The sequence below is a fragment of the Mytilus trossulus genome, chromosome 12 (assembly GCF_036588685.1).
Source record: "Mytilus trossulus isolate FHL-02 chromosome 12, PNRI_Mtr1.1.1.hap1, whole genome shotgun sequence".
Classification (NCBI taxonomy): domain Eukaryota; kingdom Metazoa; phylum Mollusca; class Bivalvia; order Mytilida; family Mytilidae; genus Mytilus; species Mytilus trossulus.
The window spans coordinates 3,001,121-3,289,478 of record NC_086384.1 but is presented as its reverse complement, the minus strand read 5'-3'; the positions used below and the strand labels follow the sequence as shown (position 1 = coordinate 3,289,478).

At 32.1% G+C, this 288,358-nt stretch overlaps 8 protein-coding genes and 2 pseudogenes across 12 annotated transcripts; 5 read left to right on the top strand and 5 right to left on the bottom strand.

Moving 5' to 3' along the window:
- The first annotated feature begins 54,237 nt into the window (after positions 1 to 54,237).
- LOC134693565 (uncharacterized) lies at positions 54,238 to 59,226 on the top strand. The gene is made up of 2 exons (XM_063554403.1): positions 54,238 to 54,380; positions 58,586 to 59,226. The coding sequence occupies exon 2, from the start codon at positions 58,603 to 58,605 to the stop codon at positions 59,224 to 59,226; it is 624 nt and encodes a 207-aa protein (XP_063410473.1). The 5' UTR covers positions 54,238 to 54,380; positions 58,586 to 58,602.
- Positions 59,227 to 70,204: 10,978 nt separating this feature from the next.
- LOC134693780 (short-chain collagen C4-like) lies at positions 70,205 to 75,431 on the bottom strand. 2 transcript variants are annotated; one of them, XM_063554689.1, is made up of 4 exons: positions 75,297 to 75,431; positions 72,467 to 72,899; positions 71,966 to 72,043; positions 70,205 to 70,946 (listed from the first exon to the last, which is right to left on the bottom strand). In XM_063554689.1, the coding sequence occupies exons 2-4, from the start codon at positions 72,873 to 72,875 to the stop codon at positions 70,465 to 70,467; spliced, it is 969 nt and encodes a 322-aa protein (XP_063410759.1). In that variant the 5' UTR covers positions 72,876 to 72,899; positions 75,297 to 75,431; the 3' UTR covers positions 70,205 to 70,464. The 2 variants fall into 2 exon arrangements, with proteins under 2 accessions (XP_063410759.1, XP_063410758.1); XM_063554688.1 differs by lacking the exon at positions 75,297 to 75,431 and adding an exon at positions 73,410 to 73,563.
- Positions 75,432 to 84,783: 9,352 nt separating this feature from the next.
- On the top strand, positions 84,784 to 109,886 carry LOC134693771 (cytochrome P450 4F6-like). Of its 2 annotated transcripts, none has more exons than XM_063554678.1 (12): positions 84,784 to 84,858; positions 87,669 to 87,845; positions 91,736 to 91,883; positions 93,489 to 93,670; positions 94,490 to 94,614; positions 98,456 to 98,518; positions 99,532 to 99,655; positions 100,307 to 100,454; positions 101,457 to 101,586; positions 102,128 to 102,406; positions 107,168 to 107,233; positions 108,695 to 109,886. In XM_063554678.1, exons 2-12 carry the CDS (start codon positions 87,675 to 87,677, stop codon positions 108,795 to 108,797), a joined length of 1,539 nt encoding a protein of 512 aa, XP_063410748.1. In that variant the 5' UTR covers positions 84,784 to 84,858; positions 87,669 to 87,674; the 3' UTR covers positions 108,798 to 109,886. The 2 variants fall into 2 exon arrangements, with proteins under 2 accessions (XP_063410748.1, XP_063410749.1); XM_063554679.1 differs by lacking the exon at positions 84,784 to 84,858 and adding an exon at positions 85,513 to 85,590.
- Positions 109,887 to 113,799: 3,913 nt separating this feature from the next.
- On the bottom strand, positions 113,800 to 204,225 carry LOC134693067 (calmodulin-binding transcription activator 1-like). Of its 3 annotated transcripts, XM_063553772.1 has the most exons (24): positions 204,180 to 204,225; positions 198,381 to 198,539; positions 166,951 to 167,023; positions 163,326 to 163,417; positions 152,087 to 152,154; positions 150,591 to 150,726; positions 142,045 to 142,116; positions 140,801 to 140,939; positions 139,491 to 139,516; positions 137,928 to 139,037; positions 137,043 to 137,169; positions 136,475 to 136,603; positions 134,888 to 134,976; positions 134,401 to 134,585; positions 133,674 to 133,749; positions 132,205 to 132,853; positions 130,815 to 130,940; positions 129,380 to 129,626; positions 128,837 to 129,021; positions 126,946 to 127,091; positions 125,986 to 126,179; positions 125,057 to 125,140; positions 124,108 to 124,135; positions 113,800 to 119,581 (listed from the first exon to the last, which is right to left on the bottom strand). In XM_063553772.1, the coding sequence occupies exons 3-24, from the start codon at positions 166,997 to 166,999 to the stop codon at positions 119,525 to 119,527; spliced, it is 4,014 nt and encodes a 1,337-aa protein (XP_063409842.1). In that variant the 5' UTR covers positions 167,000 to 167,023; positions 198,381 to 198,539; positions 204,180 to 204,225; the 3' UTR covers positions 113,800 to 119,524. The 3 variants fall into 3 exon arrangements, with proteins under 3 accessions (XP_063409842.1, XP_063409841.1, XP_063409844.1); XM_063553771.1 differs by lacking the exon at positions 124,108 to 124,135; XM_063553774.1 differs by lacking the exons at positions 124,108 to 124,135; positions 130,815 to 130,940.
- Positions 204,226 to 215,416: 11,191 nt separating this feature from the next.
- Positions 215,417 to 217,611, top strand: LOC134693675 (C1q-related factor-like; annotated as a pseudogene).
- A 10,328-nt stretch (positions 217,612 to 227,939) lies between these two features.
- Positions 227,940 to 235,581, bottom strand: LOC134693818 (microfibril-associated glycoprotein 4-like). The gene is made up of 8 exons (XM_063554729.1): positions 235,457 to 235,581; positions 234,468 to 234,583; positions 233,665 to 233,784; positions 233,152 to 233,265; positions 232,287 to 232,408; positions 231,974 to 232,070; positions 229,263 to 229,427; positions 227,940 to 228,450 (listed from the first exon to the last, which is right to left on the bottom strand). Exons 1-8 carry the CDS (start codon positions 235,465 to 235,467, stop codon positions 228,182 to 228,184), a joined length of 1,014 nt encoding a protein of 337 aa, XP_063410799.1. The 5' UTR covers positions 235,468 to 235,581; the 3' UTR covers positions 227,940 to 228,181.
- Positions 235,582 to 238,761: 3,180 nt separating this feature from the next.
- LOC134693564 (prion-like-(Q/N-rich) domain-bearing protein 25) lies at positions 238,762 to 249,729 on the bottom strand. The gene is made up of 8 exons (XM_063554402.1): positions 249,575 to 249,729; positions 247,794 to 247,913; positions 246,804 to 246,923; positions 246,222 to 246,341; positions 242,346 to 242,465; positions 241,269 to 241,388; positions 239,763 to 239,882; positions 238,762 to 238,940 (listed from the first exon to the last, which is right to left on the bottom strand). Exons 1-8 carry the CDS (start codon positions 249,681 to 249,683, stop codon positions 238,762 to 238,764), a joined length of 1,008 nt encoding a protein of 335 aa, XP_063410472.1. The 5' UTR covers positions 249,684 to 249,729.
- A 6,041-nt stretch (positions 249,730 to 255,770) lies between these two features.
- On the top strand, positions 255,771 to 257,755 carry LOC134693822 (C1q-related factor-like). Its single transcript, XM_063554732.1, has 2 exons — positions 255,771 to 255,999; positions 257,301 to 257,755. Exons 1-2 carry the CDS (start codon positions 255,771 to 255,773, stop codon positions 257,753 to 257,755), a joined length of 684 nt encoding a protein of 227 aa, XP_063410802.1.
- Positions 257,756 to 264,590: 6,835 nt separating this feature from the next.
- LOC134693563 (C1q-related factor-like) lies at positions 264,591 to 265,516 on the top strand (annotated as a pseudogene).
- A 780-nt stretch (positions 265,517 to 266,296) lies between these two features.
- Positions 266,297 to 279,947, bottom strand: LOC134693562 (fibrinogen-like protein 1). Its single transcript, XM_063554401.1, has 9 exons — positions 279,884 to 279,947; positions 279,338 to 279,457; positions 278,484 to 278,603; positions 276,942 to 277,061; positions 275,500 to 275,610; positions 274,706 to 274,827; positions 274,326 to 274,422; positions 273,684 to 273,848; positions 266,297 to 267,434 (listed from the first exon to the last, which is right to left on the bottom strand). The coding sequence occupies exons 1-9, from the start codon at positions 279,945 to 279,947 to the stop codon at positions 267,193 to 267,195; spliced, it is 1,161 nt and encodes a 386-aa protein (XP_063410471.1). The 3' UTR covers positions 266,297 to 267,192.
- Positions 279,948 to 288,358: the final 8,411 nt, after the last annotated feature.

Below are 288,358 nucleotides of genomic sequence, written 5' to 3'. Positions count from 1 at the left end.
CTTCCACGTCCGGTCAGAATTTGTGTTTCTTGTTGTTCAGCTTTGTATAAATCTGGTGAGTAAAGCCATTTTTTGTAGTTTGTTCATATATTGTACTGTTACACAACTAAATAGAGGGTTGGGCGCTAGAAAATATTTTTGAATGTGCTTGTCCAAAGTAAGAACTGTTGGAGAACCATTTATATGCATGTATATATTACACAAAACTATTTAGTTCGGTTTATGATTCCTAATAACAAAATCAATATTTATACCAATAAAAGCGATATTTAAAGGTCTAATGTCAGTGTTTAATTGGTAAAAATTTAGAATAAGTGTATTTAAAGCACCGATAAGTTTATTTAAAGCACCGATAATATAAAAAAAAGATGTAGTATGATTGCCAATGAGACAACTATCAACAAAAGACCAAAATGACACAAACATTAACAATTATAGGTCACCGTACGGCCAAGTTTATCTAAAGCACCGATAAGTTTAACCTGAAAGTTTTGAATATTTTGAGCTCGGTAAACACAATCTCCGTAAAAGTTTTGATGTGTTTCTCTTTTTGAAATAAGCTCTTTATCGGTACAGTCAATCAAACAATCAAATTGTCTTTGTTCTTACCCATTACTGCTAATTGTAGTTAGTCAGTATTGTAATAGCAAGTCCGGCCAAGTTGTTGTGATGTTTACAAACTCTGTTTTTCACACAAACTTTTTGACGCACATTTACTAGAAAATGAGACGAAAGAAATAAGAATTTTATTCGATCTATTTAAATGTATATTTATAAATGGCCCATTAAAACGTTTAATTCCGCTGCAAATGTTTGCACCTGTCCTAAGTCAGGAATCTGATGTACAGTAGTTGTCGTTTGTTTATGTAATATATACGTGTTTCTAGTTTCTCGTTTTGTTTATATAGATTAGACCAGTGGTTTTCCCGTTTGAATGGTTTTACACTAGTAATTTTGGGGCCCTTTATAGCTTGTTGTTCGGTGTGAGCCAAGGCTCCGTGTTGAAGGCCGTACTTTAACCTATAATGGTTTAATTTGTAAATTGTTATTTGGATGGAGAGTTGTCTCTTTGGCACTCACACCACATCTTCCTATATCTATGTAATTAGTTTTAGAAAAGGTATCACTAATTCATAACTGTAAATTGCTACCTTATGGCATATTTGGGGCGTTCAAATTAACACATGTTAGATGTCTAGATACTTTGAAAATGTTCTCGGTGCTGATCCTCCGGAGCTTTGTGAGGAAGTATTAAATCTATTAAACAATGAAACTTTTGATAATTTAGACATACAGGTTTTAGATTCTGAATTCACAGAGGACGATATTGAAAAAGCGATAACGAAACTGAAATCTGGGAAAAGTGATAACATTGTTGGCGAAATGATCAGTGCCAGTCCGGTATTTTTTGCACCAATTTTAAAAACATTATTTAATTATATACTCGACAGTGGAATATATCCTGATTTTTTTACTAAGTGTATCGTCATTCCCGTACCGAAAAGCGGCGATGTATCTGATCCCAAAAATAATAGACCTATTGTGCTTGTGAGTGTCCTATCCAAACTTTTTACAAGTATACTTACCGACCGGTTACTATCTTGGTGCGAGGAAGAGGAGAAACTAATAGACACTCAGTTTGGGTTAAGGCCAGGAAAATCTACCATATATGCAATATTTGTTCTCCAAGGTATTATATCGCATGTTTTGCAGCAAAAAAGTAAATTATATTGCCCATTTGTTGACTTTCGTAAGGCGTTTGATAAACTCGGTAGAAGAATTCTTATATACAAATTATTACGAAATGGAGTAAGCACTAAATTTGTAGCTATGGTGAAATCTATATATTCGTCTGTGCAACTTCGTGTTAAATCTGGAGGTTTGCTGTCTGATTCATTTGAAAATCTGCTCGGTGTGAAACAAGGAGAACCGTTATCTCCTTTGTTTGTTTTTTTTCATAAACGATATAGTCAATGATTTGTCTATTGATGCAACTGATGATGACGTAACTCTGAACGAATATTTGATATACCTAATTTTATTCGCAGCCGATACCTGATATTTTACAACAGTTACTTAATAAATTGTCAACATATTGTATAAAATGGATTATTGAAGTAAACACTGACAAAACCAAAGTGATTGTATTTAGAAATGGCTGGCAGCGGGTTAAGAATATTTTTTTCTATGACAACAAGGAACTCCAAATAATTGATTCATATGTTTACCTCGAAATATTACTCCATTCTAATGGCAATATTGAATTAATTTTAACCATTTTTGTAGATTTCTTGTAAAGGTTGGTAAAAATGTACCTATTATTTTTAAATGTGGTGAACTTGGACATTTGCCTATGTATATATTTCAAGGTTTATTAGAATTTTAAAATACTGGTTTCATATTTTACTGAAAAAGCCAAGTGTTGTTTACGATGTTTACATGCTTCTGTATAAAGATGTTATTAATGGTAAATCAAATTGGGTTTCTTATGTACGGGATTTATTTTATAATCTTGGCCTGAACTTTTTGTGGATTTCACAAGATGTAACTAATGTAGTTTTTGATATTGTTAAAAAAACGTGTTACTGATCAATATTTACAACAGTGGACCATATCTTTATGTGATTGTGAAAAAATTTGCATGTATAGAAGAATCAAGACAGACTTTTGTCTTGAAAATTACTTAAATTTCTTTTGTGATGTTCGATTACTTACGAAACTACGTAGTGGGACACTTCAATTAAATGTCGAAGTTGGTAGATATACCGATACGCCAAGAGAATAACGATTGTGTCTTTGTTGTAATATGAACGTTGTTGAAGACGAATATCATTTTGTTTTAGTTTGTCCTGTATACGGACCTGTAAGGTCACATTATTTACCAAAATACTTTTGTTCTTGACCAAATATTTATAAACTGGATCAATTGTTAAAAGCTGTCAATAAAACTGTAACTATAAAATTATGTAATTATATTAAGGGAGCATGGAAAATGAGATGTCAAATTCTTACTTAACTTTGTATGATGTGTTGTTTTCTGCTGTTTATTATTTTGTCATATATGTAATAAATGTTTTGATTGCCATAGCATGTAAATGCTTTTTGCAAATAAATAAATTCATTCAACACAATTTAAGATCGTACGTACTACAAATCTATCATGATTTATATGCTAAAACAAATTCAGAGGGAGTAAAGTGTTTTTTCAATTGAAAGACATTTTGACTCTATCGGCTCAATCCTTGCTACCGACGGATTGCGCAATATGTACGAGCATAATACTTTAATGTTTTGTATATTTGCATACGAATGAATTAAATTAATGTTTGGCTAGGATTCTGTAAGTTTCTTTTTCGCAAACATTAAATGTATAAATGTCTCTTCTACCATAACTCTCTCCCTTCCCTAATTTCATCATCAAGGCATTAATATTGGGTATGCAATATATATATATATCAACTTTTTTTGTAAAGAATTGGTAAATATTTTACAATTTTGTATTTTCTGAGACCTTAATATGAATTGCAAAAACGCATAAAGTTTCTAAGATCACTAAACATTGAGGCAGAAATAAGATATTACTATTTGACATTGCACCTTACCGTAAATCGTTTGACGCATTTCATCGTCAACTACTAGCCTTCATAAAATAATTCTAATATGACGTCCTTATTACGCTTTGTAAACAAAGCCGTGTTCTAATGAGCATAAAAACTATGTTTGACACATGCGCACGAACTAACTGTGTATATATACGTTATTTCCATCGTTATCCTTTAAAATGTATACATTTAAGCAGCTAGCATAAACTTGTATTACATATTTTTATAAAACAACATATATTTAACCTGCTCGTGGTTTTTAAACTTATCAAGTATGAATTGTAATGCACAGACTCCTCGGGGAGGAAACGGGAAAAACCAAACGTTTATTTGGTATTTTCTTACGCTTCGACCTATAAAAATACTTCATTTGTCTTATAAGAATCGAAATAATTCCTTCATGTCATGCTCTATGCTCATTTTCACATGGGTAGGCTAACGCTCAGTGTAAAATATCGACAAATATAATGCCTACCCATGTTAAAATGAGCATAGAGCATGACATGAAGGAATTATTTCTTAAGTATTATTCAACCAATTTTTAAAAAAAAGTACAATTTGCTATCAAAACACAGAACAATAATTAAAAAGAGGAATGTAAAAGATATCTATTAGTAAGGAAGCAATGCAATAAACAAGAGTGTGGTTGCGTATTCTAAAAGGCACTGATTACATACATATGTACATCTGATATATGACACAAGCAGTAGACATAATTTGTAAGAAAAGGAAAGTAGGGAGATTAGATATATTCGGGTCAATTCTATTTTTTTTACTTGTTTATAATTCTTATCCAAAATTGGTCAAGGAAATTAGCAAATACTTCAAATAAATTGTTTGATTCTTTTTCAGAGTAAATTATGTATAGTAATTTGTTAAAATAGCTATAAATACTACGGCAAAATAGTTCCATTGCTCAGGGAACGGGATTTAACTAATATTTTTCTTGTTTTGAAATTTAAATATTGTACATGCATTAAAGCATTTTTCCGATTGTTTTCTGTTTTTTATTTCATGGATATTGTTGTTAAAGGTTTTTTGGAAGAAACAAAAATCAATAAAGATCAATATACTATCCAAAAAACCTTTAACAACAATATCCATGAAATAAAAAACAGAAAACAATCGGAAAAATGCTTTAATGCATGTACAATATTAAAATTTCGTTTCCGCATGTTTCAATTTCATATTCAAATTCCGTTTCCTTATCATCTTATGAGGTTGTTAGCTTACATAACATTTTAGGCTTTGGCTTTTGCTTTTGCTCAATACAATCCAATTTATTTTGAATAATTTATATTGTTTAAACTAGACAATGCACATGTGTTCGATTTCACTTTATTGTCATTTAAATACGTGGTTATATACTTATTGATGATGCAGTACAAAAAAAAAGATCGAACATCGATCTTAAGGGAAGTTAATTTATCTGAAAGGATATTTTTACACTATATGATTATAAAAATGACAATGTAGTTAACTGTTATCCGATGAAAAATTAACCTACAAAGAATTTGAATTAAGACCTTAACTTGTACACATTGTGGAAAGGGAGACAATCGAATGAATAAGTTAAGGTGTAATACCACCATTGAATTTCCCCTATAAGTCTTTGTTAAATTTGCACTTTTCAAAAAATTGTGTAGAATTTATCTTTGTTTCAAATAAAGAAATACTTGGCATGAGTAAAGTTCTATCCTGTCCAGTTCTATAGAAAAAGTTTCACATAACATGTCATTGCATATAAGAAAATAACCATCATTGGAAGTTAACCAATCAAATTTCTCCTCTTATTCTATCTGTGTACAAAGTTTAGTCACCATGTAACCTCAAGATTACAAAATTTTCTATAGAAATCACAAATAAAAAATAATGGTGTTTTGAAATACCCAAGACATATGTTTATGACTCAGAAATAGTTTTACATGTAGGATTAATTACCTACAACGGTCAAATTCAAGGGTATATTTTTTTAGACCTACTTTCGTATGCAACCGGATGTGACGTACCATGATTTGGTGGTGTTACACCTAAAATCAGTCGTGCATAGGAGAAAATTTAGATATCAATTTGATATGAAATGCATAGAATCTTAAGACAAAATATATGTTGTACGACTGGGCACGATATAAAATATTAGGAAATATTCAATACATTTACAAAATTTGCCCTGACTTTTTTTTTAGTAATTAAGCAAGTCTTAATTAAATCAGGATAATTTTTAAAGTGTCCTGTTAATGTAATCTTATATGAAAGATGATTTTAACGTTAAATATATCTCTGAGGTGTAATCATATTAGCTTTCATTTAGGTAAATACTATCCTAATGTTTTTTATAACTGATATTTCTAACAATGTTTTTAGCAAACCAAAATGGTGATTCTAAAACTAACAACGAAAGCATAAAATTTAGTTTTTCCACTATGTTATAAACCAAAAGGTAGACAATTTATTAAATATTATAATTTCATTGTTTAACTCCATTATAATCTGAATTGATAAGGATTATCAGTCTTCCCAGTGACAGTGGGTGGTTTTATCCGGCCCCTCTGGCTTCTTCCTACTATAATCGCTTATCTTTACGAAATATCCGACAGTGCATCAGCTACTGTGTTTAACGTGGCATTTAACACCAATCAATCATATAATCATTACTTGTAGTCTAGTTTAAGGGGATTTACAGGAACCACTCATAGATATGTAGCAATAGATGGATCATTTGCATCTTTCATCCTCTTAAGAGGCCTGTCACCAAAATGCATTGTCTTTTGACCTGATGAACTGGCTAATAGATGTAAGAAGGTGTGATATGAGTGAATAAACTCATCATAGATACCAAGATTAAATTGTATATTTACACCAGACGTCTGCTTTTCATTAAGAGATACAGTTATAATTTAAATTATATATTTTTCGTCTTTGAAATTATTGTTATACAGTAGTCCTATAAATATTCTATTCATACACATAGATATAAGAAGATGTGGTATGAGTGCCAATGAGGCAACTCTCCATCCAAGTCTCAATTTGTAAAAGTAAATGTAATTAAAAGAGTTTTTCCTTGATATTTTCGCAGTTGTTTTATTTTCGCGTTTCACTTCCTTCCGCGAAAATAGCGAAAATAAAACTACCGCGAAAATTTCCCTGTTTACAGTATCTATGTTATGGTGCTTCTTGTGGGGAGTTGTCTCATTGGCAATCTACCATATCTTCTTTTTTAATGTTAAAGACAGGTGCAAATAAAGGCAGCGGGTTTAAATGTTTTATGTACAATACGTACCAACCTTCGCCCTTACCTTAAACAATAGTGTATCATCACAGTTGAAAATGACACACTATCAAATATCAATTAAAATGACTTATCTTAAGCAAAAGACTTATTAACAAAACATGAGAACATACACTGAACGAATCTGTGATACAATGTAAATACAAAATTAATCATTTAAGGGTTAATAAGTTTATATGCTTAAGTACAGTGTGAGTTAAACAGTTATGCTAAGTAAATGATATTTGGTGTTAAGTAAGTGGATACGAAATATAACATCTCATTGACGAAAAGATAAAAATTGAGAATGGAAATTGGGAATGTGTCAAAGCGACAACAACCCGACCATAGAACAGACAACAGCCGAAATCCACTAATGGGTCCTCAATATAGCGGGAAACCCCCGCAAGTGTTGGTCAACTCCTTAATCATAGTTCGCTTATTTAAACACATGGAACCTGGAATCTATGAACACTTATGTAAAACATCTCAAAATTAAAAGGTGACTTAGGTCCAACATTAAGAAAATGAGAATAAGACAACCGCATACACCATTGTACACATGTATGCATATTTTGTGTTAGTGCCAATGAGACAACTTTCCATCAAAATAACAATTTTTAAAGGTGAACCATTATAGGTCAATGTAAGGCCTTCAATACGGAGTCTTGGCTCACACTGAACAAAAAGTAAAAAGGGGCCCAAAATTACTAGTGTTAAACCATTCAAACAGGAAGCATACTTGTGTACATAAATACCATGTGAATATAAACAACAATACGACAACATTCCATCGTCAAAAATAATCAAAATATATTTAGATAGAGTTATACAGTATCAATCAATAAAACAATAGAAAAGAACGGACAGTTGTGGAAAGAAACAAACCAGACACAAGTTGGTTCCTTTTTCCTTTTTCCTTTTTCGATATTCAAATTTTGAAAAATATTACAAGTCCAAACTAAATTTTTTTCCTTTTTCCTTTTTCGATATTCAAATTTTGAAAAATATTACAAGTCCAAACTAAATTTTTTTTTGCTTCAAATTTTTTTTTCCTCAAAATTTTTTTTCCTCAAAATTTTTTTTCCTCAAAATTTTTTTTCCCTCAAAATTTTTTTCCTCAAATTTTTTTTTTTCTCAAATTTTTTTTTTCCTCAAATTTTTTTTCCTCAAAATTTTTTTTTTCTCAAATTTTTTTTTTCCTCAAATTTTTTTTTCCTCAAATTTTTTTTCCTCAAAATTTTTTTTTTCTCAAATTATTTTTCCTCAAAATTTTTTTTCTCAAATTTTTTTTTTTCCTCATTTTTTTTCGTTTCCTTATTCAATTTCTTTTTCCTTATTCGATTTTTATTTCCTTTTTCATATTCATTTCCTTTTTCGGTTTCTATTTCCTTTTTTAGTTTCTATTTCCTTATTGGGTTTCTATTTCCTTATTCGGTTTCAATTTCCTTATTGGGTTTCTAGTTCCTTATTCGATTTTCATTTCCTTATTCGGTTTCTTTTTCCTTTTTCAATATTCATTTCCTTTTTCGTTTCTATTTCCTTATTCGGTTTCTGTTTCCTTATTTGATTTCTGTTTCCTTATTCAATTTTCATTTCCTTATTCGGTTTCTATTTCCTTATTGGATTTTCATTTCCTTTTTCGGTTTCTATTTCCTTATTCAGTTTCTATTTCCTTATTCGGTTTCTATTTCCCTATTCGGTTTCTTTTTCCTTATTCGGTTTCTTTTTCCTTTTTCCATATTCATTTCCTTTTTCGGTTTCTATTTCCTTATTCTGTTTCTATTTCCTTATTGGATTTTCATTTCCTTATTCGATTTCCATTTCCTTATTCAAATTTCATTTCCTTATTCGGTTTCTTTTTCCTTTTTCAATATTCATTTCCTTTTTCGGTTTTTTTTCCTAATTCAGTTTCTGTTTCCTTTTTTGATTTCTTTTTCCTTATTCAATTTTCATTTCCTTATTCGGTTTCTATTTCCTTATTGGATTTTCATTTCCTTATTCAATTTCCATTTTCTTATACGGTTTCTTTTTCCTTTTTCAATATTCATTTCCTTTTTCGGTTTCTATTTCCTTATTCAGTTTCTATTTCCTTATTCGGTTTCTATTTCCGTATTCGGTTTCTTTTTCCTTATTCAGTTTCTTTTTCCTTTTTCAATATTCATTTCCTTTTTCGGTTTCTATTTCCTTATTAAGTTTCTATTTCCTTATTGGGTTTCTATTTCCTTATTCGGTTTCGATTTCCTTATTCGGTTTCTAGTTCCTTATTCGATTTTTATTTCCTTATTCGGTTTCTTTTTCCTTTTTCGATATTCATTTACTTTTTCGGTTTCTATTTCCTTATTCGGTTTCTATTTCCTTATTGGATTTTCATTTCCTTATTCGATTTCCATTTCCTTATTCCATTTCCATTTCCTTATTCGGTTTCTTTTTCCTTTTTCAATATTCATTTCCTTTTTCGGTTTCTATTTCCTTATTCGGTTTCTATTTCCTTATTCGATTTTCATTTCCTTATTCGATTGCTGTTTCCTTATTCGGTTTCTATTTCCTTATTCGGTTTCTATTTCCTTATTCGGTTTCTATTTACTTATTGGATTTTCATTTCCTTATTCGGTTTCTTTTTCCTTTTTCAATATTCATTTCCTTTTTCGTTTCTATTTCCTTATTCGGTTTCTGTTTCCTTGTTTGATTTCTTTTTCCTTATTCAATTTTCATTTCCTTATTCGGTTTCTATTTCCTTATTGGATTTTCATTTCCTTATTCAATTTCCATTTCCTTATATGGTTTCTTTTTCCTTTTTCAATATTCATTTCCTTTTTCGGTTTCTATTTCCTTATTCAGTTTCTATTTCCTTATTCGGTTTCTATTTCCTTATTCGGTTTCTTTTTCCTTTTTCAATATTCATTTCCTTTTTTGGTTTCTGTTTCCTTATTTAGTTTCTATTTCCTTATTGGGTTTCTATTTCCTTATTCGGTTTCGATTTCCTTATTCGGTTTCTAGTTCCTTATTCGATTTTCATTTCCTTATTCAGTTTCTTTTTCCTTTTTCAATATTCATTTCCTTTTTCGGTTTCTATTTCCTTATTCAGTTTCTATTTCCTTATTGGATTTTCATTTCCTTATTCGATTTCCATTTCCTTATTCGATTTCCATTTCCTTATTCGGTTTCTTTTTCCTTTTTCAATATTCATTTCCTTTTTCGGTTTCTATTTCCTTATTCGGTTTCTATTTCCTTATTCGATTTTCATTTCCTTATTCGATTGCTGTTTCCTTATTTGGTTTCTATTTCCTTATTCGGTTTCTATTTCCTTATTCGGTTTCTATTTCCTTATTGGATTTTCATTTCCTTATTGGATTTCCATTTCCTTATTGGATTTCCATTTCCTTATTGGGTTCCTTTTTCCTATTTCGATATTCAATTTTGAAAAATATTACAAGTCCAAACTAAATTTTTTTTTTGCTTCAAAATTTTTTTTCCTCAAATTTTTTTTTTCCTCAAATTTTTTTTTCCTCAAAATTTTTTTTTCCTCAAATTTTTTTTTTTCTCAAATTTTTTTTTTCCTCAAATTTTTTTTTCCTCAAATTTGTTTTCCTCAAAAAAAAAATTTTCTGAAATTTTTTTTCCTCAAAATTTTTTTTCCTCAAATTTTTTTTCTCAAATTCTTTTTTTTCCTCATTTTTTTTCGTTTCCTTATTCAATTTCTTTTTCCTTATTCGATTTTTATTTCCTTTTTCATATTCATTTCCTTTTTCGGTTTCTATTCCCTGAATCGGATTCTATTTCATTATTGGGTTTCTATTTCCTTATTCGGTTTTGATTTCCTTATTCGGTTTCTAGTTCCTTATTCGATTTTCATTTCCTTATTCGGTTTCTTTTTCCTTTTTCAATATTCATTTCCTTTTTCGTTTCTATTTCCTTATTCGGTTTCTGTTTCCTTATTTGATTTCTTTTTCCTTATTCAATTTTCATTTCCTTATTCGGTTTCTATTTCCTTATTGGATTTTCATTTCCTTATTCAATTTCCATTTCCTTATACGGTTTCTTTTTCCTTTTTCAATATTCATTTCCTTTTTCGGTTTCTATTTCCTTATTCAGTTTCTATTTCCTTATTCGGTTTCTATTTCCTTATTCGGTTTCTTTTTCCTTATTCGGTCTCTTTTTCCTTTTTCAATATTCATTTCCTTTTTCGGTTTCTATTTCCTTATTTAGTTTCTATTTCCTTATTGGGTTTCTGTTTCCTTATTCGGTTTCGATTTCCTTATTCGGTTTCTAGTTCCTTATTCGATTTTCATTTCCTTATTCGGTTTCTTTTTCCTTTTTCAATATTCATTTCCTTTTTCGGTTTCTATTTCCTTATTCGTTTTCTATTTCCTTATTGGATTTTCATTTCCTTATTCGATTTCAATTTCCTTATTCGATTTCCATTTCCTTATTCGGTTTCTTTTTCCTTTTTCAATATTCATTTCCTTTTTCGGTTTCTATTTCCTTATTTGGTTTCTATTTCCTTATTCGATTTTCATTTCATTATTCGATTGCTGTTTCCTTATTCGGTTTCTATTTCCTTATTTGGTTTCTATTTCCTTATTCAGTTTCTATTTCCATATTCGGTTTCTATTTCCTTATTGGATTTTCATTTCCTTATTCGATTTCCATTTCCTTATTCGATTTCCATTTCCTTATTCAGTTCCTTTTTCCTTTTTCGATATTCAATTTTGAAAAATATTACAAGTCCAAACAAAATTTTTTTTGCTTCAAAATTTTTTTTCCTTCAAAATTTGTTTTCCTCAAAAAAAAATTTCCTCAAAATTTTCCTTAAATTTTTTATCCTCAAAATTTTTTTTTCCTCAAATTTTTTATCCTCAAAATTTTTTTTTCCTCCAATTTTTTATCCTCAAAATTTTTTTTCTCAAAAAGTTTTTCAAATTTTTTTTTCGTTTCCTTATTCGTTCTTTTTCATTTCCTTATATAGTTTCTATTTCCTTATTCGATTTCCATTTCCTTATTCGATTTTCATTTCCTTATTCGGTTTCTTTTTCCTTATTCAGTTTCTTTTTCCTTATTCGGTTTCTGTTTCCTTATTTGATTTCTTTTTCCTCATTCAATTTTCATTTCCTTATTCGGTTATTATTTCCTTATATTTACAACTATCAAACATCAACACGCACCAAACTGGATGTAATTGAAAGATATCTAGAGGTCAATATACAGACTCGAACAAAAGACAAAAAAGGAAAAGTATAGCGAGCTTTTTGGGATGAAGTAAAGACCGAACGTCAGTTTTAGTCGGATATACTTTAATGTTAGTCTTACATGTATAGATGTGTACATATATCATTGATTCAGGGGCGATGGCAAATAGACACTGATAAGTCTTAAATAAAATTTTATAGTTTTGAATGTTTCTTCATCAGTTGACTAAAAATAAGTGGAGGTATGTTCTTATTGCCGACAAGAGAGGCACTCAACCTATATTAATTTGTGCATAAAGCGATTGAAAGTTGCTACATACTGAATGTTTTTGCCACAAATGCGAAAGTTTTAATCTGTGTATATTTTCAGGATTTCTGTCAGATCCAACCATGTAGTAAGTCATGTTGGTGAGATATGGTTTTAGTCGATGATGTTCCTGAAGAACCTGTAGTACAAAGTATATCACTGGATTGAGCTCTCTGTCTAAGTGTATCATTAAAGTGCTTTGCTTTGAGCTGAGTTCATTGCTGTGCAATTCATTCTTTGTGAAATAAAGATTTGACATACAACTCTCATGTACAAGGATTTGTCAAAGTAGTATTCATTCTATGTACAATGTACTAGTATGTAATAGGGAGATAAAAAATAGCATTTTATTTCGATTTGAACCAAACATTATGTGTCTATTGATCAAATTGAAGAAAAAAAACCGGACAATGCTACTCCCCCTTCAAGCAATATTATGCTAGGCCTAGGTTGTTTTAATACATCTGTATTGCCTACTAAAGACTAGGACCTGAGTGTAAATGGTCATTCAATTATGTGAAGAAGAAAAAATTTAGGCCTATCTGGCCTAATTGATTTCTAAAACTATTATATTTCATTGTACCTGTTCAACATTTTTTCATTTATTTGTTTATTTCTTAATTTGTGTGAATTAACATATGTTTGGATTGGGAAACAAGTTTTGCAACTTATATTAATCCCTTTCCACTTTGCGGGTGAGAGTGCTGCCTTGTAGCGGCATTAGCCTACTCTTTTTCGAAATCTACAAGGGTGTCTTTAACGTGCAAGAGATATGGCTCTCTCTTATCACGGGTCAGCCATTTATCGTCCCCTTGCGACGGACTATCATCGTTTCCTTAAGACCATACTCGCAAATGGTGTCAAGGGAGAGCAGAAAATTGAGTCCCTGAAATTGTCATCCCGAACGGGAATCGAACCAGGAACCTTTAAGTTAGTAGTTCGATGATCTAACCACTACACCACGGCTCTCACTAACATTGTTACAGTAAATGTTAATTACTACACTTTCATACCACAACAAATACTGTAATGGTATCACTTATATTTGTGTCCATATATTATAACCAAAAAAAAAAAGAGAATAATTTTGCACTACCATTTTTGTATTGAATATTATAACTTTTTAGATATCTAGACACATTAACTAGATGCTCATAATATCCACTTTACATGCTTGAATTCTACCAGATTACTCTAAGAACAGTTATGAGTCTTTGAAGCATGCTGACAAAGGATCTTTTCACGATATCATTTTCACATTAGTAAAAACTCCTTTTTGCTTTGACAAGCTTTGGAGGAAATATTATCAAAGAATTGAAGAAAAAACCACAACACATAAGTTCTCTTTCTAGCTCATCTAGCCCCAAGCATCATGTCAGGCATTTTCATTACTAAAAAAAACAATTCGACATTTTGACAAAAAGTTTTACTAATGATACTGACGATCCACCATAAAGTAATATACATAGATCCATACAAATAGTAAGCAAATACATATGAAAAAGATGTGGTATGATTGCCAATGAGACCAAAATGACACAGAAATTAAAACAACTACAGTACGACCTTCAACAATGAGCAAAGCCCATACCGCATAGTCAGATATTAAAGGCCCCGAAATGACAATGTAGAACAATTCAAACGAGAAAACTGACGACCTTATTTATGTACAAAAAATAAACGAAAAACAAATCCACACTCATCTGTGTCCACACTTGTTATCTAATAAAATATCATACAAACACTATATATATATATATATATATTATTAATTCGTATATTTTAACATATTTGATTCGTTTAGAGATAGTCACATGTTAAACTATATTTTCGAAGGTAGAGAAAAAACGGCGGATAGCAAATAAGCATATTGACCGGCAAAAAGCATATCGCACGGTTATTTTTAGAATATCTAAAAACCGATATACTTTGTGACGTCATGTACTGAATTTCAGGGGCGGATTCTGGATTTTAGAAAAGGGGCGACATTTTTAAAGATGGCTGAGCGAAGCGAGTCGAAAAAAATTGTGACCTTTTTGGGGGCTAAAAAACATAAAATTTGTGTAGAATGCATATTTAAACGGCTCCTTATTTTGGGCATACATATTTTATAGTTGCTGTAAAGTGTAAGGGTTGAACATTTTTTTATGCTGTATATATAAAATAATAGTATGGATCCAAAGCTATTTACTGCTTTATTGCATGTAGGACCTCGACATGGACAATTCTTGTTTGTTGTATGTTAAGTTAGAACAACCTCACAGATTTCTTGTTGTAAACCAGATATACACCGGGCTCTTCAATGAAATTTACAATACGACCGACACGATTGAAGAAAGACAAACAAGCAATTTTTATCCAAATGCTCGGTTGATATGTTTCACCAAATTTTTTTAATGGAAATGCGGGGTTCCAAATTAACAAAAGGCTACGACATAATTCTAAAATGACAGCGAGTTTATGAATGACGGTTGACAAATGGATCACACACAGCAGCCGGTGGCATTTCGGTCTTGAAAAAAGTATTTAATATGCAGTATCAGTCCGCCGAAACAGACATTCCAGTCACACATGCAAACCCCCGCCCCCAAAAAATACGCCCGTTTTTTTGTTCATCATGTTTATATAATTCTAAATAATTTTGTTGGAAACTTTCGTTTCTTATAGCAAAAAAGTGGACAAGATTATTGTTTTCAATCCAGATACGGTCAAAATTTTAGTTTTTAATAGACAAAAACCCAAGTCAGTTTTTTTTCTTTCAAATATCTCAGACCGCCTTCTCTAAGAAATGGTTCGTTCCTTACACTTTAAATCTATTTAGACTGGGGACCATCATTCAGCTGTGTTATTTCTAGTAAAAATAGGCTGGGGCGTTTGGGGTTACACAGGTTTCCGTAGGTAAGTAATAATGTTGTGGAACTTTTTTTCAAGAAAGTGTAATAGAGTATAACTTTCTGTCTCGTGGAATTGTGAAATAGAACTTCAAGTCAATACGTTCTTGTTCAATCCTGTTTCGTTTTGAAGATGTCATGATTGTTATCCTCAGTCTATGTGTTACTGAAATTTGATTTTCAAAATGACTGAGTGACGTTTTACGGCGAACTGGTCAACTCCGCCATAGCGAATCACATGAGTTTGTTATAATCAGTAAATACCAGCAAAAGATATCATTATAAGTAAAGAATTGTCGCATAAAAAATAAATACACGGGAAATGGGAAAGTTCTCGAAGACTTGTCTGATTAATCAGTTTCCCCAAAAAAGTCCAAGCAATCATTATCATCTTGAAATAAATAAAAATATGTTTACAATTCAATACTTGTGTTAATTAAGGTTATTAATAGTGTGATACGTTTCAAACTGACAGACCAATACATTTAAATTATAAATAAATGTCTTTAGAAATTTCTAGGAAATGCTTCCAATATTTCATAATTTTCTCATTTGAAATTTCAAATGATAAATAATTACAGAATAAACTTTAAATGATAAATTATGAGAAATTTGAAGTTAAAATATAATATAAAATGGGGAAATAAAACTCAACAAAAGCCATTTGATTTTCTTCTGATCATTGACTATTATAAGGTATTTCCAATTTTCAATGGAAAGACCTTTTGATATTTTTCTGATTATTTTTTTTTCTGCCAAATTTTTTTCGCAGATCCGTTCATCATCCGTTTTGTCGGTTATACGTCCGGTAGAGGTCCGTTTCACATTTGTTCAACATTCGTTTTATACGTGACACATCCGGTCGAAATCCGTTAATGAATTTGTCTTTTTTACCTCCAACGGAACTGTAGAGGACAATTCACGGATACAAAATTGAAACGAAATGGACGAGTACCGTCCAAAACAGACGCCTACCGGACGTTCAACGGACACTTCATCCGTTGGACGTCCGTTGAAAGTTTTGAACATGCTCAAAATTTTCCACCGGATATAACGTACGCTTTACGGACACGAAACGGGTATGAATGGACGTCTAACGATTGAGAACGGATGTATAACGGACATGAACGAATTGAATAAAAGGTAATCGTTAGGTATCCGTTCGAGCTATCCGTTAATGCTCGGTCACACCTTACCGGATAGCACGAACGGACGCCTAACGGATGCGTTCAAAGTTTTGAACATGCTCAAATTTTCCACCGGATATAACGTCCGCTTAACGGGCATGATACGGATATGAACGGACGTCTAACGGGCATGAACGAATTGAAAAAAATGGAAATCGTTAGGCATCCGTTCGAGCTATCCGTTGAGGTGTGAACAAGGCTTTCATGTGTGACAGAGGCTTACAGAAGACAACTCGCTACGTATTTTAGATTTGCTATGGATTTCATAAAATGTTATACTAAAATCCCGGCCGAGTCAGCATTTTTTGTTAGTGTATACTATTGGAGTCCATTTAAAGACTTAAAGAAGGACTTGATTAACTGTAGAACCCTATGGGATTTATTGTGTTAAATTTTCAAATAACTATTTCTCGAAAACAGTAAGTGATAGACAGACACGGTCTTCAGTAATGAGAACAGGACAATATAACAAATAAAATGAAATAAAGGATGAGTGCTTTAATCTATCTTGGAAATGATCGCGATCCACAACTCTAAATCATATACATACGTGTATATGGGACAATAAAACAAATCAAATGAAAATAAAATAAAAAATCCCCGATGTCGCCCAACCTCCTTCTGTTTGAGGATTTGTGAACGCTCAAGGTCCCCACAACTAAACCACATATATTCATTTATGGGACATTATAACAAATCAAATGAAATATATTGGAGTCCATGGGGTCACCCAATCCCTCCTGGTTTTGAATTTTGAATTGGTCGAAATCAAAACCCCTAAATCATAAATAGTCATGTATGGGACAATAAAACAAATCAAATCAAATATAGTAAGTGTCCCTTAGGGTCACCTCACCCCTCCGTTTTAGAATTTGGAAATTGTCGAGATCCCCACCTGTAAACCATATATGTTCATTAATGGGACAATAAAACAAATCAAATGAAATATAGGGGGAGTCCCTTTGGTCACTCAACACCCTCCTGTTTGAGATCTTGTAATAGGTCGAAATTCCCAACCCTAAACCATATACATTCATGCAAGGGACAATAAAACAAATCAAATGAAATATAGGGGGAGTCCCTTTGGTCACTCAACACCCTCCTGTTTGAGATCTTGAAATAGGTCAAAATTCCCAACCCTAAACCATATACATTCATGTACGGGACAATAAAACAAATCAAATGAAATATATTGGGAGTCCCTAGGGTTACCAAACATCCTCCCGTTTGAGAACTTGAAATTGGTCGAGATCCCCATCCCTAAACCATATATATTCCTAAATATCAAAACAAATAAAATTAAATATAGGGGGAGTCCCTTGGGTCACTCAAACCCCTCCTGTTTGAGAACTTGGAAATGGTTCAGATCACTACCACTAAAACCATATATGTTCATGTATAGACAATAAGACAAATCAAATGAAATATAGGAGGAGTCCGTGGTTTTCCCCATCCTCTCCTGTTAAGAACGTGTAAACGGTCGAATTCCCAACCACTTAATCATGTGAAGTCATGTATGGGACAAATCAAATGAAATATAAGGGGAGTCCCTGGGGTCACATCACCCCTTCTGTTTTAAAATTTGGAAAATATCGAGATCCCCACCCCTAAACCATATATATATATATATATAAATAACCAATAAGTCAAATCAAATAGATTATAGGGAGAGTCCCTGGGGTTACCCAACACCCTCCTGTTTCAGAACTTGGAATTGGTCGAGATCCCCACCCCAAACCATATATCCATATATAGAAAATTAGAAAAATCAAATAAATTATAGGCAGAATCCCAATTGTCACCCGCCCCTTTCTGCTTTAGAAATTGTAAACTGTCGAGATCCAAATCCCTAAACCATATATAGTCATATATGGGGCAATTAAACAAATCAAGTGAAATATTGTTGGGAGTCTTTAGGATCACCTCACCCCTCCTGTTTTAGAATTCAGAATTGTCGAGATAACCATCCCTAAACCATATTTATCTATGTATGGGACAATTAAACAATTAAATGAAATATAGGGGGAGTCCATGAGGTCACCTACCAACTCCTGTTCGAGTTGCCGGGTGACCTAAGGGACTGCCCCAACTCATGTTCGAGAACTTGGAAATGGTTGAGATCCCCCTAAACCATATATATTCATGACAATATTACAAATCAAATGAAATACACGAGTCCCTTGGGTCACATCACCCCTCCTGTTTTAAAAATTTGGAAATTGTCCCCACCCCTAAACCATATATATATTCTTATCGGACCACAGATGAATTATCACGTTGTAATTGGTTAAAACTCCCTATGGATTTTACTAACCCTCTATGGATCCATAGGGGGTCAGTAGCGAACTATATAACTTATAATATATAACCAATAAGACAAATCAAGTAAAATATAGGGAGAATCCCTGGTGTCATCCCACATCCTCCTGTTTGAGAACTTGAAAACAGTCGAGATCACACTTCGTAGCCATATATATATATTCATGTATGGAACAATAAAAGAAATCAATTAAAATATAGGGGAGTCCGAGGACTCACCACGATCCCTCACGTTTGGGAACATAGCAATGGTTGAGATCCCCATCTCGAAAAAAATATATGTTCGCGTAAAAGACAGTGAACAAATCAACCAAAATATAAGGGGGGTCCCATGGGTCACCCACCGCTTCATGTTTGAGACCTTGTAAACAGTCAAGATCCTCACCCCTAAACCATATATATTCATGTATGGGACAATAAAACAAATCAATGAAGTAAATGGGGAGTCCCTGTGGTAACAACATCCCCTCCTGTTTGAAAACTTGGAATTGGTCGGGATCCTCTTCCCTTGAACCATACATTTTTACGTGGGGGATGCTATAACAAATCAAATGAAATAATAAGAGTCCCTGGGGTCACCAGCCCCTCCTGTTCTAGAACTTGTAAATGGTAGATCTCCACTCTTAAATTATTGGTTGTCATGTATGGGACAATAAAACAAATCAAATGATATATTCAGGGAGTACGTGGGTCATTATTTCCATCCTGTTTGAGAATTTGTAAACGGTCGAGTCCCCCACACCTTAACCACATATATGGGACAATAAAAAAATCAAATGAGATATATGGGGATTCCCTGTGATCACCCCACCCACTCCTGTTTTAGAACATGGAATTGGTCGAGATCCCAATCCTTAACTATATATATTTATGTATGAGAAAATAAAACAAATCAAATGAAATATAGGGTGAGTCCCTTGGGTCACCCACCCATACCTGTTAGAGAACTTGGAAATGATCGAGATCCCAACCCCAAACCATATATATTCATCCCGCCACATTTTTTATGTATGTGCATGTCCCAAGGCAGGAGCCTGTAATTCAGTGGTTGTCGTTTGTTTATGTGTTACATATTTGTTTTTCGTTCATTTTTTTAAACCAGAAAACATAATGCCCCTCTTCTATCGTAGGTGGGGGCATACACAAATTAATAAATAACACTCATAATGCTTAGAATGGTTGTCCTCGTGCAACACAGTTAATAACACCATATAGGAAAAACAGAACTCATTTTGTCATAAGACACTGTCAAACATCCATACATACTATCCACACTCATCTGTGTCCACACTTGTTTTTTTTACATAAATAAGGCCATTAGTTTTCTCGTTTGAATTGTTTTACATTGTCTTATCGGGGCCTTTTATAGCTGACCATATGCGGTATGAGATTTGCTCATTGTTGAAGGCCGTACGGTGACCTATAATTTTTAATGTGTGTGTCATTTTGATCTTTTATGGATATTTGTCTCATTGGCAATCATACCACAACTTCTTTTTTATATCATGTATAACAAATATAATAAGGTTTATGGCGAGTCCCTGGAGGTCACCTCACCCTTCCTGTTTGAGAACTTGTAAACGGTCAAGATCCCCACTCCTAAACCGTATTTATTCCTGTTCGTCATTTCAAAAAGATTTGAATGTCATACAAGATCATTCTCCTATGCGTCGCATATGTATATCACTTTACTACTCTTAACCAATGTGTACTGGACTTTGTCCAATGTCAGGCTTCAACGTGAATGACGAATTGTTGGAGCTTTATTTGGGAGACTTCGTAACGGAATCCCGTTACAAATAGTATGTTTATTATAAAATTTTATTGGTGCATAAAATGAGACTAGGTTAATGGAATTTACTTTAATTATTTTAGGAATTATTTCTGGGCCTATCACAATTTTTAACCGGATTTTTGTGACAAAAATGTCGGTTATTGATTTGGGGATGTACGGCGGGCGGCCGGGCGGGCGACAACCAAATGTTGTCCGTGCATTTACTTATGAACCATTCAACCGAAGCTTTTCAAATTTTAATATGTTGTTACAGACAACAAAATGAAGGTCAAGTTCAATAATGCCGATTTTGACTTTTACCGTTCAGGAGTTATGGTTCTTGAAAGATAGAAAAATGGCATTTTCAGTCGCGTCCTTGCATTTACGCACTAACTGTTCAACCAAAGCTTCCCAAATTTTAATATGTTGTTACTGATGACAAAATGAAAGTCAAGTTCAATAATGACGATTTTGACTTTTACCGTTCAGGAGTTATGGTTCTTGAAAGATTGAAAAATGGCATTTCCAGTCGTGTCCGTGCATTTACGAATGAACTGTTCAACCAAAGCTTCCCAAATTTTAATATGTTGATACTGATGACAAAATGGAAGTCAAGTTCAATAATGACGATTTTGACTTTTACCGTTCAGGAGTTATGGTTCTTGAAAGATAGAAAATGGGCATTTTCAGTCGTGTCCGTGCATTTATGCATGAACTGTTCAACCAAAGCTTCTCCAATTTCAATATGTTGTTACTGATGACAAAATTAAGGTCAAGTTCAATAATGACGATTTTGACTTTAACCGTTCAGAAGTTATGGTTCTTGAAAGATTGAAAAATGGCTTTTTTAAGTCGTGTCCGTGCATTTACTCGTGAACCATTCAACTTAAGCTTTTCATACTTTAATATGTTGATACTGATAACACAATGGAGGTCAAATTTGATATTGACGATTTTTACTTTCACTTTTCATCAGTTATGGTTCTTGTAATATTGGCAGGACACAAATAAATGTTAATAACTCCGGTTTGCTGTCGTTGTGACAGCCTCTTGTTATTTATGGATCATTGTTAATTAATTTGCCATTAAATAAACATAAATTTACAATAAACGAATGTCTAATGTTTGAAATAAATTGAAGCAACACTGCCACAGTTTCCATAATTACGTTTGCCTTGCTTTTGGGTTAACTGCCTACATCGCTTATAGTGCTTTGATTACTTTCTTTGGATACTCACACCGATAGTAGAAAGGTTAATTTTGTATAATTCCGTATTTGATTTTGAAATTTAAAAATCAAATGAGGCGTCATTTTGCATTTGCGCCGATCTGCACTTCATTTGCGCCGATTTTTTCTTTCATTTGCGCCGATATTTTCTTTCATTTGCGCCGATTGTTTTACAGGTAAATTACAGGTGAATAATTCAGTTCAGTTCAGTTCAGTTCAGTTTCTTGTATATTCCATTCCTCCATTAAATGTGGAGCACTACCCAAAGGGTATAGTTTGAGCAACTATTTACACCTTAAAACATAGGGAAACAATTAATTATATTATATACAGATGACTGAATTTGGTCATAATGATCACTAAATAATAGATATCATAATTTATTCATAGGATTGTCATCATAAAGTTTTGTGTTTTTTTTGTGTTTTTTTTTTTAATATATAATAATTTATATGTGCTAGGGTGTAGGAAAATGCCGATTAAAAAAAAAACGGCATATACATGTATTTACAGGAATTAAAATGGTCAAACGTTTTAAATTACTTATAATCATTAGCTGAGAGTGCTATACATATAATAATTACATTAGATGTATGTTTCATTGTAATACGTTATTCTAATTGGCTAACAGTACATCACATGTTATTCCGTAAACAATTGCATGAGACAATAACATTTATCATGCATGATGACACAAGGTCCCACAATAAAGTGCACAGGTGAATTAAATAAAACTGGATAACAATCGTGTTTTCATGATCCTAGCTAAAAAATGTAATTATAAGTATTGAATGCTTCTTTTTGTAACTTTATAGTGTTGTAAAAGCGTTGACCGTGCGTACATTTTAAGAATGAAGCGCGGAAGCGCTTCATACAAAATGTACTTCGGTCAACGCTTTTACACCCCAATAAATTTACAAAAAGAAGCATTCAATTCTTTAAAAGATATAAGAAGATGTGATATGAGTGCCAATGAGAGAACTCTCCATCCAAGTCATGTTATTTTTCATTTTACATTATAGACCTCTTCCATTAGCCACTTGTACAAATTTATGAATTGTCAATCATAACATGTATATTACTGTTGTCCCCTGCTCACAGTGGGGAGGTGGAAGAAGGCCTACAAGATACATCTCCAGACATTTTCCCAGAACGTAACCGTAGTTCTCCACCCTCTGTCTTTCGGACATCTGCCACATATTTATGCTCGATCTGTGTTTACACAGTTTTATAGTACATTAGTAAGATATGTTGTTATATTTCAGGACACTTATCTTCCGATATGTATGGCACTTGATGATTAAAGAATTGTCTCCTCGGCTCGTTTCAGTGTGCAATATGTCTATCATGTTACAATGAAGTTGCAGAAACATATGAATCAAAATTATCTTAAAAACATAAATGAAAAACATTTAGAACCAAATTTTACCACTGGTATAGTACATGTACAAGTATTAACTTACCTGTAAATCTAATTAGGAGCAAATGAAAAAATCGGCGCAAATGAAAAAATGAAATCGGCGCAATGAAAGAACGAAAATGTTCAAAATCGGCGCAAATGTCATACGCCCAAATGAGGATGAGAGTCGAGAACTGACATTTGATCTCGAGTGTTCGAATTGATATATCAATCAATCTACCTTTTCTCTTATCATAAAAACATGTTCTTTAGTAGAATAAACAATGCAAAATTTAAAGACAATAATGAATTCAGCGTTGAAAAAACGATTTGATATGTCTACATCGCTCAATATATAACGTCGACTGCTCGTGCCACGCATGGTCAAGTAATCGACATTTTTAAGCTAGTGTCCGAGATAGCAAGTCGAACACTTCCGATATTTAGTGAGTAACTTGATTGTTTTTATAATTAAGTCGAACGCTACAGGTATTATGTTGGGCGCCCAAGATATTGTAATTGAGGCTCGAGATATAATGTCTAGCGCTTCAGATGATATCAGTGATATTGTTGACTTTTTTCAAAACTCAAATGATGAAATCATAATCTTTCAGTCAGTTTAATTGAAGTCTGGAGCTGGCATGTCAGTTAACTGCTAGTAGTCTGTTGTTATTTATGTATTATTGTCATTTTGTTTATTTTCTTTGGTTACATCTTCTGACATCAGACTCGGACTTCTCTTGCACTGAATTTTAATGTGCGCATTGTTATGCGTTTACTTTTCTACATTGGTTAGAGGTATAGGGGGAGGGTTGAGATCTCACAAACATGTTTAACCCCGCCGCATTTTTGCGCCTGTCCCAAGTCAGGAGCCTCTGGCATTTGTTAGTCTTGTATTATTTTAATTTTAGTTTCTTGTGTACAATTTGGAAATTAGTATGGCGTTCATTATCACTCAACTAGTATAAATTTGTTTAGGGGCCAGCTGAAGTACGCCTCCGGGTGCAGGAATTTCTCGCTACATTGAAGACCTGTTGGTGACCTTCTGCTGTTTTTTTTTTATTTAGTCGGGTTGTTGTCTCTTTGACACATTCCCCATTTCCATTCTCAATTTTACGTATGGTTTGGGTTATAGGTTGAGATCTAGACATTATAAGCATAGTGCTCATTAGTTTAGCCTTGGTATAAAACACATAGTGCTCAGGACGATGAATATTGAAAAAGGAAAAAGAAACCGAATAAGGAAATGAAAATCGAATAAGGAACTAGAAACCGAATAAGGAAATCGAAACCGAATAAGGAAATAGAAACCCAATAAGGAAATAGACCCAATAAGGAAATAGAATCCGATTCAGGGCATAGAAACCGAAAAAGGAAATGAATATGAAAAAGAAAATGAAAATCGAATAAGGAAAAAGAAATTGAATAAGGAAACGAAAAAAAATGAGGAAAAAAAAAATTTGAAAAAAAAAAAAATTTGAGGAAAAAAATTTTGAGGAAAAAAAAATTTTGAGGAAAAAAAATTTTGAGGAAAAAAAAATTTTGAGGAAAAAAAATTTTGAAGCAAAAAAAAATTTAGTTTGGACTTGTAATATTTTTCAAAATTGAATATCGAAATAGGAAAAAGGAACCGAATAAGGAAATGGAAATCGAATAAGGAAATGAAAATCCAATAAGGAAATAGAAACCGAATAAGGAAATAGAAACCGAAAAAGGAAATGAATATTGAAAAAGGAAAAAGAAACCGAATAAGGAAATGAAAATCGAATAAGGAACTAGAAACCGAATAAGGAAATTGAAACCGAATAAGGAAATAGAAACCCAATAAGGAAATAGAAACTAAATAAGGAAATAGAAACCGAAAAAGGAAATGAATATTGAAAAAGGAAAAAGAAACCGAATAAGGAAAAAGAAACCGAATAAGGAAATAGAAACCGAATAAGGAAATAGAAACTGAATAAGGAAATAGAAACCGAAAAAGGAAATGAATATTGAAAAAGGAAAAAGAAACCGTATAAGGAAATGGAAATTGAATAAGGAAATGAAAATCCAACAAGGAAATAGAAACCGAATAAGGAAATGAAAATTGAATAAGGAAAAAGAAATCAAATAAGGAAACAGAAACCGAATAAGGAAATAGAAATGAAAAAGGAAATGAATATTGAAAAAGGAAAAAGAAACCGAATAAGGAAATGAAAATCGAATAAGGAACTAGAAACCGAATAAGGAAATCGAAACCGAATAAGGAAATCGAAACCGAATAAGGAAATCGAAACCGAATAAGGAAATAGAAACCCAATAAGGAAATAGAATCCGATTCAGGGAATAGAAACCGAAAAAGGAAATGAATATGAAAAAGGAAATGAAAATCGAATAAGGAAAAAGAAATTGAATAAGGAAACGAAAAAAAATGAGGAAAGAAAAAATTTGAGAACAAAAATTTGAGGAAAAAAAATTTTGAGGAAAAAAAATTTGAGAAAAAAAAATTTTGAGGAAAAAAAATTTTGAGGAAAAAAAATTTTGAGGAAAAAAAAATTTGAGGAAAAAAAAAATTTGAGAAAAAAAAAAAAATTGAGGAAAAAAAATTTTGAGGAAAAAAAAATTTTGAGGAAAAAAATTTTGAAGCAAAAAAAATTTAGTTTGGACTTGTAATATTTTTCAAAATTGAATATCGAAATAGGAAAAAGGAACCGAATAAGGAAATGGAAATCGAATAAGGAAATGGAAATTGAATAAGGAAATGAAAATCCAATAAGGAAATAGAAACCGAATAAGGAAATAGAAACCGAATAAGGAAATAGAAACCGAATAAGGAAACAGCAATCGAATAAGGAAATGAAAATCGAATAAGGAAATAGAAACCGAATAAGGAAATAGAAACCGAAAAAGGAAATGAATATTGAAAAAGGAAAAAGAAACCGAATAAGGAAATGGAAATCGAATAAGGAAATGTAAATCGAATAAGGAAATGAAAATCCAACAAGGAAATAGAAACCGAATAAGGAAATAGAAAACGAAAAAGGAAATGAATATTGAAAAAGGAAAAAGAAACCGAATAAGGAAATGAAAATCGAATAAGGAACTAGAAACCGAATAAGGAAATCGAAACCGAATAAGGAAATAGAAACCCAATAAGGAAATAGAAACTAAATAAGGAAATAGAAACCGAAAAAGGAAATGAATATTGAAAAAGGAAAAAGAAACCGTACAAGGAAATGGAAATTGAATAAGGAAATGAAAATCCAATAAGGAAATAGAAACCGAATAAGGAAATGAAAATTGAATAAGGAAAAAGAAATCAAATAAGGAAACAGAAACCGAATTAGGAAAAAGAAACCGAAAAAGGAAATGAAAATCGAATAAGGAACTAGAAACCGAATAAGGAAATGAAATTTGAATAAGGAAATGGAAATCGAATAAGGAAATGAAAATCCAATAAGGAAATAAAAACAGAATAAGGAAATAGAAACCGAAAAAGGAAATGAATATTGAAAAAGGAAAAAGAAACCGAATAAGGAAATGAAAATCGAATAAGGAACTAGAAACCGAATAAGGAAATCGAAACCGAATAAGGAAATAGAAACCCAATAAGGAAATAGAATCCGATTCAGGGAATAGAAACCGAAAAAGGAAATGAATATGAAAAAGGAAATAAAAACCGAATAAGGAAAAAGAAATTGAATAAAGAAACGAAAAAAAATGAGGAAAAAAAAATTTGAGAAAAAAAATTTGAGGAAAAAAAAATTTGAGGAAAAAAGATTTGAGAAAAAAAAAATTTTGAGGAAAAAAAATTTGAGGAAAAAAAAATTTGAGGAAAAAAAAATTTGAGAAAAAAAAAATTTGAGGAAAAAAATTTTGAGGAAAAAAAAATTTTGAGGAAAAAAAATTTTGAGGACAAAAAAATTTTGAGGAAAAAAAAATTTGAGGAAAAAAAAATTTGAAGCAAAAAAAAATTTAGTTTGGACTTGTAATATTTTTCAAAATTTGAATATCGAAAAAGGAAAAAGGAAAAAGGAACCAACTTGTGTCTGGTAAGAAACAATAACATATATTTGTAGTTGTGAAATATTATATCGTTCACAATTTATTTTAGTAGTAGTTTTATCCTTTATTTCATAAATCCTGGATTTAATTGCGGCTACTCTGTAAAAGGACGACATCAATTAGAGAAGCCAATATTATTCAGACATGTATTGTATAACAACAAAACAGACTTCTATTAGAGGGATTCATGATGATCTTAGATTTGGAGGTCGACTTAAGGAATATATGTCGTTAAGAACCCGGAAACCAATCTGGGCGACTTTAAATATTTCGTTTATGACGTCATTCCTCTGAGACTGTGGTTACTTATTCTAAATCTACACAATGGTTTTTTTTTTTCATATCAACAAAATAAATGTGGATAATGAATCTTTAAATGCCCTGTATCAAGTCAGGGAAATGGCTATTGTTATATTATAGTTCGTTTCTGTGTGTGTTTCGTTTTAATGTTGTGTTTCTGTTTTGTCTTAATTCTCTTATATTTGATGTGTGTCCCTCAGTTTTAGTTTGTCACTCGGATTACCTTTTTTTTCTCTATCGATTTATGAATTTCAAACAGCGGCATACTACGGTTGCCTTTATTTATAGACCAGATATATATCAGATAGACTATAAAGTATTCCTGAGTTATTGATATTAACAACGTTCTAATAAACTCTTTATAATTTTGTAAATACAAACAAGTTCAAAGTGAAAGAGGATTGAGAAGCATGACGCGCGTGTCGTCTACAAAAGATGATGAAAGGTAAATATGAAATTAAAACCGTTTCTTTTTTTCATTTGCTGTGATCACCATCTGTCGGTTTGATATTCACTGAAATAATATGCCAATAGCTTTGTAGTTGAGTTTGTCCTGTTTGATATTCACTGAAATCTTATTTTAACAGCTTTGTAGTTGAGTTTGTGCTGATATTATAAAACATTGTATAAAAAGTGTACAATCATTGAAAATATGTCCAAGTTTGAAAGATTCTCTCTTTATATTGATATTCTAACCCACATGTATATGAACTGGACATTTTAAGTAAACTTGACGCGCTTAAGAGCCTGTGTCACTCACCTTATGTATATGTTCATAATAAACATGGCAGGCTGGCTCATTGTATACATTTCTAAAACTGAATAACCAAATGCTGATTGTGGAAAAGTTTGGTTAAATTTGTCTTAGTCGTTTCAAAGAAGATTTTTGACAAAAGATTATCCAAATTTATGAAAAATTATAATAAATTCACAATAAAGGCCAATAACTCTATGAGGGGTCAACTCACCATTTTGGTCATATAAAAAAGAAGATGTGGTATGATTGCCAATGAGACAACTATCCACAAAAGACCAAAGTGACACGGACATGTACAACTATAGGTCACCGTACGGCCTTCATGTTGAATTATCTGTAGATCTGACATTGCTGAACGTTATTGCTGTTAACAGTTTATGCCTATCTATAATAACATTCACGATAATAACCAAAAACGGCAACATTTTCTGAAATTACCAATTCAGGGGCAGCAACCAATCAGCGAATTGTCCCAATCATCTTAAAATTTGAGAGCAAATAGATCTTGTCCTGATTAACAATTTTATTATGTATGATTTCCTTTAAATGCTTTAGTTTTAGAGATATTAGCCAAAATCTACATTTTACCCCTATTTTCCATATTTAGCCGTAGAGGCCATCTTAGATGGTTGACCACGTTTCCGGACATATTTTGTAAACAAGATTCCTCTATGATGAATGTGGCCAAGTTTAATTAAATTTGGCCCAGTTTTTCAGAAAAAAAGATTTTTGTAAAAGTTAATCCCGCAGAAACATCAATTGTAACTGCAGATCAGCCACTTTTGGAAATGCCTAAGCAAATTCACTGGGAATGGCCTGATTTGTACGACAAAGATAACTTTATCGTCATGTTTGGTGGATTGCACATTGAAATGACTTGTTATAAATCTCTTGGTTATATATTGCGTGAAAGGCGTGGGCATGTCTTACTGAAGCCAATATTGCAACACCAAGAACGGCAGATACTTTTGATGAATGTTCAAATGTACCTAGGACTAGACAGGCGCATCAGACAACTGCATGTCTTTTGCATGAACTGTTAATTTCGGATTATGAAAGCTAAACTCAGAATATATAGCTTATGACTCTGTGACTTTCAATGATTTTAAAGACTGGTGTAAAGAAATAGAGTCGTCTCGACTACAGTTTCATTTCTGACGTTCAATTATAAAATCAGAACTTGTTCTGATTTTGGGAATTATGACAATTTCATGAGTGGAATTTCGTACTTTACAAGCAGTCGATATAAAGCATGACAGGGTATTAATTCAAGTCTTGATCAAGTAAATTTTGCTCGTTCGTTACCGACCCATCTCCAAGATATGACTTCCCTTCCCGAACATCACCCAAAGGTTGCAATGGAATTTGAAAATGATACTTGCCCTGTATGTAAAACCAGAATATTTTTTTTCTTATAACACAATTGATCAGGCACAAAAACAGAATAATGCAATTGTGAAGGTCGATATTGGTGATCTATGATTAACCGAAGATCTCATTTAAACAAATAGATGGATGGAGTCAGTATACTAGTAAATGAATTTGAACGATCTTGTGGTTTGGGTAATTCTATAACAGATGAACGACCTAATGTAGACTCTACAAATAAAACACAAAAAGATGTCTTTAAACAGCTTTATAAAGTGATGAACAAGTATAGAATTCATTTTTAGAAGTGTCGTCCGATTTGTAAAAAAAATACTCCATTTAGGAAGATCTTTTGAAGCAAATGCAAACTTGTTTTTTATAACCAAATAAAAAATAACAACTTCCTATCTTGGCTGCAACATGAAACTGGAAACGTCTTTGTCCAAAACACAACTAGAGAACCTTACAGTGATATGATTTTCTATACTTTTCATTTTTTGTCACAGTAGACACTTTTACTTGGAATATTTCTTTATCCATAAAAACCAAACTGCTCCTCCGTCTTTATCGCAGGATGTTTCTTGAAATAGTGGTATTAAATCGATGCAAATGATAGAAACATTCTACCATTTGCTTATCCAAATTCAGACGCATTTATCGTGGGGCACCAATGGTTCATTCCAGGTCACAAAGTTGGGCAAATATAGTTGATGAGTATGCAAATAATGTAATACTACATATGATCTTGCATCGATAAGTATTCAAGAGTAGACATTGTATTTGGTGTTTACTTAATGAATAATTTAAAATCTGTGACAAGACAAAGGCAAGGCTTTTGTGTAAGTTAGAAAGGTGTTGGTTCTGGTAGAACACTAAGGGTTTGGAGTAGTCTTCTCTGTGAAGATGAAAACAAAACGAAATTTTTCAAGTTTCTTAAGAGACTAACAGAAATGTGTATGTTACTCATCGTGAAAATATTTTTTGCAATTTCAATAAGGATACTTCCTATCTACCCCTTGTAATCATGAAGAAGCAGATACACGAATGTTTGTCCATGTTCGGCATGGTTATGAAAAGTATTGTAAAATGTAATTTGAGGTAGTACTGACACAGATGTAATAGTATCAAGAATTGCAGCAATCGCAAAACTAGTTAGAACACATTGTGAATGGATTAAAAACTTTTGAAGGCTTCCTGTATGTGACATATCAAATGCGTTTGGTCCTGGTGCATGTTATGTAGCTTTCTTCTTTCGTCCATGCATTCAGTGGATATGACACTTTGTCAAATTGTCGTGGGAAGGGGTAGAGGTCACCTTGGCTAACAATGGAAGGTTTTCCAGATGTAAAGGACTTTGTTTGGCTTAAGTATGAAGTGAGGCACGATGTGAATTGTTTGCCAAGAAGAAGCGACATTGTGAATTAATTTCGCCTACAAGATGTTCTTTTCCAGAGCACATCAAAAGAGAAGTAAATCAAAGGGGGAGTTGTTTGGGCTCAGCCTGATCCATGTATTCGACAGGTAAAATTACTAAGTCATGAACGATGGGGTTGGATGGAAGAAAGAATCAATAACAGTCGGAAACCGAAATGGACTTCTTTGACCGCCAGTGCATCCTCGTGTCAGGAACTTTTGAAATGCGAAGGCAAATTACCAGCTGTGTTTTTTTACTGTAAATGCTACCGTTCTGGCCTTCCTTGTACGAGTTGTTGAATAGGCAGCTGTCAGATAGTTAAAAGACAAGCAACCTGTTTTTCTAACAAAACTAGGCATTTAAACTTAACAAATAGTGTTATTACTTGTTAAGTTGATGAAAATTATTAAAAATATTTTCTACGTATTTGCCTCCAATTTTGAACCGGAAATCACTATTTTTCTTCTTTTTTGTGTTGTTTTGTCGTATTAAGGAGCTGTTTTAAACGTTTTATCAAAACTTACATTGATTATACCTATAACACATCTTTCAAGAATTAACATCCCTTATGTTATTGCTTGAAAGTATAAAAATCGAAATTTTTGACTTTTTACCGTCATTTTGAAACCGGAAGTCACCTAAAGTTTTATTGATGTATTGTCTAGTCGTAATATATGAAGTGTCATTTGCTTTTAATCAAATCTTATACTAGATTTTACATATTACACACCTTTCAAAGGATTTACAATTAATGGCTAATTTGTAAAGACGTCATTTCCAAAATGTGTGGTGGCCATCTTGAAAAAATGATTTTTTCTGGCCAGCAGCTGATTTTTTAAAAGTATCATTTAGTTAACCTTTATACCAAATTTCATGCTTGTATCACGATTTGCACAATTATGTCCATAATATCTCCCACTATTATAAGCTCTTTGAAGATTCCAGAATTCAAATTTGTATTTTTGCCAGACGCGCGTTTATTCCAAATAATAAACTGATTCCTTTGAGAAATACCTGCTTCACATTTTACGGCAATCGGCTCATAAACATGTTATATGTGGAGCAGGATCTGCTTATCCTTCCGGAGCACCTGAGATCATCCCTAGTTTTTTTAATGGGATTCGGGTTGCTTATTCTTTAGTTTTCTATGTTGTGTGTGCTATTGTTTTCTGTTTGTCTTTTTCATTTCTGGCCATGGCTTTTCAGTTTATTTTCGATTTATGAGTTTGACTGTCTCTTTGGTATCTTTCGGCCCTCTTTTATGTAGCTAATGTCTTCGTCGTAGCCGTACGCATCTTGTAATGAAAGTTTGGTACCGTTAATGTAATTGTTACTACTAGTTTGATGCATCTGCTGGTGATCTTTTAATCCATGAGAGTATTAGCAGCCCAGAAATGGAAACTGGCATAGTATAGATATGTGTTTTAAAAATTCTTATAAGCCTACCTTTGATAACTATTTTAGGCTTAACATTTTTGGATTTTTAAATATTTTTGGCATGATTGAACATGATGAAGAGATAAGTATTGTCGGAATGCGCATATGTTGATTGGTCTGTTTCTGTGTGTGTTGCGTTTCGGTGTTGTGTCGTTGTTCTCCTATTATATTTAATGCGTTTCGCTCGGTTTTGGTTTGTTACCCCGATTTTGTTTTTTGTCCATGGATTTATGAGTTTTGAACAGCGGTATACTACTGTTGCCTTTATTTATTGAACAACATTTTCTACCGTTAATGTCATTTTATACCAACATTACCAATTCAGGAACTAGGCGGTTATTTATCATGTGTATGATGTGTTCTAAAGTATCAACTCAAATAATATGTTTGTAATTAGAAAGGCTACTTATCTAGAAAGGAGTAGGTTCAGTAAGACCCCTTTTTGGCCCCAAATTATAGCAGTTTTAGAAAATTGTGAAAATGTAATCGTTACGATATTTAATGGAAAGTAAAATCATTCCACTACATACATTAGGGCTGTTTTTGACCATACAATGCATATATATTGGTAACTAGCATCATTAAATCATGCTAAATTACTGAAATCTTCCTAATTTTAGCATTTTAGTTAAATTTTAGACGGTTTCCGTCTTAAATGAATGTGACCGCTTTCGTGTTCTTTCATAATATTGAAATATAAGTTGTATTTGATGATACATTGTTTGTATTTCATAATTTATATAAAGGTTGAGGATGAACACAGATGCGGCCTATTTAATTTTTGACAAAAATCATCTGAAAAGTGACGACTTTTGACATATTTGATAGATTTTTCATATTTAAGCTTGAATCGGAGCGTTTTTAATGACTTAATTAGTTAGAATCTTTCATATAGAATAATTGAATCATTTGAAATAGACACTTGAATGTATAAAAAGTGTCTAAAATCTTTCGTTAGATGAACTTGACAACTGAGGCCGAAATCGGCCCTTACCGGACCTACTCCTTTTAAATCAACCCATCTTGGGCAGCTTAACTTTTGCTATGCTTATTCCTATTCACGGATTAGCTATAGATTATGGCAAGCCGTTCTCGTCAAAACTATGTTTAAACTCTTGTCATTATAATAATACAGTTCCTTCAACCAAAATTCATATTAAATTTCATACCACATCGTCTCATATATGTTAACATCGTTTTTTGCTAACTCATAGTCATAAGTTTGTTGTCTATATAATTCAGATTAATATTATTGCTAACGCTGTACCGGGATTGTTTGCTTAAAACTTTTTAAGAAAAGGTCCTTTTTTAAAAGTTTTTCAACTGTGACCCTGATTTCGCAGGGTTATCTTTTATATTTTTGTTACGTTTATATGCTATAATAGACACTTGGTCAAAAATGTCATTGCATTGTTGGTCTTTTTGTAGATTGTTCCAATATTTCGTATGAATTTGATAACGTTTTTCACCATTTGATTGTATCAGAGACACATAATACATGTCTCTGGTTATATTTTGTAATGTGAGTAAGTGAGTATTTTTCTTGTTCTATTGGTCTTTTACGTTGTTTTTCTAATGTATTTTATCAAACATTTGACGCCTGATTAAAGGACTTCCGAATTCTGTCCCCTAGTTGTTTTAAGCTTGTAATAGATTAAGGTTACGTATGATAATAAGATATGCCCATAAAAAATGCACAGAAATCTCAGTGTGTAATTTTAAATTCTCAGTGTGTAATTTTCAATTCTCAGTGTGTATTTTTCAATTCTCAGTGAGTGTTTTTAATTTTTCGTAATCTCAGTGCGTCTTTATGATATCTCAGTGTGTAATTTCTTATACTCAGTGTGTGTTTTTAGGTTCGTTAATCTCAGTGTGGTTTTTTTTTAAATTCTCAGTGTGTAAAATTTTCGAAAATGTTTTAAAATAGTTTTGACGATAACAGCTTGCCATATTAGATGTCAAATACACTCGCTTGTTCTCAATGCTCTTCAACTACTTTTTGGGGCATTTTAAACTTTTTTGGATTCGAGCGTCACCGATGAGTCTCTAGTAGACGAAACGCGCGTCTGGCGTATATACTAAATTTAGTCCTGGTATCTATGATGAATTTATTTGCAAAGAAGTCCGCAAAAATCGAACAAAAGTTGTCCAGTTATGTACGAACACCAACATTTAAATAAAAGCAGCAGGAATTTTTAACTAAACATTTATATTATGAAATATGGATTAACCGTTTAGCAGATTATATCGGATATGTTCCTTAGAAATGGGTGTGGTCGTAACCTTGACAAAATTTAACTTGGAGCAGACTTGTTGGCCGCTTTCTAAGTTCACTTGAGAATTTTTTAGCAGACCAGCAAGTTAACCTGGGGAGAAGTCTGCAATTGACCAGACCAGAGGACTGGTCTGCTTATCATAGTCACAGATTATCGTTTAAGATATTTTATATCAGACTTGAGTTTAAATTAAAAAATGTAAGCAACATTCGCATTGTTTTTCCCCAGATAGCAAATTTCTTTTCTCGCTAGACTCTACTAGATATAACCCATATCAACAAAATTCCCTTTTTTTATTTGATATATTCTTATATAAATAAAACAATGGCTATACAATCACATAGAGCTATCATTAATAGTTCTCCTTCTACAAAAACGTAACCACAATACCCTTCCCTTTTAACTAGTGTGACCTACCGAGTTATACTTTTTACCGGATGTGAAATAATATAGCAACACGATGCTTGGCACATGTGGAGCAGGATCTGCCTACCCTTCCGGAGCACCTGAGAACATCCCCAGTAATGATGGGGTTTTCTATGTTTATATGTCTTCTGGATTATTATTTGTCTGTTTGTCTTTTTCTTTTTAGCCATGGTGTTATCAGTTTTTTTTCAATCTATATCTATGAGTTTGATTGTCTCTCTGGTATCTTTCATCCCTCTTTTATACATCAACTTAAATCGACAGTCATAGTAAGGTACAATCAGATGAACGATAATAAATTGAGCATCTCAGTCACACATTAGTCGAGTTAAATCAGATTAAATGTTAAATAATGTGAAAGTATTAATTGTCCAAAAAAAAAGAAAAAAGTGGTTTATACCATAATCCCAAACTGCATGTTTCCTATAAAAGAGGGGCAAAAGATACCACAGGGACGGTCAAACTCATAAATCGAAAAAATTTGACAACGCCATGGCTAAAAATGAAAAAGACAAACAGACAAAGAATAGCACACTGACACAACATAGAAAACTAAAGAATAAACAACACGAACCCCAACAAAAACTAGGGATGATCTCATGTGCTCCGGAAGGGTAAGCAGATCCTGCTCCACATGTTTCATTGGTTACCACTTACTTGTAATCCTAGGTACCGGTGATTAATGCACAAGCCTTTGCACTTTTCAAGTGTCATTTGACCAAGAAGATAAATACCATGGCCTTCATCTAACATCCGGTTTGAGTCATCAACGTAGCAACCAAGGTATTTAACGTCTGGAAAAAAATATTCCGAATGAAAAACCTTATCTATAAGTCCGGCATGCAATATCAAAATACAGTTCAGTAAGTGGTAGGAGCAGGGACTACATTGCCTAAAATGATATTACATTTCAACTGTTTCAGAAAAGGTAAAAATCACAAAAAGACTGAATTCAGAGAAAAATCTAGTCGGAAAGTCCATAATCACATGTCAAAAATGATTTGACAAAACACATAAAAAAATGTATGGACAAGAACTGTCATATTGCTGATTTGGTACAGACATTTTCAAATGTAGAAAATGATGGATTAAACCTGGATTTATAGAGCTAAAACTCTCACTTTGATGACAGTCTCATCAAATTCCGTTAAATTCACAATAATGCGTAAATTAAACAGACATAACAAATAAAATATTCAGAATATTGGTACAGCAGTCACCATCGTGTTACAATTTAAAAAGGAACAATTTAACAGAACACAAAAAAAACATCTATCTACAAACACATTCTTTGATTTGCATGTCTAACGTCAGAAAATACGTCACATACATTTGTTGTTCAATGTATATACAAACAATTTTAAAAAAATCCTGGAAACGTAGCATATAGGGTTAAAAATGAAATTATGTATGAAATAATTTCAGAAGTAAACCGAGATTTAAAATAGTCCAAAAGTTATATAGAATTTATAAGAATCCACAAATAGTTCATTCCACTTTGCGATTGCATAACTTTGACGTTTTTGGTTCAACGTATTTCCTTATTCATAAAAGAAATACATCATAATGGTATATATATAATAGAACAATATCATATTGACGGGACCTTTAAAGTACATAGTCACGTTATAAGAACCAAAGAAACACAAAAAGTCGCATATAAAAAGCACACCAGCAAAAAATGAAAGATAATAGAAAAATATTGACGGGATGTTTAAGTACCGAGCCTTGTTAAACGGATATCACATAAAACAATCCAACAGTAACAGTAATATTTATAATAGAACAAAGACAAATGAAAGAGCAATATATTACCTTGTTAAGATTTTAACATCAGTACGCAGAATCTATACATGAAGACCATCATGTATTATTTGCGAAGTTGATACGGAATATTTATCAACAATGTCTTGGTACCTTCCGATGAACATTTTTCAGAAAAAGGACGAGACGTTTTTTGACATACCCCTGGTTCATCAACTTTCTACTCAGACACTGATGACGTTTTACAGAGTCTGAGTAGGAGCTGCAAGCTCATGAATATTAAATAAGTTGGAAAATATATATCCCATATGCAGGTGAAGTTGGTATATTGCTACTAAGGTGGGGGAAGTTTATAATTTTCAAAATAAAAATCGTCTCGTTTGTCATAGATTCTGGTACTGAGATAACTGTGTAAGTCAATTTCGAGATATAAGTCTAAAAATGAGGCGGAGAAAGCTGTTTCTGATGTGTCCGTAATTTCTAGTTCTGGGGGATATATTAATTGAACTCAATCAGAAAAGTTCTGAGTGCTTATGGAAAGAAATTATCAAAATAAAAATGAGGACATTTGGTATGATTGCCAATATGACAATTTTGCAACAAACTCAAATAAAGTGGATGTAAGCAATTATTAGGAAACCGGACGGCCTTCAACAGTGACGAAAACTAATATCTTATGATCGGCTACAGAAAGCCTCGACATATAAACTATGAAAAAATTATATTGAGAAAGCTTAGGACCTCAATTTATGAAAAACAAATATTACCGATCTGAATCATCGATGACAGCCACTGGACTACATCCTCTTAATTATGTTTTTGATTGCCCAGCCCACCCTTATCTGGCCGGTGTAACAGTTTGACATAATAACAAACTATAGAAACAAACAGTAGAAAAAGGCTGAACTGATCAGTTGAATACAAATAGAAGTAAAACAAGCAAACAAACAACGTGGACGTTCACGGGTACTTATATATCCCAAAACGAATAGACATTCGGTACAGATTTGGGAGTACTCGCGCAGTTCAGCTAGGTCCAGGGCAATTACAACTTATGAAAAAAATCGTGTATTTAAGACTTTAATATTTATCACTTCACATCCACCATTCACGAGATTTAATGAAAATCGTCATTAACATTCAAAGAAAAACATGATCTTCTGAAGTGCATTTATTGCTGTTCATATAAATTTTTTTAAAGCAATTTCCTCTTGGTAAATTTCGTCAGCATAGTAAGAGAGTTGCTGATTATTAACAAATAAACTTTATTGCCAAAACGTATATAAAGTTTGTTTAAAGAAAAAAATAAGTGTTTTAATCCTTTCATTTCAAAGTTAATCAAGCATATTTCCCTTTCTCATAGAGAAAACAATTCATATGAGTTTTAGCAATTAAATTTGCAACCAGATTAACTATCATTGATTTAGATAGGAAAACTTTAGTTGCATTTTAGGAAGTTTGGTATTAACGTTTGAAGAAATCAAAACGTTCAACAAACATAAAAGGACCATTAAAATAAATTGAGAATGGAAATGGGGAATGTCTCAAAGAGACAACAAACTGACCTAAGAGCAGAATATAGCAACAGCAAACAAATGCGACAAAATCCCGTAATCTAAAGGCAAGCTTCAGCTGGCCTGTAAACAAACATAAAGATTTGGTTTTGAAGTTTGGTTGTACCTGTAGAAAACTTATTTGAAACTGGATAGCACATCCTCATTTTTACGGAAATGTTGTTAACTGGCCCGGAATTTTAGAAATAATCCATGTAAACTTGTCGCTCCCTTAAATAAACTTAATCTAAAAGGTTACCTATTCAACACTGTTAGAAGGTCATTGAATATTGTTTTATTGGTATAAAAATTGATTTTGTAATCAGTAAATTAGAACTAAATATTACTAGTATGTTAAATACACATACGAATTCATGGATCTACAATCTGTCGATACCTGTAACTTGGCATTGCACAAGGTCATGATTTTCTCTGGCTGTTTCGATCAAAGTCAGAGACAAAGAAGCCATGATTTGTCTATCATCTCTTCATGATCAGTATGTTGTTGTTCCTGCGGTTTCTAATAATATTATCTGTGTATGTAAATTGTATTGATACGGATGTCTGGTAAAAGAATTTGGTATAAAGGAGCACTTAGGTAATCCCAAGTACAAAGACATTTCATTTGACAAGAATGAGATTTTAGCAAATCATAAGTCCTTCATGGCTTCAATAAACATTACATTGAACAGCAGATCGGAGGCCTTATTTTGTTTGTATTGGATACCAAAGCGTAATAAAATTCCGTACAAACAACGGTTCATTACTGGCTCATCTTCATGTTCCAGTAAAGAATTGTCTATTAGATTGACTAAAATTCCGTCCGCAGTGAAAGAGGATCTTCAGCAATACTGTGAAACTGTTTACTCGCGTAATGGTATTAACTATATGAGGATTCTTATTAAATCTAAAGAACTTCCAGACAATTTTAAATATCGGTCTTTTTCTAAAATAAGTTCTATCAAAACTTTTGCTTTTTCAACCCTGTATACCACCATTCCCCATTTGAAATTAAAAAATCGCCTAAAAGAAATAATCCACAATGCCTTTTAACACGAAAATGGTAGCATACGCTATAAATTTATTACTTTGGGATTTCATAAGGCATATTTCGTTTATGGTGACAAACATAAAGGTAAAACATGCTACACAGAGTAACAAGTGGTCAGTATGCTGGAGTTTTTTTATCGACAACATCTTTGTTGAGTTTGGAGGTAAACGTTTCCAAAAGATTGTCGGCCTTCCTATGTGCACCTCTTCTTGTCGAACTCTTCTTATTTGCATATGCATCGGAGTTCCTCCAGACACTTGTCAAAAACAAGTGGTCAAAGAAGCCAGATTATTTTATTTCACTTTCATATATATTGATGAGGTTCTTTCCATAAACAATCCGAACTTTTCTGATTGGGTTCCATTAATATATCCCCCAGAACTAGAAATTAAATAAACAACATACACTGCTCATTTTTAGACTTATATCTCTAAATTGACTTACCCAGTCATCTCAGTGCCATAATCTATGACAAACGAGACGATTTTAATTTTGAAATCATAAATTTCTCCCACGTTAGTAGCAATATACCAACTTCACGTGCATATGGGATATATATATTCCTAACTTATTCGATATAAAGGGGCTTACAGCTCCTACTAAGACTTTGTAAAACGTCATCAGTGTCTGAGTAGAAAGTTGATGAACCAGGGGTATGTCACAGAACGTCTCGTCCTTTTTCTAAAAAAAACTTCATCGGAAAGTACCAAGACCTTGTTGATAAATATTCCGTATCAACTTCACATATAATACACGATGGTCGTCACGCCAGATTTCATCAATCATTTTCTGTATAGAAAAATGCATGTAAAAAGTCAGTCAGGATTATGACAGTTGTTATCCTGTTTGAGTTTTTGGTTTTGACATATGCTAACGAATTTTACGTTGGGAATGTTCTTTTTGATTTTGGTATTTTTGTTATCTTATTTTTTGACATGCAAGCTCCAGACCTCATCTAAACTTATTGTTATTGCTTCATCAAATGAAAATCAAACACAATCAACCCATTTGGGGTTAAGTATCAACTATACCATAACAAAATATATGAGGGCACAACCCGTATCTTGCAAAAATCTGGTTTTAGAATTGAAGTGTTTATTTCTGATTTATGTAACGCGGAACAGCCGTTTTTGTGTATTACTGCGCTTGCTTTAAAAGTCGATATAGTATAGTGTGATTATACGATAATAGGTTGTCATATTATAATTTAAACTAATTAACCACAGATCACTGATATAAATAGTTAGATAGAAATCAATTCAGAGAGATAAAAGAATAATTTTTTATGCGAATTATGTGATTTAGAAGATCTTAGAGATGAATTATATTATGTAATGAGGTGTAAATTTATGATTTTAAAAAAACAGAAGTATGTTGATTATCCAAATATAATTAAATTTAATGAAGTTATGAATATGACAAAACAATCATATTTTAAAAAGTTGTTTACATTTATAAGGTATATTAAGTCTATTGTGTGTTCTCTTGGCTGAATTCAACTTAAATTTGTGAAAAGTGTACATAGTATGTTTCATTAGAATGTATAACTGTGCTTTTCATTACATGTAACTTCTACCATCTGTATACCATTATATTGACGAAAGTTTACCAGAATAAAAATATATGATATAACATACTCTTAGTGATTTGATATTAATCATTGTTCTGTATTAATGACAAACGTTGTCCTTTATTGCAATAACAAGCTGTAAAGGGATGTCTCAAAACATGGTATACAATAGGTACGATCAAAATAAATAAGTGTAGTAACGGCCCCGCTTTAAAGTGTAGTAACGGTCCCGCTTTAAAGTGTAGCCACTGTTTGTGTATATGAAAATCCCGGGCCTTTGTTCAATCTATAAATGCATCAAGTCTGAAAATAATTCACAGTCTATACACATCGTGGAACACTTCTCTATAAAAGAGGGACGAAAGATACCAGAGGGGGAGCCAAACTCATAGATAATAAACTGACAACGCCATGGCTAAATATGAAAAAGACAAACAGATAAATAAAAGTACAGAAGACACAACATAGAAAGCTAAAGACTAAGCAACACGAACCCCACTACAAATAGTCTTATTCGGTAGGTCACATTCGTGAAAAGGGAAGGGTATTGTAGTTATGACATAAGGAACATATCTGATATCATCTGTGAAACGGAGAATTTATGAAGGGATGATTAGAGGCGAAAAATACCAACTAGCCATTCATATTAATAGGTCTGAAACTACCTTCAACGCCATGACAACTGTATGAAAATATACGACAACATGACAAACAACAGCACATAAAAACGTTTTAGAAGACTGAATAACAGAACCAAGTGTTATATTAGATGCTCTGGAAGGGTTTGTAAATCCTGCCTCACTAGTGGCACCCGTCGTGTTATATTAGATGCTCTGTGAGGGTTTGTAAATCCTGTCTCACTTGTGGCACCCGTCGTGTTATATTAAATGCTCTGGGAGGGTTTGTAAATCCTGTCTCACTTGTGGCACCCGTCGTGTTGTGTTTGTAAGTACCAACCTGAGGATTAGTCAAAACGGTAGATCATTCTATGATAAGTGGACGGGAGGTCCAAAAGTCAAAACGGTAGATCATTCTATGATAAGTGGACGGGAGGTCCAAAAGTCAAAACGGTAGATCATTCTATGATAAGTGGACGGAAGGTCCAAAAGTCACATTACGTTATAATTCTTTACGCAAGGTAAATACTGTAACATTAACTTGTTAGAATGTTTGTTTTTTTTATGTTGTTAAACCGTGTTTGATAGTGCTATTAGGTAAAATTGAAAAGGGGGTTTTAAGATATACAACAGGAAAATTATTAATCATAAGGGGAGGGTTGAGATCTCATAAGCATGTTCAACCCTGCCGTAATTTTGCGCCTGTCCTAAGTCATGAGCCTCTGGACTTTGTTAGTCTTGTATGATTTTTAATTTTAGTTTCTTGCGTATAATAAGAAGTTTAGAATGACGCCCAATATCACTATTCTACTATAAATATTTTTTTAGGGGCCAGTTGAAGGACGCCTGCGGATGCGGGAGTTTCTCGCTACATTGAAGACCCATTGGTGGCCTTCGGCTGTTGTTTGCTCTATGGTCGGGTTGTTGTCGCTTTAAAACATTCCCCATTTCCTTTCTCAATTTTATAGTCGGAGATATACTGACAATACCACGACAAGGAACAACAAAGGGCAAAAAACCACTTACCAAAATCTTCACAATAGTACATAGAAATAATATTCATAAATTGAAAGTGGATATCTTTTAAATAGTAACAATGAAGAATACTTTTGACAAAGCCCTTATCTTTAAGTTACTGTTTGTTCGTATAGAACCTTATGAAAATGAGCTTTTGTTTAGTAGCTAACTTATGGTACCTAAACATTTATGGCTTTCATATGTTTAATCATCCATGGTACAAGTTTAATCCAAAAGGACGTCAGAGCCTAAATTATTAGTTTTTAATATCTCTAAAAATGTCTTTGGCCCTAATTCATATATTTGGTTTTGATGTTATATTTGTTATTCTCGTGGTGTTTTGTCTGTTGCTTGGTCCGTTTCGGTGTTGTGTCGTTGTTCTCCTCATATATTTAATGCGTTTCCCTCGGTTTTAGTTTGTTACCCCGATTTTGTTTTTTGTCCATGGATTTATGAGTTTTGAACAGCGGTATACTACTGTTGCCTTTATTTGGTCAATGTTTAAACATCCCGCGTTAAATTGTGACCTACAATTACTGTTACGACTACAAAGATACAGTATCATTCATTTTTATATGAAATCAAACATTAGATACAATGAAATATCATTTATTTGTAAATGAAACCAATACTTGGATACAATTTATATATGAGATTAAGGATGTTTGCTTGTCATGTTTTGGAAATTTTGTCAGATTTTCGAAATCCTCTGGTTTTACCCATTCAAATGCCTTAAAATATTTTGCCCATGGACCCCCAATTTCTTTTTATAAATCTTTAACATGTATAATTATAAGCCATTTATAAAAATCTTATAAAATTTTATTTATTTTTTAATAGTATTTGAGAACTTTTACTGGTCAAACTGAGCAGCAGACATCATTTAATAAAGATAGTAACACACTTACTTTTTTTTAATTTGACTTACCTATTGTGTTAACTATCTGCAGCATAAAACATATCCAATACAGAAAGTAAAAAATATGTTTAGAATTGATGAATTTAATAACAAGCATAATGCAAATTACAGCCTTGTCTCTACAATCCAAATTTTATTCATCCTCATAGTAACTCAATATCTATAAAGACGCAATTCAGATGACGAGTTATTAAGTAAGAAGAATCGTCGATGTGTAAAACAATGTTTAACACATAACATATTTTTTTTAAACGGAATGTTAACTTCCCTGTTCTTTGGATGTCACTTTTTGTGAACTTCGTCTAGGGACCCGTGTACGAATAAACACAGTAATTCTTTTCGATAATCAATAATATAAAGTGACGATCTTTTATATCCATAATCATATAATGGTAGGAACACTTAAGCATGAATATTGTTTATCTTTTTTAATAATTATACTTAGACACGGGTCTTGCGCAAAATATGATGAGTCTGGAATAACTGATGAGTTTCATTTAATATGTCAAAGAACGTCTCGTACTTTTTTTCTAAAAATGATCATCGGATGGTACAAGGACCTTTCTCGTTTCTTATTTTATAAATATAAGACCGTTGGTTCTCCCCTTTGAATGGTTTTACACTTGTAATTTTGGGGGCCTTTAATAGCTTGCTGTTCGGTGATATCTATTTGACGTGACTCTGTACTTTCACATCTCATCATTGTGTTATTGTTTTATGTTAATTTCTGTTGTTTTCCTATTTTTGACATTTGTACCTATTATGTATGTTTGTTTTGTTCACTTAAGGAATGACTGTAATATTTTTTCTGACTATGAAGAAATAACATAAAAAATGTGGTGCACACTGAATAACGCGCGTAGCGCGTTTTTTAACAGTGTGCACCACATTTTTTATGTTATTTCGAATAGACAGAAAAAATATTGCATTCATTTTTTATAATTTAATTCTAAATTCCATTTGAAACCGTAAAAAACCATGAAAAACCGAAAAACGTTGATAACATCACGGTCACATGACTAAATTATGTCTATGGTCTGATAACAAAATAACGTCAGCCAATCAGAAGACGCGTTACATCCAAAATGAAATTATACATCGTTGTCAGTAAAATTAAATATGATGCGATTGTCATATTACAAAGAAGTTAAGCTAGCAATAAAGTTGGTTTAATCCACCATTTGCTACTTAAGAAAATGTGTGTACCAAGTCAGGAATATAACAGTTATAATATATTCGTTTGATGTGTTTGAGCTTTTAATTTTGTAATTTGATAAGGAAATTTCCGTTCAATAATTTTGTGATTTTTCTTTTTACACTTCCGATAATCCAAATGTCGTCGTTGAGGTAAACAAACTAATTTTGTTCTGTAATCAGAATATTACTGCCTAGTTTGAAAGCATTTTACAAATAACTGTGAATGGCTGTTTCGTTTTAATTATACTGATAAACCGTACTTGCATTAAATTTCAAAATAATTGAGATCTGCGCTATGATAGGTGGGTCATATTGTACATGCATCCATCAACTGCCATGCAAATCGGAGTCAGAAAAAAATATCACGATGAGTAAAGGTTAAGATTTAGTGTAATTCAAATAACAGTACTGTATTGGTCTTAAGACCATAAGACATCAACGACATGTCGCTGTAATTTATCATTTTACAAACATGCGCAATCTATCAGTCGTTTTTTTTTTCCTTAGACCTCTGCAAAAATGTTTTGATCTTTTTTCTCGGTGTTACATGTTTATCATTTAAGGATAATACTTATTATAAACGAAGTTAAGAATTGATACGGCTAGTGGTTTACTAAAATGGAAGGGACGATTTAGTGTGAATGGCATTGAGAGATCTAAAAAATTATAAAATGTCCAACATATAAAATTTGACAGTTAATTAGTGTGTGTATCAAATATGATAACGATTAGCTCACAGTTTATTACTCGAAAAACAGCAATATCTGACTCGTTTAGAGTATAATGTAGCATTGATCAATAAAATTTAAATTCATAAATGTTAGTAGAATGACGTAAAAAGCTGAAAGCCTACACGTTTGCAATTAAATCACAAGTAAATTCATGGCCAACAAAAAAATGAACACATACTAAGGCATGTTTACAAAATGTTAATTTTGAAGTTTGATGTAAATACGGGATAATTGTATATTCAAATATGAACAGCCATTCACATATATTTGTAACATGCTTTTAAACTAGGCAGTAATATTCTGATCACTGAACTAGATTATATTGCACACTTTAACGTCGACATTTAGATTATTGGTTGTAGTCTAAGTAAAACTCATCAAATATTCTGTTTCGCCAGACACGTATTTAAGTATATATATTATGAAATGTATTCATGCTACATGGTTCTATCATAATGAGTATATTAGATTGTCATTTCAAATCATTATTTTTATGAGTGCTGTAATGTTTTAATTAGTACACAGGTCCCTAGACGAAGTTCAAAAGCTTACATCATTCAAACTACAGTTAAATTGCTAACATTCAGTTATCAACAAATGTGTTGACAACAATTGTATCTTAATACACATCATTCAAATAGACTTGTCATACATTTTGTCAGTGCTTCAGTATGGATAAAATATAGATTGTAGAGACACAGTTCGGCATTATGCTTATTATCAAGTACATCAATTTAATAACTTTATTTCACTGTCTTATTTGGATATTTTTTATGGCACAGATAGTTAAAACAATTGGTAAGTCAGAGTGTAAACACGCAGGGCTTTTTGTACTAAATGTATTAAAGTGGGAGGTTAAAGATTAAAATTAAACGGTAAATACTCATATATAGATTGTATATAAGTTTTGGTTTGATGTAAACATTAATGATACTATATAGTAATTGAAGGTCACAATTTACCGTTTTGATGTTTTCACACTGATCAAAGCCCTTTGTAAAGATATCACAAATTTATAATTATGGCTCCAACGTTCTTCTGGATTACTCGACCAGTCTGAATTGGTCTGAAATTACTTGATACTTAACGATTGTACCCTGAACCAAAATTAAAAGTCTGAACTTGTTCTCGACTTTTTTGGATTCGAGCGTCACTGATGAGTCTTATGAAGACGAAACGCGCGTCTGAAGTATATACTAAATTTAGTCTTGGTATCTTTGATGAGTTAAGTAGTCAGCACTTTTTGTGCTGACATGAATAGTCATTGATATGGTTATATTTATAAATTTACTGTTTACAAATTTTCGATTTTTTTGAAATACTAAGGCTTTTCTACCTCAGGTATAGATCACCTTAGCTGTATTTGGCAAAACTTTTAGGAATTTTGGTTCTCCATGCTCTTCAACTTCGTACTTTATTTGGCCTTTTTAACTTTTTTGGATTCGAGCGTCACTGATGAGTCTTATGAAGACGAAACGCGCGTCTGACGTATATACTAAATTTAGTCTTGGTATCTATGATGAGTTTATTTACAACCACTGGGTCAATGCCACTGCTGGTGGAGATTTATTTCCCCGAAGGTATCACAAGCCCAGTAGTCAGCACTTTTTGTGCTGACATGAATTGTCATTGTTATGGTTATATTTATAAATTTACTGTTTACAAATTTTCGAATTTTTTGAAATACTAAGGCTTTTCTACCTCAGGCATATATCACCTTAGCTGTATTTGGCAAAACTTTTAGGAATTTGGGGTCTCCATGCTGTTCAACTTCGTACTTTATTCGGCCTTTTTAACTTTTTTGGATTCAAGCGTCACTGATGAGTTTTATGAAGACGAAACGCACGTCTGACGTATATACTAAATTTATTCTTGGTATCTATGATGAGTTTATTTACTCCACCAGGAATGGTGTCTGGACCATGTTCGACTTAGTCTTAACCATTCTTCACCTAGTCTGAACCATATTTGACGAAGTCTTATCCAACATATGCGTATTTTTTTTAACGATACATTAGTTGTCATCCAATAAGGAACATTTTTTTACAATATCTACTTCCCCTGGCTAGAAAATTTGAACAACAGTTTGAATTTAAAATATAGAATTTAAACCAAAATATCCCAATGAACATAATATATCATCGTTTGAGCCTTGTATATAGGATATGTGATGAGTTTATTGATAAATTGGTTGTAAATTCATTAGCTGCAACTTATTTGATTTTTTTTCTCTAATGAGAAAGGGAAATATGCTGGATATACTTACTGGATGAGTTGATTAAAGCACTAAAACCTTGCTCTTTGACAAAATTTATATACGTTTTGGCAATAAAGTGTATCAACATATTTTATTTCTATTGGCATCAATTTTGTCCATTTAATAGCAGATTTTATTATGGATAACAGTACTAGTTCATGGCAAAACTCAGTTAAGACCCTTTAAATTCAAATTCAATGATAAATTTATTAACACTTACCATTATCTTAATCGTATTTATTGTTTATAATCACAAACTCTCTAACTATTACTAAAATGAAATAATTATAAATAAATCTAATATGAACTGCAATAACTGTACTGTCATAGATTTTGATATTTCAGTATTACACTAGAAACTCTACACAAACACTTAAGACCAAAGGGTTTTATCTTTCTTTCCTTATTGTTAATGTTTCCTTTCTAGACAATGATTTTTCGTTGGCACCGTCTTCTGGTGTTTATATATCCCAACTCGCTCGTGGTGCTTGTGTCTGAAATGACATTTATGATTTTTTTATTTATTTCTAAAGATTTACTAAGTTGGGGATTAAGTTGCCACATATAACTTTACTTAATGCACTGTCAATGTAGTATACTTACAAAAGTCTATTAAAAGACAAACCTATATGTTGATATAGTTTTGTTAAGTATAGCTCTCCTTAGAATTTTAAAAAGCTCAAATGAGAAAGCTTTGTTTTATATTGCACCTGCTTTGATGTTCAATATGAAGTGTTGTAAGTCGACAGGCTAGTGAGAAAGAGAATTTGTCTAGAAAGTCAAGAAATGATATGATATAATTGATATATCATTTGATTTTTACGCTTCCGGTTATGAAGTCAATTCGTCATGATACTAACACAAAAAAATAGGTAAAGCCATGGCAAACAACTTTAAAGCTCATGTTAGATAAAATTTACCACAACAGCTGACATGATTCGTTTTTCTACTTATGATGGGAAACATGTACAAAGTTGTATACCCAAGTTTTCTGGGGGTTACCCTATAAACCTGGGATCAGCCCATGTTTTAAGACATGAGCCGAATCTGTTTAAGTACCCGTCTACGTCCACTTTGTGTTTTAAGCTATACTTCTATTTGTATTCATATTAGTTTCACAGTACTACAATTTATAAATACCTATAGTTTGGCACTTCAAAAGAGTCATGTTTTTCTCTGAAAATGACACTTTACATTAAATATCTGGATGTTGGATGTTTACTGATTTATATTTAAACCTGTTCTGAATGTCTATTTCTTTTTGGAATGTATAAGTATCCGTCCTTGTCCACATTGTAGTTTTGTAAGATATATTTCTATTTGTTTTCCTCTGATCAGTTAATATAAAAAAGAAGATGTGGTATGATTGCAAATGAGACAACTATCCACAAAAGACCAAAATGACACAAACATATAGCCTTTTTCAACTGGTTCTTATAGTTGTTCTTATATTTAACAGTTATAATAATCTGGTTATGTGATGGTCGGGCACTCATGAACATCTTTAACCCCGCCTCATTCTTTATTTACCAGTCCGAACTCAAGAGTCTATAGTCCAGTGGCTGTCGTTGGTTCATATCGGTTATATTTGTTTTTCGTAAATTGTGGTCATTAGCTTTCTCAATATAATTCATCCATATTTTACGTGTCGGGGCATTCTATAGCTGACCATAAGGTATTGCTTTTTGTCATTGTTGAAGGCCGTATGGTTGATAATCATTGCTAATGTTATATGTTTGTGAATAATTGTCATTTTGGCAAATATACCACATCTCCTTATTTTCATTTTGATGATTTCCGATACAGTTGAAATTTAAAATTATTTTTGGTCAAAGGTAAACCCTACTCTTTAGGACTTCCATATACTTATAGAAATGTTAAACATTTTTTTACAGACGTTAAATACCTTGGTTGCTACGCTGATGACTCGTGGAGAATGTTAGATGAAAGGCATGATAATAGTCTAATGACACTTGAAATGTGCAAGAAATTATGCATTAATGACCGGTATCTGGGATTACAAGTAGGTGGTAAGCAAGGGCACTTTTGTGGTAGACATGCATCACTTGTGTCACAGGGGTTTATGGCATGAAGCTCTTTTTATCTTTTAATGCACAATTTTAAAGTAAGGATTCTTAACTATTTTATCTGATATTAATCGGCGAATGTGTGTCTGCGCTTCGAGCATTAGCTTTAATCAGCAGTTTATGTATGTTACCAATTTTCTCAAAGTTTCCTAAAAGGTGAATAAAAGATGCAAAATGATTATTGATCGTCTGCTTGCACCTTTAATTTTGTCAATCATTTACTAATGAGTAAAGTTGATGAAGAAATAATGTGTAAATAATGTTTGAGATTATCAAAGGTACCAGGATTATAATTTGCTACGCCAGACGAGCGTATCGTCTACATAAGACTCAGTAGTGAAGCTCACATCAAAATAGTTATAAAGCTAAACAAGTACAAAGCCGAGTAGCATTGAAAGGTGTGTACAAAATATTCCTGCTGCTCTTATTTGGACGAGGTGTCTGCAAACATTTTTTTCGATTTTTGTGGACTTTTTGACTTCACGTTTTGCAATTACTATTTAATTCTGTCATTAAGGATTAAACATAGAAAAATTAACACTACCGAAAAGGGTCAATTTAAAAAGATAGCTTTTATGATTTAATATTGTGAAAAATATATGTACAAAGAATTCCTTATGCTCTTATTTAAATGTTGGTGTCTGTAAACAACTGGACATTTGTTTTCTTCACTTCACGCTTTGCATATGGAGTTTGAAAGCGAGTGTGTTTGACATCTAAATCCGTCAATAGGAATACATAGCAAAATTTAAGCTACCCAAGAGGGTGGATTTACAATTTTTAGATAAGTAGCATATATAATTACAGGTATTATTTACTAACCTAGAAAATAAACGCAATTAAAATATCTGAGTTTATACATGATAAAATTGAGAAAGGAAATGGTGAATGTGTCAAAGCGACAACAACCCGACCGTAGAGCAGACAACAACCGAAGGCCACCAATAGGTCTTCAATGTAGTGAGAATTCCAGCACCCGTAGTTGTCCTTCAGCTGGCCCCTAAAAATCAGTTATAGATGGTCTATTTCGTATGATTTAATGGATGATTTTTTAATACACATCATACACATGGTCAATAACTGTCAATGTTCCTGACTTGGTATAGGTAGTTTCCTAAGAAAATGTTGGATTGATCCTGGATAGCAAACAAACTAAACCTCTCACTTGTGTGACAGTTGTTTCTCAATACTTAGCATTTTCTTATCCCAGGCAAAGATAACCTAAGCCGTATTTGCCACATTTTTTTGCAATTTTAGATCATCAATGCTCTTCAACTTTGTACTTGTTTGGCTTACTTACTAGTCTAATATATGCGTCACTAGTGAGTCTTATGTAGACGAAACGCACATATGGCGTACTCAATTATAAGCGTGGTACATTAATTACTATAAGAATGTTGAAATCTACTATTGTATTGTTTATTTCTCTGTCCTGAATTGTTCTTGCATTATCTGTACTGAGTCCTGTCCTGTCATGTAGTGTTATATTTAACTTAGCTAAAAAAGAGCAAGGCTTTACTAGCCACAAACCCAGCTTTAATACACCATTTTTCTCTCAATGTCCTGTACCAAGTTAAGTAAAGGGCTGTTGTTACTTTAAAGTTCGTTTCTAAGTGTTGAATTGACGGGTTTTTTTTTGCATTTCAGTCTTTCTATTGTTTTGATGTTTTCCACTTATAATTGATTGGTTTTACTCAGTTTTAGTCTGCAACCCCGTTTTATGATTTTCCAACAGCTGTATACCATTGATGCTTTTGTTTATAGTTTCATTATATTGACAATATTGGATGGGCAACACAAGCAGACATTACCGGTAATTGTGAAAATAATTGGGATCCAGCACCTTAAACTAGACATACAACAAAACCGACTTTATACATCAAACAAACATACATATAAAATTACATTGACAATGTGTGTTCAACAGATGCGCATTTCAACAATACATATCTCTTCAACATGTTCAATGAGGTCAAAATATTTAAAATTCCAAAAATAATTAGCCTATAACCAAAAGGACTTTTGAAATACGTATATATTTCCCAATGCCAGTTACAAGTTTCTTGGCTGCTATTACTCTCAGTGATTAAAATATATCACCAGCAGAGGCATCGACCTAGTTATAGTAATTACATTAACGGTATCAACCTTTCTGCACCAGATACGCATTTTGACAATAAATGTCTGTTCAGTGATAAACGAGGCCATACAATATGTAAATCCAAACGTTTAAAAGAAAAATACACATGGAGGTGTTATACCAACAAATCATAGTACGTCACATCGAATCGCTGTAGATGTGGTCTTTCATTATACTAGATTTTTGTTATCTCAAACTATTGATCGGAAGTGATAATGACAAATTGTATGCTATAGTTATGCTTTAAAAAAAACAGTAGTACAATGTAAAAAGTCACATTCTGTTTATACAACAAAAAAGTCGTCTATAGTTGTAATGCCATCAAATCATAGTACGTCGCATTCGGTTGCATACGGAAATAGGTCGAACAAAGATACTCCATTGACTTTGGCAGTTGTAGGTAATTAATCCTGCATTTCATTGCAGTTAAACATTTCTGGGTCAAAAACAAATGTATTGAGTATTTTACAGCTTATTTATGCTTGGTCCGTTTCGGTGTTGTGTCGTTGTTCTCCTTTTATATTTAATGCGTTTCCCTCGATTTTAGTTTGTTACCCCGATTTTGTTTTTTGTCCATGGATTTATGAGTTTTCAACAGCGGTATACTACTGTTGCCTTTATTTACAGCACCACTATTTTTTACATTAGGTTGCTATAGAATATTTTGGAAACTAAAGGTTACTGAACCTCGTACACAGGTAAAAAGAGGTGAACATTTGATTGGTTAGCTTCCAATGATAGTTATTTTCTTATATGCAATGAAATGTTACGTGGATTTTTTTCTATAGTAAGGGACAGGATAAATTTTATCCATGTCAAGTATTTCGTTATTTGAAACAAAGATAAATCCTTCTATTTTTTTTTAAAGTGCAAATTAAAGAAACACTAATAATTATTAATAATAATGAAAAAAATATTGGTGGGGGTATATCACCTAGAGAACTTATAAACAAAAAAGACAGAAAATATAGCTAAAGTGGGTCTTTGTACGAGGGAGATACATTTAAAGTTTATTTCAAAATGCATGAACAACAAAGTTTGAAAACACGATAATTGCATGTTTGGAACTTGCGATTGTTGTGGTTAATGCCTAATGAAAACTCAATTAACATGTTTCATGAGCTGATTGCCTTTGAATGAAAAGCAGAAATTTTGAAAGTGATCAGTTCATTGCTTGATATTGCTGTTAATCGACTGTCATGTCACTTATATGTTTAACTTTTCCACAATCTTGGTGAATCTGTCTAAAGTCAAGCTACTAATTTTCAAGGGTTGGTGTCTGTTACTGTGTACCATATTTGATTTTCAGTGGTTGGTGTCATTTACTGTGTACCATATTTTTTTTTATCAGTTGGTTTCATTTACTGTGTACAATATTTGTTTTTCAGTAGTTTTGTCAGTTACTGTGTACCATATTTTATTTTCAGTAGTTGGTGTCATTTGATATGTAACATATTTGATTTTCAGTGGTTGGTGTCAGTACCGGTGTACTATATTTGATGTTCAGTAGTTGGTGTCAGTGACTGTGTACCATATTTGAATTTCAGTGCTTGGCGTCATTTACTGTGTACAATATTTGATTTTCAGTATTTGGTGTCAGTTACTGTGTATCATATTTAATTTTCAGTGGCTGGTGTCAGTTACTGTGTACCATATTTGATTTTCGGTGGTTGGTGTCAGTTACTCTGTGCCATATTGAATTTTCAGTGTTTTGTGTCAGATACTGTGTACCATTTTTTATTTTCAGTGGTTGGTGTCAGTTCCTGTATACCATATTCGATTTTCAGTGGTTGGTGTCAGTTACTGTGTATCATATTTGATTTTCGGTGGTTGGTGTCAGTTACTCTGTGCCATATTGAATTTCAGTGTTTGGTGTCAGATAATGTGTACTATTTTTTATTTTCAGTGGTTGGTGTCAGTTCCTGTATACCATATTGGATTTTCAGTAGTTGGTGTCAGTTACTTTGTACCATATTTGATTTTCAGTAGTTGGTGTCAATTACTGTGTAACATATTTGATTTTCGTTAAGTTTATTGTTTTTATCTTATGATATCTCACATCCACGACCCTGTGTCTGTGGTTTGTGTATTATTTTATTAATATCTATATCACATTTTGTAATTTTTCCAATTATTAATTGTTTTACAGAATTTCAATGAGTGTTATTGTGGCGATTCATTGGGCGGTTCATATGGGTACAGAAAGGTAACTGATACTGAATGTTATCAAGCATGTGTAGGGAATTCGTCGCAAATATGTGGAGGACCCTGGCGGAATTCTGTTTATGAATGTAAGAAATTTTTCATATGTTTCTAGTTCCTTACCCTAACCTTTATCCTAATATTAACCCTAAATAGATGAAAGGGTATCTATGACTTATTGCTCTTCTCTTATTCAAGATTATTCATTTACAATCAAACAGGAAATACCGTAACGTTTCCAATGTTGGACCTGTTGTTTGTGATACTCAAAAGTCTCATGACAAACGATACCGGAAGAAAGAAGGATTTCTGCGCAAATGTGGCAAAATAAAAAAGTTTTCAAAAAACATTTAACGATTTTGAGTAGATTGGAAATTATTTTGATTTTTTAAATTTTTATTATCGCTTTTCCTACTGCTATAGGGGACTTCGTCCACTTAATGTTTACCTTGAATTGCAAGCCCAGTAGTCAGTTACTCGATATTGGAGATATCGATCTCTAGATTAAAAATGTTATGTCATTTCAATTTACAATTATCTCTTTCTCATTCAAGTCTCAAGTGGTTTTTCTATGGTCGGGTGGTTGTCGCTTTGACATATTCACTATTTCCTTTCTCAATTTTATTTCAAATATTTTTTAGCATCACCAAAGTGCCATTACTCGTAGATAGTCAAATATGTTGTAGAAATAAAAAAAAATATCTTTAAAAATGTTAACGTTCAAAAAGATTATTTAGAAAGGGTAAGTAATCCAAAATTATTCTCAAAAAGGTTAAAATATTTTACGCAAAAAAAAAATATTGTTACAAATAATTTTGGTACTGATGTTGATAAATAGGAGACAGACAAACTAGAGAGTACAATTTGTCTACAAAATACATGAAATGGCAAAGACAAAAACTCCAGGATCGTCTGGTTTTAGATATTTTTGTCATATAGCTCTTTAACGGTCTCGAGATTTATAGGAGAACACACTAAAGTTTAATACGATTTGAATCAAATTTCAGTAGACATAAGACATAAAACATAAGACATACAGCTTTATTTAGAGTCGGTATAAGTAAGCAATTACAAACATTAGCTCTGAAGAGCTTTTAAAATCGACATAACAACAAATAAAACAAAACATACATATCGAGTCATGCACACAACATTAAACATTTAAAGCAAGTGTTCAATCAGTATATAAACAAGCAGCACAAAAGTTCTTTAAGCATCTTACAAGATTAACACATACTGATACGTGCAATTATGAGATAAAAACAAAAAGCACAAATGAAATGGTTTGCACATAAAAAGCATATTAAAAGCACATAAAGTTTCTAAAGTTAGCACATAAGCAGCAGAAGCACTATAGTAAAGATAAAAAAATAAATTTGCCATGCTAAAAATAAAGCAACACACCAAAAATTAATTAGCAGAGATTAACTGGTTTTGCAGGCAAAGCATTGGCATGAGCTGCCAAACCAAGAACTTATCAAGTTCTTGAATTGATTTAAAGATGATTGCTTACAAAGCTCATATGGCAGCTCATTCCAAAGCTTAGCACCCGTATACCTGAAAGATTGTAGTCCATATGTAGTTGTTCTTACATGTGGTAGATCTGCTGTATGCTGGTATCTGAAAGAGTAAGTGTTTTCCTTTAAGTGAATCAAATCATGGAGATATATATAGGACAATCTTTATTTATAATTTTGAAAACTTCAATCGCCAAAGATCGCATTCTTCTTACTTTGAAAGATGGTTATTTTGATTTGCAAAGTAGATCTTCATAACTTGCTGAATGGTCTCCATCGATAAACCTTAGTGCTCTCTTTTGAATTTTCTCTATCTTTTTTGTATTTACCTCCCCACAGAAGTGCCAAACTAGTGGGCAGTAATAAAAGTTGGACATTATGAAAGAATGATAAATTGTTAATTTTCCGAGTTTAGTCAGGTGTTTACCTATTCTTTTTAAGACATTTAATTGTTTGGATGCTTTTTTACATATTATAGAGACATGTTCATTGAAATTTAGTTTAAAATCTATGGTTACACCTAGAAGTTTAACGTTATCTTCACACTCTATTTCGTTACTTTCTAATTTAAATTTTAGGTTTTCGTCTTTAGTTTTTTTACCTACAGTTATTGCCTGAAATTTTTCTGGATTCGCTTTCATTTTATTTATTGAAAACCAGTTTATCAAAATTTTACTTTCATCTTCTAAAGTTTTAATTAATTTATCTAAATCGTTATCTGCGTATGAAAGGGTGTTGTCATCTGCATAATTATAGAGTTCAATTTTATGAATAAAATAGAAAATGTCATTTAAAAAAATATTAAATAATGTCGGCCCTAATATTGACCCTTGTGGCACCCCTTTAAACATTGTTTGCCAATAGCTTGAATTAGTACCTACTTTAACACACTGTTTTCTATTAGTTAAAACAAGAGGGACGAAAGATACCAAAGGGACAGTCAAACTCGGAAATCTAAAATAAACTGACAACGCCATGGCTAAATATGAAAAAGACAAACAGAAAAACAATAGTACACATGACACAACATAGAAAACTAAAGAATAAACAACACGAACCCCACCAAAAACTAGGGGTGATCTCAGGTGCTCCGGAAGTGTAAGCAGATCCTGCTCCACGTGTGGCACCCGTCGTTTGCTTATGTGATTACAAATTCGGTAAATGGTCTAATTCGGGAGGTCAAATTCATGAAAGGGAAGGAGATTGTAGTTACGACGTAAGGAACATATCCGATATCATTTGTGAAACGGTTATTCCATAACGGTCAACCAACTCGTGATGGCGTCCGTTAAATTTACGAAGGGATGATTTCAACTTCACCCTTTGAAACTCTTGGTTTGATAGCTTCCTTGTGAGCAGTAACCCTCTATCAAGAAAATCATGATAGGAAATCCAAAAGTTTACAAGATGAGGCGGAAACACCATAAGATTTTAATTCTAGTAAGAGGAGATCATTGGGTAGGCAGTCAAAAGCCTTGGACAAGTCCATTAATATAGCTGTAGAAAAAACTTATCAGGACTTTCCTTTTGGTCGGTTTGAAAAAGCTTTTGATTCATTATCATTTGGTTGTTTCTTTTTTTTTTAAATATTAAAAAATTTCAATTTGAATAATCTATATCACATTAAAAGAAAGGTGGCAAGTTATCAGGTTTTTTCACATAGAACGGGGTTGTCGATAAACTTCGGTTTAATCTACAGTAAACCCCAGGTTGTATGGATCGGCAGTATGACATTTAGTTAGAATGAACTTTGTACTAGCTTAAATTTATCATGGAGTAAAAATAATTTTGGTGGAAACAATATTTTGATTATGAATATTACAAGTATAATTATAAACTCATTAACACATAAATATTCTTTATTTGTTCTGCAATTTGTTATAATTTAATTAAGATCATCCGGGTTTTAATACATCCTTAGCTTATAAATATATTTACAAACAAAGCACTTCGGACGTTTATAATTCATTAAGATTTATTTCAATTCTTTGTAAAAGAAAATACCAGAGGGGCAGTCAAACTCATAAATCGAAAATAAACTGACAACACCATGGCTTAAAATGAAAAGGACAAACAAGAGTACATATGACACAACATAGAACACTAAATAATAAACAACACGAACCCCACCAAAAACCAGAGGTGATCTCAGGTGCTTCGGATAGGTAAGCAGATCATTCTCCACATGTGCCACCCGTCGTGTTGTTTATGAGATTGTAGTTACGACGTAAAGAATACATCCGATATCATTTGTGAAACGGTTATTCCATAAATAACGGTCAACCAACTAGTGGTGGCGCCTATAGAATTTACGAAGAGATGATTTCAACTTCACCATGTGGAATTCTTGATTTAATAGCTTCCTTGTGAGCAAAAATCCTCTATCAAGAAAATCATAATAGAAAATTCAAGCACGGGAATATCATATCAATTGGAAGATATATACACCGTATGCAGGTACTGCTGGAATGTTGCTACTTAGAAATGGAAAGTTCACAATTGGAAAGCTGAAATCATCTCTTTTTTGTTTAAATCAACCCTCATTGTCAATTTCTAGATGTAAGTCAATATATGAGGCCGACTTAACTGTAATTGTTGTGTTGTGTACTTTTTTAAATGGTGTGTGTATAGTGTCCAATTTTTGTATTATCATAAATTAAGTGTTAAATGGACATTAATCAGAGCTAGCAACAGGAAAATAACCCCAAATAATTCATTTAATAAAAATTCCAGATGAATTTGTCTTTTTGTAATATTGGAATGTTTTTATTTAACAGTCATAATAACACCAGCAATGCCAACCACTAAAATTACAACACCTGGACAATCTACAGTGAAAACAATCGACATGACAACACCTGGACAATCTACAGTGAAAACTATCAACATGACAACACCTGGACCATCTACAGCTAAAACTATAAAGATGACAACACAGAAAGAATCTACAGTGACAACTACAGAACAAACAATCCAGGCTCAAACAGAGATGACAACTTCAGTCATGATAACTGAATGCCTATGTCCCTGTTGTAAGGTTGGAGAGGATAAATGGGATTTCTTACGTGGAATGAATCTCACTCTTGATCAATTAGCAGATGTAATGGAACCAGAATTATACTTAATGAGAACAATACTGAGTATCAACAAATCAAATACCACCCGGATGCGTCGTTCTAAGACATCAGCTTCAGATGATCGTGTATCGGCTAAATCCATAGGATTTGTAGGAGTCGTCTTCATTTGTCTTATTACAGCCCTATTTGTATTCTTTGACATTCATAGCTACATTGTCGCTAAATTTAAAAGACGTGGAACTTCTTGGTTACCATTCAAAAAAATAGCTCTCATGTTTGTTTTGTTTTCCTATATATCTCAGACATATATCATCTACATATATGTCATCTTGCGTTCTTAAATGTGCACATAAAGCATTCACTGCCTTTATATAAACATAACAGTTTGTCGTGATTCTACTTATTCTATAAGACTAAATTATTTAATTCACACTTCTTATACAGGGAATCATTTTTGTTGAACCAGTACTGAATATAAAAACAAGATGTGGTATGATTAACTCTGAAACAACTCTTTACAAAACACCAAATGATACAGAAATTAACAGCAACAGGTCACCGCACGAATTAATAATTAATAATGTTGAGCGATTGTGCACGAATTATTTGGCAAATAAAATTCTTATAATTAGTTATCAGCATATCTCTCTTCTAAGAATTGTGTTTATTTGTAATAATTGTTTAAAAGGTACCAGGATTATAATTTAATACGCCATACAGCGGCAATGCTGCTGCTGCCAGACTTTCAATAAAGATGCACAAATAATTCTTTGCAATGCCAGAAAAGGAAAAACCTGATCTTGATTATTCTGATATTACTGTATGGTCAACAGTGAACGGGATAGCTTTTTCGCTTTTCTTTTTTTTGTAACAATACATGCAAAACCCAAATCCTAATTTATCTGGTTGCATGACCAAAACCAAAGTGTGGTATACAATATGTAGGACAAACAGGACGGGAGTCAGGAACATCTATATCGCTTCCGAAAACCTAAGAAAGTCATAGGTATAATTTATCAATATTTTGGTCAACACAACCACAATATCAAATATATAAGAATTCAAAAGCTCTAAACGATTCAGAAACAACAAGAGCAATCGCTTTGACAATGAGAAGATTCCAGTAAAATTATCGAACTATCTTGAATTAAACGACTTCAAACAGCTTACCTCCTTGGTCTAAATAACGATATTCCTGAACAAAGTGACATATCTACAACTTCTTCTATTGATATCATGAATTTTATGGATAAGAGACAACGAAATAATTAATCTCATGGCAAACATATCAATCGAAATCAACAAATAAAACATCTTATGAATTATACACTTGGCAATCTCGTATGTATACTTCAAAAACAATGGTAAGCATTAGTTATTACGTAAACTGGGTCCAACACCAATTAGTGATAAATTACATGATATTTGTTAAGGAGTGTGATACCATCTCTTTCGTCAGGCCACTGTATAAATATTGGCGTATAATTACAGTTTTTTGCCGCCATAGGCTGTACTTGCGTATCGACAAACCTGAAGATATTACATATATTGCATTAACTTAAAACACTTCTAAACTCTTAAAGGATGCACTTGTTGTTACAAATTCATTTATCATGATTGTAATGGGTTGCAATTTGAAATTGACACATTTGACCTAGAAACGACAACGGTTCATGCCGGCTGTTCAAACTCCTCCCTTTGAAAAATCACATTGCCAGTCGTTTGCCTGTTTACCAAAAGAAAGGTTCCTGGAAGAGACTACACATACGCTCTACACATCGGACACAAAATTACCTTAATTGTCCTATTTAGAATCGAAATATTTGATGCAAGCTATACTTTATTGTAGTTTTAAAATGGGTAAACATTACATTCGTGTTATTTTAGCCCACATTACCGCTCGGGCAAAAATAATCACTAATCGTATATAATGTCTACCCATGTTCAAACTACAATAAAGAATAGCTTACATCATTTATTTCTTAATTAAAATAAATTGATTGTTCATGATATAATATATTACATCATTCTACAAATACATGAAATCATTTTTTTCAATAACTGTATGTACTTTTTTATATATATTTTATTGATTAACCTGTATATTGAACTATACTTATAATATATCTTCTAATTATTTTAGGCGATGGGTTGTCGTATTGTTGAATAAATTCATAAAATATTTATGTATACGAAAATATGAAAACGTAAATCGAGAGTGACCAAAGTATTATTATGCTCTTCAACTTCGTACTTTATTTCGCCTATTTAACTTTTTTTTATTCGATCGTCACTGATGAGTCTTTTGTAGACGAAACACGCGTCTGGCGTAAATACAAAATTTAGTCCTTGTATCTATGATGAGGCTAGGTTCCATGTGTTTAAACTAGACTCAAAAATACATTGTCAAAAGACCATGACTAAGAGGTTGACCAACTGATATTCATCATTGAGATGTTATATTTCGTATATATATATAACAACATACCAAATATCATTAACATAACGTAACATTTCTTGTCCCCCTCAAACTGAACTTTTGCATATTAACTTATTACCCCTTATTTTAGGCTTAGTTAAGGGGTAATATGGAACGGAGTGGATCACAACTACAGAGTCATCGTACGACCATGTTGTAAGTAGTTCAATTTCAACCTATTTGTCACTGTAAAATATAAACACTATGAAATTGATGTAAAGCTGCAAGTAATAACTTTTTTTTTAAATACATTGTCAAAATAATAATGGTCGTATTGCGTCAATGCTGGAGTTTGATAAGCGTTCAACTGAAAATGTACCTTATATAGATATAGGACGATGTGATGTGAGTGCCAATGAGACAACTCTCCATCAAAAAACAATTTAAAAAGTAAACCATTATAGGTTAAAGTACGGCCTTCAACACGGAGCCTTGGCTCACACCGAACAACAAGCTATAAAGGGCCCCAAAATTACTAGTGTAAAACCATTCAAGACTTATAGTTTGGATAATGCTCTTGTTATAACTAAGTAATTAGTATGTTTACATATATAATGTAAATAGTTGAGTAAACATTGTACTTATTTATATTTGTACTTACTTATATTTGTACTTACTTATATTTGATCATTTTTTTACACAAATAAATCCGTTAGTTTTCTCGTTTGAATTGTTTTACATTGTCTTATCGGGGCTTTTTATAGCTGACTATATGCGGTATGGGCTTTGTTCATTGTTGAAGGCCGTACGGTGACCTATAGTTGTTAATGTTTGTGTCATTTTGGTCTTTTGTTGATAGTTGTCTCATTGGCAATCATACCACATCTTCTTTTTTATATTACCTATATTTGTACTGACTTATATTTGTTCTCAATTATATTTGAACTTACCTATAGTTGTACTTACTTTAAATTAAACCTACTTATGTTTGTTTTTTACTTATATTTGTACTTACTTATACTTGTACTTACTTATATTTGTGCTTGCCTATATTTGCAAAGCGTATCCATTTGATATCAGGTTAGGAGGGAGACAGGGATTATCTCATACATGGTTAGTAGTGGTGTTACATCCATTTATATTCCATATTAGGTAAGAAGGGTGGCGGGGCTTATTTCATACATGGTTGGTGGTGGTGTTACATCCCTTTATAAAAACAAAACGGTACTGAGAAATATCTTAAAGGTTTCAACAGACGAAGAAATTGATGAGTACGATGGAAATAAATTCATGAAACACATTTAAAACTAACAAGTTATTCATGTTGGCATCTGTTTTTGTAGGATCAATGGAAGTAGTTTCTTATTAAATGCTAACAGTATCGGAGACTTGGTCATTCTGATAGGTCACTAGTCTTAATTTCACACGTTAAGATAGTCGGTAAGATAAATTCGTTATATAGAGTGCTAGTGACGTAATACGGTATATATGTGGTCAGTAAATCCCATATGGAATTTAGTGATCCCATATTACCGTATTTGGTCACTAGCACACTATGTAACTAATAATATTTGTACTTACATATATTTGTTCTTATTATATTTGTTCTTCAAGTATTTGTTCCTATATATATTTGTTCTTACTTACATTTGTTCTCACTTTTATTTGTACTTATAGTTATACTTACTTACATTTGTTCTTACTTACATATGTACTTATTTATAATTGTTCTTACTTATATTTGAACTTACTTAAATTTATTCTTATTCATATTTGTACTTATATCTGTACTTATATTTGTTCTTATATTTGTTCTTACTTATATTTGTACTTATACTTGTTCTTTTATTTTTTCTTACTTATATGTGTACTTATATTTGTACTTATATTTTTTCTTACTTATATTTGTACTTACTTATATTTGTTCATACTTATATTTGCACTTACATATTATTTGTTCTTATTTATATTTGTACTTACTTATATTTGTTCTTATTTATATTTGTACTTACTTATATTTGTTCTTACTTATATTTGTACTTACATATATTTGTTTTTACATATATTTGTACTTACTTATATTTGTTCTTACTTATATTTGTACTAACTTATGTTTAGGGTTACTTATATTTGTAGTTACTTATATTTGTACTTACTTAGTTTTTATCTTACTTATATTTGTTCTTACTTATATTTGTTATAAGTGCTAATATGCTAAAGTGTTAAAATACTGCTGTAAATATTTCTTCCAATCATAAAATATGACCGGTTTCTCCATATCTTTAACTAACTGGGAAATATTATGACCATTTCTGCTGGATTTACTCATACTTTCTGCAATCTGCAAGATATAACAACATTTTTGCTTTTAAACAATCAACATGTAGTGTGCATGTAGTTTGATTTAAATGTATTTAGAAGAGACAAGAAATACAAAATGGTGTGACATGACTTTTTTTCCTGCAATGGATATACTAGAAATGTTGACATGCATACATGTATCCATACTATTAAACGAGAAGACCTCATTTTGTGTGTCGCTTCTCTTTTTTCCAAACAAATTATTCAGCATGCCTCTGTGTTCATTGAAAGAGAACTATAAACATGATAAATGTATTGTTAATGCTGTAAAGTGATATTATGTTTTTTTTATAAAATCAGGACATCAGTATAATATATTCGACCTTGATAAATGTAAATTACAGGTGTTTAATGTTTAATGACGCACTTAATATTTTGTGCACAATTTAGAACGTTAGCACGGGTGACATATTTTCACATTTAATTTGAAATATAAATTCGGTGTTCTATTAATATAAGTTGCATCCTTGTTAAAAAATTCTCAGATTAAGAATGGTCATGGTATAACAAAATCACACGTATTTTCAATTCATGCTCTGTATCAGCATTGTATTACCCTTCCAAATCAAAATTAAAAAAAACAAAACAAAAATAACCCATCTCGTCTTTATCTTTAAACGGAATGTTCAAATCATCAAACAGAAAACAACAATGATACAATGTATATATCGAAAAGGGACCTTACTGCTATTATTCCGTGGTTACATGTAGTAGCGACTTTTATGTTACTCATTTGTTCGTTTCACAGAAATGAGTGTTCTTATGTTTGTCATCTTTGTTTGTGCTGTATTTCAGTCATGTATGTTGTCATTTTCAGCGATGTTTTTTTGATATTGCTATATGCGCAGTATTTTAAGCTAACCATTAATCCTGATTCAACCCACCATGTTTGTCTTTAAATGTCCTGTCGTTTGCACTTTTTTTTGTGTTGCACTTCAGAGTTTTTGCTGTTCCTTTATTTTTTCTCTTGCAGTTGATGTGTTTCCCGCGGTTTTAGATTGTCATCCGAATTTGTTTTCTCTCAATCGATTTATGATTTTTGAACAGTAGTATACTACTGTTGCCTTTATCTAACAATAAGTATTCCTTTACCCCTTGTGTAAAAGTATACAACTATGTCAAAATGCTTCCCTTCTCAGTGACTATGAAGACAATTTTAATCAAACATAAAAGGTGCTTTGCTGTATTCACTGCATACACTGTTTATCCATGTCATCTTAGATAACTTTTCGAAATAAAATACCCAACATATTTAAAACAGTTGCCTAAATGTTTTCAATTGGAACGTAGCATACTATATTTATTATTAATTCAAAAATCATAAATCAAATACCTGATGCTTCAATAAAAAAAAACATGTTTCTTGGATAATGTACACCAAGCATGTTAACGACCGCCATAAGAGAGCTAAAAGTGCGAGACTAAACCCACTTTGACAGTTGTCTCACCATGAATCGTACCACATATTTTTGTGTACATACTTGAACAATTGAATTTAAAGACTGAGATAGTTTTGTTTTTTTTGTTGGGGACAATGCATTTACAGAGCATGCATTGCAAATAAGTGTGAATTATTTTTACATATCAAATGCGTCATTTCATACAACACATCTGCAAACTATTTACCAAGGACGAATATATTATACTGATGGCGCGATTATATACAAAACATGATATCACTTTACAGCATTAACAACACAATATATTTAAAGTATCTCTAAATGGACAAAAACATTAATCACCATCAACCTTAAAAATGTCAAATCATTAACTTTTATAAGTTTAGCAAAATACAAAACTGCAATTCGTCTTTAGGTAGCTTAGATGTCTTCGTCCATCTTAAATTTTGAAATATAAGATACCAATCGGTCCAAATCTTATATAGTAATTGATATTAAATACTTTTTATTCTTATTAAGAACATAAAAAATATTCCTGTTTTGACTTTGTCAGTATTAGTAGAAAACTCAGATAAAGGTACACTCATTATATAATGTGTTGTGTGATTTTAACTATTTTATTTTATAGCGAGAAAACGAGTCCGGTGACCTAATTTTGTTCATTTTCTTAACTGCTATTATCATTTTAGAAAAGAGAGGTATACGATCTGTGGTTCAATATGCAAGACAGTTTAATTGAGTTTTCCTCTTGTTTGAAAGCGTTTTATGATATATTATTCTCTATTAGCTATTACCTTATGGAACTCTTTTTTTTTCTTTTTTCTTTTGTTCTTTTTTTCTTTACTTCCATACTAGTATGTGACAATATATTACTGGTTAATTGCTTAACTCGCAAACACGTTATTTGAATCATGAAGAAGAAGAAAAGACCCGAGGCAGAGATAGGTCTTGGAGATACATGTAACTAGTTAACACTTAACGAAACATACACCGACTCCTTCATCATCGCTCAGATTTTCACTTGGGGAACTTTCTATTTGGGCAAAATCAAGAAATCAAGCATCTTGATAATATCGGTTTCAGAGAATTTTTTATTTGAATCAGAATGATTCTTTACAAAGTAGGATTTATCCCTCCCTAAGACAAGATACTTGTATCTACGTTGGCCATTCTTTTTTATGAAGCAAAGTAATACCAACTCTTTTAATTTGTCTTTTAGTTTGGAATCTGGAATACTTGTGTAAAGAGTAGAAAAGTCAAATGTGTTAATACTGTTACAAGATGAAAGAGGGTTAGATTGTATGTACTCTAAAAGATCTTTGGAATTTTTAAGTATCCACATCTGATTAACGCCACCTCTAGAATAGGCAGTTTCACAATAACTTTGAAGCCCCTCTTTGATTGTTGATAAAATGGATGTTAATAATTTAGTAAGGGGTTTCGTGGAGCACTTGGAAGACCCAGCAATATACCGTTGTTTGTAAGGACACTTATGTAGTTTAGGTATCCAATACAGTGATGGAAGATCCAGTTCTTCATCTTTGGTTGAAATACCAAAGGAACAAAGAACAGACCTATGATTATCCAGGATTTCCTCTTTGGTAAGTGTCGTGAGGGTATTCACTTTTAACACATATATCAGTTATTCTGAAGTAGCATTATTATTAGCAAATTTAGTTGATGTACGGATATTTTAATACAGGAATTCCATGGCTGCATGTTTCAATGATAAAAAAAAAGTAAAATCACAAAAATACTGAACTCAGAGGAAAATCAATATGGAAAGTCCATAATCACATGGCAAAATCAAAAAACAAAAAATCAAAAATCAAAAATCAAAAAACAAAAAATCAAAAAACAAAAAATCAAAAATCAAAAAACAAAACAAAATAAATTGAAATCAGGTTCTTAATTTTCAAGAAGTAGTATACTTTCTTCATCTGTTAGACAAAATCAAACAGATGATAAGGATAGATCTCTTGATCATTATCCTGTTTTTTAATCTAACATGCTCAAAATGACACCAAGAGGTGGTCACATTTCGAAAAAGCTGCTAAAATGAGCGTAGCAAAACTATTCATTTCGCTCAAGAAAAGCAAATGCAAACTTCCAACAAAGTTTGGTGCTTGCAGTTCCAACTTAAAAACATTTAGGGTATCACCAGCCCAGCAGTCAACACTTCGGTGTTGACATGAATATCAATAATGTGGTCATTTTTATAAATTTCCTGTTTACCAAACTTTAATATTTTCGAAAAACTAAGGATTTTCTTATTCCAGGCATAGATTACCTTAGCCGTATTTGGCACAACTTTTTGGAATTTTGAATACGCAATGCTCTTCAACTTTGAACTTGATTGGCTTTATAAATAGTTTGATATTAGCGTCACTGATGAGTCTTATGTAGACGAAACGCGCGTCTGGCGTACTAAATTATAATTCTGGTACCTTTGATAAATATTTACACCACTAGGTCGATGCCACCGCTGTTGGACGTTTCGTCCCCGAGGGTATCACCAGCTCAGTAGTCAACACTTCGGTGTTGACATGAATATCAATAATGTGGTCATTTTTATAAAGGAGTTGGTCCGGTAAGGCCCCTTTTTGGCCCAAAAATATAACAGTTTTACAAAATTGTTAAAATGTAAACTTTTAGTTTTTTATTGGGCATTTGAATGCTTCTGCTACATAAATATGGGCTGTTTTTGGCAATACAATGCACATATATCGGGTTGGAGCACCAGTAAGTCATGCTAAATTACTGAAATCTTCAAGATTCTATCATTTTAGTTAAATTTTAGACGGTTTACGTGTAAAACGAAAGTGGCCGCATTCGTGTTCATCCATAAAATTGCAATGTAAGTTGTATTTTATGATAATACATAACGTATATAAAGGTTGTGGATGAACACGGATGCAGCCACTTTCATTTTTGCCAAAAACCATTTGAAAAGTGACGTTTTTTTGCATATTTGAGAGATTTTTCATATTTGAGCCTCAATCGGATCGTTTTTAATGACTTAATCAGTTAAAATCTTTCACATAAACTAGTGAAATAGACACTGTTCTTATGTATCCCGTCATACTTTGAACCACACCATTATTTTATTTATTATTATTACTTTTACTGTTAAGTCTGTTTTTGTTATATATCAACTTTACGTAAGTCTTCATTTATGAATGCCGTCATACGACAAAATTATTTTTATGTCTACCTGTGCGAATTTCAAACGCGCATTTTTAAACCAGTAATGAAACCTTCTATCATTATGGGTAGACTTTACATAGATAAATTCAGCCGTATAAGAAAAGCAAAATGAGAATGTTAAATTAATGTATGCCTTTTTGTGCTTCTTTGTTACATTTGTTGTTTATGTAGAGATATTAAGATGATAACACAATATTGACTGTTGTACCCCTATTTTTGACATTTTTACTCTTTGAGTATGTTTGTTTTGTTCATGCATCGTTGACAATTTAATGGAATTTGATGCGACTGTCATATAAGTGAGAGGTTTAGCTAGCTATAAAACCAGGTTCAATCCACCATTTTCTACATTAGAAATTGCCTGTACCAAGTCAGGAATATGACAGTTGTTACCCATTCGCTTGATGTGTTTGGACTTTTGATTTTGCCTTTTGATTTTTGATTTTCCTTTTTGAATTTTCCTCGGAGTTCGGTATTTTTGTGTTTTTACTTTTTAAGTGTTTAAAAAGTGGTCCAAATCCTTCGTCAGATGAAACTGAAGTTTGAGGCCAAAATGAGTCCTTACCGGACCTACTGCTTTCCTGTTTACCAAACTTTGAGCGTCACTGATGAGTCTTATGTAGACGAAACGCGCGTCTGGCGTACTGAATTATAATCCTGGTACCTTTGATAAATATTAGATACAAAGATACAAATATAATTTAACATTTTACATAGTACACGTGGCCATCTTACAAATTTCAAAGTCAGGTTAACAACTTCACGTTTTGGTTATCATTATAGTTAGGTTCCATCAAGATTGGTCTATTCATCAATATCGATGGAACCTTACAATGTTATTAATTATGGGTTATAAAACTATAAAATTTAAGTTTTACTTTGGAGTCCCTTTTTGACGATATTAAAAAAGTTGAAATTTTCCTCCTTTATAAGTCATTGTATGTCTGTTGTCGGAATGAAAAATGTTTGATGCATAAGCAAGAACGGGTCTCTTATATAATAACAATCTTAAAATTTCTGCATTTTCTTGATTTTGCTGGACGTTTACAAATGTTCAGCACAATATACATGATATATGCCACGCTCTTATATCTTTTTTGGGCTATTGAAATAATACAATTCTTTTTAGAATGAAATATCATAAATGCGTGTCCAGTATCTTATCCAAGTCAATGTCAGACATACAGTTTCATTAAATAATCCAATGTATTTCATGTATCAGAATTGCATACTATAAAATTGAGAATGGAAATGGGGAATGTGTCAAAGAGACAACAACCCGACCATATCGTCCAGTTTCTCCTACGCACTGAATACCACACCCCGGTATGTATTGTTTTATTTGAATAACATATTGGTTAAACTAAAGTTTTGATCCTGAGAGAAAAAACAGTTAAACAAGATCTGGTTCAAGAAAGTGGAATAAAAATGAACTCTTTGTCCTACTGAACTTACCCTTACAAACTCTTATTTAACGTGTATAAAATCAAGAAGCTGTTGTCCAGTAGAAGAACTTGTGAAATGTATGCTCTAAACAAATACAGCTCATTCAACATATTGGAAAGGTATTAACAAACAATAGATAGTTATGGGAAAGACCGAAAAATAATCACTCAAATCAACGCACTAAATGTGTCAAGTACTATTGAGAAAAGTTTGAAATGTTTGCTGCTTTAACAAACACAACTAAAACAGACGTATGGACGAACGGACTGATAGACGAACTGCCAATGTTAATGCAATAAAACTTAATTCGAAATACGGTTTTCAGCACTAAACATTGTTCAAGAAAGACAATGATGATGCAATGCTATTTTTAATAACATTTTGCATACAGGAAAATGCGAAACCAAGTTGAAGTTTTTTAATATCATTTTTATGTTGGTAAGAATTGTGTTTCGTTTGTTTTAATTAAAATCAAAATGCATTAAAGACAGTTATATAATTATTTAATAATTAGTTAAACGCACAAAAAGCTTCATGGATACAACTACATATTTCTTTCATTTATATAAAAAAATAAAATAATCTAAACCGTATCAAAAGCTAAGAACAGAGTACTAACAAATTATGTTCATTAATTTGATCAAAGCATGTTAAAATAGTAACTATATATGTTTTTTTATAGTTCTGACGTACTCTAAATATGTGATACATGTTGACTACCGACACGGGGCGTGAGATCCGTTTATTTACTTCGAGCAGACGACACATGTTAGTTCTCTACCACCAACATAAGGTGGGCACTTCAAACTTCCACACACACCTTCAACCAAATACACATTTCCTTGGTCGTTATCAGCCTTATTACCGTCAACGGCATCTAAATTCTCATCCACGCAAATATATTCCGAAGGTTGACGATCACCCGCAATGGCCTGGGACATCAAATATCCAGTATACTCATTGGTCCATCCAGTGGGACATGTGACTTTTCCAGGCACCATTAAGGACGTTGATCTTTCTGTTATCAGACATACTGAGCATGGCATTTCTTTATCATGGAACGAGGTGGAATAGACTGAGTTGTCTTTTATCTGATATTCAACACCAAATAAACGTCCTATCCAAGCTGATTTACTATCCGAATAGCTACGCCATTCGGGGTCTTTCGGAAGGCACAAGAAATTAGCTCCACCTCCTTTTTCGTATTTAGCGTTACCTGCTGCATATCCTGATAAAAAATAGATATGTGGAAATTAATCAAAATCTTAAAACATTATGAGTTAAAAGAAGTGATCTGTTTTTAAGTATATAATATAAGACCTTTCTAACATTTTAAGCGATTTTGTACCCTTGACGAATTATACGTAAAACTCGTTATAGGGATTCTTTATTTTGACATATTTATATAATCGTCGTGGAATTTCTATGGCGTTTCTCCCTACTGTTAGCCTATTAAGGAGAATAACCCTGTGTGACTTTTGGACGTACGATAGGTAAAAATATAATACCACTAGATGGAAGGAGATATCTAAAAAAAATCCTAAATATAGGCTTGTCAGTTGAAAGAATATCCCTAAAACAAATACAAAAATGTTCCAACTCCTTTGCATAATTTAAGCAAAATATTTGTATAACGTTATGAATAAGAATTAATCCGTATTGTTGGATGACCGAAGATAGAAATGAGACACAAGTGACAATGTTAGATGAACAAAGTCAAGTTAAAAACCAAGCAGTAATTATAGATGAATAATATGAATAACAAAAATGTGTACCCAGTACACGGATGCCTCACTCGCACTTTCATTTTCTATGTTCAGTGGACCCTGAAATTGGGGTTGGCATTAAAATTAGAAAGATCATATCATAAGGAACATGTATACTAAGTTTCATGTTGATTGGACTTCAACTTCATCAAAAACTACCTCGACCAAAAACTTTAACCTGAAGCGGGACAGACGAACGAACGAACGGACGGACGGGCGAACAGACGGATGGCCGGACGAATAGACGGACGGACGGACGGATAAACAGACGCACATACCAGAAAACATAATGCCCCTTCTGCTATGGTAGGTTGGGCATAAAAATCAAGCGGTAATGAAAGATAAATAAAGATATGAATAAAAATCAAATGGTAATGTTAGATAAACAAAGTGTTGAATAAGAATACAATGGTAACGTTAAATGAACAAAGACTCATATCGGGTGTGATATCACATGAGTAATAAAGATTAATTTACCAACCTTCATACACAAGACCGGCAGTTGATGGACATGATGTTTTACCCCATCTGGTGTATGTATTTCCTGATCCAGATTTACCTAGAAATAAACATCGTTCATTATAAATAGCAAATCAAACCTATCCAACTGCATCAATTAATAAAGAAGGGTAAAATCATATCAAATCAAATGTTGAGATCGGTTTTACTTGATTTGTTGGGTTCGTGTTGCTAGTCTTAAGTTTTTATATGTTTTTATTTGTGTTTTTTTGCCTCTTTGTGCCATTATGTTGCCAATTTCTTTTCAATTTACGAGTTAGAATGTCCTTTGGGTATATTTTGCTTCTATTTTTTCAAGCATGTACATTATTCAAATTATCTGCTTTAAATACATGTACTATCAAAACGCATTGTCGATTATCAAAGTTATTATTTTAAAGCGTCTTCAAAACTTAAACGAAGAAAAGGCCATATGTATGTCCCCCAACGCTGTTTATGCCTTATAATTATGTGTAAATCATACCTTGTCCGCCGTCAACTCTTTCATATAATTCATCGAGAGCAGTTTGAATCTGTGTAAATCTGTGATCAATGTTATTATTTTGTCTCTCTTGTTCTTTCTTGAATTCGTCTAAGACTCCGAGTTGATATTTGATGTTATTAATCTGGTCCTTTATATCTCCCCCTGAACTGGTATCCCCTGTTGGTTTATTGTTATCTATCGCCTCATAAACCTCATTCAATGCATCTTGGATTGCTTTGATAAGCGCGGCGTTCTGTGTATCTTTTTGTAGCTGTTTATCAAGATAATCTGGCGCCCACGTGGGTTCTCTACCTTTGTTGACAAGGTTTCTGAGATAGTCTGTCCACCAGTCACACTGACACGACCCAATATATAGGAACAGTAAAACAAGGAATGTGATTTTCGCCATTCTGTCAAGGTTTATGTCTTATACCTTAAAGAATAAATGAAAGTATTAGAATTTTTGGATACTGATCCGTGGTGCAAAAAGACATTTGTTAAATACAAAAGCTGTTGGACTGATTAAGTCTGAACCTTTCTTTGATTCTATCTTGTTATATAAAATTAAGTTTAACCAGAAGTCTATATAAGTCTATTACATTACTAGAAGTAATGGACTTCTGGTTTAACTGAATGATGATTTTTAAATGTACACACAATTGTAAAATGAATACAAATATATCAAGATACACTGTCCAATCTTTATTATGGTGTTCTACATCCTAATAATCAATAAATTTGCTTTTATCAACCTTCAAAACAGTTTGCCACCACCTGCAAATCCTAATAAACCAAGATAATTGCATCCTTTTAAATTCTTACTCCTTCTATAAACTATATGAAAGATAATTCTCACAGCACTTTGTATATGTTTTCAAATTAAACTTTTTTCAATATTCCAACATTACAATCTGTATAATTATTTTCATTTTAATCCACTTACCTTTTTATGTCACTGCATCCGTAATCTTACACCGTTATAAAACACCACTAGGATGCATTTATTACTTATACTTTGTGTACCAACCTCAAATATTCTGTTTTATTAACGATCATCCTGTTGACATCCCGGTGCACTCATGAGAACAATGTTATCACTTACTATACAGGCAATCTTATATTGATCAGTTTCCGAACGATCATGTTTAAAAGATAACTAACTACAAGTAATGCCTTTCATTGTTACAATATAGTACATTAAACAAATATAGTAAAACTTGAGGACCTTTGTGTTTATACTATTTCATTGACATGATTAATAAAGGCAAATGTAGTATACCGCTGTTCAAAATTCATAAATTGATTAAGAAAAAAACAAATCCGGGTTACAAACTGAAACTGAGGGAGCACATCAAAACTAAGAGGATAACTACGACACAACAGAACCACACCATTAAAATGTAACACACACAGAAACGAACTGTAATATAACAATGGCCATGTTCCTGACTTGGTACAGGACAATTTAAGAAAATACACTATTGACTTCTATTCAGTTTTACTAAATCTTTTGAGAACACAAAGGAGCAGTGAAACAAAGTTTAAAAATAACACATAAATGATGAGTAACAGAAAAAAATCGCCCGAAGTATGATGGATCCAGAAGAGTGTAATGTAGAGTCAGACATGTCTACCCTTCAAGAACAGATCGTTGTTGTTCAATTTAACACTTATTTAAATGAATTCTGGATGCGCAGTTGATTAGATTTCTTTTAAATGAAGCTGCTTTTTAAGAGAGGAAATGTTAAGCTACACAACCCTTAGCTTTAATTCATAGAACTCCAGGTAAAACCATATTTGATCTGCCATTAAGAAATTACAAGTACCAAGTCAGAAATATGACAGTTAGTATCAATTCGTTTGATCGATGTGTCTGAGCTTTTTAATGTTGCCATTTGCTAAGTGACATTTCCTCGGAGTTGGTATTTTCTTATTTTACTTGATGTGTATTTTTAGGTAATAAAAGCATCAATAATTTTACATAAAATATTGTTTACAGTTTAAACAATTTAGATGTTCTTTTAATGAAGTTTTGTAGAGGACCAAAAACCTCACAATGACATTCATGTAGACGTAGAATATGAAAAACGTCTACAATCTTTGACTAGAGTCAATTACTGGGTTCATATAAGCAACATCATGATTATTACAGTGCAGATATTAACTGTTAAACTTAATTAGGTGTTGAAATAAAAGAAAGGCAGAAAACAAACTTTGTAACTTTTGCATTTTTTTTTAATGTGCTTACCAAGCTTACTGTAGCGGTTTTGTCTGGTTTGTTGTTACAAAAATCTATCCTTTTTCCGTTTCAAAATACTCAAAGTCAAATCCTTCGGTGCATCCAGTAAAATATGTCAGCAATGCATAATAAATTTAAAAAAAAAGCATTCCGGAGATTCCTTTCGGTGGATCTTATCTAAACAAGCAATGCAAGAATCCGCGGTTTTTACGTTTTTAAGTTTCTGTGATTAGTTTATTAACAACGACTGGGTCAATGCCACTGCTGGTGGAGTTTAAATTCCCCCGATGGTATCATCAGCCCAGTAGTTAGCACTTTTGTGCTGACACGAATTATCATTGATATTGTCATATTTATAAAATAACTGTTTACAAAACGTTTGAATCTTTAAAATGCTTTTGTACCTCAGGAATAAATACAACATTTAGGATAAATATTTCTCTTTTGCAAAAAAGTCTTCATTTTTTATCTATTAAATCACCCTATGATACATATTTTCTGGTCGGTTATTTTTATCTATGAACTATGAAATGTTTTCAATTACTATTTATCATTTTCCTTACAAACATTTAATGATTTAACTGTACTTACAGTTTCACCTTAATTAATTCTTTCAACCAACGCTGACAAAGTAAACTGACTTAACATGCTGTGGTTTTTATATATCTTCCAAGTCAGTGATATGTAAATTACGCTGACTCTTTGATTCGCAGTTTAGATTAACCCTTTGACCATTTTCATGCAAATTTGTTCATGAAATACAACCTAAACCGCAGATTTTATTTATAGAAATGATTTCAATATTTTTTAAATTGCGATTTACCTGTGTTATATTTACAGTACTTTCTTATTGTTGCTATGCAAGTATTGATTCTATTACGATATGAATGTACTGCATCAATGTCTCTTCAAATTTAAGATTGAAAATAGGGGAAAATGCGGATTAGATAAAATGTCTACAGGACCAGCTATTTGTTAAACATCCTCTGCTTCGTAATCATCACTCTACATCAACCTTCAAGGTCATACTCGTTACAGCAAGGACAATGACAAAACCATTGGTATACATTGTAACAAATAGTAATTGGAGGTACAATGCTATGAATTACTTACGCCATATTTGCTTTTTGTCTACACATAAGAAGGACGAAAGATACCAGAGGTACAGTCTAGCTCATAGATTAACACTAAACTGACAAAGCAATGGCTAAAATAAAAAGACAAACAGAAATTTATAATAGTACAGAAGACACAACATAGAAAACAAAAGACTTAGCAACATAAACCCCACCAAAAACTGGGATTATCTAAGGTGATCCGGAAGGGTAAGCAGATCCTGCTCCACATGTGGCACCCGTTAGCCTCATCAGTGACGCTCATTGTCCTATACCAAGATCTAGAAGCAAAATAGGTGACGTCTATTGGGCAACCAATAATCATCTTTGCAATGGCAAGAATAATAACAAAACCAATGTCTTAGAATACTCCCGCGTCGTATCTAGTAACAAGTACATAAATGTATTTTGACAGGGACCATGACAAACCCGGCACTATACCCTACTCCAAAGTCGTATCTTGTAACAATTGTTCTGACCAGGGCATTGACAAAACACCACTATACCGTACTCATATGTCATAACATGTTGAATATAAAGGCTACAGTAGTATACCGCTGTTCGAAACTAATAAATTGATTGAGAAAAAAAAATAACTGTTATGGCAAGGTTAAATATAACATTAAAATGACAACATTAAATGACAGGACTACAGAACTACAATACAAATAAATGGGAGAACATGTAGGACAGAGAAACATACGGATATCAATAGTAGCTGACAAAAGGTACCAGGTTTAAAATTTAATACGCCAGACGTGCATCTCGTACATACAAGACCAAACAGTGAATCTCAGATTAAAAAAGTTCGAAAACAAGCACAAAGTTGAAGAGTACTGAGGACCAAAAGTTCCCAAAAATAGTGCCCAATACAGCTAGGGTTTTCTTCCTGGGATAAGAACGTCCTTAGTATTTAGAATAATTCATACTTTTGCAAACAGTAAATTTTATAAAATGACTATATCAAGTTAAGGATATGGCAGTTGTTTTCAATTCGTTTGATGTGTTTGAGCTCTTGATTTTGCCTTTTGATAATGGCCTTTCCTTTTTCAATTTTCCTTGCAATTCTTTTTTTTTTTTTTTTAACTTTTAAGAGGGCTTCAAATCATAGGTACGATCTATAATTGTTATTATTCTTCATTTCTCTCTGGGGGAAAAAACAGAGTTTTCTCTTCACCTAAAGAATGAAAGGAGAATATCTTGGTTTACAATACAAATATCTGGCGTCGGATCTAGACCATAGAAAACAAAACAACAATTTGTTAAAAAATTACTCATAAAGTTGTTTACAATCACAAAAATTGTAAACCGTATGACCGTAACCAAATCACCTGTAAAGTAAAAAGTGCTAATATTTCCTTATTATTGACACAAGAAATGTAACATAATACCAACGTGTTTGTTCTACAACCGCATAAAACGTTCCTTTAAAAGATCCGGATCTACTTCCCACGCTGAACTTTACATCAACAAAACAATTATCTTAAATTGCTAAATGTGCATAATTCCCACACAAAGCCACTTTTTTGGAATATTTAACCGACAAATATAGCATGAAAATAACATCTAAAAGTTATATGATGTAAAGGTAAAAACAAACATGAATCTTTATTTTGCTTTAATTATGTACACATTTTTACCTTAAAATATTTATGCAATTTATTCTATCATTTAATGAAAACATTTAGGGGCTCAATGTGTCAATAAGCAAGACAGAAGATAGAAGATACCTTGGTTGTTGGTTCAAATCAGAATTTATAAATAAGTAATAGCTGTAAGAATATAAATGCTAAATCAATCGTAAAATACCCAGATTTTGAAAAAAACACCTGTCCTACATATATGGCAAATATGTTTTGTCCACGCAGATAAAGGCCCAAACAACATCATGTTTTTGTGTAAATCATAATACATAAACTGCTTGATAAATTAAATAGACAATAGACAATATTTTATTCGCACAAACACATTTACATTAAATGGTTATGGCATACAAAATTAAAACAATAAACTAACAATAGTTAAATTGATTACAATTATATTAGAGTGACAGTGGTATTCACAGCAAAGAAGAAAAAGGCTATAAATATCAACAGTTAACACATTATTAATGTTCATGAACAATTGAAAAAAGAACACAAACAAAAATTAGGTTGGCATTGCATATTAAAAGAAATACAAGTTATACAGATGTTCTTAATAAAAGACAATCATTAATATACTTTATGGTGTTTTTTATAATGACTGGTAGACTGCTATTTAAAAGTACAGTCAAATGCTTAAGTGTTATAGTGGACTGCAATTTAATAAAATTGAAATTAAGATTTTTATTAATATTTTGTATATAGGTATCCCTTAATGATGTATAGCATGGACAGATTGAGAAGAAATGGTATTCATCCTCAGTTTCTTGTCTGTAAACAAGATTAAACGAATTAGATATTGACAATTGACTTGTAAAATCAGCAAATCCCTCACGACACTTATTAAGGAGAACAATCAAAGGTATGTTCAAGGCTGGAATTTCAATAAAACATGAAGAACTTCACCGTGTTGGATATCTTAATAACATAGGTATCATTTCAAACAACGTTAAATTTTCTGTGTCTCCGGTAAACCTCTTTCTAAATTATAAACACTAACGTAATCTACAAAGCCAAACTTTAAACTCATTGATAAACTACCTATTCTAGAGGCTGATTGGATCAGATGTGTATACTGAAAAATTTCATAGATATGTCAGAGAGCAAACATCTAAAGGCCTATCTTCTTACAAAAGTATCAAATCATTTGACTTTTCTTACACACTTCACAAATATCCCCCATTTCGAACTAAATGATAAATGAAAAGAAATGGTCATGCTTTGTTTCGTAAAAGAATAGCCAACGAAGATACCTGTATTTTGTCTAAATGCACACTTTGACGGAAATCACTCCGATTCAAACAAAAGTTTTCTGAAACTGACATTATTAATGACAACATATTTGTTATGTTTGATAATAATAATAATAATAATAATAATAATAATAATAATAATAATAATAATAATAATAATAATAATAATAATAATCATAACTAAGGTAACTCATTTAACATACAGATAATACTTGAAAAACATATTCACTATTAATGTTAAGAGGACATCATCTATATAGCGGCAAGTAAAGATGAAGGATATTGCTAGGTTCTTTTCGTCCTCCCCGGGACACATTTGTGTATAGTCAGTCTCATATGATTAAAGGAACAAGTAGACAAAAGGGGACCAACGTTGGCTCCAACGGGAATGCAACATGACTTCATAAAAATGTGTCCTGGGGAGGACAAAAAGAACCTAGCAGTATCTTTCATCTTTACTTGCCACTATATAGATGATTTCCTCTTAATATTGTGAATATGTTCAACGCATCTATCGCATATTACTTGAAATAAAAGATTCAACAAATACATTTAAGTCTGCCTCATAACTATAACTTGCACCTAAAAATTGATAAAGAGGGTTTAATAAGTTCAAAACTTTACACTCATTGAGATTATTATAACTTCCTAATAAAGAATTTTAAATTTTCCATCATATGTGGCATCATTCAAGCATTATGGAGCCTGCATATGGATCATACATCTCCGAGTTGATACGATATTAAAGGAATTGCATTTCATATCAAGCCGTTTTACTACTTATTAAAACATAAATTATCGCATTTAATATATCTCCTATGATTTATAAGATATCTCTTATAGTTTATAAGATCTTCTATAATATATAAGATCTCCTATAATTCATAAGATATTTCCTATAATTTATAAGATGTCTTATCAAGGAAATTATTTAAGATATCTGATAAACTAAATGATACATCTTATAAACTATATGAAGTATCATATAAACTATATGAAATATTCTATAAACTCTATGAGATATCTTATAAACTATATGAGATATCTTATAAATTATAGAAGATATCTTATAAAAAATGACTTACATAAATATCTTATATAATATATAAGATATCTTATATGATATAGCTTTTTAAGATATTTTATTTATATTATATAGGATATATCATATAGTTTACAAGATATACCCTATCATTATAAGATATATCATACAGTTTATTAGATATCTCATATAGTTTTTAAGATTTCTCATATAGTTTATAAGATGTCTTATATACTTAAAAATATCTCATAAAGTATGGACCTCTGACTGTATCTAGTTAACAGAGCGAGCGAAGTAAATAAGATTCGTATGAACGTGTGAATGATCGTGCATAACTTTGTGCAATTGTAACGCCTGAAAGAGCCCTGTGATTATTTAATAAAAAAATTGGAATTTGAATTTATAGAAGTCCATAAAAAGAATACAACTTTTAGAAAACTACTTTTTCAAGAATTATTATCGAGTTGATGGTATGCCACTGTCGAAATACAGACTACATAGCTAATAAGTCCCTCGGAATATTTGTAGTCCACCAACAATGATGTCGTTTTTTATGTTTTTACTAAGTTTGTTTTCTTGTTTTTTTTCCATTGGATTCTGATTAAACAAATTAAACAACTATTGTGACATTCACATAAAGATCATTAACGTGTATCATTTGAGATAATGCTGTAAGATAAAAACATATTATTTGTTTCTTAAGAGGGAAACTATTAAGAGGTTAGAAAGCTGTGGGCGAGAATTCCTCCCACACATGAAAATTTGTATTTATGACTTTTTCTATTAAAATACAAAACTGAATTCATGGAGTGCAGGTAGCCTTAAAATGTACTCTGAAGTAATTTGTCACATCATCAAAAATATCCGAAAACATTGCATTTGATATAAAACCGCATTGCATAGTTTTCTCTTCAATAATACCAATGATGTTATATGAGACACACACGTCTATGATAATACTTCTTTTTCTTTTATTTCTTTTATTCAGTTATTCAATTTTTCATGTTGTTTTTCTCTAATTTCAAAATAAATAACATTTTTTTCCCACTCAGTCTGTATTTTTCTTTGACTTTCCACTCTATTTAGCTTTAAAATCGTATCATTTTACTTGATTACATTCGTAAATGCGATTAGCTTTTGATTTTGCCAGTTAGTAGGGACTTCCCAGTTTGAATTTTACTTGCGGAGTTCTGAATTTATTTTTTTTAATTATTTTTTTTCATTGATATTGAGAATTTCAATATCATTATAATAAAACATAAAGGCTGGTAAAATGATTTTGAACGGAACATTTGTACTTTCACAACATTTGGTGTCATTTTATTCATCAACAACTTAGACCGTTTAAAAATACAAACGAGAAAAGTCCGTTGAAAGCTACATGAGAGAAAAGTAATTTTGTCGAGTTGGTTTCTGAATTATTAGCAAAAAATAAAAAATAACGACAATATATTCCGAAATGGCCAATTTTCATTTATGTGCGAACTTTTCAAAATATTTTATGCGGCAGTGGCTATTTAGCCGGCGCCGGCAAAAGATAAATATGGTATTTCAATGCCAGCTCTGATTAAAATATCCGCTAAATTAAAGCTGGCAAAATAGCAAATGTCTATAGTTATAGCTATTTTGCTGTCGTTGGCAATATATAGTGAAGTTGTTACTTCACCGGTCCTTTGTTGAGATTGAATTTTGATTTTTACTGAAAATGTTTCATATGAATTAATGATTAATTAATTACTCATGTACATGTAGTTATTAGATCGAGAGTATCCACTTGTAGCAATGAAATCATATCAAAACATGTTGCTGAAATTACATCTACTTCTAATGGGAAAGCGATGAGCTAGGTTGTTAGGTTTGACTCGTCTTTTTTGTGCTTCTCTGTTAAATACTTGTTTGTTTGTGTTGTGATTAAGATGCTTGTGGTACTTTTACGTCCGGTTCTTATTGTTTGAGATATTCTAGTATTTTTGTTTTTTTTCTTTTTTGCTGATGTGCTTTGTCTGTATGCCTTTTGGTGTTGTGATTTGTCTATATATCATGCCTTGTTATGTTTCTTTGCATTTTACATATATGATGTGGCTCTGTACTTATACATCCCGTCATTGTGTTATATTGTACTATGGCAAATTTGTGTATTCTTGTATTTAATTCTTGTTAATATGCTTGGTCTATATGCCATTTGTGCTTCTTTGTTATACATATTTATTTATTTTAGTGATTACGATTATAACACAATCATAGTGTTGACTGCTGTATATTTGACATTTTTACCTATTATGTATGTTTGTTTTGTTTACGCATCGTTGTCCATGTAATGGAATTTAATGCGACTGTCATACAAGTGAGAGATTTAGCTAGCTATAACACCAGGTTCAATCCACCATTTTCTACTCGTTTGATGTGTTTGAGTTTTTGATTTTGGTATATGATTAGGGACTTTCCGTTTTGAATTTTCCTCGAATCAGGTATTTTTGTGATTTTACTTTTTCTAGAGAAAAATGTCTTACTATTTCCTGTTAACAAAACTTAGAATTTTTCGAAAAACTAAGGATTTTCTTATTCCAGGCATATATTACCTTAGCCGTATTTGGCACAACTTTTTGGAAGTTTTGATCCTCAATTCTCTTTAACTTTGTACTTGTTTGGCTTTATAAATATTTCGATTTGAGCGTCACTGATGAGTCTTATGTAGACGAAACGCGCGTTTGGCGTACTAAATTATAATCCTGGTACTTTTGATAACTATTATCAGAGACATATAGTGCATATCTGGTTATCTGGCTTGGATGTGCCTTGGGTGCTGCTTTATAAAAATGAATTCCATTGTTTTTATCTTTTAAAAGCTCATCACAAAGTGAAACTCTTTTGATATTGTCGCTGTAAACTGAAACTATTTTATTTATGTATTAGTCCTTCCATTGGTCCGAACTATAAACGATTTCGGATCCTTTGTCAGAAACCTTAATCGGCGGCGATCCTCCAATTTAGGATGGCGATCCCAAAGAAAATAAAATAATTATATAAACTTAAAGATATACTTCACTCCATGGTAAAGTGCTCTAAGCTACAGTATATTAGAGATAACTTTCTACTTCTGATAAGCGAGGTATTGACAGAAAACCTAGAGGATCAGGATCATATTCAGGAATTAATGACCAGTGAGAAATATTTGTGTCAGTTAGTTATCGACTGCTCAAAGTTTAGCCTATCTATACTATTAAACGAGAAGACCTAAATTTGTGTGTCGCTTCTCTTCCTTCCACAATAAATTATTCATCATGCCTCTGTGTCCTATAGGTACCATGTATTGTTGCATTTGTCATCCATTCTTATGATTATTCAGTTTGGGTTATTTTGGGAGAAAAACGAAAAAAAACTGAGTCCGGATATCTTTCCGTCATTGGACGAAACTTTAAGTCAGACTAGACATCCGGTTTGTGTTTTTTCTGTACTTTGTACATACCAAAGACTATGAATAACGTGTATTTGCTATCTGCTATCATACCAAAGACTATGAATAACGTGTATTTGATATCTGCTATCATTTTCAAGTTTACTATCCACGGCGGTCACTGAGTTTATTAAATAGAGAGGGTCTATATAATATGCCAATGACCGCCGTGGATCGATTAGTAAATTGAGAGTTGATAGTAAAAAGCAAATACATTTTATTTATAGTAATGTATGTTCATAATATACAGATAAACGCTTACCGCATTATTGAAATCAATAGAAAAAAATTATAGGAGTTTTGGAGGAAAAAAATTAGGAGCCGGGCTAGAAAAACAATTGCCATGTCCCAAAGTACAAATAACTTTTGATACCTTTTCTGAAATTCTTCAGTCATAAAATCTTTTACAAAAATTCATCAGGTCACTAAGTATATTAAATAGAGAGGGTCTATATAATATTTCAATGACCGCCGTGGATTGATTAGATAACTGAGAATTGATAGTAAAAAGCAAACACACTTTATTTATAGTAATGTATGTTCATAACATACTAAACGTAATACTATGTTCATATTGAAATAAATAGAAAACAAAAAATTGGAAATTTGGGGGGAAAAGAAGAAGGGGTTGAAAAACAATTGTCCTGTCCCCAAGCACCTATAATAACTTTTATTACCTTTTCTGAAATTCTCATGTCATTATTTTTTTTTACAAAAAATCATCCTACAATACTTTACGTACTTTCAACTACGCTTTGGATGCCCGTTCTTTCGCGGGTGTGTTCTAGCATTTATCATCCTTGCTTAAAGTATTTCAGTTTGGGTTATTTTGGGAGGAAAACGAAAATATAGGCGTCCATATATTGTTTCCGTCATCAGACTCCAATAGTTTACTCGGGTGACTTTTAATATTTCAGTGACCGTTTTATATAGTAATTACAGTATGTTCATAGTAAACAGAAAAACAGAAAGAATAAAAATCGGTATTTGGAAAAAAGGGGGAGGGCCAAAAAAAATGTGCCCAGTCCCCAAGTACCTTTGACTTTTGATACTTCTCCAGTTATTTTTTTTACAGTTAATATACGCTCCATTTCCCCGCGATTTCGCGGGTGTGTTCTAGTGATTTTTAAATGAGAACGCACGCAATAGAATAGAAACATTACCGAGAGGTCTGTGTCATAAACTATTCCAGCAACGGGCAAAACTAATTGAACAGTAATCCAAAAGTGTAAAATACCGAGCTGAAAATTAAAGAAGGGACTTACCATTAGATAGTTAAGATTTTTGTATATATAGTGTATTTACATTTTACCGTTTTTTTAAATGACAGAACTTGAGCAACTTTTATATGTGAATGATGATGGACGACTTTTAGTGTGTACCAGAATAGTGTAAATAATGGTGATACTGATAGGGTCACATCCCCCAGAGGAGATAATTAATATCTCTTTTATAGTTTTAAAAGTTTTATCTTTTAAACACAATTCAGAGAATTTTAACCGTGTGAGTGAATTTACACCGATTCTATGATTGGTGGTTCTCCTGACATAGGAGGGAGTTGCAGTACAGGTAAACAGGTAATACACGTCGCTTCCCTCCCTTTCAACATGTTTCCCCTTCGAATTTGATATCATACACAGCACAAGGTATGCATTGTACATGATGTAGGTCGTTGTAGTGAGTCAATGTCAGTTAAAGTTTTATTTCACACCCGCAAAAAGTGGCACACGTCAATTATCCAATGTTAAAGCCTAAACTCATATGCATTCAAATAAAGAAAATCCATTACATGAATTGGGTCAATATCTAGAACGATAATTTTTCAGGACCTTTGGCCCTAAAATCAGAAAGGTTAGCAGGTTAGCCTTTTCTTGAAGGTCCCAATACTTTAACTGGTCATCTTTGTTTTGTTTTCTAAGAACAGAATATTAAATGACCAAGGATTTGTTTAAAAAGAAAGTTCAAGATTACAAATCCTGGACATGACCAACAAAAATTAGTCAAAATAGTCATGATAGTGTTTTAAATATAAATCACCACAAGAATCTTTTGATTGAATAATTAAATTTACTCTTTAATAATCTGCTTCAGTGACTCATTTAGAAGATGTGACATTATATCAAAGAATTTAAAATGTCATTTCTACATGTATGCATGTGTAGTAGTCCAAATAGTTATGACGTCTTGAAAGGCTATTATATTTTTTTTCTTTAACACCTTACTTCGATTTTATAATCTAAAAAGAAATCAGACAAACGTTTAAAAAAATGTAGTCGACATGTTCCCGCCTCGGATGGAATTGTTACTTAAATATTATTACTTCTGCATGTTCTGTAGGGATTAATTGGAAATATTTTGCACAAACAAACACATAAAAGGTAAGAATTTTTATATATATATATGCATTTTTTTTAGCCTTCAATGAAAATTTGATGTCTAAATTGGGTCTCAAAGTTGAGAGCAAAATATGCTCTCAAAGTCCAACCGAAAATGGCGTCTTCATCATTATGACGTCGAAGTAAGGCGTCAAAGAAAAAAATTATAATAGCCTTTTAAGACGTCATAATTATTTGAGCTACATGTGTAGCAGAAGCAATTCTGCTGGAGATTCTGTGATGTGGACCACAGCTTGTTCTGGTTTGTGAACTGATATATATATATATGGAGACAATTGATGCCAAATTTAAAAGCGCTATAAAATATCTTAGTAAATGAAAACCATTAAAAGTGAAAACAATATATAATTTAATAATCAAAGTACATTACTTTTATCATGATAAGCCAAACGTTTGTAGAAATGGAGCATTCAATTACTTCAATTAACCCAAATTAAGAAGGCATGTACATGTAGCAGATGCACTAACCAAGAGGGTGGTTAGAAAGATTGGCTCAGTCCTCAATTGATTCAACATAATAATCTAAAACAAGTTCTATTAAATCGTGTAAATACTGTGGATTCATTTATTTTTGTGGGTACCAATTTTCGTGGATTAAGGAAATCTTACATGTTTGTGGATATTCAATTTCGTGGTTTTGCTCAAATCTGCATATCAGCCTATAGCAAATTTGCTATTCGTTGAACATTTAATTTTGTGGTTACCCTGTTCCCACGAAATCCACGAAAATTGATATCCAATGAATAATAATGAATTCACAGTATATAAGTTTCTCAAAGAAGGTAACCAAAGAGTTTGTGACGATGCAAATATTAAACTTTACAATGAAAATAAATATCTTTGACCAATGAATTCAAAAAGAAAAGCTATGTAATTTAACAAATATATACTGAATAAACTTCATGTAATTCAATATTAAAGAAGTATGAAATTTATAGTTTTAAACAAGGGAAATAATAATGACATAATAATCCTAACTGCCACACATGTATATCAGCTATTTTCGTTTCTGAAAGCAGTCAACTGTTTGTTGATGGTATCTAATTTTATAGTGACCTTTGAAATGTTCATTAACTTATATATATACATGTACATAATTAGTTTTGTTTTAAAATAATTATACACTTAATGGAGATTTTTTGTGCTACAGTTGTTGATATGACTTATATGAATGATATCAATTTCATGAGGGGGGCAGAACTTTTTTCGGGACGTCAGTATCAGCTGTTTTTAAGCTCGGGATTTTGGGATTGATCCTTTCGGGATCAGGGGATTCTTTTTTCAAATTTGGGATGTCAGGATTTAAATTTCTTAAACTTCAGGACCTCGGGATTTCATGTTTTTAAGCCCAGGATTTCTGGACCAGGACCCCTCCGACAGCCCCTCTTCTATATGTTCAACTGCCACAAATATTGTAAACTATAAACTCTGTTTTTCCTGGTTTATTTGAACCAACACCTGAAGTTAAATCCTCAATATGATGCTTAATCAAGCATCAAATGATCACTTGAGTATTCTTGAAATCATTACACGTGAATACTCTTATACAAATGTACATACAGTCAGGAACCTCAGATGTTCAGTAGTTGTATGGTTGATGTGGTTCATAAGTGTCTTCCCTTTTTTATGTTGATTAGACCGTTTGTTTACCTGTTTGAATAGTTTTACATAATTAGTCAGTTTGTTGCCCTTTATAGCTTACGGTACTTGTGAGCCAAGGCTCTGTGTTCAAGACTGTACTTTGACCTATAATGGTTGACATTTACAAATTGTGGCTTGGATGGAGAGTTGTCTCATTGGCATTCATCATGTTCATAACACATCTTCTTATATACAAAATGTATCTATCAACACTTAAAGGATACTAAGTAGCAGTAATTTGATTTCATTGACATGTTCATGTATTGGTCTAGCTTAGCATACCATCATGAACATGAAAATAAGATAAATAATATGCTGTCTCATTTAAATTATATATGGTTTTTAATATCTATTTATATTCACATAATTAAACACTGTATGTCATGTATGTATGATGTTTTGAATATTTTATTTTACAGCCAATCATGGCAGTCACAGTTTCTGTCTTAGCCAACATTGTTGGAGTTCTTGGCCTTGTTGTCATAGTGATAAAACTGGTACAAAAAGTTCTGTCACACAGGAAGTGGGTAGCAGTATATGATGCTTTGCCTGGAGAGAGTCATAAGAAACATTGGCTGTGGGGTCATGTACATCTGGTAAAGTTTTACAGTTGACTTTCATGTACTGTGGATTCATTCATATTTGTTGAATAACATCTTTCGTGGATTTTCTTTGGTCCAGGCGGACCACAAATTTAAATGATCAGCTTATTCTATATTTTCTCAAGGAACGTATGCAGATTTTGCCAAATTATTGGAATTTAATATAGATGAAAATGCAAGTTTAACTCAATCCTCTAAAATTGGTACCAATGAAAATAAATGAATCCACAGTATTTCATATGTGTAACATCATCTGTCCAAAGTTCTTAGTTTCACACAATTTTCTATAGTTTAAAGTCAAATAGATATAGGAAGATGTGGTGTGAGTGCCAATGAGACAACTCTCCATCCAAATAACAATTTAAAAATTAAACCATAATAGGTTAAAGTACGGCCTTCAACACGGAGCCTTGGCTCACACCGAACAACAAGCTATAAAGGGCCCCAAAATTACTAGTGTAAAACCATTCAAACGGGAAAACCAACGGTCTAATCTATATAAACAAAACGAGAAACGAGAAACACGTATATATTACATAGACAAACGACAACTACTGTACATCAGATTCCAGTATCAAAAATTGAAACCAAAGTTAATTGGACAGAAATTGAATACAATGATAAGCAAAACCATCTATGAAGGTTGAAGAATAATAATTATAAGATCCTCTGAATTTGCAAAAACAGTAAGTCATTTTAATTCATTCAAAATTATTCGAGTTCTATAGTTAAATGAAAAGGTTGATATAATCTGGTCAGAAAAATCAGTTGCAATGTCACCTCCACAACATAAATCTTTTCAAAGGGATGTACTGTAGATCCAACTAATTTTAGTGAACAATAGACAACTTTCGATTTCCATGCAAATCTGTCAATCATGTCAATTGGTTTTAGTGAACATCATTGGTGCGTTTAGGTGTGTCATCACTTGAGTTTATTTGTTGAGCGATTAGTGAAAAAAATTATAATCCTATATTGCACAAATTATTGGGCAAATTAAATTCTTATAATTGACAATCAGCACTGCTACCATAAGGGAATTGTGATTAGGTACCTACAGAACAAATACTATTTCTAGTTTATCCTGAACTTGGATTATCATTAAGAGGCTTCATGAACGTTAATAGGGCAGGGATACGGGTGATCCCCTCTATCTAGTAAATGACATCATATAGGTGCGCATAATTGACATTTTTTTCTTCAGTGATGGACAAACTCAAAAGTGGTCTATTTATTTCCATGGCTTTCATGAGTAGAAAAAAAGCAAATAAATTGTAAAATACTTAGATCTTTCCTTATATAACCATGTAAAGTAAATTTGAAACTCATGACTTTAAATCACCCTTCTATATATCATGTATAGAGGCTAGTAAAGAGACCAAACATAAAAATAAAATGTCTACAAAACTGATTTGGTTTACAGCATTTAACCTACTAATGTTTTTGGTCAAATGAGTAATGAAACAAGGCTATACCAAAAAAGAACGTACTAACATTGACATTTTTATACTGGACATCATGCAGCACAATTATAATAAGAACTCACTTTCTGCATGTTCGTTGTCCGTCGTCGTTAACTTTTAGAAAAATCTTCTCCTCTGAAACTACTGGGCCAAATGAAACCACACTTGGCCACAATCATCATTGGGGTATCTAGTTTAAAAAATGTGTGGCGTGACCCGCCAAACAAAACAAGATGGCCGCCATGGCTAAAAACAGAACATAGGGGTAAAATGCAGTTTTTGGCTTATAACTCAAAAACCAAAGCATTTAGAGCAAATCTGACAAGGGGTAAAATTGTTTATCAGGTCAAGATCTATCTGCCCTGAAATTTTCAGATGAATCAGACAACCAGTTGTTGGGTTGCTGCCCCTGAATTGGTAATTTTAGGGAAATTTTGCTGTTTTTGGTTATTATCTTGAATATTATTATAGATAGAGAGAAACTGTAAACAGCAATAATGTTCAACAAAGTAAGATTTACAAATAAGTCATCAGGACCAAAATGGTCAGTTGACCCCTTTAGAAGTTATTGCCCTTTAAAGTCAATTTTTAACCATTTTTCGTAAATTTTATATATCTTTTACAAAAATCTTCTCATCTGAAACTGTTGGGCCAACTTAATCCAAACTTGGCCACAATCATCTTTGGGGTATCTAGTTTAAAAAATGTGTGGTGTGACCCGCCAAACCAACCAAGATGGCCGCCATGGCTAAAAATAGAACATAGGGGTAAAACGCAGTTTTTAGCTTATAACTCAAAAACCAAAGCATTTAGAGCAAATCTGACATGGGGTAAAATTGTTCATCAGGTCAAGTCCTATCTGCCCTGAAATTTTCAGATGAATCAGAGAACCGGTTGTTGGGTTGCTGTCCCTGAAATGGTAATTTTAAGAAAATTTTGTTGTTTTTGGTTATTATCTTGAATATTATTATAGATAGAGTTAATCTGTAAACAGCAAAAATGTTCAGCATAGTAAGATTTACAAATAAGTCAACATGACCAAAATGGTCAATTGAACCCCTAAGGAGTTATTTTTCTTTACAGTCAATTTTTAACAATTTTCATAAAACTTGTAGATTTTTACTACCGGTTGCATTTTCCACAGAAACTACTGGACCAAGTTTATTATAAATAGTGATAATTGTAAGCAGCAAGAATGTTCAGTAAAGTAAGATGTACAAACATATCACCATCACCAAAAACATAATTTTGTCATGAATCCATCTGCTTCCTATGTTTAATATTCACATAGACCAAGGTGAGCGACACAGGCTCTTTAGAGCCTCTAGTTTTTAATTTAGATTGATTATGCATGTCTCTTTACATAGTATGTGACGCGTAACAGTTTATAACTACATTTACATGCAAGTGTTTTGATATATGACTTTGATAAGTAGGTGTTCTCTTATATGCATTTGATACGGTGCATTTATTATCGATATATTTCAGACTTCATTTATGAAAGGAAATTTATAATGCAGAAATATTTTTTTTTTGTGTCTATTTCAGATGTAGATTCAAATATTTTTCACTTCAAACGATAAAACAAAACTTCTTCAAATCTTTTATATGATGTATAGTTCGGCGTCCCCAAAAAAGAAGCCAAGGAAAGTGTTTATCTCTTCTTCACAACACGAATCCATTGAATCTCGGTATTTATCATGTTTATAGTTTTTCCAACAATGACGTTCTACCTCCATAAGCCTGCAAATGCCATGGCGGGTCACATATCTGCATTCAGATTTACCAAAATTACAATAATGTATCTCACATTTTTTTCTATTCTTTAAAACCGCAATAATAAATGCACATAAAAACTCCTGCATTTTCAGTAGTAATATTTGCAGATTTATATTTTCAGTACCCAGGTCCAAATGAAGAAGGATTAAAATTTCAGTTGGAATGGGTTGCAAACTTTCCCAAAATTTATTGTATATGGATAAGTCTTATTCGCCCAGTTGTTGTGTTACATCATCCAGATTCATTAAAAGCTATTCTAAAATCTTCAGGTTTGTGCTATCACAAGATCTCACAAGATCTCAAACAGCTAATACATGTACACTGTAAATTCAGAAGTTATTGCTATGTATTTAATATTGTGAAAAAAGTGACAGGGTTATTATCCTATAATTTAAACTCACATTTTGAAACTTTTCATGTGAATTAATCTAGATTATTCTCAATATCACTTAAATTTAAATCATTTACATCCACAATGACAAAATCACAATATAAATAAATGCACCCAATAATTTGTGAATTTGCAGTACAAATATATCATGAACCATGTAATCGCCTTCCTCAGTCTGCTTACCTTTTGGAGACTTTCATGTACATGGACCAATTTTCCACTTTATTTACCTGACTATTTATGTTTTTCAGTACCCTGGTCCCAATGAAGAGGGGTTGAAATTTCAGATGGAGAGGGTCTCCAGATTTCCCAAACTTCATTGCTTGTGGATAAGTTTTATTCGTCCTATCATTGTTATGCACCATCCTGATACCATGCGAGCTATCCTTAAAACTTCAGGTTTGTTATTTACTATCTGCTTTACTTTTAGGCCTTTTATTTTTTTCATAACTAGTGCTGTAAAGTTCCTGGGAACATTTTGATGTATATTCATTTATTGTAAGCAGCTTTTTATTTATTAACAATAATCAATTGCTAGAATTTGCGTTTCTGTCATAGGTAAAAAAAAATTCTATAATACTAGTATTTGGTATGAAAACTTAAGCCTTTGTTAATTTAAGAATTTTAACATGATTCTTTAGAATAGTAGAAATCTCTTAACAAAAAGTATAAGGAAACTACATGTATCATGGTGACCTGAAACTATATATTATTAATTGGGATAGCATGGTAATTTGTGTTTTTCTTAGTGGAAAGTACAGTTCTTGTTAGCCATTAATAGGGTACTGATCAACGATTCTAAATTCCTAGTACTGTAAACCTAGATTTTGTCAAAAATTACAGGCTAACTTTAAAGGAAGCTAAACTGGCACATAAAACCATAAATGTACACTTCAAACCAATGTTTTTGCTTTGAAAAAACTATTGTTATATATATTTTAACCTTTGCAAATAATTTCTTTAATATTCAGGAAATATCTCTTCTGGAAGTACACCACTAATTCATGGTCCCATTGCTTTCTATGTTAAATTCCTCCGTTTCAAGCAGGAACACCTCTTTTATTTTAAGTTCAAATAAAGTGGCAATCATTGCATGTCAAAGCAACACCTTCTGGTGTCCTGTACTGAAAAATTCAACATACCTTACATTGCATATAAGAAAGAACTGGTTCCCAGAACTTCGGATGTACCAAAACAGGTACTTCCGATCTGACAAAAAGGCAAAATGTACCCTCCTTTTTAAATGTCATGCCATTTTTTTATTATTCACATTTATCTGTCAAAAATTGTTCTACAATGATCACCAGTCATGCAGCTTTCATTTGATACCAAAATTGATAAAATATTCTAAATATTTTGAAAGTTATGTCCATGCGTAGGAACTATTTTGTGTTAAATATGTACTACTTTCTGGTATGTGCTTTCTGGCCGGGCCCGAATTAGTGGTGTTACACCTTCTAGCTTTTTGTATATAGTTTATCCATCTTTGCACTATTTGTATTAGGAATAAATTAAAGGAAGTAAATCCTATTAGATACTTGTTGACTTAACTAGCTTATACTTGAATAATTAGTTATGGTTGTAGCAAGATGAAGAAGTTGTGGTGTGAATGTCAGTGAAACAGCAGCCCAACAACATTTAGGATAGGAAAAGAGCTTGCGTGAGCTCTAAATGATTTGATTCTAGCCAAGTTGTGAATGCATAAATAATAGATTACAAAAAATATTGACACAAAGGTTTATTGATCTATCTTGTAATGATATGTATATGTTTATGATGCGCTCCATAGATAAGCACTGATACTGATGACGTTATACACGTACACGATGTAACTGTTTGGAATTATACTTGTGTGCCTAAACTATTGTTGTACTTCTTATTGCCCTCATATCGTAGAAATAACAATATATATCTTTCTCATTAATTTGTGGATTTAACTTTTTTGATGATTTAAGTAATGCACATCTGTCATTTTAGTTTTTACCTTATTTTGTTGTGTTTTAGAACCTAAACCAAGAGGCCTAGGTACAGTGTATATAATGGGTGTGGACTGGTTAGGAGAAGGTTTACTGATTGCCAATGGGGAGCGTTGGGCCAGAAACAGACGACTACTGACACCAGCTTTCCATTTTGATATACTTCAACCATACATCAAAGTTTACAATAGAGCAACAGATATACTGTTGGTAAATATTTGTATACAAAAGTGTAACACATGTACTTTGAGTGAAAATATATAAAGCATCATATACTGTTAATTCAGAAATTATTGTGATTTAGTCAGTTTAGACTTAAATGCAATTTTAATTTGACAATTTTGAAAAATATCCTGTTTAATTCATATAAAATATTTCAAAATGTGAGTTTAAATTATTGCTTTTACCACTCTGTCGCATTTTTCACAATAATTAAAACCTCGCAATAATTTCTGAATTTACAGTATTCTGGAGGTAATCATCTTCTTTCCAGCAGTATATTTACATTATACAATAAAAAAACAGCATTAAAGATAAGTATTACAGATGAGTGGATATATGGCAAATTGAATGCATATAGATTAAAGACATAAACATAATAATGTGATGTAGACTGTGCTGTTGTAGGAGACTAACACACAGAGCAGACAGATCTGGATTTTTGCTAGTAAACAATCTAACAGTCCACAGACCAACATATTTTTCAACTCTTCTGGAATTTACCCACATGACTTTAGCCAATTATAATATAGGAAAGATTTTGCCCCCCTGAAGATAAAGAAAAATAAATTACCTGCATTCTCCTAGATTTTGTGCATTGCATACAATGACTTTCAGTACACTTTAAAGTCTATTCTTGTTTTTATTTCATTTGCTTAAAAAGATTGTAAAACTATTTTATGCACAAATACAAGTTAAGGTTATTAAATGTGTCAATGGCTGTTAATGTTTTGCAGATTATCAGTGATGAGTAGAACCTGCCTTTTTTTAATAACTTTTTTTTTAATGATTTTTTAAATCATTTTGTAGGAAAAGATAGAAGACCGATCTAGAGCTAACAAGTCATTTGAATTGTTCTCTAACATAGGTCTATGCTCCTTAGATATCATACTGAGATGTGCCTTTTCTTATGAGAGTAACTGTCAGACACTGGGGTAAGATATCTTATTAAAAATTTACCTGAAATTCATGTGATAGAAATTTTGCTGTCCCCAGCATTTCCTGTCAGAGTTGGGGTAACTGTAATTGTAATCGTTAATCAGCTGTAATTGATTACAATTGTTCAAGTAATCATTGTAATCATTAATCAGCCAAAAATCTGATTACATGTAATTTAATTTAATCAATTACTTTTCAAAATACCCTGTAATCCTGATTACTTTATGATTACATTCTGATTACAATAAAAACCAGATGCTCCGCAGGGCGTAGCTTTATACGACCGCAGAGGTTGAACCCTGAACGGCTGGATTCCGCTCTAAATTTGGATTGTGATTAAATAGTTGACACAGCATAGGTTTCTGACACAGAATGAATGTATTCAAATGAACTTAAAATTTTTGTTTTCTCTTAGAGCAATTCACTATGCTGTTGAATATTAATCCTCTCAAAAAAATGTTTGAAGAAATTTTCTTTTTATTTATGAAATTTCAAATGAGAAAAATTGAACCCAATTTTTTAATCACATCCCCCTTTCCCTTATTCCAAAACTAATTTCAATTAAAATATTCTAATGGAGTTTGCAACAATTACTACTCATTTAAATACATCATAAAATATTAAGATGTAAAAAAACTGCTTGTTATCACTGAATGGTAAAGATTATTTAAATTTATCAGTTGGTAGTAAAAAGTGAATATACATTGTATATTGTATATAACAAAGATTTAAGTTGATTCTGGACAAAGAAAGATAACTCCAATTAAAAAAAAATCTTGCAGATATTTCTAGCTTACTATACTGGACAAAGAAAGATAACTCTTAATTAAAAAAAAAATTGCTATTTCACAATATTGTGAAATTAGATATTTCTTGCCATTGCACAATACTGTGCAATTGAAAAGACTTGCTATTGCACAATACTTAATATAATAATTTTAGATCCTGATTTGGACCAACTTAAAAACTGGGCCCATAATCAAAAATCTAAGTACATGTTTAGATTCAGCATATCAAAGAGGCCCAAGAATTTAATTTTTGTTAAAATCAAACTTAGTTTAATTTTGGACCCTTTGCACTTTAATTTAGACCAATTTTAAAACTGGACCAAAAATTAGGAATCTACATACACAGTTAGATTTGGCATATCAAAGAACCCCAATTATTCAATTTTTTATGAAATCAAACAATGTTTAATTTTGGACCTCGATTTGGGCCAACTTGAAAATTGGGCCAATAATCAAAAATCTAAGTACATTTTTAGATTCAGCATATCAAAGAACCCCAAGGTTTCAATTTTTGTTAAAATCAAACTAAGTTTAATTTTGGACCCTTTGGACCTTAATGTAGACCAATTTGAAAATGGGACCAAAATGGGAATCTACATACACAGTTAGATTCGGCATATTAAAGAACCCCAATTATTCAATTTTGATGAAATTAAACAAAGTTTAATTTTGGACCCTTTGGGCCCCTTTTTCCTTAACTGTTGGGACCAAAACTCCCAAAATCAATACCAACCTTCCTTTTATAGTCATAAACCTTGTGTTTAAATTTCATAGATTTCTATTTACTTATACTAACGCTATGGTGCGAAAACCAAGAAAAAAGCTTAATTGGGTCCCTTTTTGGCCCCTAATTCCTAAACTGTTGGGACCGAAACTCCCAAAATTAATACCAACCTTCCTTTTGTGGTCATAAACATTGTGTTTAAATTTCATTGATTTCTATTTACTTTAACTAAAGTTATTGTGCGAAAACCAAGAATAATGCTTATTTGGGCCCTTTTTTGGCCCCTAATTCCTAAACTGTTGAAACCAAAACTCCCAAAATCAATCCCAACCTTTCTTTTACGGTCATAAACCTTGTGTCAAAATTTCATAGATTTCTATTAACTTAAACTAAAGTTATAGTGCGAAAACCAAGAAAATGCTTATTTGGGCCCTTTTTGGCCCCTAATTCCTAAAATGTTGGGACCAAAACTCCCAAAATCAATACCAGCCTTCCTTTTATAGTCATAAACCTTGTGTTAAAATTTCATAGATTTCTATTCACTTTTACTAAAGTTAGAGTGAGAAAACTAAAAGTATTCGGACGACGACGCAGACGACGACGCAAACGTGATAGCAATATACGACGAAAATTTGTTCAAAATTTGCGGTCGTATAATAAAAATCTTAAACTGTGTGTTTATGGTCATTAAAGGAAACTTTTTGTTATTCTTATTCAATTTATATTAAACATGTTAAAGATAGTTTGATTTACTTTTTTGGGGATAAAGCATGACAATTTGTCTGTATGCTTCAGTAAAAACTTAACTGTTACAGTATTGAAAAGTCATCAATAGCCTAAAAAGAGACATATAATACAATTATATGTTTCTGGTCTTATTAAAAGATATTGTACATATATTCACAATTTAAAGATGTACATAAATATTTGATAATAACTGTAATATATTCAAGTTGAACTTTTCTTTAACCCTTAATTATAATCTTTTGTTAATGTTGTGATTTTTGTATACTTTGAATTGACAGATAGGAATCCAATTAAGTTTTGTTTTTAATGCAATTACCAACTGAGTATAGCTGTAGGACAATATAATGTGATCATTTATCTAATTAGCACAAAATTTATTAAAAGTTGGACAAAGATCTTGTTTAAAATAAGCAAATTTTTGTATGTATTTGGACTGGACATGTAAAATGCAATGATTTTTAGCACTTGCATTTTGTTTAAACTGGTAACTTTATTTCATCCATCTTTTAACTCCCATAAACTGCACCTTGAAACAAATATAAATTAAATAGATATAGGAAGATGTGGTGTGAGTGCCAATGAGACAACTCTCCATCCAAATAACAATTTAAAAAGTAAACCATTATAGGTTAAAGTACGGCCTTCAACACAGAGCCTTGGCTCACACCAAACAACAAGCTATAAAGGGCCCCAAAATTACTAGTGTAAAACCATTCAAACGGGAAAACCAACGGTCTAATCTATATAAACAAAACGAGAAACATGTATATATTACATGTACATAAACAAACGACAACTACTGTACATCAGATTCCTGACTTAGGACAGGTGCAAACATTTGCAGCGGGATTAAACGTTTTAATGGATCTAAACCTTCTCCCTTTTTCCCGAAACAATAGCATAACATCACAACATAGAAAAACCTTAAGTCTAGAATAGGTCAGAAGACAAACAGCAAACACTTTTTATAAAGCTATATTCAATTGGAGTCAAAATAATTAAGGGATTCATGATGATAAAGTTCAACAGGTCGACATAACCAGTGACACAATGTTCATGTATGTATGAAGTGAAGTTTTGAGGTTTATGAAATAGATGAAGTTTGAAGTAATCATTTTATAATATATAGCAAACACAATACTTTCTAAAAAATGCTATAGTTAAATTCCTATATAAAAACGCTTACAATTTCATTAATAAATACAAAAGCAATAAAAGGATTTAGATTGACAACCATAGGATAAAAACGAGAATAATCTGGAATTTCATGAAACTTTCAAACAGGTGAGAGGTTTAGCTAGTGATAAAACTAGGTTTAATCCACCATTTTCTGCATAAAAGAAATGCCAGTACCAAGTCAGAAATGTGACAGTTGTTATCCATTTGTTTGATATCTTTGAGTTTTCAATTTTGCCATTTGATAAGGGATTATCTGTTTTGAATTTTCCTTGGAGATCACTATTCTAGTTTTTTTTTACCTTTTATTTATTTGTGTAGAAATACCTAACAAAGGGAGATAAATTTGAATCTACAAATACCTATTAAAGGGAGATAAATTTGGATGTTTTATTATTTTAGAGAAAGCCATCCATATGTTTGTGCTGTGGAAACATTGAGTGAAATTTGGGTGGATAGATCTTTGTAAGTAAATAGTTAATGATAAAAACTAGGGTTCATTAATATAAGATATGTCTGTTTTTGTATTGATATCAAAGGGAGATAACTTTCAGTATTGACGATGATGAAAAATAAAGTATTTATCTTTTCCAACATTTCAATTTCTATTTGATGAGTTTTTTTAAAGAGTATTTATATGTTTATACACAACTTAAAACAGCTTGAACTGAATTTGATATCAAATTTAAGATTGTTCTTTCATTATCAATTAAGAACATATGTTACAGAAGATGGTTTTGGAATGACAATCCATGAGTGATAAATAGAATTACAGCAAAATAAACATGTCCCTCACACAGGTTAATGTTAATTATTTCCTTAGCTGATTGGTATATTATAAATTATAAAGTTATAAAGTTTTATTGATTTCAAGTGAGAGTTCTGAATATAATAATTGCTGTTGAATTTTTACAGGTAACAATTGATCAATAGTTGTCTTTTATGTATTTTTATATTTCATTCCGTCTTTCCGCAACAAACCATTATACAGAGTTTTTTTCTAAACGCTTTCAGATATTGGGCTGATTTTTGGTATGTGAGTTAACAATGATGAGTTACAGATCAAATTTAATTTTTTTTTGCTCTGCTTATTTTTGCCAAAACTACGGGTTTGCACTTTGATAAATTGTTAAAAATCACAGTTATACGGACTATTTTTTAAAATGCTTTCGAATATTTGGCTGATTTTTCGGAATGTGAGCTAACGATGATGAGTTACAGATCAAGTTTAAGTTTCGTTCCCCTCCGTCTATTTATGCCAAAATAAGGGGTTTACATCTTTGAGAATTGTTGAAAATCACAGTTATACAGACATTTTTCTATACGCCTCCAGATTTTGAGCTGATTCTTGATATGTGAGACTTCCATCATGTTTGTGTCCACATGTGTTATTGAAATTGCAGATTTTTCAACTTTTTGAGATTGGGCCATTCGTGTGACTTTGACACATCTAGTTTATTCTATATTTATGATTGCAGAAACCCAGTTTTGTTTCCAGACTTCATTTTCTACCTAACAAAAAAGGGCAGGGAATTTAGAAAAGCTTGTGATTATGTGCACACTGTTGCTGAAGAAATTATTGAGAAAAGGAGAAAAACACTGGTTTGTAGTGCTATGTATCATAAATAAATGAAGATGTAAGGTGTAAATCAACGACACAAAAAATAACCAATAAACATCATGATTCCATAGATCTGAGCTGACACAGTTAGTTTCTTTGATAAAAGTTCATAAAATAAGGAACATGTCTTCTAAGTTTAAAGTTCATGTGGCTTCAATGTCACGGTTAAGTACCTTGAACCAAAATTTTAACCACATAGAACCAAACTTTTACATTTACGGTAAACCATAATTTTGGATATATATTTTTGGATTGCACATCATAATGAACATGTTTTATTTTAAGGTGATTACATCTTAATGCAAATTTTGTTAAAATCAAAACTCTTACCTGTTATTGAACTAAGGAACAGTTGATAGAAAGAAAAAGACTGACTAACAGACAGAAACAGCCATAGAATATTTGTCTTAATGCCCCCTTCTTTAATATACAGACACAAAACATTTATTTGATTTTAATACAAAATAAAAATATACAATACAAACTTGTTTGCCTATGTGACATCATTATAATCATATAATAAACCATGTTCAAGTTCTGGTTTATCATAATAAACCAGCTAAATTTGGTATATTTCTGAATATTATTTTGTTCATCTATATGTGATAATGTTTTTAACTGTGTATTTACAGGAAGTCGAAGGATTACCTAACAAAGACACGGGTAAAAGAACGAGATATTTAGATTTTCTGGATATATTGATTACAGCGAAAGATGAAAATGGTGAAGGATTAACTCCCTTAGAGATCAGAAATGAGGTTGATACTTTCCTATTTGAAGGTAATTAAGCTACAGATAAAAAGGATGTTGATTTTTTAAGAATTAATTTAGAGCAGACTTTAATTAGGTGCAGATTTTCCAAAACAGATGCATAATACTTTTGTTAAAATTTTCCCAATGTGCTCTCCATAAATAAAATACCATGTGGTTAGATTAAATAAATAGATCAGACAATCCCATTTCACAAAAGTATGACGTATGTACACTGACCACAATGTTATTTATTTGCATTGCATAAAGTATTTTACCATTATTCAAATAACATTGCAGGCAGGGTCTTATCAAAGTCATATTTCATCTATTATCTCCTACAAAATAAAATCATGTTATGACAGATATTTTTCATTTTAATACCCCATACAAAGTTGCATATGGTATAATGTTTTTGACCAATCTGTCAGTCAGTCTATTTATTGGTTCTGTTCTTGTTATCACAACTCCTCTGAAATGTAGATCTGCATATCCACAGGAAGCTATCATTCAATTTTTACGCCCCATTTATGGGCATTATGTTTTCTGGTCTGGGCGTCCGTCTGTCTGTTCCTCCATCTGTTCGTCCGTATGTCCGTTTGTTCGTCCCTCTTTAGGTTAAAGTTTTTGGTAGAGGTAGTTTTTGATGAAGTTGAAGTCCAATCAACTTGAAAATAGTATACATGTTCCCTATGAAATGATCTTTCTTATTTTAATGACAAATTAGAGAATTTCACCCATTTTCACGGTCCACTGAACATAGAAAATTATACTGCAGATGGGGCATCCATGTACTGAGGACACATTCTTGTTTTCTATGAGTCATTCCATTTTTAACTTTGAAATTTGGCCTAAATATACTGCTGCAATAGTTTGAGTGTACATGTGTTTTTTTTGTTTTTTTTTAATGGCTGCTCATTGACATATACTTTTCATTTTACATATTTAAAGCCTTGAACCACAAATTCGGAAATCCATGGAGCAATGATTACCCCACTAATAACCATAATTGTATGTGCTAATATCTTACAGGACATGATACAACAACCAGTTCTATGTGCTGGACTTTGTATTCTATCTCACAACATCCTAAATGGCAGAAAAAAATACAGGAAGAAATAGATCATTTATTGAAAGCTAAAAAATCTTCTGAAATTGAATCGTAAGTTATATAGAGAATGCATTCAGTGTATTTTTGTTTGAATCAGTGACTGTATCATAACACAAAACCTAAAGGAAACAATATTTGCAAGGATCATATGAAAATAGATTCCTTGAAAACATAAAGTATGATTTTATATTTTTCCAATCAAGAACAATTTTGGAAGGGTAAAATGCCCTAATTAAAAATAATTGTTAAGTATGAGGAAATTTTAAGGTGTATTATATTTTTAATATTGTTAATATTTATAGAGATTTTATGTCAAAGGTTGCAAAATTCTAATTTTTCTACAAAAAAGGATGAAATTTGCATATTTTCACACATATTTCTTATTTGGCTATATGAAGTGCATACAAATGCTACAATAGTATTAACATGAAATTTTGTGTTTATATAGACAAGCATTGTGGTAAATTATTGAGTTGGTACTTGCATGTATTATAAATTTGCAGGCCAAAAAGCTAGGGAAAAATTAGTAAAGAAAGGACTTTTTTCTTATGACAAACTGTAGAAAGTAAAGCAAAAAAATATCTTTTTGTAGGGAGGACTTACCAAAACTAGAATCATTAACCCTTTGTATCAAGGAAGGAATGAGACTGCATTGTCCTGTTGGTTTTATATCTCGTGTCACCACCAAGGAGATGATCATAGATGGCGTTACAATCCCTGCCAATACAACGTTAGCATTACAGATATATAATCTCCATCACAATGACACTGTGTGGGAAAATCCACATGATTTCATGCCTGAACGATTTTTACCTGAAAACTCAGCTGACCGAGATTCGTATGCTTTTATTCCTTTTTCAGCAGGGCCAAGGTAGGTATTACTTTTAAAATTTGAATAATAGAACAGGCATGAATATAGAAATTATTGTGAGGATTTTATCATTGAGAATAATGTGACTGACTCCCATAATAAGAACTCTCATTCTGATATCTGATACTTTCCTGAAATCCCAATAATTAAACCACATCTTTGTCCAGTCTACCAAAATCACAATAATAACTTCACACGATATTTCTTTTATACAGTACTTGTAAGTGTGCTGTTTATTGCTGTTAATACACTGGGTCAATATAAAAAAAGGAGATGTGGTATGATTGCCAAATGAGCATACCTGCCAACTTTCACGATTTAGGCGTGTACTACACGATTTTGACCCTTAGTCACGATTGCACGATCGTGTTCCTGAAAAACCCTCTAAAACACGATTTGGTGAAAATATACACGAAAAATATTGTTGTTCCCGATTTTGAACTGTGTCTAATGGAGGAAAATCGTGTTCAGCCAATCAAATTGTGTGATCTCATGATCAAATAAATCAGCCAAACAAAAACGTTTTCTCTCAAGATTGTTTTAACATGCTAGATATTGAACTTGTGTTGTATTCCTCTGTTTGTTGATGTAAAAACGTGAACATGGCAAATGATTTTTCAACTGTAAGGAGGTTCTTACACAGAATAAGAATAAAAGCATAGCTGATTGACAAACTTCAATGATGCAGTACTACCATGAATATAATAAATAGTAGTTTATTCACTAATTTATTGACATTACATATACACTTGCTGTAACATAATTTCATTTATGTATTCAATCATTTAAAGTATAATGTACTATTCATTATTTTTCACATGGACCCCCACACCCACATCAACATGAGGAATCCCTTAAATGAGGGACTACCCTTAGTCAAGGGGTCACTCTTGTAAAAAATAAAATAGAAAAATGTAGATTTATTAACTTTAAAATGGGAAATTCTGACATTATATTTGGAACAGCTTTTCTAAATGAAGAGTCCTATTATTTTGAATAATAAAGAAGATATAAGGCCAAAAACATATCAAAATTCTTGGACATGTGTTGACCATATAATACCAGATAGGTCATAATATGTATAGTTCTTTGGGAAAAGTTTCTTCAAATAATATGCATATGAATGTGTGCTCATTTGTACATTAAAAGTGGTTTTTAATGTCCTAACATTGAGGGGGGATCCCTATGTGTTGTTCCCAACCTGATAACGGTCCTTCTTTGTGTATAATTTTAAATTGGAAAAGTCAACAACTATTTAGTATCCTTACACATGAAAGTAATTCCTGGTCTTACAGCTACATGTTCATATTTTCTGCTGATATAATAACTAGAATCATGCAAATAAACTTTAAAAAAGGGATGTAAGCTCATCTTACAAATCATGCAAATATGACACTTTTTCTAGACTATAAAACAGCACACGCAAAATAGTCATCGCAAAGAATTTTAAACTTTGAAATTGTTGTCACGCGCTAATGTAAGCCAAAAAAGTGTCCCATGAAATTGTGTCCTCTAGAACATTATTTCACAGTTCAGCTGTGAAATTTTGTTCATGGGACAAAATATCACATTTGTTAACCATAAAATAGTGTCTCCCTTAGTGAAAAATTGTCCCTAGTACTTGCACATAATTTCATGGATGTTTTATAAAAATATGTCAGAAAGGACAATATTTCATAGTGTAGCTATTTTTTTCTGTCCCTATAGAAGGGAAATAATTTAGAAATCATTGAAATGTTTTAATCAATTAGTTAAATCATAATTGAAATTTTAATAAAGACAACAAAGATGTGAACAAAAATGAAAAGTGATGAATATAAACAGCTGTATAATTATGTGTCTGATGGCCAATACCCTCCATAATTTGATAATAATGATAAGAGATCATTTAGAAGGAAGGCAAAGCAGTTTCAAATTAAAAACAATGAAATGTATTATATACATGTTGACAAAAAACACAAGAGCAAACATTAAAACTTGTAATTCAATCATAATTTCAATCAAGCATTTATAAATATTATTCCTGACATTATTGATCTTGTTAAAAAGGATAATTCAAAGATGTTAAAACAATTCATAGATTTCTATTGCTTATTTCATAGTGTAGCTATTTTTAGCTCACCTGGCCCGAAGGGCCAAGTGAGCTTTTCTCATCACTTGGCTTCCGGCGTCGTCCGGCGTTGTCCTGCGTTAACTTTTACAAAAATCTTCTCCTCTGAAACTACTAGGCCAAATTTAACCAAACTCGGCCACAATCATCATTGGGGTATCTAGTTTAAAAATTGTGTCCGGTGACCCCGCCAACTAACCAAGATGGCCGCCATGGCTATAAATAGAACATAGGGGTAAAATGCAGTTTTTGGCTTATAACTCAAAAACCAAAGCATTTAGGGCAAATCTGACATGGGGTAATATTGTTAATCAGGTTAAGATCTATCTGCTCTGAGATTTTCAGATGAATCTGACATTCCGTTGTTAGGTTGCTGCCCCTGAATTGGTAATTTTAAGGAAATTTTGTTGTTTTTGGTTATTATCTTGAATATTATTTTAGATAGAGATAAACTGTAAAGAAGCAATAATGTTCAGCAAAGTAAGATCTACAAATAAGTCAACATGACCAAAATGATCAGTTGACCACTTTAGGAGTTATTGCCCTTTATAGTCAATTTTTAACCATTTTTCGTAAATCTTAGTAATCTTTTAGAAAAATCTTCTCCTCTGAAACTGCTGGACCAAATTATTTGAAACTTGGCCACAATCATCATTGGGGTATCTAGTTTAAAAATTGTGTCCGGTGACCACGCCAACTAACCAAGATGACCGCCATGGCTATAAATAGAACATAGGGGTAAAATGCAGTTTTTGGCTTATAACTCAAAAACCAAATAATTTAGAGAAAATCTGACATGAAGTAAAATTGTTAATCAGGTCAAGATCTATCTGCCCTGAAATTTTCAGATGAATTGGACAACCTGTTTTTGGGTTGCGGCCCCTGAATTGTTAATTTTAAGGAAATTTTGCTGTTTTTGGTTATTATATTGAATATTATTATAGATATAGGTAAACTGTAAACAGCAATAATGTTCAGCAAGGTCAGAGTTACAAATAAGTCAACATGACCAAAATGGTCAGTTGACCTCTTTAGGAGTTATTGCCCTTTAAAGTCAATTTTTAACCATTTTTCGTAAATTTTATATATCTTTTACTAAAATCTTCTTCTCTGAAACTGCTGTGCCAAATTGATCCAAACTTGGCCACAATCATCTTTGGGGTTTCTTGTTTAAGAAATGTGTCCGGTGACCTGGCCATCAAACCAAGATGGCCGCCACGGCTAAAAATAGAACATAGGGGTAAAATGCAGTTTTTGGCTTATAACTCAAAAACCAAATAATTTAGAGAAAATCTGACATGAAGTAAAATTGTTAATCAGGTCAAGATCTATCTGCCCTGAAATTTTCAGATGAATTGGACAACCTGTTTTTGGGTTGCGGCCCCTGAATTGGTAATTTTAAGGACATTTTGCTGTTTTTGGTTATTATATTGAATATTATTATAGATATAGGTAAACTATAAACAGCAATAATTTTCAGCAAAGTAAGATCTACAAATAAGTCAACATGAACGAAATGGTCAATTGACCCCTGTAGGAGTTATTGAACTTTGTAGTCAATTTTCAATCTGCTTCCTTTGTTTAATATTCACATAGACCAAGGTGAGCGACACAGGCTCTTTAGAGCCTCTAGTTTTCTGTCCCTATAGAAGGGAAATAATTTAGAAATCATTGAAATGTTTTAATCAATTAGTTAAATCATAATTGAAATTTAAATAAAGACAACACAGATGTGAACAAAAATGTCACAAGACTTTTATGCAATATTATATGGACCTGATTTCACTATGAAAAAATGTCCAACGAAGGTCACAATAGAATCTCTTGTTAAGGGACACTTTTACATAGAGGTTGACAATATTTTATAATACAATTATGTCCTGGACCAAATTTCATAGATCATATCTGTGAAATTTTGTTCATGGGACATAATTTCATGGAGGACACTATTTAATCCTACACTAAAACCCCCATGGGCATTTTCAAAAGTTTGCAGGTATGAATGAGACAACTCTCCACAAGAGACCAAGTGACACAGAAATTAACAACTATAGGTCAACGTACGTCCTTCAAAAATGAGCAAAGCCCATACCGCTTAGTCAGCTATAAAAGGCCGCAAAATAACAAATGTAAAACAATTCAAACAACAAACTAATAATTTGTTATATGAAATTTACTTGAAGGGCAGTAACAAAATTTCTCTTTTTCTGCTCAAATTATTCATTACATGTTATAATATTAGTTAAAAATTATAATATTTCTACAACCATCACATGAGTTCTTCAAAGGTCTGTATAATGCATACATTATGTTTTTAGATTTGAACCAACTGACTATTATGTGCAGGTTGTATGCAGACTTTTGCAAAACCACATAATCATTTATCCACAAAAAGGAAAGTATTCTGCAATCCAGGAAAATTGGTACCCATAAAAATAGATCAATCCTCAGTAGAATATGTTAACATTAATTTCCTTTTATATCACTTTATCAGCAGGGATAGATTATTGAAAAATGCTATCACAAAAAAGGAGGCAAGAAAAGTCTTAACACTAAGAATAAAAGTGTGAAAATAAATAGTACCAATTATATCTAGATAATTTTCAATAAAGAATATTTTAACTTATACACGAATGATATATTATTTTCAGAAATTGTATTGGTCAACATTTTGCCATGAATGAACAAAAGGTTGTACTTGCCAGACTTCTTCAAAAGTAAGTATACAATAGAAGTCCCAATTGGGACAACATCCCTAATGCGCCTTGATATGAGGAATTTAAAAGTCATGTGTAAACAAAAATTCTCTGTGTAGTGATATTTGACACTTTTCATTGATAAACAAGTGACTGAACTTAACCATTTGAGTTAATTTAGAAAGAAGGGGAACACAGAATAAATGTGTAAAATCTATGGAGCTATTAAATGTGTTCAAAGTATTAAATTTTCAAAGAACTTATTATGTTAAAAATGTGATTTTTTTATCATAAAGGCCGCATCACAAAAGGATACTCGGGGTTTGCTAATTTACGGAAAAAGTAATCTCACTTCATAACCCGAAAATTTAACCACATATGTCAAAAAGTCTCAGCTTCGAAACAAGCCATCACACATATCCAAGTTAACAATATGGACTCACAGAGCAACAGAAGAAAACATTACCATTTCCGCCTATGGAGAAACTAATATGCATCTATACCCAGTTGTCATACATTCTTCTTTAAAACAGATTTACAAGGTTAAATGGAGCAACTAACTGAGAATGTATGAAGCCACAATCTAATATTTGTTGCTATAATGTTTTATAATTTGGTAACATATACAAGTTAGAAAGAGATGTACCATACACAAAAATACAGCAGCATCCCAATAATTCAAGTTACCAAAATACATAGAGAAGTCAAAGTTTAGTCTTCAACAATAGTTAGATGTTAATGATATTTCAAGCTCAAAAACTCTTTAAAAAAATGTAACAAAGTTTCATGATTTACTTTTTCAGTGATGAAAAAATCTGTATATTTTTCATGGGGAGATAACTTTCACAAAAATGTTAAATTCTAGGGATGCTGCTAATATAAAAAAGAAGATGTGGTATGATTGCCAATGAGACAACTATCCACAAAAGACTAACATGACACAAACATTAACAATTATAGGGTACCTTACGGCCTTCAACATTGAGCGAAGCCCATACCGCATATAGTCAGCTATAAAAGGCCCTGATAAGACAATGTAAAACAATTCAAGGGAGAAAACTAACTGCCTTATTTATGTAAAAAATGAACAAAAAACAAATATGTAACACATAAACAAATGACAACCACTGAATTACAGGCTCCTGACTTGGGACAGGCGCTAACTAAGGTACACTTCTTTAGGTCAAAATAATGTCCTTCTGTTACACTATTTTATACACAGAATCTTCGTGCAAGATGCACTTGTACACTTCCTATTTCGTTTCTTCAAACTATTATGTTGTTTTAATTTTATTTTGGGGATGGCATGGACTAGACATATCTGCTCATTATAGTATACATTTGTATCCACTTCTACTTATAATTAAGTCACTAGTCGTAATATTAGAAACTGTCTAAGAATCATTATCATACAATGCTATTGTGCACCTCTTTTGTGTTTTAGGTATGATAAATTTTACAACTTGCTATTGTGTTTTTAAGGTTTACTTTTCAACCAGATCCAGACTGTCTGGTGAAGAAAAAGATAGGAGTTGTAATGAGAGCTGAAAATGGAATAAAACTGTTAGCACATCCAAGGTCTTAAAGATCTGAAATACATTGTAGTTTGTTGTTGCCTGGTATTTACTACTGAAATTATGATTTATTGTGATTTGTTTATTTTTCACATTCATTTGTTATGATTGTTTGTATTTGTTTTTTAATCATTTTTTATAATATGTGACCAATTTGAATTTGTTTATTTTGTGCCATTTATTTTCGTGGGTATCAATTTTCGTAGATTGGGGAAAACTGACTTGTTCGTGGATATTTGATTTCATGGTTTTGCCGAAACCTGCGTACAAGCCTATAGAAAATTTGTTATTCATTGTACATTTAATTTTGTGGTTCACCTGTACCCACGAAATCTACGAAAATTGGTATCCAATGAATAATAATGAATCCACAGTAGTTTAACTTATCAGAGTATATATTAGACAGCCATATTTTCTGTCAGATTGTAAAAGGAGTGCATGGGGTTGGTAGGGAGTCACTTGACATAAATAATTGTGATATTTGGTTGTATTGTAGAGAAAAATTTGACAAACATTATTTTTTTTAAATTGTATATTGTGTGTTGATCAGAGTGTTGTGAATAGGGTGTCTTGAGGTTAGAAGGGCATTCTAGCTTATATATAGTTATCAAGTAATTATCTATTTTTGGACTTGCAACAATCAGTTTGCATATTAAAAGTATACATTATGACTTAATTGTGTGTCAGTTTGCTACAACTGTAAAGTAATCATAGAATTGAATGAATTATGAGTGTGATTATTGTGATAATGTTTTATTGTGAGGAAAGTAAGTGGTTGAAAAAAATCAGCTTTTATTAGAATTAATTTTAAACATTGTGTACCAAATTGTCTTTCATTGATTATTGTTATTAACACAGACTTAAAATTAAATAAATTTACAAATGATATTATAAATAATAGTATAATTGTTGTTATGTTTAATTAAAGTGGAATTCTCAACAATGTCTTGACTTTATCAAGCTAAGGACATTGTTCATAATTTTCCTATGATTTTGTAATCACTTTTCCAGGATTTATTTGTTTAATTATATGTTGTTCTTGGAAAAGAAAAGAAAAACCCTCCATTTAATTTCTATGCAAAACCAAATAAAAATAATCTATACTTAATATTGAGTTTTGTTGTGACTCATTTCATTTTTAGCTCACCTGGCCCAAAGAGCCAAGAGAGCTTTGCTCACCACTTGGCGTCTGGTGTCCGTTGTCATTAAGTTTTACAATCAAAGAGCAGATTGCTCCGAGGGATACGATTTTCCATTGTTTTCATTGATAAAATTGAGAATAGAAATGGGGAATGTGTCAAAGAGACAACAACCCGACCAAATAAAAAAACAACAGCAGAAGGTCACCAACAGGTCTTCAATGTAGCGAGATATTCCCACACCCAGAGGCGTCTTTAACATAATACATGTTTTAGTATTATTTTCAAAAATAATTCAACTGCACATGTAAAATGCTCGTAAAGTGTAACAATTACGTAATCTGAATAGTAAATCAACTTTAAAAATAGCCAATTTATGTGAACGACACAGGCTCTTTAGAGCCTCTAGTTGTACTAGTTTGTTTGGTTAAAATTCTGCTCATATGTAAAAATGTATCATGTTAAAGCATCTCAATTCTTGGAGGCAAAACTCCACTATATTGTTTCTAGCTATTTTAACAATTGGTTAACATTTGCATTTAAGTCAATTGGAGAACCACTAATGGTAAGTCAATAATATTTGGTATTTAGTTTGTTTTCACATTAGAATATCTCATTCTCAATATTTGGCGTCTCTTCTTCAGTCAGTATCCATGCATTGACTTCTCATTCTCATTCAATTTTAATATTTGCATTATACTATCAAATCTAAATACAGAGAAGGAATACTATTGCAGTTTATTTGGATTTTATTCCAGTAGGAGAGTGTAGAACAGTTTACTTTTATTGTCGAGCCTTCGACTTTAGTCAAAAAAGCGAGACTAAGCGATCCTACTTTCCGTCGTCGTCAGTGTCGTCGTCGGCGGCGTCCACAAATATTCACTCTGTGGTTAAAGTTTTTGAAATTTTAATTACTTTCTTAAACTATACTGGATTTCTACCAAACTTGGACAGAAGCTTGTTTATGATCATAAGATAGTATCCAGAAGTAAATTTTGTAAAAATAAAATTCCATTTTTTCCGTATTTAACTTATAAATGGGCTTAGTTTTTTTCTGCGGGGAAACATAACATTCACTCTGTGGTTAAAGTTTTCAGAATTTTAATAACTTTCTTAAACTATCCTGGGTTTGTACCAAACTTGGACAGAAGCTTGTTTATGATCATAAGATAGTATCCAGAAGTAAATTTTGTAAAAAAATAAATCCATTTTTTCCATATTATACTTTAAAATGGACTTAATTTTTCTGCGGTGAAACATTACATTCACTCTGTGGTTAAAGTTTTTAGAATTTAATTAACTGTCTTAAAATATCCTGGGTTTGTACCAAACTGTGATAGAAGCATATTTATGATCATAAGATATTATCCAGAAGTAAATTTTGTAAAAAGATAACTCCATTTTTTCTATATTTTACTTTTAAATGGACTTAGATTTTCTTCCAGTTAACATTACATACAGTCTACAGTTAAAGTTTTCAAAACATTTAATAGATTCATTAACTATCCTAGATTTTTACCAAACTTGGACAGAAGCTTCTTACAATCATAAGATAGTATCAAGAGGAATATTTTTATAGATTTTTTTCCTCATTTTTGTTGAGCCTGGGATTTACAGCAAAAGTAGGCGAGACACTGGGTTCCACGGAACCCTTACAAATTTTTTATATAATGAGTTACTTGCAGCAACTGTAGGCGTTATAAAATGTTCTTCAACATGTTTTGTACATGACGCTCCAAATTGGAAGTTAAGTTTTCTGGCTAAATAACAGGAAAGAGTTGGGATTATGTGTAGGCCAGTAGTTCCTACCTTGAGCCAGTCAGCTTTTGGTGTTTGCCTATCCTGCAACAGAAGAATGTGCTGAATTCAAGACAAGGGTTTACCATTGGGCTGCAGCATTAAGTATTGATATATAGCTTTACATATCAGATGCTGAAGACCTGGATGCTACATCTTCTTACTCACAATAAATGAGAAATTCACACAACAAAAGCCTCAAGAGAAATTAAGGCTTGAGAGCACAAGTCAATTTTCCCAATTATTTATATTTTTAAAGATACACAACTCTTTTAAATACAGTTGAGCAGTTTTCAAACTTGTTAGAGACATTGCTGATTTAAACCTTTGACTTAAAGTTGATAAAAACTGGCAAGACTTCTAATGCGAGATCCCTTATAATGCAATTTTTTAATTACTTATTATATCATAGAGGCATAACTATAGCATGTTTTAATTTTTAACAACACTAAGTCTTTGCCTCTGCTGGTGGACTATCAATCCAGGGGTATCATCAGCTCAGTAGTCAGTACATTGGGTCTGACATGATTTGTAACAAACTATCTAAATTTTGCCTCCTTATATAATAAATTTGAATTAATACTGAAACTGAGGTTTTTACTCCCTCAGAAAAAAAATTCTTAAGATGGATTTGGCTATATTTTTAGCTCACCTGGCAAGAAGGGCCAAGTGAGCTTTTCTCACCACTTGGCGTCCGTCGTCCGTCGTGGTCGTTAACTTTTTACATTTTGAACTTCATCTAGAGAACCACTGAATGGAATGAAACCAAACATGGCATGAATGTTCCTTATGAGGTGCTGACTAAGTGTTGTTACTTTTGTAGCCAATCCATTATCCAAGATGGCCACCAGCGGGGGACTTAGTTTAACATAGGACCTTACAGGAAATGCATACAAATGACTTCTTTTAGAGAACCACTAAATGGAATGAAACCAAACATGGCATGAATGTTCCTTATGAGGTGCTGACCAAGTGTTGTTACTTTGTAGCCGATCCATCATCCAAGATGGCCGCCAGCAGGGGACTTAGTTAAACATAGGACCCTATGTGAAATGCATACAAATGACTTCATTTAGAGAACCACTGAATGGAATGAAACCAAACATGGCACAAATGTTCCTTATGAGGTGCTAACCAAGTGTTGTTACTTTGTAGCCGATCCATTATCCAAGATGGCCGCCAGTGGGGGATTAGTTTAACATAGGACCCTATGGGAAATGCATACAAATGACTTCTTTTAGAGAACCACTGAATGGAATGAAACCAAACTTGGCATGCATGTTCCTTATGAGGTGCTGACCAAGTGTTGTTACTTTGTAGCCGATCCATCATCCAAGATGGCTGCCAGCAGGGGACTTAGTTTAACATAGGACCCTATGGGAAATATATACAAATGTTTTCTTCTAGAGAACCACTGAATGGAATGAAACCAAACATGGCATGAATGTTCCTTATGAGGTGCTGACCAAGTGTTGTTACTTTGTAGCCGATCCATCATCCAAGATGGCTGCCAGCGGGGGGACTTAGTTTAACATAGGACCCATGGGAAATACATACAAATGTCTTCTATTAGTGAACCATTGAATGGAATGAAACCAAACATGGCATGAATGTTCCTTATGAGGTGCTAACCAAGTGGGAACTTGCTTCTTTGTAGCCGATCCATCATCCAAGATACCCGCCAGTGGGGGGACTTAGTTTAACATAGGACCCTTTGCGAAATGCATACAAAAGTCTTCTTCTAGAGAACCACTGAATTGAATGAGATCAAACCTAGCCTGAATGTTCCTTTCCTTATGAGGTTGTGTTGTTACTTTTAGCCAAATTTTATATTTTTTTTATATGATTTCAAAAACCGAAGTAGAATCAGGTGAGCGATACAGGCTCTTGAGAGCCTTTAGTCTTTTTTTTTTATTATTTTTTTTTTTATTAATAGCTCTTCCAACATTTTTGGTCCCCACACCTCCTTGGCTTTCCAATTTTTCGGCTTTAAGCCCTTACTAGACAGTCTGATGCCCAATATTTCTTTTTTCTATATAGCAAGTCGCCATGGAGGCAAAAATAAAAAGAAACATCATTTTAACAGATGATAGAGGCAGTTTATTGTGTAATGGTAAACTGAAGCATGATTAAGGCTATTATCAATAAATATAAAAAATATACAAAAAATAATCAACAAAATGCAAAAAGCTGCAATAAATATAGGAAAAGTATACGAAAAATATCACAATACAATCACATTGATCTGAGGAAAGAGATAATTGTAATTTTTACTAAATTTTGTATAACATATAAAGTGACCAAATCATTGAGCTGTAAAAAATAAATATGTTCTTCTGAATTTGAAAGATTCTTAATGTACAATGTATAATTTGCGAAAGCAAATTTATAGATCTAACATTGTTGGGTTGATGTTTAGACGAGTTGTATATATATATAAAATACAACTCGTCTAAACATCAACCAACAATTTTAGATCTGTAAATTTGCTTTCGCAAATTTTTTGTTCTTACCTCCCTGCTGGGATTTGAACCCATGCTTTATTTATTTTTTCTACGTAATTCATACGTTTCTCATGCTTATGAGGTGAATTAAAAAAAAAAGAGGGCATTAACTCCTACTGTAATAATAATCTAAGTTTACCACCCTTGTATAAATGAGTTCTCAGTATTAGGGAAGTGATAAATAAATAAATCTGAGTTGCTAAAAAATTAATTTATGAATAAATAATAATTTTGAAAAAAAAATTCCTCCAGTTATGTTTTGCTGCCTATGATAAAATGTATAAACTTACTTTTTTTTAAATAATGGTCAATGATTGATTGGTTTCATTTAAATGTACCTGTAGTATAATAAGTTATCACTTGTGTCTTTATACCAAGACTATTTGTTCCTCAGATCAATGCTTACAAAACAGAGTACAACAAAGGATAAATAAAAAAGATCCCAATAATTTGTCCAATTTATAATAATTAATATTAAAGAATATACATTCTCACATTAAGAAATTGATCTTGTAACCACTTAATTTTGTTCATTTATTACCAAGGAAAAAAAAAGTATTTGTCGTTTCTGGCCGTTGGGTCAAGTAACTATTCAGTTTCTGACAGTTGGGTCGACTATTCAGGTTCTGACAGTTGGGTCATGTGACCTTACAGTTCCTCACAGTTGGGTCATGTGACTATTCAGTTTCTGACAGTTGGGTCATGTGACTATTCAGTTTCTGACAGTTGGGGTCATGTGACAATACAGTGTCTCAGAATTAGTTCATGTAACTATTCAGTTTCTGACAGTTGGGTCATGTGACTATTCAGTTTCTGACAGTTGGTGTCATGTGACTATTCAGTTTCTGACAGTTGGGGTCATGTGATTATTCAGTTTTTGACAGTTGGGTCATGTGACTGTTCAGTGTCTGACAGTTGGGGTCATATGACCATACAGTTTCTCACAATAGTTCATGTAACTATTCAGTTTCTGACAGTTGGGTCGACTATTCAGGTTCTGACAGTTGGGTCATGTGACTATTCAGTTTCTGACAGTTGGGTCATGTGATTATTCAGTTTCTGACAGTTGGGGTCATGTGACCATACAGTTTCTCACAATTAGTTCATGTAACTATTCAGTTTCTGACAGTTGGGTCATGTGACTATTCAGTTTCTGACAGTTGGTGTCATGTGACTATTCAGTTTGTGACAGTTGGGGTCATGTGACCAAACAGTTTCTCACAGTTGGGTCATGTGACTATTTGATATTCTGATATGAAACTTCTTGCTCCCATATATAACATGGTACATTCATGTAAACCATGTAATGTTCCTTGTAATAGCACCATCCCATTAGGTAAACACCAATCAGACAGCAACCCAACAAAACAAAATAAAGTTTAAAAGATGTCAAAATGTCCAAATATAGTCTTCAATGGTACCTCTTATAGATTATCCCTGGTTTTCCAAACAATGGGATGTTACTCAGCTACAATATATAAATATCACTGAAGGGTGAAAATATCCTCAAGTTTGAATAACCATTGACAATCTGTTTTTCTAAACAATGTCATAGATGTAGATATAAGATGTTGTGCATTTTCTTTCTACTCAAAAAAAATAAATCATATCACTCAAGTAGTCTGATATGAAAAATTATCACAGAACAAAAGTTCAAATCAAAATTTAAAAGAAAAGATATGAAAAATGTTTGCCTCCTTTCCATTTTAATGTATCCAGAAACCTGAGGAACCATTTTAATTTATCCAGAAACCTGAGGAATTCAGTCAAAAAGACTGTCTTATATAGAATCAGGCATACCACCATTGTAAAAGTAATAATTTCAGTCAACTGCAATTGTCTTCAAAAATCTGTTTTCTTTTCCTTCAAATTATTTCTTAATAAAGTCATAAAAATATGTAACATACACAAAAAATACACAGAGAAATGTATAAAATACTGAACTATCATTAAGTACAAAAACAATAGCCAACAACACGACAACAAAAAATGAAAAAAAAACCACAATTTCAATTATTGCTAATAACTTGTATTTTCAATAATTTGTGTATATTTGCATTGATTCTGTGTTTTTTAACAATATAGTGAAAGATCACTTATAGTCTTTAATCCCTTATCTTGTTATAATTGAGCTTATTGAATATATAGGTGTTAATTCATATTTAAATAACATTGTCAAATAAATGGGGAATAACATTATAAGATTTAAGTGCCAGTCTTTGTAAGACTCAGGCAATTTAGGCAAAAATCAAAACATGATCAGAAAAAACCCACCGAGCTAATCATTCTATTCAATACTAACTATCATCCTGAGTTAAAAATTATTAGTCTTTCGTTTTTGTGTGTCTGGTAATATCAAATAACTCTGTAAGAATATTGGTTAGAATGATAGCAAATCACAGAGTTATCTCCCCTTATTTGTTAATTTCTAGTGCATTTCAATCAAATTTTATCTTCTATTACCAGAACAGAAAACAGAAATGAATGTTATTTTTGTGCATAACTACATATTATGAACAGAAATCAATGTCAAATTGAGTGGGGTTTTTTGGTCATGTTTTCATCACTGCCTGATTCTTAGGCAGACTGGCACTTAACGAGTGTTATTATTTAGACAAAATTACTAAATTCAGAACTGATTAAATCTTATTTTCCATTAGCAGGACAAGATGAATTAATCCTGTTCTGACAAAAATTGGTCCATCAAACTTATCAATTTGACACTATTTAAATATTAAAATGTGTAAACAAAATTAAATATTGTATGTATCAGTAGATATGGCTCATATCAATGCTTACAAAAGGCCATCATCTTATGCCTCATTTACATGGACATTTAATTCGAATTGAATTCGAATCGCGTTCACACACTCTTCTTTTTTTAAATCGAATTGATTCGAATTACCCAATTCCAATTGGAAATACGTTTTTGTTGATACAAATTAAAAGTTAACGTCATTTGGACAGTAAAGAGAATTTGACATGCATCTTAATTAATTTAAATTAGAATTGACGTTGGGACGTAAAATGATTCAAAAGCGAATTAAACTAATTCAAATTAGTTAATGCGAATCGAATTCGAATTACGTGTGAACTCAGCATAACAAGTCATGTTTGTCATGGAAAAAGTCATTGAAGGAATCTTTCTTATCATCACATTTTTAAACAATTATTTTGCCGTAGAGAACACAAAATTGCTGATATCAGAAACAGTAGGACTAAGTCTTGTTTCATCAACTTAGACATAGGCGAGACGAAAAAAATCGTAACAAGTATGAGCGATTACAAAGATATTTTACCATTTGAGACAATAAAGACATTTGATAATTTATGTAATACATTGAAAAAATTAATACAAAAAATTTAAATATTTACACACCTCATAATTTAACATATATGCCATTTACAATTAGATATTCTAAATTTAACAACAAGAAAAAAAACAATAACAATCAAAAGGGGGAAATTTTATAAATAGGAGGAACAATATATTAATCAGAAATATACAACTTCCAAGTAAAGAGCTCACACAACAAATTTAACCTTATTTTTGAAAACTCAATTTGCATGATGAAATTTTATTGAAGTACTTTCAAGTCAAAGACAATTTAATTAACTTGAGACTATTATGTTTTGCTTAAATTGTTTAAGTATATTAAATACTCTTTATTTAAATTATAAAACTAGGTTATATAATTTACCTTTTTTGGAGGGTTTTCCTCTCAAGTGCTAGATTTTTTCTTGTTCTCCATTAATCTACATTTTAATTTAACTCTTCTAAAACTTAATTAAATAATAGAACCACACTGATGCTATATTTGTTTAGTGAGCTCCAAACTGTTTATATTCACTAACAAGGGAGGGAGATAACATTAAAATATTTAAACTTAACAGGTTATTTACAGGGAAATCTACAAATTCCTCCATTTTGTTCTTAGGCTACAATATTCACTGAATCACTATATATTTCAAACAATAAATAACATGCATTGTCTCTAGAACATTAATTTTCTTTTCAAGATCTTATACGGATTCAATCATCATTCTTTTTACATTACTAAATTAATTTGTTTTTCATTACATTCAATCCATTTTCATCATTTTCTACACCAACTAGAGAATTTTTAATTCTTTAAAAAGAAATTAACGCTAGCAAATGTTGTTCTCAAGTATGTTGCTGTTAAATACAAAACTTGCAGTGACCTTGACTAAACCCAGAGGTCAGATCTATTTGGTGAAGGGAACCAGAGTATAAATGGTGATTTCATTTTTACAATATTATTATTAATCACAGTAATTAATATTGACAAAGACTATGTATATTAATGTAACATTCTAAATATTTGTGCAAAAATTTGAAACCTCACTCTCTCTCTCTCTTTGTCATGGTGAAATCTTATCTATCATTAGTTAATGATATCAACAGTTAGAACATGCCATGGCTTATTGATCATGTTTATGTTTGCTTTCCCATTTGATGTTTAGAAAATTACTTTAAAGTATGTCACATGTGGAGTTTTAATAGTCCAATCATACTCTACTTTCCTAAATCTATTTTATTCTAATAGCTGTCATTTAGAAATAGAGGTAGAGAATAATGATATTACATATTTTACAACTCAGTTTAAACAAAAATGTGTGTATTTATATAATGTATTCATTAAGGTGGTACCTAACACTACAGGGAGATAACTCTGTAAAATCAGGTAAACGTTTTAAATACATTGTGCTGGTAAAGGAATATTTAGCTTCTCAATGATCAAAATTAGTGTCTGTCAAACTGCTATATAATCAGTGAAATTTTTCTGATAAAATGGTTGGTTCAAATTTTTTGAAATTTTTAAATTTTTGTCAAAGGGACAAAGTAAATACTTTGACAAAATTTTATGAAAATTAAACAAGCCAAATTAATTTTAGTGAAAGTGTTGGGTACCACCTTAAATACTAGGCAAAACATGCTATGGTTCTATAGTAAAGGAATATATCCTATAGTAATTCAGGCAAAATTAACCTGCACCTATTGAAAGTTTGTTTAAACCAATACTACTTTTTATGTAGTCTATCATATTACATACAGAAAGTAAAATAATTCTCTGTTAATTTGACAAAAATACAATAATTATGCATTATAAGGGAAAAACCTGAACACTACAAATATTAAATTTTAAAATCCTTAACCATTCAAAAGTTCATGTCTTATTCTTTGTTCATTATCTGGTCATCTTTGTTTGTAAAGTTTCTGTGTGTCAATGATTACTACTCTCCCTTGATTTCTCCTCACTAGGTGGAGCTGTTATGCTATCGTCTGTTAGCTGTAATATGTTGTCTGGTGAGTTGCTTTGGTCTGCTTGTGTGCTGAAAAGACAAAAAAAATGTTTTTATAATAAATAAATACAACAGAATGAAAAATATGTAAGGAACTCAAAAATAATAATGAAATTATTTATCAATTTAATTAATAATCAATGCTGTTACAACTACCATTTTTACTTTTTTACAAATTTTCTTTTTCATAATTCATGATTTGGCTTATGTGGTCATCTTTAAACGATGACCAGCAAATTCAGATAATTTAGAGAAAATACTTTATTTATCTCCTATCGAAAATAAATACCATATTTATACATGAAAAGAAACCATATTTCAAAAAGTGTAATTTTTGGCTATCTGAACAAATTCTGTATTCAATAGGAGCTTACTAGTTTTACATATAGATTTAATTCGACCTGTTGATACTGTTTATAATGCTTTTTTGTCATTTTTTATTTATATGGATCTTGGCTGTATACCAGCTTTGATTATTTGTAATATCTTCAATTTTTCACTTATTCTTACAACATTTGTATAAACTTCAAGATTATAAAAAAACGTTTTTTTTCTAAAGTGAACATTGATTGGTTAAATATTTCTCAGTGTGTTTGAATTTATTTGATAGCCTTTTGGTCATGACTGTTTGTCTCTAATATTTAATTAACTGTGCATTTGTATTCAGATATCACAGATCAAATTTATTCGTTCTTTGTGTAATCATACGTTTTTTGATTGAGTTAAGTCTGCTAATTGATATTTTATCGTATGTTTTTATATGTTGTGATGTTATGCTATTGTTTCAGAAAAAGGGAGAAGGTTTGGGCCCATTAAAACGTTTAATCCCGCTGCAAATGTTTGCACCTGTCCTAAGTCAGGAATCTGATGTACAGTAGTTGTCGTTTGTTTATGTAATATATACGTGTTTCTCGTTTCTCGTTTTGTTTATATAGATTAGACCGTTGGTTTTCCCGTTTGAATGGTTTTACACTAGTAATTTTGGGGCCCTTTATAGCTTGTTGTTCGGTGTGAGCCAAGGCTCCGTGTTGAAGGCCGTACTTTAACCTATAATGGTTTAATTTTTAAATTGTTATTTGGATGGAGAGTTGTCTCATTGGCACTCACACCACATCTTCCTATATCTATTATATTTTACACTTAGTCTATATAGTTTTCTGATATCTAGTATTGCATATATAGATTCTATCACTTTACTCCATGACAAATTTAAAATGAAATGAAGCAAAATTTGTCAAACTTGTCATACAACCTATGGGGTAAAAAACATGTCATGTATACCCTGGCAGTTTCCTGAATATATACTGACATCTTTGTGTTGTTATCAAGGATGTGTTACGTTTGTGTGAATTAGTCCTACATTTGTGCAAAAACTCCAAGTTTGAGTGACAAAAAACATTATGATTGCATGAAATTTATCTGTTGAAAGTTCACTAGGTTAGCACAAATTCATTAACATAATTAATAAATCTTTGACTTTTTGATAATTCACTGAGACAAATTAGCAAAAAAGACCTGGATTTTTTATGGACATACTTTCCTTAATGATAGAGGATATGTTGAAAAATGGAGGCATTTCCTAGAGGTACAAAACATGTACATATGACTGACCAAGAAAATTTTAAGTGTTATTAATGGAAACAAATGAATAACCATGATATTGAATGCAATTAGAAAGACAGAAAATTCGTAACACAATAAAGAAGAATTCTTCTGACATTTCTAATTGTCTGTCGCTGTTGTATTTCCTGCAAATGTTATCTGAAATCCTTAGGGTACGAGTACCACAGACTTAGTTGTATATGGTTCTCGTAGATATCATATACATGTTACGTATACTGCATGCGGTTTTTTCATGACTTTATACTTTAAATGTTCCTATTCATAATTCACTACATTTTTGTCGTAGTTCTTTTTAATTTTGATACATGTATAAAAGAAGAAAGACTTCTCTAAAATACATTCATCCATAAATGACAAAACAATATTTAAACGAAAAACAAACATGATAGACATCCAATGACATAACGCATTTTCCTTTATAAAAAAAAACAAACATAAAATTGAGGTTATCTTTATGATTAAATCACAAGATAAAAACTTGAGTGATTACAGGTAAATTCACCATAACGCAATACCATTACTTCGGACAAACGAAATGCTTGTCAAAATCAAATTTTGTAAATGAAAGTGGCCTATTATCCAATCACAAAACTTGATGCATTTGTAATCCGTAATATAATGTAATAATAGTAGATTGTAAAAATAACAATAATATCAATATAATAATAAAGAAGTATATATTTTAATAACTTATGTATTTGCTAACTAGTTTATATAAATTTTAAAACTGTAATCATGGAAATATTAAAGCTTGCGCTAGGGTAATTATTTACCAATATTATAGGAATAGTCTCCCTTGAAATCATATAAGAAAATCTTAATGCAGCATACAAAGCGGGACCAAGAAAATAGTACAGGTCTTTACCAGGTTTACACAGGTTTAACCAGGTTTATTCAAACATGTCAAAATACTTAAAATAAGTTGTTTTTTTCTTCCCCAAAATAAAATAAATCTGTAAGTATGTATAATACTAAAGCTGTGACTGTATTCTTTGTCAAAGTGACAGCACACATGATGAAAAAACAGCAAAAAACACACTAGTGACTTGTATGCAGAATCTATAGAAAGCTTATTAATATACATTGTAATTTAAAAGGAACTTCTTATTCAGAACAGTTTATCATAAATCCTGTCATTCCATTATATACTGTGGATTCATTGATTTTCCAGCTGGGCACCATATTTTTTGTGGATAAAGATAAAAAAAAAATTGTGGATAAAGAAAAAAAATCATTTTAGTGGATTAAAAAAAATTCATTTTTGTGGATATTTGATTTCTTGGTGGTTTCTTTTACAACACTGCATCCTAGACCATACAACTATTATAAGTTATATGGTTCGCTACTGACCCCATATGGATCCAAAGAGGGTTAGTAAAATCCATGGGGGATGAGGCCGCGTCATGACCCCCCTATGAAATTTACTAACCCCCTACGGTCTCATAGGGGGTCACCATGTGACGTCGTTAAACCAAGCACAATGTGATAATTTACCTGCAGTGCGATAAATAAACATTCAAGTTCATCATTCACCTTTAGCCACAAATTCCACAAATGTTAAGTTTTCTATGGATAAAACTGAATCCCTAGTATAACGAAGATACAACTAGAGGGTGTTTAATTAAAGACACCTAACTACCCAAAAGGGTCTTGTACAGACATACACAGAGTATAAATATATAATGAACAGGTAAACATGAAAACTGTACTGAATAAGAAAAGTAAGCACACAAGCTATATATAGATAAAAAGGTGGAATAGATATTTAGTACCTTATAATCACATTATATAATTCTGAAAATAAAACAACAACATTTCACAAACATGCAACATAACACACACAAACACACACATATATAGATAAACATACAACATAACACACACAAACACACACATATATAGATAAACATACAACATAACACACACATATATAGATAGACATACAAAACGAAAGAAATGCTGTAATTTTCACCAATATCAAGAGTATATTGTGTATACTAAATAAATATTAATATGTTTAAGTATAAAATAAAACAGTGTGAGAATACCTCCGATTTCTAACTACAACAATGAAGAAAAACTTCCCAGTAATGACATATAGGTTTGATACATGTTTGTTTATTTAAGGAATGACTGATATATTTTTTATGTCTATGAAGAAATAACATGAAAAACGTGGTGCACACTGAATAACGCGCGTATCAGGTTATTTAACAGTGTGCACCACATTTTTTATGTTATTTCGAATAGACAGAAAAAATATTACACTCATCTCTTATAATTTAATTCTAAACTCCATTTTAAACCGTAAAAAACAATGAAAAACCGTTGATGACGTCAGGGTCACATGGCTAAATTATGTCTATGGGCTGATAACAAAATAACGTCAGCCAATCAGAAGACATGTTACATCCAAAATTAAATTATTATACTTTAGTAAAATTCATGAAATGGGGAATGTATCAAACTGAAAGAGACAACAACCTGACCTAAGGACAGAAAACAGTTATAGGCTACAAATGGGTCTTCAAAACAGCAAGAAAATCACATCACGAGGCGGGGTTCAGCTGTCCTTTTTGGTATTTATGAACATGGCCATTACCTTCTTCCAATGAGAGGCTTGTCTACTTTTCTTATTAAGTGAGAATTTCCCAATGAGAGGCGTCGACCTGATTGATGAAATCCTTCATTATATAAACTTATTACCTCAAATGAAGGATTTAAATTTCTATTTGAACCAAAGATGTTCCCAATTCAATTCAGTATATTTGAATAAAATATTGTGAAAACAAAATATTTCCAGTGTATTTTTTTCCTAATATTCTTAGAGAATGTTATAAGTATATATTGGTTGTAAAAATCTACTCTACTGTGACAACAACAAAGATTACGTCATAATGATGATAACAACATCGGACATCAAATTTACATACCCTCCTAACATGGACTATTTTCCACTCTCTTTATTAGTTAAATGTATTATATTAGTAATGCAGCTTCTACCAGTTTTTCATACTAACTGTCTTGTGTTTGGACATTATGATATGAATCATGCAGATATAACCATTAGATAGATTTTTTTTGTATTTGTTAGAATAAATGTAAATAAACCAATGATAATTTTTCATCAATTTTGAAATTAAGAGACAAATAAAAACATGAAAAACACATGGTGGAGGTAAACTAACTTTTCAATGAATGCTATTTTATTCCATAAAAACAAACATAGGACTCAGGGAAAGTTTTTTAAAAGTCATCCTTGGGGTGACTGTCAAGAATGAAGAAAATGTTTAAAAATTAAAATTTTCCTTTACAGGTCACTTATTTTTTTAAAGTGCCTTCCCTGGGTACCTATGTATTTCTAAATGGAACCGTCTTTTTAGAAATAGAAGAATGTAAATTAATGTCAGAGCCTAAACATGCATTTATTGTTAAATCTGTAAGCATTCAAGCAGTTAATGTCTTCTTGTAAATCAACCTTAGTTTCAAATGACTAAACCAAATCTAGTTGATAAACAAACCTTTTATACAAGTTTATTACTCAATTCTAAGATTTTGTGAAATATAAGCAAATGTTAGTTTTTGGTTATGTTCTATATAAAAATACTGCTTAGTTTTCTGTAATATCATGTAATTAGCTTTATGTTGCAGACACATGCCATGTTAAACAGTAAAACAAAAAAAACATCAATTTTTTAATTTTCATTGTTAATTGCTCTAGTTGAGTAAAAATTAGTTCGAGCTAGTTATAAACTAAATACAACTTGTATGGACAGACACAAGCCTAACTGGCAAGGCTTCAGAAAAGTTCTGGTGCATGCTGTTTTATGAATATGTTTTCTGTGAATAATTTTCTAATTTCTCTTTATCAATATTCGTTACCTGTCAGGGCCCTCTGGGACAATCTGTACGATTTGTCCGTCAGAATTACGTCCTACATGCTTAGGTATTCTCTGGTAATGACTCCTGGGAAAAAAAACCAGAAATTCTGAATATGTTAAAATGTACCAAAATAACAGTATTCATGTTGAATATCTAAAACAAATGAACCACAAGTAGAGCAGGATCTTCTCATCTTTCTGCAGCATTGAAGACCACCAGATTTTGCTTTGTTACTTATGAATACAGTATTACTGGTAATTTCTCTAGGTCTATATTTGACCATGCTTCTTATATGTTGTACTGTTATACCACTGTCCCAGGTTAGGGGATTCCGTTAACATGTTTAACCCCGCCACATTATTTATTTATGTGCCTGTCCTAAGTCAGGAGCCTGTAATTCAGTGGTTGTCTTTTGTTTATGTGTTACATATTTGTTTTCCATTCATTTTTTTAACATAAATAAGGCTGTTAGTTTTCTTGTTTGAATTTTTTTACATTGTCTTATCAGGGCCTTTTATAGCTATATATAGCTGACTATGAGGTATGAGCGTTCCTCATTGTTGAAAGCCATAGGATGACCTATAGTTGTTAATGTCTTTGTCATTTTGGTCTTTTGTGGATAGTTGTTTCATTGGCAATCATACCACATCTTCTTTTTTATATTGTACACCTTTAAAAACTGTTGATTACATTGTACATCTCAAATTTGTTTTCATAAATATTTGAATTAATGATCAAAGTACAGAAATTTAATGTCTAGTTCAAATGTAAGTATTTAGGATGGATGTCAAAATAAGCAGTTCCTCATTGGCTGGTTCTATTTATTCATTTTTTATATCATCAAGTTGCTTTCTCTTTGAATATTGCTCAATATCTTTAATAATTTATATTTCAAAATTTCTGTGGTCTTATCTGGCATCTATGGTTACCTGTATCTTTGTTGTATGATGACAGATTTGTTGCCTCCCTTCTTTAGACGTTCATGTTCTTTATACGTCCTGTATTGATTTTGGATGACCACTGCTGCATCTCGACTCTTCTTGAACCGTTTCTGAGCATAATAACTTCTAAACTGACTTTGTATCAACACAGCTGCCTGGGTCATCTTCTTATAATATGCATACTACAAAATATATAATGGAGGCTGTTTTTAAAATGCTATTAGTTCAAGAAATAGTAGTTCTTGTAAATCATTAACTCTCAACTCTTTTTGTCTTCTGTTTAAAATCTATGAATTCTAGTGTTTAAATGATGTTTCCAATTATACCATACACTGTCTCAATCACATTTGAATCCATAGAAATTACAATAATTTGAAATTATCCACCATCAAATGAGTTTACAGAAATTGTAAATATACATTATTTTTTTTTAAACTAACATGTCAGCGATAGCCCCACTGGTATATCTGTTTGAGGCACTTAAGAAAATTATATATATTAATGCAATCTTTTTATGTGAATTTCACCAAAGTATAATATGACACATTCCCCATTTCCTTTCCTAATTTTTCATCTACATATATATTGCTCAATAGCTATGTGAAATTCATTGGCCATCTACCAATACTTTTGTAGTTTTGGGGTTTACAAATATTGATGACGGACAGACAGGCAAAGTGAAAACTATAGGGTTCCTGCTTCCTCAATGCAGGGCCATAGTAATATTGTTTGAAAACCATACAAAATTTATCATGCACCATTCATTTTATTGGAAAGTTTACACCTTTCAAGGGCTGTAACTCATGTCTTTTTATCATCTGTATTACTTATCATGTTATCAATAACTGAACTCATATTTTAATACAAAAAGAACTAACTGACCACTAACTGACCTGTTTCTATCGCCTGTAATACTTCTGTATAAGAACTAACTGACCACTAACTGACCTGTTTATATCGCCTGTAATACTTCTGTATCAGAACAGCTGCCTCCATTTCTTTCTGTTGTTGAGTCATTTGTTGTTTGTTTCGGAATTTTCTGTAAGTTTTTTGTATGCATTTAGCTGCCTCATAGAGTTTGCGTTGTTCTTGATCTAAAAATAGAAATAGGTACAACATGAAAGTAATGAGTCTTGGTAAACATCAATGTCAGCAACCAAACAATACAGAATTAACAAAGGAGAAGGTCTGGTAAGGGGTCATTTTGGCCTAAAATTATTACATCTGAGTAAAGATTTTGACATTTTTTAAACACTTCAGTCAATACAATTAGTTTATGTAAGAGATTTGAACTGTTTGGTTAATAAAGATGCTTAAATTCAATTCTCAAGTATGAACAATTTTTCAAACATGCCACAAAATCTTTTCAGATATTTTTTGTCTAAAATGAAAGTGGTCACTTTCATGTTCAGTCTCAGCCTTCATATAATTATATGTTATGTATTATCACCAAAAACAACAATATATTTGAATATCAATACTAAACACAAGTGCTGCTACTTCTATTTTAGACAAAAAAATGTTTGAAAATTAGTACAAATGCTTAAATTGTGAAATTTCAGTAATTTTGCATGAATCAACTTTGCTAGTGCCTGATGCATGTGCATGGTATTATCAAAAAGATATCATATTTGTGTGACAACATCACTCTTCTTTCCATTAATTGCCAAAAGTTAACAATTTTAACAAGTTTTTAAAATGCTATATTTTGGCCTTACAAGGCCTGGTCCATGAAACTAAAACAATAATGAACTGATTTTTGATAACAAACCTGATAATGTAAGGAGTGAGAAATCTTTCTCCATGAACGTGGCCGGAGCATTAAAGTATTCTGTGAACTCTTTATAACAAACCTGATAATGTAAGGAGTGAGAAATCTTTCTCCATGAACTTGGCCGGAGCATTAAAGTATTCTGTGAACTCTTTATATCTAACCTGATAATGTAAGGAGTGAGAAATCTTTCTCCATGAACGTGGCCGGAGCATTAAAGTATTCTGTGAACTCTTTATATCTAACCTGATAATGTAAGGAGTGAAAAATCTTTCTCCATGAACTTAGCCGGAGTATTTAAGTATTCTGTGAACTCTCAATAGCTTACCTGATAATGTAAGGAGTGAGAAATCTTTCTCCATGAACATGGCCAGAGCATTGAAGTATTCTGTGAACTCTTTATAACTTACCTGATAATGTAAGGAGTGAGAAATCTTTCTCCATGAACATGGCCGGAGCATTTAAGTATTCTGTGAACTCTTTATAGCTAACCTGATAATGTAAGGAGTGAGAAATCTTTCTCCATGAACGTGGCCGGAGCATTAAAGTATTCTGTGAACTCTTTATATCTAACCTGATAATGTAAGGAGTGAGAAATCTTTCTCCATGAACGTGGCCGGAGCATTTAAGTATTCTGTGAACTCTTTATAACTTACCTGATAATGTAAGGAGTGAGAAATCTTTCTCCATGAACGTGGCCGGAGCATTAAAGTATTCTGTGAACTCTTTATAACTTACCTAATAATGTAAGGAGTGAGAAATCTTTCTCCATGAACGTGGCCGGAGCATTAAAGTATTCTGTGAACTCTTTATATAACTTACCTGATAATGTAAGGGGTGAGAAATCATTCTCCATAAACGAGGCCGGAGCATTAAAGTATTCTGTGAACTCTTTATAACTTACCTGATAATGTAAGGAGTGAGAAATCTTTCTCCATGAACGTGGCCGGAGCATTAAAGTATTCTGTGAACTCTTTATAACTTACCTGATAATGTAAGGAGTGAGAAATCTTTCTCCATGAACGTGGCCTGAGCATTAAAGTATTCTGTGAACTCTTTATAACTTACCTGATAATGTAAGGAGTGAGAAATCTTTCTCCATGAACGTGGCCGGAGCATTAAAGTATTCTGTGAACTCTTCTGTCGTGGGAGGTGGAGAATCTAGCTTGAAATCGTACGGACTGTAGGGACTGGGAATACATGTAGACTCTGGACTATTGAGAGAGGAAGCAGGTGTGCCAAGGTCAGAATACCTGTAAAAATATAATGTTAATAAAATAATAGTCATGTTAACGTATTTATACAAAATAACCATATAAAAAAAGAATTCTTTGGTTAAAATTTTGTTTTTTTGTCTATTATTTAATTTTGAGAGGATTATTTTCAGATTATTTTTTTTTCTTTGGGTTTCCATTCCATAGAAAATAGCTTTCTTCAAAATAGTTGTTTTCAAAACTGCTCACCAGTTTTAGTAATTTGTGGAGCATTAAAGACTTCTAAAGGCACTAGTAAAATCTTATCAACCACATGTCTACATAGGCTTGTAGGTTTGTAAGCTTATTGAAGTAAAGAATGAAAACAACAACAATAATTTCTGCTTAAACAATATACCTGTATTCATCAAAAGCAAATCCATCCCCCATTGGAGTAGATATCCCAGAATCCTCTTCATATGATGAAGCATGGGGGGATGGCTGTGAGGGTATGGAGCTGTAGGAACTGCTCCTCTCACGGGCAGCAAACTCTGCAGCATCATCAACACGACTGGGAGACAATTTTATCCTCATTGGCATTGCCGCTATGATTTGTTGAGCAAGGTTAACCATCTGTCTTTTAGCATCCTCACTGCTGTCCCCACCTTAAAGGAATAATATATTCACATTGAAAAATAATGTAATTCAAAACCAAATGACCTTAACATGTCATAAACATTCAATTATTTCAAAAGGGTATTGTTTTCATCCATTATTTTTTTTTCAAACGCTAATTTTATAGAAAAGATAATTCAGTGGTTTTTTTTTAGCAATTTTTAATGGAAACGTGTCTTTAGATAATAAGAAATCCTTTTCTCTCACTCAGATCTCCCATTATGCCAATAATGTTTTAATATTAGTCTAATGTTGATGTTTATTGCTAGTTTTTTATGTAGATTTGCTATTGATAAAAAATATTTGGATGTCTCTCTTTAATATTCAATTCATCAGGAATTTAAATCTTCATAATTATGCCAAAATTATGGTTGCAACTGCCTCTGCCAAAGTTAACCTTCCAAAGTTTTAGCAGTTGTGTTTAGGTCCATTTGGAGTTCATTCTCAAAAACATTTGATCATGAGAGTACCTGATGTGGTAATATTCTAAACAGACATATTTCATAAGCATTTCTTGGTAAAATAATCAAAGTAAATAGCACTATACAGCAAACAATGGCATCTCTTTATAAGCAGTAATATTATTTTTATAGCAAGGTATTAATGATTGTTAATCACACAGTGCAAACAACTTCCACACATTATATAATAAGATTCTAAATCATACAAAGCAATATCACAAATTCTCAAGCAAATTAATGAATTTATTGCAAGGAAAACATCCAAAAATAGCTTAAAATCTTAAAACATTTTAATCTTTAATAGCAATTATTTTTTTTAATGCTCATGTTAAGATTGAAAAATATCATTTAATTAAGATTGAAAAATATCATTCAATTAAGATTGAAAAATATAATTTAAGTCTAAATTTAAACAAGAATGAATTTTTCATGCTAAGTTAGCATTATTCATGTTATTGTACTCCCGTCGGGAGATTCACATGTATGCAAGCTGGTGGCAAAAGATGAATTTCGGCTGTTCAGTAGATGGAAATATTTATTGAATGAATCAACAGATCAACTTATGGACAAGTTCAATTCAATATAGCTCAGACTTTTAGAGGGGTATTATGTTAAAAAAAATGTAGTTTACCGTAAGTCAAATTCCAATATAATTAAAGCTATAAGTTTAAGTAAGATAAAGTAAATAAATCCTGTTAATCAGATTATATCTCTTACTGATAGATAATCTATCCGTTCTAATTCTATTCACACGACCCTCGTCATCAGAAGACAAGCGTTCCACATCAATGATCGGGCTCCCTTGACTGGAAAAGGATACGTCAGACATGTTGTCATCGAGATCTGAAATCAAGTGCATGCAGACACTTCAAACTGTTATACAAATCAAGCATTGTTAGGTCAAATCTAATTAATCATTTTATTTACATCCAGCATTTTTTACTCAGATTATAAAATCAAGTTTGCTATTAACTGTCAGTGACCATTTTGCTACCAGTATAAAGTATCAGTGGTCTTTTTACTTCTTTTAAAAAGTAAAATCACAAAAATACTGAACTCAGAGGAAAATCAATTAGGAATGTCCATAATCACAACTGGCAGTGCTATTTTTAGATATTACTATTTCAACTGTCAGATACTTGCTGCTAAAGCTATCAATGACCATTTTGCTGCTATTTACGGTCAGTATTCTTTTAGTGCAAATAAATGTCATTGATGCTTTTAACTATCAGTTCTCTTTATGCAACTAACTGTCGGTGAACTTATTTGCTAGTAACTGTTGGTGCAATTTTAATTCTATAAACTGTAAATGACATTCTTATGCTACTGTCAGTGACCTTATAATTTATGTTAATTATTATCAGTGACCTTTTTGCTGCCAATAACTGTCAGTAACCTATTTATGTACTGCTAAAAAGTGTCAGTGACCTTTTTATGCTATTAACTGTCAGTGACCCTTTTGCTGCTAATAGATATCATTTATATTTTTGCTGCTAATAACTTGTCAGTAACTGATTTATGTTATATTATTAACTGTCAGTGACCTATCTGTTGCTATAAAATGTCTGTGACCTTTATGCTGCAATTAACTGCTAGTGATCCTTTGTGTTCCTTTTATCAGTCAGTGATCAATTTTCTGGTGTTTTTTTTTTTGTCAGTAACATTTAGCAAATGTTTGGCTGAGCACTATATATATTTTTCTAATTAAAAAAGATTTTTTTTACTATTTCATACTGGTTTTTTTCCTTGTTTTAATTACTATGCATCTAGCAAAAAAAATATTCACACATTACTTTGCTCTTTAAAACACTGATCAGCAAAATGAACCATTGCTTTATCAGCACTAGCATAATATATTCTTAAACAAAATCATGCAAATAATGACCATAATTCATTCAAATGTCATAATGCTATGTGTATTTCATTATTATATATCAAGTATAAAACATGATGCTATACAAATATATCTGGTTCACAAACCAAGCTTAAAAATATCAAATGTGCTTCTTCCGGTCTTATATCAGAAAACTAAAGTTAGTAAATTTTAATTCACACGTGCTAATAAAGATGCAAATATACTGGTTCATAAACCACAATGCAATATTACCTGTATCCATTTCTACACAAGTAGTTCCCGTAACATGGACTGAGGGTGTTTCAGTATGGTCCATTGCTGTTTTGTGGTCCTCGTCTGGTTTAATCAGTATGTCTGGTGAGGTCAGATCTCTTCCAGGATTGTAAAGCATTGGATTTTTTGTACTTGTTAAAGCACTTGACACAGAACAGAGTCTCGGTTCAGAGTTAGTCTCCCGTACTGGCCTTTCATACTGACTAGGTGGTGTATAGCTGAAGTCTTCTGGTGTACAATCAATGGAGAAATGTTTGGCAAGTTTACGTCGACTAGATTGCAGGGAATGTTTGGGTCTATTGCTTTTCATTGACTGAACATACTGGCCTGGAATGTCTATATGTAGACTTCCCAACACAGAATTAGGTGACTTGAACACACTGTTATCTTCCATTTTATCAGCAGGGGTATTAAAAGCCTTGGAAGAATCTATTTGTTTTGAAGGGGAAGACAGGCTGCTAGATTTTCCTGTAAGGGAAGACAACTCATTGACAACTGAGATGTGACCAAATTTTTTAGCAACTGCAAAGGGAGACAATTGATCTTTGGTCATGATATGTATTGAATCAGGATTCCAATGGTAGAGGAATTGCACTGTTGATATGTAACCTTTTGCACATGCCCAGACCTGAAAAGTAAATCGATGGTATAGAATGTAATAAATTGCTACATGTAAATGAGAAACTGTAGATTAAAATCAAAACAACAAAGTTAAACTTAACAGTCAAAATTGTGATGTAATTCAAAAGCTTCAATATTGAACATGTTGTACATTTCATTGAGTTTTTTTACTGTTTATCAAAATATCATTTCTGTTTCAGTTTAAGTAAGCAGAACTTTTTACAAACAACATATCTATCCTGCGCCTATTTGTCATCCTTAACATGGAAGATGTATATAAAATTATCAACATAAATAGTGTAACGGCATTATGGAATCACGGTATATTCATGTAATATGTTCCCTATACAAATGTAATATGATGCCTATATTACTATAGTATCAACTTTAAAGTGTTCTTATGCTATCTTTATGTAACAATTTTTCCATTGGATTAAATTTACTGTCAAATCCAAAATTGACATGTTATGGGCCTTATGTTTCAATGAGGCTTTATCCAAATTTGAATAGTATAAAGAAGCAAAACAACCTTGGTTTGAAACTGTTTATTAGCTCTGGTTTGTAATGTTTACATAGCAAAATATAACATGGAGATTCACAAAACTTTGTTTATTCTTAAATTTATAATTTGTTTCAAGCTCTAATGTTCAATTTCATTTTGTAATGCATTAGAATAGGAATAACAATCATGTTAGTCAAAAAGAAGACACTGTGAATTGGCAATAGACTGTGGCAAATACCATTGGCCAGTAAAACTAAATTTGCAACCATCAAATGTCCAACTGACGGCAGTAACTGCTTTACTACAGTACAGTGTGATTACTTACCAATGGTGTACATGACATATCGTCCAATGCATGAGAATCCACTTGACAATCTAGTACCCAGGAGGGGTTATCTGTCCTGAAATTATACAAAACACTCTTAATGTACTGATTATACAACATATCCTGGCCCATCTCAAAAAGGATCATCAGCGAAACAACATAATACAATAAGACAAAGCCAACTCTAAAATATGCTGGGATTGATAGCTTTTATTGCATGAATTTTGTAATGAGTACAACAATGCAATGTCTCTGCCTTGACTGAATTAAGAAGTGAGAGTTAATAAGAGTATTAAAAATTTACTGAAATATGAAGTTCACTATGGCATCTCAGATCTTTCAATACACAAATTGTAAATAGAACAGGTGAACAGCTGGCATTGTCCTTCATTTACACGGAAATGTACATTAAATGAAAAAAAATATTTTAATTTCAGAGTAAGATATTTTTTTTGCATACAGGGCAAGTAGTATATGTACTAATTTTACTGATTTTAGTCTTTATGACCTATAATTGTTAATGTTTGTGTCATTTTGGTCTTTTGTGGAAAGTTGTCTCATTGGCAATCATACCACGTCTTCTTTTTTATATTTATAGATGCGTTCCCAATTCGTTACATGGGATACTGTAGTTAAATAAACTTTGGCCCATAAATCAAAACTTTTGATATACAGTGTAAGTAATGTATTAGGAAGGTTTACAGTCTATTATCTAGTTACTACCTACCTCCATACAATGAGTGTATGAACCAATGCTTGATACCCAAGGGCTGCTGCTATATGAAGTAATGTCATGTTACGCTTCCCTTGTTTTGGAAATATTGTCATGTTGCCCCAGGGCTTGGAAATTAATGATTTTACATATAAAACAACCTTCTTTTCAAAATGGTCTGCTTTTAATTCTTCTTTCAGCTGCAAAATAAAACAGAACTTACTTTGATAGCATTTTATATCAATAATCAGATAAGTACAATAACCATAAAGAACAGGAACGTGCAGCTTCATTCAGTTTATTTTATATGATAATGATGTCCCTTTTTTATTTTTATTTGTTGTGTCCACAATTTTTTTGGGGCCTTTTTAGCATAAACCCACAAGACTTAAAGAGGTAAACAAACATTGTTTGATAGTAGACAGGTGCCCTTTGAATACTTCAAGCATAACTAAATACAACATACCACCACTGACAAGAAACTGATTAACTAAAAACCTACCTTTTGTATAGACTGACGAGACATTGTTTTCTTCAGTTTTTCTTGAATCACAAATAATCTTTCTAACAACAACAGTTTAAGTTCATCATCTTCAAAAGAAAGAAATTCTATTGTTAATAAAACTTTTTGAGACAATTAAAATATATTATTTACAATAAATAATATACAATGTATATTTGAAAAAAAATATTTGTGTTTAGAACAAGGGTCCGGAAACGGTCATATTTGCCAGTCGTGTAATAAACTGAAACTATAATGTCCTAAACTTTTAATTGGGATTTACGTAAAATTTTATTTTTCAACCATAATAATTTCTGTCATTTCGTTGAGATCAACTTTCAAAATCGCCATTTTGAACAAATTTTTGTTTTGTTATCGACTTCCGGTAATTAAACTGCCACTTCATTAAAGCGTTATAATCCTGAGAGCCCTCCTAATAACTATATTAATGCCTCGGGGAGCTATTGGCTAATGATTACTGATCTCTTTACCTGTGTTTTTAATTCACACCTGGCAATTAATCACAAGCTCCAAAATATTATTATAAAGAAATAAAAATTCCATACCAACTGGCTTCATCATTAAATACTCTACAGGTCAGACAATTGTCAATTATGATTTAAAATTAAATTAAAACTTGGTTTAATTTACGTAGAAAAAAATATTTTTTTTACTTCCAACACACGTGCTTTGTTTACTGTGTAATACGCATGCTTGAAATTCTCTTCCACAGATTTAGACAATTAATTGTAAATATAGAATAATTTCATCCTAAATAAAGCTAGTGCAACTATTTTAATTAATATTCTTACACTATAAAAGGTAAAATATTAAAAAGCCGATGATTTCCTGTGATTGGATAAACAAAACTAATCCCGGAAATGAGTAAGGAATTGTTTGTTTTAGTATTGTCGCAGTACATCCGGTTTGAATTTTGACTTCAGAATCAAAGGAAACGTAAGCAATAACTGAGAATATTATTGTTTTGAGTCATTAAAATCATTTTATTTATAAACTGTTGCCTTCCCTTAATTGCTCTTAAACGATTTTTGGAAAATGGTAGGACAAGTCATGAAGTAAATGCGATGCAACAGTGAAACAAGTTTGTTGATGCTACGAACATGACGATCGAGTATGAGCATACTCATAATGAGTCTCATGCATGCAGTAATGTGATTTTGACAATCATTTTTTGAAAAGGGGCATCAACTTTTAAGTTGTATGAAAATGACCGAAATTAGGTGAAAAAATTTCCGGATCCTTGGTTTAGAATGTTTATACGGTTATCAGATATTGAAGATTAAAGTTTAAACAGAAAATCTCCTTACAATAGTCCCTTTCTAAACAAGATCAAATGTTTATATCTAAACATTATCACTCTAAAAATTAACAAGAGGCTGTCAGAGCAACAGCAAACTGGATTTATTCATATTTATTTGTGTCCTGGCATTTTTCAGTATCACAAGAACCATCACTGATGAACGGTGAAAGTGAAAATCTTCAATATCAGACTTGACCTCCATTTGTCATCAGTAAGTTGAGTAACGTGTTGTAGGAATGTGTAAAGAGAAGTTAAATAATTCTTACCAGAAATAGAGAACCAGTTATTTTTGTGTTTATTTTTATCATCATGTGACACATATTTAAAAGGTACTGAATTAGAGATCACATGACCATCACAGCTGACTTGTAATGATGCTACTCCGCTATTGTGAGCTGAAAATAAATAATTCTTGTATAATCATTAACTATTAACAATTTATTTTGTCAGCTGTATAAGAAATTTCAACTCTCAAACTTGCTGTTTTGTAATGAAAATCCCTAGATGGAGAACAACAATATATCCATTAGTGGCATAGAATGGAATCAGATATGATTTATTTTCAATCCTGTAAATCGGGATGTTACAATAATTAATATGATAGACAACTCAAGGATGTATAATAAGGAAATAAATGTATTTTTTGTCAATCTTATATAATTATTTCAAGATGAAGAAAAGGGTAGGATTGCTGTGTCACTGACTCTTTTTATTCATACTTATTTTTCTATTGACTTTTTTTTTTGGTGTTGCAAATTGAAATATTAACACACATTGCAAAATTCAAATTAATTAGTAACTTAATAGTTTAATTTAACAACTAATATGACTTACCTGGAGAATAACACCTCAGTACACCTGGCTGTATTAATGTTGTTGGAACTGGTTTACTATCAAATAAACATAAATAATGAGACGACAAGGAACACCATGGTCCTACAACTAATACTTTCTCTCCTCCCTGAAATATATATTGTTACATTTATCAAACATGAAGAATTCATTTAAAAAATTAGAAAGATGATGGATAATGTTTTCGCCTAAAATTAATTCATGATATCTTATATATAGCCATGGCGTTGTCAGATTATCTCCGACTTATGAGTTTGAATGTCCCTTTGGTATCTTACGCCTCTCTGTTACCTATATAAATTCCTTTTAAATCTGACCACTCTGAATGTTGATGCATTTTGATGAATGTTGTTTAGTTTTCTTTGTAAAATTTGGTCGACTATTTTTCTTTTTTCTTTTTTGCTTTTTTAAGTATTTACCGTGATACTGTCATTTTTTATTCAACTTTTGATTTTTCTATCATCCTATTGATCTCTTCCTCTTGTTTTGGATCTTAACAAAAAAATGTAATATGCACAACAAATGTACAAAATTTCAATAGAATTTCAACAATACTTTTTATGACTTTTCGTTACAAAATATATCTTCAACAATCTGATGCATGTAGGCAAGGACATAGACAAAAGTGAAAACTATAGTCTTTTTTCTCCTTTTCCTATTAATAACATTGGAAAGTAATCCAGAATATTTTATATGTACATTTTTAAACCTTATAATATCATGATCATAATATGAGCAATAGTTATAGTAAATGCCATAGATTTTTTACACACACAAAAAAACTGACCTTATAAGAGAGTTTCCAGAACTGATTGGTTGAAACCTGAGAACTAGATTATATGGTAGATTAATTTTTTTGATACATACCTGAGAATTTGACCGCTCCGGAGAGTAGTCCAGGATTTTGTGTTCCTCCCCATTATGTCCTGACAACCCTTTACCATTATTAACAGTCTTGTTATCACAGATTTCTGATATGTCTGGAAAATTTTGTTCAGGTTGAACTTGACATGACTGAACAAGGTCACTGTTAAATAAGTTAATTTCATTGGTTAATTCTTGATCACATGTATTATTTTTATTCATTCCATCCCCTTTTAAACTATTAGTCGCTGGCTGTCTACTAAGATCATTGTAAAGTTTTTCTATTTCAGAAATCTCAAAATCTAAGTTATCCAGAATATTGTAGTCCGATGTTGTCAATGGTAACCCAGTATTGTTATTGTCACTCATAGCTTGTGGGAAGTTAGCGTAATTGTTTGTTGTTGCCACAGGAAATGATGAATGTATAAGATCGTGTATATCATCGGCTGACACATTCCGTAGATGAGGAACGTGACCCGTATCTGTTTTAGTCTGTGTACAGGAAGTAGGCATAAAATTCTGTGCCTCAGAATATACCATCTGTGTTTTATGAGGATCATGATCTGTAGAGTTAGGATGAGCAAATAAATTGAGCTGCCCCGGAATATTATGAGGTACTTGGATAGGGTGAGACATATGATGAATAGGCTGGTCCAAAACATGAGGAATTGGTTGTTGTTGACAACCTGATGTTACAGTGACAGATGAAACAGTGTTTGAGGCTACTCCTCCACTCAGCAGCAAATAACTCGTTGTTGGTAACTGACTCACACTGAGCAAAAATGGAGCTTGAGTGAGATTTTCTGAGCAAGGAATAGAATCAGTGGCTTTAGGCTGGATATGTAAAACTCCTGAATGTCTTTGATGGGGTGCCTGAGGGAAAGACTGTTGAGTTTTAGCATTCAGTTGACAAACTGTGTTCATTAATATGTCTTTACACTGAGAATCATCAGGAATAGAAGCAGAAGATGGGTCCCCTGTTGAACTGGCCCCATCTTCTAGCTTGGAATGACAACTTATCTTCTTGTAACCTATATTTTGACCTTTGGTCTTGTCCTGACTTTCATGGTACTGTATAAGGTGCTTTACTAGTTTTTCTACTGTTTCTTCAAGCTGTAAATAAATTAATCTGTGTAAAAGATTGTTTTCTAAAAATCTTTCAAAAATATAATTAGAAGATATATATTTTATATATAATTCCTTGTATATTTTGTTATTGAAATCTGGAACTATTTAATTATTTTGTCAATCTAAATTCAGGGCTAGTGAAATTCTATTAAAATATTACTAGAACAATTAACATGATTAATAAAACTGTCACCAAATTTTATCTGCATAATGTGTCTCCTGGAAATATGGTCATAACACTTAACACAGTACTAGATGTATAAAACTTAAGCTTGAATTTATTTTGAGTGGTTACTTTTGGTGATAGTACAAATAAAAAAATCTTAGGACTAAAAGGCACTTTTAAATTTTTAACTTTTTGACATATTAATGAGGAATGTTTTGTATCAATCAGCTTAATCAACTTTTAAAACTATTTATATATTATAAAACACTAACCATTTGATCTGAGCTACCAGCAGAAACTGAAATGGAAAAAAAGTATGAAATGAGCTGTATGGATAGGAACTATTTTGTTTTAAATATGAATTGAATGTTGAGTCTGTTCTTTTTGACTGGCGGTGTTACATCTTCCAAAGTCTATGTAAATTATTTGCCTTTAACTTTTGATGAGGCACACTTTTTGCTCAATGTTGAAGACCTCACTGTAGTATGAGATGAAAAGCAGATCTAAATTCATATTTCCTTTGTTTTTGTGTTTTTCTGTGCATGTACTGATCATGTGGACATTCCATATCCTTTCTTTTCTATCTTATCCATAAATTGAAAATTTAACAAGTGAAACTGCGAGCTACTGCTCACTGATGATATCCCCGACGCAAGTGGATAATATTAATAGTGTAAAAATATGCAAGTGTTCGGTAAACAGGAAGTTGTCGAGTGATGAATCTGAAACCCATCACACGGTATAGCTGACTTATATAAATCCTGAAACCAAATTTCAGAAATCCTTGTATTGTAGTTCCTGAGAAAAATGTGACGAAAATTTTCAACTTGGCTATCATGTGTAAAATCATACAAGTGTTCGGTAAACAGGAAGTTGTAAAGTGATCAATCTGAAAACGCATCACGCGGTATAGCTGACTTAGATAAACCCTGAAACCAAATTTCAGAAATCCGTGTATTGTAGTTCCTGAGAAAAATGCGACGAAAAATAATCATGGGACAGACGGACTGACGGAAGGACAGACAGAGGTAAAACAGTATACCCTCCCTTCTTTAAAGTGGGAGTATAAAAAACAATAGATATAACAAGTATTATTTTTTGTTGAATTATTGTGAAAACTTATCCTCAAGAATTTTAGCCTACTCATTAATGAAGTGGCTGTTATATCTAACACATAACTAAGATATGTAATCTAAATTAATGAAGAGTTGAAATCTTATAATATATTTATTTCATATTAAAGGTACATTGTTAAAACACATTTCAGTCAAAAATTAACACTTTGCAACAATTTCCATATTCAAATAATTTATTATCTCCCTTTTAAATTTTGATAAAACATTTAATTAAATTTTCTCAAATGAAGAAAACACTCTACCCTAATTTGAAGATTATAAAATTAAATGTTTTCGTTTAGTTTGTGGGTTAAGTTAAACCCCTATTTCAAATTTCAACAAAGAAAAATTTCTATAGGCTGGTATATAGACTATGGCAGAGCCATGAAATACAATTTTTCTTATCAATCACAAAAATTGGTGTCCACGAAAAAAAAAAAGAATACCCAGTATTGTATAATACCTACACATTGGTCTTAGCTGTTCTACTAGTTCTTCTTTCGTCCATTCTTTCTTCTCTACAGAACCGGGCATCATGGGAATCTTTACCTTACCATCGTCAGGATAGGGGACATTTAAATAATGAATTAACACGATGTCAGGATTCTGAAAAATACACATGAATAATGAAATCACATGAATAATGAAATCACATGGTCAGGATAGGGGACATTAAAATAATGAATAAACACGATGTCAGGATTTTGAAAAATGCACATAAATCATGAAATCACATGATCAGGATAGGGGACATTTAAATAATGAATTTACACAATGTCTGGATTCTGAAAATTACACATGAAATCAACATAATTATATGCTTCTTAAAATATTAAAAGAAATATATATTGTATGCACTAACTAAAAAAATTACTTTAAATATGTATATCTTTAGTACACCAGACATAACTTATGCATGCTTTACTGTACACATAAGCACACTGCTCTGAATTATTACTAGTATACAGACAAGTTTATTTCAAACAGTACATTCTTTAGCATTGTGATTAGGTGGCATTGGCTGTGTTAAGAGGCAATATCATATAATGTTACACTTCAAACAAGAATGTGTCCCAAGTACACAGATGCCCCATCTGCACTATCATTTTCTATGTTCAGTGGACCATGAAAATGGGATAAAATCTCTAATTTGGCAATAAAATTAGAAAGATCATATCATAGGGAACATGTTTACTAAGTTTCAAATTGATTGGACTTCAACTTCATCAAAAACTACCTTGACCAAAAACTTTAACCTGAAGTGGGACGAACGGACGGATGGAAGGACGCACAGACCAGAAAACATAATGCCCAAAAATGGGGCATAAAAACATGAATCAATTAATTACAATTTTACAATTATGACATATATTACTATACGTTTCGGAGTAGCTATACTTATTTCGTAATACTGATATTTGACATGCAAAGAAATGCTAGAATAAATCATGGACTTTTCAGTAAACCCTCACACAAATACATGTTTTATATATAATATACATTCTTTTATATATTTCAGAACTCGAGGTTTGTGTGATGTCCATTGTCACTGAGCTAGTATACATTTTCTTTGGAGGCTAGCTGAAGCACGTCAGGATGCGGGATTTTCTTGCTGCATTGAAGACCCATTGGTGTCTCTGTTTTTGCCTTTGGTCAGGGTGTTGTCTCTTTGAAATATTCCCCATTTCCATTCTCAATTTTGTTTACTTACTTGTAACAACCAATAACATCTTCTATGGAAAGTGGGTAGAATATCTGAATGTACATAGGAACCATAAATACACTGAAAATAAAAACATCGTATGTATCACAATATTTGGTAAAGGGAAATAACAGATATATTCCTTAATTAGGGATCATTTATTTATGGTTACAAAGCCTTATGTTTCAAAATTTTTGTTAGTTAGTGATGATTCTTGTGACAAATATGTGCGAGTCTTCATATAAAGATATGTGTTGATTGCCCTCTCCTCACAATATAAGTATAAGCTGATATCACATTTTTTTAAACCCCTGATCAATAATTAAAAATAGCATGTTGACAACTTCATGTTCTGTTAAAGCATTCTGATGAAATTTGGTAGAATTTGATCAAATTGTTCTCAAAAAGTTGCTGATATACAAACAGTGATGTAGAAATCTCAAATTGACAGAAGTTATTACTATCTGTGGCTACAATAGTCTCCAAGGTTAAACAATAAAATCAAATATTATAACAAGATGGTATTTTGCTATAAGTTTATTAACGTTGCCTAGACCGATGTGTCCAATATAATAAAATACACAAATATATATACCAAATATAAACAGCGTCAAGGTTTCTATTAACTTGACCATTATAGTTTTAATTCTAAAGATACAGGGATGAATATCTATTAAGTTGACTCTAATTGACATGTTTTGACCAACCTGGAAATTGATGTTCGAAGAATACACGTATGTCCAGTGTTATAACTAATTGTTATTGCTACATGTCACCACCTGGTCTGCATGTAAACATGTTATATGCAACCCAGCGGTCAACTGAACAACCTTTTACAAGGTCATGATTTACTTAATAGATATTCCCCTGTATTTATTTTATTCAATTTAATAAACATTTTAAGAATATATAATCATCAATATAAATATAAATATATTTTATATATATTTATATATATATTTTTAGCCTATCATATTGTCACATTCCTCTCTTTCTTAAGAAATATAATTTATATTTTAGTTAAAATCGGTGACAATATGAATGCTTGCAAATTTCCCTAAAAACAACAAAAATATTCATAAATAAAATCATTTCAAAAGTTCAACAACATCTAAATGTTCAGCAATGTATAGTTCATACAATTCTTGTGTGAATAACTAAGTTCGTAACATCAAATATCGGAACTTCCAGAAAAAGGCGCAACCATCAACTACGGACCGTCTTCATAACCCCGACTCCAGTGAACTGCTCCTCTGATCGTCGTTGTCAACTCCAACAATCCATCTGTTTATCTGCAACGCCAATTCCCGTCATTTAAAAGTTCTGCAACCATTCCAACTTCATGTGATCCACCATCCGTACTTCATGTGATCCACCATCCGACCTTCATGTGATCCACCATCCGTACTTCATGTGATCCCCCATCCGTCCTCCATGTGATCCACCATCCGTACTTCATGTGATCCACCATCCGTCCTTCATATGATCCACCATCCGTACTTCATGTGATCCACCATCCGTTCTTCATGTGATCCACCATCCGTTGTTGATTTACTCCTAACTGACCTAGCTTACCTACTCTGTTAATTCAGAGTTCCTGACTAGGTTGCTCAGTTATCACCGGCTGAAACATTACAGGAAAATCTACCTGTGATGCTGTAGAACGATTCCCTTTACCAATAAAGTTATGTGATCGTATAGTTTTATGTACATCTTGACGTCTGCGTTGTGTCCAATGATCAAAGCCAATATCCAATACTGGATAATGGTTCTTAGTGGCTGGTTCTTAGTAATGGTGCAGAAGTTAACATCTCTGTAGGCAGTACCATTGCCCTCAACATCAGTTGACACCATTTGATCGCCACCAAGGTATCGTGTGACTATTTGAATCTCTCTATTAATAAATTCTCTTGGCTAAACACCTATTATTAAACTTTAGAATATATTAATAACAAAATACCTATAAAAATAGCAACAAAATAAATCAATGCATTTACTAAATTTTATAGTTCAAAGTCGTCCTCAAGTTTTAACTGCTTCAATTTTGAAAAAATAAAGTATCGATATATTATCTAATTAAAATAAGAATAAAAAAAATAAACTCAAATACAAAAACAATAAACTAATGAGATAAACTTTTCTCTAGTATTAGTACTGAAAAATTGTTTAATAAAGGTTTAATAAAGGTTTGACATTCAACCAACACTTTCCTTCCTTTTTCATAAACAAAGCTGTGATTACTAATTTTTATAGGATTTCTTAACAATCAACAATTTTTCAGCGAGTAATCTGAAGCGAGAATTAGAATGATTAATTAAAACAAAATTGATTTATATACACATATATTTATTTAAAAACAATCATCACGAAGCCTACGTCTACGACATGTTAGTCGTTCATTTTATTAAGATAACAAGAAACGGTTGAGAGAAAACTTAAAATTAATTCGTCTTTCTTTTCAGACTTTTTAACAGTTCGTTTAGTTTTCTTTGGTATTCTTACTTCATCAACAGACATTTTTTGACTGCGTTCTGAATTGTACCCATCGGAACTATTATTATCCGACATTTCGCTTGAACCGGAAGTGACAGAAGATTTGTCTTCCTCGTTTTCACGTCGGTTTCTATTTGCCATTTTTTGTTTAAGTTCAGCGAGCGGAATATCATCCTCGTCGGAAGATGTTTCTCGTTCTTGTCGGTAACGATTTATGAGTCTTTCTCGAGGATCAGCGACCGGAAGTTCACTATCACTATCGTCACTATCCTCGGGAGGTACAACATAATTTGTTTTCCTTAATTGCCTACCTTCTAGATTTGTGGGAATAACCCATTCATCAATCTTAGCTTTTTTAAGGTGTTCTAAATGGACTTTCTTAGCGACAGACCCATCTAATTGGTTTTTTAGGACAAATGTTACCGGAGAAGTTTTTTCAATGATTCTGTAATAAGGTTTCCACTTAGTATCTAATTTACTTTTTCTTAAATGATTTTTGAAATATACCGGATCCCCAATTTCTAAATTAATTTCTTGTCTATTTTTATCTGCGTTTTGTTTTTGTTTTTCTTTAGACTTTTTCAAATTTCTGTGAACTAAAATGAATGATTTGTGTTGTTGTTCTAACAAAATCTTGTGCGGATCTTCACCTACATATTTCCTTCTTGGTTTCAATAGGTTGTCAATCGGAAGAACTGGGTCTCTATTGTATAAAAGAAAAAATGGAGAAAATTTAGTTGATTCATTTTTTTGAAACCTAATAGCTGCTATTGTTTGATTTAAGCATACGTCCCAAGTAGACGCATCACTTTGCAATTTCTTTGCCATGACGTCATGAAGCGTCCTGTGAAATCTTTCTACTTTCGCGTTTCCCTGTGGATGATAAAAAGAAGTTGTTATGTGACTTATATTTAATTCTTTTAAAGTTTCTTCAAATATTTTAGAGGTGAATTCACCGCCATTGTCTGACACTATAACTAAAGGTACAGAAAAGTTTGGGATTATTTCCTCAATTAATAAATGAACAACATTTTCCGAAGTTTTATTTGGAACAGGAAAAGCCAAAGGCCACCCACTGTAATGACAAACAAAGCTAACAATATACTTATTTCCTGACAATGATGTAGGATAAGGTCCAGATAAATCTACCCCTATCTTAGCAAATGGAAATGGTGGTATATCAGATATTTGTAATAAAGGTTTTGTTTTACCTGCACTTTGAGATTGACAAATAACACAGGAATTAATATAGGAATTAAGTTCTTTATATAACTTTGGCCAAAAATATTTTTGCACAATTGAATCGTGACATTTGTCAATTCCTAAATGACTTAGATTATCATGATAACTTTTGATGACCTCATTTTGTAATTGTAATGGAATATAAAGCCTTAACTTTAAATCATCATCAGGGTGAGAAATGTAATAAAGTATATCATTGATAATAATATGTTTATTATCAACACTTTTTGAAGCCTTACCTGTGTTTATTTGATTAATAATTTCCGAAAGTTCTATGTCTAAAGATTGTTCAATTTTCATGTCATAACCAGGAATCGTGCATTCCTTAACGCTAAGTTGATCATCTTCTTTATAGTCACAACTTGCAAAATCTTTTGGATTGAACTCATTTGAATTCAAAGTATTGATTTGAAAAGCCTTGTCACTTATATCTACTTCAATTGTTTCACTTTGATTTTGATTGCCTTCTTGACCCGGAGGTCTTCTTGAAAGATAGTCAGCAATAGTATTATCAGTCCCCGCTAGCCATTCAATCTTACAATTGTAACTTGCAATCCCTAAAGCCCAAAGCTGTAATTTTTTGTTACATTGTGGCGAAAGCAATAAGTACTTTAAAGGCTTGTGGTCAGTTCTGATAATAAATTCAGCTCCATGAAGATAATGATCTAATTTTTGTAATGCATAATGAATGCTAAAGGCTTCTTTTTCAATAGTAGACCACCTAGACTGTGTATCTGATAATTTATGAGATAAAAAGTAAATAGGTTTTTCTTTTCTTAAACATGATAAATGAGTCTCTTCTTCTTCGCAAGGTTGCGTAAGACATGCACCTATGGTATCATTAGAAGCGTCAGTATATAAAACATAAGGTTTCTTCAAATCTGGATATGCTAATAAAGGAGTTACAGTTAAACTATCTTTCAAAAAATCAAAAGCTCTTTGACATTCATCATCCCATTGAAATTTAGCATATTTTTTAGTTAAAGCAACTAAAGGTATAGAAATCTTTGAAAAATTAGGGATAAATCGTCTATAGTATGAACACGCCCCTATAAAACTTCTTACCTCCTTAACAGTAACAGGGTTTGGTAATGTTTTTATTGCCTCAACTTTGGCATCGTCCGGTTTTACACCGTCGATATTGATTTTAAAACCTAGATAATTAGTTTCTTCCTGCAAAAATTGACATTTCTTTAATTTCAATTTCAAATTATGTTGTCTCAATCTGTCAAATACTTGTTGAATGTGATCAAAATGTTCTTCTAAAGTTTCAGAAAATATCAAAATATCGTCAATATAAGAGATAGCAAAACTTAGATCTTGTAAAACTATTTCCATCAATTGACTAAATACAGCAGGACTATTTTGCAATCCAAATGGCATAACATTAAATTCAAAAAGTCCCTTATGACAAACAAATGCTGTTTTTGATTTATCTTCTTCCGCCATCTTAATTTGCCAGAAGCCTGCCCTTAAATCAATTAATGTGTAAAACTTGGCAGCCCCTAAAAGTGTCAATATATCATCGATAACCGGAAGTGGATATCGGATTGCTAAAGTAGAAGAATTCAGGGATCTGAAATCTATGCAGAAACGTGTAGTTTTATCTTTCTTATCAACTAAAACAACTGGGGAGGAATAGTTACTGTTTGATCTTCTTATAATGTTTGCTTCTAACATGTCAGTTATTGCTTTATTGACTATTTCTCTTTTGTGTAATGGAGTTCGATAAGGTTTCAATTGAACCGGAGGATTATCCCCTGTATCTATTCTCATTTTCACAGTGTCAGTTTGACCTAATTCAGTATCCTTGAAAGCAAAAACATCTCTATTGTTATTCAACATTTGTAACACCCTACCCCTATGAACATCAGGCACATTAAGATCAGTTTCAAAAACATTTTCAATTTCAGAGTGCTCTTGAGTAGATTCAAGTGAGACAACATTTTCTTCTAAAACTGGTGAAGCCCTTCCTATTGCTATGCCCCTTCTAAACTTATAAGTTTTATTCGTGGTATTTACTATAAGAACTGGCATATGACGTTTTTCATTAAAGTTTGCAACTGAATTAGCAACCATTAACCCTGGTTGATAACTCAAATGCCCCTTAGTAATTGGTGAAATTTCAAAAGATTTAGAACTTGAAGTTGTATAATTTTTATTACCTTTTACATAACAGATATTACTTGTCTGAGGTTTAATTACAGTGGTTTGAGCAAGCCTAACAATTGAAGCTATATGAATATCTTCCACTAGTGGTACATAAGTTTTATTTATCCTTAAACATCCCAAATCAAAATAAACTCTAACACCAAATTTTACTAACCAATCACGACCCAAAATTGCATTTCTGTTCATGTCAGATACTACATAAAAGGTATGATTCATTTTGTTCCCTTTCATGTTAAAGTCTAAATTTATACTTCCTAAAACATTTAAAGAAGCTCCGTTAACTCCTTGTAAATTGACTTTCTTTTTTTCTAATTTTGGTAATCCCTTAATTGAATTGTAAATCTTATTATGCAATAAAGATACTGAAGCTCCACTGTCAATTAAACTTCTAACTGTCATATGTGCAATTTTAATCAAACAAGAATTTGGATTTCCCGCTAAATTAATTTCAAATGTTTCTACTTGTTCAGATTCATTTTCAATTTTGCTTTCTGATACATTTTTAAATGATTTTTGTTCTTGATAAGTTTCAATATTTCTAGTTTGTATATTTGAATTTCGCGCTCTAACCTTTTTATTTCCGCTGAATTTTGAATTTCGCGCCATATTTCCTTTGTTTACTTCCGGTTTTGATTTGAAATTTCGCGCCATTTTTTCTTTGTTTGCTTCCGGTTTTGAATTGCGATTGTTAGATCTTTTATAATAATTTTTATTCCAGTGATAGGTAGAATTGTTAGAACATGCATTGTTAAAGTCTGATGATTTGTTATTTTTTTTTTTTAACCATGATTCATATATATTATATACAGGTTTTGTATATCCATAATTAATTTTTCTCTCAAACATCTTATTTCCCTTAATTCCCTTAAAAGTCTCCCTATTGGCTTCAGCATAAAGAGACCGCCCTAGTTTAAATTTTCCCTTGGTTTCCTAAATTGTTCATTTGATCTTGCTCTACAATTTCTTTCATAATGACCTGGTTTACCACAGTTCCAACAGAAGAATGTTCTTCTTTGTTGTCCTGTTAAGTCAGACTTGTTTTGTACAGAATTAAACCTTCTATGATATGTATTTGCATTATGCCTTATCGTGTTGTCATTAAAATTGTGTTGTACTGAATTAAACCTTCTAGGATATGTATTTGCATTATTACTTATCGTATTGTCATTAGAATTGCCTCGGGGTACATGTAATTCGGCACGCGAACTTACTACATTTACATGAAATTTCGGTTTATCCCTGCAATATTTTGCCTTATGGCCGAATCTGTTACAATTGTTACATTTCACACCTATTTCTCGGTAATGCGATATGTCCATTGGTGTTATATTACGCTCATTACCGTTATTTTTTTCCAAATCAAATTTTCTTCGTAATTGTGTTTCAGCCATTGCCGAGTTTACTGCTTGAGCCAAAGTTTGTGGATTTTCACGCATTATTTTCATTCTCAAATAATCCTGAAACAACCCATTTATGAAAAAGTTAACTAATTGAAGTTGAACTATTGGTTGATTGATATCTTGTCCCCTAAAAGCATATGTTGCCAAAGTTAAAATTCGTTCTCCAAATATCGGAACATTTTCGCCAATTTTTTGATTAACCTTATTCAGAAGCTCAAATGCATATGATGCATCAGGAATATGCCCATAACGAAAATTCAATTGAGTTTTTAGATTTTCCCAATTATTATTCTCCTGATCGTTTTCTCTTAACCACCTAGCAATGAAATCACTTACTGGCCCTACAGATGTTTGATAACATATCATTTTACAATCATTCGGACTTAAATTTGTAATCATTGCATATTTTTCTATTGAACGAATCCATTGAGAAAATATTTCTGAATTTGAACCATCAAAACCTTCAACTATCGTATTGACACCGTTTGCAGTTAACTTTTGAGTAAGACTTTGAACTTGTGTTGCTAAATTTTGAAAAACTAACCCTACATTAAATTCTTGTTCAGCCATTTTTGAGAATATAATAATTAAGATTATCAAATAAAATATCACACGTACCTTAGTATTTCAGAATTCGTCCTGGCACGGTTCACCAAAAAGAGTCTTATAACAAGATGGTATTTTGCTATAAGTTTATTAACGTTGCCTAGACCGATGTGTCCAATATAATAAAATACACAAATATATATACCGAATATAAACAGCGTCAAGGTTTCTATTAACTTGACCATTATAGTTTTAATTCTAAAGATACAGGGATGAATATCTATTAAGTTGACTCTAATTGACATGTTTTGACCAACCTGGAAATTGATGTTCGAAGAATACATGTATGTCCAGTGTTATAACTAATTGTTATTGCTACATGTCACCACCTGGTCTGCATGTAAACATGTTATATGCAACCCAGCGGTCAACTGAACAACCTTTTACAAGGTCATGATTTACTTAATAGATATTCCCCTGTATTTATTTTATTCAATTTAATAAACATTTTAAGAATATATAATCATCAATATAAATATAAATATATTTTATATATATTTTTAGCCTATCATATTGTCACAATATTTGTTCGTTAAAAGAGAACCATTCTTCAAATTCTGATGAAATCTATGTGACAAAGAATTCTATTAATGACCCTTGAACTTTGAGCTTCATATGTCTTTTTGTATATTTATAACTCACCTCTAACCCTTGAACTTTGAGCTTCATATGGTCTTCTCGTATATTTTTTCCTCCTTTTCTTTTTTTCCAGCAGTAACCATCTTTTTTGTATCTGACTTTCTTTCTGCTGTACAGTATCATAGAACCACTGGGGGGCCTACAAAGGACAAATAAAATAATTTTCTTGTAATAATGAAAGTATTTCATGGAACTGCTACATGTATTTCAGACAAAATTTATCATTTACTAAAAAATAATGTCCACATAGTGCAGAGTGCAGAGTGCAAATACTCATTTGGATTTTTTTCTGTATCCTAATCACAAATCAAGATGACAATACAAAATTAACCTTTTGTATTCAAAACGTGTAAATAATATTTTTAAAACTAAAGTATTTAAAATAAATGGAGAGAATGTGTCCCCATAGACACAGATGGTGCCCCTGCTTCAGACAACATTATAAAGGGACATAACTCAAGAACAATAAAAGTGATGCTGCCCAAATTTGTACTTGGTCTGAGTTTTGTATTATTAAGCATGAAGCATTGGTATCATAATGTTTGGTTTGGACAAACTTGCGTTACAGAACGGAAACTAAAATTTTTTCAATTTTTCAATTTATAAACATGATAAAGGGGCATATATCTCAATAATGATTAAAGTGATGCCACCAAAATTTAACTTGGTCTGTATTTTGAGGTAAAAAGCATTGTGTATAAGTTTCGCAACATTTAGTTGCAGCAACTTAAGTTGGAGAAAGGAAACAAAAATGTTTGCGTTGTTATCTAATTATAATCATAATGGGGCATCACTTGTGAATGTTAAAGTGTCACTACCAAAATTAAAACTTAATCTGTGTTTTGTGGTGAAAAGTATTGTGTATAAGTTTCATAACATTTGATTGATGCAAACTCAAGTTAGAGAATGGAAACCAATTTTGGTACTACAGACAGACAAGGGTAAAACTTAATGCCCCCTCCGCTACAGTGGGGGCATAACAAAAATTATCAGGAGGTAAATTATTATTATTATATATCTATTATTAATTATCTTAAATTTTAAAAAATAATTTAAATCTTAGGTACAAAAATAATTTTCTTTGTTGTAAAGAATTTTTAAGAAACTCAAAATACAGCCTTGACATTCCAAGATAAATAACTCAATTTCTAAATAATTCCACTTAACCTTGGAATTTGAAACACAACAAACTTATGTTGGACTGTTTTTTCATATCATTTTAGTTTAATCAAACCCTTGAAAGCAGACACTTTTTTTAACATGGCTTTCATTAATGATTTTTTATTCATTTTCTGGGTAAAGTGTAAAGGCTGGGGTTTTAACGGAATGAATGAGAAAATGAAATTTTCAAATTAGTTTGTTTAATGCACACTTAAATATTATATTGTAACCAAGAATTAGATAATCTTACATCTAAAATCATTCAATATTGAGAGTTTTGGCAATGAGTTAGACCTTTAATTAATGGGTATATATTTTGGAACTCTGGAGAAACCTACCTGATTTTGACCTCTAGTGACATCCATTCTTTATGTTTGTCAAATGCAGTCAGCACAGCTGCCACCTCCTGAAATAAATAATAGTATTATTATATCAAGACACTTATGTAGATTAGATCCTTGGTTTTTTCTGTTTCAATGGTTTTTCACTACTCATTGTTGGGGTCTTTTATAGCATGCTATTCGGTGTGAGCCAATGCTCCATGCTGAAAACTGTACTTTGACTAATAAACTAATAATGGTTTAGTCTTTTACATATTATGATAAAGAGTTTTCTCATTGGCAATCATACCACATCTTCTTATATCTACCTATTCATTAAGTAAACATTTTATCAGATCAACAGTAATACTTTGTACAGCTCATTATTCTTGGTAATGGACAAGTAATCCTAATAAACCAGAAATATTGTGACAACACTGTAAACATTAATTCAATAAATCAGCTAAAATGGCCACCATGCTATAGCAAAGGTCACTGAAAGGGTATTCTAAACAACAACAAACAAACAATTAAAAAAGTCAGAATAGAACTTATTCGCTCCCACCCATGCAAGGATTGGTCTTGACCTTGCAGTAAGGCTAGACATTTTACCTCACAGTGAAAGACACTCTGGGGCACTTGCTTTGGTGCTTTTTTTTTAAGTCATGAATAGATCCACTATAATATCTGCTCTTTTATACAATATTTACCAGTCAGACATCTAGGTTGAAAAGTGAAAAGTTCAAATTATGTCTGATTAAAATTAGTCTGTTTACACAAATGTAATATTATAAGTTTATTCAAGTTATTTTTTATTGGCTAAGTAAGCCAGATTTTCTACATCTTGTTTGAAATATATTTTGTAACAGCTGCTGTTCCATGTATTACATAGCTTGTGCAAATACTTATAATAATCATATCAACTTGTTCTACACTTTTACATAAGTACAGTAAAAGCATTTTTATGTACCACAAACTATAAATGATCTATTACTACAGCACATGTAGCCCAATAAACCAATTTTACTAGCAAATAACTAGGTTATTATAAATCCCATAAAACATACTTATATCAATAAGAATTTATCTCATACATACATCAACAATCATATGAACCAACAATTTCAATGATTATAAGTTAGTATAAAAAAAGAAGATGTGGTATAATTGCCAATGAGACAACTATCCACAAGAGACCAAAATGACACAGACATTAACATGTCATGGTTCCATATATTCTTTTATCAATAAAAAAAGATTTAGGATAAACATCAAGAAAACAGAAACCAAACAACCCTAAGTTATTATATTTTTTTAGTATTGTTTTAGTATTGAATGCTATGCATAATGGATATATCAATTTTTTATTCAAATAAACAAGGCCATAAATAATTGTGCTTTGATATCCAAAGAGAGAGGTCAAATGACAATGAAAGAGAAAGTCTAGCCTAATCAGAAAGCATTCTGTGGTTCATGATATGGCAGGGCCAGATAGAAAAGAATGTCCCAAAAGGACAATTCTAACACTTGAATATTGCAAATGGACAAGTTAAAATAATGATATTATGTTGAGGCCTGGGATGTACATGAAAAGGCTAAACTGTAAAAATAATAGACTTTTCTTCATATTTGCCAACTTTTGACTTTGAATTATATATATTTCAACAGGTAACCTAATATGTGACAGGACATCCTATACTCAGTCAAGTAAAAGCAACCAAAAGAAGTAAAATCAAACACATATATATTGATGCAAATTTTGGGGAAAGTTTACTGTTTTCAAATGATTATGTTGTGTAAAGAAAACATAATCATTAAATCCCTCCCCTTAATTGTACCAATTGAAAGTTTGATTTGACTTTTTTTAAGTTGCTCCTTAACTTGACGGAATACCAGGATGTCCAACCACAGAAAAAGGTAACCTGCTGCAAAAATATAAACATTCGAGTCAAAAGTTGGTAATATGAAAATAGTCTATTGAAATAGAGTGAGCATGACTTTAAGGAACTAACAAGAGTGCACACGCTGAAATGTCTCGCCTTCTTTACTAATTATTGATATTATGTTGATAGTCCTAAGTATATATAAAGCTTTATTAAAAACTGTCACATAAACTTAACATTAACCAAGATAACTAAACAAAGACCAACAAGAGTGCACACACTGAAATGTCTCGCCTTCTTTACTAATCCTTGATAATATAGACCTAAATATAAAGATTTATTACAACTGTCACATGAACTCAACATTAACCAAGAAAAGGAAACATTGATCAATCAACCATGAAAATGAGGTCAAGGTCAGATGAACCATGCAAGGCAGACATGTACAGCTATCAATTCTTCAATACAACAAATATAGTTGACTTATTGCTTATTAATAAAGAAAAACAGACCAAAACACAAAAACACTTAAAACTTAGCAATGGACCGTGAAAATGAGTTCAAAGTCAAATAAAACCAGCGTAACCAACATAAAGATCATAACATATGTCCATACACCAAATATAGTTGACCTAATGCATAAAGTATTAGAAAAATAGACCAAAACTGAAAAACTTAACTTTGACCACTGAACCATAAAAAATGAGGTCAAGGTCAGATGACACCTGTCAGCTAGACATGTACACCTTACAATCATTCCATACACCAATTATAGTAGACCTATTGCATTTAGTATAAGAAAAACAGACCAAAACGCAAAAACTTAACTATAACCACTGAACCATGAAAATGAGGTCAAGGTCAGATGACACCTGTCAGCTAGACATGTACACCTTACAATCATTCCATACACCAATTATAGTAGACCTATTGCATATAGTATAAGAAAAACAGACCAAAACACAAAAACTTAACTATAACCACTGAACCATGAAAATGAGGTCAAGGTCAGATGACACCTGCCAGTTGGACACGTACACCTTACAGTCCTTCCATACACCGAATATACAAGACCTATTGCTTATAGTATCTGAGATATGGACTTGACCACGAAAACTTAACCTTGTTCACTGATCCATGAAATGAGGTCGAGGTCAAGTGAAAACTGTCTGACAGGCATGAGGACCTTGCAAGGTACGCACATACTAAATATAGTTATCCAATTACTTATAATAAGAGAGAATTTAACATTACAAAAAAACTTAACTTTTTTTCAAGTAGTCGCTGAACCATGAAAATGAGGTCAAGGACATTGGACATGTGACTGATGGAAAGTTCGTTACATGAGGCATCTATATACAAAGTATGAAGCATCCAGGTCTTCTACCTTCTAAAATATAAAGCTTTTAAGAAGTGAGCTAACACTGCCGCCGCCGTAGCTGCCACCGCCGCCGGAACACTATCCTTATATCGAGCTTTCTGCAACAAAAGTTGCAGGCTCGACAAAAAACCATGAAAATGAGGTCAAGGTCAGATGAACCATGCCAGGCAGACATGTACAGCTAGCAATGCTTCCATACAACAAATATAGTTGACGTATTACTTATAGTTTAAGAAAAATAGACCAAAATAAAAAAACTTAACACTGAGCAATTGACCATGAAAATGAGGTCGAGGTCAAATAAAACCTGCGCTACTGACATATAGATCATAAAATATTTCCATACACCAAATATAGTTGACCTATGGCATATACATGTAGTATGAGATAAAAAGACCAAAACTCAAAAACTTAAACTTTGACCACTCAACCATGAAAATGAGGTCAAGGTCAGATGACATCTGCCTGTTAGACATGTACACCTTACAATCATTCCATACAACAATTATAGTAGACCTATTGCATATAGTATAAGAAAAACAGACCAAAACACAAAAACTTAACTATAACCACTGAACAATGAAAATGAGGTAAAGGTCAGATGACACCTGCCAGTTGGACATGTACACCTTACAGTCCTTCCATACACCGAACATACTAGTCCTATTGCTTATAGTATCTGAGATAAGGACTTGACCATTAAAACTTTACCTTGTTCACTGATCAATGAAATGAGTTTGAGGTCAAGTGAAAACTGTCTGAGGGGCTTGAGTACCTTGCAAGGTACGCACATACCAAATATAATTATCCTATTACTTATAATAAGAGAGAATTCAACATCACAAAAAATTTTCACTTTTTTTTTAAGTGGTCACTGAACCATGAAAATCAGGTCAAGGACATTTGACATGTGACTGACGGAAACTTCGTAACATGAGGCATCTATATACAAAATATGAAGCATCCAGGTCTTTCACCTTTTACAGTAAGCTAACGCTGCCGCCGCCGTAGCCACCAGATCACTACTCCTATGTCGAGCTTTCTGCAAGAAAAGTTGCAGGCTCGATAAAAACCATGTGAAATATATTTTATAACACTTTAGATTATCATGTAAATGAGATTTATGTAACACTGTTAAACTTGTTTACAACTAAATTAATTACTTCTTAATCTTGTCTACCTGTAAACATGTGATAAGTAAAACAGAGTTATAGCTTTATTAGAATCCAATTCATTCTATCATGAGAGTGAGAGAGATAAAAGGAGAAAGAGAGACAAAAAGAGATTTTTAAATGATTTAAATTTTAGTTTTTCATATCTTGGTAAAACATGTCTTTTGTTGTTATATTCTTAAAACCCTGTAACACCATTATGTCAGGTGGTGCTGAAAGGGTGATGTAAAATCCAGACTTTTGAAAATATATTTAAAAATAGCTTTATTCTCATTTTAACAATGCATGATGAATAACCAATATTATTGTCCACATTTAGCACCTCTTTGGTATAAAGAGTCAAGCCTAATTAAGTGACAGCACGAACATGCATCTGTTATACTTTTAAAACTTGAAATTGACCTCAAGTACATGACTGACAACTCAGTATTCTTTAAAACTTGAACTTAACCAACAGCCACCAAACCAAACTGAGACGTAACCTAATCACCTGTGGATTCAAACTCAAACTTGACTGACTGTAATAACCTCAAAATCGGTCGCAACTCAAAATAGGAAACGCTAACACTTGAAACATATAGACTGTATTCAAAACAGAGAAAAATGCTACCTCCTGGTCAGATGGTAACTGCCAAAATAAGTCTGATTTATAAACTGTTTAAACCTCAGGTAATATCAGACCTACCTGAAACTGACAACAATGAAATGTACAAGCACCTGTCAGACCTAATTTATCACAATTTACAATCAATCTACTATTCTTATAACAATGTTTATACTGCCTTCTCTTTCCACCTGTAAAACAATCCATTAGATATTCACTTACATAACATCTCTAGAAATACAATCCTTGTTACAGAAACAAAAGCCAAGAGGGAAACCATTAATTCTGCTACTTAACAATTCAAAGACATAAAGTACTGTAAAACATTGACAGTAACACAAATACTCTCCTCTAAACAATCATTGCAACTCTTTTTGAAAGGAGAAATTATTTCAATGTTGCAATTAAAACTGATAAATGATTGAACATATATGTCAAAATATCGTTACTCACTCACTTACAGTTCCAAACCAAAAAATATTGTTATTCAGATTTAACCCTTCTTTCTTGGATCTATTATTACTTTAATGAAACAAACCTGCTTGTGACAACATTAATCAAAGTACTGAAGTACTGAACATCAGATGACCGCAGGTTCTTGTGGATGGTCAAAAGCACATGTCACAGAAACAGATCACATCTCTATACCTGAAACTTGGGTTAATTTACAGAGATATTTTTTTCTGATACAAGTTCGTGCTTGGATGATGAATAAATGACAGGAAATTCAACCTCACCGTAATAACTATTATATTGTAGTGCAAGAAATCAGTATACCTTGGACTATTATACTTGTATAATAATAGTCGTAGAGAATACACTGGTTTGTTGTTATATATATTATTAATATTACGATTGCATTATCAGGTTGTCTGCATGTTGATATCGTAAAATATCAGCTGCGAGACATAATATTAAGCTTTTTGTCGAGTAAGCGCAGCGAACGAGATCAAAAAGCCTTCATATTATTTCGAGCAGCTGATATTTTACAATATTAATATGCCGATAACCTGATAATCGATTTATTGGGCTGCATTTGCGTCTTTTGGAAGTATTGTCTTAGTTTCATCAGCAACCGGAAGTTGACTTGATAAGTTCGGGGCAAACTTATCAACGTCGGTTCAAACATTATGACGTCGCTGATATGTCCGGGTCAAAGTTATTAAGGCCAGGTCAACGTATTTGACGTCACAAAGCCGTGATATGGAGTTTTATTAAGAGCTGAGCAGATTGATATAGACAGTTGGACGACCGATAAATGTCATTTTCATCTATTTGTATATATGATAATTCTATTCTACTATTATTATAGTGCAGTGCAAGTGCATGGTGGACACTCTTCTGTAAAAAAATCAAAGTCTAATAGGCTGTAAAAGAAATTGCTGCCATGTTAATGTTTTGGGACACTTTTATTTTTCGTCTACATATATAAGAATTAAACCTGACAGGACATGGTTGTCTAGTGAAAAGCAAGAAGGTTTTGACTTTATATCAATTAAAGACTTAAGCAGGAAATCATTTTTAATATGTTTTATATTTCACAAGGAGACAACAAGTTTACCAGGCTAAAGTTGGGGGTAATTATGGATTATCCCCTGGTAGTGTTTGTAACTGGGCAATAATTACTTTTATTCATTTAATTTTAACAATTTTCATAATTAATTTAAATTAACCATTCAGTTAAAACATTTCACCTTTCGAGACGCTAATGTTGAAAAATGGGACAGAAATAAAATAACTTACAAGACATAAACATGTAAAAAATAAATATATATTTCAGCTTACTAAAAATATTTTCAAAGTGTTACTTTGACATCATTTCTTAAAACTAAGTCCCACACATAATTGTTCATTTGATATGGGTCATCCTCATGCGGTACGAGAAGTTTTCATGTCGCTAAATAGTCTTCTTGTCGCTTAATTTATTCTTCTTGTCCGTTCTTGACGCTTCTTGTCGCTAAAAGTTCTTCTTGAGTTATTAGTGAGACCGCTATTTTTAGATTACAGGTGGTCATTTAAACTACACATATAACCTGTGTAGTGATTTTTATTTTACGATAAATTTATGAATGAACGATAATTTTATGAATGAACAAGAGCACCTGACCTCTTTCTGAAACACCAATTAAACATATAAAACCGTATTTATTAAGATATAATTCAGTCAAATTTTCACCACTAAATCAACAACTGAAATGATTCCATATTTTGTTGAAACATCGTACAACCGGAGAACAGAAATCGCAGGTATGAAAAGGCACTTTTTTCACTGGTGTTGAAAACCCAAAACTAATTTGACTAGAATTTATGAATGACGGAAATTTAAGCGATAACAATACATCGGAGTGACCTCAAGGTCATCCTCTGTAAAAACAACAAAAACACTTTTGCATTATAGGTTAACTACCAAAATTAATATGCAGAACTAGTTTATTTTGAAATAGGAGATGAGATTTTTAAGACAGGTAAAAATAGAACAAATCAAAATATTCATCAGTATTGGTCTTATATCACATATAAATGTTTTTGTTATTTGGAATTCAACACTTCAGGACCTCCTTTCAAAATTACCACTATACCAGCCCACTAGATGGTGTTTGTTATTTGTTCAATCAATATTACAGTAAGTGTCTGATCAAATGAGAATTCTGTTTGTCAAGTGAAAATTGTCAGTATAAAGCCAGACTGTTTTCAGACTAAAGATTCTAACCATCCTACCAAATCTTCTTATTAATAAGATGACAATCTTCAATCATCTTTGCTACAGTTTATCACATTTATACTGGCACTTTTATATTAACTTTCATATTAATACAGTGTCTGATGGACAGATAATCTACAAAACAAACTTTTCTTCTCATTTTTTTGTACTAAGATGTCAATCAAATGCCAATTTCAAACGCATATTAAACTGTAAACTAGGTATAAATATTATAATATAAGTCTCAATATTAAACAGACTGCATAATTTAGGATCTACTAAATTAATTAACACAACCATTTATAATTAAAGCAGTCATCATCTGTTTCAGTTCTTGTAAACAAAATATAAACCATAGAAGTTAGTAAACAAGCTTTTTTCTAAATCAGATTTTTTTTCTTTGCTTGGGAATCATTTTAATCAAAGTCTGCCATGACAATGAGAGCTATGATGTAAGTATTTACTATCTTTGTATATGCCTTGATTATGGCTTCATAAATACAGGGACTAAATAAAAAAGTAATCCAAGTTCAAGGACCAGAAATTCCAATCATAAATTGATACAAATTTGTGATAGGGGTTAAAGATCTTAATATTGAGTGCAGTAAACACATTGAATTTGAAAATTGAATCATTAATGTACAAAACAAAATCAATAAGGTTTCCTTTATACTTAATATATATATATATATCTTTTTATACAATACAAAATCAATTGGGTTTTTATACCATACACAATCTACCATTTTAATATTTCATAAAAATAATATATATCTACTGAAAGTTGAAACTAAGTTCACCAAAATAAAGATATTAAAAGCTTACATTTTTTCAATCATTAAGTTACCACATATATATTTCTTTTCAAATATCAATAAACATATTAAAGTCTAAATGGATTGGAGAATTTTACTTATTTTTCTATTTCAGGAATAAAGGAAGAATTAAGTAAATGGACTGATTTTTTCTGTTACACATGACAATTCACAATATCCAGGTCTTCAAAACTACCTAGCTTTTCCTCTGACTCAATATTAGCAATTAGACTAGTTCTTTAATATATATGTTAATTCCTGACATAGGAACTCTAAACTCTACACCCTTACCATTTGTTTCTGATGATAAATGGACTTAAAGGTGATGATAAATGGACTTAATGGTGATGACATGTTAAGTGTTTGACCTGTCACAAGTTAATAGCATCTATGGTCTAGGCCTATATATATATATACGATTGCTCTCAATCTTTTCTGATAAAATAGCAAGAATTTTGTTCATTTTTGCAGAATGTAATGAACATGTTTCTCGATCAACATGCTTTAAAAAGGCTTAAAGGCCGTACAGTGACCTATAGATGTTAATGTCTGTGTCATTTTGGACGCTTGTGGATAGTTGTCTCATTGGCAATCATACCACATCATCTTTTTTATATATGCTCCCTTTTGCAAAGTTTAAATATTGAGAGTTCCAGAACAAAACCTGTTTTGGAAGTTTTTAATATTATTTCAATTTTCTTGTATGCCATTTTAGTCTTCTTTGAAGAAAATGTTTAAACAAAAGCAAATTTTAGTGACCCTAGCTATCTTCATGAAATTAAGAAAATCCCTACCTATTAATTAAAATTAATGATTTACAGTAAAAAATTGTGAAAAGGATGCATAATAAATATGCTGTTTCAGATTGCACTACATTTGCCGTTGGTGTTTACCAAATAAAATACATTTTCCTAGATCTTTTCTATTTATTTAATGCCTTTACAGTGAAAAAGTCCTTAAACATCTATTTAAAATAAATCATATATACTGTGCAGTCATTTACTTTCATGGCTATCAATTTTTGATATCGTGGTTTTGCCAATCTCTGTATAAACAGCCTATAAAAGATATGTTATTTATTGAACATGGTTCATCTGTATCCACCTAACCCACTACAATATTGGTATCCAACAAGTATTAATGAATCCACAGTATTAAAGCAAAAATCGTCATTTTTTTTAAAAAGTTCATTAAGACCATTACCTTATAAAAGCATTCAGGAAATGTGATTAGATATCTTATAAATCTTGAAAAATTTTGTCTTCAATATAGCTTAATATAAACCATTCGCGATCACAACAAAAGAAGCTGGCTATGTTACATTAGCACTACTTCCTGCCATAACTCTGTAATTACTGGATGATAATGTCTAATATCATGTGATTACGCTGATTTCCTGTTTCATTACGGACAGGAGTCAATATGACAGGATGCCACGTACGTTATACACCCAGCTCTTCAATCCCATTATGTCTGGAGTGTTCTGTAACAACTAATTATTACTGTTTGATGGTTATAGAGAGGTGAAGGATATTCAGATTCTATACTCTGTTCTCTGCAAGTCCTCTTTACTCCTTTGTCTCACATTTTTGAAGGTTACTAGGACTGGGTGCACAATTCGATTAAAATACACAGACTTTGTACATATTTTGCTTGCATTATGATCTGACAACATTACAATCTACTTTTTGATCTAGATTTTATAACATCCACCAATGAAATTCCTGCCTACAAACTTTTGAAGGTGTATCCACCAATGAAACTGACCTGCCTATAAGTTTTTGAAAGTGTAAATCATTATGACAAAACTTGAGGTCTTTAAAACAGAAAGTAGAATGCAATTGTCAAATCATTGTAAGTGAATGGACAACCCTTTCCTCAATTGAATTTTTTTTATTGCATACTTGATTTTTCATACGATTTTTCAATAAAATTCTGATAATATGTTTTCAAGTATTAATGCATTGCGAAAAACAAATATTTCATCAAATAAATTTAAGTCAGATATTCTTATGATATTCCTTTTCATATTGGATACAATTTTTATTTAGTCTACTCCTACAAAGTGTTTCAACTGAGGTACTACACAGGCATCAAAAGGCGTTATTATGGAGTAAAGGGGTGGCGTCAAAAGGCTTCACTATGGAGGAAAGGGTTAAGATATGCTTAAGGAAAATAGTACCTGTCAATGAAGTTATCCCCCTTGGGTAGCTTGTTTACCATGAAACATGTGCTTGTCCACTACTAGTATTATAGGCAAGGCATACAAATCTTTGTCCTCATAAGCCAGCTCAATAATTTTTGGAGAAGATAATTGAAAAATGATCAGAACAGCGGGTTGTAATTTTGTGCAATACAATCTTATAATGGACCAGAATACATTTTAAAGTAACACACAAAATCCTCATTATTTTAAGGAATATGTCAAGTTTATTTCTAATCAATGCAAACAATTGCTTGTTTTCCTATAACTGTATATACATACAAATCTCTTAGTCGACTGAGCACATTGTAATAGATCCATCATGCATCAAAACCTAAATAGTATCCCCACTCAATAAGATAGGTTATAAACATTATAGTTATCATCCCCACTCAATAACGACAATAAGAAAGGCTATATACATTACAGATATATTAATCCCCAGCAGGCATTGACTAGCTGTGACATAATTAATGACATGCTACAATCAGATCTTACTTCATTGGAATTCCAGCGGTGTCGGAACAACGGAAATTCATTTGCAGACGGGATTTCATCAAGCTGCTTCGGAAGTTTGGGGAAATCACAACCTGCAATAGATTAATCAATTCATGAATAAACTTAGTAGGACAAATTCTTTACAACTAAAATCAGAATTTTATGAATAACCCTTAGAGAGTGGTATTTCATTATACTGTAACCAATAGAACACACATTGCTACTACAGAAATGAAAAAAAGACATTTGTAAATGGATTCCCTCCGCTATAGTTTTGATTAATTTAATCATTAATGTATTTGGTTTTTTTCAAATATCTGTTCATACATCTCATCATCATTAGTAAAGGTATCAGGAGGACAAAAGGTTAAACAACATCGCTGAAGAGAAAATAATGAAATAACTAAAGACAAAATAAGTCAGATTGTCAGCTAGGTACACTAATGATACCTATACCACCATTACAAGAATTTGGTAATCATGATGAGTGATGGATGTGAAAACATATAACCCAGTAAAGCAAGCTCACATGAACCTTGAAACTACAAGCTCAGGATGCTCTGAATTGTACTTCATGAGAGAAATGCAAGTAAACTTTAATTGGACATGAAGACTGACAATCATAAACAAATACTTTTAAGAACTTGGTAGAACAAGTAGAATGGCAAATATAAGTATAAAAGTACAAGACAGATTTTAACATACTGAACATTTCATTAGTCACAACTCTAAGTGCATCTACTATGGTACTCAAGATATAGGACAATTGTAACTAGCATTTTTAGCCTTAAAATTATATACTATGTTACACACTAAAAGGATCACTCCTGTCAAGTAATATTTGAATTGGATAGACAGTTCTTTTAGAACAGAAGACCTGAAAAAATAAAGACTCAGATGACCTTCATTACATACCAAATACCAAAGGCTTTGAACATATATACTTGTTCTTCCAGTCAGATGAGCCAGAAATGAAGACAATTAATAGATTTCTTTCCTTCATTCTGACTTCATAAATCAACGATTAAATGAATTTGGAGATTGATTAATTAGAAGTTTATATAACATAAATTTATGTTACGTATTTAAAGGTATCTTTTAATACATAAAGTTGTAAGCTCTGAAGAATATAAAATCTTTGTTAATTGGCTAGAATTGAAATCTATATTGTAATGAACAATCTCCTTTTGTTTACTTGACTTTATTTATAGCAAGAAGGAAGACATTTATAAGGTATCTGATTAAAGAAAGGAAATATCAATTATAGCACTTCCCTAGTGCAGCCAAGTCAAGGGTTTCTTTCTTACAGAAATAAACCATTTGTAGGTAATGGATATACTTATTTGAACCTTATTACATTCTAAAGATGGTGTTGTCAATTAAGGTTTTAATATTGTATAAGGATATATATAACCTGTGAATATAAAGATTGCAAAGTAAAAGTAATAACCCAAATTGGAAATCTAAATATAGAAACATATGCTAAATAAAGTGAAAAAGATGTGAACGTTACATTTTTTGCTACATTATATATCAGTTTACCCATGTAAAACAGCTTAGACCCCCAGCTTAGACCTGATTCTTGTAAGATCCCTATTATATAATCTAAATACTGTGGATTCATTTATATTCATGGGTACCAATTTTCGTGGAATAAGGAAAACTTGCATATACATGGATATTTAAATTCATGGTTTTGGCAAAGTCGGCATACATTCCTTTTGAAAATTGTTATTTGTTGAACTTTTAAATTTGTGGTTCATCTGTAACCATGAAATCCATGAAAATTAGTATCCAAAAATATTAATGAATCCACAGTACCTCAAAACAAGCATTAACAGGAAGTTGGTGAGAGATGCAACTGAATATGCATCACACAGTATAGCTGACATGTATAAACCCTAAACTTATATCTCAGTAATCCTTGTATTGTAAGTTCCTATTTTTTAGAAAGATGTGACAAAAATTTTCAACTTAACATTGGGGTTATGCGTAAAATGATACAAGTGTTCGGTAAACAGGAAGTTGCTAATTGATGAATACGAAAATGCATCACACAGTATAGCTGTCGTTCCTGAGAAAGATAGTACACAATATATTGATGGGACTGATGGACAGACTGAAAGATGGACAGACGGTATAACAGTATAAAGCAGGGGTATAATAAAAATAAATGGAGAATGTACACAGATTGTAACAGATGATCCCCCTGCTTGCATATAATGTTATACAGGGACATAACTCTAGAACAGCAAAAATGACACAACCCAAATTCAAACTTATATCTGTGTTTTGTGGTAATAAGCAATGTGTATAAGTGTGTTTTGTGGTAATAAGCAATGTGTATAAGTTTCGGAAAATTTGGTTGTTATACGTAGTGAATGAAAACCAATTTCAGAACATTTTTATGGACTTACAGATCTACGTACAGAAGGACAAAGGTAATACTTGATGCCCCCTCCACTGCAGTTGGGGCAATAAAAAATGGAGGTATATTTCTCAGAAATATGGAATAACTTAATTTATATACCGCCGATGGAAGAAAGAGTCAGCACTTTATAAAGTCTTCACCATTGATTAACTAGAAGTGTTATGTAGGTCTGATGTTTCTGTCAATAATATCTTTATATATTCCAATACTTTGATACTTGTTAATGACCAAAAAAAAGAAATGGGAATTGGTTATTAAACCTGGGTGAATTACGACAATAACCAGACTTGTCAAGCTGACAGCCATTTAAACCCAGGGATGGAAAGATACATATTTCATAGTGATCAATTGATCTCTTATTCAAATTAATCGTTATTCTGTCTCTATGCTAAGTCTTGCTTATAAAATATGATAATATTCGTTATTTGAGTGTTGAAGTCTACAAATTTGAAATAATAGGTCTACAAATTTGAAATAATGGATACATTAGTTTTAGGGGTCATCATAACTTTGGCAAAAATAAAAAATTGTGAAATTATTGTTATGCTATTTTTTATTGCTTTTTCAATGAACTGAAGAAAAAAGCAATGCTGTTCATAGATAAGATCAACTTATGTACATTTTTACTGATTAAATGAAATAATCATAATAACACTATTCAATGTAATATCATAGTATTACTCCATCATTTGAAATTTAGAAATAAGGTCAACATGATTTATATTGATATACAAAGGAAACTCATATTAACTTATAAACTTTAAAACAGGTTGAAAATGTCAGCTAGGTTCTTTTACAAAATTCTTTATGTTATTGGAATGTCTCATTAAATTGTTAAATTAAATTGAGAATGAAAATAGGGAATATGTCAAAGAGACAACCACCCAACCAAAGAGCAAATAACAGCTGAAGGCCATTAATGGGTCTTCAACATAGCTTGAAAACCCACCACCATGAGGTGGGCCTCAACTGGCCCTAAATACAAATGTGGACTACTTGAGTGAAAATGGATGCCATAATGAGGTATATACAGTGCCCTATAATTGTTTACATTATCTTTTGTGGGTAGTTGTCCCATGGCAATCATTCCACATCTCTTTATTTTTATTAAGATGGAATAATTTATAATTAATATTCTGTACCTTTGTACAAAGTGGAGATAACTCTGTACAATTTAAATGGAAGATAACTTACTTGGAACTCTGACATGATGGTTGCAAGGCGATGGATAGTCCATCTTCATTGAATCTGTATATCACATGATCATCTGAAAAATATAAAAAGAATCATCTTTACTTATGGTTATTACTAATTTTAGCAATTTCTTTCCTCATTGACACTTGATGTTTGTAAAAATGATCTTCATATAGAAAGAAAGTATTAGCGCAAATAAAATAATGGCAAAAAGGAAAATAAGTACGGTCTTCTCAAAATCAGGCATTAATTAAGTTGAAAAAGACACTATACTGGGTTACCTCTGTTTCCTAACTCAAGTTCAAAACAACACTAATGGGCATAGTGCATACTTTTCCTTGAGTTCTCTGAATGTTCTCTAAGTTAGAAAAGACACTTGTAGACTTCCTAGAGTCAGTTTCACCAAAAAAACTTGGACTAAGACAGATCGTAGTTATGTAGATGGGCAGGAATTCACTAGTGAAATTTTAGGGTCAATAGTGTTTATCCAATTAAAAAATAAAGAAATCATGCAAATATGGAGAATAAACATTGTTTAAATAGCAAAGTGGGTTAGTCTTTATTGCCACATGCAAAAAAAATGGATCCAATTAAAAAAAAATTAAAAAAATCAGCACTTGTTATGTGCTGGCAGTTGAAAACTGTAGACAAAAAGTGTGACATTTCTGCAGTGGCAAAACCCCTAGTCATATTTAGAATATGCCTGAAGAATTGTTCTACTATAATAGTTGAAAATCAACTGCAAAATGATCGGTCTATCATTTAGAAACCCCATTTTGTACAGAATCCGATTATTGCTGCAAATAAAATACGTTTGAAAATGGACAAGTGCATGTAACTTTTCGGGTCAACAAATGTTACATGCACCTTTTCATTAGCTGATTAGCTTTGGAAGCAAGTTATTGGTCCAGCATGGCAAATTTTGAAAGGTGTCAACAATGGTTACAATTTGGATTTCATGATTTTTATCAATCAACTGAAGTTTGAAAAATATAGAAGGTAAGAAAATTTATTTCATTTTCGTGTCAATACTGCCCAATAATACTCATCTTTTTATAACAGTTGTATACTTTTTATAGTAAGCATTAACATAACTATTTTTTTCAAATTTCAACCCACTGATAATTACATTAAAATGTGGCTTTGTCATCTTTCACACTTGGCATCTACCAGTGATCAAGCAGATGATAAGAGAGTGGGACCAGGTTAATTTTGACCTCACAATGAAGTGTTACATGCACTTTTTGTGTAAATTAGGTTCTTTGATAATGATGTGTGACTTGCTTTGCAATTTTGTCAAAAAATATAAGTTTATCTTGTATTTAAACAGGTTTGACCCTTACGATATTCATTTTATTGCTGGAGAGATTTCTGTACATAACATTGACACGAAAATATTTACCAAGGAAAGGTGTCTATGATACATGCAAAAGATTTTTTTTGTACGGTTTGCCTTATCAATCTAATTTTTTACATGACATACCACAGATTAATTGCCAATTTGATTAACTAGTACTTGTATTCATTCTCAGCATTATAAAGATAACTGGCCACTTAATTTGAAAACATAAAATGTAACATTGACACCAGAATAAAAACAATATTACTTTATTACACTTAAAGCATAACTGGCCAGTGCATAATATTAAATCAAATGTAAATTTATGCTGAATTTTTAACAGAGAAGTTGTTGATCTTTCTTGATTTCTAGACTTTACAATATTTACTTGTAATTCTTATCGTTTAAAGGCATGTACCATTGACACATCTTCTGCGTCCAGGTTACATGCTACAACCTAATAAATGTGCATACAATTATTCAATCAATAAAATCTTGTTGAAATTTAAAATTTGCTTCATTAAAATGATATTAAAGAAATAAATGAGTTTTAATTATTTGTGTTTATTTTTTTCCTGATTGACTAGCAATTTTTCCTCATCATTTGTTGGTGTTCCTGTCAATGTTACATACATAACCCAGAATTATAATGTTTTAAAAGCATTGATTTCCAAACCTCTGTTATGAGCTTTAAAATGAGTTTATCTGAGTTTATAAATGACTAACATCTGAAATATTGTCATCACACAATTTCTTTGATGCTCCTATGATAACTTTATGAGTAACATGGACTACGATTTTTGTATCAGGTCTTTTTTGTGTTACATGAGAAGATTTTACTGTGTTGAAATCAACAGTTAATCTAATTTTTAATATACAAAGTTATTATTATGATACTTATTTTTAAAAATAATGTATAAAGTAAACCCAAATTAAACTTTTTTTTCATTAAGAAATTGTGTATGTAACATTGACAGAGTCTATTATTTAGACTTTCACATGTTCAGGCCAGTGTTACATGCGTAAACAAAACTTACTGCCATATGGAGCTATTATCTTATTTTTTATTTTACAAAATTAAAGCGTTTTTATGTTTTCCTGTTTAATTTGTCTTTTAACACTAGTTAGTAACATTGACAACAATATTTTGTGTCCAGATTTTTTTATGTTACATGCAAAGGTATTACTTCCTTAAAGTCAGACATTTATATAACATTTTATAACCTAAATGATTAATTAGATATTACTGGGCAGCATTTATATTATTTCTCCAAAGTTGACTATTAAGATCACCACTTTCATCTTCTGGTCTTCATGTATGTAACATTGACATACAACCTTTTACTTTCTGTCAATGTTACATGCATGAACAGAACTGATAACATTTACTAACTCCTTTGCTCTATTAAGAGATTATTGATAATTTAACTTGTTTTACCACCATCAAACTTCATCTTTATTTCTAAATTTAGACATTCTTTTTAGAAGTGTATTTTCTGCATTGACAACAAAATTGGTGTCGGTCTTGAAAATTTACATGCAATTTTTAATAAAAAAAATCTACAGGCAATATAAACCTAAAAAGGAAAAAGTTGATCAGCAATAAATGTGATGAAGAAAACTCTCAGGAAGATGCTGCAAAAAGATACTGTCCCTGTCAACCAGTCAGATGGTGATGTCCCTGGCAGCTAGACAGATGGTGATGTCCCTGTCAGCCTGGAAGATAGTGATGTAAATATCAGTCAATCAGTTAGTTGGTGATGTTCCTGTCAGTCAGTCAGTCTGTGATGTTCTTGTAATCCAGTCAGAGGGTAATGTCCCTGTCAGCCAACAGATGGTGATGTCCTAGTCAGCCTGGCAGATAGGGATGTTCATATTAGTCAGTCAGTTGGTGATGTTCCTGTCAGCCAGTCAGATGGTGATGTCCCTGTCAGCCAGTCAGATGGTGATGTCCCTGTCAGCCAGTCAGATGGTGATATCCCTTTCAGCCTGTCAAATGGTGATAACCCTAGCTATCAGCCTGGCAGATTATGATGTCTGTGTTAGCCAGTCTGATAAGGTCCCTATTAGTGAGTCAGGTGGTGACGGTCCTTTAAGCCAGTCAGATAGTAGTGTTTGTCTGTGTCAGAAAACCAGATGATGGTGACTGTGTATGCAGACATACTAGTGATCTCCAATTTGACAATTCTACAGCAGTGTAGAAGATAGTTATTTCAAAATCTTGTTTATTTATCCCTTTTCAATCACCAGTCAACACATGTATCATGTGTATTTACTGATGCTCATTATAGAAATCATTTGAAATTCCATTTGTAACATATTTTTTTTAATTGTTATGCCAATAATTGACATTCCAGAATATCTTTTGCATTATGAGAGGTTCAGGCTCCTTCTGATTTCAAAATAATAATAATAAACTCATCATGGATACCAGAATTGAAATTTTGTAGGCCAGAAACGCTTTTCGTTTACAAAAGACTCTTCAGTGACGCTAATTATAAAACAACAAAGTAAAAGAAGGCCAAATAAAGTTGAAAACAGGACTATGGTCTAGTGGGTGTTGGTTTTCTCTTCTGAATTGTTTTACACTGGTCATTATGGGGCCCTTTAAATTGTGGCTTCCTGTAGTTTAGGTAACAAGTTTTCAAGATGAAATGGCATTGAAAAAACGAAACAAGATATTTGAGAGTTTCTATATTATTGTAAATTTTATAATCTATGCATGGATTTTGGTTCTGATTAAGGGTAGATTAATTGGTTTTTTTTGTTGTTTTTTTTCAGATAGATAGTTGAAAATGTTGGAGACAAGAAACTTGTTTTGAATGTTTGAAATAAAATTTATTGTTTAAACCTTAAAAAGTTATCATAAATGTAAGATTTACCAGCAGAAATAAAACGAGATATTGGGTAATATGTCTATCAGACAACAACCTCAAAGATGAAACCCAAATTGTTCTTTATAGAAGTTATGTAAACGATTGAAAATAAGATTCTCAATAAATGCAGCTGTATCAACCTCTCGTAGATTTGTCCATATTTTGTCTTGGTTTTTCATACTATTAATTTTAAGTGTAACTGTGTCACATGAATGAGGGATACATGTAATCATTTTGTACCCTTACTTTGTCAGTATTAGTTATTGAGTGAGAAACTTGTGGATGCTGATGGTTGTGTGGTTGTCTTCTTATCAATCTCATCCCTGTGCATAAAAAAACGGGTTGCTTAAACTTACTGATATAAAAATTGTTTCATGTTGTGGAAATTTTGGATGACTCCTTCATCATGTTCATCAATTGATCTATCTTTGGTCTTAATTTGATTTTTCTGGTTATTTTGACATTTGAATATCTTTTAATTTAGCCTTCCATAGTGTACCACCATGAACAAGCATAACTACTGGTATAGTTAAAAAATATGTCTGCTGTCTGAAATGTAGGTGAATGGTTTTGGTATTAACCACTATTTAAATAATATCATATATGAGAAATGTGGCAGTATAATTGTATAATTTACATTCAGATGGTTGTTTGGAGGCTTTTTATATCTTTTAAGGTCAATTCTGGCATGGTTCATTATTCATATATTTTGTGTCCACGTTACATGCAACATTTAAGTCACTATTTTATGACAGATATGAGATAATTGCAAAAATATTAATACAATTTTTTAATGTGAGGGTAACACAATGAAAAAGAGCCTTTACATGTTCAGAAAGAAAATGATTCTTACTGTATTTATCTCTTAAACATTGCATGTAACATTGACAGAAAAGTAGAGGAAACTTGTTTTCACAAAATTTCTGAAAGAAATGAAAATATACATTTTAGAGTTTTGATGATAGACAATGTTTTGTGATCAATATATATGATATTGAATGTTGAATAAGTTAAGGAATCATTAATCTCAATTTGGAAAAAGTGTCCATGTTACATGCTCCAAATTCATTATTTGCATTGGTAATCCAAACTGACGCAAGTTTGAAAATGATTTTTTGGTTACAAATAGAAGGACACCATTTGTAGCAATAATTTGTAAAAAATTTAGAAGCTTATAATGATTTTTATTTTTTTCTTACAATGTCACACTTAAGTAGCATTAGTGAATTCCTGCCCAGATATGAAAAATTCAGTATTCTAACCACCATGCAGTCTTACCGGTAATCGATTTTTTTTTTTGTGAAACCAACTCCTATCTCCTAATTTAGGACACAAAGTGGGCCTCCTGTTGTCATCATAACATAGTTGATTATATTACCATTGTTAAGACTAGTTCAATAATTCCCTTATATGACGCCAGTAAATATGGACAACACTAAAACAAGTATATCTCAAATCAATCATCATTTTAAAATCATTACCCAGAATTCAGACAAAAAAAAGTGAGCAATAACCAGTAAAATAACCATATCTCTATGTTTCTCCTATTACAAACCACAAAATCAATACGATTAACACAAAATTGTATCAGCAATTATACCATATGTAACTAGCAATTATCACTATGTATATTTTCTGCTTTATATTTTATTACTCTATTGAACAAAATCCATATCCAATTAATGCAAACAAACAAAATTTGAAAAAGTATAATGCTAACATGATGTTTGTGTATGCTTCAAATTATAACATTTCTAATACAGATTTAAATTAATTCTCATCTCCATCACACATTAAGTTCTTGGAACTAAAATCTCATGTAGCCTTTATTAGTCTGACAGTTAATGGAAGGGAACCTGAGTTTGGAGGTTTTAGTAATGGAGTTTTATACATGTTATAATTATGTCATCAATACACAATAATCTGGATACTTCAAATTCATCATTATTATCATAATTGTACATTTTGGATTCTTAAAAGCATTTCCATTTTAACAAACATGTAAAAGACAGACTAGAACAGTCTTGAATGCCGTACTTTAACCTATAATGGTTTACTTTTTAAATTGTTATTTGGATGGAGAGTTGTCTCATTGGCACTCACACCACATCTTCCTATATCTATTTATTAACCATTTGTTGTACAAAACAACAGAGTACCAAAAACTGAGCAAACTGGCATTAAGTTTTAAATTTGCATATGGCATTGAGGTAAAGTGTTTTCCATAAAGAAACATGCTCATTGTTGAAGGCCGTACGGTGACCTATAATTGTTAATGTTTGTGTCATTTTGGTCTTTTGTGGATAGTTGTCGCATTGGCAATCATACCACATCTTCTTTTTTTATATTAGGGTTAAGCTGTATATATCTTTCAAAACCTAGCTTAAACATTTTGATAAAGGTCTTTTGTAATTAAGCATCATAGTTTCTGAAGATGGTGAAAACAATCAAAGGTCAAATTTAAAACATGACCTTGACCTCACATTTCTTTTTGGTGTCAGAAAATAAAAGAAAAAGAAATAATGATCAGAACGAAACCAAGATAAAGAGAAACAATAAAAATGTTTCGCTGACTTCACATTTTTTCAATGCAATAAGGAATATAATGCATAATAAATAATTAAACAATAAATGTCCTTAAAGCTTATTTCTTAAGGCATATACTGTGGATTCATTATTATTCGTGGGATACCAATTTTTGTGGCTTTCGTGGGTACTGGCAAACCACGAAATTAAATGTTCAACGAATAACAAATTTTCTATAGGCTTGTATGTAGACTTCGGTAAAACCACAAAATTAAATATCCACGAACTTGCAAGTTTTCCATAATCCACGAAAATTGGTACCCACGAAAATAAATGAATCCACAGTATATTGACATGTATAATGTAACAGAGATTCTTTGATCCACTCAGATAGGAAGAAAACTTTATTGTAAACATCTACACCAAGCACTTCTCATTGTACTGTTATAAACAAGAATGCCCACTCCTCAACCTTGTTGTCACAAAAACTTTAAGATAAATTCAAAAATTGTTGATCTGAACAAAGATGATCCCTGGAGTAAATCTAAATTTTATTGTGGTGAATTCAATGAATATTTTATGACATAAAATACAATAAATGAGAAACATAGTATTATAACAAAACATTGTTCTGTAAAAATGAATGAGAAACACCATATTACATAGTCTTTAACATGTTAAACAATATATCTATACCTGCAGTAACACAATATAACAAAGCTTTTAACTATAAAAAATATGAAGGGATTATGTTTCACAGCCTTTCATAATTTTGTCACAATGCAGATTAAAAAAAATTCTGACAAGTGACATTATGTCTTATTTGTATCTGACACGAAAGCTAATAAAATTTATTGAAAATTTGTAATGTTTTATTTCTTAAAATATTGATTGCAGATTCTTTTTTTCAATTTTATTAGAATTGAAGGTAAATGACACTTAGCTAAAATATCATTCTCCACTTTTATTTCAAATAAATTTCTAAAAATTGCATCCCATTATTATCATTACAGATCTTTGAAATAAAATATATCTATTATTGCATGACATTTTTAATCTAAAATAAGGTAAACTGAGAAGTAAAAACTTAACAGACATTATTTAGTGATATATTATGAAAGTAGTATTAACTCACATGCAATCATTGGTAAAGGTCCAATCTCCTTTTTCAAAATAGATAGATCATAAAATATCTTTTTTGAGTTATAATAATCATGATAATTGCTACAATTGGCCATTTTGGTAAATGGCATCAAGACCTAAAATATGCACGTACTATTCAGATTCTATTTTACTGTGGATTTATTTATTTTCGTAGGTTCCAATTTTCGTGGATTAAGAAAAACTTGCATATTCGTGGATATTAAATTTCTTGGTTTTGCTGAAGTCTGCATACAAACCTACAGAAAAATATCATTCTTTGAATATTTAATTTCGTGGTTTCACTGTGCCCACAAAATCCACGAAAATTGGTATCCAACAAATATTAATGAATCCATAGTAGTTAATCTGATTATTAAACAGACTTTCAACAGGTGCACAAAATGTCCAGTATCACATACATGTACTTTAAAAAGAAAAAATTAAACATCAGGCCCGTAGCCAGGAATTTCCAAATGGGGGGTTATTTGGACTGACATTAACACGACTTTAACAGTCACAATTCGAACAGAACATTGACTTTAACAGTGCTTATTTGTTTTCAAGGCAGCTAATTTTATGCTCCTCTAATCAATGTCTATTTTGTTGTTCCCAAATGGTTGGAATACTTCTGCTTCTATAACTACATGCATGCATACACTACTGTACATGTATATCAGAACTAATGATAATTATTAATTTCAGATGCCTCAGTAACATGTGACATGTAATCTACAGCTAATATTATTCATGGTCTTTAATTGACATTTAAGGGTTGATTACAGTTTGTCAAGATTTCCTTTCTTTAAAGGTGCCATCCTAAACTTGAAGTGAGGTGACTCAGTTTTTGCTGTGTTGAAGGCCTTATAATTATTGTAATTTTGACAGGAACAACAGCAATAAAAGTGCTGTTCCAACTTGCTGGGTTTTTTTTTCTACTTTGCATACATACTGAATTTGTTGTGTCCATTATGAATGGAATTTACTCCTTATAACCTTTACTTTTTTTTTATATGTGGATTTTTTGCCAAAAGAAAAATATATGAAGTTGATACTTACAAAATTGATGTGTTGAATAAACTAAACTAAAAGCTTGAAGTGCATTTAAAGTTATGTTTTATCAATGAATTAACCATAACATTTGAAACATAACCAACTAACAGATTCTGAATACTGCTTTGCCTCAGACATACTAATAATATAGTGTGATAGACACAATTATATCTGATTAAGTTAATTAACTATGAGTAATAATTTGTCCTGATACATGTACTATGCACATTATCTCATTATTGTATTATGGTGTCTGCATAACTAAATATTCTCTCTTAGTAGTTTTGAATGCTTACACGAAGTAACTGTTTCAGAATATCAATCATTTTTTGTTTATCTTAAGCAATGTTGTGATTGGTCAATAACACAGTGAAAACGACTAAGTGTTAAGCCGTAAGTTGAAAAAAAAAGGCCAATCTATTTTGCTTGTGAGACCATACCCATAGCCAGGGGGTTCAGACGACCCCCCCCCCCCTTTTGAAAACAAATAAGCACTGCTAAAGTCAATGTTCTGTTTGAATTGTGACTGTTAAAGTTGAGTTTGTGAGTCCAAATAACCTCCCCCCTCCCCTTTGGATATTCCTGGCTAAGGGGCCTGAGAGACTATATTTTAGTCAGATACATTTAGCTACCAAAGTTCACGTCAAAATTCATAAAATTCAAAAAAGGATGGAAAAAGTTGTTGACATCTAAAAAATTTAACCATAAAATTAATAGACTGAACCTGAATGTTGATCTCACAGAAAAAATACAGATGACAGAATTTTAAGTATTGCCATTACATTGTAACGTAAAATGCAGGCTTGACAAAAAGTGCATAATTAATTTAGGATACAATGTTGCATAACATATATATTTTGTAATACAATAGTCTTTGGGTCAAAAAATCTATTGCTAGCAATATAATTCTACAAAAATAATCATATAATTTCCTCAAAATAGACGTCTTAGTATTATAATAAGAACAATTGTGTTGGTTACAAAGTTGGTGCACATAAATACAAATATTTTCACAGGACAAATACCTAACGCTGATATAACAGTATAATTATCAATAACAAAAACAAAAACAATGGTACAAAAAAAACAATAATAAACTATATATACTACAAAGAGTGTCATAAATGTTGCTCACATTTGTTTTTCGTTCATTATTTTGTTTAATTGTTTTACATTTGTAATTTGGGGCCTGTATATATAAGCTGACTATGCAGTATTGGGTTTTTTCATTGTTGAAGGCCAAACAGTGACCTATAGTTTTTTACCTCTATGTCATTTGGTCTATTGTGGAGAGTAACGGCAGAGATTTGTTTTTAATATAAAACTTCCTTTTGATATAATAATACATGTACTTCCTACAGAAAACAGAATAGTATATATTCCATTGCATTATATATTCCCTATTCAAACAAAATATAAGCTATATATATATATAGCCATAATTGAAATCAAATGTGCAATCTGTTACACTTGTTCATATTCAATATATATATATATATGTGCAGACATACATGTATCTTTATATAACCAAACCTAGTGTTTGATGGATCATAGTCTAAAGAAAAAATATTATGAAATTGAATATAAATAACAAGTCTGAACAATAATGAATAGTTTTTCGATTTAACTTAAAATAATACAAATTGAAATTTCATTATCATGATAATAGTATAAAATATTAAGTGTTATATAAAAGCTACATACTTATTAATCTTTAGAAGTTTCTCCGACCCTATATGATGGTAATGAATACCTATAATGATAGATATAATGTATTTGTATGACTGTAGAAGTTTCTCCCGACCCTATATGATGGTAATGAATACCTATAATGATAGATATAATGTATTTGTATGACTGTAGAAGTTTCTCCCGACCCTATATGATGGTAATGAATACCTATAATGATAGATATAATGTATTTGTATGACTGTAGAAGTTTCTCCCGACTCTATATGATGGTAATGAATACCTATAATGATAGATATAATGTATTTGTATGACTGTAGAAGTTTCTCCCGACCCTATATGATGGTAATGAATACCTATAATGATAGATATAATGTATTTGTATGACTGTAGAAGTTTCTCCCGACTCTATATGATGGTAATGAATACCTATAATGATAGATATAATGTATTTGTATGACTGTAGAAGTTTCTCCCGACCCTATATGATGGTAATGAATACCTATAATGATAGATATAATGTATTTGTATGACTGTAGAAGTTTCTCCCGACCCTATATGATGGTAATGAATACCTATAATGATAGATATAATGTATTTGTATGACTGTAGAAGTTTCTCCGACCCTATATGATGGTAATGAATACCTATAATGATAGATATAATGTATTTGTATGACTGTAGAAGTTTCTCCCGACCCTATATGATGGTAATGAATACCTATAATGATAGATATAATGTATTTGTATGACTGTAGAAGTTTCTCCCGACTCTATATGATGGTAATGAATACCTATAATGATAGATATAATGTATTTGTATGACTGTAGAAGTTTCTCCGACCCTATATGATGGTAATGAATACCTATAATGATAGATATAATGTATTTGTATGACTGTAGAAGTTTCTCCGACCCTATATGATGGTAATGAATACCTATAATGATAGATATAATGTATTTGTATGACTGTAGAAGTTTCTCCCGACCCTATATGATGGTAATGAATACCTATAATGATAGATATAATGTATTTGTATGACTGTAGAAGTTTCTCCGACCCTATATGATGGTAATGAATACCTATAATGATAGATATAATGTATTTGTATGACTGTAGAAGTTTCTCCCGACCCTATATGATGGTAATGAATACCTATAATGATAGATATAATGTATTTGTATGACTGTAGAAGTTTCTCCCGACCCTATATGATGGTAATGAATACCTATAATGATAGATATAATGTATTTGTATGACTGTAGAAGGCTATTGGTTAATCAGCCAGTTAACCAGGCTAACACGGCAATCATAACTGTATTCAGACTTTACAATTTTTATTGATATCTACATATTATCTATTTGATTCTATACATAAGAAGTAAAAACTCATCAGGGATACAAGTCTTATGATTGATTACTTGAACATTGTTCATGTATCCTGTCTTTTTCACTTACAATGCTTTATTCAGCAATTCCAAGTATTGAATTACTCCAAACCAGATGAAAATTCTGTCAAACAAACGACGGCACAATTAATTATGTATATAATTGTGTAAAAAAGTGAATATAAATTTTAACAAGGCAATTTGATTAGCCTTTTACTATAGCTTGAAATGAAAATGAATATTCTATCCCCAAAAAATCCCAAGCCCCTACCTTTAAAGCCCGAAATCAAAATGGTAGCCTCCTTACCGTAAAATACTTTACAGGAAATTACAGCTATGAGATTGAAGTGACCATTAAATCCTATACTTATTATTGCATTCACATGCATGTTTCGTTGTATCGCTGTATACAGATATATCATGTATATATACAAATAATGTACACACGAGGTATGCTCTCAGTGTACCCTCAGAATGATTTGATGCTTGCTGAATAAATATTGTTGTAAATTCTTTACTTATACAGCATTCTAATTACATAGACATAGGAAGATGTGCCAATGAGACAACTCTCCATCCAAATAACAATTTAAAAAGTAAACATACATGAATATATAGCAGTGAAGATAAAAGAATCATTTGTTCAAAAAGTATCAAATTTCATTAAAATTTTGTCCAAGTAAATTAAGACTTATAGATTTTACTGTAACACTGTCACAAAGTGAGAAAAAGCGATAGCTCTCTATTAAAACTATAATGTAATTGTCACGATTGTCTGATCAATTAAAAGTGTATCTACTTTATTGAGCTCCCAATGCATCAATATGATACTGGATGTTTATATATAAATTGTGTTAGAATAAAAGTTTAAAAAGAAGAAATAACAGTATCCAAATAAAATCAAGACCAAATCAATAGCCAAGAGATATTTGAGTGGTTTTAATGACCACTATCGACACAACCACAATAATCAAATCACTCAGTTTTACTACTTCTCTGCATACTGATGGCAAAAGTTATCGATGAAAGTGCCGATGAAAGTGCCGCTAAGGATATGACGATTTCCAAATAAGTCTGATCAAAGCTGGAAATTATACAAAGAAGATGAAATCAATGTTAGGTAGATATAAACAATGGACTATTCAGATGGGAGACAATATTGTTATGTTTAAACTGTTATGATAGCAATACCATGTATATTACTATAGATATGGGAAATCATATACTATTTATTCCTGACAGTTAACATTGCCATTCTCAGTTATGATAGCATGCAATACCATGTATACAACTAGACATGGGAAATTATGTACAATTTATCCCTGACAGTTAACATTGTCATTCCCTAGACTGTGAGTAGCTGAGTTAACATTGCCTGCATTCTCAGTTATGATAGCAATACCATTTAAATTACTAGATAGGGGAAATCATGTACAATTTATCCCTGGCAGTTAACAAATTGCCATTCTCAGTTATGATAGCATTCAATACCATGTATACAACTAGACATGGGAAATCATGTACAATTTATCCCTGACAGTTAACATTGCCATTCTCAGTTATGATAGCTGCAATACCATGTATATTACTAGATATGGGAAAATTCAAATCATATACAATTTATCCCTGACAGGTTACATTGCCATTTAGATATGGGAAATCATATACAATTTATCCCTGACAGTTAACATTGCCATTCTCAGTTATGATAGCAATACCAATAACCATATAAAAAAAAAGAAGATGTGGTATGATTGCTAATAGAATAAGTAGACAGCTCTCTCACATATGTATATTACTAGATATGGGAAATCATATACAATTTATCCCTGACAGCTTACATTGTCATTTAGATATGGGAAATTATATACAATTTATCCCTGACAGTTAACATTGTCATTTATATATGGGAAATCATATACAATTTATCCCTGACAGTAATAAAATTGTCATTTAGATATGGGAAATTATATACAATTTATCCCTGACAGATAACACTGTCATTTACATATGGGAAATCATATTCAATTTATCCCTGACAGTTAACATTGCCATTTAGATATGGGAAATCATATTCAATTTATCCCTGACAGTTAACATTGCCATTTAGATACTGTGGATTCATTATTATTCGTTGGATACCAATTTTCGTGGGTTTCGTGGGTACAGGTGAACCACGAATTCATATGTTCAACGAATTGCAAATTTTCGATAGGCTTCGTACACAGAAATCGGGAAACCACAAATTCAAGTATCCACGAAAATACAATGTTTCCTCATTCCACGAAAATTGATACCCACTAAAATAAATGAATCCACAGTAGGGGAAATCATATACAATTTATCCCTGACAGTTAGCATTGCCATTTAGATATATGGGAAATCATATACAATTTATCCCTGACAGTTAGCATTGCCATTTAAATCATATACAATTTATCCCTGAAAGTTAACATTGCCTTTTTCAGTTGTTGCATGCTTGTCAAAAATTTCTTTACACAAATAAACCAATAAAACATATTCCTGATAACCAAATTTGGCACTAACAAACATAGAGTCATATGTCTGATATTATTACTTAATATAAGGTTTGCATGTCTTAAGAATCAAACTCTGAGTCTTTCTACAAATTTTACTATCCCACTTTATTTCATGTAAATAAAATACTAAGAATTATGTCAGAAGTAGAATGGATTGTGTCTGTGTATTGATTTCACTGTATAAATGATTATATAGTACAACCTCCTATGTATTGCAGTTCTTTATTAAGTTTTTACTTATTGAGCTCCATGGGGTTAACAGTATACTATAGAAATGTTTTATGGCCTTCTTTAAGTGTACACTTGAGCTTCAGTAAATATATATTTCCTTAACTGCTCATTTAGGTTTTATGTAATGGTCCTAAATTCTCCTAACGGCCATTTATAAAAGGAACAGAGAAATCATTAATAAAAGATCTTCACAAATTTAGTCAATTGATTCTGAGAACCTTTCTAAACTAACATTAACCAACCTCAATTTTGGGTGATTGACATTTGTCTGTCCTTATTTTTCATAGGGTGCAAAACTTTAATGACTGCAGTGAAAGAGCTGATGTAGAACTATGAAAATGAATACATACAATAATATATATATATATGTACACTCATAAAACTGATTATAGGGACCCCATCTAAACCTCATTTTCATTTACCAAGGGAACCTTAAGATCCTGGATAGTGAAGATTCCTAACTCTATGTCAGGCCCTGGACAATGCACAGTTTGTTTAATGTCTTTGATTGTATGTCTATTGGTCAAGAGTTGACTGTGGCTGCTGAAAGATGTGCCATCACAATATGGGAGATTCCTTTATTCCTATTTGAGATTATATAAAAAAGAAGATGTGGTATGATTGCCAATGAGACAACTCTCTACAAATGACCAAATTGCACAGAAATTAACAACTATAGGTCACCATATGGCCCTCAACAATAAAACACCATTATATTCATTTCTTAAACCCTTAATTTTAATCTAAATCTAGTTCATTCTAAGATATAATGTTAAGTGCAGTACCAGAGCATCTGGTGTCTTTCGTTACCTTTAAGTTTTGTCACAATATCAAAGATTATCAAGTTAAGCGAGAAACAGTAACAATGGTAAAATTGAGGTGAACAAAAGAAAACTACAGAAGCATGGAGGAAGTTAGAAGATATTTGAAAGGTTATACTAATTAGCCTGATTATAGAGGTTCTTGCCAACTGCTTAAGTAATTATGCACACATGTTTATCTTAATTAGATTAATCATCTATCAGCAGGTTAGATTATTTCTCCATTAATCTACTTTTAAAAATTCTACCTGCTGTAATCAAATTATCATCTTTTTAAAAACATCAATTTACATGATACATGATATATCAATTTGTCTTTCATGCTTTCTCTGATAGATATAGATCAAAGACTCAAACATCTGGGTTGTACAAAATGTGTCTAAAACAATGGAGAATTATAGATTATCGTTGATTATCTCAACGAGAATGATTTTCTCGCTTGAGCTGGAACAGCGAAAGTGAGAAAAGCAATCGAGTTGAGATGACCAATGATAATCTGTTTATCGCCATTTTACCTATGACGACGTTGTCAATTTCAATGTCAATTTCGTTAACAACGCACGTGGCGTCCTTAGTTTCTAGCGATAATTTTTCCATCTCAAGCGAGTAGCATGATATGAAAATTATCACAAAAAAAGATCAAAGGAAAAATGCACAAAATAGCGATAATGCTCTATACTGAACATTTATATATTTGACCATTAGTTTCAAGTCTGGAAAAATGAGAACAGTCTTATATAAAAGCACTGTAAACTTCAACATGTGGACAATTATTCCTTAGATGTTTCAGGGATTTGGGTTGAAAACTGTAGGAAGAGTTTTATTCCAGAAAAACATTTCCTTATCTGACCACTCATACAACATCACCATACAATAAGCTTGTGTTGGACTTCAGACAACCCAACAGTTACCTTGTTTGTAGCAGAAAACAGATGTTCATCTGAACAAGCTAGCCATTTGGTATACAGATGTATTGAGTTTTCTCACTTGCAAAAAACATAAGATTTGAGTCAAGGTTTAGTTGGTTTCTTTGCAATATTCCACCCATTATGGGCCTTTATTACATAATTAAATTGAGAATGGAAATGTGGAATTAATGTCAAAGAAACAACAACCCAACCAAAGAGCAGATAACAGATGGCAAAAGTTATTGATGAAAGTGCCGATGAAAGTGCCGCTAAGGATATGACGACTCCAAATAAGTCTGATCAAAGCTAGAAATTATACAAAGCAGATAAAATCAATGTTGGGTAGGAAGAGTTCTATTCCAGGAAAAGATACCAACATTTCCTTATCTGACCACTCATACAACTTCACCATACAATAAGCTTCTGTTGGACTTCAGACAACCCAACAGTTACCATGTTTGTAGCAGAAAACAGATGTTCATCTGAACAAGCTAGCCATTTGCTTATACAGATGTATTGAGTTTTCTCACTTGCAAAAAACATAAGATTTGAGTCAGGGTATTGTTGGTTTCTTAGAAATGTAATCTACCCTTGGTGAGCCTTTATGGCATGATAAAATGAGAATAGAAATGTGGTATATATTTCAAAGAGACAACAACCTGACCAAAAAGCAGATAACAGTCGACTCAGGCCCCCATGGGTCTTCAATGATGCATTAGTTTCCACAAATCAAATACATACAGCATTCCAGATATTATTTTACACTCTTGCTACTACAATAACTATGTAAAAGATATATATATATATATATACATTGCTACAAACCTCCATTTAACTCTGTCACGACTTTATAATTGTTACATACTTAGTTCCTAAATACACTAAGCACTTACTTTCTGCTCTTATATAACAGTTAGTTATTATTGTTAAAGTAATGAGTTCATTATCCAACTTATCATGATTCTCAATCTATATATTTTAACTCCTTAAAATGTCACTAAGAGTCCTCCCCATTACAATATGTGATGTTACCTCGTCAGATTGTTATATAGGTTAAACAAAGGTGTCTTAAATATCTTAAGCCACTGTGGCCTGAGAATTATTCTGGTGTAAGTCTTTAACTTATACAATTCTATTAGAAACGACTAGATGATATAATAAAATATATAAAAAAGAAGATATGGAATGATTGCCAATGAGACAACTCTCCACACGAGACCATGCAAATGACACAGAAATTAACAAACAACTATAGGTTATCGTTTGGTGTATGGCCTTCAACAATGTGAAAAGACAGTCTCAATTACACTGAAGTTCATGGTTTTTCTTTGTTATGACCACCAACATAAAACAATTGTACAGTATAGTAATGAGTAATGTGAAAAAGACAGATGACATGATCTATATTGCCTTTAAGGGGGTACCTCACACTACAGGGAGATAACTCTGTAAAATCAGATAAACGTTTTAACTATGTTGTTTTGTTAAGGGATTATTAAGCTTTTCGATGATCAAAATTCACGTTTGTCAAACTGCTAAATATATAACCAGTGTAATTTTGTGATAAAATGGTTGGTTCAAATTTTTTGAAAATTTTAAATTTTTGTCACAGGGTCAAAGTAAATACTTTGTCAAATTTTTATGAAAATTAAACGAGCCAGGTTAATTTAAGTGAAGAAGTTGGGTACCATCTTAATGTGATAAAACCAACATGTAAAGATGGAAAACTTTTCAACAGTGGACTAAAATCAATTCTAACAAAATGTTAAATTGTTACATTTATGGTATTATGTTAAATAATAATTTTGATCACTAAAATTCCTTCCTCAATATTATACAGCAATGTCTACTGATTCTTTATAGTAAATTTAATTCGTTTAAGACTATCTTTGCCAACACTGTTAACCGATGAGAGATTACTTTTCATATTGTCAAAAATTTACAACATTCCACACTAGATATTGAAAATCAAAAGTAGAATTTAGTTAACCAATTACAGCAGTTCAGTGGTGAAAGGATTACATGTAGACTTTTAACTGTAGAGGTATTAGTATGAGAAGCATAAAATTAATGTATATAATTAAGTAACAAACTTTTCAAATATCAGGTCCTCATGGTCAGTTATGCTCCAAACTCCATATGAGAGTTATTTCCCCTTATATATCAAAATAAGTGAAATAGAAATATTGAAAAATCAGTGAAAAACACTTGTAAATCTGATATATCCTGACACAATAGCTGATATAAGCTATATCTAATGGAAACAGAATTAATCCTTAAATTGTCAAGTGTCAAATGAACAACTAGTAAACCATCCAAAAAACTCTGACAGAAAATCTGAAGAATCTGACAGAGAATTTGTGTAATTATGTCAGGTTCTAGGATGAAATAATATTTATGCATGTCTAACAATATACAATGGTATTTATTTTGGGTTAATGACTGGTTGTGCATGACTTAAGTATATTTCCTGCTTAACAGATGATAATTAGTTTAATTAGTGTCAAAGTAATTTCTAAGATTGAAGGTTTCCAGGCGAATATGGAACTTCAGGGAGTCACGGAGTTTGCATGCAATCATAATTTAGAAAAACAAATATTTCTGTTTCTATGTTAACTCTTCCCTCTGCAAGTATAACAGAAGAAAGCTGTGAAACACTTTTGTCATTTATTTCAGGGGTCTCACTAAAGCGAGTCCATGAGTCATGGACACATGAAAATCTGTCTGGACTCACCATTTTCAAAACACTGGTGAGTCCATAGATGCATCAAGATTGTAAAATTTAATATAAACTGAACACACATATCATCATTTTATCGGAAAAGTTTAAAAGTAATCTGAATTTAATGGCATTGCTTTATTAAGTCAAGGAGACTAAAATAATAATTCATATTATTGCAATAAAATATCTTCTTCTTAATGTTGGACTATCCATGACCAAAAAAGAATATTCTGTGGACTCTTCTTCAAAAATACTTAGTGATCATGATTGATTGATTGATTGATTATTGCTTTACGCCACATTTAGCACAAAAAGGCTATATTGCGGCAATAGTGATCATGAGAACCCGGGCTGCATATTACAAAAATTGACCCACTGCTTTAGTTTAAACATATTTATCTTTCGAGTGAATTGGGAAACAAGTTTTGCAACATTATAATCTCTTTCCACTTTGCGGGTGTGAGTGCTGCCTTGTAGCAGCATTAGCCTGCTCTTTTTCGAAATTTACAAAGGTGTCTTTTACATGCAGAAACAGTCAGCCATTTATCGTCGTCCCCTTCAAAAGGACTATCATTATTTTCTCTTACTCGCATATGGTGTCACCTCGCATACAGCGTCACCCCACATACGGTGTCAACTCATTGCTAAGACCAAACCCCACTATTTTATACAACCTGATTGAGTTGAAAGATTCTGCTGAAGCCTGGATATTCTACATTGTAAGTGACAATATAAGTTTTCATTCAATATTGATTTTATTCCTTTAAAACATATATTTTAATGTAAAGAAACAGGTTTTTTTATCTTTCAACCTGTAGAGTTAAAATTTTCCGAATATTTCAATTTTCCACACATACAGTAACAGTGCATCATTGTCATGTGCAGTTGATGCACTTGACGTTTATACATTTATCGAAGACAATGAACTTGTTAAGAATTGAATAGTCTAATTACTGGATATAAAATCAACAAAACCATAATGACAATACTACAGACACATGTGTTAGTGAGTCATTAACAAATCCATATATATATATATAATATTATTTGTATTATTTTTTTTGGTCTGTTTAGTATTAAATTTATATTAAGATCCATTTTGTTACATCTTGTGATTAATTTTATTTGGCAATTGCCAATGGCAGTCAGCAGGGTAAAAGAACATCAGTTGTTCCACCTGTTAGTCAAATGCGTTTTGTTTAAAATATATACTTTTTCACTTTTTTGGTCTGTTGGAAAATGTTTTTTGTGCTAATTTTAGATCCTTCTACAACGAAATTTGTTTTACATGCACACATATAAAAATTGCAGTTTTTATCCAACGCAATCATAGGTTTGAACGTTGTTTTTAATTTAGGCCCCCCTCTTAGGTCAGTCAGCAGGCCCTCCTTAGGAAAAGTTATGGATCCACCACTGTATCTTATTCTACTTGCTACCTTATAAAGTTTCTGATGTGTTTTTCATGAAATAGAAGAGTACTTTTATGTTCTATGAGTAATGGAAAAAGTATAATATTAAATGATAAAACCAAAACATGTTTTTCGTTTTTCATTTAAAAGAAAATATTGAAATATTAAACCATTTGCACAAAGGACATTCCACAATAACAACAATAAACCAATCATTTTCAAAACTTGAAATAATTCATTTGGTAAAATTAGAAAAATTAGAAACAACAAAATGACCAACTCAACAATACTTCTTTTATTCAAAATCAAGAAAATACATTTCTTTGGCCTAACCATACATTATAATCCTTTTTTTCCCACAAGAAAAACATATTTCAACCAGATGCTCCGCAGGGCGTAGCTTTATACGACCGCAGAGGTTGAACCCTGAACGGTTGGGGCAAGTATGGACACAACATTCAAGCTGGATTCCGCTCTAAATTTGGATTGTGATTAAATAGTTGACACAGCATAGGTTTCTGACACAGAATGAATGTATTCAACTGAACTTAAAATTTTTGTTTTCTCTTAGAGCAATTCACTATGCTGTTGAATATTAATCCTCTCAAAAAAATGTTTGAAGAAATTTTCTTTTTATTTATGAAATTTCAAATGAGAAAAATTTAACCCAATTTTTTAATCACATCCCCCTTTCCCTTAATCCAAAACTAATTTCAATTAAAATATTCTAATGGAGTTTGCAACAATTACTACTCATTTAAATACATCATAAAATATTAAGATGTAAAAAAACTGCTTGTTATCACTGAATGGTAAAGATTATTTAAATTTATCAGTTGGTAGTAAAAAGTGAATATACATAGTATATTGTATATAACAAAGATTTAAGTTGATTCTGGACAAAGAAAGATAACTCCAATTAAAAAAAATTCTTGCAGATATTTCTTGCTTACTATACTGGACAAAGAAAGATAACTCTTAATTAAAAAAAAATTTTCTATTTCACAATATTGTGAAATTAGATATTTCTTGCCATTGCACAATACTGTGCAATTGATAAGACTTGCTATTGCACAATACTTAATATAATAATTTTAGATCCTGATTTGGACCAACTTGAAAACTGGGCCCATAATCAAAAATCTAAGTACATGTTTAGATTCAGCATATCAAAGAGGCCCAAGAATTTAATTTTTGATAAAATCAAACTTAGTTTAATTTTGGACCCTTTGCACTTTAATTTAGACCAATTTTAAAACTGGACCAAAAATTAAGAATCTACATACACAGTAAGATTTGGCATATCAAAGAACCCCAATTATTCAATTTTTGATGAAATCAAACAATGTTTAATTTTGGACCTCGATTTGGGCCAACTTGAAAACTGGGCCAATAATCAAAAATCTAAGTACATTTTTAGATTCAGCATATCAAAGAACCCCAAGGTTTCAATTTTTGTTAAAATCAAACTAAGTTTAATTTTGGACCCTTTGGACCTTAATGTAGACCAATTTGAAAACGGGACCAAAAATTAAGAATCTACATACACAGTTAGATTCGGCATATTAAAGAACCCCGATTATTCAATTTTGATGAAATCAAACAAAGTTTAATTTTGGACCCTTTGGGCCCCTTTTTCCTAAACTGTTGGGACCAAAACTCCCAAAATCAATACCAACCTTCCTTTTATAGTCATAAACCTTGTGTTTAAATTTCATAGATTTCTATTTACTTATACTAACGCTATGGTGCGAAAACCAAGAAAAATGCTTATTTGGGTCCCTTTTTGGCCCCTAATTCCTAAACTGTTGGGACCGAAACTCCCAAAATCAATACCAACCTTCCTTTTGTGGTCATAAACATTGTGTTTAAATTTCATTGATTTCTATTTACTTTAACTAAAGTTATTGTGCGAAAACTAAGAATAATGCTTATTTGGGCCCTTTTTTGGCCCCTAATTCCTAAACTGTTGAAACCAAAACTCCCAAAATCAATCCCAACCTTTCTTTTGTGGTCATAAACCTTGTGTCAAAATTTCATAGATTTCTATTCACTTTAACTAAAGTTATAGTGCGAAAACCAAGAAAATGCTTATTTGGGCCCTTTTAGGCCCCTTATTCCTAAAATGTTGGGACCAAAACTCCCAAAATCAATACCAGCCTTCCTTTTATGGTCATAAACCTTGTGTTAAAATTTCATAGATTTCTATTCACTTTTACTAAAGTTAGAGTGCGAAAACTAAAAGTATTCGGACGACGACGACGACGACGACGACGACGACGCCAACGTGATAGCAATATACGACGAAATTTTTTTCAAAATTTGCGGTCGTATAAAAACAGTTCAAAGAGTAAAATTACTTAGAAATTTATTTTCTTAACTGTAAAAATGTAAAAATGATCAGAAGATTAATATTACTAACCATGCTTACATGTTGTTAAATTTCCTTGTGTAGTCAAACATTAATCTTCTCAAACAAAATATGTTGCACTTAGAGACTGGTAAAAAGATTTATTTATATAAACCTGCCTATCTATCAATAAAACAAATCAATTGAAAATTCAACTGTTTTTGATAAATACAGCTGTAAATCATAGTACTTTCTATTACTGTATTGGTTTTCCACTTACAATGACTTAACTTAGTATTGTAGTGTTGAGATAAAAATAAATTCTACAATGGTGTGACACATGTGTCTTGTTCAATATTAAGTTGACAACACAGTAAGAGCAAAAGAGTTTACAGACTTATAATTTCAATACTTAACACAAATAAATCATATGCCTAGCAGGAGCTATGAAATCCATTCTATCCTCTGTCATTGAGCCGATGCCATTACTTTTCTGGTTTTAACTATCCCATTTTTCATATATATATATGCACTTTTTAAAGCCGACTATACAAAATTGAGGTTTCTCATTGTTGAAGGTGGATGGTGATCTAACATTACTTGAATGAGAATACTTGCATCCACTAAATTGGTGTGTGGTGGCTTAAGTTGTAAATTTTGCCATGGGTGTTAGACTGTTGTGGCACTTTACCACATTATTTTTGTATGACAGACTAAGTTAACCATTATATAGCGAGGTTTTAACACTTAATTATAATAAACATAAAGATCTTTTTTCTTCACTCCCCAAATGTTTAATTTTAACTGCTGGCTTTACAGGAAAGGTAACTTTTGTCATTTCTGGTACATTGTATTAGATTTCCTATTACTTTTATTTAAGACACCCTCTAAGGCTCTTCCTTGCTCCGACAGTCAATGATGACCAATAACGTTTAGTCATATTGTTTTAGTTATATAACAAACACATTTTTAAAGTTATTTCAAAACTCAAATTAGTAGTACTTAAAACACACCTAGGCAATTTATCAAAAGTTTTCTTCTATTACAATGTATTAGAAAGTTTGAAAGGATAGATACTAAAAAATGTTGCGGCAGATACAATGTTTTACATAATTTCAATCAAAATAACCCAAAATATATACAAAAGACTATTATAAAAGAGTAGTCAGAACAGCTCTTAAATCAATACAATTAATATAAGAGATACATATGAAAAACCACTCAAAATGACATATATATCTAGTAACACTGTCTCACACAGATAATCAGGGTTCAAATAAATCTGATTGATTGATTGATGTTAGCTCTGCAGGGACTCTAGTGTATGTAATAAGCTAAACTGAAGGGATTAAGCAGTGTTTCAGCTTGAATCTTAGGGCAGAAGAGTGCTAGTTGTCTGAAAGGGCACTTTAGCGCAATAACCCAAATTGTAAGGGCACTGTTTGGCAGTGTATTAATAACCTTGAATACATGTATATATTGCTAGGCTCAGCTGGAGGACATTACTTGTATTTTTACCTTAATCAGAAATTAATGTGATCCTGGTGTTGGTTCCAGTAAGATTTTTTTTTTATCAAAAATAAGGGCACCAAGGGCGTGGCGCCCTTCTATTTAGGGCAGGCAGGAAAACTGGATTAAAGATGGCAAAAGATTGGCAAAAGGTGGTATTTTTAAATCCGAAATAAGGCAACCACCTAGGTTTTACAATAATAAAGCTTTCAGTGGCAGTGTGTTACCTTTCCTTTTCAGTTTTAATCTAGAGTTGTAATACAGTACAATGAGTATGTGATATATAAGGCATGAAGATAGTATTGTTACAGATCACTGGTCCGCTGAATTATCTATTCAGTAAAGGATTCTACAAATTAATGCAAGATGCAGTCATAGAATATATTATGGCAAAAGATGGTGTTTTCAAATCTGACATAAAGCGACCTTCATAATATTAACATTAGAGTTAATGTTCTTACAAGACTACATTTAACTTATGCAGAAAAACAAAATTCAATAACTAAGACTTTTGGATAAAAAAATTAAACAATAAACATGTTGACAATATTAATACAATTGGATTCCAATCTCCATTTAAAATAAAAACAATCCTATAATGGTCTGACATAAACAGAAATAAATCACACATTGTTTAAATACAAATATTTCTGCTACTTTCACAAAATCAATATATCCAATTAAAACATGTTTTGATTGTATTACTTGCAATTACAAGGTTGAATTTTAGAAGGATTTATATGTTATTCTAGTCAGACCTCAATTCAGATTCTAGAATTACCAAGATGATATTTCCTGAATATAAATAATTAAAGTTTTAAATGAAATTGAATTTCACCACATATCTTAACAGTAAAGGATTTATATATATTTTTCAGATAATTTGTACAGTCTTTTAACTGAGTAAAAGCTCACATAATGTAGCTATAATTTTGGACTTTGTTAGTTCCCTTGTCACCATCTTACAGTGTTTATATATCTCAACTTGTACGATTCGCTCGTGTATGTAACAATGTTTTAGATTTTAACGAGAGAAATTTATGTATTACTGAAAAATTATTACACCAGGGTTTTCGATATCACAAACTAGTCAAAACATTTACTAAATTTTATCATCGGTATAAAGACATCATTCGTAAATATAGCTCAACATGCAGACTTTTTATACGTTCAGGTATTTCACATCCAATTTTTTATGGAAATATTCTTTATAAAGCACAAAGGTGTCAGTATTCACCTCATAAACTTACAAAACCTTTGAATAGACTTATTAAGAAGGGATATAATTACGATACTGTTGTCAAGTCATTAAAGATTGCATATTTGGGCGTTAATATTGAGTCACTGATAAGGTCTTTGCGTCGGAACTAAACACATTTATTCTAAAAACAGTTGTTGGCATGACACAGGTTATGTTCTTCTCATATATGTTATGATGGTATGATACTAAACCCCTTACGGGAAGGATTGTGCCTGATGTTCATATGATGAAATCATAATCTTTCAGTCAGTTTAATTGAAGTCTGGAGCTGGCATGTCAGTTAACTGCTAGTAGTCTGTTGTTATTTATGTATTATTGTCATTTTGTTTATTTTCTTTGGTTACATCTTCTGACATCAGACTCGGACTTCTCTTGAACTGAATTTTAATGTGCGTATTGTTATGCTTTTACTTTTCTACACTGGTTAGAGGTATAGGGGGGGGGGGGGGGGGGGGTTGAGATCTCACAAACATGTTAAACCCAGCTGCATTTTTGTGCCTGTCCCAAGTCAGGAGCCTTTGGCCTTTGTTAGTCTTGTATTATTTAAATTTTAGTTTCTTGTGTACAATTTGGAAATTTGGTTCATTATCACTGAACTAGTATATATTTGTTTAGGGGCCAGCTGAAGGACGCCTCCGGGTGCGGGAATTTCTCGCTACATTGAAGACCTGTTGGTGACCTTCTGCTGTTGTGTTTTTTTATTTTGGTCGGGTTGTTGTCTCTTTGACACATTCCCCATTTCCATTCTCAATTTTAGTTAATACATATCAATTGGATAATACATATCTTTCTCAAAGTAAACTGTAAAATTCTCCATGCAATAAATATATGCACACCGAAAAAAATAGTTATTGATAAAAGTTTACAAGAATATCAATATTTGCACTTGTGTCATTTATAAATCATATTCATTAAAACTTCATTATATTGCGTTTATGTAAATAATCGACTGTTTTGAAGTTCATTTTGATTTTTTTAACTTCAGAGCAGACAAAATTTATTTCATGCATAATGTTTAAATAAAGATTTTGTATTTTTTCACATGTTTCATTTTTGAGGCCCTAATAATATAGCTAACTGTTAAGAGTGAGCCTAGGCTCAATGTTGAAGACCTTACCTTGACCTATATGGGTTTTCTTTTACAAATTCTGACTTGGATGGAGAGTTGTCTCATTGGCACTCATACCACATCTTCTCATATCTATTTTATAAGGCCAGAACTGGCCCTGCAGTTACATGCATCCATTCTCTGGTGGAAGTTGTCTCTTTAAAAACATACCTCATTTCATTATTTTTATATTCATCTATATAATCCACTTATATTCCACTTTAATAGTTATATAATTAAGAGTCATCTAATTGAAATTATCTAATCATAAACCTGTCTAGACCCAAAATTTCATCTTTCAATCAAATAATAATTATTTTGATATTTAAAATTCTTCAAAGGCTCATAATCATATCTATATAACCATATACATACTGGAAAACTTTGGTACTCTAATTAAATCTTTGCTTTGTTTTATCATGTTTATCAGAATATGTACATTGTTTTTTTCTCTGCACAAAATTAAAATAAATGTGTCAAAATGACGATTCAAGTCAGTTTCAACTGATTTTTTACATTCTTTTATGTATTGAATTGTTCCCATTTTGTAGTGTCAGCCTATAGCTATTATAGCTATACGATTTTGATCATTGATGAAGACGATATATATATGGTTTGTAATTTGACCAATAATTTTTTTCTGAAGCACTTGCTTTGGATAGTTGTCTCATCGTCAGTCAAACCACATCTGCTTAATCTATATAAAGTCTCAAATGAACAAAAAGATGTGTGAGATATTTATCAAAGAGACAGCAACCCAATGATTATAATCAAAAGTCATGATATTGTCTGACGGGAAATACAATATATGAATGATATGATTCACTTATGTCAGTGTATGGTCAAATTCTTATCCATCAAATTTGACCCTAACTATATATCTTATTCAATTTAAGCATACATGCTCAACAACAAAATATGTATATATAAGAACAACAAAAGCCAAGATGGACAATCTTTAAGCTACACAATGCATGGAGTTGAAAAAATATAAACATTGCAGGAATGGGTGCCATTTAATTAACCACTGACATGACCTTGCAAGACTGCAGATGGGCATGTGGTCCAAATAATTACAGACATTATATATATATATAGCATGTGCAATAGTATGAGGATTTTACCATTGCATTTCATAATGATTACAAAAGAAATGTACATCATACATCTATGCATAAATTGACCTAAGACCTGTATGAGAATTATATTGTGTATTTTACATGTATTGTTAGAAAAAATCAGTCTTTGACTTTGCTTTACCTGAGCTTCCTTTTTATATTTGACATTTTTTTTCTTCAAAACTAAACAAGCTGAGCAAATAAAAAATCATCTCCAACTAGGTCAAAACATCAATAGCATGCACATATGAAGCATATGACTTATTCTTTTCCGTAAATCTAATATGCCAATAATTATCATGATTTACTGTCAGTTTATCTACATAAACACATCATCATTTCAATGATGGAAAAAAATTATATTTAATAATGTGATAATGAAAGTTTATACCCTACCTTGTATTCTTAATGAAGTGAAAATAACGATATAAAACAGTTATTTATTACACATACTCCAACAGTGAATGTATTGTATAGACAATAGTTTATGTCCAGTTACTCAGGATGTGCAGTCAATTGTCCAAAGAATGTAAATGTACAATGAGACAGGGTAATGGATTTGCCAACAAGCTTATATCTACAGTATCATTCAACCACTCTTTAAAGATCGGACAAATATAATAACACAGGCAGCAAAGAATATTTGTTATTGAGCACAAATGTATTAGAATAACAAAACATCTAATGGATCCTGTTTATCTCATACTGAGTATCTACAAATAAAATTAACAAAACAATATTCTACCCTCCTCTTATCTACCAGAAATATATTTCTTAGTCAACATGGTCAATGTAAATGGTTCATATGATGACCTACAATGTACAAATAAAGCAAGAGCCAAACAGTATCTAAACTCTAATATAAATACCACTTTTCTCTTAAAAACAAACAATCCCTGCCAACTAACCTGTATCATTTTAAGCCATCCATAGAGCTTAAAGAAATCATGAAATCTAGTTGTTGTCCATAATTGAAAAATATAAGTTACCAAAAATATACATACTGTAAATTCAGAAATTATTGCATGCATTGATTATTGCGATTTAATCATTTTAGACTAAAATGTAAAATTCAATTTTTGCAATACTGAGAAAAATCCTGTTCAATTCGTATAAAAAATTTCAAAATGCAACTTTAAATTATTGTGATTATGACCCTGTCGCATTTTGGGCAATAATAAAAACCTCGCAATAATTTCTTAATTTAAAGTAGTTTATTTCCTGTGTGTCATTTCAACAACATAAAATTGAGAATGGAAATGGGGAATGTGTCAAAGAGACAACAACCCGACCAAATAAAACCAGATGCTCCGCAGGGCGTAGCTTTATACGACCGCAGAGGTTGAACCCTGAATGGTTGGGGCAAGTATGGACACAACATTCAAGCTGGATTCAGCTCTTAATTTGGATTGTGATTAAATAGTTGACACAGCATAGGTTTCTGACACAGAATGAATGTGTTCTAATGAACATAAAAATTTTGTTTTCTCTTAGAGCAATTCACTATGCTGTTGAATATTAATCCTCTCAAAAAAATGTTTGAAGAAATTTTCATTTTATTTATGAAATTTCATTTCAAATGAGAAAATTGAACCCATTTTTTTTAATCACATCCCCCTTTCCCTTATTCCAAATTAATCTCAATTAAATTTCTAATGGAGTTTGCAACAATAACTACTCATTTAAATACATCATAAAATATTAAGATGTAAAAAAACTGCTTGTTATCACTGAATGGTAAAGATTATTTTAATTTATCAGTTGGTAGTAAAAAGTGAATATACATTGTATATAACAAAGATTTGAGTTGATTCTGGACAAAGAAAGATAACTCCAATTAAAAAAATATATTGCTATTTCACAATATTGTGCAATTAGATATTTCTTGCTTACTATTCTGGACAAAGAAAGATAACTCTTATTAAAAAAAAATATTGCTATTTCACAATATTGTGCAATTAGATATTTCTTGCCATTGTGCAATACTGTGCAATTGAAAAGACTTGCTATTGCACAATACTTAATATAATATTTTAGATCCTGATTTGGACCAACTTGAAAACTGGGCCAATAATCAAAAGTCTAAGTACATGTTTGGATTCAGCATATCAAAGAACCCAAAGATTTCAATTTTTGTTAAAATCAAACTAAGTTTAATTTTGGACCCTTTGGACTTTAATGTAGACCAATTTGAAAACAGGACCAAAAATGAGGAATCTACATACACAGTTAGATATGGCATATCAAAGAACCCCATTTATTCAATTTTTAATGAAATCAAACAAAGTTTAATTTTGGACCCTGATTTGGACCAACTTGAAAACTGGGCCAATAATCAAGAATCTAAAAACATTTTTAGATTCAGCATATCAAAGAACCCAACCGATTATTTTTTTGTCAAAATCAAACTAAGTTTAATTTTGGACCCTTTGGACCTTAATGTAGACCAATTTGAAAATGGACCAAAAATTAAGAATCTACATACACAGTTAGATTCCGCATATCAAAGAACCCCAATTATTCAATTCTTGATGAAATCAAACAAAAGTTTAATTTTGGACCCTTTGGGCCCCTTTTTCCTAAACTGTTAGGACCAAAACTCCCAAAATCAATACCAACCTTCCTTTTATGGTCATAAACCTTGTGTTTAAATTTCATAGATTTCTATTTACTTGTACTAAAGTTATGGTGCGAAAACCAAGAAAAATGCTTATTTGGGTCCCTTTTTGGCCCCTAATTCCTAAACTGTTGGGACCTAAACTCCCAAAATCAATACCAACCTTCCTTTTGTGGTCATTAACATTGTGTATAAATTTCATTGATTTCTATTAACTTAAACTAAAGTTATTGTGCGAAAACCAAGAATAATGCTTATTTGGGCCCTTTTTTGGCCCCTAATTCCTAAACTGTTGAAACCAAAACTCCCAAAATCAATCCCAACCTTTCTTTTGTGGTCATAAACCTTTTGTCAAAATTTCATAGATTTCTATTAACTTAAACTAAAGTTATAGCGCGAAAACCAAGAAAATGCTTATTTGGGCCCTTTTTGGCCCCTAATTCCTAAAATGATTGGACCAAAACTCCCAAAATCAATACCAACCTTCCTTTTGTGGTCATAAACCTTGTGTTAAAATTTCATAGATTTCTATTCACTTTTACTAAAGTTAGAGTGCGAAAACTAAAAGTATTCGGACGACGACGACGCCAACGTGATAGCAATATACGACGAAATTTTTTTCAAAATTTGCGGTCGTATAAAAACAACAGCAGAAGGTCACCAACAGGTCTTCAATGTAGCGAGAAATTCCCGCACCCGGAGGCGTCCAACATGCACAATAATTTCATTTTCCTGGAAACCTGTTACATCTCAAATTCAGACATGTATATAACATAACTGATAAACTGTCACATGCAGAAGACAAAATATCTAAATAAATCTTACAGTTTGGTGTATCCACTGTCTTCAATATAAGTAATACACAATATAGTCCTTGTCTATCCTGCTCCGTAATCTGGATTCCAATAAATAATTGTCACCAATCATGGAATATAACTGTGTCATTCTAACACTTTATCACATCTTCTAATATTTACATATGACCTGTTAACACAAAAATCAATACATTATCCACAAATATATATATAGATACTTATGTTTCACTCATTAAATATATCAAATCTTCAGATTTCGTTAGAATTTCCTGCAATATCAAATTATTAATTATTATTACCACCTGATTTTATTAGTCAGAATTTCAAGTTGAGCTGTAATCAAGTTTCAACATATAACAGTAAATCAGATCTTTCTGGTTCTAAATTAAGGCTATCATTCAACATCAAAAGATTCAAGTCTAAAATAGGTCAGAAAAATTAATTTCTGTACAAGTCTATGTATCTATGCTTGTATAAGCGCGTAGCTTTGCTTTGTAATCATTATATAAAAGGATACATGTATGTGCTGTATATGGATCTACATTTATAGCAGTGTGACAGCAACCCAACCATAATAAAAGAATATAAATATTACATGTAATGGGACCATCAGACACAGATTGTAATGTATAGTTCAGATACAGTTGGTGTTTCTAATTTAAAGTGATTTAGCTGAGCACTTCTCTTTATATTTCATTTACTTTTGTACTTTAAAATAGAAAAGCGTTTTTACCATGCATTTGCTCCTAAAAAAGGAGATCCATACATTTTAGTACAGGAGTAGAAAAAGAGATACATGTACATGTTGTACCTTTTTTGTCTTTCTGCTAAGTTTTGTGGATTTCAAAATGCATACATAGATATAGGAAGATGTGGTGTGAGTGCCAATGAGACAACTCTCCATCCAAATAACAATTTAAAAATTAAACCATTATAGGTTAAAGTACGGCCTTCAACATGGAGCCTTGGCTCACACCGAACAACAAGCTATAAAGGGCCCCAAAATTACTAGTGTAAAACCATTCAAACGGGAAAACCAACGTACATGTGTACCTACCTTATGGATCATAACAAAAGTACATGTAGCATTAAATAAATGGGAATAAATACATACTGAATAAACATGATAAATGGGGAATGTATTGTAGCTCTTATTGTGTGAATGTGAACTTAGATAAAACTAAAGTTGTCCATTTTAGGAACCTTTCTGTTCAACAAACATCTAAATACCTTTTGTTAAATTATAATACAGTACAAATAGTATCTTGTTACCAATATCTGGGTCTACTGTTGACAGAATATCTCGATTATAAGGAGATGGCTAAAGCAGGAAAGCTGTAGGAAGGTTTGCAAATGGAGCTCTAATTATTATATAAGTTTATTAATTGTTAAATGTAAAACACATGGTGGTTTCCAGCACAATACATTTTGTACCTTTACAACATTATTTGAAACTTTGGTCTGTTCAGTAATAAGCTACAGTGCATCAATTTGTGGCATTTCTCTTCTTGTATCAACGTTGTCCAGAACAGAGCTATCAGGTTTTTTATGGGTGTTGGCAAGTATACAGGGACATGGGCTGGAGACCAACAAGTGTAAAACAATGGACATGTGTCTTTAGGCACTCAGGGCAAGATGACAGAATAAATTATAGTTTTCAAATGGTTACATAAAAATGCTGTAAATAATAAGAACATGAAGAAAAAATTATTGATTTGTATACTAGCAAATGACTAGTATTGATCATGTTGATAGTGTGCTGCATAATACATAAAATAATATTGTTCTTATTAAAATTGAGAATGGAAATGGGGAATGTGTCAAAGAGACAACAACCCGACCAAATAAAAAACAACAGCAGAAGGTCACCAACAGGTCTTCAATGTAGCGGGAAATTCACGCACCCAGAGGCGTCCTTCAGCTGGCCCCTAAACAAATATATACTAGTCCAGTGATAATGAACGCCATACTAATTTCCAAATTGTACACAAGAAACTAAAATTAAAATATTACAAGACTAACAAAGGCCAGAGGCATGAACAGATTGAAAATGTTTTATTTATTTAATAAATATATTGCAGAATGGCAAAAGAAAATTTTGTTACAGAGTAATGCAGTAACCAACATTTTGTTGTAGTACATGTAGTAAGTCTTTTTCTTTTAATTTACACCATGCTTGTACTACTTACACAGAGTCGACTTTTTTGTGTACAAATTTAACTGACTTGTCTTTTTTCATTTATACATGTACATGTATTTAATATGGACCCAGAAAGACAATTATGTAAATATAACGGAATTTGATGAGACTGTTATTAAAGAGAGAGGGTTAGCGCTATAGAACCAGGTTTAATCCACCATTTTCTAAATTTGAAAATGCCTGTACCAAGTCAGGAATATGACAGTTCTTGTCTATTCGTTTTGATGCGTTTTATTATTTGATTTTGCCATGTGATTATGGACTTTCAGTATTGATTTTCCTCTGAGTTCAGTATTATTACGATTTTACTTTTTACATGTATCAGATTCCTTGAGAATTTTTTTTATAATTTCTTTAACAATTTGATAATTCAATAACAACAAATTTATCAGAGTTTCAATGTCCCCCTCGTTGCACATATTTTTTATTTCCAAGGGGCTTTACTTTTTTTCAAAAAAGTCAATGGTCCTACAGTGTACATTATAAGTTTTATAAAACTCTGGCAAGAAATGTATCCATGAGAGCACTAGCAATGCTTTGGCCAGTTTCCATAATTTAATATTGAATCCCTCTTTTGCTATGTCTATAAAACGTTGTTTATCCACTATTATTATATAATACTTGTCCGAGATATTGCTAATATAAACCTACATGTACATGTATAAAAATCTTGCAAGAATGTATACCCTTTATAGTCATGATAGTCCTTGAAAAAAGCCATTTTCCACTTAATAAAATATTTCCAAGGAGCATAACTATTCTTTCAAAAATTAGATCCTCCACCAATAATGACAATATTAAACTTGCCTTAAATATTGCTCTAATTAATTATAAAGGACAACATAAAAAGTCAATGATGGATAAAAAAAAAACTTAATTCACATAGTTTTTTTCATGGACTCTTACATTTTGTAAAACTTTTAGCAATTTTTACCCCCATACCGAACTATTTGATTCATACCTGCCAAGTTTTCAACATGCCCATGGGGATTTTGCGTGCAAGATGGCTGACATACTCCAAATCAAAGAGCTGAATAGCTCTGAGGGGAAAGACGGCCCTTGTTTCTATTTAATTATGTTTTTGGAAAGGGAGGGTATCTTTTGATAGTTTTCATATGAAGAATGAAAAAGAGAACAGCTAGAACATGTAGAAAGGTTGACAATATTGAAATCAATTGTTGTTTATGTAATTTCATTTCCTTAGTTTAGGATTCAATTTGGACCAATGAAAGAGATCTGCATCTTCTAAATCTAAACATTTGATTAAAGTTGATAGCTAATTATAAAACTCAACTGAATTCTGTCATTTCACAACAACTACAATATTTTCTGAAATCTTGATTGTGTACTACTGAACTGCAGGCTCGGGCCATTTTCCATTTTTTGTGACAGTTCTCTTGGATTTTTAGGTTTTTTCTTTAGAAAGTGTGGACTGAAAAATCTATTCAGTTTTAAATTTCCAATGAATTTTATGAAGTTCGGAGTTATAACTCTCATCACAGGGAATCAGGTACTAATAAAAAAAACAATATGAGAGATGTAAACTGTGTGAAGCTTGTTTCCAAATCTTAATTTTGAAATATTTGTAAATAATAAATATGTTTAAACTACAAAATGCAAATTTTTATTATTTTGTTTTTACCATTACAATGATCATGTAGGTACACAAACATTTAGTTTTAATAGAAGACTACTTATCCAATGAAATGTCACATTTGAAGTGTTTAAAAACATTAACTTTTATTTTAGTGGATAATTACTCATCAATTGAGGTGCTCCTGAATTGGAAGAAGAATCTCAGAATTTTTACAGAAAAAAATGGTCTCATTAATTAGCGACAAGAAGAATTTTTAGCGACAAGAAGCGACAAGAAGAATATTTTTTTCTTGTCGCTAAATAGTCTTCTTGACTCTTCTTGTCGCTTCTTGACGCTTTTTGTCTCTAATTAGTGAGACCCAAAAAAAGTAATAAAGTCGTTTCTTTCCCCTGTCTCATGTAACCCCACGATCTTTGTTTATTTTGAAAGTTATTGACCTACAAATTAAAGTATTGCATGTTGATGTTTAAATCATCTACAGTAAACAATATTATGTTTAGATTTAACAAATACAAATTTGTAATTAGTGCACGATCTCTAAGAATGATTTAAATAACCAGTGAACTGGTGAAGGATATCCCTGCTTCTTCCAAGAATGACGTCACTATAAAATAAAATGTAGGTTGGATATATTTAGAATATCTCGTCATACTAATTTATCCGGATTGTAAAATAAACGTAAATAGTGTAAAGGAGAGTTCAAGATACGATAATTTCGTGAGAAACAGAAGGGAAATGTGTAAAAAAAGTGTTTAAAGTCAATTACTATTCATTTCTGAGTCTCCTTCTCTTCAATCTAAGTAAGATTTGTTGGGGGGTTTTCCACACTATAACATGTATAAAAACAAAATGAATGATGTGAGGGAGTGTCACTCTGGTCAACCCCATAGGGGATTGACGGCTTGAGGCCGTCTTTCCCCAAAAACCTTCAAGGGGGCCTTCAAATACAGTGTAATGTTGTTTTTTTTGGCTTCTTCATACTTTTATAAGCCTCAATTCATTGTAAAATTAATTGTTTTGTTAAAATTATGGACATAATTGCTCTTTAAAAATTTCAATTTGGGAGCCTCCATGGGAGAAATCCCCCGCAAATAGTGACAGTTGGCAGGTACATTTTTATGTTAATTTAATATTTTTTTCATCCTAGTACATTGATTTTTTTATGTCCTCCCTAACCTACATTTGTACAATGTAAACTGCTATAGTATAAGTTTTATAAAAATCTTGCATGAATTGCACCTGTGATAGCACTCTAAACAAGACCGGATGTACAACCTGAATTTCCATGTGCCTGGCGCAACTTTTTAATATTCAGTCTCAGGGGACAATAATCATGATATTGATATATATAATAGCCTGTCTGTTTCAAGACATAATAATTTTTGGGGAAAGACAGTCATGACAGTAGTGATGGGATACTTCTAACTGGTAAATGATGTTAATGGCATGCATAATTGTCAATCTTTGCGGCGAGAGACATGATTAAAGAAATTAATATAAGCGCAATGGTACATGTACATTTTGATTAAAAATTCATATCCATACTACAGCACTAAGCAGTGTCTTTATGCTTTACATGTATGTCAGTGGCGGATCCAGAACTTGACCTAAGGGGGGCCGCTCCAGTCATGCTTCAATGATTCCCTATATAATCAACCAAATTTTTCCAATGAAAGGGGGGCCCCGTCCTATTTATGTAAATGGTGCACTAAGAGTGTGGCCTCTGCGCTAAAAAGGCACACAGAGTGTAGCCCTTTCAGAAATTACCTAGCCTTTGGTGAGTTCCCAAGAATAAATAGTCAATAATGAGTCTATGTGCCATAATGTGGACTGGTGGATATGTCATTTTGAAGAGATTTTTGCTTAAAATCATTTTTTAACGTTATAAATGCAATTTTTGGTTAATTTCCTTGTACCAGACAATGTAAAAGGGCTTCAGTATTTTGATTTGTTATGCCCTTCATGCACAACGTAACTGAAAGAAGAAGAAACATTAAAAATGTAATTTTTACCTGCTAGCGGTTTATTGACAATTTAGAATTCACTGCGCAAGTGAAGACGGAAGTGATCTTGACTTCCTGTAAACAAAGAGGTTTCCAAAGGGTATGTACTTGAAAAAGTTATTTATGCGGGAAATTCAAGTTTTCTTTTTACAGAATTCTTTTTCATTATTTCAGGCCATTTACAATAAAATTAATTTTCTTGGTACATCTCCATGTGAAAAAAAAATAGCAAATCCAAACAAACTGGGAAAAAACAACAAATATAATGAAACTTGAAATTAATTTAAACTGATAAAATAAGAGAGCAAAAGTGCAAAACTGTATAGAAAAAAAAATAATAGAAAAAAAAACTGAATTAGTTAATACAATACTGATTACAGAAATGAACAATGTAAAAACGTCATTGTTTACTGATTTTTATATCAAATCGGGGATCAGAATATTTTAAGGGAAAAAACTCCCCTCCCCTCCCCTTTGAAGTAAAAATAGTTGTTCCTTTGAAGTTAAATAGTTGTTCCATCAAATCACACTTTTATGAGAATTTTACATAATTTACAACCGTTATATTTTAAAACACAGTAATACCCGTTAGTTATCGCGGGCATACGATACAGTTTTGAAGGTCCGTGTAACACTTATCAATTCAAAGTTTTAAAAAGTTTTGAAATTTTGGATTTTTGGAATTTTGGTCAAAGTTTTAAAATATCAAAATTCCAAATTGTGTAAAAGTTTTGAAATTTTGAAATTTTAACCAAATTATTAAAATATTAAAATTCTTAAAATCGTTTTTACTTTGGAAGTTTAGGAATTTGACCAAACTTTTAAAATACTAAACCTTAGGTGCAATTTTGATTATTTCACTTTTTGAAAGTTTGATTTTTTTAAATATTTGATTAAAATATCAAAAATAGAAAGGGGCAAAAAAGTCCGTGTAACACTTATCAATTCAAGTTTTAAAAACTTTTGATATTTTAGATTTTTGAAATTTTGATCAAAGTTTTAAAATATCAAAATTTCAAATTGTGTACAAGTTTTGAATTTTTGAAATTTTAACCAAATTATTAAAATATTAAGATTCTAAATATCGTTTATAAATTTGATAGTTTAGGAATTTGATCAAACTTTTAAAATACTAAACCTAACGTGCAATTTTGATTATTTCACTTTTTGAAAGTTTGATTTTTTAAACTTTTGATTAAAATATCAAAAATAGAAAAGGGGCGACAAGTGGGGGTACCTATAAACATTGATGTAAACACGGCTCTCATGCGCGTAGCTACGTTTACGTCAAAACACCCGGGCCGGGGCCGTAACTAGCCTCTTGTAATTGTGAGGCAAAATATATTCAAAAATTTTGGGCGAGGGGTCTGGGGGCCGCTTAAGGCCCCCAGAAGCTCTGAGCGAATTAACGCAAAATCGTGCATTCTGAGCGTTTCTCGGACTCTTTCTTACATTGAAACATAATGAATTTTTAGCTATTTTTTTCCGACAATATTCTGGTCTCAAAGCAAAAACAAAGATTCATTGTAATTTAAGACTTCAAGGCTTTTAGGTTTTAGGGACACCATTAAAAGGCCGATATGTAGGATGAAGCAAATATCGTAATTCTCATAATCATCAATACCAGATCTGTCTGTCTGTTCTAGTCTTGTATTGTGCTTAGACTTTGGGTATTTTAAATGACTAGATTAAAAATATAGTGACAGTGCAGTATTATACTTTAATATAAACAGAAGATGTGGTATGATTGCCAATAAGACAACTACCCACAAAAGACCAAAATGACACAGACATTAACAACTATAGTTCACCGTACGGCCTTCAACAATGAACAAAGCCCATACCGCTTAGTCAGCTATAAAAGGCCCCGATAAGACAATGTAAAACAATTCAAAGGAGAAAACTAACGGCTTTATTTATGTAAAAAAATGAAAGAAAAAAAAACAAATATGTAACACATAAACAAACGACAACCACTGAATTACAGGCTCCTGACTTGGAACAGGCACATACATAAATAATGTGGCGGGGTTAAACATATTAGCGGGATCCCAACCCTCCCCTAACCTGGGACAGTGGTATAACAGTACAATAAACAACGAACTATAAAATCAGTTGAAAAAGGCTCAAACTCATCAGATGGACAAACACACAAGTAGACGTGGCCGGGTACTTATACATCCCGACACAAAAAGACACAATGAACATATCTGAGAGTACTCGCAGTTATCTGACAGCTAGTTCAAAGCCACTAATAACTAATAAAAAATCATGCATTTAAGTACTAAATACTTTTTAAAATATACTGCTTAAATCGACACTAGGGACCATCTTGACCGTGTTTTACGGTATTAGTGATTCTTATTGTTGAAGACCCTCAAGCAACTTTCAAGATAAAGAACAGGAATAAAAACTTTGACTATTGAGCATTTGTATTTTTTCTATGCATTGATAATCTGTGGGATAAGACCCGTGCACGTTTACTCCATATTTCTTTATTTTCTGTTTAAGGGTCTGAACACGACTTAATGCAAGTTTAACAGGGCTTCAATGTAAAAGATCATATAGCAATACATTGTTGGTTTCTTTAAATTATTTGATACCAGGAATTGGGTGGCCTTACTTTAATTTAAACCATGTCAGCAATCTAGTCTTTATCTGCAAAAAAAACCCAGTTTTGTATTCTTTGAAATCAAATTCAATTCCCCATGAAGGAACGACCATTTTTATTATGTGTCCAGTCAGCAGTAGAAACGTATAGTCTTAAAATATTTTCTCGCATAATATCTGGACATCAATGGACATGCAACATCGCAAAATCTGACGTTTACAAATGAAAGTTAACACCCAGACTATAGTAATACAGTATAATTGGACAATAAATGAACAATTTTTTTTTTTTTTTTCTTTTTTTTTTTTTTTGAAATTTCAAACATGAGGCATTTGCCTCATTTGCCTCAATGTTGTAACGGCCCTGCGGGCGTTCACTTGAATCTGGTAAAAACTAAATATTATTGAAAGAATTGGTTAACAGTACATCAACCTTCTTAGTCTTTCTTTTATGGCTTGTTATTTTGAATGACAATATTGGTGTCATATTTATATATTTGTTTCTTTTTTAAAGCAATTCCTTGTAATGTACTTAGATTCGAATGAATTGTAACTGTGTAGATGTATGTTTAGTATGTGGTTACAGTTTTAAGATATCAATATTTTTGTTTAACCTTCGTATGATTTTACGATAGCTGGACAAAAACTGTTTATGGTCAAAGGAGTATCCAGCGCATCATGACTAAATTATACATGATAAATTTTCCGTAAGCTGCCATGCATACAAAAACCGTTAGGTATTCATCACATTCGCACGAAACTTTATTCATTACCCCTTTCAAAACTTCATTCTCTGTTCAATTTATGTTTGGAATCCACTGTTACAAACCCTCATTCAAACCAATACAAACTACAAGCTATAATTTCGGATATTGCTAGTCACAGAATTTTCAAGCCAGTTCGCATTGGAAAAGATGAAAAAGAGAAAAGATCTTTTCTAAATCTTTCCTTTGCCAACAAAGGTCTCGATGGCGTCAACCTAGGCAATATTCTTCATCATAAATTAGTTCAATCGAAAATACCTCCTTATTTCAAAGACCAGTCTGTACCAATAATTTCTTATACCTATACCAAACCTATTGCAACTAAAATTTTCAATTACAAACACGTTTTGCAGGATCTCGATATTGACGACTTCAAGTCTAAACCTCCTGATTGCACTTGTGCTAGTTCCCAATTCACATATAATCCTGCTGGCCACGTTATTACCGGTGACCTTAACATTGTTAATAACACTTCTCCACGAAACGTGTTATCGAAAGGTCCGAAATATCGTGAGACTAAATCCATCAATTGGAAATACAACTTTAAAATTTTGATGGATTCAGTCGAGGATTATGCCAGGCAATGAGCTAAGCAAGAGAAGGAAGACGTAGACACTCTATCCGAATGGATTAAGGCAGTGAGGTCGTTAATACAAATCAGAATTAAGAAACTGAATGGGTCCATCAATGTCCATGCTACGTCAATCTTCAAAGATCCAAATGTTGCTAAACACCTATCTGACCTCCATGATAAATATGTTGTTGTCCCCGCAGACAAAGCCCTAAATAACATCGTTTTTGTCTGTAAAAGTCATTACATTAATTGCTTGATTAACGAATTAGGTATAGACAATTCACTTGGAAACCCAACATATACCCTCACGACACTTACCAAAGAGTAAATCCTGGATAATCATAGGTCTGTTCTTTGTTCCTTTGGTATTTCAACCAAAGATGAAGAACTGGATCTTCCATCACTGTATTGGATACCTAAACTACATAAGTGTCCTTACACACAACGGTATATTGTTGGATCTTCCAAGTGCTCCACGAAACCTCTTTCTAAATTATTAACATCTATTTTATCAGCAATCAAAGACGGGCTTCAAAGTTATTGTGAAACTGCCTATTCTAAAGGTGGCGTGAATCAGATGTGGATACTTAAAAATTCCAAAGATCTTTTAGAGTACATACAATCTAACTTTCTTTCATCTTGTAACAGTATTAAAACATTTGACTTTTCTACTCTTTACACAAGTATTCCACATTCCAAACTAAAAGACAAATTAAAAGAGTTAATATTACTTTGCTTCATAAAAAAGAATGGCCGACGTAGATACAAGTATCTTGTCTTAGGGAGGGATAAATCATACTTTGTAAAGAATCATTCTGATTCAAACAAAAAATTCTCTGAAACCGATATTATCAAGATTCTTGATTTCTTGATTGACAACATATTTGTTACGTTCGGAGGACGTGTTTTTCAACAGACTGTCGGCATCCCAATGGGAACAAACTGTGCCCCTCTACTTGCTGACTTGTTTCTTTATTATTATGAGGCTGACTTCATGCAGGAACTTCTTAGGAAGAAAGATAAGAAGTTAGCAATTTCCTTTAACTCTACTTTCCGCTATATAGATGACGTTCTTTCACTAAACAATTCAAAATTTGGTGACTATGTGGATCGCATCTATCCCATCGAATTGGAGATAAAGGATACTACAGATACAGTTAAGTCGGCTTCATATCTTGACTTACATCTAGAAATTGACAATGAGGGTCGGTTGAAGACAAAACTTTACGACAAAAGAGATGATTTCAGCTTTCCAATTGTGAACTTTCCATTTCTAAGTAGCAACATTCCAGCAGCACCTGCATACGGGGTATATATCTCCCAATTGATACGATATTCCCGTGCTTGCATTTCCTGTCATGATTTTCTTGATAGAGGGTTACTGCTCACAAGGAAGCTATTAAACCAAGAGTTCCAAATTGTTAAGTTGAAATCATCCCTTCGTAAATTTTACGGACGCCATCACGAGTTGGTTGACCGTTATGGAATAACCGTTTCACAAATGATATCGGATATGTTCCTTACGTCGTAACTACAATCCCCTTCCCTTTCATGAATTTGACCTACCGAATTAGACTATTTACCGGATTTGTAATAACATAAGCAACACGACGGGTGCCGCATGTGGAGCAGGATCTGCTAACCCTTCCGGAGCACCTGAGATCACCCCTAGTTTTTGGTGGGGTTCGTGTTGTTTATTCTTTAGTTTTCTATGTTGTGTCACGTGTGCTATTGTTTTTCTGTTTGTCTTTTTCATTTTTAGCCATGGCGTTGTCAGTTTGTTTTAGATTTATGAATTTGACTGTCCCTTTGGTATCTTTCGTCCCTCTTTTAAACTTTTCTTTTTTATCGATTGCATGACGATAATATATTGCCTTTAATGATTTATTTCAGTTCCAAGAAATGATAGGGGAGGAATACTTAATGCATATAGCGTTGTGCTAGGCGTACTTCAGCTGGCCACTAGACAAAAAAGTGAACTGGTTCAGCGATTTTAGACGTCACACTAAGCTCCGAAATATAACAATGAACTTAAAATCATACAAGACTTAAAAGGACAGAGGCTCCTGAACTGGGACAGGCGCACAAATGCAGCGGGATTAAACATGTTTCGTGAGATCACAACCCTCCCCTATAACTCTAGCCAATAAAAAATGAAAAACACACAGTAATACGATCAGTAAAACGCACTTGAAAAGGAAATACATCTCCTATGTCAGAATGGGAAACAAAAGAAACTAATCAGAATGACAATGCTGATAATTTAGTAAAGGACTATTATATATAAGGATAACAGTTACTGCCATACGCCAGCTCCAGACCTCAATTAAACTAATTGAAAGGTTTTATATGTCTTCATTATGCAAACTCTCTCCCTGTTGCATTTATTGCTAATTTGTTCCGGAACATTCATGTAATATTTGTCACTGGCATCAAAATAATTATAATTCAAAATGGGTAGTTCACATACAAATTAGGAAAAAACGTGGGTTTCAACTCCCTATGACAAAGTAGCCCTTATAGATGGATTTTGATATGTTTTAACTTCACTTTGACCAAACACCCCTTCAATTGTTTCTGTTCTTATTTTTCAAATTTCAGTTGCAGCATTCCGTAGGTGAACTCTTTACTTAAAATTTAGCGTTTTACATTGTACTGGTTTTTCGAGAGCAACATCGGTGTATTGCCAAAAATGGAAAAATCTATCATGCAGATAAGAGTGTGGCTTCTCTTTACACGCCCCATTCTGACTGGATGTACCTGCCTGTGTTCTTTTAATTGCTTAAAGTCAATTGTCGTACGATAACTTAAAAATACTCAAATAACAAAATGCAAGTACGGAACAATAATATTTCTTAATACAAAAAAAATCCCTTTCCTTTAATTTACTATTAAAAAAAGATGTTTATTTAGGACCCATGATCGAGCTACGTATATTTTATGATAACCAGCCAAAACTTTGTCTATAATGGAGCAACCATTTAACTTTAAAAGTGGGGTGTGTTTGTTTTGTCGAAGCGCTAACAGGTTTTTCATCGCTATTAATCAATTTATCTGAATCCAAATTTAACACTATAAGGTATGGAGAAAATTTGGATTCAGATTTTTTCTTTTGTCCTCTGCTTGCACAGAATATTTTTTTTCATCAAAGTTGGAATCAGAATATTTTAATGTACCATTATCGAAGCCCCTCGTGGAAGTTTCAAAGTAAAGAAAAGGTGACTATCTATATATTGGATTCCCCAAAAGATTACCATTTATCGCTGATATAAACTTTTGAAAAGAATTTTCAATTTTTAAAATGCCGACACCTACAAATGGTAGATAAGCGCTTTATGTAGTACAGGGGACACTATTACATAACAATGAATGCTGAAAATAATGTTTATGGTATACGTTTATATATATGATATAAATGATTTCAACTGCCTTTTTAACTTATTTGATTCGAGTGTCACCGATAAGTTTTTTGTAGACGAAACGCGTGTCTGGCACAAAAACCGGCAAAATTTATATCCAGGTACCCATCTATGATGAGTTTATGTAGATACCTTGTAACAGTATTTTGGCTCCAATCTACTTTCATTTGATCTAAGTACTATTAATTTCTGCGTAAATAAGATATATATATTGTTACGGCCAGAAATCGCCTTTAAATTGTAGCCAACAAAAGACACAAATCAATAGTAAAATTTAACAATATTTAATATTCAAAAGTTTACAAAAGGTATTAAACAAATATTACTATTAACCTAACTGTAAAAATATGAGTCCAATCTGTTATCTTTATATGTATCCCGAAATCTTTCGGAATCCAATTTGAATATTACGTTCACTACTAATGTCACAATCCAGTATGATGTTGTTTGTAGAATAAAAGTGTCAATCCAAATGCTGTGAATACTAATGACATCAATGTCTATGTCCAAGTTTAATTATGAGAGTTTAACTTTAGTGTCTGTATATATAGTGTTGTCATGGAAAATTCTAGAACACTCTATAATGGAACATTGTGGAAAATCCTGGAAAGTTACAACGGAAGTTTCTGGAATAACGTAGAAGTTTAAATTACGCATCTTTTATAAGGATCATTCTAGAAAGTTCCAATCATTCTGTGATTGTTCCAGTGATTCCTAAACTGCACAGTTATAAGATTATTTGTTAAACAACTATCAGGCCATACAACACAAATTAGGCCAATATAAATAAACACAATAATTACCAATATCATAACAATAACTATCAAAAACCTCCCACATGGTAGACCAGCACAACCCTAATTGGGACACCATGCATTCAGTATTCCTACCGTACCAAAAAAAATATTAACCAAAATCATTGATACAAGTCAATATAAGTATGATCGTCATACAACCGATAAAAATGAAAGTTATGACCAAAGCGCTTTTCTGGATCGACCTTCTTAGGGAACGCTGAAAGCTGAATAATTATGGCCAACAACTTACAAAGAATAGATTAAAACGTTAAAGATGATCGTTCATAATGTATATGGAATGATATATTCCTTAGCCAACATGTTTGCAGAAAGTAAGAAGACGTAAAGCAAAACAGAAAAAAATTGAAATCAAAAGAGATAATACACCGTGTATTGAGCATTTTTATTGCTAAGAGTTCAGTAGAAAATATATATACATGCTCAACCTAAGCATACTATTTGACCTACTGCGAGTTGTTCAGTATTTACTGTTACTCCTGTTTCTCCTAAAATATGGGTGCTAGAAAAACCAGCAAGTAAAATGGCCAATATCAGCCGTACGTCTGGTTTTGAAATGAGTTCTCTTCTTTTGAGAAATATTCATTTTGTCATCCAATTTTTCACCGCTTACATCTGTCTGTCTGGGGTTTTATTTCATACATAAACTTTTAAGTATCAGTATGTTTTTAATTCATATTGTTTCGTTTCGTTCCGCTTTTATTTCGTTTCGCTTTTTACAGGAACCCCTCTTTTCGCCCCTATTCTATTTTTGATATTTTAATCAAAAATTAAAAAAATCAAACTTTCAAAAAGTGAAATAATCAAAATTGCACGTTAGGTTTAGTATTTTAAAAGTTTGATCAAATTCCTAAACTATCAAATTTAAAAACGATATTTAGAATTTTAATATTTTAATAATTTGGTAAAAATTTCAAAATTTCAAAACTTTTACACAATTTGAAATTTTGATATTTTAAAACTTTGATCAAAATTCCCAAAATCTAAAATATCAAAACTTTTTAAAACTTTGAATTGATAAGTGTTACACGGACCCAAAAAGAGGGGTACCTGTAAACACGGCTCTGATAACAAATTGGGAATTGTAAATTCCCAAACTATCAAATTTAAAAAACGATATTTAGAATTTAAATATTTTAATAATTTGGTTAAAATTTCAAAATTTCAAAACTGTAACACAATTTGGAATTTTATGATTATAAAACTTTGATCAAAATTCCAAAAATCTAAAATTCAAAACTTTTTAAAACTTTGAATTGATAAGTGTTACAAGGACCTTTGATCCCGTATTTACAAAGAAGTCGATTTCACAAAAATAAACTCACGACTAAGATTTGCTAAGGAACAATTAAGGGGTCTACTTCATCAAAATTACCCCCTAAAAAAACATTACACCACCTATTTTTTTTTATCCTTAAAATTGAATCCGTGGAAGTGATGACGGGCTGTTAGCTTTTAAAAACCGACCAATTTATCCACTTAGCATCATTACTACCTTATATGCCAGTTGTATGATTCTACCATGGAAGTAATATTTAAATATTACGTCCATGATTCTACTAACTATTGAGCATCATTATAACACAATGAAATTGTAGGTCAACTTAAAATTAACATGTCTGATCGGTTGTCTGAAGTCGGGAACACTGTATATATATAGTCCATTGCTGTCGCTTTTTATTTTGAGAATATCATGTCAGGTGTATATATAAAAAAGAAGATGCGATAATATTGCCAATGAGACAACTATCCACAAAAGACCAAAATGACACAGACATTAACAACTATAGGTCACCGTACGGCCTTCTGCAATGAGCAAAGCCCATACCGCATAGTCATAAAAGGCCCCGATAAGACAATGCAAAACAATTCAAACGAGAAAACTAACGGCCTTATTTATATATGTCACTTTTGAGTGTCACTACTTCTTTGTCGATTTAAATAGCTGTCAGAACATATTATATGAATAGCACTTATTCGTCAGTCAAACTGCAGTGAAGAATGTTGACTTCTAGATGTATTTCTATGTTTTTTTTAGTGTTACCGTCATTGTTGTTTCATTTACCCCGTATGATTATATATTGTGAGATATTATCATAAAACATCCCATATTGAAAAAAATAGTCATCTCTCGATCCAAACAATTGGCTAGTTTAAACCAAACTTGACACAAATCTGTCGGGTGTGTAAGCACAACGGTCTATCAAATCAACTCTATATATGAGCCTGTAGAAGCATGATACGACGTATCATTTGTTGATCAATCTTGAGAAAAGTGACAGTTGTGTATCGTCTAACAAAAAGCCAAATCATGTGCAGCTTTGACATCGTTACGAAAATTCTTAATATTCACTAAAATTTACAAAACTTTAATTTTTGTTGTTGTAGAAATAAAAACATCAAAGAAAAATTTTGTGCAGTGTTACACTTCTTTTTCTGATGTCAGAATCCGGTTAAAATTGCGAAAAATTGTGAAGACAAATGTACATACTGTACAAAGAATTACATTCTCTCTATAGATGAAGAACATTTTAATGAAAATGAAAATGTTCTGCTCCATTTAGAACATCCTTTTCAGTTTTGAGATAACACCGGACAATATTTGTATAGGGTTTTCTCATTGCTAAAGTTCATACAGTGTAGTTGTTCATATCTATATGTCATTTTGTTTCTGGTAGATGTTTATCTCATTGGTAATTATACCCCAGATCCACATCTTTACATACATTTTGTATTAGTTGAAGGTTGATCTCTAGAAAACATTTATAAATTCATAATAACCCATCTTCAATCCAACATGCAGAACAGAAAAGGGTCCATCAAAGACTTCTAACTTATAGAGTTTTATCCTTTTAAAAGTTCATTATTAATTGAACATGGATTCAGGTCTTTAATATTCATGTAATTAGACAAAAGTAATGATCTGAGATGAAAACCAAAACACATAAATGTGCAAAAGTATAAAAATAAAACACATTTGAATTCAAGGAATACGATTTGAACGTTTGAACTTTTACCGAATATATTTAGGTAAGTGATAAGATAAGAAACACGGTAACACACTAGAGCGACAAATATGGCTGTGTATGCAATATTGGCATTTTGTTGCATGACGTTGGTGTACGCTAAAGACGAAAATCGTATTCATACACTTCAACATGATGTTGACACCTTGCGCACTATGGTACAAGGGCTGACCACAGAAAATAAGTTATATAGGGCCGAAATGGAACTGATGACGGAGAAGATGAGACAGCTGGAATCCAAATTCGATAGAACTTTCTGGACAAAAACATGAGGGTAAATCAAATAGTGTTATAATTATTTGGCCTTTTTAACATTTTTTTATTCGAGCGTCACTAATGAGTCTTTAATTTCTAGCAAGCCAAACGCAAATATAAAATTTCAATTCTGGTATCTATAATGCGTTTATTAATAATTAAGTTGTTGATTTATGCAAATGAATACACTGAATTAAAACGCCAATGACTGACTTGTGATCTGGTAAAAACTGTTATATAAATAGCGAAACAATGATTTGTGTGTAATTTTTTTTTGTAACGGGTCAGTAATTTAGTATTATTCGAACTTTCGACGAAGTTTCCTACTTGAAGTGTAGTACTAATAAACTATATATATAATTGTACATAAATGAATGTAAATTTAAGAGATATAGGAAGATGTGGTGTAAGTGCAAATGAGACAACTCCTCATCCAAATAACAATTTAAAAAGTAAACCATTATAGGTTATTAAAGTACGGCCTTCAACACGGAGCCTTGGCTCACACCGAACAACAAGCGTTTGGATATGATATCATCTATGATTGTAATGTTTATTGGTCGTTATGGTTATAAATCTGGAGAATCTTGTATTATATATGCTTATTTTATACAGAAAGAAACGTTGTGTGGATTTAGACGTTTGGCGGGGAAATTATTGGCAGGGTCGAAAGTTATAGGGGTGATCGCAAATAACTCTCTATGCTCCGTAAGAGTAACATATAGAGAACACCCCTATTAAGGAAATAGTGGTATCGACCCCCGGGTATATAAGAGAGTGAGAAACGGCACTCGAGGCTGTCGGTTGGCTGTCGATGAGCTGTCATCCTTCAACTGAGCGTACGTCGGATATATTAAGTGCTAGAAGAGCCTTGATATTCAGAGGACACTTCGTACTGGGTACAGAGTGGACGTACACGTTGACAGGATCGACATAGCAGACTGTCCCACTCGGAGGACAAGTTGTACCAGCCCGTACTGTCTGGTAGTGACAGGTTGTCCCACACGGAGGACAAGTTGTTCCAGCCCGCACTGTCTGATAGTGACAGGTTGTCCCATTCGGAGGACAAGTTGTATCAGACTCTCTGTTTTGTATTGACAGACTGTCCCATTCGGAGGACAAGCTGTACCAGCTATACTGTCTATAAGTGACACATCGTCCCATCTTGAGGACAGGCTGGTTTATTGAAATATATTTGTATATATATTTGTCTGTTGTTACTTTATTTCGACAAAGAGTCAGTGTGTATATTTTAGTTCAATGTGCATAATTTAGATAGTTGTAGTTTTTAGCATTATCGTATTGTTTGTGGACAACTTGGATCCAAGTATTTACTGGAACGGACGTTTGAGATATAAACGCCTGGTTACACGTTACATGATATGTATCATACATTTTATGTATTCATTACTTATAGATAAAAGACTTCTGATAACAGACCAACCACCATTATCTGCATCCCACCATGTTGCCTTTTATACCCAGTTGACGAAAACTTTACATCTAGCGACAAACCAGATGGTTGTATTTGACCACATAGAACTCAATCACGGTAATGCGTACAGTTCACTTGATGGAGAATTTGTTTGCACCGTGCAAGGAACGTATGTTCTGTCTTGGACCATCACCTGCTTAGACTATACAGCTATCGAGACGGAGTTGGTTGTAAATGGAATCGTAAAAGGAAACATTTTCACTGACGCTGGAAACCATGCAGATTATGAAATCAATTCGGCAACGGCTGTACTAGATCTTAAAGTTGGTGATCGTATATGGATAAGGGTTGGACATGTATACAATGGACAGATAGTTGGAACTGGACTTGGATCTTCTACGTTTTCCGGATTTCTCGTCAACCAACAGGCTATTTGAATAAAAGTTGATATGAAACAAGTTATATCAATTAAACACAACAATAGTGACCCTGGCATTTAAAGTACATACCATGACCTATAATGGTTTACTTTTATAAATTGTTATTTTGGTGGAGAGTTGTCTCATTGACACTCATACCACATCTTCCTATATCTATTCTGTAAATTGCATGAACAGTGAAATCTTTGTAGAAAAGAGAAATTTTAATTTTGATGTACGAACAGCACAATAGAACCTACGGTTGATTTTGTAATCACTCTTAAAAACAGAAGAAAACCAAATACATACATATATGAAAATTAAGAGAGGTGGTACATTTGTATGATTGCAAATGATATAACAATCCACCAGTGTTCAAATGAATTGTTAGTAAGTAATTATAGACCACCGTACGACTTTAAACAATGAGAAAAACTTAAAAATACTCTGACATGTGAAACAATTCAATGAGAAAACTATTAGCCTAATTGTGGATCAAGATCTGTTCTGATATTACAAAAAGCTCTTGGCGGAGTTCGTGTTGCTCAGTCTTTAGTTTTTATGTTGTGTTGAGTGTATTATTGGTTGTCTGTTTTTTTTTTTGCCATGGCGTTGTACAAGAGGGACGAAAGATACCAAAGGGACAGTCAAACTCATAAATCTAAAACAAACTGACAACTCCATGGCTAAAAATGAAAAAGACAAACAGAAAAACAATAGTACACATGACACAACATAGAAAACTAAAAAATATACAACAAGAACCCCACCTAAAATTAGGGGTGATCTCAGGTGCTCCGGAAGGGTAAGCAGATCCTGCTCCACATGTGGCACCCGTCGTGTTGCTTATGTGATTACAAATCCGGTAAATAGTCTAATTCGGTAGGTCACATTCATGAAAGGGAAGGGGATTGTAGTTACGACGTAAGGAACACATCCGATATCATTTGTGAAACGGTTATACCATAATGGTCAACCAACTCGTGATGGCGTCCGTAAAATTTACGAAGGGATGATTTCAACTGCACCATTTGGAACTCTTGGTTTAATAGCTTCCTTGTAAGCAGCAATCCTCTATCAAGAAAATCATGATAGGAAATGCAAGCACGGGAATATCGTATCAATTGGGAGATATATACCCCGTATGCAGGTGCTGCTGGAATGTTGCTACTTAGAAATGGAAAGTTCACAATTGGAAAGCTGAAATCATCTCTTTTGTCGTAAAGTTTTGTTTTTGTTTTGTTTTGTTTTAATTTTGTTTTGTTTTGTTGTAAGTTTATTTTTGACCTTTGAACCTGAATGTTCCTCTGGTATCTTTTGGCTGTCTTTTACAACAAATCATTTGCAGACAACAGGTAAAGAAACTCATCATAGATACCAGGATTTAATTTTTGATTAAATTCGGTCAAATCGGAATCGTAAAATATGCACTTTTTCTCGTCATTTCTTCGTTGACTCAATGCTAAATTACAGATACCCATGTCTACTTTTACAACAATAAAAGAAATTCTGTAAATAAAAAACATACTTTGCAAATCGAGTTAGTATATTCAGACACATAGCTGGCGACGAATACTACTTAAAACAGTTTAATTTTAGGGCAAATTCGGTCAAACATCGATTTAAAAAGGGGAATTTTCCGAGATTTTTCGAAATGGCGGCTGATGTATCATATGGAAATGCTGCATCAAATCAAGGATTTGTATAGTTATCAATAATTTCTGTAGTTAGACTTTCCTAGATTATATTAAATTTTTCATAAAGAATCTCTGATGTTTCTGTTATTTTCCTTTAGTGATATTTCGATATCATTGATTTCAAAATTTCTTAATTAAAAAAAAATATTTTAAGTGTGACACGGGAACATTTATTTTGACAGATACTGTTACCAGAGAAAAGTTTACAATATCTATAACAAAAAAAAATCCTCTTTTTTTAAAGGTCTGGAGATTTTCAAGTTTTCTGTATATTTTATCTTTCCTTAGAAATATATTTATACATTCCTTTTAGAACTAAAAAAAATGTTTTCATCCTAAGAGAGAAAAAAAATGTCCAATTATTTTAGATAAATATTCTATACCTTTAAAATTTCATTCCTTGACCGAACAGGTGAAATCTAACTTGGGTTATAATGTTACATCATAATATATTGTCAGGTAGACGTGCAAACCAAAAGCAACCAGGTGACATTTCACATCCTGTCAGTGTGTATACATGTATTACCAGAGTTTAAATTTTGCGATATACAAAAGTTTTCATAAATGTACAATATCTTTTCCTTCCCGTGTCAAATCAGAAGAAGTATGTTTCTTATTATTGTTAAGTGTATTATTGCTTAGAGTTATATCCCTTGCATATGGTTGTAATCAGTCGGAAACCAGGTTGAAATAGAACAAAAGAATCGAAGCTCTCTATTAGAGAAGGCGATAAATGTTAACTGTATTGTTTACTATAGTAACAATTTTTTTAAAAGTTAATAGAAACAAACAAAACTGCAATTTTCTTCTCAATTACGAGGTGTTTTATTTCAAAAACACAATTTGCATAAGTTTTCAATTTATCTAGTACATGGTTAAGCAGAACAATTAGATATCAAGTCGACGACATGGGTATCTTTCAAGTTGGATGACAAAAATGCATAACCTCCGATTTTTTTGAAAAAATTACCACGGACGGAAATCATATAAATCTATTAGTTCAGTAATTTTCGTGTCTGCCCTTCCATTATGTGACTGAAGAAAAAATTCCAAAAATAGGTAACAATTGTATCGAAAAGAAAAAATCGAGTGCACCTTTTTATGTTAGGGCGTGTTTGAGTTGAGTATTTTGTCTTGATATCGTTCGAAGTAAGAATATTTCATACATCGTCTCGCTTCAGATTCTATCATTTTTATATATTAAAGCTACAGGTTGACTTTATAACACCAAAAAATAACAGTACTAAAAGATGAAATATATGGCTCAAGTGAAATACCTATCTAATGAGTCACAAAAACAGGGAAGGTGTGTTCGAATAGCTATTTTTTTACTGAAAGTACTTGACGACAATCTTACAAGTTGGATGATGAAAATGCATATCTTCGAAAAAATCTTATTTTTTGTGTGTGATAACTAGGGTTTATAGTCTTCAACCACTAAAAAAATCTAGTCTGCCCTTCCACGAAATATTTAATTAGATTTTTTTTTAAATGTTTATGATTTTTTGAAAATTCCACCTGACAACCGATCAGACAATAGTTTTAAGTTGAATCAATGCAGACAAGATCATTAACTGATGCTCATTAGGTAGTTGATACATTTGTCTTTTAAAATATAACTGACATATAAGGATCGATTTGGTGCAATGTGTATAAATTTATCGGTTTCCAAGAGCAAAATTGGTAGCGCGTCATCGCTACAATGGCTTCCATTTATACGATTGTGAAAATGAACTGGCGTAATGGGGAGATAATTTTGACGAAGTAGGATCCTGACTGTAATGTTTTGAGCTCAGATTGTTTTAGTTTTGTGATAGATGTGCTTTGATGTGCCTGATTAATTCCCCTTAATTTGGACAGATTAATTATTTAGTATTTAAATGTTTATTTTAAGTTAAATTTGATTTAAATATAGTAGGATAAAAGAAATGAATGCTAATTTAACTGTTTTAGTATTTAACTTTTGATGTTTTTATAATGTTTTAAGAATATTCATTTATTTAACTTTTCTTCAGTACCTTTTATGTTAAAGTTCTCCTGATTAATGACAAGTTTAGGATATCATATGATCTTCAGTCGGAGTCGGCCTTGCACAGGCCTCCAGATACTCGCCGGACTGTATCAGCTCACTTGAGTTTAGAGTTAGCCACCACTTCGGTGCTGTTCGCCAGAGTTAGTCACCCCTTTATGGTGCAAATTTCACTACTTTTAAACACAACGCGAAGCAAATTTACTTTACTTTTAAGACTAGCTCTGGGAACAATTCATTTTTCATTTTACCTTTGAAATTACTCTATTTTTGAACTTCAGTTTAGAAAGTTTTCTGACCTCGGTTTATACCCGACTTTGTTTAATGCAATTATTGTACATATGTGAATAAAATATAGTTTCGTTTGATTCATTGTCTGTTGTTCAGCCATAATCTGATATCAGGTATCCCAATGGTCGAATAGGGGCGAAGTACTGGCCGCTACACGTCCCGGAAGGTGTCGTCACCGACCCCCTCCGTTACAGTTTATATAGCTCTTAAAACTGCATTTTAATATTTGAAAAGTTGTGGATATTGTGACAGGAGGATTATCTTCGTCGTATGTGAGTTTTGAATATTTTTGACTTTTGACAAAAATCGTTTCTTTGTCACATATTATAAACATTACATACACCACAGATGAACATAACTCACTAGGCATTTAAGTGTTTACTATCGTAAAGGATTTATACGGAGTAATTTGGTATTGGACTTTGGACTCTGTTGCCCGTAGCGTTCCCTTAGACGATCAGAAGATTAAATAAAACACTTATTATAACACAATGAAATCGGTAGACCTAGATACAAGTGAGGTGATATCTATAGCACATGACGTTATTTATAATGATAATGATGAGTCTATCTCCGTTGAAAATTGTCGCACTGAGAATAGTAATAAACGCAAACATTCTAGTGGCACAGCTTCCCCCAGAATAGCATCTGAAGTTATAAAAGTACCTGTAAGTAAAAAGGCACGGAAACAGACTAGCGAATCGGCAAAACATCCAGAAAAAAAAAGTGCACCAACAAAAAACAAATCCCCAAATATTGATGTCGAAGCAGACATACATATTGATACAGAACTCACTCCGGACACCGTTGTCATGACAAAAATGATAAGTAAATTATCAGCAGATATGATCGAAAAAGTACTTTAGAGGAGAAATTAGAACAAAAGTTGACCCAGAAATTTAATAAGATTTTAGATAAACGGGTAAATAGTGAGTCATCAAAAATACGTGAGGATGTAAATAAGATTGTAGATGCACTGAGGTCAGATATTGATCAAGATCTTAAAGTAGTTGAAGATAAGTTAGATGGAGTCTCTAAAACAGTAGGTGAAATAGGTAGTAGAGCAACAAACCAAGCACAAGATATTTCAAAAAACGTGATAATTCGAAATCTTCCAGAGGGTCGGAATGAGAACCTAAAATTAAAAGTTGCGGCCTTATTCACTGAGGGTCTAAAAATAGCGAGAATAGGTACATTTAATGTTGAACGTAAAATCAACAAGTCTGGCCGGTATGGCGTAGTTGTTGTCTCATGTAAATCAAGAGATGACCGAGAGAGTATCTTGTCAGCTAAAAATAAACTTAAAGTCAGCAGACAATATAGTAACATTTATATACACCCTGACATGACCCTGCAACAACGCATTGAATCCGAAAATATGAGAGTTCTAGCTAAAACTCTGAAATCTGTGAACCCAGATCTACGTGTGAGAGGATCTAGACTCGTTGACGAATCCGCCAGTTCAGATTCCCACAGTTATGTTCGTTCAAATAGGCATCGTGAACATAATAGTCACGCTGGAAGTTACGATCGTCATTCTTCAACCAGCCGACACAGGGACAGTTCTGATTACCACACACAACGTAGTAGTTACAATGAAAGCTTCGACCGCCGATCATCAAGACATAACAGTGAACATTACATGCAAGACAATTCAAGTCAATACCATGGAGGGAGATAGGTGAAAATAGGTTTTTGGAATGTCAACGGATGGAGTAAAAATACCTTTTCTGACAATTTGAATGTTCGTTTAAATTCAATTTCATGTTTAAATCTTGATGTTTTAGGTATAGCTGAAACTCATCTAAAGAAAGATGAAGTACTGATTGTAAATGATTTTAAATGGTTTGGTCATAACAGAAATGGCATCCATAAAAACGCCAAGTGTGGGTCAGGTGGAGTTGGTTTTTTAATTAAAAATTATTTAACTGAATTTTTTGATATTGGTATTTTAGACCAATCTTTTGAAGGTATTTTATGGTTGTATCTGCATCACAGGCTGTCAAATTTTAGATTTAATATATGTGTTTGCTATCTTCCGTCTGATCACTCTACTAGGCAAGTAGACAAGGAACTATTTTTTGACACATTAATTTCACAAGTTTATGAATTCCAAAATGATGGTTTATTTTATATTTGTGGAGACTTTAATAGTAGATGTGGGGATGAGTATGATTACATTCCTGGAGTCGATTGTATAAATATGAGAAGTGTTATAGATTTTACACGTAATAGTTACTGTTCTACATTTATTGATTTTTTAACAAGTAGCAATTGTTGTATGTTGAACGGTAGAGTTGGTACAAACAATGATTTCACATGTGTGTCATCAAAGGGTCAATCGGTTGTTGATTATTGTATTACTAGCTATGAAAATCTTCATTTTTTTCAAGACTTCAAAGTTATTAGAGCTTCGGACCTAATTATAAAATCTAAGCTTAATACGACTGGGTTGGATGCGAGATCGATACCCGACCATTCTTTGTTGTATTGTGAGTTAAATACACGTATCAGTGCCTCATTACCGTCGTGTCATACCTCAGGAAATCGTAGTCCTGAATTTATTAAGTTTGATGTAAAAAACATACCTTTAAATTTTTGTCACGGCGATGATATACATTTGCGACTTTTAGATACTATCAATGGTCTTGAAACAAATGAAGTATCCCAAGGTAATATTGATCAAGTTTATACTGATTTTTGTGCTATTGTCAGCGAAGAGATGAATCAGAAGTTGCATTCAAAAGTAATTGTCATGTCTGATAGTATGTATTGTAATAAGAGAAAAAGAATTAAAAAAACCTTGGTGGAATGATAATTTAAGTGTATTGTTTAATGATATGTGTTGTGCAGAAAAGTTATGGAAAAAGGGCAAATTGTCTCGTGTATCTTGTGTTGAGTTATAAAGTCCAGTTTTGTGTCAAAACGAAGGGTTTTAGATCGTGAGGTTCAAAAAGCAAAACGTAAGTACTGGTACACATTGCAGCAAGAATTATTGTTGGAATCAAAAACTGATCAACAAACGTTTTGGAAGAAGATAGGTAAGATAGGAATTGCTTCAGAACGCAAAACTTTAATACCAATGGAAGTTGTAGACGCAAACGGTAATGTATCTTCAAATATTGATGATGTTTTGTTAAAGTGGAAATCGGACTATGCCGATCTACTTAATCAAACAGGTAACCAGGTTACAACGGATAGGAACATTCCAGTCGATCATAGCCCAGCCGTTTTAACAGAAGAAATTTCATTTGAAGAGGTTTTTAATGTCGTATGTAAAAGCAAAAGAGGCAAAGCCTCTGGTGTAGATAATATTCCAGCTGATTTTTTATGTAACCAGAATTGTATTATATTTTTACATAGATTGTTTAATTGGTGTTTTAAAACTGGTAAAGTCCCAGAGATGTGGAATAATATAATTATAAATCCGATACCCAAAAATAACATGTCAGATAAAAGAGACCCCTTAAATTATAGGGGTATTGCTTTAGCCCCAGCTTCATATAAATTATATTGTAACATATTAAACTTGAGGCTGTCTCAATGGGTTGAAGATAATAAGTCCTTAGTTGATGATCAAAATGGGTTCCGGAAGGGAAGGAGTACCATAGATCAAATATCTTCACTTACTAGTTTAGTCGATGTTCGTAAAAAGTTTTTGCACCTTTTGTGCATTTATCGATTTTAAGAAGGCGTATGATACGATAAATAGGACATTGTTATGGGAAAAACTCACATCTCTGGGGGTTGATGTAAAAATGTGTATGGCTATTAAGTCCCTTTATAATGGGGTCAGGTGCTCGATCAGAGTCAATAGCTTCAATACAGATTGGTTTACTGTGAACTGTGGTTTAAAACAAGCTGGTCCACTTTCTCCTCTATTATTTAACATTTTCATGAATGAATTAGCTGTATACTTAAAATCATTTGATTTTGGTGTTGACATTGGGGGAGAAAAAGTATGTATTTTATTGTATGCTGATGATATCGTACTGTTAGCAAATACTGAGAATGAGTTACAAAACCTCTTAGATGAGTTATATCATTGGTGTACTGACAACAAAATGACTATTAATTCATGTAAGAGTAATGTTGTCCATTTCAGACCGACCTCATTTGAACGATCAAGTCACGTCTTTAAGTGTGGGGATATGAATATTGCTACTAGCAGCGAATATGCTTATCTAGGCCTTGTTTTAAATGAGTCTCTAGACTATAGTATTACTGCAAAAGCAGTTGCTAGGTCAGCAAACAGAGCTCTAGGTCTGGTTATAGCTAAGTGTAAAGCTATTGGTGGCATGTCATATGACGTCTATAAAAAACTATTTGATGCACTTAGTTATAAGTCCTATTGTTGTATATGGTGCATATACATAAACATATTCTTTTAAGTGATTATCGTCTCTCATAAATCTGTACAGATTGGCTTATGTATACAAAATGTATCTTTTATAAATGTATTGTGTAATTTTATACATAAGGTGAGACGTAAATAAAATATTGAATTGAATTGAATTGAATTGAATTTGTCCAGGTGCCAATTTAACTAGGTGCCGGTTTGACTAGAACTCTTTGACAAATGTTTGAAATTATCTCTACTCTACTCATTCGCGCCCAATTTTAATTCAAATTCAAGTTGAATAATTGGAAAATCATGGTTGTTGTTTTAAATTGCTTTGGTGTAAATACGGAATGTATTTATAGCTTGGTATGGGTAAAACATTGAAGATTTTAAAGGAAAAACACAAAAGATAATTGTTTTTAACAGCTTGGTCCCTTTGATCTGAAACAACGAAACAATAAAACATAGAAACCAAAATATAGCAATCCACTAATATAACCAAAACATGATAAAATTTATTCAACACACAGAAAAAAACATTATCAGAATCTCACTTCATTTTGAAACAAGTCAATGAAACAAAGTTATAGCAATACACTTATATATAATTACCAAAACATGATTAAGAGTTATTCAACACAAAATAAAACGTTGACAAAATACCACTTTATTAAGAAAGGATGATTATTATTTTTAACAATACGCTATCCAAAACATGATTGAGATTTATTCTACACAAAAAAAAAATGCTGTCTCACTTTATTTCGAGACAATGACAACAATTATACTTATAAGAAAACACTTGCTTACAGAGTTATTAAACACAAAACCAATTAAGATTGGGTGCGAAAAAAAAAGTAAAAACACAAAAATACTGAACTCCGAGGAAAATTCAAAAAGGAAAATCAAAAATCAAAAGGCAAAATCAAGAGTCCAAACACATCAAACGAATGGATAACAAAGTGAAAGGGGGTGAACATGAGTGGACGCAAACGTGAATGGAAGCGAACGGACCCAGATTCAGACTATGTACCAGTGAGAAATATACAAGCCTTTCTACGGTATTTATTTGTACAATTCAGGTAGTCTTGACCTATTCATTTGTCCAAAAAAAAAAACCAGCCAGTTGTCACCTTCACTTCACACACACACACACATATACGAATATCAATTATATGCTTACGATACATGTTGCATTGTTAAACTAATTACGGTTTGTGAAAATCAAGACTTGCATAAAAACTATCCCAATATTAGAGACAGTGGCGTCATTTTCTTCAGAGCTTTCAGCTCTTTGATTCAATTGTTTTGCTTTCTTTATAGTGTTATCTTATTTGCATTAAACTGCCTTATAGTGTTATCTTATTTGCATTAAACTGCCTATCTCTACATGTATACTCTACGTGGCATCAAAAGATCCTTGTATATATATTTTTTTTCCAATTACACTTAAATTTCACGTCTTTGAGTTTTGATCCTGTGAATTATTCTATAGACGGATTTGTTTTAAAATTTATTCTTCAGTGAAAAATGTATATTCATGAGCATTATATACACCTAAAGACCTTTTTTTCCCACAAAATTAAAAAAAAATGTTGCCGATTTAAGGCCAATTACAGTAAAAAGGTCATGTCACAAATTTTGCAAAGACCTGCAAGATGTTAATCAGAAACTGTTATCATAATGTATAATAATTAAAGCATTGGAAACCAGAAAGTATCGAAATGGCCATAACCCAAAAGTGCAAGTAAAAGGATGGTCAACAAAACTTGAAAATTCGATAGATGACCGTAAACTTAAACAAAAGTATATCCCTTTGTATACTGTGTATTGAAACAGGCAAGCCATTTCGTCATTTCCATAGTTATATTTTTTTTTATTATAAGAATGTTATAATATTACATGGGGTTAGATGAAAGCAGAAGGCTTACCAAACTATATTAATATTTTTAAAACATTGTGTAGAAAAGTTGTAAATTTAACAATAATTAAACAAACAGGAAAACAAATGTATAGGGTGACCTTAACTGTCGACCTTTTATCAATTCCATTCAAAGTTATATCAAAGAACCATAACTATTTAATTGTTGCAAAAATCTAAAGAATGCATGTATACATTTAAGCATAATCTTAAATTTTAGAAAGATCCAATATAGTTTCTCTAAAGTAGCGAATTTCACACAAACAATGCCAAATACTTAAAACAGGACATCTTTAAAGTGTAAAAACCAAGGAGAGCTTTATCTTGTAGTTCATAACAATGCAAATATGTTCGTTAAAGCTCTATAGAAGCCAATTGGAGTTGTTGTTAAGTGTGGTTGAACTACTTGATAATTCATTGTTTCTGATATTTGCGTCTGATCATCATCATCGATTCCTTTAGCCCAATATATTGACTTTTCCAATGGTACCATGTCATAGAGGTAGGTTGTGATCGTTGTCGATGTCGGTAACTGCCCCATGAATTACTTGTACGTTTACCGTTAAGGTTTGAGAAGGCACATGAATCTTGGTACCACCATGCTCCTTGACAAGTCGCTGCGTAACCAGTATTTAGATCCTTTGTTTGGAATGTGTAGCCGTTGTGAGGATTTAAACTGTCACCTACACACACAAAACATAAAAACACATATTATTTTATTTTAGTTTCTTGTGTACAATATGGAAATTGATATGGCGTTCATTATCACTGATCTAGTATATATTTGTTTAAGGGCCAGCTGAAGGACGCCTCCGTGTGCGGGAATTACTCGCTACAGTGAAGACCTGTTGGTGACCTTCTGCTGTTGTTGTTTTTTTCTATGGTCAGGTTGTTGTCTGTTTGACACATTCCCCATTTCCATTCTCAATTTTATCGACTGTATTTAGTATTGTACTGAATGTAAGACAAAATAATACTAGTAGCAGAAATCTTCTTTTTTGTTTAAATATGATAGATTGTAATTAATATTCTAGTACAGAAGTGATTATTTTGACGTCCTTATGATTTCACAAACAGATGAAAGTCGACATATTTGTCATCAAATGCCAATTTCGTATAGCTTTTTGCAAATAAGTTATGAGTCGATAGCTTTACACGAAATTGTTTTACCCGCATTGATATCCTTCTATCAGAATCAACGAAGGTGTCGTTTATAATAGTAACAACATTAACGGTACCAATTTTCCTGCACCAGATGCGCATTTATCAATGAGAAGACATGTGCTTTTTTTAAATGTTTTTTTTCCAACAAAAAATCAAGTACAGCTACTTAGTATCTGAAAAACTACGTTATGATGCTTTTCTGTTTGAAGTGAAGGGACAAAAAAATAATACTAGACTAAAGTATGTGTCCTCCTCATCAAATTTGTTGCTTAGAGATTATCATGTATTATAATGACTTAGTAAAATGTCTTGATCATCAAGATATCATTACCAGCTGTTCCGTAATATCCACTGACTGTAAGCACGTATTTGCTGCTTTCGTCTCCGACTGAAAATGTGGAATACTCTGCGTAAGCAGTTTGTCCATTCCAATCTTCCAACTCAACGCGCAACTCATGTGCTCCATCAGATGATACATAATGAATATTGTCATTACCTGTATAAAAGCAAATAATGCAAGCCTAGACAATGGACATTAAATTATATTTGCATTGCACATAAAGTATAACTATATACATAATAATGTTGTTAAATGTATATTTTCATAATTTGTGTCTCATCAACATTTTAGTTACGGACACCATCAAGAGTTGGTCCCCCGAATGTGACCTCGACTTACTACTTTGACATTTAATAAGTTGATCATTTTTCTATTGTACTATCTTATGAAATTGTTCTCTGTTGTTTATTGTGTGTCACAATGCAAATATGTTTGTGTTGCTATTACATGTAACTACTGCTTTGCAAATAAAGAATTCATTCATTCATACATGTTTTTTTTATACAAACATCTCGACGTGTGCTTATGTGGAGCAGGATCTGTCTACCCTTCCGGAACATCTGATATCACCCTCAGGTTGGTGGGGATAATGTTGTACAGCCTTCAGTTTTCTATGTAGTGTTTTGTGTACTATTTTTTGTCTATAAAGCTTCGAAAACATGAGAGTAATTTACATTATTTTCAATATTTCCTAGGTGTGTATCTTATTTAACCTATTATGTCTGTTCTGTTCACACATCGTTGTAAATAGAATGGATTTCGATGCGACTGTCATAAAAGTGAGAGTTTTAACGCTATAAAACCAGGTTCAAACCATTTGAAAATGCCTGTACCAAGTCAGATATTTGACAGTTGTCCATTCGTTTGATGTTCAATCAGTTGATTTTGCCATTTCATTAGATACTTTCTGTTTTCAATTTTCCTCGGAGTTAGGTATTTTTGTGATTTGACTTCGTGTGGTCTAGCGGGGCAGCTGCAGTGCAGGCGATTTGGTGTCACGATATCACAGTAGCATGGGTTCGAATCCCGCCGAGGGAAGAACCAAAAAAATTTGCAAAAGCAAATTTACAGATCTAACATTGTTGGGTTGATGTTTAGACGAGTTGTATATATATATACAGGTTTAGACGAGTAGATATATATATGCCCAGGTGGTCGTGTGGTCTAGCGGGACGGCTGCAGTGCAGGCGATTTGGTGTCACGATATCACAGTAGCATGGGTTCGAATCCCGGCGAGGGAAGAACCAAAAATTTGCGAAAGCAAATTTACAGATCTAACATTGTTGGGTTGATGTTTAGACGAGTTGTATATACATTATGTACACAGCCATGTATCACCATCATTGATGGCGATCCGATGGATACATCTGTTGTAGGGTTGTCACTGACTCAGACGTACTTATGAATATAATTATTTTCTGTGACTGTATCTTACATTAATTTGTAGGATCCTTTACTATAGATAATTTAGCTGATCTGTAACAATAACATCTTCATGCCTTATATATCATGTACTGTAGTACGCCGCTAGATTAAAACTGACGTGGAAGGTAACACATGCCCACCGAGAGCTCTTTTTTTGAGAGCCCAGGTGGTCGTGTGGTCTAGCGGGACGGCTGCAGTGCAGGCGATTTGGTGTCACGATATCACAGTAGCATGGGTTCGAATCCCGGCGAGGGAAGAACCATAAATTTGCGAAAGCAAATTTACAGATCTAACATTGTTGGGTTGATGTTTAGACGAGTTGTATATACATTATGTACACAGCCATGTATCACCATCATTGATGGCGATCCGATGGATACATCTGTTGTAGGGTTGTCACTGACTCAGACGTACTTATGAATATAATTATTTTCTGTGACTGTATCTTACATTAATTTGTAGGATCCTTTACTATAGATAATTTAGCTGATCTGTAACAATAACATCTTCATGCCTTATATATCATGTACTGTAGTACGCCGCTAGATTAAAACTGACGCGGAAAGGTAACACATGCCCACCGAGAGCTGTTTTTTTGAGAGCCCAGGTGGTCGTGTGGTCTAGCGGGACGGCTGCAGTGCAGGCGATTTGGTGTCACGATATCACAGTAGCATGGGTTCGAATCCCGGCGAGGGAAGAACCAAAAATTTGCGAAAGCAAATTTACAGATCTAACATTGTTGGGTTGATGTTTAGACGAGTTGTATATACATTATGTACACAGCCATGTATCACCATCATTGATGGCGATCCGATGGATACATCTGTTGTAGGGTTGTCACTGACTCAGACGTACTTATGAATATAATTATTTTCTGTGACTGTATCTTACATTAATTTGTAGGATCCGTTACTATAGATAATTTAGCTGATCTGTAACAATAACATCTTCATGCCTTATATATCATGTACTGTAGTACGCCGCTAGATTAAAACTGACGCGGAAAGGTAACACATGCCCACCGAGAGCTCTTTTTTTGAGAGCCCAGGTGGTCGTGTGGTCTAGCGGGACGGCTGCAGTGCAGGCGATTTGGTGTCACGATATCACAGTAGCATGGGTTCGAATCCCGGCGAGGGAAGAACCAAAAATTTGCGAAAGCAAATTTACAGATCTAACATTGTTGGGTTGATGTTTAGACGAGTTGTATATATATAAATATATATATGAACGGACACAATTAACTTATGAAATATGAAGTAACATTGGCATGGTCTTACCGATCCAATGATCTAACTTCACATTTCCGAATCCTGATTTATATTCCGACCAGTCTTTGTAAAAGTCTACATTGCCATTATGTCTTCTCTGTATAACCTTTAAATGGAATTGAAAATATAACAATTAGCAATTAAAACAATAAGAGTAATATTCTAAATGGAGTATATGAGAGCAGTTCAAATTATAACAAAATATAGAACTAATAAATGTGTGTAAATTTCTATCAATATGATATCAATTTTGTTATTGAAATAAATAAATGTGATTTGCATACATTTCATCCTGTAACTAATGATAACTGATTAGACATACCGTCCATATATCTCCTCCTTTCATGACACAGTATACCTTCACAGGGATTGGACTTCCTATTGGCCACACAGTATATACACCATTCGCGCCAGATTGAAAGTCTTCACATTCAGTTGGTTGCACTTGAGGAAAATGAGTTTCAAAAATGAATTTATTACAACCCTCAATAAAATTATTTTAAGATGTTATTAAACTGATATGTCAACAGACTATAAATGAATGTGCGAAGCTGTTCTAATACAGCATTCGTATCACGTATTCAATAATGTAGCTTGTCATTGCAGGATCTGAGGAAAGAACAAACATTTGGTAACATTGGATGTGCTTAATTTGATACGAAGCAAGAGCGCTATCAGCTGGAATATGTTTTAATTCCAGTAAGAGTTGATAAAACCACAAAACTGACAAATTTATATACTTTAAGATATCAAGACTTTACGATGTTGTTAAATTTACAACGACAAAAAAAAGTTTCTTTCACCAATACATAGTAATAGTTAAGGCTTAAAGTCGTTAAAGGTTGTAAATTGGACATACACAAGAATACTACTAGTATATAAGTATATTACTTCTGTGTTGACATGATTTATATTGATAAGGTTATAATTATAAATTTACTGTACACATAACATTTTGTTTTTCCAAACACTAAGTTTATTTTACAGGAATTTTGGGTCCTCACTGCTTCTTTACTTTATCTGGTCTATTTAACTATTTTTATTCGAACGTTATCAATGGGTCTTTTTAAAGACGAATCGTGCGTCTGTTGTACAACATTTTAAACCTGATATCTATGAAGAATCTCAATAGGTGTTTATGAAATGAATTAAACATCGAATATCTATCTAGTTGATGATAAACTCACTGCATGTTTGACCATTCCAATATGCATTATCTGGACAGTCACAACGGTTGTCTGAACACATGTACTCCTTCATACATTCTGAATTGGTACTGCATGAACTGTTATAACCTTTTCCTAAAAGGTGCAATTCTGGTTTTACTATACGTTGATCGAAATAAATATATATTTTACATTGGGGGTCACTTCCTGTATATACAAGGTGATAAGACGTGCCGCTGAAATATGTAACTTTTTCCAACTTGAAAATATAGTAAAAGGTGGGGAAAACTATCAGACATATATATGATGAGGTCGATAAAGTTTCAATTACTTGTTTATTAAAAACACTGTCAAAACAATTAAAAACATAGAATATACAAATACTCGAGGAGTAATAAAATAAAAAAAGACATCTACTATGTTTTGGAAAATTTAGTAGATGGTGGAACTTTATACTACACAGCACACACATTTTTCTAGAAAATGAGTGATCTAATTTATCAAACGTATGCAATATGTACATAGAAAACTAACTTTCAACACAATGTTTTCCATCCCAGTAGTCTGTGTCACAACACACACATCTATTATATTTACACTGTAAAGTTTCATCACATTCTATTGAAGAATTACACGTTCCATTTAAGCTGGTTTCTATAAAATAACCATCATATTAAGTCAAAAATAATACATTTTTTTTTATTAAGATCAGATGTTATAAATGAGTAAACTATGAGAAAACCTCAACACGACTAAATAATGCGTACATTGATATACATTCTTAATTATTAAATAAATGAATAATCCAGGAATTTAATACAGACAATATTTTCTTTTGGAACAGAAAAGCAACGAAGATTATCTCATGTGCTACCCCTATTTGTTATTTTAAGTGTTGTTCTGTCGCTTGTTTAATATATTCTAAAATCTGTAATCTCTGTTTAATGTTATTCTCAATAAACATTCAGAGATTTTGACAACCATGTTTTAAATACTTTTTGATAAAATATGTGAATTAATTTATAGTTTCATTATTTAGAAATGGTGAGTAGATGGTCTGTGTTCTTTTTGCTTGAGTTTGTGTATTCGTGTCTGATGATTGTTGTTCGGTTTTTCTTTTGTGAGTGATACCAATGTGTCAATGCTATTTATGTTTGGAGAATTTGCTTTACTTAATTAATTTTTCTGAATGACTCATATTTTTGATGTTGCTTTAATGCTAAACTATCATACTTAGGACACACAGAGCTATTTATGTTTGGAGAATTTGCTTTACTTAATTAATTTTTCTGAATGACTCATATTTTTGATGTTGCTTTAATGCTAAACTATCATACTTAGGACACACAGAGACCCGTTCCAAACGTCTGTAGCTGGACATTGATATCCCGAGCACAATACAGGGTTTGCTGACATTCCATAGTTTCTAAACATTTTGTGCCTGAATCTTTTTCTGAAAAGGAATAAGAAGTTAATAAATGATTGTATTAAATATATATCATATTTTAGAATAGATAAACTAATGTCATACATCAAACATAAACAGGGCACACAACATCGAAGCTGACAGGGCTCAGACAGCATAACGGCACTACAGGCACTTACTATGATGGGGTTAAACAATAAAGTACGTACTTAAACATCTCTCCGTTGACATCTCTAGACCAGATATTGTGCATCTAAAACACATAATAAGATACAAAAAGTCAGCCCTTACATATTGACAATAAACATGAAAACAATCATATTTCAAGAAATAGTATTTAAACGCAACCATGTCCTACTCCCATTATCACAACTCCGTGTTTTGTGAACCGCAAATTGGGGATTCAAACCGTAATCTAGCATATGAATAAAACTTTCGCATCATGATGAATAAGAAAGTGCTTACTTCGTTTCAAATTGAAGTCACCATCATGTTATGGAATACAAAGTACTAAATTGCTTAACTGTTGAAATTGTGCTAATTGAATGAAATATTGAATAGTATTATCTCTTTTGTTCTTGATTGTACCTTAGAAGTTGAACTTATTTGTAAAGCACATGTATACGCTATAGTTTGTATTTTCAAAATTAGGGGTAAAGTCGTCAACACTGTGTTTAAATCTTAATAATTATAAAAACAAATATGTCAACAAAGTTAATAAAAAACAACAGCATATAAACAACCCGGCATTGCTTATCTTTTTTATCAGGCCGGTGTTGATTCACCTACATAAAGTAGACGACACAAAATTGCATTCAATTCCATAAAGACATTGTCCATGGAACATTCCATTGTCTCAAAAGATTTAAAGAAACATCTCTCTTCTTGCTCATATCTTACTTTTTAAGCATCGAGACCCATTCCAGTACTCTATGTCTTTACAGCCGCACAGCGAGTCTTTACAGTAAAGATTGTCTGTACACTCCATCGAGACATTACATGACACCTTTATTGATTTCCCTAAAAGCATACACTACATGGACAAATTGTCAAATTGTATATTTTACAATCCCTGCTGATTATGCTAAATCTTTTTCAAAGTTTTACTTTAATTAACAATCAATTATGGGTTGATTAAAAATACATATATAAGACGGCAGTGAGTGTGGTTGTAAGTTTTGATGAATGCTTTGTTGCGCCTCTTTGTTAAATGTTTGTTTGGGATTGTTACTGCTGTACCGTTATTTTGACAATTTCACCTATAATGTATAAAAAAAAAGAAGATGTGGTATGATTGCCAATGAGACAACTATCAACAAGAGACACAGAAATGAACAACTAAAGGTCACCGTACGGTCTTCAACTATGAGCAACATCCATACTGCATAGTCAGCTAAAAAAGGATTCGAAGTGACAACGTAAAACAATTCAAACGAGAAAATTAACGGCCTTATTTATTTAAAAAAATAACGAAAAACAAATATGTTACACATAAACAAACGACAACTACTGAATTAAAGGCTCCTGACTTGGGACAGGCGCATACATACATAATATGGCGGGGTTTAACATGTTAGCGGGATCCCAACCATCCCCTTACCTGACACAGTGGTATAACAGTACAACAGAAGTACGAACTATAAAAATCAGTTGAAAAGGCTTAACTCATCAAAAAAACAAGTGGACGTGGCCGGGTACTTGTACATTTCTGTGTTGTTGCGTAGATGTCTTCGGGTAACATATATTACCTTACCCGGCTGTCCTTTATTATGTGTTGATTTAGGTTGTTTTAAGTCTATTTTTTTATTCTGTAGTAAGCCAACAGTTTGGTATACATGTACATCTATCATATAGTCATTGTTTCATAAATTTCATGTTTGTAAGAGTATGAATAATCTAGATACTAAGGATTTCCTATCCCCGGCAGATAACCTTGGACGTATTGAGGACCAGTGCTATTCAACTTTTTACTTGTTTTGGCATTCGATGTTTTTTTATCTGAGCTTCACTGATTGGTCTTGCGTGGACCAGACGCGCGTCCGGCGTATTAAGATATAAGCCTGTTACCTTTTTATAGCTGTACTTCCTGTGTTTTCTGTCCTGTATGTTCTCCTATTTATTTTTATTGTAGTCCTGATATGTAATGTTGTCTTTTTAATGTTATAAGTAGCATTGCCATAAAAGCAGGAGGTTTGGCTAGTCACAAAATCAGGTTCAATCCACCATTTTTTCTTTAAATGTCCTGTACCAAGTCAGGACGATGGCCATTGTTATATTGTAGTTCGTTTTTGTGCGTGTTGCATAATAGTGTTGTGTTTCTGTTGGATAGTTGTTCTCATCTGATATTTGATGTGTTTCCCTCAGTTTTAGTTTGTAACCCGGATTTTTTTTTATTCTTATCGATTTATGAATTACGAACAGCGGTATATAACTGTTGTCGTTATTGTTAACGCATAGTTGTATATTTTCTGAAATATGATGCGGCTGTCATACAATCCAGAGTTTTGGCGCTGTAGGGTTAGGTTTAATCTGCCATTTTCTACATTTGGAATTGACTTTGCTATGTCGGGAGTGTGACATTTGTTTTCCTTACGTTTGATGTGTTTTATCATCTAATTTTGCCATTTGATTGAGGACTTTCCGTTTTGAATTTTCTCAGGGTTCGGTGTTTTGGTGGTTTTGTTTTTTACCAATTTCAGAATGTATAATTGATAATAATAATAATTATAAAAAAACCAACAATTCAGTTAAAAGTTTATGTCGTCAATAAGTATTTTATCTGAAAATAACTAGAAAATTGTTGAAAAGAATTTTCGAATTATGTTATTTCATTTTTGTCACGGTTTACTGACTTTAAAGACTTTAATGCAAAAAGTTTGAAGACACCTCAAGTAACTGCATACTGAAAAATCTAAGAATAGAATATAATTACGTAAGCTGCACTCAAAGCCATCCCAATAGTGTGTATCTTTACAAATGCAACGTTCTTTGACACATTGGAAATTCTCTTTGCATTCATTTGTTGAAAAACATGATTCATCTTTCCGTCTTTCTGTTGAAAAATACATTAGAGTTAGAGTGAATTTATTTAATAACGTGTTCAGCTTATTGGATATACTCTAGGTCGATAGTTATCAAAGATATAAGGTTAATAATTTCGATGCCACGTTAGTTAAACGGAATTAATTACACTAGTTGAATGTTTTGTTTTTCATCAACCCAGGTTTGTACAGTTTGTGCAGAAATATTTGCTTTGTTCACAGAATTTGTTTACATTCTTTACAGCATTAAACAGGAATGATGCAGTTTTTTCTGTGTATTAATTTTATTCGGCAATCCTGGGTGGTTCTGTGTAAAACCGGCAACGGCCATCTACCTTATTTTGTTTGCGAATACATATATATTCCCTGTGTAGAAATTAACGCTTCTTTTGTATCTATTACGCTCGATATTTATGGTAGTGAGAAACATGACACCTACTTTCTCCATGTTATAGACAGCATTTCCCCCCAAATGTTTTGCTTAATGCATGAACTGTCATCTCTGTTTTCGTTTTACGGATGAAAAACTTACGTGGATCTATAGTAACGATTTCTCATTTACTCCACATTTTATTGGCACCAAATGCAAGGCAATTCACGCAAGTCCCCTTCCCACATTAACTCCTGCTAAAGTTTGGGGTAATTTAAGACCCCCCACCCCCACCCCCCGATTTAACAGTGAAGTAGCCAGTATGTTGAATTTGTTGTGTGTACATGAAATATCATTGACATGTTCCTTTTTCTAATTCAATTTACTGCCCAACAAATTGTGACATATTTTAATGACAAAGCTTTCTCAATTCATGATTTTCCCTAGCTGTGTTTAGCACTGCTTTTCAGTTTTTTGTTTTTCCTATACTCTTCAACTGATTTGTTTGGACTTATTTGTTTTTTTACTTGCGCTGCTGTAGACTATATGTTGGAGAAACAAGCGGCTGTTGTGTCGAATTGGAAACCTTGTATCGACTTGAGTTTGCAGTTTATTTTCGATCTATGAGTTTGACTGTTCTTCTGGTATCTTTCACCCCTCTTTTTGAAGAACATTAAACAAAATAGTATAGAAACTAGTTCTTGAGATACATGGATACTGTTGAAATCAAAAAAATATTGACTGCTGTAATAGTTATGCACCATAACCTCTGATAAAAGACAGTATAAGTTTCTTCAACGTTCATATATGTCGTATTTAGAGTTTTTTTTAATTAATGATAATTTATTTATACTTTGAATGCATGCTGTTCGGTTCCAGAATTCTGACTCGTCGCAACGACATGTTCCTTTACTGCAACTTAGTGTATCTTTACATTCAACAGATGATTCACAATCAGTATGCAAGTCTTTCTCTGTTATTAAAAAAAATATATAGATCTCATCACAATATTTTATAACAAGACTACATTTGATTAACATAGTAAAAAGTAAAATCACAAAAATACTGAACTCAGAGGAAAATCAATTAGGAAAGTCCATAATACATGGCAAAATCAAATAAACAAAACGCATCAAAAACAAATGGACAAGAACTGTCATATTCCTGACTTGGTACAGCCATTATCAAATGTAGAAAATGGTGGATTAAACCTGGTTCTATAGCGCTAACCCTTTCACTTTAATAACAGTCTCATCAAATTCCGTTATATTTACACGATGCGTTAAATAAACAGTCACAATTAATAAAATAGTCAAAATATGGGTACATCAGTCATCATCGTATAACAATTTTAAAAGGGGACAATTTAACCGTAAAAGTAAGAATAATACGAAAAAATTAGTGCAGTTAATCCACACTCATTGGGTTATATAATCTTTCCATATTGTATTGTTTATGCTGATTGTTGACGATTAAGTTGTCTTTATTCATTTGAATATAGTGTATCTGTTCATATCCTCTCACTTCAAAATCTTACAGTGTTTAGATATATAACAATTTGTGAGGTATATATGACAAATCCGCATCCACAAATTGAATACGTGATTGATGAGGTGATGAAATAGATATATAGTGATTAATATGTCTGAGATAAAGCATGACCTTATGTCAATATCCCGACTGTCAAACAATTAATGGCACGAGGCAGATACCTTGGTAGACTACAATTCTGAAAACAATGTAACAATGTTGAGGAGTATATAATGTTATTTAGAAAGTAGAATAAAACACTTACTAGGGAGACATGCATTGTCGTTCAAGTATTTAGTAGTGGGACACCGACACCTACTCTCCAAACAACGGAGACCTTCCTGGCATTCATTTTCAATCTTGCACGACATCGTCACTGACTTTTCTTGAAATATATAAATACATATAATAGTAGTTGTCGTTTGTTGATGTGGTTTATATGTGTTTCACGTTTCTTGCTTTTAATAAAGATTATACCGTTTGTTTTCTCGTTTGCATGGTTTTATTTACAACCGCTGGGTCGATGCCACTGCTGGTGGAGTTTTTCCCGAGGGTATCACCAGCCTAGTAGTCAGCACTTCTGTGATGACATACCTTACCACTGATATGGTCATAATTCTAAATTAACTGTTTACAAAACTTTTTAGTTTTTGAAATACTAAGGATTTTCTACCACACGAATAGATTACCTTAGCTGTATTTGGAAAAACTATTAGGAATTTTTGTCCTATATGTTCTTCAACGTCTTACTTTATTTGGCCTTTTAAATTTTTTTGGATTCGAGCATCACTGATGAGTATTTAATAGACGAAACGCGCGACTGGCGTAAATACAAAATTTAATCCTGGTATCTATGATGAGTTTCTTTACACTAGTATTTTGTATAGGCCTTTTAAAGCTTGATGTTCGGTGTGAGCCAAGGCTGCGTGTTGAAGATCATTCTTAGACCTATGATAGTTTACTTTTATACATTTTGACTTGGATGGAGAGTTATCTCATTTGCACCTATACCACTTCTTCTTAAACTTATAAAGTCTGATTTAACACAAACTCTGAAATGTGTTCTGAATTTTCTGACTTTATGTATCCCTCTTGACGTCAACAAATATCACTTTACACGTACATAGTATCAAATGAGGAAAATTAGTTTCAATTAGTTTACGTGTATTTCTAACGCTTCTACAGGGGCAAAAATGTATTTACATTATGGTTTTAACTTGCAATTGATAATGAAGACATCATATTGACCTGATCAACGTCAAATAGATAGATAATGGATTCATCTTCCTTTCATAGTTAATTCATTTTAGAAACAAATCTAATGTGTTATTCAAAACTATGTATGGTAACTTCAATAAGGCGACATTTCTAGTTACTACAATTGTATATCAAGATTATTGTCTGACAAATAATATCTCTGTTTTTTTTCTCTCTCGCATACATGTTGATGTTATGTGGCAAATACTTATAGTTTGACTGGTTTAGCAGGTTGACTAGTTTGACTTTAATAGTGGTTGTTTAAAAATGACAAAACGTAAGGGTATTCAATAATAATTATGATAATTATGGCTATCGGCAACATAGATATTTGTGTTTAAAGTTAACATCCTTGGTCCTTATAAGAATTTTAAAAAGTGTTTATAATATCATCTAGACAATCATACTATATTGCTTTCGTTATGGTTTTTGATCTGGATTTGTTTCAATTAAATTAGTCTATGACTATTGAACCCCGGGATACAAGGTATTACCTTTATTTAGCTATACTCACTTTTCGTGCAGTAAATTTCATTCCAGTAGTCATTGTTAGAACATTGACATTTATTTAAGTTGCACTGAAGAGTTTCACTGCATTCTAAATGTGTGGTGCATTTGGAATTAATAGTCTTTCCTGTATTGTATAAAAGAGAGGGAAATCATATGAACTACACTGATAAACAATTGCAGTGAAAAATCTAAATCGATTTATTACTGCTGAGCACTGGTATACTACTGTTGCCTTTTTTGAAGACTTGCACACAAACATGAGAGGTAATCGTGTATGATGACGACATGGCTGTATCTTAATTGTGATAACATATATGTTCATCAAAAATAGACACCAAAGACTATAAAGGGTAAGACTAAAGTGAAAATTCGACTTATTTTTGAATCGAACAATATCAACCATATAGATACTAGATGAATTGTTAAAAGTGCTAATTGATGTTAGTACTAACCATTAACATAACAATTAAGCCAAACTATCCAAACTTACACCTGAAACAGTACAAACATTTACATAAATTTGATGTGATTGTATCCAATCTTTTAGAATTTACCCGTGACGTCACTTTTGTTGCTTTGATAACGTCGTGTGACGGACAGTTCATGGTTCTGTTGTGCTGTCCTTGGTTGTTCTACGTGTTCGTTTTAAATCTCTGGCGAGAATGTTATTTGTGTATTTATCTATCCTGAATGTTCTTGCATTTAGTTGTACTTTATTCTTGTTATTTAATTTTGCAATGAAAGCGCATGGTTCGGCTAGCAACAAAACCAGGTTCATCCCACCATTTTGTTCTTAAAATCTCTTGTACCAAGTTAGAAAAATAGCAGTTGTTATCGTATATATCGTTTCTGTGTGTTTAGCATTGTTGTTGTTTTGTTTCACCTGTGTTTCTGTTGTTTCGTTATTTTCCTCTTACAGTTGATTTGTTCCCCTCGGTTTTAGTTTATAACCCGGATTTGTTTACTCTCAATTGAGCTATGACTTTTGAAGAGCGGTATTCTACTTTTGCGCATTCCATATAGACATTTCCATTTGTAATTTTCCTTGGAGTTTTTGTTAATTAATTTTAAAACTATATACTTAATGAGCATGAAGAACCATTCCAGTAGTCGGAGCTGAAACATTGACATCTTTGTCTGTAACAATGCATTGGATCTTTGCATTCATCCCTGGATGCACAGGTTTCAAACACAACTTTCTCTATAAATATAATGATGTTATTGGTTTACTTTTTCCTACGATAATTTGTACTGGTTAGTCGACCGTTATAGAATATCCGTTTCTGAAATGATAGCGGATACGTTCTAAATGTCGTAACTACAATAATGTCCCATTTATCACGAATGTTACCTACCGATTAAGACTTCTTACCGGGCATGACACGAGCAACACGACGGGTGCAACATATGGAGCAGGATCTGATTACACCTTGGGAGATCCAGACTTACTCCCAGTTTTCGGCGAATTTCGTGTTACTCAGTTTTTAGTTTTCTATGTTGTGTTTTATGTAAGTTCTTGTTTGTCTGTTTGTGGTTTTCTATTTTTAGGCATGGCGTTTTCAGTTTATTCTCGGTTAATGAGATAGAATTCCCCTTTGGTATCATACTATTGAAATAAATGAAAGAAGATTTTAAAAGAATTGATATAACTTTGGTTACATGCCACCATTTTATCAACAAGTTCTATGGATTTTCCTCTTTTTGAATTTCCCTTGGAGTTTTATTAATACTTTTCGAGTTTTAGAGGATTTTTACCTCAAAGATACAAAATCCAAGCATCCGGATTGCTCATGTGCATCTTCTCAATACAATTATAGTCCAGCTGGTCATATTATTACTGGTGACCTTGGTATTGTTACCAATAAACAACTAAGAGAGTTGCTAGCCAAGGGACCATTTATAGAATCCCCCAGCCCATCAACTGGAAAAAGAATTTCAAGTTACTGATGGATGCAGTTGAGGACTATGCAAGAAAATGGATAAAGCGCGAACCAGACGAACCCGAACTGGACACTTTGTCTGAATGGATCAAAGCTATTCGATCATGCATTCAGAGGCGCATACAAAAACTAAGATGTAATATGAGTACAAGAGTTTCTAACCCTTTCAAGAATCCGGAGGTTGTGGATGCTTTATCCTCTTTGCATGACAAATATGTCGTTGTTCCGGCAGATAAAGCCTCCAATAATATTGTCTTCATATGTAAAAAACATTATTTGCAATGTCTCATTACAGAGCTTGGAATTGATCAAACTACTGGTAATTCTACATATTCTTTAACATCATTTACCAAGGATGAAATTTTACAAAATCATAAATCTGTCCTTCTTTCTTTTGGTATCAACATCAAAGAAAACGAAGAAAACTTGCCCTCATTATACTGGATACCTAAATTACACAAAACTCCATATAAAGAACGATACATAGCTGGGTCTTCAAAATGTTCGACTAAACATCTTTCTAAAGTATTGACTACTATTCTTTCTACAGTTAAAGATGGGCTTCAAAAATATTGTGAGGAGATATATTCTACCAGTGGTGTTAACCAGATGTGGATTCTCAAAAATTCGAAAGATCTACTGCTTAACCTTCGATCACAATCTTTGCAATTTTGCAGCAACATAAAAACTTTTGATTTTTCTACGCTATATACTACTATTCCCTATGCTCAGTTAAAAGATCGACTTCACCAACTCATAAAACAGAGCTTTTTCTATAAAAATGGGAATCGTAGATACAAATTTCTTGTTTTGGGATACAATACTTCATATTTTGTGAAGAATCACACTGAATCTTCCAGAAAATATACTGAAGATGATATTATTAAAATGCTGGACTTTTTGATCGACAATATATTTGTTGAGTTTGGAGGATTTATATTTCAACAGACAGTCGGTATTCCAATGGGTACTAATTGTGCACCCCTGCTGGCTGATTTGTTTTTGTATTCGTATGAAGCAGAATTTATTCAGAACCTTCTAAAAGACAAAAAGAAAAAGCACCTTGCGAAATTCTTTAATTTTACTTTTCGATATATTGATGATGTTTTATCGTTGAACAACCCATACTTCAGCCAATACTTACATCTCATATTATCCCAGTGAACTTGAAATTAAGGATACTACTGATACTAGAAGGACTGCTTCATACCTTGATCTTTTCCTCAATATTGACGAAGATGGACGACTTCACACAAAAATCTATGATAAACGGGACGATTTCAACTTCCCAATCATCAATTTCCCATTTCTCAGCAGTAACATACCCTCTGCCCCTTCGTATGGTGTTTACATATCACAATTGATACGTTATTCACGTGCATGTTCACACTATACGGACTTCATATACAGGAGTGTGCTCCTTACGCAGAAACTGCTCCAACAAAGTTATGAGGAGGACATATTAAAATTGACACTCTCACGAATTGGTTGATCCATATGATGTCTCTTTAACCAAACTAGCTAAGGACATTTTTACCATATGGTAGATTGTGGTTTGTCATTATGTCGTCTAATCTTTTAATTACCAAACGTGACTTATTCCCGATTGTGACTGTTTTGCTGAATGTGAATTCGCATTACTATAAGACGTGTTTCTGTACTTGTTTATCCCAAATTCATGTATTTAGTTTACATGTTTAATGTTATATTTGTAATTCTCATCAGATTTTGTCAAATGTGTTGACGTCTTCTTATTATATATTTAGGTATGACGTATAGAAAAATTAATCACCTCCTCTTTATTTATTATATTAAATTTTGTACGATTATTTACGTTTGAAGTTGGATTCATAACAAACTGGACATATATATATATTACAGTTAATTGCTATTAATAAGTATTGCAATATGCATTTTGTTTTAATGAATTATCAGTATTTAGTTCTAAATCAATCCTAATTCTATCTCATTTTTGAATGATAGTTTTTCATATTTGACGTCATGCTGTTTCTAAATTTCATAAATTCAAATGTGGCATAACGTTTCTGCCTTTTCGCCATCGTATGTGACGTCACAATTTTTTTAATTACGTTGACGCCTGGACTGATTCGGATGTGTGTCTATTTTGTGATAAACTTGGGTTTAGTTTTCGGTAATTAGTTAATATTTCAGTTTCATTATGTATATCTCTTTCATATTCATTTGTTAAAATTTACTGTTTGCAATAGCATTAAGTATTCTATATAATAAGGATGTTCTTATCCCGTGCATAAAAACGATGCCGTATTTGCCGAAACTTTTTCAACTTTTGATCTTCAGTGCTGTACAACTTTGCACTTTTTTCACTTTCGATATTTTATATCTGGGCGTCACTGGTGAGTCTTGTGTGGACAAGGCGCGTTTTTGGCGTATTGAATTTTAAACCTGATGCTTTTTGTTATCTATTAATCATGTTTTTCTGTGTCTAATATGTTCTCCTATTTATTTGTATTGTAGTCCTGTAATATTATGTTGTCATTTCAATGTTATATTTAACTTTGCCATTAAAGTGCGAGGTTTGGCATGCCTTAAAACCAGGTTCAACCCACCACTTTTATTCCCGTTTAAAAGTGTCCTGTACCAAGTCAGGAAGATGGTCATTGTTATAATATTGTTCGTTTCTCTTTGTGTTGCATTTTAACGTTGAATCGTTTGTGTTTTCTCTTAATTTTGAGATATTGAGATAAGACGTGGCACGGTACTTGTCTATCCCAAATTCATGTATTTGGTTTTCATGTTACATTTGTTATTCTCGTGGTGTTTTGTCTGATGATTGGTCTGTTTCTGTGTGTGTTGCGTTTCGGTGTTGTGTCGTTGTTCTCCTCTTATATTTAATGCGTTTCGCTCGGTTTTGGTTTGTTACCCCGATTTTGTTTTTTGTCCATGGATTTATGAGTTTTGAACAGCGGTATACTACTGTTGCCTTTATTTATACTAGAACATAGTAATTCTTATAACTCTCTCTATTTCAGACCTACTGGAAACACATTTGTCACCATTCCAGAAGTCTGTTTCCCTACACTGACATGTGGAATCTGAGCACTGCAGTAATTCAACACACTCATTCGAAGAACCACACGTCTGTCTCCAAGTTTTCTCTAAAAGATAATTTTATAATAATTTACTTCAGTTTGTATTTTTTTCTTTTAATTCAATATGGAATCCCGAAAAGAATTATGGTTTGATATTTTTATTCGAACATGTTAGGTGACACTGACGCTCAGTTTACCCTCTTTTGTGTTGGTTTCTTCTTTGAAATATGTAGTTTTTTAATGAATTATTGTCAGCAAAGATTAATTCAGAGATTTTAAACAATTCAGATATCAGCGCATAATATGTGTTCCCTGAAATAACATTATGAATTAGTTTGAAGACGAAATGTTCTAAAATTCAAACATAAATATATATATTAAAACGTTTGATATTATTCATATGACATTATTCAATCAGTCATCAACCTTGATCTCCAGATTGAACTACCGTCTAAACTTTTCTGAAAGTTGATTCTGGGCATTCCAATGTTATATTTCAGTGTATTTATAGTAATCTTTAATACTCACTGTTATAACAGTTACTGCCATCCCAGTATAAATATGCCTCACACTGACACGTTCCATCACGACACAGTAATTTACCGTAACATTCATTTGATGTATTACATGGTGCACTCATGTTTGTTCCTGAAAATATGCAACATTGAAATGTTTAAAACTATTTAAACAATGCAATGTATTTAGTTGAATAAAGGCAACAGTAGAATACCGCTGTTCGAAATTCATAAAACGATTGAGACAAAAACCCAAACCCGGGTTACAAACTAAAACTGAGAGAAATGCATCAAATATAAGAGAAAAACTACGACACAGTGACAGTTTTTAAATACTAAGGATTTCACCTTTGATGCCACTTATAGCTTAATTCATATTCTATATATGCGTGTAAGTTTTTTTATATACTGTTAAAAAATGAAAACAACACGTTTAATAATTTCATGCGTCTGAAGCGCTTTTCTGGATTGAACTTCATCAGGAGCGCTCAAAGTCAACCATTTGAAATCCGAGGATGTATAAGTAACAAAACCGTTGAAGAGCTATATAACAAATATACTTAAAATAAATAGCCAAATTTATTTGAAGTCAACTTTGCCTGATTCGTCTAGCACAAGACTGTATGCACACCTTTTGTCGAGCAACTGCAATATCTTTTTAAGGAGGCTACTATTAGTGATGTTACATTACGTCTTCGACGTTAACGGCGTCACATTGAGTAAAAATTATATCTGATTGAAAAAAGATTTTAATTTTCTCGTATTTTACTAATAAATAAACTTTGTTTTTAGCATTCAACATAACTCTTTTATCCTGACATCAGCAATGGAAGGAATGACACATGGTTCTTTATTAGTATTGCTTATAAGTTATATTACAGATTACACTGTTAGTTCAAATATTAAATACATATTCATTTGTATCCTATGCAAATTTGTTAATAGCTCATTTTAATAGAACGAATCCTGATTTCGACAATGTATAGATCTGTTATAAACTTACTTGGTGAGCAAGCGTTTCCAGTCCAATAGTCTTCTTCTGCACAACGACACTTTCCGTGGATACAATACAACGTTTGGCTGCATTCAAGGGTGTCGTCACAAGCAACAAATATCTGACCACCTGTTTAAAATGATAATGAAAGTAATGATATAATTAGATGCATTAAGATATAATGGAAATCTTCAGTTGGAAACAAGGAAAAGGAAACTTATAATATACATATAACAATAGCATGATGATAAAACGTTAAAATGAAGTTATCAAGTAATTTTAGATGTCAAAATATGCAACCCATGCAAGATACCTTTAAAGTGAACCTTAGTTTACATTACATTAGGCCACTATCGAGACTAATCAAAGTGAATCACATAAAGCATCTCTAAACAAAAATATAAAAAAGTAGTCCAAAGTTAACCTGACCTGCGAAAAAACGTGAAAGTTCAGCTTGCGTAATTGATTGATTAACAGGTGCATTGGTTTATTGGAAGACTGAAACACATATAAAATGAACATTCAGGAAGATAACATTTTAAGAAGTAATGTTGTGAATAACCCCTGCTTTATACAAGACTGTCTCTGTCACTGTCAGTGCCTTTTTTTCACAATTTTTTTCCGGGTAGCAATAATTTGTGAACATCGAATCCCAAATTGATGATGCCAACTTTTCAAACACATTAATACTGTTCTACAAGTCGTTTAAGATTGATCCTAAGTTACACAGTACTGAAATGTGTAAGACTTACAAATATTTTACAATTAAAGTTATTTAAGAAAGCTGTAGAACTATGTCGATCCTTATCTATTATGTCATGATTTCATAACATATTTCTGTTCGTGGACACATGCATTATTCTGACTCTTAATCAAATTGTCCAGCAGTCGTTGAATACTCTCGTATACTTTAGTTAAACAGGACTTTTCAATTTTAAAGTCTTTGATACTATGTGACCATTTCAATTTAAAAATAATATTGATTTGGCCCTTCAAACTTTCAGAGTATTTAACTCGATCGACATCTGTAAGTGACTCACGTTCACAATTCAGGAGTCTGTAATTGAATAATTGTAGTTTGTTTCTGTTTATCATATTTTTGTTTGGTTTATTGCTTTGTACGTTTTGTTAAAGTGGGTTTGGTTGAACCACTGTCCGGGCTCTTAAAAAGAGAAAAATTTGGCACCTGATAAAATGTTATAATCTAACCTCAAATACTGCATGTGCCTGTCCCAAGTCAGGAGACTGTAATTCAGTGGTTGTTGTATGTTGCTTCATATCATATTCATTTTTTGCGTATTGATTGAACATAATTATCGCCGTTAATTTTCTCGTGAGAGTTGTCTTTCATTTTCATTTCATTGCATTCTATGGCTGGCTATCCCGGTTCATTGATGAAAGCCGTATAGTGATTTATAGTTGCAAATTTCAACGTTGTTTTGGATTTTGGTGGAAAGTTGTCTCATAGGCACTAAACTAGTACATGTTTTATTGTAGGGTCCAGCTGAGGCACGCCTCCATGTGCGGGATTTATTCGCTGTGTTGAAGACTTACATTGGTGGAATTCTACTGTTTTCTGCTCTTTAGTCGGGTTGTTGTCTCTTTGGCACATTCCAAATTTCCATTCCAAATTTCAAAATTATGTACCGTCTTATTTTTAAAGTATATAATTCTTTTGGTGCGGGTAGACTTAGAACAATTACTCTAACTGAACATTTCTTGACTGTTCGCGAATATTCTTTCAAATATTGTTTGCCAAAAGATCATTTCCTAAAACAAATTAAAATTACCTTTAGTCGTGTCAGTAGGAGTTCGCTTTTCCCTTGAAGCAAACGGTCCGATTTTGCCAATGCATGAAGTCAGGACAGTTAAAAGCAACATCCACATTACACACGACATTTTCAAAAAATTACAGTTACAGGCAAGAAAATATATTTATACATATACTCGTTGATAACATTTTTTTAAGGTTCAAAAGGGGGAGATGAATAGCATATTTGTTGTTTGTCATCTCGTAAAACATCAAGCAATGGAAGGTTATGAAGGTATTAGTACCGTTGTTGAGTGATTTTTTTTCTCTTTAAAATAGGCGAAAGTGATGTACACCGTTTACACGAAAATACATAAACTGAAACAAAACATTCCTGCTGGTGCACTCATACTAAAAAATGTTAATCATTGAAATTTGTACCTAGATGTACCTACATGTAACAATATCTGACAGGATATCAGATCTTTCGAACTCTAGATCTTATCCAGATAATTATATAAGATATATTTCCTCTTACAATAGGGACCGTGTGAATAGAACTTTGTTTGAATGTCAATTCATTTTAAGTTTTTGTAATATGTTATGGTTAGGGTATGCTAATGTATAAATCTTAATTGGTCTGTCTGTTCTTATAAATTTACATTTCAAAATGCATCATATAACTTAATTTACATGCTATAATGAAGTGTGCATCTGTAATTTTTTAAGAAATAATAAGACTCCAAAAAAGTAATAAAGGCCACATTAGTATACCGTCGTTCAAAAGTCATAAATCGATTGAGCGAAAAAAAATCCGGGTTTCAAACTTAAGCTGAAGAAAACCGTGACATCAAATACAACATGTACAAGAGGGAAAAAACAAAAAACAAATAATTAACAAAAACACAGAAGTGCAACAAAAAACAAACGCAAATGTAACACACACAGAAACGAACTATAAGATAGCAATTGCCAATCTCCTGACTTGGTATAGGACATCTTAGGAAAAAATGGTGGGTTGAACCTGGCGTGTGGCTAGCCAAACCTCTCTTTTGTGACAATGTATTAGACAATCAATTTCTAATACTAAGAAATCATTTTCTGTAAAAAGAACTCTGTATTAAGAATTAACCAAGTTCTTAATATTTAAAAATTATTAAATAGCCTAAAAGGAAGGTTGGGATAGATTTTGAGAGTTGAGGTTCCAACAGTTTAGGAATTACGGGCCAAAAAACGCCCAAAAAGGCATTATTCTTGGTTTTAGCACATACAATAAAGTATAAGTAAATAGAAATCAATGAAATTTATACACAAGGTTTACGAACACCAAAGGAAGGTTGGGATTGATTTTGGAAGTTGAGGACTAACAGTTTAGGAATTAGGGACCAAACAAGCAAATAAGCATTTTCTTGGTTTTCGCACCATAACTTTAGTATAAGTAAATAGAAATCTACGAATTTTGACACAAGGTTTATGACCTCAAAAGGAAGGTTGGGATTGATTTTGGGAGTTTTGGTTCCAACAGTTTAGGAATTGGGGGCCAAAAAAAGGGCCCAAATAAGCGTTATTCTTGGTTTTTCGCACAATAACTTTAGCATAAGTCAATATAAATCAATGAAATTTAAACACAAGGTTTATGAACACAAAAGAAAGGTTGGGATTGATTTTGGGAGTTGAGGACTAACAGTTTAGGAATAAAGGGCCAAACAGGGCCAAAATAAGCATTTTCTTGGTTTTTGCACCATAACTTTAGTATAAGTAAATAGAAATCTATGAATTTTGACACAAGGTTTATGACCTCAAAAGGAAGGTTGGGATTGATTTTGGGAGTTTTGGTTCCAACAGTTAAAGAATTGGGGGCCAAAAAAAGGGCCCAAATAAGCGTTATTCTTGTTTTTTCGCACAATAACTTTAGCATAAGTCAATAGAAATCAATGAAATTTTAACACAAGGTTTATGAACACAAAAGAAAGGTTGGGATTGATTTTGGGAGTTGAGGACTAACAGTTTAGGAATAAAGGGCCAAACAGGGCCAAAATAAGCATTTTGTTGGCTTTTGCACCATAACTTTAGCATAAGTAAATAGAAATCAATGAAATTTTGACACAAGGTTTATGACCACAAAAGGAAGGTTGGGAATGATTTTGAGAGTTTTGGTCCCAACAGTTTAGGAATTTGGGGCCAAAAAAAGGGGCCCAGATATGCATTATTCTTTTTTTTCGCACAATAAGTTTAGCATAAGTAAATAGAAATCAATGAAATTTAAACACAAGGTTTATGAACACAAAAGGGAGGTTGGGATAGATTTTGAGAGTTGATGTCCCAACAGTTTAGGAATTAGGGGCCAAAAAAACGCCCCAAAAGGCATTATTCTTGGTTTTAGCAGAATAAAATAAAGTATAAGTAAATAGAATTCAATGAAATATCAACACAAAAAGGAAGGTTGGGATTGACCTTGGGAGTTGAAGACTAACAGTTTAGGAATTAGGGGCCAAACAGGGACCAATATAAGCATTTTTCTTGGTTTTCGCACCATAACTTTAGTAAAAGAAAATATAAATCTTTGAAATTTTGACACAATGTTTATGACTACAAAAGGAAGGTTGAGATTGATTTTGGGAGTTTTGGTCCGATCAGTTTAAGAATTAGGGGCCAAAAAAAGGCCTAAATAAGCATTATTCTTGTTTTTTTGCAAAATAAATTTAGTATAAGTAAATAGAAATCAACGAAATTTAAACAAAAAGTTTATGAACACAAAAGGAAAGTTGGGATTGATTTTGGGAGTTGAGTACTGACAGTTTAGGAATAAGGGGCCAAAAAGGGGCCCAAATAAAAGGTTTTCGCACCATAACAATAGTATAAATAAATAGAAATCTATGAAATTTAAACACAAGAGTTTTGACCACAAAAGGAAGGTTCGGATTGATTTTGGGCGTTTTGGTCCCAACAGTTTAGAAACAAGGGCATCAAAGGGTCCAAAATTAAACTTCGTTTGATTTCATCAAAAACTGAATAATTTGGGTTCTATGATATATCAAATCTAACTGTGTATGCAGATTCTTAATTTTTGGTCCCGTTTTCAAATTGGTCTACATTAAGGTACAAAGGGTCCAAAATTTAAATAAGTTTGATTTTAACAAAATTTTAATCCTGAGGGTCCTTTGATATGCTGAATCTAAACATGTACTTATTTTTTTTACTTTTAGTCCAGTTTTTCAAGTTGGTCCAAATTGGGGTCCAAAATTAAAGTTTGTTTGATTTCAACAAAATTGAATCCTTGAGGTTCTTTGATATGCTGAATTTAAACATGTACTTTATTATGGCCCCAGTTATCAAGTTGGTCCAAATCGTGGTCCAAAATTAAACTTTGTTTGATATCAACAAAAGTTCAATTCTTGGGGTTCTCATCTTCGCTAGCCAATGATTACGATCCACTCCAGCTTGGCGGATTGAGATAAAATTTCGGAGACACAAGGTAAGGATTTTCATTGGTTGCAGTCAAAACTCAATCCAATCAAAAAGCGCCTATAACATGATCACGTGTAAATGTAGAAAGTGTTTGTAAACAATTACCACGTGTTTATTGTGCCACAAGTCTTTACATCCCTAAACATACGACTATATTTAGTGACAACTTGAATGTTTTTAATCAAACAATAGAAGTTCCTGTGTATATTTCATGTACAAATCGATGATTGTTGACGTATATTTGCATTTCCGGCTTTACCAAGTGTGTAGAATCTAGACGCTACCGTGTTTTTACCTCCAAATTGAAGAGTTCAAGTGCTACCATTGGTCACGAATAATGTATTCGGAATGGGCCTGATTTTTTCTTCCAATAGATAGCTCAACATTGTTATCCCAAATGTGCCTTGTGTTTTGTGTCTACTTTTAATGTGCCTTGTGTTTTGTGTCTACTTTTAATGTGCCATATGCATGCATATTAAATTAATTCAGATCTAAATTTGTTCATGTTTATCATATTATGGTCAAAGAAAACTAAGTCTGCTCCCCATTCAGCAAATGTCTGAGCATCTGTCTGCATATAAAACTCACTACCTATGTAACCAGCACATGTCTTTGTACCAAAGTCTTCATAAATACCAAACTAGAATGGATCTGTTGGTATAAACAATATTTTATTATGAATTATACAAGTACATGTTATATACACATTCACAAATAGGATTCAGAAACAAGAAACATGAGCTTATATTAATCTGTCTCCTTGTGTCTATTCATAAATATAACATAATATCCATTATTTGTAAACTTTATGTTTCTTGGAAATGCCCCAAATATAATTTTTAAATTGTTATTTGGATGGAGAGTTGTCTCATTGGCACTCACACCACATCTTCCTATATCTATATAATTGTTTTCTAAGCTTATTCATTTTAAGAAATAAAACTTAAAATGCACATCATATTCCCAATTTCTATGATTTTCTGATTGTTTTTATGATCAATAATGAAGCACTATGTTAATAGTTTTATCCGGGTAATCAACAAAAGTACAATTTGTTTTCCCACTTTACACAAAATGCAAAATGCAATATTTCTAAATCAATATTGATTTTCACCACAGTTCTTTATTAGGACGAAGTGTACATTTAAATATTTTTAAGTCATTTCATCTTAAGCAAATGTAAAGTTGATATAAAAGTACCTAGTAAATAAGTTCAGAAATAGCTTTTTCAGATTTATATAACAAGTATTACTAGGAAATCATGAAAACAGCTATATTTATATAAAAATAAAGAAAGCAACTTGTTTTTAGTGTTACCGTCATTGTTGTTTCGTTGATGTATCATTTACCCCATATGATTATATATTGTGCGATATTATCATAAAACATCCCATATTGAAAAAAAGTCACCTCTCGATCCAAACAATTGGCTAGTTTTAACCAAACTTGACACAAATCTTTCGGGGTGTGTGAGCACAACGGTCTATCAAATCAACTATTAGCCTGTAGAAGCATGATACGACGTACCATTTGTTTATCAATCTTATGTAAAGTGACAGTTGTATATCGTCTAACAAAAAGTCAAAGCATGTGCAGTTATCAATATCATTGACATCATTACGAAATTTCATAATATTCACTAAAATATATACAAAAAACTATAATGTTTATTGTTGTAGAAATATCAAATCCAGTAATAGTTTATGAAAGGGAAAGGGATTGTAGTTACGACGTAAGGAACATATCCGATATCATTTGTGAGACGGTTATTCCATAACGGTCAATCAACTTGTGATGTAAAATGTACGAAGAGATTATTCCAACTTCACCATTTGGAACTTGTGAGCAACAACCCTCTATCAAAAAATCATGAAATGCAAGCACGGGATCATCGTATCAATTGGATAATATATACACCGCATGTAGGTGCTGCTTCCAGCTGGAATGTTGCTACTTAGAAATGGAAAGTTCACAATTGGAAAGCTGAACTCATCTCTTTTGTCGTAAAGTTTTGTTTTCAATCGACCCTCATTGTCAGTTTATAGATGTAAGTCAAGATATGAGACCGACTTTACTGTATCTGTTGTATCCTTTGAATCTAGTTCAATGGGATAGATGCGTTCGACACAGTCACCAAGTTTTGAATTATTTGGCGAAAGAACATAAACTAAAAAGGTCAAACCGTGACTTATATAGTTGTTCATATCTATATGTCATTTTGTTTCTGATATCTATCTATCTCATTGTTAATTATGCCACAGATTCATATCTTTACTTACATTTTGTATTAGTTGAAGGTTGATCTCTAGAAAACATTTATAAACTTTTCATAATAAACCATCTTCAATCCAACATGCATGCAAAACAGAAAAGGGTCCATCAAAGACTTATAACGTATAGAGAAAGTTCATTATAATTCAAATGTATGTGTCCCCATACTATAACTATATAAGGTTAATTGAAGTCTTTAATATAATTGGACAAAAGGTATACTTTGTATTTTTTTGGCTTTTTAACTATTTTGATCTGAGCGTCACTGATGAGTCTTATGTAGACGAAACGCGCGTCTGGCGTATAAAATTATAATCCTGGTACTTTTGATAACTATGATCTAAAATGAAAACCAAAAAAAAATAAATGTACAAAAGTACAAATAAAACGCATTTGAAATCAAGGAATAAGATTGCAAAGAACGTTTGAACTTTTACCGAATATATTTAGGTAAGTGATAAGATAAGAAAATACGGTAATAAAGTAGAGCGACAAAAATGGCTGTGAATGCAATTTTGTCACTTTTTTGTATGACTTTGGTGTACGCTGAAGACGAAAATCGTATTCAAACACTACAAAATGATGTTGACACCTTGCGCGTTATGGTACAACAGCTGACTACCGAAAATAAATTATACAAAACTAATATGGAACTGATGACGGAGAAGATGAGACAGCTGGTGGAAACCAAATTTGATAGAGAACTTTCTGGACCAAAACATCAAGGTGAATCAAATATTATCATATTTTTTGGCCTTTGTAACATTTTTGTAATCGAGCGTCACTGAAGATTCTTTTCTAGACGAAACGCGCGTCTGGCGCAAATATGAAATTTCAATCCTGGTATCTATCATGAGTTTATATTTATAATTAAGTTGTTAATTTATGCAAATGAATACACTGAATTAAAACGTCAATGACCGACTTATTTGGTATAAACCGTTACATCTATAGCGAAGATACAATGACGTTGCAAAAGATGCTCAAAAGTATAGATCTTCAATCGTTAAATCCGCCAAGTACATGTGCTGTATATTTATCAGGCAGTACTATGATTCGTGTGGGAAAAAAATTGTAATTGGTCAGTAATTGAGTATTATTCGCACGTTTGGTGATGTTTCCTATTTGAAGTATAGTACTAATAGAGTTATAATGTATGACTAAAATCATCAAATACCCATCACAACAATACCTGATACAAAAATTTAACAATACTTTTAGATATTTGGATGATATATTGGCTCTCAATAATGACGACTTCAGTATGTATACTAAAGAAACTTATCCTGGTGAACTAACTTTAAATAAAGCTAGTAACCAAAATGACCATGCCCTTTCCTCGATCTTGATATCTATATCATTAACGGGTAAATTTATCATGATAATAGAGATAAAGGGATGATTTTTTTAGTTCCTATCGGTTATTATTCATTTTTAGATGGTGACATTCCCTTGTCACCATCTTATGGTGTTCATACATCGCAACTTGTGCGATTCCTTCGTGTATGTAACAACGTTTAGATTTTAGCGAGAGAAATGTTTGTATTACTGAAACATTATTACACCTGCAGGGTTTTCGATATCATAAACTAGTCAAAACATTCACTAAAATTTATCATCAGTATAAGGACATTATTCGTAAATTGAACTCAGCATGCAGACATCTTATACGTTTGGGTGTATCAAATCATATCTTTTATGGTAATATTCCGAGTCCCAAAAATGTCAGTACTCACCTCAAAAGCTAACAAAACCTTTTAGACAGACTTAATAAGAAGGGATATAGTTAAGATACTGTTGTCAGGTGACTAAAGCATATTTTGGCTTTAATATGGATTCACTTATAGGGTCTTTGCATCGGTATTACACACATTTATTTTAAAACCAGTTGTTGTCAATGTTCTTCTCTTTGAAACATTCCCAATTTCCATTCTCAATTTTACTACTAGTATATATATATATATAATTGTACATTAATGGTTTGGATAGGATATGTATCATATATTTTATGATTTCGTTATTTGTAGATAAAAGACTTCTGATAACTGACCAACCACCAGTATCAACATCCCACCATGTTGCATTTTATACCCAGTTGACGAAAACTTTACATCTAGCGACTCAGCAGATGGTTGTATTTGACCACATAGAACTTAATCATGGTAATGCGTACAGTTCACTAGATGGAGAATGTGTGTGCACCGTGCAAGGAACGTATGTCTTGTCTTGGACAATCACCTGCTCAGATAACACAGCGATTGAGACAGAGTTGGTTGTCAATGGAATCGTAAAAGGACACATTTTCACGGATGCTGGAGACCATGCAGACTATGAAACAAATTCGGGAACGGCTGTACTAGATCTTAAAGTTGGTGATCGTATATGGATCAGAGTTCGACATGTATACAATGGACAGATAGTTGGAAATGGACATGGATCTTCCACGTTTTCAGGATTTCTCGTCAACCAACAGGCTATTTGAATAAAAGTTGAAATGTGAGACTATTTTTCGATCGACAATGTTCTACAACTTTTTTTATAACTGATAAATAGCAAAACTAAAACCAGGAAACCTGCCCCCTGAAACTTGCAAAGCATTGGTTGTCCTGAGCTACACAAATGATAAATTATATAATATTACAACACAAAACTATCGCCTCGCCCCGCTCGGAGAAAATTTAAGTTTGCTTAATAAAATAATCCTTGATCTTCCCCTGGTTTTGAGAACTCGTTGTGCTATACCAAGTCGATACTGTTAACTTATAACTATTTGGCAGTGCACAGAGTCATTCTTTTCTCAGACTGTTTATGACGTCTTTACACTAAATCCATTAACATTGTATTGACTAATATTTTAGTCTTGGAAAAAAGTGCTTTATTTATTTACTAGTATTTGTATTATAATATTTAGTTTCGAGTTACCTTGCAAAACTGCATGTGTTTTTAATTCGGTGTTTACTTTCTATTATTTTTATTTTATTTGTCTTTGTTACTCGTACCGATCTTTTAAGTAAAACCAATCATTAATGATTATGTACAGTTTATTTTTATGCCTTGCGGTTACACCATCATAATAAATAAGAGGGAGGATTGAGTGCTCATAATTGTGGTTTTCGGTGATGCATGTCTGTCTTATATGTTTTTCTTTCATTGTTTTGTTATAAACTAGGCCGTCGGTTTTGTTGTGTTAATTCTGTTTTACAACAATTATGAAGGGGCATTTTAAAACCGACTGCACGTTATTTTCGATTTTTTTCTCATATATAAGGGCGTTTCGGTGTTGCCTGTAATTGACTGCACCACTTCATTTGAACTCTGCGGATAGTTGTATCAATTTTTATCATATCACAGCTTAGAATCGTGCAAAGTTTAAGTTTTGAGCATAACCGAAGAGACATTAATGTAAAAGCGATTCATAATCAAACTCATAAGTCGAAACCAAGTGAAAATGTATTAACAAAAACGTCTGAAAGACAAACAACAGTATATAAAACACAACATAGAAAACTAAAAACAGATCAACACGAACTCTACCAAAAACCAGACTGATCTCAATTGCTCCGGGAGGGTAATCAGATTCTTTTACACTAGTGAATTCGTCGTGCCACTCCTATAAATTTACCTCATGATAAGTCTAATTCATACGTTTTATTCTGGGATAAAAGGGAATGATTGTCGTTGGAACATATCTGTTGTCATCCGTGAAACAGATATGCCATGACGTTCAACAACCGCGTGATGACGTTTTTAAAATTTGCGAAGAAATGATTTCATCCTCACCACTTTGAACTCTAAGCTTAAAAGCTTCACAGTAAACAAGAACTCATAAAGTCTAGTTGAAACCCATTATAGATGGGTGAGTTTCATATGCTGTAAAGACGTCCGAGGGCTAAGTGTATCGTGGTTTTGCAAGTGTAAACTGTGCAATTTGCAGTCATCTACTACAGCGTCAATTATTCATCTACCAACAGAACATCGTCGTGGTTAGCGGGCTGCCCCAGCTGATCAACCTGGCCATGAAAGCAGCCGTTGTGGAGTATCGATTAAAGACACATCAAAATAGTAAAAAACAAGAATGTGTCCTGAGTACATGAATGCCCCACTCGCACTATCATTTTCTATGTTCAGTGGACCGTGAAATTCGGGTAAAATCTCTAATTTGGCATTAAAATTAGAAAGATCATATCATAAGGAACATGTGTACCAAGTTTGAAGTCAATTGAACTTCAACTTCATCAAAAACTACCTTGACCAAAAACTTTAACCTGAAGCGGGACAGACGGACGGACTAACGGACCAACGGACGAACGGACGCACAGACCAGAAAACATAATGCCTTCTACTATCGTAGGTGGGGCATAAAAATGCAAGATCTTAATTATTGTATTAACCATGAAACGTGTACGCCAAATGCAGGCGCGGCTGGAATAATGCAACTTAAAGATGAACAGTTCATAATTGGGAAGCTGAACTCGTATATGTATTTGTCGTAAGCACAGTTTTGTTCTTAACCGACCATCATTATCAATATCTACATGTAAGTCAAGATAGGAGACTGACTGTATATCTGGTGTATCGTCTCTTTCAAGTTCGAAAGGATTATTTCGTTGTTACCACACTTTGAATAATTTAGTGAAAGGACATACTCTATATTACGGAACGTCAAATTGAAGAATAATGATATATTTTTGCCTTTCTTCCGAAGAAGCTCGTATACGAATTTTGCTTGAAATGTATAAATAAACAAGTCGTCAAGAAAAGAACCATTATTGGTTTCTATTGAAATGCTGGTATACTACTGTTGCCTTTATTTATGAAATTTATAAATTTTTCGTCTGTTATTTATCTTTCTACACCAGAAATACATGACAGATAAAACTATTTGTTATTTTATTATTCACACTTTGAATACACTGCTCATCGGGTATTTTTAAACGTAACTTATCATGTCACGACCACGAGTCAGTTGTTGTTGTTTTATCTTGGGCAGTTGACGTTACATGTATTTGAGTATATTTCTGTAGAGATGTCTACTTATTTGACGATACAGAGCTGAACATATCATGATATGAACATTTTTCCATCAGGCAAACTACAGTAAACAGTGCTGACTACTAAATGTAAATTTGTGGTTTTCTGGTGTTACTGTGTTGTTGTTTTGTTGATGATTCCAACCAAACTTGTATATAGATGATCATATCATAACTATTTTTGGGCATATGCAAATACAACCGAGTCAACGAAAACATTTCTAGGGTGTGTACGTACACCATTATACCAAATCAATTATGATCCTGTAGGAGAATGTTAAACTACAAGCTATAATTTCGGATATTGCTAGTCACAGACTTTTCAAGCCAGTTCGCATTGGTAAAGATGAAAAAGAGAAAAGATCTTTTCTAAATCTTTCCTTTGCCAACAAAGGTCTCGATGGCGTCAACCTAGGCAATATCCTTCATCATAAATTAGTTCAATCGAAAATACCTCCTTATTTCAAAGACCAGTCTATACCAATAATTTCTTATACCTATACCAAACCTATTGCAACTAAAATTTTCAATTACAAACGCGTTTTGCAGGATCTCGATATTGACGACTTCAAGTCTAAACCTCCTGATTGCACTTGTGCTAGTTCCCAATTCACATATAACCCTGCTGGTCACGTTATTACCGGTGACCTTAACATTGTTGATAACACTTCTCTACGAAACGTGTTATCGAAAGGTCCAAAATATCGCGCGCCTAAACCCATCAATTGGAAATACAACTTTAAAATTTTGATGGATTCAGTCGAGGATTATGCCAGGCAATGGGCTAAGCGCGAGAAGGAAGACGTAGACACTCTATCCGAATGGATTAAGGCAGTGAGGTCGTTAATACAAATCAGAATTAAGAAACTGAATGGGTCCATCAATGCCCATGCTACGTCAATCTTCAAAGATCCAAATGTTGCTAAACACCTATATGACCTCCATGATAAATATGTTGTTGTCCCCGCAAACAAAGCCCCAAATAACATCGTTTTTGTCTGTAAAAGTCATTACATTAATTGCTTGATAAACGAATATGGTATAGACAATTCACTTGGAAACCCAACATATACCCTCACGACACTTACCAAAGAGGAAATCCTGAATAATCATAGGTCTGTTCTTTGTTCCTTTGGTATTTCAACCATAGATGAAGAACTTGATCTTCCATCACTGTATTGGATACCTAAACTACATAAGTGTCCTTACAAACAACGGTATATTGCTGGGTCTTCCAAGTGCTCCACGAAACCCCTTTATAAATTATTAACACATATTTTATCAGCATTCAAAGACGGGCTTCAAAGTTATTGTGAAACTGCCTATTCTAGAGGTGGCTTGAATCAGATGTGGATACTTAAAAATTCCAAAGATCTTTTAGAGTACATACAATCTAACTCTCTTTCATCTTGAAACAGTATTAAAACATTTGACTTTTCTATTTTTTACACAAGTATTCCACATTCCAAACTAAAAGACAAATTAAAAGAGTTGGTATTACTTTGCTTCATAAAAAAGAATGGCCAACGTAGATACAAGTATCTTGTCTTAGGAAGGGATAAATCCTACTTTGTAAAGAATCATTCTGATTCAAACAAAAAATTCTCTGAAACCGATATTATCAAGATGCTTGATTTCTTGATTGACAACATACTGGTTTCGTTAGGAGGACGTGTTTTTCAACAGACTGTCGGCATCCCAATGGGAACAAACTGTGTCCCTCTACTTGCTGACTTGTTTCTTTATTATTATGAGGCTGACTTCATGCAGGAACTTCTTAGGAAGAAAGATAAGAAGTTAGCAATATCCTTTAACTCCACTTTCCGCTATATAGATGACGTTCTTTCACTAAACAATTCAAAATTTGGTGACTATTTTGATCGCATCTATCCCATCGAATTGGAGATAAAGGATACTACAGATACAGTTAAGTCGGCTTCATATCTTGACTTACATCTAGAGATTGACAATGAGGTTCGGTTGAAGAAAAAAACTTTACGACAAAAGAGATAATTTCAGCTTTCCTATTGTGAACTTTCCATTTCTGGGTAGCAACATTCCAGCAGCACCTGCATACGGGGTATATATCTCCCAATTGATACGATATTCCCGTGCTTGCATTTCCTATCATGATTTTCTTGATAGAGGGTTACTGCTCACAAGGAAGCTATTAAACCAAGAGTTCCGAATGGTGAAGTTGAAATTATCCCTTCGTAAATTTTACGGACTCCATCACGAGTTGGTTGACCGTTATGGAATAACCGTTTCACAAATGATAACGGATATGTTCCTTACGTCGTAACTACAAACCCATCCCCTTTCATGAATTTGACCTACCGAATTAGACTATTTACCGGATTTGTAATCACATAAGCAACACGACGGGTGCCGCATGTGGAGCAGGATCTGCTTACCCTTCTGGAGCACCTGAGATCACCCCTAGTTTTTGGTGGGGTTTGTGTTGTTTATTCTTAAGTTTTCTATGTTGTGTCATGTGTACTATTGTTTTTCTGTTTGTCCTTTTCATTTTTAGCCATGGCGTTGTCAGTTTGTTTTAGATTTATGAGTTTGACTGTCCCTTTGGTATCTTTCGTCCCTCTTTTAAGACGTCCAAATAATTTATCAATTTGGGGTGGAGCGACAGATATATTATCTACAGATAAAATAGATACAAACTATATAAAATTAGCAAGAAACATCAAAAAATAAAATTTGGCAGCGTTACACTATTATTTCTGTTGTCAAAACACTAAAATTCGGGAAATTGTGAGGCCAAAATATATACCAAAATTAACAGTATTCATGGACTTAAGAATGTCCATGCTTCATAAATTCTTACCGCCTCTTGTATGTGATATTCGACGTTATAGTTTTATTTTATTCTTGGTGCCATATGTTTTACCTTGTCCTTGCTATTGGTTTTGTGACATAAAAATAGAAAATACCAAGAGGTAAGATAACACCTATCAATCAAAGACCTTTAACATAAAAAGCTGAGTTTTTATTTATATTTGACCCCAATGTGTTCATGTAAGGAAAAAGTAAAATAACGAAAACACCAAACTCCGAGAAGAATTTAAAACGGAAAGTCAGTAATCAAATGGCAAAATCATAAACTCAAACACATCTAATGAACGGATATTCCTGACTTGGTCGAAGCGCGCGTCTAGCGTACTAAACTTTATTCCTGGTACCTTTTATAATTATTTACACCACTGGGTCTATGCCACTGCTGGTGGACGTTTTGCCCCGAGGTATCACCAGCCCAGTAGTAAAAAGTTCGGTGTTGACATGAATATCAATAATGTTGTCATTTTATAAATTTCCTGTTTACAAAACTTTGAATTTTTCGAAAACTAAGGATTTTTCTATCCCAGGCATAGATTAGCTGAGTTGTATTTGGCACAACCTTTTGGAAGTTTGGATCCTCAATGCTCTTCAACTTTGTACTTGTTTGGCTGTATAAATATTTTGATATGAGCGTCACTGATGAGTTTTTTAGTAGACGATGGTACCTTCGATAATTATTGGTACAGCCAATTCTTATGTAGAAACGGTAGATTAAACTTTGTTTTTTTAGCTTGCTATTAAACCTCTCACTTATAGGACAGTCACATCAAATTTCATTATATTGACAACGCTGTGTGAACAAAACAAACAAACATGATGGGTAAAAATGTCAAAAAAAGGGGTACAGTTGTTAACACTGTGTTATAATCTTAATCACTATTAAACAAACAGATTTGTAACAAAGAAACATAGAAGGCATATTGACAAAAAACATTTGCAAATATTAGAGACAAAAAAAATCAAATGTTTAACCTAAGCACAATAAAACAATGACAGCATGTATCAGTACATGTATAGCCACGTCAAATGGAATTCCCCCAAACAAGTCTAAACAGTAAAATTCATAAAGACAAATAAAAGAATACTATTACACATAGTTGAGATGATAAAAACGTCATTAAATAGAATATATACCTTAAGACCATGTGTGAAGTTTATATTGAATATTTATCAATGAGGTCTTGGTACCTTCCAATAAACCAAATTTCAGTCTTAAATATATAAGTAAGTTGTTCTTTTACCTTCACTTGCTTGCATATTTTTCTATGGTCTGATGTGAACTATGAAACAATTATATGTGTAAAAAAAACTGAAAAACAAAGAAACGCTTCAAACTCAAGTCATTAGCAAGGACGTTAATTTGAACTTTTACCATATTTATTTAGGTAACTGATAAGATGAGTTAATACGGAAACAAACTGTGAGCACAAATTAAAGATGACGTTGGCAATTATCGGATTTTGTTTCATGACATTGGTGTACGCTGTAGACGAAACTCGAATTCAAATACTACAACATGATAATGACACATTGCGCTTTATAGTGCAACAGTTGACCACCGAAAATAAGTTATACAAAACTGCAACTGATGGCTGAGAAAATACGACAACTGGAAGCCAAATTCGACAGAGAGTTTTCTCGACATAAAAATGAAGGTGAATTAAATATTATTGTAAGTTGAAAGCAAACAACTGTATATTTAGTGCTAAAAAATGGAAACACAGCGGTTTGATGAAGAAAAAAGTCATGAAACATTTCGTATAAAAAATGATTTGTATTTAGTACCAAAAAGGTCAAAACTGTTATCATTCCATAACCAGTACTATCTTAATGTAATAGTTTGCTTTTTTTTCTTCAATTTATCCAATATTTTTAATGATTTTACAATTGTAGATAAAAGACTACTGGTGACTGACCAGCCACCTGTATCATCATCTAAACATGTTGCATTTTACTCCCAGTTAACAAACGATTTACACCACTTAACGACAAAACAAATGATTGTTTTTGACCACATACAACTTAATCATGGTAATTCGTACTGTTCGCTTGACGGAGAATTCGTTTGCACTTATTTTCTGTCTTGGACCATCACTTGCGCAGATTACACAGCGATTGAAACGGAGCTTGTTGTCAATGGGAATGTAAAAGGGCATATTTTAACAGATGCTGGCAACCATCCAGACTATGAAACCAATTCAGGAACGGCTATAGTAGATCTAAAGGTTGGTGATCGGGTATGGATAAGGGTTGGTGATCGGGTATGGATAAGGGTTGGAAATGAATACACTGGAAAGATAGTTGGAACTGGACTCGGGTCTTCCACGTTTTCCGGATTTCTTGTCAATCAGAAGGCTTTGTGAATAAAAGTTGAAATGTCGACTAGTTAGTTCATCTTTACGCAAGAAAAATGAAACTGACAATTTCATATGAAGATTTCGAGAAAATCTATCATTAAAGTGAAATCTTTCTGAAGGAAAAGGGTAATTAAACACGAATTGTGTTACATTATATTATATTATATTTACTGGTTGGTCATCTGTAAAAAGCTTAATGATAACAATTATCGATGATGTCATAATATAATATACATGTTTCAGTATCGCATCATTTTCAAATTATAGAGTCTCAGAGGTAATCATTAGCCCATTAGGCAGTAAATCGGTACATTAAAATACGGATACTTTTTTGTTTAAATCTGCTGTTTCATAACGTTGAATTATTTTGAATTATTATCTTCATCATACATAGTTCTGATTCCATGTAAGGGTTGTTTTTACTTTAAGGCCTGTTTAATTTTATTCGCTCATCATTGTTAGTATTATATTTTGAACTTCAAATATTTTGACCTCTTGAATCATTGAATAGACATTAATTGTCGAAATATGCATATGATGTAGTAAAATTGGCACTATTTGTGTTATAACTACCATTCGGTCAATAATAAATGTCCTGATAGACTGAAAATGTATGATTCACCAACGAACCTTGAAAAGGAAGTCAGAGACTAAAACTGTTGGGTTCAAATTATTTAATCAAATGACATATTTTACTTACAGAAAATAACAAAGATCGACGATATAAGCATTTCATTTAAAGAAATAGTAATGTGTAAAAAAATCTTACTGAAGTATATCTTTGTTTTTACCTTATAACTGACACAAACTTGCAAAATGACAAATTTGATGCACCACATGAATATCTTGTGAAGTATTGTTTTGCATGGACTGTAAACGAGCAAATCATGGGTATAGAAAAATTGTCGATATTGAAAAGACATTAACCGAAACACTTCAATGAAAAACGTTTTGTGCGTCAACATTAATTGATAAACATGTCTATATGAACATTCAAAGAAAATGCGAAAATGTTCCTCAGTACCAGAACAAATATTGATTTTTAGACGTAAATTTCAATTTAATTTAGCATTTTGAAAATCTACCTTAACATTATTTGCATGAACTTGAACAACTCAGACATAACTCTGGTATGTTGCATAAAACTTCTATTCTTTAATCCATATAATGTTTGTAAAGTTTGAAGTGAATCACTGAAAGCAATCTTAAGTTAGCTCGTAACATGCGAAAACATACATGGCCACCCCCATCAACCTTTTTTAACTTACAATTTATTTCATACCAAGTCATTGTCAAGAAGAAAACCCCATATGAAATCGGAATTTAAATTTTTTTGGATAACAATAAATAGGTTGGGACCAATCACCCAATGTATTGAAATTGTACGTTTCATTTTGTTTTTTAAACCCCGATGTCAATTTATAATGAATAATCAATAATTTTGAATTCTATCGAAAAATGCTACAATCTACAAATGGTTAAGTAAAAAAGACAAACACTTTTGTTAACACTTTTTATCTGGTTATTTATCTTATTCCTTAATTCCAGAAGTCACAAAGCAAAGCAAATACACGGTCAATATTTTTGATACATTGAAGAAAAACCATTTGAGTAAATTGTCCCAACGTCATAAAAACTAATAAATCTTCCAATTAAACGAAAACTGCTATTCATTGTTTGTGTCATTTTCGTCTGATCATCATGGTTGTTTCTTTTAGCCCGATTAACTGACTTTTCCAATGATACCATGTTATTGCGGTAGTTTGCTGTCCATAATAAGGATTTCCTCTAGTATATTGTCCGTTCAGATTTGTATAGGAACATGATCCTGCGTACCACCATGCACCCTGACATGATGTTGAGTAACCAGTATTGACATCCTTCGTTTGGAATGTGTAGCCATTATGATGCTGTAAGGAATCTCCTGTAGAAAACAAATATTAGAAATATTAATGAAAGCATGCTTTTGTATAAAATGTTGGACTGTTTGATATATATTCGCCCTGGTTGATGATTATAGATTTAAAAAAATATAATATCAAGGTTATTATTATTGTTGTTCGACCTTTGTTTTAACGATACTTTTATATAAAAAGTAGAATTATAAAAATACTGATCTCTGAGGAAAATTTAATACGAGAATTTTCTATGCAAATGGCAAAGTCAAAAGCTTGAACACATAAAAAAATGAATGGACAACAACTGTCATATTCCTGAATTGGTACAGGTATTTCCTTATAAAGATGTACAAGTGGTGAATGAAACTTGGTTTTATGGCTAGCTAAACCTGCCACTTGTATGACAGTCGTATACTATTCCACTATATTGACAAAAAATGAAAAAAAAATAACAAACATACATTACAGGTAAACATGACAATGACAGCTGTAAACTTTGTGTAATTATCTTAAGCACTATAAAATAAAAAAATATATATTCCCCATTTCAATTTTCAATTTTAAAAATAAAATATTCATTAACCATGGCCCTTTAACACAATGAAAGGGTGTTTGAGTACAGAAACCAAAGAAACACAACAAGGCATGTCCGTTATGGAACAACCGTTCGTTTCCCAAATGATATCGGAACTACAATCCCCTTCCCTTTCATGAATGTGACCTACCGAATTAGACAATTTACCGGATTTGTTATCTCATAAACAACACGGCGGGTGCCACATGCGGAGCAGTATCTGCCTACCCTTCCAGAGTACCTGGGACACCACCTATTTTTGTGATGGGGTTCGTGTTGTTTTCGTGTTTATCCGTATTGATTTTCCTCTGAGTTCAGTATTTTTGTGATTTTACCTTTTCCATTTTTAGCCTTGGGGTTGTGAGTTTATTTTCGATTTATGAGTTTGACTGTTTTTGCTAATATGCTTTCGTTTATAGACAAAGCATATTAGCAAAAATGATAGACAAGAATACAATAACGGGATGTATAAGTACAAAACAAAATCAAACGGATATCACTAAAACAGACTAAACAGCGAAAGTTATATTCATGAAGACAAATAAAGGCAACAGTAGTATACCGCTGTTCAAAACTCATAAATACATGGACAAAAAACAAAATCGAGGTAACAAACTAAAACCGAGGGAAACGCATTAAATATAAGAGGAGAACAACGACACAACACCGAAACGCAACACACACAGAAACGGACAAAGCAACAGACAAAACACCACGAGAATAACAAATATAACATCAAAACCAAATACATGAATTTGGGATAGACAAGTACCGTGCCACGTCTTATCTCAATATCTCAAAAATAAGAGAAAACACAAACGACTCAACGTTAAAATGCAACACACACAGAAACGAACAATATTATAAGAATACAATAACATGTTATTAAAAAGTATAAACAACGTTAGTACACAGAATCTATACTCAAAGACCATCGTGTATCATTTGTGATATCTTCCGATGAAATTTTGAGAATAAGGACGCGACATTCTCTAACATACCAAAGGGTCATCAACTTACAGCTCCGACACTGATGATGTCTTACAAAGTCTGAGTAGTTGTTGCATGTTTTGAATAACGAATTAGTTGGGCAATGTTTATCTCATATGCAGTGTGAAGTTGGTATATTGTACTTTAATAGGTGGGGGGATTTATAATTTCAGAAAGATTGTTGTTTCTATAATTTTTAGTTCTGGTGAGGTTTATTTATTGAACCCATTCAGAAAAGAAAGTTTGGATTGTTGATTGAAAGAACATCATCAAAATTTCTGAATGCTTCTTCGGTTTTCTTGTTTTTGATAAGTGTTTGAAGGAACACATATTCATAGGAAAATAAGAAAGGATCTGCAAGGAAAGGCGCACAGTTCGTTCCCATATGAATGTCGACAATTTGTGGAAAAAGTCTACCTCCAAATTTAATAAATGTGTTGCCAATAAGAAACTCCAACATACTGATCACGTGTTTCTCTGTGTAACATGTTACCTTCCTGTTCATTATTAACAAAATATGCCTAATGGTATCCAAGAGTAATCATGAGTAATACCTTAATAGCGTATACAACCATTTAAATGTTAAAAAGCATTGTTGATCATTTCTTTTAGACGATTTTTCAATTTCACATGGGGAATTGTGGTATAGAGTTGGAAATTCAAAAGTTTTGACAAAACTAATTTCAGAAAAAGATCCAAATATGAGATGAATTTAACTATATTTTTGAATGTACATATTTTTCAAAAGGAAGGAAAGAATGTATAGATGAAAAATTCTGTACCAAATCAAGGCAACAGTAGTAAACTGCTGTTCAAAACTCGTAAATCGATGGACAAAAAACAAATCCGGGTAACAAACTAATACTGAGGGAAACGCAATAAATATGTACAGGAGAACAACGACACAACATTAAAATGTAACACACACAAGAACGGACTAAATATAAGACAAAATCCGATGAGAATAGCAAATATAACATCAAAACCAAATACATTTGATACTCTAAAGTTTAATGCAGTTATGATTTTTTCAAAACAATCAAAACTTAAAAAGCTGTGTGAGCTCATTAGAACCATTAATAGGGAAATGGATTATCTCTGATAAAATTTAAGCCTTCAAACCTATGCATTCTTTTCTTCTCTATTTGCTTTTACCTCACCATATGTCTTATAATAGTATTATGTATGTCTATGTGTTTCTGTATACCATTGTATCAACATAGGTTCTTCAGAATACAATATATATATACATGTATGGAAAACAACACGTTTAATAACATGTATGTTTGAAATTAATGTAATAAGTCCCAAATAAATACACAAAAAACATATGGTCTCGAGAATACCAGATGGAGGTAATTTGTGAAACACGAGTTGTCTATACGGAAAAAAATAATCAGAAAAATTGAAATGATTAAGGAAAGTCTCAAAAACAAACGCTACATTCATAAACTGCTTTTGATTGTCAAAAAATATTTGAAACTGACACAACTCAGACGAATCATTTGTTTTTACTGAATGAGAGTGTTTTGCTTACAAACAGTCAGTAGTCCTATGGAAACCAACTGGGTTTCTTATCACGTCAATTGTTTTGTAAGTTTGGAAGGAGGCACATTTCATACAGGTGCTATTTATATTATGATATTCAAATACTGTGACTTCTTTATTGTAACTTCTTTACTGTAGCTATCCCATGCAACTGCAACTTAAAGATACTGCAATTTTTTTTAAATCTTCTACTATAAAAAGATGTGGCATAATTGACAATAAGACCTAACGACACATAAATTGACAGCTATAGGTCACCTTACGGCCTTCAACAACGAATATAGTTCATATCGTATTGACTACAAAATCATATTATCTTGACTTTAATGAAATGTCACTGAGGGTTGGGTTTGAACAAAATCTTTCGACAAAATATATTGCTTCACTAGATGAACTTATTTCTTCAGAAGGCCATAAGAGCATCTACGTGAATAGTATTGATATCCAAGTTGATATGGTATTCTACAGCTAGTGTTTTGCATCATAACAGTATAGACAGGAGAAGGATGAAAGTTTCAATAAATTTACAGTTATATATTCGAAAGTTAACTATTTGGTTGATCGTAAGAAAATATCAGTATTATACAGGAATCTCCACGAATGACAATATACTGATGGAGGAACTTTCACAATGATAAAAACCCGTGTCTACGGTGTGTTGTGATCAAACTTGGTATTTCATGCCTCCATTTCTATGTGAGGAATGGTGAACAGACTATATATTGCTTATCATATTTATTTCATTATACAATTACCAATATGATCATTAATTGTTATTTGTAACAATTCTAATGTCAATAGATATAGGAAGATGTGGTGTGAGTGCCAATGAGTCAACTCTCCATCCAAATAACAATTTAAAAATTAAACCATTATAGGTTAAAGTACGGCCTTCAACAGAGAGCCTTGGCTCACACCGAACAACAAGCTATAAAGGGCCCCAAAATTACTAGTGTAAAACCATTCAAACGGGAAAACCAACGGTCTAATCTATATAAACAAAACGAGAAACGAGAAACACGTATATATTACATAAACAAACGACAACTACTGTACATCAGATTCCTGACTTAGGACAGGTGCAAACATTTGCAGCGGGATTAAACGTTTTAATGGGCCCAAACCTTCTCCCTTTTTCTGAAACAATAGCATAACATCACAACATATAAAAACATACGATAAAATATCAATTAGCAGACTTAACTCAATCAAAAAACGTATGATTACACAAAGAACGAATAAATTTGATCTGCGATATCTGAATACAAATGCACAGTTAATTAAATATTAGAGACAAACAGTCATGACCAAAAGGCTATCAAATAAATTCAAACACACTGAGAAATATTTAACCAATCAATGTTCACTTTAGAAAAAAACCGGTTTTTTATAATCTTGAAGTTTATACAAATGTTGTAAGAATAAGTGAAAAATTGAAGATATTACAAATAATCAAAGCTGGTATACAGCCAAGATCCATATAAATAAAAAATGACAAAAAAGCATTATAAACAGTATCAACAGGTCGAATTAACAAGAAAATACGATTTGAGAGTACTCGCAGTTACTGACAGCTAGTTAAAAGCCAAAACCAATTAATAGTAAAAAATCATGCATCAGAGACTAAAATCGACTAAAACACATCACAGGGATTTAGTATTTTAACGTCATTAATAGTCAAAGAAGACATGACTTGTGCAATGCCAAAAATAAATGTATCGACAGGTAGTAGTATAGTGAAGAGCGACTTCTATAGAAATAAAAGTTAACGTGGCTGTGTCCCCTATACATCTCGCCTCAAAAGATAATGAAATTTAGTTATGTTTTAATTTGCTAATGACAAAATCAATATTAGTGCCAATGTGAACTATATTCAGAGATCTAATTACAATATTGGTACGATAACCCTTACTTATAAGTTTGTTCAAAGGTTCGATGAGTTTACAAGGATCACATAGTGATTTCCTCGCTTTAAGTACAATATTACCATAAAATTTAGGATGAGAAATACCATTTTTAATAAGCTTTCTACAGGTATAGCCAAATTTACTAATCAAATCTTTGTATCTATGAAAGAATTTAGTAAAAGTTTTAAGTAATTTATGGTATCGAAATCCCTGACACAACAATTTACCAGTGATGCATTGATTACGTTCGTTAAAATCTATGACATCAGAACACACACGGGCAAACCGAACGAGTTGCGATATATAAACACCGTATGATGGAGCCAAAGGCACATCGCCGTCTAAAAAAGGAAAATTAACAATAGGAAATGAAAAATCGTCTCTTTTGTCGTAAATTTTAGTGTGAAGTTTCCCGTTTGAAATTGAAATGTCTAAATCTAGAAAAGGACAACTGCTGCTGTTTATGTTAGATTTAGTTAAAGTAAGTTCGTTTGGGTAAATTTCTGAAGTATATTTAGAGAACTCTGGATTATTCAACGAAAAAATTTCATCCAGATAACGGTAGGTATTTTTGAATGTATCAACCAAATGTAACAATGATGGGTCTTTACTGAGTTTGGTCATAAACTGAGATTCATAGCAATATAGAAATAAATCTGCTATTAAAGGGGCACAGTTACATGACCCCCGATAGTCAAGAAGGACAACAAGAAGTCATGTTTGGTCCAAAGTCGTTTTCCGTCTAATTTTGTTATTGTACATGACTAAAAAATTGGGATGACATTTTTCACTGTAAAATTTAGATGTCATTATCCAGTATCGAGGACTTGCAGCATAAACAACAAGAAATTTTGTACCTATTTTATAACACAAACTTTTACAACTTAAATTGTTTGAATAACTTAATAAAAAAAAGTAGATTCTTCACAGATGATCAAGGTTATACTCAATTTGTCATAACCATAATCCTCCCCTTTTTCCTTGTATATGACAACAACGTAAAAATATGACCAGTAACAATCGTGAAGTAAGAGGTGTTTATTGACAATTTCTTCGGTGTTGCCCATTTTGCTTAATTGGTGATTTGAGTGAAGTCTATTGTGTATTGTTTATTTTTATTTTTTAATTTTGTTTTTTAAGAGCATGTTTATTTTTCATCTATTTTCCTTAAAACAGACGAAAGATACCAAAGGACATACGCTAATAAATCGAAAACAACGAACAAAGAGGTTTTTAACATCTGTGTACAATATTACCAGCTGTTCCGGAATATCCACCGACTGCAAGGACGTATTTGCTACTTTCATCTCCAATCATAAGTGTTGAATACTCAGCATAGGCAGTTAATCCATTCCAATCCTTTAACTCAACACGTAACTCATGAGGCCCACTAGAGGATATGTAGTGGATATTATCATTTCCTGCATTTAAATGATAAAAAATAGTAGAATGATTTAAAACATAACCTGTATTCAATCCGGTTTTTTTTTTACATAAAACAAATGTCTGTGCCAATTCAGGAATGCGACAGTTGTTATCTATTCGTTTGATGTGTTTAAACTTTTGATTTTGCCATTTGATTACGTTTTACTTCTTCCTATGGGTTTGGTATTTTACTTTTTACATAATCATAATACTAGGGTGATCGTCAAATGAGTATAAATTTTGCAAACATACACCATGTTTAAATTGTAAATTCAAAAAAAATTTATTACGCACTGCCTTTGTTTTGACAGTTAAATTGTAAATCGACACGATATCAAAGCACCTTTTCATTATGTCGATTTTAAAAAGAGAGTTGAATAGTTTTGCATGACGAATAATTGATGCACATGAATCTAATTATGTTTGGTGATTTTTAAAAACACAAATGTATACAAACACCGACATTGTCTTACCAAGCCAATGGTTGCCCTCCACATCTCCGAATCCAGATTTGTAATCTGACCAGCCTCTGTAGAAGTTTACTGTGCTACTTTGCCTTCTCTGTATAACCTTTTAAACGGAAATGGATCATATCAATAATTGTATGGTTAATAACAATACGCCCCCTCCCACAAAAACCAAAATAAAAACAGATAGCATAACAGGACTTGCACTTGGATTAGGCTTCTAGTTTTGGTTCCATTTTAGTCTAAAATAAGGAATTAAAAAATACTAAATGGTGCTAATAAACATTTGAAACACAAGAAATCTAAATATTATATTCAAATTTTGCTTGTGACTTGTGACACCAATGACTAAACCAGTAATTATACATGTTAGTGGTTAGACTTACCGTCCATTTTTCACTTCCTTTTATGACACAGTATACTTTAACTGGGGACGGACTTCCGATTGGCCTTACAATATATACCCCGCCCCAGTCAGATTGGACGTCTTCACATTCAGTTTGTTGCACTAGAACAAAAGACCCCAATATGACATTACATGGATGTAATAAAAAAAACACACTATAATATATTTAAATGTTTCAATTGTAAGCAAGAAAATCTCATCAATGGTACTAGTCTGATAGTTTTGAACGCCAGACGAGCGTTCCGTTCACAATTAATTAATTCATGACGCGTGAATAAAAAAGTTACAATGCTTAATAAAGTACTTTGTCAAAAACCATTGAAGTCTCCGAAAGGTTTTTCTCAATACAGAAAGACTTATCTATTCCTGAGGAAGTGCAAAGTACACCAATCAATGAACATATTGATAAGAAAAACAAAGTAGTAATGTCACTATGTGTGCAATATCAGAGAGAGATAGCTTTTGTTCATTTTTTTGTTATATTCATTTACATTTTGTATCCAGTTTATGAAGATTTTCTTATCCCAGGCATAGATTACCTTAGCTGTATATGGCACAACCTTTTGGAATCTTGGATCCTCAATGCTCTTCATCTTTGTACTACTTTTTGCTTTATAAACATTTTGAGATGAGCGTCACTGATGAGTCTTATGTAGACGAGACGCGCGTCTGGCGTACTAAATTATAATCCTGGTACCTTTGATAACTAATTGTCCATATTTAAATATGTATTTTAATATTTATGAGCCTTAGTTTACTATCTACTTAACTCACCGCATGTATGACCATTCCAATATGCAGTATCAAAGCACACACAGTTGTTTGTACAAGTGTACTCCTTCATACATTCTGAATGATTACTGCATAAACTGTTATACCCTTTTCCTGGTTTTTTTTGTAAATAGATATGAGTATAAACTATGTGTAATAAGAGAAGACGTTTTCCTTAGACTAAATCTTTTTAATTAAACAAGCAATATGTATAATAAAACTGTAAAACGTTTCTTGAAGTGGTGTTCATTATGAATCATGTGTACTTTCTTTTAATTTTATCATAAGAATAAACAATTTCATACATCGTAACAGACCCTACCATCGTTTGAACTTATGAGAATCCATCATGCAATTACAATCGAAAGGAGTAGGTTCAGTAAGACCCCTTTTTGGCCCCAAATTATAGCAGTTTACAAAATTGTGATGATGTAATCGTTATGCTATTTTTTGGAAAGTGGGATGATTCTTCTACATAAATATGGGCAGTTTTGGACAATACAATGCACATATATCGTGTACTAGCATCATAAAGTCATTCTAAATTACTGAAATCTTCACAATTGTAGCATTTTAGTTATATTTTAGACGGTTTCTGTGTAAAATGAAAGTGGCCACATTCGTGTTCATTCATAATATTGAAATGTTAGTTGTATTTGATGATAATACATAATATATATAAAGGTTCAGGATGAACACGAATGCGGCCACTTCCTTTTTTGACAAAAAACATCTGAAAAGTGAAGATTTTTGGGCAAATTTGATAGATTTTTCATATTTAAGCTGGAATCGGAGCGTTTTCAATGACGTAATTAGTTTAAATCTTTCACAAAAACTAATTGAATCAATTGAAATAGACACTTAAGTGTTAGAAAAGTCTCTAAAATATTTCGTCAGATGAACTTGAAAATTGAGGCCAAAATCGGCCCTTACCGGACCTACTCCTTTGTGTCTTTCCAAAGGACAGAACACATTTGAATATTGGTAAATTATTGTGGCCTAAATTCAATGATAGTTTGACAGCAGGTATATTCAAACAGTTATCATGATTTGTGTCATCACAAGATAAATTACAAATTGCAATATTGTAAACCTTTCTTTTAACAGTGTGTTACATTAAATTTCTGATGTTTTTGGTGGGGTTAGATCATTACATTAATATTGCAACAATAAACACATTAACATTTCATTTACTAATCATGCTATGATTAAAATCAATACAATACTTTACGAATTTAGTTGCGCCTAAACCGCTCCTTAGTCATACCGTAATCTAAAAACTAAACTGTATCAATACTCGATGAGCTTGATGGTTGGGGTTATCAAGAAGCATTTATTAGATTTTGAAAAAAATTAGCAGGTAAAGTATTTTTTATTTATGCAGCACACAATTGTTCAAAATTCAATTCGTAAGACTATGTATAATAAGCATAAACAAAACTAACGTTTGACACAATATTTTCCATCCCAGTAGTCTGTTTCACAACACACACATACATTATCTGTGCACTGTAACGTGTCACCACATTCCGTTGGAGACTCGCACGTTCCATTCAATTTGGTTTCTAAAACATAATGACTGATGTTTACTTTATTTATATTAAAACAATATCTATTATTATTTTCATACTACAATTATCATGTAAAGGTGTTCAGATAAGTGTTACAAACGATCATTTTTACCAGATACAAATGATAGTAAATTTGAACAGATATGTTTAGCAAGTACATAGCAATGCAATGGTTTAAAACATTTTAATCAATGTGAACGATAGCACATTATATAGTCAATATACTATTGATAACGGTAAAAGAGGGACGAAAGATACCAGAGGGACAGTCAAATTCATAAATCGAAAATAAACTGACAACGCCATGGCTAAAAAAGAAAAAGACAAACAGACAAACAATAGTACACATAACACAATATAGAAAACTAAAGAATAAGCAACACAAACACTATCAAAAACTACAGGTGATCTAATGTGTTCCGGAAGGGTAAGCAGATCCTGCTTCACATTTGGCACCCGCCATGTTGTTTATGAGATAACAAATCCGGTAAATAGTCTTTTTCGGTAGGTCACATTTATAAAAGGGAAGGGGATTATAATTACGACGTAAGGAACATATCTGATATCATTTGTGAAACGGTTATTCCATAACGGGCAACCAACTCCAGATGGCGTACGTAAAATTTACGAAGTGATGATTTCAACTTTACCATTTTGGACTCTTGCTTTAACAGCTTCCTTGTGAGCAGCATCCTTCTATCAAGAAAATCATGGTAGGAAATGCAAGCAAGGTAACATCGTTTCAATTGGGAGATATATATACCTCGTATGCCGGTGCTGCTGGAATGGTGCTACTTAGAAATTGAAAGTTCACAATTGGAAAGCTGAAATCAACTCTTTTGTCGTAAAGTTTTGTTTGCACCGACCCTCATTGTCAATTTCTAGATGTAAGTCAAGATATGAGGCCGCCTTAACTGTATCTGTAGTATTTTTAATCGTACAAACAATCGGGTTTTTATCAAATTTGCCGAATTGTATGTTGTTGTTTTTTGTTTTTTTTTTAGCAGTTCTGTGTTTTCGGAATTTTGTCTTCTCAATGCTCTCCATTATTTTACTTGTTTGGTTTTTCTTATAATTTTGATCTGAGAGTCACTAATGAGCTGTTGTAGACAAAACGTGCGTCTGGCGAATCAAGTTATAAGCCTAGTACCTTTTACAACTATTTGTTGTTATGATGTTTTCCTCTTTAAGTTGATATCACTTAGTTTTGGTTTGTGATCTGGGTTTGTTTTTTGTCAATTTGATTGATAACTATTGAAAAGCTGTATAGTATGTTGCCTTTATCTAACACAGTTTTAATGAACTCTTCATTATATTGTTCATTTCAAATTTCAGATTTACGAATATTGTATTGGGAATGAGCTTGTAGATTGAATAACTTATATATAAGTTTACTTTAACATTAATCTACCGTACTTAAGACACACAAAGACCCGTTCCAAAAGTCTGTAGCTGGACATTGACAGATATCGCGAGCACAATACAGAGTTTGCTGGCATTCCCTTGTTTCCAAGCATTCCATGCTGACATTTTTTCCTGAAAATGGATAAATAAATGATTTTTTGGTACAATACATTAAACATGAACAGTGATGACAGAATTATCTCCCAAAATACCACTTCTCAATTTCTGACACACCATTCCTCCAAAATAAACCATATATTAAAATGAAAAACCACACTGAAAGAGCCCAGACTTCAAGAAAGTCAGACAAGGTTAAAGCACAACATGTGATGGGGACTTACAAGGTTTTTGTGACAACACACACTCGTGTGAATCGTTAGACCAGACACACTATAGAAAACACCTACACATTTCATCTCTTAGATGAAAAAGAAAGTATGTGTCCATATGAAATCATGTCCCGCTCGACATTTTCTTTGAACACGGAAATTATTATCATAATCGTAATTTGGCTTGAAAATAATATTATTAAATATAACATGTGTTTGAGCTTTAAACATTTACATTTGATAATGGACTTGTCGTTTTCACTTTTCCTTTGAGTTCAGGAGTTTTTTTGTTTTACTTTTAACATAAATTTTTTTTGGACTTTTCCCGATAAATACTAAATGGAAAATTAAGATGCTGTTATAGACAACTAAACTATCAGAATTGGTTCATCATTTTCATTTCACATGGCTTTGAATAAAAAGGGTTTTATTTGCTGAACCCTATGAATCAAATATAAATGACTCATGTCGTAAAATATTACATGTAAAGTAATAAATCAAACTGAAACGAAATATGTATTTAAGACTTTTACTTACTTGTCTCGCATCGAGACCCATTCCAGTACTCTATGTCTTTACAATCACACAGCGACCCTTTACAATGAAGATTGTCTGCACACTCCATTGAGACATTACATGACACCTTTATTGTTTTCCCTGAAATAAAAAAAAACTGCATGATATTTAAAAAAAAAATGTTTATGCTTATAAGCCAAATGTACATTTGTTTATGCAGTTCGTCTGGCTTAGTCTTTGGTTTTTGCTATGTTGTGTATTGTAAAAAATCGTGTTTTCGTTTTCTGCCATGACATTGTCAGTGTGTGAAGTTATTGCTTTCTGTTTAATAGTATTTTCCGTTCTTTTTTATTCACGAATTCTTTTTTTTTTTGTGGGTACAAACTTTCGGGGTTGAAAAAACTTGCACTATCGTGGATATTTGATTTCACGGTTTTGGCAAAGTCTGTATACATTTCTTTTGAAAATTTGAAATTCGCTGAACATACAAATTCGTGTTCCCTTGTATCCCTTGTATCCCCCAAAACTGGTATTCAACTAATATTAATGAATCCACAGTATAATTACTTAAACTACACTCCAAGCCATCCCAGTAGTATGTATCTTTACAAAACAGCGGTGTTTGGCACATTTGAAATTCTCTATGCATTCATTTGTTGACATGCAGGATTCATCTTTTCGTCTCCCTGTTTAAAAACTAAATTTAATTATTTCATCTAAGTTATCGTTAAGTATTCTAATATTTTTTAATTGACAGGAAACGACATAACATATCATTAGATGATTTTGTTAAGAAAATTCATCGATCAGTTGTTGTTATAAAATTGCAAGCATCTGATATAATTTACTTCAAATTTCACTTTTTACTCAAATGAACAAATTATTTAAAGAACAGCAGATGACAGGAGTTTGATGAACATAAGTTTTAAGTCAGGATCTATTTTTTCAGTGGTTGTCGTTTGTTGGTGTGGTTCATTTAAATTGAGAATTGTCTCATTGGCACTCATACCACATCTGTTTATTTAAATTAGACTAAAAGAATAAAGATCTAAACTGGTTTATAAGAGGTATATATAAAGTTCAAATGGAAATGAATGGCTACTATGCAAGTGGTGCATCATATCACAACTGATATAATACACCTTTTACTTCTAGGTCACTAACTCCATTTATAATAAACTTTATACTTTATTTGTACCTTTTAACTTTGTTAATTGGTTTTCGTAGGCAAACCGCGCGTTTAGCGTACTAAATTTGAGTTTTGGTATCTGTGATGAGTTTGTTTTATAGTCTTTTATAATTCATGTTACTCCCGTTTGTCAAGTTCTTTCATTTTTAATATCTTTTTTTATTACTTTTGATACAGGCTGTTCCTTGCCAGAATTCTGACTCATCACAACGACATGTTCCTTCCCTGCAACTTAATGTATCTTTACATTCAACAGATGATTCACAATCAGTATGCAAGTCTTTCTCTGGAAATCAAAGGAAAAAAGAATATATAACAGTAAAACAGTTCAAGCTAATGTACTTATAAGTAAATATTGATTGCACTTGGTTCAGTTAAAATTAAAATCACAAAAATACTGAACTCCGAGGAATCTTAAAACGGAAAGTCCCTAATACACAATCTTTACTCGGTTGCATAATCGTTTCATATTGTATTTTTGTTAAATTCATCGTTGAGGATTGATTATATCCCATTCACATTATGTATTGGAATTTAATTCATCTTCTCCATATCCTATTGTTTCTTAAAACGTACAAAAAGGGTTAAGACGTTTAATACTTTAGGAGGTATATGAAAGAGTAATACTTAGCTAATGCGTGATTTTCCTCATGCCCATGTATTGACAACTGAGCGGATCATATCTTTCATAGACTTTAATTATATTAGCAATTGAATTGTAACCAAGTAAAGGAATACATAATGTTATTACGAAAGTACAATACCATACTTACTAGTGAGACATTTATTATCGTTCAGGTATTTAGTAGTGGGACAGCTACACGCACTCTCCAAACAACGGAGACCTTCCTGACATTCATTTTCAATCTTGCATGACATCGTCACTGACTTTCCTTGAAATATAAATACATTGAGTCTTATTTGTCACAAGCTCTGAAATGTGCTCTGAATTTTCAGACTTTGTGTATCCCCCTTGACTAAAAATATATTTACCGTAAATAAATATACGTTTATAAATACAAAGTGTCGAATGAGGAAATTAATTTATATGTATTTTCAACTCTCCTACGCGAGTATTTTCTTTATGGTTTTGAATTGATTATGAAAGTATTATATTGACCTGACTTATCCTACCCCCTTTTTAGTCCTTATAAGCCATTAACCAAAGAGTGATTAATAAAATTTTCATTTGGGAGCCTCTGGCCTTTGTTAGTCTTGTATGAATTTTAGTTTTAGTTTCTTGTGTATATTTTTTAGTAAAGTATGACTTCCTATATCAATGAACTAATATACATGTTTGTTCAAGGGTCAGCTGAAGGACGCCTTCAGGTGCTTCTCTTTGGTCGAGTTGTTGTCGCTTTGACACATTCCCCATTTCCATACCAATTTTAAGTTATAGTGTTTTTCTATAGCAATACTCACTTTTCGTGCAGTAAATTTGATTCCAGTAATCATTTGTAGAGCATTGACATTTATTTAAATTGCACTGAAGAGTGTCGCTGCATTCCAAATGAGTGCTACATCTGGATTTAATAGTCTTTCCTGCATTGTGTAAAGGAGAAGACAATCATATAAATATCATTGATAAAACATAACAATTAAATTCCAACACTGAAACTGTTTCTTGAAATTTTCCTATTTCGTAGAAGAGTAAGGCAATCGCATGCGTTTTAGTTTGTAACTTTTATTCTTCTCTATCCATCTATGAATTTCGAACAGGGGTATACTACCGTTGTCTTTATTTAAGACGTGCACACAAACTTGAAAGATAACTATATATGATATGTCGATTATTTTAATAAACATTTGATGTTTAACAAACGACATAGTTGTATTTAGATGGTGATAACATATACGTTCATTAGAAATATGTATTTCACAAATTTTGGTTATTTTTAGCACTTCGTGTCAATCAGTAGCATTATAACATATTGAACAGATATTATATACTACATATTAGATACTTCAATTAGTTTATTAGAGGTCTGAAGATGGTATGTCAGAAACTGCTAGTAGTCCTTTGTTAATTTATGCATCAGTGTCATTTTGCTTAGTTTCTTTTGTTACCTATCTTGACGTCGGTCTCGGACTTCTTTTATATTGAAATATACTGTGGGTTGAGATCTTACAAAACATGTTTAACCCCGCTGCATTTTTGCGCCTGTCCCAAATGAGGAGCCTTTGGTCTTTGATAGTCTTCTATGTTTTTTAATTTTAGTTCATTTTATTTTTTGGAGTTTGACGTCCATTTTCACTGAACAAGTACACAATATTACGGGAGAAAGCTGAGTATCACCTCCGAATGCGGGTTTTTCTCGTGCGTTGAAGACCTTATTGGTGGCCTTCGGCTGTTGTCTTCTCATTGGTCTGGTTGTTGTCCCTTTGACATATTCCCCATTTCCATTCTCAATTTTATTACATTGATAGAATATCTCATAACATATGGCAAAATTGACACTAAACACTATAAATAAAGGCAACAGTAGTATACCCTGTTCAAAAGTCTTAGTTGAAGAGAAAACAAAGGAACAATCTTCTAATTTTAAATTAAACAGTATCATCCACACTGTCACTAGATACTAGATGAATTATTAAGTGGTAGTAATTGATGTTCAGATGTTGATACCCAACATCAGCATGAGTTAGCATAACAACTAAATAATACGTTAAACTGAAACAGAACACACATAAATATAATATATTTCTTTTCTTTTGCAACAAAATCAATTAATGCAAAAGACTGTACCGAGTCAGCAATATGACAGTTGTTTTTCATTCGTTTGAGCATTTATAGGAGACTTTCCGTTTTTAATTTCCTTGGAGCGGTTTTGTTGCTATTTTAATTTTTAAACTATATATACTTAATGAGCATGAAGAACCATTCCAGTAGTCTGAGCTGAAACATTGACATCTTTGTCTGTAACAATGCAAGGGATCTTTGCATTCCTCTCTGGATGCACAGCTTTCAAACACAACTTTCTCTATAAATATAATGATGTTATTGGTTTACTTTTTCGTACAATAATTTGTACGAGCTAATCGACCTTTATGGAATATCCTTTTTTTTTAGATGATAGCGGATATGTTATAAATGTCGTAACTACAATCCCGTCCCATTTATCACGAATGTGACCTACAGATTTAGACTTATTACCGGGTATGAAATGAGCTACACGACTGGTGTCACATATGGAACAGGATCTGATTACACCTCGGGAAATCCAGAGATCACCTCCAGTTTTCGGCGGGAAACGTGTTACTGAGTTTTAAGTTTTCTATGTTGTGTTTTATGTAAGTCATTGTTTGTCTGTTTGCGGTTTTCTTTTTCTGCCATGGCGTTTTCAGTTTAATATCGGCTAATGAGATAGAAATTCCCTTTGGTATTATTCTATTGAAATAAATGAAAGAAGATTTTAAAAGAATTGATATAATTTTATATTTAAATCTTTAGTTTCATTTCATCATTTTATCAACAGGTTCTACGGATTTTCCCCTTTTAAATTTCCCTTAGAGTTCGTTTTGTTTATTAATGCTTTTATACTATAACATGGTAATTTATATAACTGTCTCTATTTCAGACCTACTGGAAACACATTTGTCACCATTCCAGAAGTCTGTTTCCCTACACTGACACGTGGAATCTGAGCACTGCAGTAATTCAATGCATTCATTCGAAGAACCGCATGTCTGTCTCCATGTTTTCTCTGAAAATTAAATTCTAATTTTATTATAATTTACTTCAGTTTTATTTTTAATTTTTATCCAAAATGGATCCCTTAAAAAAATCAGGTTTGATCGTTTCTTTTGAAAACGTCAGGTGACACTGAAGCTCAGTTTACTCTCCTTTGTGTAATTTTCTTCTTTGAAATGTGTAGTCTTTAAATGAATTATTGTCAGCAAAGAATAATTCAGAGATTAACAATTCAGATATCAGCACATAACATGTATTCCTAACAACCATTATCAATTAGGCTGTAGACAATAAAGGCAACAGTAGTATACCGCTGTTCAAAACTCATAAATCCATGGACAAAAAACAAAATCGGGGTAACAAACTAAAACCGAGGGAAACGCATTAAATATAAGAGGAGAACAACGACACAAAATATTTAAAAATTCAAACATAAAATGTATATTTAAACGACCATTCATAGAACATTGTTCTGTCAGTCATCAGAAAACAACTAATATGTTGATAATCCGTTCTAGTTTGCACTTTATATCCAGATTGATCAATCGTCTTAAATTTTGTTGAATGTCAATACCGATTTATGTAGTTAACTCGAATACTCACTGTTATAACAGTTAGTGCCATCCCAGTATAAGTAGGCCTCACACTGACACGTTCCATCGCGACACAGTAATTTACCGTAACATTCATTTGACGTGTTACATGGTGCACTGATGTTTGTTCCTGAAAATATACAACATTGGTATGTTTAAAATATAGCTAAACAATGCAATGTATTCAGTTACGCTTTTGATCTCCCTCATGCAAGTTTTGGGGTTTACATATTTTGGCCACGAGCATCACTGAAGAGACATATGTGTTGTCGAAATTCGCATCTGGTGCAGAAAAATTGGTACCGTTAATGGTATTATTACCACTGGGTTGATGCCTCTGCTGGTGGGCTGTTAGTCCCCGATGGTATCACCAGCCCAGTAGCCAGTACCTCGGTACTGGCATGAAAATACGGATTTTTTGTGTTATTTGCTGATTACAGAACTTAGGGTTAATCACAGCATATAGAGTCTGGTTATTCATTTTTTTTAAGACATACTAACTTTGCAAAATCTTCATTGAAATTTGATTTAACTTGTACAGAAGCTTTTCATGATCAAATGAGAGTACCTTGAGCAAATAAATGGACTGGTTGTTTAGTAAGCATTAAAAGACAGTCATACCTTTAAATGTTTTTAGACTTCATTTTATATTTTTAATTCTTTATGGAATTAGAATAAGATTGTAGAGAAACTTCTTCAAGATCAAAAAATAAATATCTGATCAAATATTTTGATTAAGTTTTCTCGGATTTTACTGATAAATAGACCTATTAGCGGTCAACATAACTCTTTTACACTGACATCAGCAATGGAAGGAGTGACTCACGTTTCATTATTAGTATTGCTAATATTATAGGTTTCATTGTTAGTTCAAATGTTAAATACATGTTCATTTGTATCCTTTGCGAATTATTTGTCGTTCATTTGAATCGGACAAATCCTGATTCGTATATGTCTGTTACAAATTTACTTGGAGAACAAACATTGCCTGTCCAGTAGTCTTCCTCTGCACACCGACACTTGCCGTGGATACAATACAACGTTTGGCTGCATTCCAGAGTGTCATCACACGCAGTTAATATCTGAGTTCCTGTTGAAAAGGATAATAATAATGATAATGATAATACAATTTGATGCGTTAAGATATTATGTAAATCTTGGGAACAAGCAAAAGGAAACTAATAATATACAGATGACAATAGCATGATGATAAACTGTTCAAATAAAGATGTCACAATATGCAACCCAAGATACCCATAAGATGATCTCAAATTTATATTACCTTAGCCGCTATCGCGACAAATCTGTTTGGAAGGGAAGCACATAAAGCATCTCTCAACAAAAACATAAAAAAGTAGTCCAAAGTTAACCAGACCTGCAGAAAAACATGTTAGGTCAGCTTGCATAATTGATTGATTCATAGATTGATTGGTTGATTGGAAGACTGCAATAAATATAAAAAGAATATCCATGGAGATAATATTTTAAGAAGATATGTGGGATTTTGTCTGATGCTCGGTTCCTTTTCTGTGTGTGTTACATGTAGTGTTATGTCGTTGTTCTCCTCTTATATTTAATGCGTTTCCCTCGGTTTTAGTTTGTTACCCCGATTTTGTTTTTTGTCCATGAATATATGAGTTTTGAACAGCGGTATACTACTGTTGCCTTTATTTATTGATAACACCTGCTTTATACAAGACACACAAATAGAGTCGGTGACTCTTTTCACAAAACAGCTTCCGTTTAAGATTGATCCTAAGTTATACAGTACTGAAATTCTGCAATTGTTTGCATCTGTTCTTAGTCAGGAATCTGATGTTCAGTGGTTGTCGTCTGTTTATGTGGGTCATAAGTGTTTCTCGTTTCTCGTGTTTTTATATTGATTATATTTAGACCGTTAAATGTTTTTCCCGTTTGAATGGTTTAACACTAGTCCTTTTTGGGTCCACTTATACCTAAATTGCTGTTCGGTGTGGGCCAAAGCTCTGTGTTTAAGGCCGCACCTTGACCTATAATACTTTACTATTATAAATTGTTACTTAGGTGGAGAGTTGTCTCATTTGGCACGTGTACCACATATTTCTATGACATGCAAATATTTTACTCTTAATGTTATTTATGAAAAGAGCAGAACTTTATCGATCTTAATTAATAATGAACGTATTTCTGTTTGCGTACACATGCATTACTCTGACTCCAAATCAAATTGTCCAGTCGTTGAATACCCCTTTATGTCTTGGTGAAACAAAACATTCAATTTTTAAGTCGTTGATATGTGACAATTCCAATTCTAAATTACTTGATTTCGACCCTCCAACTTTTTAAGTATTTAACTCGGCCACCATTTATAGGTGACTCGCTTTCCCAATTCAGGATTCTGTATATATATATATATATATAATTGAATGATTGTATTTTGTTTTTGTTTATCATATTGTATTTTTGTATATTGCATTGTACATTGATAGTTTGTTAAATTGTTTTTTGGTTGAGCCACTGTACTGGGATGATTAGAACAATTACAACACTACTTTACCTGTCAATTATTCAAGAATATTCTTTCAAATATTGTTAACCAAAAAAAGTAAATCACAAAAATAATGAACTCCGATGAAAATTCAAAACGGAAAGTCCCTAATCAAATGGCAAATCAGATGATTGAACACATCAAACGAATGGACAACATCTGTCATATTCCTAACTTGGTACAACAACACGAACCCCGTCAAAAACTGAGGGTGATTTCAGGTGCTCTGGAAGGGTAAGCAGTTCCTGCTACACATATAGCACCTGTCGTGTTGCTTATGTTATTACAAAGTCAGTAAATAGTCTAATTCGGTAGGTCACATTCGTGAAAAGGGAACGGGATTCTAATACAAGCTAAAACAAATTATTAAACTACCTTTAGTCGTGTCAGTAGGACTTCGCTTTTCCCTTGAAGCAAACGGTCCGATTTTACCAATGCATGAAGTCAGGACTGTTAAAAGCAACATCCACCATGCACGCGACATTTTAAAGAATTACAGGGAAGGAAATTATATTATTACATATATTAGATGATAACAATTTACGAAGGTTAAATAGGGAGAGACGAAAAAGCTTACTTTATTTTTTTATCATCTCGGATAACAATTGATAACAAAAGCTTTTTAAGTGTAGACATCGTTGTTTAGTGATTTTTTTTCTATCAGATGGACGCAAGTGATTAGAATTTTCAATGAAAATACACAAACTTTTATAAAACAAGTCCTATTGGTGCACTCTCATTAAAAGTTAATCATTGAAATTTGTACCGAGATGTACCTTCATGTAACAATATCTGACAGGATATCAGATCCTCAGAACTCTTATCCAGCTAATTATATAATATATATATATTTCCGTAAGTGTAATTGTTTGTTTTCCCTCCTACAATAGGGACCATATGAATAGAACTTTGGTTTTAATATCATTTAATTTTAAGTTTTGTAATATGTTATTGTGTGCTAATGTATGATGTCTGTCGGTCGGTCTGTCTGTTATAAATTGACATTTCAAAATGCATATACAACTTGATTTACACACATTAC

Bases quoted from the DNA above. Each gene is read 5' to 3' on its own strand.
- LOC134693780 (XM_063554689.1), bottom strand. From the start codon at position 72,875: ATGGCGAAAATCACATTCCTTGTTTTACTGTTCCTATATATTGGGTCG. The intron at 72,044-72,466 runs GTATGATTTACA...GTTTATTTCTAG, and splicing joins AAGAGTTGACGGCGGACAAG to GTAAATCTGGATCAGGAAAT. The intron at 70,947-71,965 runs GTTGGTAAATTA...ATTTTTTATCAG, and splicing joins TGCCGGTCTTGTGTATGAAG to GATATGCAGCAGGTAACGCT.
- LOC134693067 (XM_063553771.1), bottom strand. From the start codon at position 166,999: ATGAAGATGGACTATCCATCGCCTTGCAACCATCATGTCAGAGTTCCA. The intron at 163,418-166,950 runs GTAAGTTATCTT...AATCTATTGCAG, and splicing joins CCATCATGTCAGAGTTCCAA to GTTGTGATTTCCCCAAACTT. The intron at 125,141-125,985 runs GTAACCATAGAT...TTTTTTTCCCAG, and splicing joins ATCATACAACAAAGATACAG to GAGTCATTACCAGAGAATAC.
- LOC134693564 (XM_063554402.1), bottom strand. From the start codon at position 249,683: ATGTCGTGTGTAATGTGGATGTTGCTTTTAACTGTCCTGACTTCATGC. The intron at 247,914-249,574 runs GTAATTTTAATT...CATTTTAAACAG, and splicing joins TCCTACTGACACGACTAAAG to GTGGTCAGATATTTGTTGCT. The intron at 246,342-246,803 runs GTGAGTATTAAA...ATTATCTTTTAG, and splicing joins TGGCAGTAACTGTTATAACA to AGAAAACTTGGAGACAGACG.
- LOC134693818 (XM_063554729.1), bottom strand. The intron at 233,785-234,467 runs GTATGATAGTTT...GTTATTTTATAG, and splicing joins CGGGTCTCTGTGTGTCCTAA to AAACCAGCTTAAATGGAACG. The intron at 229,428-231,973 runs GTAAGACCATGC...GCTTTTATACAG, and splicing joins GAAGTTAGATCATTGGATCG to GTAATGACAATATTCATTAT.
- LOC134693565 (XM_063554403.1), top strand. From the start codon at position 58,603: ATGCCAACCACTAAAATTACAACACCTGGACAATCTACAGTGAAAACA.
- LOC134693771 (XM_063554678.1), top strand. From the start codon at position 87,675: ATGGCAGTCACAGTTTCTGTCTTAGCCAACATTGTTGGAGTTCTTGGC. The intron at 93,671-94,489 runs GTAAATATTTGT...ATCATTTTGTAG, and splicing joins GAGCAACAGATATACTGTTG to GAAAAGATAGAAGACCGATC. The intron at 102,407-107,167 runs GTAGGTATTACT...TATTATTTTCAG, and splicing joins CCTTTTTCAGCAGGGCCAAG to AAATTGTATTGGTCAACATT.
- LOC134693822 (XM_063554732.1), top strand. From the start codon at position 255,771: ATGGCTGTGAATGCAATTTTGTCACTTTTTTGTATGACTTTGGTGTAC. The intron at 256,000-257,300 runs GTGAATCAAATA...CGTTATTTGTAG, and splicing joins TTCTGGACCAAAACATCAAG to ATAAAAGACTTCTGATAACT.
- LOC134693562 (XM_063554401.1), bottom strand. From the start codon at position 279,947: ATGTGCCAAACACCGCTGTTTTGTAAAGATACATACTACTGGGATGGC. The intron at 278,604-279,337 runs GTAAGTAAAAGT...ATCCATTTTCAG, and splicing joins TGGGTCTCGATGCGAGACAA to GAAAAAATGTCAGCATGGAA. The intron at 274,423-274,705 runs GTAAGTCTAACC...TCCGTTTAAAAG, and splicing joins AAGGAAGTGAAAAATGGACG to GTTATACAGAGAAGGCAAAG.